The following is a 288,358-nucleotide window of genomic DNA, read 5'->3' as shown; positions in this document are numbered from 1 at the left end:
GGGATTTCCAGTTTTCTTCTGAAGGATCTTGCCCTTTGTTAACATGGAGTTTTCTGTTCTGTTTCCCTACTTCCTGTTCATCTGTTTAAAAGCCCGCCCCTAAGCTTTGTCTAGTTGCTTGAGTATACTGCTTCCTGTGTGCTCCTGCCCTGCTGCTCTTGGTTCCTGATTGCTATTTGGATCCTGTTGAAACACCCGACACCGGCTCTGGACTTCACCTGGTCTCATCAAGCTGTGCCCGGACTCCGTCTGCCGTCTCTGGTCGGCACTTCTGCCCGGTTCCTTCCGTTTCATATCCACCCTAGGACTCACATCACATACGGACATTTTTGGACTATACCTGTTGCCCTTTCGTGTCCCGGCTGCTGCGCATTTAGGCCTTCTGGGTGATCGCCAGACAGTCCCTGTATAGGGGTTCGCTCCTGGTGGTCTCCCTGGGGGAGTCCGGTGCGCGGCCCCGGGAATTCCCCTTCGCTCCGAACCTGGCAGGTATTTACTGTGTTTATGTTCTACTGTGTTTATGTTCTGTTCTGTGTACATATTGTTGGTTGCATATTATAAACGTCTTTGCACCAAGAACCTGTCTCTGGTTATCATTGCCCTAACGCAATTGAAATCCTCAGTTCATACAATAGTATTACACAACAGCTGGGATCTGATATTTTCAGGAAGCCCATGGTTATTGGGCGACCCAGCCTAACAATAGCAACCTGCAGCCACCCAGGATTATCGCATCTATCCCGGAACTTTACAAAGCTCATCCCTGTTGCCGTGGTGCAGGGGCAATCTGGGTAATAATGGATTAATGACAGCTCACAGCTGCCACTAAGCCCTAGATTAGTAATTGGAGGCATCTATGAGACCCCCCCATTACTAATCTGTAAATGAAAAGAAATATAAACACAAACACCAAAAAAATCCTTTATTTGAAATAAAATTCAGAAAAAAGCATCCTCTTTCACCCCTTTATTAACCCCCAAAACATCCAGGTCCCATATAATCCACATGAGTTGCCATGACAATTCCAGCAATGCTACATCTGAACTGACCGCCCACTGACGGTTTCAAGCAGAGAATGACTTAGCCGCAGCGATGAATGGTGACGTCACTCAAGTTATTTGCAATCACAGCTGGAGGTTCCGTGGGGGATTTTTTGCCAAGAGATGCAGATTTGGTGCTTTCATTTTTATATCATATTCCTGCACTCAATCTACACCCCCTGGCAAAAAAAACCGCATCAAAACAACATGCGGTTTTGATGCAAAAGTGATGCGATTTTTTTTTTTCCCCTGGGAGGTGTAGATTTTGGGCAGGAATATGGTGTTAAATTTCAACACCAAATCTGCATCTCTTGACCAAAAAAAATCCGAAAATCACAAAATCCAAAACGCAGCATTTTGAAACGGACATGTAGTGACAAAACGCTGCGTTTTCTTTGTCACGCCAGAACGCAACATGCGCACATACCATTACAAGTCTTGCAATCATGGTATTTAGGGATTAAACAGCCAAGGACAGTGAAGACTCAAGTTCTGGTTGTGAGAGCCAGGGCTCAGTTGTCATGTAAGCCGAACTCCAGGCGGTGATCGCATGGACACAGCTCCCCTTCACAAAACTCGTGAAGGGCTTAGTCTTTTTATGATTTTATCCCCACATATCTGGCTGATATTAATTCACGGCTGATCAACAGGCCACACTGCAATGCAAGAACATGCATTTAGTTTTGGGGTAACGATGCCGAAAATCTGTCTCCCATAGCTATTGAACCTATGCCTCTCACAAAAAGAAACAATATTCAGAGCTGGAATCTGGTGTCACACTGTCTGCTATAGTTTTTTTTTATAGAGGATGAGTTATCCATACAGGTAAAATTTGTCACCTAGTGGTCTCCTGTTCAGACTTTCCATCAGATAAGACTTCTTCAATTACCTGTTCACAGCAGGGGGTCGTAGCTGAACAGGGGTCAGATGTAGTTTATAGGCTTTATACCAGTAGATCAGTCCTATTTTACCATTACATTATAACTAGGGCTGATTGAATCCGACAAAATCCGGAACCGGCGGATCCCTGCCGGATTGAACAAAAAATCCGGATCCGTTCCGGCTTCCGGTGCTCATATAAGTGCTCATATAAGTCTATGGGGACCAGAATACAGAAATTAAAAATGTTTGTGGAAGGGATACGGGGGTAGGAGCGCGCGTGGTGTACTCACCCGAGGCTGTGTCATGGCAGCAAACTCCTTCCGGGTCACGTTTTTCTCTTCCGGAGTCTACAATTCAATATTCATTGTTTTGTGTAATTGGTTGCAGCTAGATGCGCTCCCACCCTGAGTGGCAGCTGACTGCAACCAATTACAGGCAGCAGGACGGCCGATGGGTTGGGAAAGCAGTGCAAGTGTCTGCGGGTCAGTATGGTGAACGTGCATATCTTTCATAAACACATGCACGTTCCTGTCAGAAGTGTGCGGCTGTGCCGGTGATGCGCTGTCAGACTCGTACAAGTGCCATGACATCAGCCTGCACAGCCTGCGCTCTCTGAACATGAGCGTGCATGTACACAGAAACACATGCACTCTCCTGTCAGAAGTGTGCACAGCTGTGTCAGTGATGCGGCTTTTTTTTTTTTTTTTTTTTATTTCTAAAAAAACGACGTGCAGTCCCCCCTAATTTTCATCCCCAGCCATGATAAAGCCGGCTGGGGGCTGCTATTCTCAGCCCTCAGCCGCCCAGTATTGCCGCATCTATTAGATGTGACAATCCCGGTGCAATACCAGCTCTTCTCAATTGCCCTGGAGCGGTGGCAATTGGGGTAATAAGGGGTTAATAGCAGCGCACAGCTGCTACTAAACCCTAGGTCAATGATAGCACAGGCGTCTATGAGATATCTGCATCACACTAACCTGTAAATGAATGTAAATAAACGCAGACACAGAGAAAAATCCTTTACTTGGAATAAAATACAAAACACACATCCTCCTTCACCTCTTTATTAACTCCCAACAGACGCTTCAGCGTAATCCACACGAGGTCCCACGTCGCTTCAGCTCTGATACATAGCCAGCGGCCATAGAGCACGACCGCTGGCTGTGCAGACAATGACTGAGCCGCGATGACTGCACAGCAGGCAGATACTGTCACAGGCTGGGGGCGCGTCTGCCTACATTCAGTCACAGACAAGAGGATGGCTGGTGGGCGGGGAAAACACGTAAAGCTGTGTGTATATGATGCACAGTACAGGAAGTGAATGCTTGACCCTGAAGCAGTGTGCTGCCATGACACCGAGTCTCGGTAAGTATGAAACGCTGTTTTATTTCTGTTTTTCTTTATTTTTCAATTATTTTCCCCATTGCCGGATCCGGATCTTGCACCCAGAATTCCGGATCTGGATCTTGCACACGGAATTCCAGATCCAGATCCGGCACCCGGAAATCTTTGAAACCGCGCGGAACTTTTACAGTTCGGATCCGCTCAGCTCTAATTATAACACTATCGATGTTAAATTTCTGTCTTGTCAGCAGCATTGGTAAAAAGGTTGTTTCAGGAAAACACATACAGAAATTTATAAAGGTGATCTAAAAAATTCAACCCTCTATCAAGGACCCAGTTTCCAGATGGAATCTAGGCCTTGTTTTGAAGGAACCTTGTTGGGATCCTCTGGAGTTTGCAGACATAAAATTTGTATTTTTTAAGACCTGTTTTCTGGTGGCTACTATATATGCCAGGAGAGTAAGCGAGACACACGCTCTAGCCTCCCAGGACCCTTACCTTATTTTTCCACAGGATGAAGTCTTTCTAATAATGCTACCTTCGTTTACCCTTAGGGTGCCTTCATTCTGCAATATAAATTAGCAAATAGAGCTGACAGTGTTGGGGTGAACACCACCTGTCCTAATTGATATGGATCAAGTGCATACGTGAAAGAATTGACACCAGACAAAGTCAGATGTGAATCTCTTCTTAATCAGAGAATGTCACAGCTCCAACTGCCTTTATTTCAACAGAGCGTCGACTTGTATAAACAAGGGTATGGGGTGTGGTCAGCTCAGTAGTGGGCATGCTCGGATATGCCCATTGGTCAGTAGGCTGGTCCGTTAGGTCATCGGTGAGTGGATCCGTGATGTCAGTGGTGGGCGGATCCGGGAAGTCATCGGTGTGTGAATTCATGATGTCATCGGTGGGTGGATCTGTGACGTCATTGGTGGGTGGATCGGTGATGTCATCAGTGGGCTTAAAGGACAGGAAGCAGAAACCATCTTGGATGTGTGTCACACACGATGACAGAGTCGGACTGGCCTGCCGGGGTACCGGAGAGTCCCCCGGTAGGCCCCGGGCCCTCAGTAGGCCCCTGTGCCTTATATAGTGCGGGCCTGTGTATAGCGCTGTGGGGCTGTGTACAACTCTGTGGGGCCGCCTGTTTCTCAGGACCGGTGTTATGTGCGGGCAGACTGGGCAGGGTCCCCACACTCTGAGGGCCCCCCAGCCTTTCAATCACAAACTGCAGTGATAGCACAAGTTCTTTACTATCGCTGCAGTTTGCGCGGTTGCAGAAGGACCTGTGGTGACATCATAGTCATGTGATTCACCTAAGGTCCTGCACTATGGAAGTCCCAGGCCTATACATATCCAGCGTACAGGTCCTGGACACTGGGTTGCTATTCAAATGTATGTGTATCTTTCAGACACGCGTACATTTGAACAGTGCGGCCGGTGACAGGACAGAGGCAAAGAGCTCCTCTGCCTCTGCACCGACACAGCGGCCGGCATCACACTACCGCCAGGGCCGCAGGGAAGAGGACATACAGGCTGCAGAGTAAAGGTAAGTGCTCAGAAGGAGCCGAAGGAAAAAAAAAACCATTCTCACCTCTCCTCCTCCGTTCCCGCTGTTCCTCCAGCTTCTTCTTGCAGACCGCAAGACACATAGACCCCTCGATGATCCCGTCCGCTGCACGGAGCCACTGCTGCAGGCTGCCTTCATGGCTTTACTGTAGTTAAATGCTTGGCAGCGCCACAAAGCATTTAACTGCAGTTAAGCCCTCATGGCATCCTACAGCGGTGGTTCTATGCACCGGACGAGATCATGGAAGGGTCTATGAGCCTGCGGACTGGTAAGGTAAGGACACCGCAGGAATGGAGGACAGGTGAGAAGAACTTGTGTGCATGTGTAAACAACGGCATAATAGGGGACAAGAAGGGGACTGGAATAAGGATATTGCTAAAGGATGGGGGGCCCATTGCTACACTGCACAAGGATGAGGGGCCCATTGCTACATAGCACAAGTATGGGGGGAGGGCATTGCTACACTGCACAAAGATGGGGGGCCCATTGCTACACTGCACAAGGATGGGGGGCCCGTTGCTACACTGCACAGGGATGGGGGGCCCATTGCTATACTGCACAGGGATGGGGGGCCCATTGCTTCACTGCACAAGGAAGGGGGGGCCCATTGCAACACTGCAAAAGGATGGGGGGTCCGTTGCTACACTGCACAAGGATGGGGGGGCCCGTTGCTACACTGCACAAGGATGGGGGGACCCGTTGCTACACTCACAAGGATGGGGGGGCCCGTTGCTACACGGTACAAGGATTGGGGGCCCGTTACTACACTGCACAAGGATGGGAGGCCCGTTGCTACACTGCACAAGGATGGGGGACCCGTTGCTACACTGCACAAGCATGGGGGACACGTTGCTACACGGCACAAGGATGGGGGCCCGTAGCTAAACTGCACAAGGATGGTGGGGTCCGTTGCTACATTGCACAAGGATGGGGGGGTTGCTACACGGCACAAGAATGGGGGGGCACTTTGCTACACTGCACAAGGATGGGGGGGCATTGCTATACTGCACAAGCATGGGGGGGCCCATTGCTATACTGCACAAGGATGGGGGGCCCATTGCAATACTGCACAAGGATGGGGGCGCCCGTTGCTACACTGCACAAGGATGGGGGGCCCGTTGCTACATGGTACAAGGATGGGGGGCCCGTTGCTACACTGCACAAGGATGGGGGCCCATTGCTACACTGCACAAGGATGGGGGGGCATTGCTATATTGCACAAAGATGGGGGGCCCATTGCTATACTGCACAAGGATGGGGGGCCCATTGCAACACTGCACAAGGATGGGGGCGCCCGTTGCTACACTGCACAAGAATGGGGGGCCCGTTGCTACATGGTACAAGGATGGGGGGACCGTTGCTACACTGCACAAGGATGGGGGGCCCGTTGCTACACTGCACAAGGATGAGGGACCCGTTGCTACACTGCACAAGGATGGGAGGGCCCGTTGCTACACAGTACAAGGATGAGGGGCCCGTTTCTACACTGTACAAGGATGGGGGGCCCGTTGTTACACTGCACAAGGATGGGGGACCCGTTGCTACACTGCACAAGGATGGGGGGGTCCGTTGCTACATGGCACAAGAATGGGGGGGGGCGTTGCTACACGGCACAAGGATGGGGGGCCCATTGCTACACTGCACAAGGATGGGGGGGCATTGCTATATTGCACAAAAATGGGGGGGGGGGCCATTGCAACACTGCACAAGGATGGGGGTGCCCGTTGCTACACTGCACAAGGATGGGGGGCCCGTTGCTACACGGTACAAGGATGAGGGGCCCGTTGCTACACTGCACAAGGATGGGGGGGCCCGTTGCTACACTGAACAAAGATGAGGGACCCGTTGCTACACTGCACAATGATTGGGGGGCCCGTTGCTACACTACACAAGGATGGGGGGGCCTGTTGCTACACGGTACAAGGATGGGGGGGCCCGTTGCTACACAGTACAAGGATGGGGGGCCTGTTGCTACACAGCACAAGGATGGGGAGCTATACTGCACAAGGATGGGGGACCCGTTTCTACACTGCACAAAAATAGGGGGGGCCCGTTGCTACACTGCACAAGGATGGGGGGGGCGTTGCTACACGGCACAAGGATGGGGGGCGCCCGTTTGCTACACTGCACAAGGATGGGGGGTCCGTTGCTACATGGCACAAAAATGGGTGGGGGCGTTGCTACACGGCACAAGGATGGGGGGCCCATTGCTACACTGCACAAGGATGGGGGGGCATTGCTATATTGCACAAAGATGGGGGGCCCATTGCTATACTGCACAAGGATGGGGGGCCCATTGCAACACTGTACAAGGATGGGGGCGCCCGTTGCTACACTGCACAAGAATGGGGGGCCCGTTGCTACAGGGTACAAGGATGGGGGGCCCGTTGCTACACTGCACAAGGATGGGGGGCCCATTGCTACACTGCACAAGGATGAGGGACCCGTTGCTACACTGCACAAGGATGGCAGGGCCCGTTGCTACACAGTACAAGGATGAGGGGCCCGTTTCTACACTGTACAAGGATGGGGGGCCCGTTGCTACACTGCACAAGGATGGGGGACCCGTTGCTACACTGCACAAGGATGGGGGGGTCCGTTGCTACATGGCACAAGAATGGGGGCGTTGCTACACGGCACAAGGATGGGGGGCCCATTGCTACACTGCACAAGGATGGGGGGGCATTGCTATATTGCACAAAGATGGGGGGCCCATTGCTATACTGCACAAGGATGGGGGGCCCATTGCAACACTGTACAAGGATGGGGGCGCCCGTTGCTACACTGCACAAGAATGGGGGGCCCGTTGCTACATGGTACAAGGATGGGGGGCCCGTTGCTACACTGCACAAGGATGGGGGGCCCGTTGCTACACTGCACAAGGATGAGGGACCCGTTGCTACACTGCACAAGGATGGGAGGGCCCGTTGCTACACAGTACAAGGATGAGGGGCCCGTTTCTACACTGTACAAGGATGGGGGACCCGTTGCTACACTGCACAAGGATGGGGGACCCGTTGCTACACTGCACAAGGATGGGGGGGTCCGTTGCTACATGGCACAAGAATGGGGGGGCGTTGCTACACGGCACAAGGATGGGGGGCCCATTGCTACACTGCACAAGGATGGGGGGGCATTGCTATATTGCACAAAGATGGGGGGCCCATTGCTATACTGCACAAGGATGGGTGGCCCATTGCAACACTGCACAAGGATGGGGGTGCCCGTTGCTACACTGCACAAGGATGGGGGGCCCGTTGCTACACCGTACAAGGATGAGGGGCCCGTTGCTACACTGCACAAAGATGGGGGACCCGTTGCTACACTGCACAATGATGGGGGGGCCCGTTGCTACACTACACAAGGATGGGGGGGCCCGTTGCTACACGGTACAAGGATGGGGGGGCCCGTTGCTACACTCCACAAGGATGGGGGGCCTGTTGCAACACTGCACAAGGATGGGAGACCCGTTGCTACACTGCACAAGCATGGGGGACACGTTGCTACACGGCACAAGGATGGGGGGCCCGTAGCTACACTGCACAAGGATGGGGGGTCCGTTGCTACATGGTACAAGGATGGGGGGCCCATTGCCTCACTGCACAATGATGGGGGGGCATTGCTATACTGCACAAGGATGGGGGGCCCATTGCTATACTGCACAAGGATGGGGGGCCCATTGCAACACTACACAAGGATGGGGGCGCCCGTTGCTACACTGAACAAGGATGGGGGCCCTTTGCTACACTGCACAAGGATGGGGGGCCCGTTGCTACACAGTACAAGGATGGGGGGCCTGTTGCTACACAGCACAAGGATGGGGAGCTACACTGCACAAGGATGGGGGACCCGTTGCTACACTGCACAAAAATGGGGGGCCCATTGCTACACTGCACAAGGAAGGGGGGGCGTTGCTACACGGCACAAGGATGGGGGGGCCCGTTGCTACACTGCACAAAGATGGGGGACCCGTTGCTACACTGCACAAGGATGGGGGGGCCCGTTGCTACACTACACAAGGATGGGGGGGCCCGTTGCTACACGGTACAAGGATGGGGGGGCCCGTTGCTACACTGCACAAGGATGGGGGGCCTGTTGCAACACTGCACAAGGATGGGAGACCCGTTGCTACACTGCACAAGCATGGGGGACACGTTGCTACACGGCACAAGGATGGGGGGCCCGTAGCTACACTGCACAAGGATGGAGGGTCCGTTGTTACATGGTACAAGGATGGGGGGCCCATTGCCTCACTGCACAATGATGGGGGGGCATTGCTATACTGCACAAGGATGGGGGGCCCATTGCTATACTGCACAAGGATGGGGGGCCCATTGCAACACTACACAAGGATGGGGACGCCCGTTGCTACACTGAACAAGGATGGGGGGCCCTTTGCTACACTGCACAAGGATGGGGGGCCCGTTGCTACACAGTACAAGGATGGGGGGCCTGTTGCTACACAGCACAAGGATGGGGAGCTACACTGCACAAGGATGGGGGACCCGTTGCTACACTGCACAAAAATGGGGGGGCCCATTGCTACACTGCACAAGGATGGGGGGGCGTTGCTACACGGCACAAGGATGGGGGGGTCCGTTGCTACACTGCACAAGGATGGGGGGGTCCGTTGCTACATGGCACAAGAATGGGGGGGGCGTTGCTACACGGTACAAGGATGGGGGGCCCATTGCTACACTGCACAAGGATGGGGGGGCATTGCTATATTGCACAAAGATGGGGGGCCCATTGCTATACTGCACAAGGATGGGTGGCCCATTGCAACACTGCACAAGGATGGGGGTGCCCGTTGCTACACTGCACAAGGATGGGGGGCCCGTTGCTACACGGTACAAGGATGAGGGGCCCGTTGCTACACTGCACAAGGATGGGGGGGCCCGTTGCTACACTGCACAAGGATTGGGGACCCGTTGCTACACTGCACAAGTATGGGGGGGCCCGTTGGTACACTGCACAAGGATGGGGGACCCGTTGCTACACTGCACAAGGATGGGGGGGCCCGTTGCTACACTACACAAGGATGGGGGGGCCCGTTGCTACACGGTACAAGGATGGGGGGGCCCGTTGCTACACTGCACAAGGATGGGGGGCCTGTTGCTACACTGCACAAGGATGGGATACCCGTTGCTACACTGCACAAGCATGGGGGACACGTTGCTACACGGCACAAGGATGGGGGGCCCGTAGCTACACTGCACAAGCATGGGGGGTCCGTTGCTACATGGCACATGGATGGGGGGCCCATTGCCTCACTGCACAATGATGGGGGGGCATTGCTATACTGCACAAGGATGGGGGGCCCATTGCAACACTACACAAGGATGGAGGCGCCCGTTGCTACACTGAACAAGGATGGGGGGCCCTTTGCTACACTGCACAAGGATGGGGGGCCCGTTGCTACACAGTACAAGGATGGGGGGCCTGTTGCTACACAGCACAAGGATAGGGAGCTACACTGCACAAGGATGGGGGACCCGTTGCTACACTGCACAAAAATGGGGGGGGCCCGTTGCTACACTGCACAAGGATGGGGTGGGCGTTGCTACACGGCACAAGGATGGGGGGTCCCGTTGCTACACTGCACAAGGATGGGGGGGTCCGTTGCTACATGGCACAAGAATGGGGGGGCGTTGCTACACGGTACAAGGATGGGGGGCCCATTGCTACACTGCACAAGGATGGGGGGGCATTGCTATATTGCACAAAGATGGGGGGCCCATTGCTATACTGCACAAGGATGGGTGGCCCATTGTAACACTGCACAAGGATGGGGGTGACCGTTGCTACACTGCACAAGGATGGGGGGCCCGTTGCTACACGGTACAAGGATGAGGGGCCCGTTGCTACACTGCACAAGGATGGGGGGGGCCCGTTGCTACACTGCACAAGGATTGGGGACGCGTTGCTACACTGCACAAGTATGGGGGGCCCGTTGCTACACTGCACAAGGATGGGGGACCCGTTGCTACACTGCACAAGGATGGGGGGGGCCCGTTGCTACACTACACAAGGATGGGGGGCCCGTTGCTACACGGTACAAGGATGGGGGGGCCCGTTGCTACACTGCACAAGGATGGGGGGCCTGTTGCTACACTGCACAAGGATGGGAGACCCGTTACTACACTGCACAAGCATGGGGGACACGTTGCTACACGGCACAAGGATAGGGGGCCCGTAGCTACACTGCACAAGGATGGGGGGTCCGTTGCTACATGGCACAAGGATGGGGGGCCCATTGCCTCATTGCACAATGATGGGGGGGCATTGCTATACTGCACAAGGATGGGGGGCCCATTGCTATACTGCACAAGGATGGGGGGCCCATTGCAACACTACACAAGGATGGGGGCGCCCGTTGCTACACTGCACAAGGATGGGGGGCCCTTTGCTACACTGCACAAGGATGGGGGGGCTCGTTGCTACACAGTACAAGGATGGGGGGCCTGTTGCTACACTGCACAAGGATGGGGAGCTACACTGCACAAGGATGGGGGACCCGTTGCTACACTGCACAAAAATGGGGGGGCCTGTTGCTACACTGCACAAGGATGGGGGGGGGCCCGTTGCTACACTGCACAAGGATGGGGGGGGCGTTGCTACATGGGCCAAGGATGGGGGGGCCCGTTGCTACATAGCACAAGGATGGAGGCGTTACATTTTATTGGGGTCTATTTTTATTTTTTAAATTTACCAGTAGCTGCTGCATTTCCCACTTTAGGCTTATACTCGAGCCAATAAGTTTTCAGTTTTTTTGTGGTTAAATTAGGGCCCTTGACTTATACTCAGGTTGGCTTATACTCGAGTATATACAGTAACTTGAGATGAGAGGGCATTGATGGAGGAGGAGCGGTATTACATTACAGGTGACATTATGGGGTAATGGGGGACTTTAAGCATAGTATAATGCATACATAGTTTTATATATATATATATATATAAAATTATATATATATATATATATATATATATATACAGTGCTGGCCAAAAGTATTGGCACCCCTGCAATTCTGTCAGATAATACTCAGTTTCTTCTTGAAAATGATTGCAATCACAAATTCTTTGGTATTATTAACTTCATTTATTTTGCTTGCAATGAAAAAACACGAAAGAGAATGAAACAAAAATCAAATCATTGATCATTTCACACAAAACTCCAAAACTGGGCCAGACAAAAGTATTGACACCCTTAGGCGGGCTTTGCACGCTGCGACATCGGTAACAATGTGTTACCGATGCTGCAGCAATAGTCCCGCCCCCGTCGCACGTGCAATAACTAGTGAAAGCTGCCGTAGCGATTATTATCGCTACGGCAGTTTCACACGCACATACCTGCCGTGCGACGTCCCTCTGGCCGGCGACCCGCCTCCTTCCTAAGGGGGCGGGTCGTGCGGCGTCACAGCGACGTCACACGGCAGGCGGCCAATTGAAGTGGAGGGGCGGAGATGAGCAGGATGTAAACATCCCGCCCACCTCCGTTCTTCTCATTGCAGCCGGCGGCAGGTAAGGAGATATTCCTCGCTCCTGCGGCTTCACACACAGCGATGTGTGCTGCCACAGGAGCGAGGAACAACATCGCACCTGTCGCTGCATTATGGAAATGTCGGAGGCTGCAGCGATGATACGATAACGACGCTTTTGCGCTCGTTCATCGTATCAAAAAGGATTTGCACATTGCGATATCGACTGCGACGCCGGATGTGCGTCACTTTCGATTTGACCCCATCGACATCGCACGTGCAATGTCGCAACGTGCAAAGCCGCCCTTAGCCTAATATTTGGTTGCACAACCTTTAGCCAAAATAACTGCGAACAACCGCTTCCGGTAACCATCAATGAGTTTCTTAGGCTGGGTTCACACTTCCGTTAAATTGTATCAGTCACAATCCGCTGCTCTGGTAAACAACGGAATCCGTTTGGCGGATTCCGTTGTTCCTATAGACTTGTATGAGTGGCGGATTGTGACTGATGATGCTGCGTTGCACCCTGCGCCCGACTGATCAGTCGTGGAACGACTGACCGCCGGGCGGGAGGAACGCAGCATGTAAGTTTTTTGAGCAGCGCGATCCGTAGGATTTCGCTGCGCATGCGCTCTCTGGCTCCCTGCACCCATAACCAGGATACACATCGGGTAACCAAGCAATGCACTTTGGTTAGCTACCTGATATTTACACTGGTTACGTGTGCAGGGAGCCAGCGCTAAGCGGTGTATGCTGTTAACCAAGATAAATATCGGGTAACCAAGCAAAAAGTGCTTTGCTTATACCCGATATTTACCCTGGCTGTGCAGGGAGCCTGACACTTCCCCGCTCGGCTCCGCCCCCTCTCGCACTCAGCATGTACTCACACACTCATACACTCACACACACACACTCACACACTCACCTGTCCCCAGCCCTGCAGTCCCCGCGGCACTGACGTCCTCAGTGCCACGGCCCCGCTCGGCTCCACCCACCCCGAACTCCGCCCCCTCGCGCTCTGCCCCCCGCACACAACGGAGTCCAACAAAGAATTCTGTTCTTTGTCATCCGTTGTACAACGCATCTGTCACATGCGTCAAGCGACGCGTGTGACTGATGCAAAACAACGGAAATGTGAACTTAGGCTACATGCGCACGCTGCTTCTTTTTCGTGCTCACAAAATGCAGCCAAAACTGCAGCCAAAACTGCAGCCAAAACTGCACCGTGTCAGAGAGAGCCTGGAAATGTCACAAAAAATGTAGGTGCTTTTTTGGTGCATTTTTGCTGCTTTTTTGGTGCGTTTTTGGCTGCAGTTTTGTCAACAATTGTTTCATGTATTTTTCAGTTCAAACAAGCCCATAAAGCTTGTTGAATTGGAAAAAAAAAAAATTAGAAATAAATAAATAATTAAAAAAAACGGCGTGCGGTCCCCCCCAATTTTAATGCCAGCCAGATAAAGCCATACGGCTGAAGGCTGGTATTCTCAGGATGGGGAGCTCCACGTTATGGGGGGCCCCCCACCCTAACAATATCAGTCAGCAGCCGCCCAGAATTGCCGCATACATTATATGCGACAGTTCTGGGACTGTACCCGGCTCTTCCCGATTTACCCTGGTGCGTTGGCAAATCGGGGTAACAAGGAGTTATTGGCAGCCCATAGCTGCCAATAAGTCCTAGATTAATCATGTCAGGCGTCTATGAGACACCCTCCATGATTAATCTGTAAGTTACAGTAAATAAACACACACGCCCGAAAAAATCCTTTATTAGAAATAAAAAACACAAACACATTCCCTCATTACCAATTTATTAACCCCGACAAAGCCCTCCATGTCCGGCGTAATCCAGCATGCTCCAGCGTCGCTTCCAGCAGTGCTGCATGGAGGTGACCGGAGCAGCAGCAGACACCGCCGCTCCGGTCACCTCCATGCAGCTAATGAAGACAGCCGCGCGATCAGCTGAGCTGTCACCGAGGTTACCCGCGGCCACCGCCGAATCCAGCGGTGGCCGCGAGTAACCTCTGACAGCTCAGCTGATCGCGCTACAGCGTGGAGCCGGCGGCAGGAGCCTGGAGCCGGCCGGCGGCAGGAGCGTGGAGCCGGCCGGCGGCAGGAGCGTGGAGCCGGCCGGCGGCAGGAGCGTGGAGCCGGCGGCAGGAGCGTGGAGCCGGCCGGCGGCAGGAGCGTGGAGCCCGGGACTTTCAGCGGCGGCGGCGGTGGCGGTGAGAGGGGTCCATCATCTCCCCTGTGCGGGACCGCGGTACTTCGGGGAACACGTGGAGGACGGGACTATCAGCGGCGGCGGCAGCGAGAGGGGGATGGACATTGGCAGCTGAAAACATTGATTTTTCCCTCTCGCTGCCGCCGCTGCTGATAGTCCCGTCCTCCACATCATCTCCCCTGTGCGTGCACGCTGGGGACAGTGGTACTTCGGGGAACACGTGGAGGACGGGACTATCAGCGGCGGCAGCAGCGAGAGGGAAAAATCAATGTTTTCAGCTGCCAATGTCCATCCCCCTCTCGCTGCCGCTGCTGATAGTCCCGTCCTGCACATCTTCTCCCCTGGGGACAGCGGTACTTCGGGGAACACATGGAGGACGGGACGGGACCACTTGCCTGACCTCACTTCCTGACAAATCACCTGCGTTTTTGCTAGCAAAAACGCAGGTAAAAGGCAGGTAAAATGCACCACTTTTGATTAGCATGCATTTTTCCTGCGTTTTTGATGCCCTCATTGATTTCAATGGGTGACAAATGTTGACAAAAACGCAGGAAGAATGAACATGGTGCATTTTTTTTGTCACAAACTTTTGACAAAAAAAACGCTGACAAATAAACTGCAGTGTGCGCATGACAAATCTGACTTCTCATAGACTTTGCTGGGAAGTCAGATGTCAGAAAGTTCTGCTGACAAAACTGCAGCCAAAAAAGCAGCAAAAAAGCAGGAAAAAAAGCAGCGTGCGCATGTAGCCTTAGCCTTACAATGCTCTGCTGGAATTGTAGACCATTCTTTTTTGGCAAACTGCTCCAAATCCCTGAGATTTGAAGGGTGCCTTCTCCAAACTGCCATTTTGAGATCTCTCCACAGGTGTTCTATGGGATTCAGGTCTGGACTTATTGCTGGCCACTTTAGTAGTCTCCAGTGCTTTCTCTCAAACCATTTTCTAGTGCTTTTTGAAGAGTCTTTTGGGTCATTGTCCTGCTGGAAAACCACTGAGGAAGACCTAGCTTTCTCACACTGGGCCCTACATTATGCTGCAAAATTTGTTGGTAGTCTTCAGACTTCATAATGCCATGCACACGGTCAAGCAGTCCAGTTCCAGAGGCAGCAAAGCAATCCCAAAACATCAGGGAACGTCCACCATGTTTGACTGTAGGGACCGTGTTCTTTTCTTTGAATGCCTCTTTTTTTTCCTGTAAACTCTATGCTAATGGCTTTTCCCAAAAAGCTCTACTTTTTTCTCATCTGACCAGAGAACATTCTTCCAAAACGTTTTAGGCTTTCTCAGGTAAGTTTTGGCAAACTCCAGCCTGGCTTTTTTTATGTCTCGGGGTAAGAAGTGGTGTCTTCCTGGGTATCCTACCATACAGTCCCTTTTCATTCAGACGCCGACGGATAGTACGGGTTGACACTGTTGTACCCTCGGACTGCAGGGCAGCTTGAACTTCTTTGGATGTTAGTCGAGGTTCTTTATCCACCATCAATCTTGCGTTGAAATCTCTCGTCAATTTTTCTTTTCCTTCCACATCTAGGGAGGTTAGCCACAGTGCCATGGGCTTTAAACTTCTTGATGACACTGCGCACTGTAGAAACAGGAACTTTCAGGTCTTTGGAGATGGACTTGTAGCCTTGAGATTGCTCATGCTTCCTCACAATTTGGATTCTCAAGTCCTCAGACAGTTCTTTGGTCTTCTTTTCTCCATGCTTAAGGCTTCTGCCACACTCACGTGAAATTCACGCACGTGCCGAGAGACACGTATTTTCCCTGCGTGTTGCGTGCAGGTAAGTACGTGTCTCTGGTACGTGCGTGACACGTGTGTTCTACGTGTGCTATCCGCAATAGCACACGTAGAACCGGTAATTATTATACTCACCTGGTCCTTCCTGCTGTCCGCGCTGCTGTCCGTGGTGCTGATCCTCGGTCTCCAGCCCTCCCGTCTCCCCGCTGCTGCTGCTGCCAGCCAGTGAAGTGAATATTCAATGAGAATAATGAGCGGCGGTCGGCAGCAAGAGGCAGCAGCGGCAGAGACAGGAGGGCTGGAGAAGGTGAGTTAATGTTTGTTTTTTTTTCACTGACATGTGTGTTTTCTCCGGCGCGTGTCACACGGGACCGCATCCACACTACACCCGTGTGGTACGGGTGCGGGCCGTGTGACACCCGTGCTGCCGGAGAAAACACTGACATGTCAGCGCTTTGAAAATCGCACACACGTACAAACGCACACGGACACACGTTCCGTGTGGTTTTACGTGTGTGTGCCTGCTACCATAGGGTAGCATTGCTGTACATGTCTCCGTGCCGCCGGTACGTGTAAAAAATGCCAAACACGTACCGGAGGCACGGATGTGTGGCGCTAGCCTAATGTGGTACACACAAGGACACAGGACAGAGGTTGAGTCAACTTTAATCCATGTCAACTGGCTGCAAGTGTGATTTAGTTATTGCCAACACCTGTTAGGTGCCACAGGTAAGTTACAGGTGCTGTTAATACACAAATTAGAGAAGCATCACATGTTTTCTCAAGCAGTGCCAATACTTTTGTCCACCCATATCCAATTTGGCTTTATGACAATTTTTTTTTATTTTTTTCATTGAAGACAAATTAAATGAAGATAATAATACCATAATACCAAAGAATTTGTGATTGCAATCATTTTCAAGAAGAAACTGAGTATTATCTGAATTTCAGGGGTGCCAATACTTTTGGCCAGCACTGTATATACAGTATATATAATGCATATATAAGCAGGGCGGAATTTATGCAAAAAGATATTATAGAAAGGGTGAGTTTTGGTGGTACATCATGGAAAGGGGCACTTTGTGCCCTATTTTGGAGAGGAGCAGTGTGTGGGGGCATATTTTGTGCAGAAAGCAATTAACAACCCCTTCTGATTCCACTTGTTCCCCCAGATATTATTAAATAAAAGGGGCCTGGATGAGGGACATACATTATTGGTTTATGGTAGCAAGTGGAGATAATTACTGTAGGGGCAAATTAGGGGACTGTGAGGTAGCGACCACCAATGTGGTAAATGGTCGCTATATGTCACAGTGGAGAAGGTACCTGCGATATCTAAACGGAAGAGGTTGTTATGGGACTTGTAGTCCACAAAGGCTTCTTGCTACATATAAGGGTCAGGTTCCCTTTAATAATCACAGGGTGCTGTGCAGGGCTGAGAATCACAGACTTCCACCTGTGGGTGTGGCCAGCTTGATTTAGGAGACTGGCAGTGTGTGTTCTAGAGAGTGAGAGCAGAGCCGAGAGCTCTGGATGGAGCAACCTGTGTGGAGGCTGAGCACAGGGCTCCGATATTAAGTCTGAGTCGAGACTGAGGTGAGTGCAGCCAGACCAGGGCTGTAGGGCCGAACCTCTCCTGGAGGAGACCCAGACCCAGTGGTCTGCCGAGGGCCCTGGGGCCGAGAAGGAACCTCAGCTAGAGGTGTCGGCTACCAGGTGCCAGAGAGTGGGGAAAGTGGTTAAACTTCCACTATGAACTTGTAATAGAGTCTGCTCTGTAAGCTGCAGAACAGGAAGCCTGGAAAAGCTCCAGGCCTGCGTGGAGCGATTATAAGTCTGTGGACCCTCCTGGAACAGCCGAACGGGGCATCGTAAGACCGTCTCCTACGGCAAGGGGTGCCTGTGTGACGGGGACCCGTATGGACGGTGCATAACCCGGCTGTGTTCCGGGTGACTTTACCTGTACAGCGAGGACAATAAAGCTGTTTGGATCGGACTATTTGGGTCACTGTGTCTTTGTAGTCCTGGGGGACCCCCACCCCGCTACAGGACATTATTACTGCTGTAATATGTTAATTTTGAGGATACTGTCTCCAGTGGGGGAACAAGAGTCTGCTGTAGTGTTGAAATTGGGGGAAAAATTGTGGAATATGCTCTGGGAGTGATCAGCTACAGATGACTGTTTGCTATTTTCTGTAGAGTCGCGTCATGGCAGGAAGAAGTGATGACGGTTAGCACCGGATGAAGAGACAAACGAAGATGAATAACCTCAGCTACAGATGTCACAAGTCAGTGTTATATATGTGTACACACTCTACACTGTACACAGAGCTCCTGTGTATAATGTCACTGGTGATCACTGTATTACCTATATACAGATCTCCTGTTTATAAAGTCATCGGTGATCACTGTATAACCTGTACACTGACAATATATACATTGCTCTTGTGTATAATGCCACTGATGATAATATTAGTGTTATTAGTATTGTGGTTTTTATTCATGATCATTTTTTGTAGTATTCGTCACTGTGTAGTAGTAATATGTGGTCTTGTCATGGTTTGGTGGTATTTGTCTCTTGTATGTAGTATTATTTTGTCTTTATGTAGTCTGGTCATAGTGTCGAGGTATTTCTCCCTTGTATGGGGTAATATTTGGTTACTATGTGGTCTAATTATGGTGTGGCGGTATTACTCTCTTGTATATGTGTTACTGTTAGGGCCAGATGAACGGGCAGACCCGGGAGGTGGATCCACTGGGCCGAACTCCCCGATGAGGAAAAGGAGTCCGGTAGCCGGAGCACTTTAGGTAGCAGGACAGTCCGTGCACTGGAACACAATGGAGAAGTCCCTGGGACCACGAGGTCACTGATGGTGGTCCGGGTGACGGAGCTCAGGTTCGGAAGCCGTGATGATGTCAGGCGGGGTCCGGAACCGTTGGAGCGAGATGACGGGTCACCGCAGGGAACCGAGATGGTACGGACTGTCAGGATGGCAGATGGGCAGCGTTCGGGGTTCGAGATACAGCAGGACCGGATGGCGATGCAGGATCGGCTCTAGAAGACAGAGAGGTAAGTATCTCATAGAACACAAGGAGACCTGGCTCCTAGCTTGGGAAAACACGAAGAACAGGCCCCCCTCCCTTGGACATTAACCCCCTTTATACCCTGTACCTGTGTGCATCATTTCCTGTCAGTGGACACTGGCCCTTTAAGAAAGGGTCAGTGACCGCGCGCGCGCCCTAATGCGCATGCGCGCGGCCCGGGTGCCAGAAGCCAGGGCAAGAAGCTGAGAGGAGGACGCAGCAGAGCCAGCCAGGGACTGGGAAGCCGACGGGCGCCGGGAGCGGGGACCAGGAGGCCTGGGAATCGCGGGCACTGGAGGCTGAAGAGCGGGGAGCGTGGCAGGTGAGCCGGGGAGCGGAGCCGAGGACCCGGGGAGCGGAGCAGAGGACCCGGGGAGCGGAGCAGAGGACCCGGGGAGCGTGACAGTACCCCCCCCCACGCCCCCCTCCCCGCAACCGGGACAGGAAGGCATGGATCAGAGGAGTGCCCACGTTCTCCCTGGGCTCCCAGGACCTATCCTCAGGACCATACCCCTCCCAGTCCACCAGGAAGAACTGTCGACCTCGTATGGTCTTCATGGCCACGATATCCCTTACCGCATAGATGTCGTCTTCAGCAATAGGAGGAGGAGCCGGACTGGCGGCAGCGGAGAAGGGACCAAGGACAACCGGCTTGAGCAGAGAGACGTGGAAGGAGTTGGGTATCCTCATCGTGGCCGGGAGCTGTAGTTTGTAGGAGACCTCATTGATCTTGCCGAGGACTTTAAACGGTCCGATGTAGCGAGGTCCCAGCTTGTAGGATGGTATCTTCAGTCGGATGTATTTGGAAGCAAGCCAGACCAGATCTCCTGGAGAGAAACACGGAGGATCCAGACGTCTCTTGTCCGCGTGTCTCTTCATCCGCAGGGATGCACGTGCAAGGGAGGCCTTAACTGAGTCCAAATGGTTGTAAAGTCACGGAGTACTGCATCAGCAGCAGGGATGTCCGAGGAAGAGGATACAGGCAATGGGACAGACGGCTGAAGTCCGTAGACGACATGGAAGGGAGAACTGGAGGAGGACTCACTGACGTGGTGATTATGGGAGAATTCAGCCCAAGGAAGAAGCGTGGACCAATCGTCATGATGGGCGTTGACGTAGTGACGTAAGAAAGAGGTCAATATCTGATTCACCCGTTCCACTTGGCCGTTCGACTGAGGGTGGTAGGCCGAAGAAAAGTCCAGAGTCACTCCCAGATGTTTACAGAGAGCCCTCCAGAAGCGGGAGGTGAACTGAGTTCCTCTGTCGGACACTATATGTGATGGAAAGCCATGCAAGCGGAAGATGTGATGTATATAGGCGTCCGCGAGTTCCTGGGCAGAGGGTAGTCCAGCCATAGGAACGAAATGGGCCATTTTAGAGAACCGATCCACTACGACCCATATGACTGTGTGTCCGGAGGACAATGGCAAGTCCGTAATAAAGTCCATCGCTATGTGTTGCCAGGGAACTGAGGGTATGGGCAGAGGCAGAAGACGGCCATATGGCAGGTGTTTGGGAGTCTTGTTCCTGGCACAGGAGGAGCAGGCAGAGACAAAAGAGGCGACGTCCGTGCGAAGAGATGGCCACCAGTAATGACGTGCAATCGCACTCCATGTTCTCTTCTGACCTGCATGACCGGCTGTTTTCGAGGCATGGCCCCAGTGTAACACTTTTTTCCTGTCAGTCTCAGAGACATAAGTCTTCCCAGGCGGTATCTGGGCTAGGGTGACAGGAGCCACCGGAATGATCTTGCTAGGGCAGATGATGGGTTGGGATGTCTCCTCCTCCTGCTCCATGGGCATGAAAGACCTAGACAAGGCATCAGCGCGTACATTCTTGTTCGCGGGTCGGAAATGGAGCTGGAAGTCGAACCGGGCAAAGAACAAGGACCACCTGGCTTGCCGTGGGTTCAGTCGCTGAGCAGTCCGCAGGTATTCCAGGTTTTTGTGGTCCGTGTAAATAACGACTGGGTACACTGCTCCTTCCAGAAGGTAGCGCCATTCCTCCAGAGCCAGTTTGACTGCCAATAGCTCTCGGTCACCGATGGTGTAGTTGCGTTCAGGCGCTGAGAAGCTCTTGGAGAAGAAACCGCATGTCACCATCTTCCCGGAGGAGGACTTCTGCATGAGCACTGCTCCGGCTCCCGAGGAGGAGGCATCCACCTCCAAGGTGAACTGGCGGTTTAACTCTGGACGGTGGAGTACTGGAGAGGAGGCAAAGGCTCGCTTTAGAGAGCCAAACGCGGCGTCGGCCGCAGGTGACCAGTCCTTTGGATTAGCCCCCTTCTTGGTCAAGGCGGAAAGAGGAGCAGTCAGGGCCGAGAAGTGAGGAATAAACTGGCGGTAATAGTTGGCGAATCCCAGAAAGCGTTGGATTGCCTTCAGTCCAGAAGGAGGAGGCCAGTTGAGAACGGAAGAGACCTTCTTTGGATCCATCTGCAGTCCGGTATCGGTGATGAGGTAACCCAGGAAGGGGAGAGAAGACTGTTCGAAGACGCACTTCTCGTACTTGGCGTACAGACGATTCTCTCTCAGTCTTTGTAGAACCAGTTGCACGTTCTCTCGGTGGGTCTGGAGGTCCGGAGAGAAGACAAGGATGTCATCCAGATATACCACCACACAGACGTAGAGAAGGTCCCGGAACACATCGTTCACTAATTCTTGGAAGACTGCTGGTGCGTTACACAGGCCGAAGGGCATCACGCAGTATTCATAGTGCCCATCGCGAGTGTTGAACGCTGTCTTCCATTCATCCCCTGAGCGGATATGGACCAGGTTGTAGGCACCCCGAAGATCCAATTTGGTGAACACACGAGCTCCTCTGAGCCGATCAAACAATTCGGGGATGAGCGGCAGGGGGTACTTGTTTTTTACGGTGATTAGGTTCAATCCCCGGTAGTCTATACATGGGCGTAGGTCGCCCTCTTTCTTCTTTACGAAGAAGAAGCCTGCTCCAGCAGGAGAGGAGGATCTCCGAATGAATCCCTTAGCCAAGCTCTCTGTGATGTACGTAGACATGGCCCTTGTTTCGGCTGGAGACAGTGGATATATCCTTCCTCGAGGTGGTGTAGTTCCCGGGAGCAGGTCAATGGCACAATCGTAAGGACGATGTGGCGGAAGTACTTCGGACTCCTTCTTATCAAAGACGTCCACGAAGGACCAATAGGCTGAGGGCAGTCCCGGTAGGGACTTGGGAACCGGAGGTCGCCGGATAGGTTGTATGGTCTTCAGACAGTTCTCATGGAAAGAAGACCCCCATAGAGTGATATCACCAGTGCCCCAGCTGACTGAAGGCTCGTGTGTCCGCAACCAAGGAAGGCCCAGCAGGATTTGATGTGACATATGTGGGAGGACGTAGAGAGCGATGTTCTCGGTGTGCAGAGCACCGATACGCAGTTCAAGCGGCTTGGTGATCCAGGAGATGGTGACAGAGAGGGGTCTCCCATCCACGGAGGCAATCACAAGAGGTTTGGCGAGTGGAGTAACAGGCACCTGGTACTTGTCCACCGTGGCCTGCTGGATGAAATTGCCTGCTGCCCCAGAATCGAGGTATGCCTCAGCCGTAAACCGCGTCTCTCCCGTTGTCACTTGCACAGTCCATGTAACTGGGTCTGAGAGAGTCCCAGCACCTAGGGTGGCCTCTCCTACCAACCCTAGGCTTTGGAGTTTCCCGGCCTCTCTGGACAGGCGCGTAGCAGGTGTGTGCCCTCTCCGCAGTAGAAGCAGAGACCCTTGGCGAGCCGCTCTGCTCGACGTTGTTCAGACTGTCGCACACGGTCGATCTGCATGGGCTCATGGACAGAGACACCAGAGGCCGTTGACTGGAGTACGGCGGGCTTCTGTGGAGGAGAGGAATGCCTTACCGGACGTCTCTCACGGGACACCTCTTTGGACCGCTCCTGAAAGCGTATGTCCACTCGAGTCGCTAGGGTAATCAGGGCGTCCAGGGTGGACGGTACGTCACGTCCAGCCAGCTCATCTTTGATTCGACCCAAGAGTCCTTCCCAGAAGGTGGCGGTTAGGGCCTCGTTATTCCACCCGAGTTCTGAAGCCAAGGTGCGGAAACGGATGGCGTATTGACCCACCGTCAGGGTTCCCTGACGTAACCGGAGAAGAGATGAAGCAGACGCGGAGGCGCGTCCGGGTTCGTCAAAGGTGCTGCGAAAGGCCTGCAGGAACTCCTGGAGGTTCTTGGTCATAGGGTCCTCCTTCTCCCACAAGGGGTTCATCCACGCCAGTGCCTCGCCCTCTAGGTGAGACATGATGAAGGCGACCTTGGCTTGGTCGGAGGCAAACAAATGTGGCAGCTGCGTGAAATGGAGGGAGCATTGGTTTATAAACCCCCTGCAGGTCTTGGGATCTCCGGCGTACCGGGGTGGTGAGGCCAAACGTAGTCTGGAAGCATCCGAGGAGGCTGCCACGGGAGCGGGAGCCGTGGATTGACTAGTGGAGGCCCGGGGCGTTGAAGATGTGACTGAGGCTTGTAGCGTGTTCAAGCGGGCGTCCACGGAAGTCATAAAGTTCAGCATGCGGGTCTGGACTTCACGCTGGCGTTGGAGTTCCTCATGCAAGGCCGCTAGTGCTTCGGCGGGATCCATGGCCTGTTCTTTCTGTTACTGTTAGGGCCAGATGGACGGGCAGACCCGGGAGGTGGATCCACTGGGCCGAACTCCCCGATGAGGGAAAGGAGTCCGGTAGCCGGAGCACTTTAGGTAGCAGGACAGTCCGTGCACTGGAACACAATGGAGAAGTCCCTGGGACCACGAGGTCACTGATGGTGGTCCGGGTGACGGAGCTCAGGTTCGGAAGCCGTGATGATGTCAGGCGGGGTCCGGAACCGTTGGAGCGAGATGACGGGTCACCGCAGGGAACCGAGATGGTACGGACTGTCAGGATGGCAGATGGGCATAGCGTTCGGGGTTCGAGATACAGCAGGACCGGATGGCGATGCAGGATCGGCTCTAGAAGACAGAGAGGTAAGTATCTCATAGAACACAAGGAGACCTTACTCCTAGCTTGGGAAAACACGAAGAACAGGCCCCGCTCCCTTGGACATTAACCCCCTTTATACCCTGTACCTGTGTGCATCATTTCCTGTCAGTGGACACTGGCCCTTTAAGAAAGGGTCAGTGACCGCGCGCGCGCCCTAATGCGCATGCGCGCGGCCCGGGTGCCAGAAGCCAGGGCAGGAAGCTGAGAGGAGGACGCAGCAGAGCCAGCCAGGGACTGGGAAGCCGACGGGCGCCGGGAGCGGGGACCAGGAGGCCTGGGAATCGCGGGCACTGGAGGCTGAAGAGCGGGGAGCGTGGCAGGTGAGCCGGGGAGCGGAGCCGAGGACCCGGGGAGCGGAGCAGAGGACCCGGGGAGCGGAGCAGAGGACCCGGGGAGCGTGACAATATGGTTGTGTTTGATCACTATGTATTGGTAATATGTTATCTGGTCACGGTGTGGCGGTATTTCTCTCTTGTGGTTGTATTCTGTTACTATGTGGTGGTAATATGTTTGGTCACAGTGTGGCGGTAATTCTCTCTTGTATGTGGCTGTATTCAATCACTATGTGGTGGTAATATGTTGTCTGGTCACGGTGTGGCGGTATTTCACTCTTGTATGTGGTTGTATTCGGTCACTATGTGGTGGTAATATGTTGTCTGGTCACTATGTGGCGGTATTTCTCCCTTGTATGTGGTATTATTGGTCGTGGTATAGTGGATTGTGTTGTGTATGGAGGTCACTTTTTCTCTCTGATATCAATGAGGGGAACATTTTTTATTTCCAATAGTTTAAATATTTGAACGTTTACCTCCTCGCTGTCCTGCGACTATTGCACTGCAGCAAATATGCACTTACAGAGGTTCTCCAGTGAAAACAAGTAATCATCTTTTCTAATGCCACGTGCACACAGTATTTGGTGAGTTTTTTACCTCAGTATTTGAAGCCAAAACCAGGAGTTGTAAAATCAGAGGAAAAATATAATAATAGAAACATGGGCACCACTGCTGCATTTTTATGTTTAATCTCTTTTTTATTGAAAAATTAAGGTTGGTTACTGTTACGACCGGGTGGTGGAAGCAATGGACCGTACACCGATTTCCCCTGAGGAGGCAGCCAGGCCGGTCACCCCGCCAGAGGGTCCTGATGCACGGCAGCCGAAGCACTATAGGTAGCTGGACAGTCCGTAGAGGAGCAGGAAAGGTGGATGGCGCTGAGCACACGAAGTTCAGGACGGTAGCCCGGGTGACGAAGCTCAGGGTCCGAGGCCGGGTTGTAGGGTCAGGCGGGATCCGGAACCTGCTGAGCGATGGAACGGGTCACCGAACGGAGCCAGGGACTGGAGACTGGCGGAGCTGCAGAGGTGGTGGGACATCCGCCGAAGTCACCGTCAGGGTCCAGGGATGGACTTGGTTCGGAGCGGCTGGCGTGGCAGGACAGGCTCTACGAGACAGGGCAGGGTTAATACAAGGCAAAGCACAGGGTAAAGCAATACGGGGACCTGAACACTAGCTTGCTAAACATGTAGAACAGGCCCCGCCCACCAGGAAAGTGAATCTTAATATACCCTGTACCTGTCTATGCAATTTCCTGTTTCTAGGTGCTGGCCCTTTAAGAAAGGGTCAATGACCGCGCGCGCGCCCTAATGCGCATGCGCGAGGCCCGAGTACCAGAAGCCAGTCCAGGGAGCGGTGCAGAGGAAGCAGGGGTGCCCGGCTGGGAGTCCCACATCGCAGAGGAGCGCCGGGAGCGAGGAGCTGGACGCATGGAGGCCGCAGGCGGGGAAGAGGAGGCCGGGACCGGAGTGGTGAGCGGGGGACGCCGCCGGGGAGCGGGGAGCGGGCCACGGGGACCGGAAAGCGGGACCAGGGGACCGGGAAGCGTGACAGTACCCCCTCCCCCACGCCCCCCTCCCCGCAAGCGGGACAGGAAGGCACGAATCAGAGGAGTGCCAACATTCTCCCGGGGCTCCCAGGACCGATCCTCGGGACCATAACCCGCCCAGTCTACCAGGAAGTATTGCCGACCTCGCATGGTCTTCATGGCCACGATATCCCTTACCGCATAGATGTCATCGTCAGCAATAGGAAGGGGAGCAGTACCGACCTCAGCGGAGAAGGGACCAAGGACAACAGGCTTGAGTAAGGAGACATGGAAGGAGTTGGGTATCCGCATCGTGGCCGGGAGCTGCAGCTTGTAGGAGACTGCATTGATCTTGCTGATGATCTTAAACGACCCGATGTAGCGAGGACCCAACTTGTAAGAGGGTAACTTCAATCGGACATATCTGGATGCAAGCCAGACCAGATCACCTGGGGAGAAACACGGTGGGATCCAGGCGCATCTTGTCCGCATGTCTCTTCATCCGCAATGAAGCACGTTCTAGGGACGACTTGACAGAGTTCCATATAGCTGAAAAGTCCCGAACCAGAGCATCTGCTGCGGGGACGTCGCCGAGGATACTGGCAACGGGACAGAAGGCTGCAGACCGTAAACGATCTGAAAGGGAGAGCTGGAGGTGGACTCACTGATGTGCTGGTTATGGGAGAATTCAGCCCAAGGTAGGAGCGTGGACCAATCGTCATGATGGATGTTGACGTAGTGGCGCAGGAAGGAGGTCAGGATCTGATTGACCCGTTCCACTTGGCCATTCGACTGAGGATAATAGGCCGAAGAAAAGTCCAAGGACACTCCCAGATGTTTGCAGAGAGCCCTCCAGAAGCGCGAGGTAAACTGAGTTCCTTTGTCAGACACAATGTGTGCGGGGAAGCCATGCAATCGGAATATGTGCTGTATGAAGGAGTCAGCTAGCTCCTGGGCAGAGGGCAGCCCTGCCATGGGAACGAAGTGGGCCATCTTTGAGAAGCGATCCACCACAATCCATATGACCGTATGTCCGGAGGATAAGGGTAAGTCCGTAATGAAGTCCATTGCGATATGTTGCCACGGAACGGAAGGAATGGGCAAAGGCAGAAGACGTCCATAGGGTAGGTGCTTGGGTGTCTTGTTCCGGGCACAGGATGGACAGGCTGAGACGAAGGTTGCGACGTCTTTACGGAGGGACGGCCACCAGTAGTGACGGACAATCGTACTCCAAGTCTTCTTCTGACCAGCATGGCCGGCGATCTTAGAAGCATGGCCCCAGTGCAGGACTTTCTGTCTGTCAGTATCTGATACATAGGTTTTCCCAGGGGGTATCTGAGTTAGAGCGACAGGAGTCACCGGAATGACTTTACTGGGGTTGATGATGGGCTGGTATGTCTCCTCCTCCAACTCCACGGGCACGAAGGATCTGGACAGAGCGTCTGCCCGCACGTTCTTATCCGCAGGCCGAAAATGGAGTTGGAAATCAAATCGAGCAAAAAACAAGAACCAGCGGGCTTGTCGTGGGTTCAGTCTTTGGGTAGACCGCAGGTACTCCAGATTCTTGTGGTCCGTGTATATGATTACAGGGTATACAGCTCCCTCCAAGAGGTAGCGCCATTCCTCCAAGGCCAGCTTCACGGCCAGTAGCTCCCGATCTCCAATGGTGTAGTTGCGTTCGGGTGCCGAGAAGCTCTTGGAGAAGAATCCACAAGTGACCATCTTTCCGGAGGGGGAGTTCTGCATCAACACTGCCCAGGCTCCTGAGGAGGAGGCATCCACCTCTAAGGTGAACTGTCGGTTCAATTCAGGGCGATGGAGAACCGGGGAAGAAGCAAACGCCTGTTTCAAGGAGCAGAACGCGGCATCGGCCGCCGGGGGCCAGTCCTTAGGATTAGCTCCTTTCTTAGTCAAGGCAGAGAGAGGTGCAGTCAAGGCAGAGAAATGCGGGATGAATTGACGGTAGTAGTTCGCAAAGCCGAGAAAGCGTTGGATAGCCTTCAGTCCGGAAGGAGGAGGCCAGTTGATGATGGCAGACACTTTCTCTGGGTCCATCTGCAGGCCAGTGTCCGAGATTACATAACCCAGGAAGGGAAGAGACGACTTTTCAAAGATGCATTTCTCGTACTTGGCGTACAGACGATTCTCTCTAAGCCTCTGGAGAACTAGCTGCACGTTCTCTCGGTGGGTTTGTAGATCCGGAGAGAAGACCAGGATGTCGTCCAGATACACCACGACACAGACATAGAGGAGATCTCTGAACACGTCGTTCACAAGTTCTTGGAAGACTGCCGGAGCATTACACAGACCAAAGGGCATGACACAATACTCGTAGTGCCCATCCCGAGTGTTGAATGCAGTTTTCCATTCGTCTCCAGAGCGAATGCGAACCAGGTTATAGGCCCCACGGAGGTCCAACTTGGTGAATACACGGGCTCCTCGGAGCCGATCGAATAGTTCGGGGATAAGCGGCAGAGGGTATTTGTTTTTTACGGTGATCTGGTTTAATCCCCGGTAGTCAATGCAAGGGCGCAGATCACCTTCCTTCTTCTTGACGAAGAAAAACCCTGCTCCGGCAGGGGACGAGGACCTCCGAATGAACCCCTTAGCCAGGCTCTTGGTGATATAGGCAGACATAGCTCGTGTTTCAGCAGGGGACAAGGGGTATATCCGTCCTCGAGGAGGCGTAATTCCTGGCAGTAACTCGATGGCACAGTCGTAGGGACGATGAGGCGGTAGTACCTCTGACTCCTTTTTATCAAACACGTCCGTGAAGGACCAGTAGGCAGAAGGCAGTCCTGGTAGAGACTCTGGAACCGGAGGGCGTCGGACGGGCTGGATGGATTTCAGACATCTCTCGTGACACGAGGAGCCCCATCGGGTGATTTCACCTGTACTCCAGCTAACCGATGGTTCGTGTGTCCGTAACCATGGGAGTCCCAGCAGGATCTGATGAGACATGCGCTGGAGGACGTAGAAGGTGATCTTCTCGGTGTGCAGAGCACCGATCCGTACTTCCACAGGCTTGGTGATCAGTGAGACGGTGTCAGAGAGGGGTTTCCCATCAACAGAGGCGATCACCAACGGTTTCTCTAGTGGGAGGACAGGCACTTGGTACTTATCCACCGTGGCCTGCTGGATGAAGTTGCCTGCTGCTCCGGAATCGAGATACGCCTCTGCCGTGAACCGGGTCTCTTCTGTAGTGATTTGAATAGTCCAGGTAACGGAGTCTGAGAGAGTCCCAGCACCTAGGGTGGCCTCTCCTACCAAGCCTAGGCTTTGGAGTTTCCCGGCTTCTCGGGACAAGAGCGTAGCAGGTGTGTGCCATCACCGCAGTAGAAGCAGAGACCCTTTGCTAGTCGTTCTGCTCGGCGTTGCTCCGACTGCCTCAGGCGGTCAATCTGCATGGGCTCGGAGGTAGACGCACCAGGTGACGCCAACTGGGGAGCGATGGACCTCTGTGGTGGGGAGGAGTGCCGTGTCGGACGCCTCTCGCGGGACACTTCTTTGGATCATTCCTGAAAGCGAAGATCCACTCGAGTTGCTAGGGCAATCAGGGCATCCAGGGTGGACGGCACGTCACGACCAGCCAGCTCATCTTTAATACGACCCGAGAGTCCCTCCCAGAAGGCGGAGGTTAGGGCCTCATTGTTCCACCCGAGTTCCGAAGCCAAGGTGCGAAAACGAATGGCATATTGGCCCACCGTCAGAGTCCCCTGACGTAGCCGGAGGAGGGCCAATATGCCAAGGGATGAGGCAGACGCGGAGGCGCGTCCGGGCTCGTCAAAGGTGCCACGAAATGCCTGCAGGAATTCCTGGATGTTGGTGGTTACCGGATCCTCCTTCTCCCACAAGGGGTTCATCCAGGCCAGTGCCTCTCCCTCTAGATGGGACATCATGAACGCGACCTTGGCTTGGTCAGAGGCAAAAAGGTGCGGCAGCAGCTTGAAATGGAGAGAGCATTGATTGATGAATCCCCTGCAGGTCTTGGGATCTCCGGCGTACCGGGGTGGTGAGGCCAAACGAAGTTTGGAAGCATCCGAGGAGGCTGCCATGGGAGCTGTGGCCGTGGATTGTACAGTGGAAACCTGAGATGCCAAGGATGTGGCCGTCGCTTGTAGCGTGTTCAGGCGGGTATCCACAGAAGACATGAAGGTCAGCATGCGGGTCTGGGTCTCGCGCTGGCGTACGAGTTCCTGCTGCAAGGCCGCTAGTGCTTCGGCTGGATCCATGGCCTGTTCTAGCTGTTACGACCGGGTGGTGGAAGCACTGGACCGTACACCGATTTCCCCTGAGGAGGCAGCCAGGCCGGTCACCCCGCCAGAGGGTCCTGATGCACGGCAGCCGAAGCACTATAGGTAGCTGGACAGTCCGTAGAGGAGCAGGAAAGGTGGATGGCGCTGAGCACACGAAGTTCAGGACGGTAGCCCGGGTGACGAAGCTCAGGGTCCGAGGCCGGGTTGTAGGGTCAGGCGGGATCCGGAACCTGCTGAGCGATGGAACGGGTCACCGAACGGAGCCAGGGACTGGAGACTGGCGGAGCTGCAGAGGTGGTGGGACATCCGCCGAAGTCACCGTCAGGGTCCAGGGATGGACTTGGTTCGGAGCGGCTGGCGTGGCAGGACAGGCTCTACGAGACAGGACAGGGTTAATACAAGGCAAAGCACAGGGCAAAGCAATACGGGGACCTGAACACTAGCTTGCTAAACACGTAGAACAGGCCCCGCCCACCAGGAAAGTGAATCTTAATATACCCTGTACCTGTCTATGCAATTTCCTGTTTCTAGGTGCTGGCCCTTTAAGAAAGGGTCAATGACCGCGCGCACGCCCTAATGCGCATGCGCGAGGCCCGAGTACCAGAAGCCAGTCCAGGGAGCGGTGCAGAGGAAGCAGGGGTGCCCGGCTGGGAGTCCCACGTCGCAGAGGAGCGCCAGGAGCGGGGAGCTGGACGCATGGAGGCCGCAGGCGGGGAAGAGGAGGCCGGGACCGGAGTGGTGAGCGGGGGACGCCGCCGGGGAGCGGGCCACGGGGACCGGAGAGCGGGACCAGGGGACTGGGAAGCGTGACAGTTACAATAAGCAGGGCTGCAGACCAAGGCAAACCCCCAAATAGAGACAAAACTAAAAAAAAAAAACCAAGAATGCAATGAAACATGAAAGGCTTTGCATGGTTGCAGCCATATACAGTTTGTTACAATAAAGAACATTTAAGAACATTTATATCATTCTGTCTTGAACCATTATAAAAGTATAAAATCCATAAACTATACCATAAACAGCAAAGATTTACCATTCATACCATAGAGGCACATAATGGTCAGTCGAAGGAAAAGAAATAAAGAGAGAAAGAAAGAGGGAAGTAGACAAAGTGAATGATGACGGGGAAAAGGATCATGGGGAAGGGCAAGAAAGGGCCGGGAATAACTAGCAGGAAAAATCTAGGTAGAGTCTCAACTCGCCCCAAAGAGGGACCTGAAGTCAGGAGAATCCAAAAAAATGACCCAGGGACTCCAGATCTTAATAAATTTTTCAGTAGCGTCCTGAATTTCAGCAGTGAGACTCTCCATTCTGTAAAGGGAGGCCATCTCCTCAAGCCACTCATCCAAGGCGGGGGCACGGGTGGACCTCCAGTGTCTGGGGATCACGGCTCGGGCAGCTGCTAGGCAAAACCGCAATAGTCCCATTTTCTGAGATTTAACAGACCCCGGTAGTATAGATAAGAGAGCGATTTGTGGAGAAGCAGAGAGGGCCTCCCCACTAATGCTATTGTATGCCGAGAAGACCCCACTCCAAAAAGGCTTAATGAGGCTACAGCTCCACCATATATGCAACATATCCCCCCTCTCGTGATTACACCGCCAACATCTGTCTGACACTGAAGGGAAGATTGCGTGTAGGGCATGAGGGCAGCGGTACCAGCGGGTGAGAATTTTATAACCCTTTTCCTGGACCGAACAAGCCCTAGAGAATTTGTGAGTGAAAAGAAAAGCAGTCCTCCATTCCTCAACCCGGATAGTCACGCCCAAGTCTCTACTCCATCCCCCCACAAATTTGAGCTCGTCCACATCCCCCTTCTGGATCAAAAGGTTATAGATAAGGGACAGGGTATGTCCCGGAGCCTCTTCCAAAAGAAAGAGCTTTTCAAACGAGGAGGGGGGGGGCAGCATAAAGTGCCTCCCGGCCTGATCCGGTCAAGAAAGACCTGATCTGGAAGTATTCAAACCAGGGTATGGCCCCTCCCAAGGCAGAGGCAGAGAGCAAGTCGTATGTGGGCAATGGGGATCCCTGAAGTCTGTGAAAGAAGCGCACGTCCCAACTCCTCCTCCGGCACAGGAAAACATCGGCCCCAACTGCCGGGGCAAAATCTGGGTTTGAAAAGATAGGGGAGAGGGGACCGCACCCCCTGGACAGACGACCCCTTTTGGTTTCTAAATCCCACGTCCTCAATGTCGCCCTCAAGAGATCAGCCTCAGAGAGAGGCTGGCCCCTGGAGCCCGAGCTAATCCAAGGGAGGTAACGCAAGGGGATCTCGTGGTCCATTTCTTCTAGGCTTACCCACTGCTTTGTGGCCCCATGATATTGCCAATCTAGTAATCGCATCAGTACAGCCGCTTTATGATAGAGTTTAAGGTTGGGCAATCCAGCCCCCCCCTGGCTTTTAAGTCTGCAAAGGGTAGTGAAGCCTATCCTCGGGCGCTTACCTCCCCACACGAAGCGCGTGATAACTGACTGCAGGCTGGAGAAAAAGGCCGCAGGAGGAACCAAGGGGACCGTCTGGAACAAGTACAAAAAGCGAGGCAAAACGTCCATTTTGATAACATTTATTCGTCCAAACCAGGATAGTCTTTTACTATTGTATGAGGTAAGATCCTTTCTTGTCCTGTTCAGAAGGGGAAGGTAGTTAAGCTGATATAGTTTTGAGAGATCCATGGGGACTGTTATCCCTAAGTAAGTAATGGCGGAGTCCTGCCACTTGAAGGGGAAATTTTTCTTGATATGATCCACCTCAGCATCAGAGAGAGATATGTTTAATGCCTCGGATTTGGAGTAATTGACCTTAAAGTTGCTGAGGTGACTGAATTTTTCAAACTCTTGAATAAGCGAGGGGAAGGAAAGGCGAGGCTGTGAAATGAACAGAAGTAGATCATCTGCGTAAAGAGCTGCCTTGCATTCTCCACCCCCCACCCCTATCCCGTGGATACTGGAATTGTTTCTGATGGCCACGGCAAGGTGTTCCATAACCAGGACATAAAGTAGGGGGGAAAGGGGGCACCCCTGACGTGTACCATTATGTATTGCAATTGGTGATGAGAGAAACCCATTGACTTTGACCCTGGCAGAGGGATTCCTATAAAGGGAAGATACCCTTTCAATGAATTTGTCTCCCAGTCCCACCTGCCGCAGAGAGGCCATCACAAACTCCCAGCTGACTCTATCAAAGGCCTTCTCTGCATCAACGGAGAGAAGGCACGTAGGGAGACCTCTGGCCTTAGCCCGCGCCATAAGAATAAGGGTTTTGTTGGTATTATCCCTGGCCTCACGACCCAATACAAAGCCAACCTGATCAGTGTGAATAATACCGGGAAGAAGTGGAGCCAGTCTATTGGCGAGAGCCTTGGCAAAAATTTTGATGTCAGCATTCATGAGGGAGATGGGTCTGTAGTTAGAGACAGATGAATGATCCTTCCCCGGTTTGGGTAGAACACTAATATGTGCTTCTAGGGACTGGGCGACAAAGGGGGAGTCTCCAGATACAGAGCCAAAAACCCTCGTGAGGAAAGGGACAATTTGGTCACCAAATATCTTATAAAATTTGGAGGTAAATCCGTCCGGACCTGGACTCTTACCATTCGGGGAGGCTTTAATTATGGCGAGGATCTCTTCTGTGGAAAAGTCCTCTTCCAAGGCTACCGCATCCCTTTCAGAGATCTGAGGGAGTGCAGTTTGCTGCACATATTCGTTAACTTTACGCTGGAAAGATTGTGGCGGCATATCTCTAAACTGCCCCTTCAAATTATAGAGGTCATCATAGAACGAACGGAACAGGTTTGCAATTTGGATGGGATCTTGGGTCGGGGCCCCCCCCTGGTCTGGATTTTTGGAACATGGCCAATAGCATTTCTGGGGTGCAGATAACGAGCCAAGGCTCTCCCACACTTGTCTGAATGCTCATATAAATATCGACTTAACTTGGCCCTTTGTCTCCTGTACCTTTGATCAAGAAGGTCCCTCAGCCCCTCCCTAGCCTTTGTGAGGTCCGCATAAACCATGGCGGAAAGGGATTGCTTGTGTGCGGCTTCCAAAGAGGCAATCTGCTGTAGGAGCTCTGTGATAAGGGAAGACCTCTCCTTCTTCAATCTAGAGCCATGTTTAATTAATAAACCTCGAACTACACACTTTAGCGCCTCCCACTGTGTCGGAAGAGGAGTCGGGTCACTGGCATGATTTTCCAAGAATTCAGATATGTGGCTCCGTATTTCACTACAGCACAATTGATCATTAAGCAAATTTTCATTGAGGCGCCAAGTCCATGGGCGCTGTGAGCTATTTGGAGGAGTGAAGTGAGCAAAGACCGGGGCGTGATCGGAGAGAGAAAGGTTCCCAATAGACGCTCCAACCTGCCACGTCAGGACATGTTGACTCAGGAGGATCATGTTGAGGCGGATATATGATGAATGGGCTGGGGAGTAGTAGGAGTAATCTTTTGTGGTGGGGTATAGGGCACGCCATACATCCACCAACTGCATATTTTGAATGTCACGTTTAAGGGCCTTAAGTTTTCTGCGTGGTATAAAATGACGCCCGGACGAGGTGGCTATGTCTGGGTCCAGTGTGAGGTTAAAGTCTCCACCAGCTACTAACACGCCCTCAGAAAATTCAGCCAGATGGGACAGAATAGAGGCGCAGGCCCGAGAGGGATCCCTGTTGGGGAGATACCAGTTGGCAATTGTATATACGGTGGAGCCAATGCATAATTTCAGAAAAAGAAACCTACCTCCGGGGTCGGCCAAGGATTCCACAATCGTGTGGGTCAAAGACCTGTGAAGGGTAATAGAGACCCCCCCCAGACCTGGAAGCCGGGTTGGGGCTGTGGAACTAGGAGGTGTAGTTCCTGTCCTTCAGTGCAGGGAGATGGCCTTCCTTGAAGTGAGTCTCCTGCAACATAAGTATGTGGATCCGTTTTTTGTGCATTTCAAATAAAATTTGCGATCTCTTCCGAGGCGAGTTGAGACCCCTGGTGTTGTAAGAGGCAACATTAATCTGCGCCATTGCTCCACGATATGAGGTATTTAGTCTAGGGATGGGGGAGGCAAGATGGGTGGGAGAGAGAAAAGAGGGATGAGAGAGGAAAGGGAGGGAGCTAGGATTGAAAGGAGGAAGAGAGAGCAGGAAACAAACAAAGGGAAAGAAGGAAGGATTAGAGGTTAAATGAGAGGAGGATCGAGGAAGTAGAGATAGAGTAGAACCCTAAAAAGATGTGGACTAATGGGCTCAGTCCACTAGCTGGGATAAAGAAGTTAAACGTCCTAAAGACGTTGGACCCCTGTGGGGGGCTAGGCTTCCTACCAAGGGGAGAGGGGCCCCCCTTGCTGCCCCGGATTAAGGTGATCAATACAGAAGTGAAAGCCCACTAGCCATGGCCCAGAAGCAGAATTGAGAGAGAAAGCATAGAGAAAGGGAGAATCAGGAGAAAGACATCTTGTCAAGCTTCGAATCTGGGTCCCCAAGGTTATGGGCCAGGGGGACCTCAAGGTGGACTCCCCGGGCTCATACTGCATAAGAGTCTCCACACACCAGCAGAGCATACAGCCTAAAAGAAAAAGTTAAATCGACATCAGTGAAAATCAGGCAAATGTAGAACGCCACAACCTCAATTGGCAAAACTGTAAAATGAAAAGTCCCTGAGATAGAACACCCCCCCCCCCCATAACTCAGGAAAACAACCAGATTTATACGGAACCGAGAAGCAGGGATTCTTTTGACGAAAGTTCATCTATCTCATTGACGGCGGTCTCTGGAACGATGTCGCCGCGGGCCTCCCTCGGGCTCCAGAGGGATGCCCGGCCAGTCCATGATCTCAATCCGCGGGATGCGGAGGGCCGCTGTGAAGGAATCAATGTCCCAAGGGGAACGAAGAATATGCATTTGGCCGTCATGTCGTACTTGCAGGCGGAACGGGAATCCCCAGCTGTAAGTGAGGTTGTGTGCCCTAAGCAGATCCAGAAGTGGTCTTAGGGCTCGTCTCCTCTGAAGGGTGAGGCAGGATAGGTCCGGCAGGATCTGGAGCTTGACCTTTTGGAAGAGAGCTGAGGCGCCGTCTCTGAGCTTTTGCCGGATGGCCTCTTTTTGCACGTAGTGATGGATCCTGCAAATGACGTCCCGGGGACGGTTAGGGTCAGACGATCTGGGCCCCAAAGCTCTGTGAGCCCTATCCAGCTCTATCTCATTAGCAGGGGGAGCATCCAGAATTTTGTTAAACACCCGTTGTAGAACCCGTGGGAGATCTCTGGAGTCTACCTCCTCAGGAAGGCCTCGGATTCTGAGGTTATTGCGGCGGCCCCGATTCTCGGCATCATCTAATGCTTCTGTGAGATAATGTATTTGCTGAGCGTGCGCATCTAGACTTTGCTGGTGAGAGAAAACGTCGCTCTGGATGGATTGTATTTTATTGGCTTGAGACTGGACCTGGCTATTAATTTTCTGCACATTAGCGCGTAAAGTAGAGAGTTCTGCACAGTACGCTTTTTCAAGCCTTGCTACAATCATGTCCATGTCTTCCCTTGAGGGGATGGTATTGATGCGGGCTCGGAGGTCTTTTAATTCGGACAGGACTTCCATCCCCTGCGAAGTCAAGACGGGTGAGGCACATGAATTATCAGCATCAGTACAGCTTGCTGTGGTTGCTAGGGCTGCAGGCCTGGTGTAAGTGGTTGCCCCCTGCTGCTGATTCCTGAGACTCTGCACTGGAGGGGGAGGGGGCACAGCAGGGCTATTTATCAGGATCATTTCCCCAAGACTCTCACCCTCCCATCCCCCACTGGTACCTTGTGCTTCTGAGTCCAGGATAAGTGGGGTAGACGCTGCTAAACTGCTTTGAGCCTGGATAGCAGTACACAGTAAAGGGCCAGGAGAGAGGTGGAGGAGGGGAACAGTAGCAGGAGCTGGTGTTTGCTGTTTGTCCCGAGGCTGTGCAGTGTCCTGTCCATTATCAAAACTCCCCAGGGGGCTGTTACATGTCTGCTGGGGCTGTGGATCTCTGAGGCCCCCTCCTGGAGTACTGATCTCATCCTCGGCTCGCTGCAAGGGAGAGGAGGGGGAAGGAGGATCTCTGGAGCTGACAGGTTTATACCTTCTCCAAGGGCTGCATTCCCGTGCTGGGTGTCCAAGGAGGGCAGAGACTGGGGTATACCTGAACCTCCTACTGTGTCTCCCAACCGAGCGGATCCCCCGGTGGAAATTCCCTCGCTGCGGGACCGCAGGTGGGAATCAGTGGACCTGCTGCGGGTCTGTGGAGCCTCACCCAGGCTGTATGCTGCCTTGTGGCTGTGAAGGCTGGCAGCCATATTTGGTGGAGCTTGTCTGGAGGAAGCTTCTGAGGCCCTGGGGAAAAAACGTTGTATGCCACTGCTAGCTGTCTGAGCTTCAGAGGACCGATGCCTGACCGATCTCCCTCTCTTTCTGTGGCTCATATTCCAGGGCAAGGGACCTGGGGTGCTGTATAGTCGGCTGTTATCCAGGGCAGGTTAGGGAGCCGAGATGAAGTGTGTCCTCACTCCTCCATAGCCAGGCCACGCCCCCCACTGCTGCATTTTTCACCCACTCCTGATTTTGGCTATAAATACTGAGGTAATATATTAACCAAATACTGAAAGTGTGAACTTATTCATCAGTGGGGGTCTGATTACTGGGACCTGCACTGATCTGGAAATTGTGCAACTTTTATCCCCATTACACTGGAGCTCATGTCCGACTTGACCACTGACCCATTCATTCCCTCAGTGGCTGCGAGCGCTGCACTTGTTTTTATCTGACCACCCCAAAGAGGATGAATGGAGCTGTGGTTACACATCCCCCTGGTGCTGCATTATATAATGGGGATAAAAGTGCCCTGTCAGGGATAAAAGTTCCTCATTCTTCCGATCGGAGCAGATTCCACTGGTCTGTTTCCACCGATCAATAAATTATCACCAACCTAACCTGTGGCTCGGTGACAACTTGTCACCAAAGACCCTCTACTTCAAACGACTGTAATTGTACATCAGTTATGGTGCACAGGAGATGTGCAGGAGCCGCCTGTGCTTTACAGTCAGTGCTCCACTATAACAGGGATAGCGGCTAATAGGTATTTGCATGTAGCTGTAGGGTGGGCCCCTAGTGTCAATTCCCCTGGTGGGCCCCAAACACCCCAGTCCGACCCTGCACGATGATATATCTAAAACTAACTTATATAAGGAGAATCGATTTCATTGGACATTTTTCCTACAATACCCTATGTCTCGAGGTTAATTAAGTATTTGATTGAATGGCCCTCCTGAACAACAGTCTTTTATCCGGATCTCTCTTCTGAAGAAAAAAAGAGTATCCTACATTCCCTTGATGTATGCAGGGCTAGACATGCTTACATGGATCACACCAAACAGTATCAAAATGTAATGCTCTTATCGGTGTTCTTGCACTGTGCTGCTCTCCTCCCCCAACAGGGACTCCAACATTCTCACCTTTCCATCCACTCAGCAGTGGCTGATCCGTCCCCTGTACCTTCCTCCCGGGGCCTACATACGCCTCCTGAGAGATCTCTTATGGCGCGCACACCTTGTCTTAAAGGGCCAGTACGCCCTAATCCGGACGTGTCTCTCAGTCTATGGCTGAAAGGCATCAGGTACTTAAGGCACCTTCTCTTTAAGGAAGGTGCCTGGGCAACGTAGTCTATACGTTGCTAGTTCTCAGGTCCCTAGTGCTTCTGCTGTTTAGTGCCATGTTCTACATTGCTTTTTCCGTTTTGAGTTCCAGTACCGAACGTATTTGTTGCTGATGCATTGTGTCACGCTCCCCGGGTCCTCTGCTCCGCTCCCCGGGTCCCCTGCTCCGCTCCCCGGCTCACCTGCCACGCTCTCCGCTCTCCAGCCTCCGGTGCCCGTACTTCCCAGGCCCCCTGGTCTCCGCTCCCGGCGCCCGACGGCTTCCCAGTCCCTGGCCGGCTCCCCTGCATCCTCCTCTCAGCTTCCTGCCCTGGCTTCTGGCACCCGGGCCGCGCGCATGCGCATTAGGGCGCGCGCGCGGTCACTGACCCTTTCTTAAAGGGCCAGTGTCAACTAACAGGAAATGATGCACACAGGTACAGGGTATATAGGGGGTTAATGTCCAAGGGAGCGGGGCCTGTTCTTCGTGTTTTCCCAAGCTAGGAGTCAGGTCTCCTTGTGTTCTGTGAGATACTTACCTCTCTGTCTTCTAGAGCCGATCCTGCATCGCCATCCGGTCCTGCGATACCTCGAACCCCGAACGCTGCCCATCTGCCATCCTGACAGTCCGTACCATCTCGGATCCCTGCGATGACCCGTCATCTCGCTCCAACGGTTCCGGACCCCGCCTGACACCATCACGGCTTCCGAACCTGAGCTCCGTCACCCGGACCACCATCAGTGACCTCGTGGTCCCAGGGACTTCTCCATTTTCTCCCAGTGCACGGACTGTCCTGCTACCTACAGTGCTCCGGCTACCGGACTCCTTTCCCTCATCCGGGAGTTCGGCCCAGTGGATCCACCTCCAGGGTCTACCCGTCCATCTGGCCCTAACAGTAAGAACAGGCCATGGATCCCGCCGAAGCACTAGCGGCCTTGCATGAGGAACTCCAACGCCAGCGTGAAGTCCAGACCCGCATGCTGAACTTTATGACTTCCGTGGACACCCGCCTGACCACGCTACAAGCGGCAGTCACGTCTTCAACATCCCGAGCCTCCACTAGTCAAGCCACGACCCCCGCTCCCGTGGCTGCCTCTTCGGATGCTTCCAGACTGCGTTTGGCCTCACCACCCCGGTACGCCGGAGATCCCAAGACCTGCAGGGGGTTTATAAACCAATGCTCCCTCCATTTCACGCAGCTGCCACATCTGTTTGCCTCCGACCAAGCCAAGGTCGCCTTCATCATGTCTCACCTAGAGGGCGAGGCACTGGCGTGGATGAACCCCTTGTGGGAGAAGGAGGAACCTATGACCAAGAACCTCCAGGAGTTCCTGCAGGCCTTTCGCAGCACCTTTGACGAACCCGGACGCGCCTCCGCGTCTGCGTCATCACTTCTCCGGTTACGTCAGGGAACACTGACGGTGGGTCAATACGCCATCCGTTTCCGCACCTTGGCTTCAGAACTCGGGTGGAATAACGAGGCCCTAACCGCCGCCTTCTGGGAAGGACTATCGGGTCGAATCAAAGATGAGCTGGCTGGACGTGATGTACCGTCCACCCTGGACGCCCTGATTACCCTAGCGACTCGAGTGGACATACGCTTTCAGGAGCGGTCCAAAGAGGTATCCCGTGAGAGACGTCCGGTACGGCATTCCTCTCCTCCACAGAAGCCCGCCGTACTACAGTCAACGGCCTCTGGTGTCTCCGTCCATGAGCCCATGCAGATCGACCGTGTGCGACAGTCTGAACAACGTCGAGCAGAGCGGCTCACCAAGGGTCTCTGCTTTTACTGCGGAGAGGGCACACACCTGCTACGCGCCTGTCCAGAGAGGCCGGGAAACTCCAAAGCCTAGGGTTGGTAGGAGAGGCCACCCTAGGTGCTGGGACTCTCTCAGACCCAGTTACATGGACTGTGCAAGTGACAACGGGAGAGACGCGGTTTACGGCTGAGGCGTACCTCGATTCTGGGGCAGCAGGCAATTTCATCCAGCAGGCCACGGTGGACAAGTACCAGGTGCCTGTTACTCCACTCGCCAAACCTCTTGTGATTGCCTCTGTGGATGGGAGACCCCTCTCTGTCACCATCTCCTGGATCACCAAGCCGCTTGAACTGCGTATCGGTGCTCTGCACACCGAGAACATCGCTCTCTACGTCCTCCCACATATGTCACATCAAATCCTGCTTGGCCTTCCCTGGTTGCGGACACACGAGCCTTCAGTCAGCTGGGGCACTGGCGATATCACTCGATGGGGGTCTTCTTGCCATGAGAGGTGTCTGAAGACCATACAACCCATCCGGCGACCTCCGGTTCCCGAGTCCCTACCGGGACTGCCCTCAGCCTATTGGTCCTTCGTGGACGTCTTTGATAAGAAGGAGTCCGAAGTACTTCCGCCACATCGTCCTTACGATTGTGCCATTGACCTGCTCCCGGGAACTACACCACCTCGAGGACGGATATATCCACTGTCTCCAGCCGAAACAAGGGCCATGTCTACGTACATCACAGAGAGCCTGGCTAAGGGATTCATCCGGAGATCCTCCTCTCCTGCTGGAGCAGGCTTCTTCTTCGTAAAGAAGAAAGAGGGTGACCTACGCCCATGTATAGACTACCGGGGATTGAACCTAATCACCGTGAAAAACAAGTACCCCCTGCCGCTCATCCCCGAATTGTTTGATCGGCTCAGAGGAGCTCGTGTGTTCACCAAGTTGGATCTTCGGGGTGCCTACAACCTGGTCCGTATCCGCTCAGGGGATGAATGGAAGACCGCGTTCAACACTCGCGATGGGCACTATGAATACTGCGTGATGCCCTTTGGCCTGTGTAACGCACCAGCAGTCTTCCAAGAATTAGTGAACGATGTGTTTCGGGACCTTCTCTACGTCTGTGTGGTGGTATATCTGGATGACATCCTTGTCTTCTCTCCGGACCTCCAGACCCACCGAGAGAACGTGCAACTGGTTCTACAAAGACTGAGAGAGAATCGTCTGTACGCCAAGTACGAGAAGTGCGTCTTTGAACAGTCTTCTCTCCCCTTCCTGGGGTACCTCATCACCGATACCGGACTGCAGATGGATCCAAAGAAGGTCTCCTCCATTCTCAACTGGCCTCCTCCTTCTGGACTGAAGGCAATCCAACGCTTTCTGGGATTCGCTAACTATTACCGCCAGTTCATTCCTCACTTCTCGGCTCTGACTGCTCCTCTCTCCGCCTTGACCAAGAAGGGGGCTAATCCAAAGGACTGGTCACCTGCGGCCGACGCTGCGTTTGGCGCTCTAAAGCGAGCCTTTGCCTCCTCTCCTGTACTCCACCGTCCAGAGTTAAACCGCCAGTTCACCTTGGAGGTGGATGCCTCCTCCTCGGGAGCCGGAGCAGTGCTCATGCAGAAGTCCTCCTCCGGGAAGATGGTGACGTGCGGTTTCTTCTCCAAGAGCTTCTCCGCGCCTGAACGCAATTACACCATCGGTGACCGAGAGCTATTGGCGGTCAAACTGGCTCTGGAGGAATGGCGCTATCTTCTGGAAGGAGCAGTGTACCCTGTCATTGTTTACACGGACCACAAAAACCTGGAATACATGCGGACTGCTCAGCGACTGAACCCACGGCAAGCCAGGTGGTCCTTGTTCTTTGCCCGGTTCGACTTCCAGCTTCATTTCCGACCCGCGAACAAGAATGTACGCGCTGATGCCTTGTCTAGGTCTTTCGTGTCCGTGGAACAGGAGGAAGAGACATCTCAACCCATCATCTGTCATAGTAAGATTATTCCGGTGGCTCCTGTCACCCTGGCCCAGATACCGCCCGGGAAGACCTATGTCTCTGAGACTGACAGGCAAAAAGTGTTACACTGGGGCCATGCCTCGAAAACAGCCGGTCATGCAGGTCAGAAGAAAACATGGAGCGCTATTGTACGTCATTACTGGTGGCCATCCCTTCGCACGGACGTCGCCTCTTTTGTCTCTGCCTGCTCCTCCTGTGCCAGGAACAAGACACCCAAACACCTGCCATACGGCCGTCTTCTGCCTCTGCCCATACCCTCAGTTCCCTGGCAACACATAGCGATGGACTTTATTACGGACTTGCCATTGTCCTCCGGACACACAGTCATATGGGTCGTGGTGGATTGGTTCTCTAAAATGGCCCATTTCGTTCCTATGGCTGGACTGCCCTCTGCTCAGGAACTCGCGGACGCCTATATACATCACATCTTCCGCTTGCATGGCTTTCCATCACACATAGTGTCCGACAGAGGAACTCAGTTCACCTCCCGCTTCTGGAGGGCTCTCTGCAAACATCTGGGAGTGACTCTGGACTTTTCTTCGGCCTACCACCCTCAGTCGAACGGCCAAGTGGAACGGGTCAATCAGATATTGACCTCTTTCTTACGTCACTACGTGAACGCCCATCATGACGATTGGTCCACGCTTCTTCCTTGGGCTGAATTCTCCCATAATCACCACGTCAGTGAGTCCTCCTCCAGTTCTCCCTTCCATGTCGTCTACGGACTTCAGCCGTCTGTCCCATTGCCTGTATCCTCGTCCTCGGACATCCCTGCTGCTGATGCAGTACTCCGTGACTTTACAACCATTTGGGACTCAGTTAAGGCGTCCCTTGCATGGGCAACCCTGCGGATGAAGAGACACGCGGACAAGAGACGCCTGGATCCTCCGTGTTTCTCTCCGGGAGATCTCGTCTGGCTTGCTTCCAAGTACATCCGACTGAAGATACCATCCTACAAGCTGGGACCTCGCTACATCGGACCGTTTAAAGTCCTCGGCAAGATCAATGAGGTCTCCTACAAACTGCAGCTCCCGGCCACGATGAGAATACCCAACTCCTTCCACGTCTCTCTGCTCAAGCCGGTTGTCCTTGGTCCCTTCTCCGCTGCCGCCAGTCCGGCTCCTCCTCCTATTGCTGAGGACGACATCTATGCGGTAAGAGATATCGTGGCCATGAAGACCGTACGTGGTCGGCAGTTCTTCCTGGTGGACTGGGAAGGGTATGGTCCTGAGGATAGGTCCTGGGAGCCCAGGGAGAACGTGGGCACTCCTCTGATCCGTGCCTTCCTGTCCCGGTTGCGGGGAGGGGGGCGTGGGGGGGGGGGTACTGTCACGCTCCCCGGGTCCTCTGCTCCGCTCCCCGGGTCCCCTGCTCCGCTCCCCGGCTCACCTGCCACGCTCTCCGCTCTCCAGCCTCCGGTGCCCGTACTTCCCAGGCCCCCTGGTCTCCGCTCCCGGCGCCCGACGGCTTCCCAGTCCCTGGCCGGCTCCCCTGCGTCCTCCTCTCAGCTTCCTGCCCTGGCTTCTGGCACCCGGGCCGCGCGCATGCGCATTAGGGCGCGCGGTCACTGACCCTTTCTTAAAGGGCCAGTGTCAACTAACAGGAAATGATGCACACAGGTACAGGGTATATAGGGGGTTAATGTCCAAGGGAGCGGGGCCTGTTCTTCGTGTTTTCCCAAGCTAGGAGTCAGGTCTCCTTGTGTTCTGTGAGATACTTACCTCTCTGTCTTCTAGAGCCGATCCTGCATCGCCATCCGGTCCTGCGATACCTCGAACGCTGCCCATCTGCCATCCTGACAGTCCGTACCATCTCGGATCCCTGCGGTGACCCGTCATCTCGCTCCAACGGTTCCGGACCCCGCCTGACACCATCACGGCTTCCGAACCTGAGCTCCGTCACCCGGACCATCATCAGTGACCTCGTGGTCCCAGGGACTTCTCCATTTTCTCCCAGTGCACGGACTGTCCTGCTACCTACAGTGCTCCGGCTACCGGACTCCTTTCCCTCATCCGGGAGTTCGGCTCAGTGGATCCAACTCCAGGGTCTACCCGTCCATCTTGCCCTAACACATTGTACCCTATCGGTCATACCAGCCACTGCTGCATCGTACCCTATCAGTCAATTCTGCTACAATAGCTGCATTGTACCCAATCGGTCAATACTGCTGTACCGGCTGCTGCTGCATCGTACCTTATCAGTGATGCCTGTGATACCAGGCATTTGTTAGGGCCAGATGGACGGGTAGACCCTGGAGGTGGATCCACTGGGCCGAACTCCCGGATGAGGGAAAGGAGTCCGGTAGCCGGAGCACTGTAGGTAGCAGGACAGTCCGTGCACTGGGAGAAAATGGAGAAGTCCCTGGGACCACGAGGTCACTGATGGTGGTCCGGGTGACGGAGCTCAGGTTCGGAAGCCGTGATGGTGTCAGGCGGGGTCCGGAACCGTTGGAGCGAGATGACGGGTCACCGCAGGGATCCGAGATGGTACGGACTGTCAGGATGGCAGATGGGCAGCGTTCGGGGTTCGAGGTACCGCAGGACCGGATGGCGATGCAGGATCGGCTCTAGAAGATAGAGAGGTAAGTGTTACATCTCGTGGCTCTCTTGAGGCAAGGACTGAGGCAGTCTCCCATTCCTTGCCTGCCACGAGCACTCCTGCCCAGCAGCGCCGAAGGTCTGCCAGACTGCGCAGTGTGCAGGAGATACCTTCTCAGAGAGGCAGCAGAAGGGTGACACCTAGTGGTTCTCCTGTTACAAGGAGTGAAGCGGTCTCCCATTCCTGGCCTGCCGCAGACTCTCCTGCTCAGCGGCCCCGAAGGTCTGCGAGGCTGCGCAAGGTGCAGAGGCTTACTGCTCAGGGAAGCAGTGAGATTTCCGTTATCTCTGCAGATTGTGAAACTGAGGATCCCGCCTCTATTTCCCAGAGGCAGGAGGGTGAGCATGTGCAATGCGTGGTGGGTCCTGATTCGCTCACTGACGTCACACGGCTTGATGACAAGGCTGGTGACGTGGTGAATCCTGACTGGCCAGGCTGGGACGTCGTGGACCCTGATTGGGTCAAGTCCGTCATCTCCGCCTCGCGCCCGCCCTCGGGTGGAGCTGCACCTCCTTAAAAGCTCCCTCTGCCATCATGGCGGCGCGCGACCGTCCTTCTATGTTTGGATGTCTGGCAGCGTGCTGCCACGCCACTGCTCAGGCATTACTGTCTCTTGTGGGCTTGGCCCTTGCTGCTCCGGCAGTACCTCGTTTGCAGGCCGTGTTCCTGCCTTGCTGCTCCGGCAGTACCCCCGTCAACAGGCCGTGTTCCTGTCCCAGGTGAGCTCCTCAAGTCTCCATAGGACTCACCTGGTTATTGAAAGCACACGTGCGTGGGCACCGCTGTGCTACCCTCGTGCCATATTCTCGTGACTTCCACTGGCACACGTGCGTGGGCACCTCTGTGCTTCCCTGTGCAACAGGTACACCGAGCCGTGAGATCTGTGCCATACAACCCTCACGGGTTAGGGCAGATCGGTGTACATAGATCGTCTGTGACATTCCAGACGATCGCTAGCAGCAACCCGCTCACTCTTCACCCACCATAGCGGCGGTCCCTTACACCGCACAGTGGACCTTGACCGGCGGAAGCAGTCCATTTCCCATCTTGGCACGCTTCCCCGGGTCCCCCTCGTAACATTACGGTCGCGCCAAAGGTCTGGCTATGGCTGAAGAGCAGCAGCAGTGTCTGCGTTATGTGCAGCAGTTGGAGTCACGATTGGCAGCAGTGGAGCAGTCTTCCTCCGATAAGACTACTCTGACGACAGTCGCCACCCAGGCAGCTACCCAGGCTGTGCTATTGGGCGGAAGGTCTCCTCGCCTTGCGCTTCCAGAGCGCTTTCGCGGCAACAGCTCTGAGTGCCGTGGGTTTATAAACCAGGTTAGCACCTACTTAGAGCTGTCCGCGACTCTTTACGCTACCGAGAAGGCGAAGGTAGCCTTCGTCCAGTCCCTGCTCACAGGGAGAGCGCTGAAGTGGTCCACGCCGTTGTGGGAGCGCGGAGATCGTGTGGTGAATAACTTAGCAGCTTATCTTGGGGCCATGAGAATGGTGTTCCTCGGGCCTCAAGTCACCCACGATTCCGCGCTGCGCCTCCTACGACTTCGGCAAGGGACTGCTTCAGTCGGGGACTTTGCTGTACACTTTAGGACACTGGCCGCAGAGCTGGACTGGCCGGATAAGGTCCTTGTCCCTGTGTTTTGGGAGGGCCTGGCAGGGTTTGTCAAAGACGCACTGGCCACACGTGAGGTGCCTGCCACTTTAGAGTCCTTGATTCAGGTTGCCTCTCGCATAGACATCCGCCAGGCGGAGCGAAGGCTCGAGGTCTCTTCAGCACCCACGTCTTCTCGGCCTAAAAAGCGTCTGACTCCCGTCTTCCATCAGACAGGTTCCCCAGCCAGTCCTGTAGGCGACTCCGTGGAGTCAATGGAGGTGTCCAAGGTGGTCTCCTCTGCCCCAGGTTCTCGGTCTTGTGTCATCTGCTTTTCCTGTGGGCAGAGGGGACACATAGCTACCCTATGTCCCAAACCGTCGGGAAAAGACAGCGTCGAGTTTCTATCAGAGGGGGGACTCTAGACGCTACTTCTCCCTCTAGGTTGACTATCAGCGCCCAGTTGCAGTTCGGCACTACTCTCTTCTCTGCCCTGGCTTGCTTGGACTCAGGCGCTGAAGACAATTTCATCTCGACCTCCCTGGCAACCCGATACTCAGTTCCCCTGGTTCTGTTGCCCAAGCCACTCAGGGTCCGGGTAGTTGACGGGTCCATACTACTCGATCCTATCACCCAGATCACCATCCCTCTCAGGATGGATGTACCACCGGGACACCATGAGCAGGTGTCCTTCCTGGTGCTTCCAGGGGGGACGGATGAGATACTACTGGGCCTTCCCTGGTTGAGACAGCATGCTCCTATACTCAACTGGGCAACAGGGGAGATCTCATCCTGGGCAGGATCCTGTAGAGAGCACCTCGTGACTACCGATCCACCCGCTACCATTAGGTCGGTTGGGTCCTCAGGGAATACTGAGGGGCCGGGTTTACCGACACCTTATGAGGCCTACAGGGATGTCTTTTCCAAAAGGGCCGCAGATACTCTTCCTCCCCACCGGCCATATGATTGCCGAATAGACCTGAAGCCAGGCTCCGAGCCCCCTAGGGGCAGAGTGTATCCACTCTCTGCTCCAGAGACGGAGGCTATGTCCAAATATATTCAGGACAGCCTGGCGAAGGGGTTCATTCGCAAGTCTATTTCACCGGCTGGTGCAGGGTTCTTTTTTGTGCAGAAGAAGGAAGGGGATCTGCGCCCCTGTATCGATTACAGGGGATTAAATGCAATCACAATCAAGAACAAATACCCTTTGCCCCTCATTACTGAGCTATTTGATCGATTCCGCGGGGCAAAGGTCTTCACAAAGCTGGATCTACGCGGGGCGTATAATCTAGTGCGAGTCCGAGAGGGCGATGAGTGGAAGACCGCCTTTAACACCAGGGACGGTCACTACGAGTATCTAGTAATGCCCTTCGGACTCTGCAATGCCCCCGCCGTATTTCAAGACTTTGTGAATGACATTTTCCGGGATTTGTATCTTTCCGTGGTTGCATACCTGGATGACATTCTTATCTTCTCCCCCGATCTTACCACCCATCGGAGGGATGTCATCCGAGTACTTAAGAGGCTCCGCACCCATTCGTTATATGCTAAGCTGGAAAAGTGCGTTTTTGAACAGGAATCCTTGCCGTTCCTGGGGTACATAGTGTCCAGTCAGGGGTTAGCAATGGATCCAGGGAAGTTGGAGACAGTGATGAACTGGCCTGAGCCCCGCTCGCTGAAGGTGATCCAGCGATTCTTGGGGTTTATCAATTATTATCGCCAGTTCATTCCCAACTTCTCGACGGTGGCAGCACCCATCATTGCCCTTACCCGCAAGGGCGCTAATCCCAAAGCATGGACACGGGAAACGGTAGAGGCATTTCACACTCTCAAAACTCACTTCTCCAGAGCTCCCATCCTTCATCGTCCAGACATCTCCAAACCCTTCCTACTGGAGGTAGACGCCTCTTCGGTCGGTGCAGGTGCAGTCCTGTACCAGAAAAACGAACGAGGAAGGAAACATCCGTGTTTCTTTTTCTCCAAGACCTTTTCTCCGGCCGAGAGGAACTACTCCATAGGGGATAGGGAGTTACTGGCGATGAAACTAGCATTCCAGGAATGGCGGCATCTCCTGGAGGGTGCGAAGCATCCATTTGAGGTTTTTTCTGACCACAAAAACCTCACATACCTCCAGACAGCACAACGCCTGAACCCAAGGCAGGCCCGTTGGTCTTTATTCTTCTCCCGGTTCCGCTTTATTATCCGCCACCTGGCCAGTGAGAAGAACGTACGGGCCGATGCCTTGTCACGTTGTATGGTTGTGTTGGAGGAGGACGAGGAGGAGCCTCGTCTTATACTACCCCCGGACAGCTTGAGGATGGTCACTCCCACTTCTTTGGACCAGGTGCCACCTGGCAAAACCCTCGTTCCCCCTGAACTACGGAACGAGGTGCTATCGTGGGCCCATGCCTCCAAGGTCGGGGGTCACTTCGGGGTCAAAAGGACCAGAGACCTGGTGACCAGGCATTATTGGTGGCCGAGACTACCCCAGGACATACAGGAATATGTGGGAGCCTGTATGTCGTGTGCTCGGAATAAGCCGTCCCGGCAGAGACCGGCAGGTCTTCTTCACCCACTGCCAGTGCCGGATCGTCCCTGGGAAGTGGTAGGGATGGACTTCCTGGGAGATCTGCCCAAGTCAGCAGGGCACAAGGTCGTATGGGTCATCACGGACCACTTCTCTAAAATGGTCCACTTGGTGCCTCTCCCACGACTCCCGACGTCATGTGCTCTCGCCACCTTGTTCATTCGGCATGTATTTAGGTTGCATGGCATGCCTGACAAGGTGGTGAGCGACCGGGGTCCCCAGTTCGCGTCTCGCTTCTGGAGAGAGCTCTGTAAGCTCCTGCAGATAGAGCTGAACATCTCCTCCGCATACCATCCCGAGACCAATGGACTAGTGGAGAGGACTAATCAGACCTTGGTAACTTACCTCCGCCATTTTATATCCGCGCACCACGACAACTGGGCTAACCTCCTTCCTTGGGCCGAATTTGCCATTAACAATTCGGTCCATGAATCCTCTGGCCAGACTCCGTTCCTACTCAATAACGGACAACATCCCAGAATCCCGGTTCCGATGCCCATTACGTCACCCGATACTAGAGTGGAGGACTGGGCGACCAAGGCCCGGGAGATCTGGGATGACACCCAAGAGGCTCTTAAAAGGGCTAAAGACCGGATGGTGACAACGGCTGATGTTCGCCGCCGCCCTGCACCATCCTTCGCCCCTGGTGACCTAGTATGGCTGTCCTCTAAGAATATTAACCTACGGGTACAGGCAGCCAAATTCGCCCCTAGGTATCTGGGTCCATTTAAAGTACTACAGCAGGTAAACCCAGTGGCATATCGACTCCAGCTCCCTCCACGCTGGGCTATAGCCAACACCTTTCACGTGTCCCTCCTGAAACCCGTACGACTTAATAAATTCTCGGGGTCCCTGCTGGCTCAAACCGACTCCCCGTCCGACGACCCTGAGGTGGCAAAACTTGTGGAGACAAAAGTCATACAGGGCAAGAGGTACTACCTCGTGGAGTGGGCCGGCCGTGGTCCGGAGCATAGATCCTGGGAGTTGGAGGATCATATCCGCGCCCCGGGTTTGATAGCGGCCTTCGAGCACGGACAGGGGGGGGGCCTAGACGGGGGGGTAATGTTACATCTCGTGGCTCTCTTGAGGCAAGGACTGAGGCAGTCTCCCATTCCTTGCCTGCCACGAGCACTCCTGCTCAGCAGCGCCAAAGGTCTGCCAGACTGCGCAGGAGATACCTTCTCAGAGAGGCAGCAGAAGGGTGACACCTAGTGGTTCTCCTGTTACAAGGAGTGAAGCGGTCTCCCATTCCTGGCCTGCCACAGACTCTCCTGCTCAGCGGCCCCGAAGGTCTGCGAGGCTGCGCAAGGTGCAGAGGCTTACTGCTCAGGGAAGCAGTGAGATTCCCGTTATCTCTGCACATTGTGAAACCGAGGATCCCGCCTCTATTTCCCAGAGGCAGGAGGGTGAGCATGTGCAATGCGTGGTGGGTCCTGATTCGCTCACTGACGTCACACGGCTTGATGACAAGGCTGGTGACGTGGTGAATCCTGACTGGCCAGGCTGGGACGTCGTGGACCCTGATTGGGTCAAGTCCGTCATCTCCGCCTCGCGCCCGCCCTCGGGTGGAGCTGCACCTCCTTAAAAGCTCCCTCTGCCATCATGGCGGCGCGCGACCGTCCTTCTATGTTTGGATGTCTGGCAGCGTGCTGCCACGCCACTGCTCAGGCATTACTGTCTCTTGTGGGCTTGGCCCTTGCTGCTCCGGCAGTACCTCGTTTGCAGGCCGTGTTCCTGCCTTGCTGCTCCGGCAGTACCCCCGTCAACAGGCCGTGTTCCTGTCCCAGGTGAGCTCCTCAAGTCTCCATAGGACTCACCTGGTTATTGAAAGCACACGTGCGTGGGTACCGCTGTGCTACCCTCGTGCCATATTCTCGTGACTTCCACTGGCACACGTGCGTGGGCACCTCTGTGCTTCCCCGTGCAACAGGTACACCGAGCCGTGAGATCTGTGCCATACAACCCTCACGGGTTAGGGCAGATCGGTGTACATAGATCGTCTGTGACATTCCAGACGATCGCTAGCAGCAACCCGCTCACTCTTCACCCACCATAGCGGCAGTCCCTTACACCGCACAGTGGACCTTGACCGGCGGAAGCAGTCCATTTCCCATCTTGGCACGCTTCCCCGGGTCCCCCTCGTAACAGGTAAGTATCTCACAAAACACAAGGAGACCTGACTCCTAGCTTGGGAAAACACGAAGAACAGGCCCCGCTCCCTTGGACATTAACCCCCTATATACCCTGTACCTATGTGCATCATTTCCTGTAATTTGACACTGGCCCTTTAAGAAAGGGTCAGTGACCGCGCGCGCGCCCTAATGCGCATGCGCGCGGCCCGGGTGCCAGAAGCCAGGGAAGGAAGCTGAGAGGAGGACGCAGGGGAGCCGGCCAGGACCTGGGAAGCCGTCGGGCGCCGGGAGCGGAGACCAGGGGGCCTGGGAAGGACGGGCACCGGAGGTTGGAGAGCGGGGAGCATGGCAGGTGAGCCGGGGAGCGGAGCTGAGGACCCGGGGAGCGGAGCAGAGGACCCGGGGAGGGGAGCCGAGGACCCGGGGAGCGTGACAGCATTGCTGTATCATACCCTATTGGTCAAGTCTGCTGCCTCGTACCATTTCTGCCGAACCTGCAGCATCAGCCGTTGCAGCTGCATCTACCATATCAGTGACTGTCCATGCCCATAGCTCGGGCGCCATTTGTTGAGGTATCAACATCCTCCTGGCAGCTACCTACCAGCGCAAGCCTATCCCCACCACCTGTGGCTTAGTGAAGTCTTGGTAGCATTTCAGGTAGGCTCCTCCAGGCCAGAGACTGGTGCCTTGGTCTGCTCCCATGAAAATTACACAAAAGCTTCCTTAAGGTGGTGTCACACACAGCGACGACGACAACGACATCACTGCTAAGTCGCCATTTTCTGTGACGTAGCAACGACCTCAACAGCGACGTCGCTGTGTGTGACACATAACAACGATCAGACCCCTGCTGCGAAATCGCTGCTCGCTCCTGAATATTCCAGTTCATTTTTTGATCACTGCTATCCCGTTGCGCCATGATGATAAGCTCAGCATCCTTGTGTTTGACACCGCAGCAGCGATGGTCGCGATGACGCTGAAGGTAGTGACGTAGGACTGAAGGCAGGACAAGGGCGTGTTTTTGCGGTGTATTTTGCAACGCCCCTACGACTCCGATTGGTGGTTACAACAGCGTTCCAATTGGGTACCTTGCCGAAGGCGTTACAGTGATTTCATTCTTTAAGTTCCATTCTTTGTTCCACGTAGTAGATTCTCTGTCTGGTGTCGCTAGTGTGTCGTTCTTTGTGGATCTGAATGAAATCAAATAGAATGAATGAAAGCACTACTGCATCTTCCTTTGTTTGGCACGGTCACCCAATCAGGCGCCGCAGTGGTGATCACCAATCGGAATAGAGGGGCGTGAAAAAAGGCAACACAAAGGCGCTGTAGCGATCACCAATCGGAACAGAGGGGCGTGAAAAGAGGCAACGCAAAACATGTCTAGGGGTAAACACCACGCCTCTATCAAGGTCTGAGTCGTCGCATAGCGACGCATGTGACACCGCACAACGACCATCGAGGTCGCTATGTTTGCTGCTCCGTCGCTGCTTAACCCCTTTTCCCCCCGCCACTAAAACACCCTAATGACCGGGCCATTTTTTGCAATTCTGACCAGTGTCACTTTGACAGGTTATAACTCTGGAACGCTTCAACAGATCCTGGTGATTCTGACATCGTTTTTTCGTAACATATTGTACTTCACGTCAGTGGTAAATTTAGGCCGATAATTTTTGCGTTTATTTGTGAAAATTTTGGAAATTTTGCGAAAATTTTGAAAATGTTGCAATTTTCAAACTTTGAAAATTTATGCTTATAAATCTGAGAGATATGTCACACAAAATAGTTACTAAATAACATTTCCCACTTGTCTACTTTACATCAGCGCAATTTTCGAAACAAAATTTTTTTCGTTAGGAAGTTAGAAGGGGTCAAAGTTCATCAGCAATTTCTCATTTTTCCAACAAAATTTAGAAAATAATTTTATTAGGGACCACATCACATTTGAAGTGACTTTGAGAGACTTTGGAGGCCTAGGTGACAGAAAATACCCAAAAGTGACCCCATTCTAAAAACTGCACCCCTCACTCTACTCAAAACCACATCCAAGAAGTTTATTAACCCTTTAGGTGCTTCACAGGAACCAAAGCCATGTGGACGTAAAAAATGAAAATTTTACTTTTTAAACACAAAAATGTCAAGTTTAGCCATAAAATTTTCATTTCCACAAGGGAGAAAAGAGAAAATGCACCATAAAATTTATTGTGCAATTTCTCCTGAGTACGCTGATACCTCATATGTGGTAAAAATCAATTGTTTGGGCGCACGGCAGAGGTCGGAAGGGAAGGGGCGCCATTTGAATTTTTGAGTACAAAATTAGCTGCACTCATTAGCGGACGCCATGTCGGGTTTGAAGACCCCCTGGAGGTGCCTAAACAATGGAGCTCCCCCACAAGTGACCCCATTTTGGAAACTAGAGCCCTCAAATATTTTTTTCTAGATGTTTGGTGAGCACTTTGAACCCCTGGGGCCTTCACAGAAGTTTATAACGTTGAGCCATGAAAAGAAAAAAATTTTTTTTTACCACAAAACTGTTGCTTCAACTAGGTAGTTTTTTTTCAAAAGGGTATAAAAAGAAAATGCACCATAAAACGTATTGTGCATTTTCTCCTGAGTACGCATATACCGCATATGTGGTGGAAATCAAATGTTTGGGCACATGGCAGGGCTCAGAAGGCAAGGAGCGCCATTTGATTTTTTGAGTGCAAAATTAGCTGCACTCTTTAGCGAACGCCATGTCGGGTTTGAAGACCCCCTGAGGTGCCTAAACAATGGAGCTTCCCCACAAGTGACCCCATTTTGGAAACTAGAGCCCTCAAATATTTTTTCTAGATGTTTGGTGAGCACTTTGAACTCATGGGGGCTTCACAGAAGTTTATAACGTTGAGCCGTGAAAAGGAAAAAAAAAAATTTACCACAAAACTGTTGCTTCAACTAGGTAGCTTTTTTTTCACAAGGGTATCAGGAAAAAATGCACCATATAATTTATAGTGCATTTTTTCCTGAGTACGACGATACCTCATATGTGGTGGAAAGTAATTGTTTGGGCGCATGGCGGGGCTCAGAAGACAAGGAGCGCCATTTGACAGCAAAATTGGTTGAAATCATTAGCTGACGTAATGTTGCATTTGGAGACCCCCCTGAGGTGCCTAAACAATGGAGCTCCCCCACAAGTAACCCCATTTTGGAAACTAGACCCCTCAAGGAATTTATCTAGATGTTTAGCGAGCCCCAAGGGGCTCCACAGCAGTTGATAATGTTGAGCCATGAATACAATTTTTTTTCCTTTACCACAAAACTGTTACTTGAACCAGGTAGCTTTTTTTCACAAGGGTATCAGGAAAAAATGCACCATAAAACGTATTGTGCAATTTCTCCTGAGTACGCAGATACCTCATATGTGGTGGAAAGTAATTGTTTGGGCGCATGGCGGGGCTCAAAAGAGAAGGAGCACCATTTGACAGCAAAATTGGTTGGAATCATTAGCGGACGCCATGGCACGTTGGGAGACACCAAATGACACCATTTTGGAACTAGACCCCTGAAGGAAGTTATCTAGATGTTTGGTGAGCCCCTTGTACCCCCAGTGGCTCCACAGAAGTTGATAACGTTGAACCGTGAAAATTATTTTTTTTTACCACAAAATTTTTGCATCAACCAGGTAGCTTTTTTTTTTTTTTTTACAACAGTATCAGGAAAAACTGCACCATAAAACGTATTGTGCAATTTTTCCTGAGTACGCAGATATCTCATATGTGGTGGAAAGTAATTGTTTGGGTGCACAGCAGGGCTTGGAAGACAAGGAGCGCCATTTGACTTTTCAAATGCACAGACGCGGTGCACTGATCGGCCGCTGCAGGACGCACGGTCAGATGAGATACAAAAAGGGTCGGGGATACGTAAAAAAAAAGAAAAAAGTCACGCCAAAAATTGAGCAAGGATGCCAATCCGTTATCTGCATCCCTGATCAGCGCTCGGCGGGACGCACGGACAGATGCGATACAAAGAGCGTCGGGGATACGGGAAAAAAAGTCCCACCAAAAATTGAGCAGGGATGCCAATCTGTTATCTGCATCCCTAATCAGCGCTCGGCGGGATGCACGGACGGACGAGGTGTAAAAATGGACAAGGGATACAGAAAAAAAAAAAAGTTATACTCACAGTACCCAGGGGATTAGCAGGAGGATCACTGACCAGAAGAACTGCAGGAGGAACAGAAGGCAAGATGGACAGCTTTACAGGAGCAGCAGGCAGGAAGTTGGACAGCTCAGCAGAATACCCAGGAAGGACCCAGCGATGGAGGCAGATGTGATCGGGCCAGTGAAGACCTCGGACGACCCGGTGAAGACAGGTAAGAGGACGTTGGGGGGAGAGCAGATGGGGAGGGGCTCCCAGACCAGCACAGGCCAGGGGAGGGTGGCCACCTGCAGATCAGACTGCCCCACTGCACACTGATTGGAGCGATTGCGCGTCATAGCATGATCGCTCCAATCAGTGCTGCAGGGGCTGGGGGCGACATGTTAGAGCTCCAGCTAGGATGTGCTTCAGCTGCTGCGGCACCTCATAGCCGGATCTCACAGTATCGCATTGATTTAGGCATTGTTTTAGCCGAAATCAATGCGAACGATGTGGTTGGCGGTTCAGATTTGAACAGTCAAATCACATCGATCGTCGATGGGGGGTTGCGATGCCACCCCCCCTGGGGTCAAGCAAAGGTCCCCTGCTGTAAGAAACAGCAGGGGACATCATTTGAAAGCCGTTGCTATGGCCACTGCAATCAAATTAATTTTAGGCAGTAAAGTTATGTCCCTGGTCGTTAAGTCACGTTAAAATAGGATGTAACTTTACTGCCCGCGGTCGTGAAGGTGTTAAAATTACATGTTTGACAGCTTACTAGCGATCGTCTAAGGTCGCTGTTACGTCACAGCTTTAGGCCTCCTTCACACCTCCTTGTCTCTGTGCTGTGTGGTGTCCACTTTCACATGCATAGTCAATAATGATCTTCACACCTCCATGTTTTTACCTGGACCCTGTGTCCTTGTGAAACACTTGCATGTCCAGGTGATTCACATGGAGACCAGTAATTTGTTTTTTTTTTTACTGGGCGCACGAATCATATACAGACATCACAGGGATGCTTATGTGTAAAAGATGTGCAAAGCTTGCAAGATGATAGATGAATGCTAGATAGATGAATAGATATAGCTAGTTATAGAGAGATACAGACAGCTTGTACAGGTGCAATCCTTCACTGGTTTTGAAAAATAGAGGGGATCCCATGCTATTTATTTTCTTTTAATTATTTGAAAAAATAATTTATTAAAACAAAAAACAAAACAGTGTGGGGGGTCTCCCTCCCATTTTTTTTTTTTTAAAAAGCAGCCAAGGGACAGCAGACAACTAGTCGTTGATATTTTTATAGTAGGAAGGGCCATGATTATTTGGCCCTTTCCGGCCTAAAAATAGCAGCCCACAGCTGCCTCAGAAGTGGCACATCCATTAGATGCGCCAATTCTGGCACTGTAATCATCTCTTCCTGTTGCCCTGGTGCGGCCACAAATGGGGTAATATATGGGGTTGAGGCTAGCTGTAAATTGCAGGCTAGCATCAAGCCCTGGTATTATTAATGCGTGGGCATCTATCAGAAATCCCCATTAATAGTAATATAATATATATCCAGTAGTTGAAAGTATCAAATTAAATTTTCTTTGAACAAACATCCCCCCACAACAGACCACGTTCACCAATTTATTTAAAAAAAAAAGTCTGCATTCATCCATAGTGATGTCCCATGATATTCCCCAAAAGCAAACCTGAAAGACACAAAAGAGAAAACAAGAGACACCCTCATCCACCAATTTATTTCCCTGAAAAACCCTATCCAGGTCCAAGAGGGGTCCCACGACGTTCCAATACTCACTGTCCCAGCCTATGAGAACAGATCATTCCTCATTGGCTGGGAGAGCAGCCACTGCAGCCTCACACACTGTTCTGTTTGAGAACCACTGCAGTGAACTGAGATGACCTCATGAGGTCACCGCAAGTCACAGCAGTGGGTCATTCAGTAGTGTGTGAGCCGCAGCGAGCAGTGACATCATGAGTTCACCTCAGTTCAATGCCCACGGCGGGTCCACGGCAATGAACTGTGGTGAACTCATGAGTTCAACTTAGTTCACTGCTCACGGTTCTTGCACAAAGTATTGCGAGAACCCTCTCAACAATGTACACGTCCCACAGCAGGTGTAGCTAGGGGTTCAGCTGATGGGGGAGGGACATTTGAGTGGAACTAAAACCAAGGAACCATGATAACTATGGTGGCGCAACCTAATAGTGGGTATAAGGGAACCTCCACAGATGACACTGATATTACCGCTATATGGTAACTATATAATGGTAGATATCAGTCCTACAGCACATAGAAGAGGTTACAGTAGAGTTACAGATAGTGACTTACAGCTCACTTTGTTACTCATGGAATTGTTCACTTTTCCCATCTTTTCCATCTGGCCCTGGAAAACATGACCACTTCTTCTAGCCTTGACTTGTCTGTAGAAATTACAATTAAAGACACATTTGCTTATTCACATTTCCGGCACCTTCCCCATCTAATCCCAGCCTGTAAAAGCTCTGCATCCTTCTGACACCCCAAAACTGAGCTGCTGCTGACATATGTGTCCCTACTACTGCACCTGCTGTGTGGCACAAAAACCGTGTTCCTCTTACTGTCCCACATAGTATTGCCATCATGCCGCTTACATGGTAAAATGCCTCCTTTGTGCCCTCTACATGGTAAAAAAAAAAAATATTAATGGTAGAAAATATGAAATGCCCTGTGCAAGTAAATAAAAAAGTAATAATGCCCCATGTGTGCTCCTTTGACAGTAACAATACCCTGAATGCCCCTATAACAATGATGGTTCTTAAGTGCCTTCTTAACATATAATAATATCTCATAAGTTCTCCTAAGTCCTCCCATGTACACCTCCCCTATACACAGTATGATGGTCCACACACTGCATAATGACCACCGCAGTAGCCAGCACAGATTGTTTGTCCCCCACATTGTATAATGGATTGAATTGTAGCTCCCCCTTCCCTCACACACACACTGTACAAGAGCCCCCGAAGTAGTCACAACAGTATAACATAGCCCCCCCCCATTAGATCCCACAGTAAAAAGTCCACTCTCCCATTAGTTCTCACCCTGTATAATAACCATAGCAATACAGTGAGAGAGCTAATGTAGAAGTGTCCCACACACCCACACACATACGGCATAACTATAGTCCCATTCCCACCCCCCTGCATGTTGATGTCAGATATACGGGGCCTTGTAGCTTTCTAAATCTTATAAAGGTAGGTGTTGCTCCCCCTTTCTTATGTAGTATCTCCCTTTCATATGTAGTAATGTCCCCAGAATGGTATATATCTCTATCTTAGGCCCAATCCTGGTACATATGTCCTCATACTAGGTCGATCCAGGTATATATGTTCACCAGCGTTGTATCCTTGTATACACTGTGTTCCAAATTATTATGCAAAAAGAGTTTAGGAGTGATAAGGTTAGAAATTTTTTGTTTGTCATTTAAACTCATTGATGGTGGTGTGTATCAGGGCTCTTTATATCACTGATAGCAATCGCAGATACCTGTGCAAATTAGTTTGGAAGGTGTGTCCAAATAAAGGCAAGACTACTTAAGAAGGATGTTCCACATTATTAAGCAGCCTACATTTTTTGCCAAAATGGGAAAGAAAAAGGATGTGTCGGCTGCTGAGAAGCAACAAATTGTGGAGTATTTAGGTCAAGGCATGACTACAATCAACATTGCCAAGACACTTCATCGTGATCATCGCACAATCAAGAAGGATGTAGCTGATTCACAGCACACACGTGTGCGTGCTAATAAGGAGAAATTGAGGACTCTTTCCAACAGGCAATTGCGTCAGGTTACAAGAACAGCTGCTAAAATGCCTTGTCATAGCAGCAGACAAGTTTTTGAAGCTGCTGGTGCCTTCAACATCCCCCGAACAACAAGATGCAGGGTCCTTCAGAGGTATGCAGCTGTGCGTAAGCCATCCTGTCGACCACCTCTATCCACTGCACACAAGCAGAAACGGCTCCAGTGGGCCAAACGATACATGAAGACTGACTTCCAAACTGTTTTGTTCACCGATGAGTGCCGTGCAACGCTCGATGGTCCAGATGGATGAAGTGGAGGATGGCTGGTTGATGGACACCCCATGAAAACACGGCTAAGGCGCCAACAAGGAGGAGATGGAGTAATGTTTTGGGCTGGAATCATGGGGACAGAGATTGTCAGCCCCTTTAAGATCCCAGAAGGGGTAAACATGAACTCCATAATCTATGTGGAGTTTCTAAAACAACACTTCCTGCCATGGTTCAGGAGGAAGAATCATTTTCATGCATGATAATGCACCGTCTCATGCTACAAATAACACATCTGCATCTCTGGCTGCTATGGGCATAAAAGAGGACAAACTTATGGTGTGGCCACCATGTTCCCCTGACCTCAACCCCATTGAGAACCTCTGGAGCATCATCAAAAGGAGTGTCTATGATGGCGGGAGGCAGTTCACATCTAAGCAACAGCTCTGGGAGGGTATTCTGTCCACATGCAAAACAACTGAAGCACAAACCATCCAAAAACTGACAAATTCAATGGACGAGAGAGTTCAGAAGCTTCTTTCAACCAAGGGGTCCTATGTGCAAATGTAACATCACCTAGAATTAAGTATTGACTTGAAAACTGTTTGATGTCATTTTGTAATAAGCTGATAATGCTTATAATTTCACAATTGACCATTTTGTTTTTCAAAATAAAAAGGTTGAAAACTCTGCTGTGCATAAAGATTTTGAACATGCATTTTAAGTGCATTTTGAGTGTTTATTATTTTTAAAAATATACTGTTTTCATAGGCAGTTTGATCAAAACCATTTCAATTATACTCGAATAGTAGATGACTGGAAAATAACAATGACTGCAATTCATAGTTAATTTAGGAAAATATGAAAAAATATTTTTTGCATAATAATTTGGAACACAGTGTATACAGTGAAGGAAATAATTATTTGATCCCTTGCTGATTTTGTAAGTTTGCCCACTGCCAAACACATGAACAGTCTATAACTTTAAGAGTAAGTTAATTTTAACAGTGAGAGATAGAATATCCAAAATAAAATCCAGAAAATCACATTGTATAAATTATATACATTCACTTGCATTTTGCAGAGTGATATAAGTATTTTATTCCTCTGGAAAACAAGACTTAATACTTGGCAAAACCCTTGTTGGCAAACACAGCAGTCAGATGTTTTTTGTAGTTGATGAGGTTTGCACACATGTCAGCAGGAATTCTGGTTCACTCCTCTTTGCAGATTATCTCTAAATCATTAAGATTTTGAGGCTGTCGCTTGGCAGCTCAGAGTTTCAGCTCCCTCCATAGGTTTTCTATGAGATTATGGTCTGGAGACTGGCTAGGCCACTCCATGACCATAATGTGCTTCTTTCTGAGTCAAACCTTTATTGCTTTGGCAGTATGTTTTGGGTCATTTTTGTACTGGAAGACCCAACCACGACCCATTCTTAAGTCCTGGTGGAGGGAAGGAGGTTGTCACTCAGGATTTTACTGTACATGCCTCCATCCATTGTCCCATTGATGTGGGGAAATAGTCCTGTGCCCTTGACAGAGAAACACCCCCAAAACTCAATGTTTCCCCCTCCATGCTTAACAATGAGGAGTGTTCTTTGGGTCATACGCAGCATTTCTCTTCCTCCAAAGACGGCGAGTTAAGGCCAAAGAGCTCAATTTTGTCTCATCTGACTACAGCACCCAATCACCCAATCACTCTCAGAATTATCCAGGTGTTCATTGGCAAACTTCAGATAGACCTGCACACGTGCCTTCTTGAGCACTGGGACTTTGCGGGCACTGCAGGATTTTAAGCCATTACAGCATAATGTGTTACCAATGGCTTTCTTGGTGACAGTGGTCCCAGCTGCCTTGAGATCATTAACAAGTTCCTCCAGTGTAGTTTTTGGCTGATCTCTCACCTTCCTCATGATCCTGGCTATCCCACGAGGTGAAATTTTGCATGGTGCCAGAGCTCGATGTCGATTGACACTCATTTATTTCTTCCATTTTTTTACTATTGCACCAACAGTTGTCTCCTTCTCACCCAGTGTCTTACTTATGCTTTTGAAGCCCATTCCAGCCTTGTGCAGGTCTATGTTCTTGTCCATGACATCCTTAGAAAGCTCTTTGGTCTTGCCCAAGTTGTAGAAGTTAGGTTATGTGCGAAAGTAGCGTTCTGTCCCTGCAGAAATTTCTGCAGCGATTTGAACAGCACAAGTGCGCTTCAAATCGCTGCAGAAAGAGTCCGTAATGAGAAGGGAAAAAAAAGCCGATTCCATGCGCTCTGAGTGCAGCCCCTCCCATAGACAGAGCGGGGACAGCATGCAGAGCGCACGGAATAAGTGACATGTCACTTCTTAGAACGCGCGCTTCGGGCAGCAGCCGAAGCGCTGCGCTCTAATACGCCACATGCGCACGTCTCCTGCATAATCTTCATAGATTATGCTGGGGATGCAGGACGCATGCAGTTACACTGCGGTGTAGATCGCAGCGTAACTGCATGCAAATACGCAACGTGCGCACATAGCTTTTAGAGTCTGACTGATTAATTGAGTCTGTGGACCGGAGTCTTATACAGGTGACAATAATGACAGTTGTCTATAATGCAAGTAACAAATTGACTAGGAGCGTCCTAGTCTGTATTAGCCAGAACTCTTAATGGTTGGTAGGGGATCAAATACTTTTTTTTCACTGTATGGCTCCCAGCATGGGCCCCATTTTGGTATTTATGTTCCAGCACTACTGCAAATCTGCGCACATCGATATAGTTAACAGTAGTGTAGCTCCGGGTGGGCTGCTGCTGAGCCTGTGGCAATCACAACCTCTGCCTCCCCTTGTCTGTACGTTATTAGCATCCCAGGTTCAGAGAGGCGCACTGTGCAGGAGCTGAAGTGCAGAAGCTGTTTTTCCAGTTCCCTTTAAAGAATAATGCAAATTATGACATGAGTGTAGTAATTTGCTCTATACCACCATCAATAACATGCACTGTTCAGATCATCAGATTCCAGTCACCAGATTGGAAGTAGCAGTGGCTGCATCACAACAGAGGAATATATGACCCACACAGACACAGGCTTACAGGAGCAGGGCAAGTAATAGAAGTAGATTAGAAAAAAATGATTAAGAGTTAGGTCATATGAGAAGGGGTTAAATTAGCAGAGGAAAATCTCTAAGTTTATTATTACTGCAGCCACTTGCTCAGTCATTGCAGGGAGTTATAACCAGTTATATTATAAGGGTCACTAATCACACAAGTCTTTTGATTAAGGGTCCGCACTGCACACATGCTACAAAAGGAGGCTGTCAATCAAGTGCAGGGAGTGTTGACAGCGATATGTCCCCTGAGCCGCTGCAATGACTGGAATGTAGAGGCTGCAGGGAGAAATCCTTTTTTTTTTTTTCTTGCAGCCACTGCTCCAGTAAGTTGACTAAGCAAAATATATATCTACAGGTAAATAGTATTTCCAAATTACAAAGGTTTTTCATACAATCAGCGGGGCTCAGTGTGACAGCTATTCAGAAAGCTAAAAAAACAATCTGCAACTTAACCCCATATCTGCAGGATAAGAGTTTCTTTACATGACAGGTTCTCTAATATGTACATCACTGCAGGAATATCTTAACACAATTTTGAGTAAATGAGCACCTGAGAAGGTATGGAGTCAGCCTTGAACATTTCTATCAGTAAATTGTGCAGCTATGGTGGAAAGAAAAAAAAAGTTGCCAATTGCAAGTTAGCAGAATTATTAAACAGGTAAAAATTAGAAAAAAAAATTCCAAAGTTGTTTTTTTTTTTTTAAAGGATAATTTACCCACCTAAAAGTTACATATTACACTGCAAAAACCTCAGCAAAGTTGAATTTAGCTCTGCAATTCTCCCTAGAGTTGAGAGTAGCTAACTATTTGTACTCATAACGAGCATTGTTTAATACTTGTGTATTCATTCCGAATAGTGTGTGCAATGCAAGTCATGGGGCGAGGGTGGGTTGGGGGGGGCTGGAAGAAACACAATGTAATGAGTAACCCGAATGCTGTACTATTTGTGCGGAATTCTGGTTACTTGTTGCATTGCACACATATTTGGAATATTAGACAGTTCTCGTTATGAGTATAGTAATTACAAATAGTTAGGTACTCGCTCAACTCTAGTTCTCCCTATTTGAGTTCTCTCAAAAAACAAAATTGAAAGAAAGACAATAGAGATGGTACTTTATGCTGGGAACTCATTACATTCATAGCTTTTCCCCTAAAAAAGGTTTACAATTACTGTTTTTGATCCATGCATTAATATATAGAATTAAATGTCTCAGCAAAGTTTATACCCAGCAGATTGCTGCATTATTCAGTCATCATCTACCTCTAACAGTTGTGAATGGAGTTCAGCGCTATTGTTGTGAACTTGTTAAATGCTGTCACTCAGAAAGCAGCATTTAGGCTATGTGCACACGCTGCGTTTTTTTGACGCTGCGTTTTTGTGCGTTTTTGGCCGCGAAAAACGCACAAAAACGCACCTGCGTCGAAAAAACGCGGCAAAAAACGCACGCGTTTTGCTGCGATTTGGTGCGTTTTTTTGCTGCGTTTTGCTGTGTTTTTGGTCACTGCGTCTTTATGCGTTTTTTATCAGTGAACAAAAAAAAAAAAGGTCTGATGTCATTTCCTTCTTCAATGTGTTCTTCATTCTCCACTAGTGTATGCAGAAGAGCAGACAGCTGCAGAACTACAAGTCTCAGCATCCTCGATCCAATAGTGTATGCAGGAGAGCAGACAGCAGCTGTCGAACTACAAGGCTCAGCATATGCAGAAGAGCAGACAGCTGCAGAACTACAAGTCTCAGCATCCTCGATCCAATAGTGTATGCAGGAGAGCAGACAGCAGCTGTCGAACTACAAGGCTCAGCATCCTCCATCCAATAGTGTATGCAGGAGAGCAGACAGCAGCTGTCGAACTACAAGGCTCAGCATCCTCCTTCCAGGACTGTATGCAGGATTTCTTTGCCCCCCCCCCAAAAAAAATGACATGGGCTTCGCCATATTTTTGTATGCTAGCCGGGTACAGCAGGCAGGTACGGGCTGCCCCCAACCCCCAGCTGCCTATTTGTACCCAGCTGGGAACCAAAAATATAGGGAAGCCCTTTTTTTTTAAATTATTTCATGAATTTCATGAAATAATTTTAAAAAAAAATGACGTGGGCTTCGCCCAATTTTTGAGTCCAGCCGGGTACAACTAGGCAGCTGGGGATTGGAATCCACAGTGCAGGGTGCCCATGCTTTCTGGGCACCCCCGCTGTGAATTGCAGTCCCACAGCCACCCCAGAAAATGGCGCTTTCATAGAAGCGCCATCTTCTGGTGCTGTATCCAACTCTTCCGGCTGCCCTGGTGACGGGTGGCTAGCCGGGTAATAATGGAGTTAGGGTTAGCTGTATATTATCAGCTAGCCCTAAGCCCGAAATTCATGGTGTCACGCCAATATTAGACATGGCCACCATGAATTTCTAGTAAAGATAAAAAAAAAACACAACACACAGAAAAATATTTTTATTAGAAATAAAACACAACACAATTAGTGACTCCATCTTTATTGAAATAAAGAACCCCCCTCCGCAGTAATCCTGGGTCAGGGTCCCGCGCCGTCCAATCCGGATCCAATATCATCTGATCGGTTTGCTGGAAGGCAAAGCGATCAGATGATGTGTCAGGATCAAGTGCCTGAATCACATGACACAGCAGCTGATTGTATAAACGACTTTTATACAATCAGCTGATGCATCAGCGCAAAAAAAAAAAAAAAAAAATAATAATACTCACTTATGTGCTGAATACCGGCAGCTCCTGCAGCGATGGGGCGGAGTCTGATCCTGTCCGATCGCTGCAGCAGCTGCCGGTTATCAGGGATGAAGTCTCCTGACGCATCCGCTGATACCAGCCGGGCGCCCGCGTCATCGCGATACTTACGATCACCTGATGCGTCAGGTGACTGCATCAGGTGATCCATCGCCAGGTCCTGCATCCATCGGAGGTTTCCCGGCCGTCTGCACACAGCCGGAGCGGGGGTGGCGATACCGTGAGAGGAGCTGGGAGCGGGCATGGCACCGGGAGTCTGCAGACAGGTGAGTATAACTTTTTTTTTTTTTTCTACTGTTAACTTTTGTTTTCGCAGCCGCTTCCATCTCCTGCCTGTACATGGCGCCGCACGGCAGCATACATGCACAGGACGGGAGATGGAAGCGGCGGTGACGGTACCGGGAGGATTCACGCTTCTGTATATACTGACAGAAGGAATCCTCTTCCTGTACACGTCACTTTACTACCCACCTCCTGCGTTTATAGCTGCGTTTTTGGTCTCAGAAACGCACCAAAACGCAGCTATTTGCGTTTCTCATTGCGTCTTTCAACATCCCATTGAACTCAATGGATGAAAAGCGCAGTGAAAAACGCGGGAATAATTGACATGCTGCGTTTTGTGGTCACCACAAAAACGCAGCTGAAAAAAAACGCTGTGTGGGGACAGCAAAAATGAAAACTCATAGACTTTGCTGGGGAAGCAAAGTCATGCAGTTTTGAGGCCAAAAACGCACCCGAAAAACGCGCAAAAACGCCGCGAAAAACGCACCGTGTGCACATAGCCTTAGTGTGTGGCCCTAGAATTGCCGTTTTACCTGCCCATTGGCCACAGCAACATGATTGAGGGTCATCGATAGGTTGCTTTCACAGCCCAGGGTCTGCTGAATATATGTGTGCCTGTCATGATAGTGCTACTGTGAACATTAGGCTGGAAACACACTTATGCGAGTAAAATCGGTCCGACTGGGCTGAAAAAAAACTCGGCTGATTTTAGTTCACGTTCGGTCTGAGTGCAACGCAAGTGCTATGTTTTTTCTGAATAAATTAATGATTTTACTAGCGTTTGTAATGTGTATTTTTTTACTATGTCATCTGCCATTCAGCTCTGCTACATGGCCGCTGACAGCAGACACAGACAGCCATGTAGCAGAGCTGAATGGCAGATGACAGCAGACACAGACACAGCCGCACTGTCAGAATGAACTCGGGTGAACTTCACCCGACTTCATTGTCATGCTGCGGCTCTGTCTGTGCCGCGTCCTGATTAGCGGTCACCCGTGAAGGACTCACCGGTGACCGCTAATCCTCTGAGTGACTGAAGTTAGCAGCCCTCTCTCATACTCACCGATCCCCGGCGCGGCGTTCACACTGCTCCGGCGGCTTTTACTATTTTGAAAAAGCCGGCCGCTCATTAAACAATCTCATATTCCCTGCTTTACCTGCCCACAGGCGCCTATGATTGGTTGCAGTGAGACACGCCCACACGCTGGGCTGAGCTGTCACTGAGGTTACCCGCTGTCACTGGATCCAGCGGTGGCCGCGGGTAACCTCAGTGACAGCTCAGCTGATCGAGCTACTCACCTCAGTTGCTGCGTGGAGGTGACAGGAGCGGCGGTGTCTTCCGCAGCTCCTGTCACCTGCATGCAGCAGAGCTGGAAGCGACGCTGGAGGTCCGTGGATTACGCCAGACATGGAGGGCTTTTTGGGGCTTATTAAATTGCAAGAACCAGGGAATTTGTTAGTGTATTTAATTTCTAATAAAGGATTTTTTCAGAGGTGTGTGTGTGTTTATTTACTGTAATTTACAGATTAATCATGGAAGGTATCTCGGGGAGACGCCTGACATGATTAATCTAGGATTTAGTGGCAGCTATGGGCTGCCATTAACTCCTTATTACCCCGATTTGCCAACGCACCAGGGCAAATCGGGAAGAGCCGGGAACAGTCCCAGAACGGTCGCATCTAATGTATGCGGCAATTCTGGGCGGCTGCTGACTGATATTGTTAGGCTGGGGGGCTCCCCATCCTGAGAATACCAGCCTTCAGCCGTATGGCTGTATCTGGCTGGTATTAAAATTGGGGGGGGACCGCACGCCATTTTTTTAAATTATTTATTTATTTCACTGCACAGTATAGACCCGCCCACCAGCTGCTGTGATTGGTTGCAGTGAGACACCTGTCACTCACCCTGGAGGCGTGTCTCACTGCAACCAATCATAGGCGCTGGTGGGCCGGTAAAGCAGGGAACACGAGATTGTTTAATGAGCAGCCGGCTTTTTCAAAAGAGGAGAAGCCGCCGGAGCAGTGTGAACGCCGTGCAGCGCCGCGCTGGTGATCGGGGATCGGTGAGTATGAGAGGTTGGGGGGGGAGGGATAGACCGACATGGACAGAGAGTGAGGGACGGAGATAGTGACCGACGCAGAGAGAATAGAGTCCGAGAGGGAGACACCGACTGACAGAGAATAGTGATTGACAGACATTGTGACACATCACTCGTTTCCAGTGTTTTAGGAAACATGCGAGAAATGTATTTAGAAAATCGCATGTCACTAGGATGGTGTGAGTGCCGTCCCGTGACATCCGATTTACACGCTTTGAGGAGGAGGCGGAGGAAAAAAAATTCGCAGATGAGAGCTGAATCATTCACTAACATGTGTCCGATTCCAATGCGAGATGTTCTCGCATTGCTCTACTGCGAGAAACTCGCAAGTGAGAAGCAGCCCTTAGCCTGTGGCTGGTATTTAGGGAACCATGATGTGCTGCAGTTTTGAGCTACCAAACTAACAGGGGGGAAAAAAAAAAAAAAAAAAAGTTTGTTACTACACCTTTGGCTTAGAAAGAACAAATTTTTCAAAAACAAAAATATATAATTTGTTTTCATACTCACTGACAAACAAATGCATACAGCTGCATGTAATGCTATAAGGAAACTGCAGGTACAAAAAGGGTGGGGTGATTGGATGTCCATCTCTCCAGTAGTAAATAATGTATATAGCTGTCAAACTTTGTCAAAGTGCAAGACCACCCCTCCCCCCCCCATGTATTTAAAAGGGAAGATATGGGAGTAGTTCTATGGCTGGAAACACTTATGGGTATAAAAATCGGTCCGAGTAGCAGGAAAAACGTCGGCCGATTTTAGTTCACTAGTCAGTGTGAAATAGATTTTCTTTGTCGCTCCATTGGGAGACCCAGACAATTAGTTTTTAATTGGGGTGTATAGCTTCTGCCTCCGGAGGCCACACAAAGTATTACACTTAAAAGTGTAAACCCCTCCCCTTCTGCCTATACACCCCCCCGTGCATCACGGGCTCCTCAGTTTTTATGCTTTGTGCGAAGGAGGCACACATGCACGCAAGCTCCACATGTTAGTCAGCAGCAGCTGCTGACTATATCGGATGGAAGAAAAGAGGGCCCATAACAGGGCCCCCGGCATGCTCCCTTCTCACCCCACTCTGGTCGGCGGTGCTGTTAAGGTTGAGGTACCCATTGCGGGTACATAGGCAGGAGCCACATGCTGTTTTCCTTCCCCATCCCTTAGGGGCTCTGGGTGAAGTGGGATCCTAATCGGTCTCCAGGCACTGGGACCGTGCTCCCTCCGCAGCCCCTGGGGGAATCTGCTTGGACAGGAGCCGGGTATCGTCAGGGACAGGCAGCGACTCTGAGGTACTCTGTGTCCCCTTGGGGACGGCGCATATAGCGCCTGTGTTATACACGCTGCAGCAGCTGCTGGGTGTGTTAGTGCGCCGGGACTACCGCGCTGGCCGCGCTTGTTTGCCGGCCGCACTTGTAACTTTACTCCCCGGCTTTTGTGGCCTAGTACCGCATATTCCCGCCCCCGGCCCTGCCAGTCAGGGGAAGGGCGGGACGCTGCACTGGACGTCAGCGCTGAGGGCTGGAGCATACTTAGTATCCTCCTCCCCCCTCACTGAGCACCGTGGGGCACCAGATTCCCGCACTTTCTAAAAGCACGCCCACGGCCCCCTCCTCCCCACAGAACGCCGGCAGCCATTCCTGTCAGCACTTCTGACGCTGGAGAGGAGAGACACAGCTTTGGGAGGCCCAGGCAGGGAATCTGGTGGTCACACAACCGCTGCGGGCGGTCGGTAAGCCGCACCTGTTACTAGGTGCTGGCCCCCCTGGGTGCCGAAGTGTATATTTATATGCTTATAATCTATACATTTACTTTGTACGGCTGCACTGCTTGTTTTTGGCTATATACCCTCCCTGATTGTACTCAGAGGAGACAGCAGCATGTCGTCCGCAAAAAGCAAGGGTGCCAAAGCACAGGCTTACTTTGAAACCTGTACCTCATGTGCGGCTATGCTACCTGCAGGTTCCACCTACCCTCATTGTGTGCAATGCTCGGCCCCTGTGACACTCACTCAGCCGGAGCCTCTGCTACTCGTGGCCCAGGTGGAACCACCTGCTGCCACTGTCCAGGTGACAGGGACGGAGTTTGCAGTATTCGCTGACAAACTTTCTGAGTCTATGGATAAATGGTCTGCTAAGATACTAGAAGCCTTACAGTCCAGATCGGTAACACAGGTCCCGGGCACTGTTGAATCATTGACCCCAGGCCCCCCTCGGTTGGAGCAGCAAAGTGCTCTTGGGGCGGCTCATAGGTCCCACGGTGAGGTCTCCGACACGGACCGCAGTCCCAGACCGCCTAAGCGGGCTCGCTGGGAGCTTCCCTCGACTTCATCACACTGCTCAGGGTCTCAGCAGGAGGACTCTCTAGAGGATGAAGCGGAGGTGGCAGATCAGGACTCTGATCCTGACGCCGCTCTCAACCTGGATACACCTGAAGGGGACGCCATAGTAAATGACCTTATAGCGTCCATCAATCAGGTGTTGGATCTTTCTCCCCCAGCTCCTCCGATTGAGGAGTCAGCTTCTCAGAAGGAGAAATTCCATTTTAGGTTTCCCAAACGTACAATGAGTGCGTTTCTGGATCACTCCGACTTCAGAGATACAGTCCAGAAACACCGAGCGTTTCCAGATAAGCGCTTTACTAAGCGCCTTAAGGACACACGTTATCCCTTCCCCCCTGACGTAGTCAAGGGTTGGGGTCAGTGTCCCAAGGTGGATCCTCCAGTCTCTAGACTGGCGGCTAGATCCATAGTTGCAGTGGCAGATGGTGCATCACTCAAGGATGCCACTGACAGGCAGATAGAGCTCCTGATGAAATCCATCTATGAAGCTATAGGCGCGTCCTTTGCTCCGGCATTCGCAGCCGTATGGGCACTCCAAGCTATCTCAGCTTGTCAGTCTGAGATTAATGCAGTCACACGTGCCTCTACTCCGCAGGTTGTGTCCTTAACATCTCAGGCGTCGGCGTTTGCGTCCTACGCCATGAATGCGGTCCTGGACTCTGCGAGCCGTACGTCGGTAGCATCCACCAATTCGGTGGCAGTCCGCAGGGCCATGTGGCTACGAGAATGGAAGGCAGACTCTGCTTCTAAAAAGTTCTTAACCGGTTTGCCATTTTCTGGCGACCGCCTGTTTGGCGAGCGATTGGATGAAATCATTAAACAATCCAAGGGAAAGGACTCATACTTACCCCAGTCCAAACCAAACAGACCTCAACAACGGAAGGTACAATCGAGATTTCGGTCCTTTCGGCCTGCGGGCAGGTCTCAATTCTCCTCGTCCAACAGGCCACAGAAGGGTCAGAGGAACTCCGATTCATGGCGGTCTAAGTCACGTCTTAAGAAGAACGCCGGAGGGACCGCTCCCAAAGCGGCCTCCTCATGACTTTCGGCCTCCTCAAACCGCATCCTCGGTCGGTGGCAGGCTCTCCCGCTTTTGCGACGCCTGGTTGCCACATGTCCAAGACCGATGGGTGCGAGACATTTTGTCTCACGGTTACAGGATAGAGTTCAGCTCTCGTCCTCTGACTCGTTTCTTCAGAACATCTCCTCCCCCCGAGCGAGCCGATGCTCTCCTTCAGGCGGTGAGCACTCTGAAGGCAGAAGGAGTGGTGGTCCCTGTTCCCCTTCAGCAACAGGGCCACGGCTTTTACTCCAACTTGTTTGTGGTACCAAAAAAGGACGGATCTTTCCGTCCCGTTCTGGACCTAAAACTGCTCAACAGACACGTGAAAACCAGGCGGTTCCGGATGGAATCTCTCCGCTCCGTCATCGCCTCAATGTCCCAAGGAGACTTCCTAGCATCAATCGACATCAGGGATGCTTATCTCCACGTGCCGATTGCATCAGAGCATCAGCGCTTCCTGCGTTTCGCCATCGGGGACGAACACCTTCAGTTCGTGGCACTGCCTTTCGGCCTGGCGACAGCCCCACGGGTCTTCACCAAGGTCATGGCAACAGTGGTAGCAGTCCTACACTCTCAGGGACACTCGGTGATCCCTTACTTAGACGATCTGCTTGTCAAGGCCCCTTCTCAGGTGGCATGCCAACACAGCCTGAATATTGCTCTGGAGACTCTCCAGAGATTCGGGTGGATCATCAATTTCCCAAAGTCAAAACTGACACCGGCCCAATCACTGACATATCTCGGCATGGAGTTTCATACTCTCTCAGCGATAGTGAAGCTTCCGCTGGACAAACAGCGTTCACTACAGACAGGGGTGCAATCTCTCCTTCGAGTCCAGTCGCACCCCTTGAGGCGCCTCATGCACTTCCTAGGGAAGATGGTGGCAGCAATGGAGGCAGTTCTTTTTGCGCAGTTTTATCTGCGTCCACTTCAATGGGACATTCTCCGCAAATGGGACAGGAAATCGACGTCCCTAGACAGGAACGTCTCCCTTTCTCGGGCAGCCAAGGCCTCCCTTCAGTGGTGGCTTCTTCCCACTTCGTTGTCGAAGGGGAAATCCTTCCTGCCCCCATCCTGGGCGGTGGTCACGACGGACGCGAGTCTGTCAGGGTGGGGAGCGGTCTTTCTCCACCACAGGGCTCAGGGTACCTGGACTCAGCCAGAGTCCTCCCTTCAGATCAATGTTCTGGAGAGAAGGGCAGTGTATCTAGCCCTAAAGGCGTTCCAGCCGTGGCTGGAAGGCAGGCAGATCCGAATTCAGTCGGACAACGCCACGGCGGTGGCATACATCAACCACCAAGGCGGCACACTCAGTCGGCAAGCCTTCCAGGAAGTCCGGCGGATTCTGCTGTGGGTGGAAGCCACAGCCTCCACCATCTCCGCAGTTCACATCCCGGGCGTAGAAAACTGGGAAGCAGACTTTCTCAGTCGCCAGGGCATGGACGCAGGGGAATGGTCTCTTCACCCGGACGTGTTTCAAGAGATCTGTTGCCGCTGGGGGAAGCCGGACGTCGACCTAATGGCGTCCCGGCACAACAACAAGGTCCCGGCATTCATGGCACGTTCTCAAGATCACAGAGCTCTGGCGGCAGACGCATTAGTTCAGGATTGGTCGCAGTTTCAACTGCCTTATGTATTTCCTCCTCTGGCACTGCTGCCCAGAGTGTTACGCAAGATCAGGTCCGACTGCCGCTGCGCCATCCTCGTCGCTCCAGACTGGCCGAGGAGGTCGTGGTACCCGGATCTGTGGCATCTCACGGTGGGTCAACCGTGGGCACTGCCAGACCGACCAGACTTGCTGTCTCAAGGGCCATTTTTCCATCTGAATTCTGCGGCCCTCAACCTGACTGTGTGGCCATTGAGTCCTGGATCCTAGCGTCTTCAGGGTTATCTCAAGAGGTCATTGCCACTATGAGACAGGCCAGGAAACCAACGTCCGCCAAGATCTACCACAGGACGTGGAGGATCTTCTTATCCTGGTGCTCTGATCAGGGTTTTACTCCCTGGCCATTTGCCTTGCCCACTTTTCTGTCCTTCCTTCAATCCGGAATGGAAAAAGGTTTGTCTCTCGGCTCCCTTAAGGGACAAGTCTCGGCGCTCTCTGTATGTTTTCAAAAGCGCCTAGCCAGGCTTCCACAGGTACGCACGTTCCTGCAGGGGGTTTGCCACATAGTCCCTCCTTACAAGCGTCCGCTAGAACCCTGGGATCTGAACAGGGTGCTAACGGCTCTTCAGAAACCACCTTTCGAGCCAATGAGGGATATTTCTCTTTCACGCCTTTCTCAGAAAGTGGTCTTCCTAGTGGCAGTCACATCGCTTCGGAGAGTGTCTGAGCTAGCCGCGCTGTCATGCAAAGCCCCCTTCCTGGTGTTTCACCAGGACAAGGTGGTTCTGCGTCCGGTTCCGGAATTTCTCCCTAAGGTGGTATCCCCCTTTCATCTCAATCAGGATATCTCCTTACCTTCTTTTTGTTCTCATCCTGTTCACCAATGTGAAAAGGATTTGCACTTGTTAGATCTGGTGAGAGCACTCAGACTCTACATTTCTCGTACGGCGCCTCTGCGCCGCTCGGATGCGCTCTTTGTCCTTGTCGCTGGCCAGCGTAAAGGGTCGCAGGCTTCCAAGTCAACCTTGGCTCGGTGGATCAAGGAACCAATTCTTGAAGCCTACCGATCTTCTGGGCTTCCGGTTCCTTCAGGGCTGAAGGCCCATTCTACCAGAGCCGTGGGTGCGTCCTGGGCTTTGCGACACCAGGCTACGGCTCAGCAGGTGTGTCAGGCGGCTACCTGGTCGAGTCTGCACACTTTCACGAAACACTATCAGGTGCATACCTATGCTTCGGCAGATGCCAGCCTAGGTAGGCGAGTCCTTCAGGCGGAAGTTGCCCACCTGTAGGAAGGGGCCGTTTTACGGCTCTATTACCGAGGTATTATTTTACCCACCCAGGGACTGCTTTTGGACGTCCCAATTGTCTGGGTCTCCCAATGGAGCGACAAAGAAGGGAATTTTGTTTACTTACCGTAAATTCCTTTTCTTCTAGCTCCAATTGGGAGACCCAGCACCCGCAACTGTTCCCTTCGGGCTGTTGTTCTTTTGTGTACACATGTTGTTCATGTTCAATTGTTTTCAGTTCTCCGAACATCCTTCGGATTGAATTTACCAATTTATAAGTTTCCTCCTTCCTGCTTTTGCACCAAAACTGAGGAGCCCGTGATGCACGGGGGGGGGGTGTATCGGCAGAAGGGGAGGGGTTTACACTTTTAAGTGTAATACTTTGTGTGGCCTCCGGAGGCAGAAGCTATACACCCCAATTAAAAACTAATTGTCTGGGTCTCACAATTGGAGCTAGAAGAAAAGGAATTTACGGTAAGTAAACAAAATTCCCTTCTTTACCCTCAACAGCTGCTACTCATGTAATGTTATGTACAGAAACATTTACATTGTTCTCTGCTACATGCGTGAAATCTATTGTGAAAAACGCATGTCACTAGGATGGTCCGTATGCACCCATGACTTGCATTGGATAGACTCGTGCGTTAAACTCTACAAAAAGCAGCCTGCTGCGTTTCTCAGCCCGATTTGGACAAAAAAAAAAACAAAAAAAAAACCCAGATGAGCGCTGATTCATTGAATAACATGTGTCTGAGTGCAATGCAAGATTTTCTCGCATTGCACTACTGCGACAAAATCGCAAGTGAGAAGCTGGCCTAAAAAAGGTGTGTATATCCTCTAAAATAAGCAAGAGGACTTGAGGAATGTGAGATTTTAGTCATCTAGAAAGCATGTTTTATTGTTAAATATTTTGATATTTAGGAACAGTTACACAACTTTAAACATGAGCACTTCCAGTGTTAGAAGGCCAATGAAATTTCAAAGCAAAGTGCTTAAGTTATTCTCGGTTTATTGCTCTGCTATTCACTTGGGAGAAATCTTGCATTTCCTCTTCAATCATGTCAGGGTTGTCATCGGTTTCTGCACCAAGGTCATTGATGCTGAAGTCAGGTACCTAGGAAAAAAGAAAAGGGTTTTTTTTTTAACTTACATTTGTCACAAGCAGACAACGTCAACCCTACACAACTGAAGGATTTGGGGTTTGTTTTTTTAAAGTCAGAACTGCAGGGTATATAAATATTGTCATTCTGAAATTTCTGCAGCTTTTAATGGATTTCACAGCAATGTATACAGTGATTACACTGTCTTTACCCCTTTTGCATACAAAGAGGGATGGGGCAGACTACATGATCCTCCTATATATCCTTTTAAACATTATAAATCTAGATCTGCTGTTGAAATTCTTTACTTGAGCCCTTTGACCGGATTCAAACATCCATTCTACACTAACTTAGTTTCAGTTGACTAGAGTATGACACTCTAAAATCCAGATATTGTATGGTAATGGTTTATGTAACTAGATTTGATACAAGTCAATAAAGCATTTTATTAATAAAAAAAAAAAAGTGCACAGAACATTTAACAGTTTACATGGTGGGGTTTACAAGTTAGTGATACCAGATTTGTGAAAAGAAAAAAAAAAAAAAAAAAAATTCCAAGAATAAGAAAAAAAGTCCAATGTTAATGATAACTGCTTTAACATCTGACAAGGTCTATTAGTTACTGGCCCTCATTAAGGAGGAAGATGAGTTGTAATCTACAATGCAAGTCATGTAGTAGCATTTGACCATTTAGGTCAGTGTCCCCCCCCCTTCCCAACTCCAGTTATAAAGGCCCACCAACAGTGCATGTTTTCAGGATTTCCTTATGTTAATCACTACCAGTGCAGTTAATCACCTGTGCAATACTAAAGAAAATCCTGAAACGTGCACTGTAAGTGGCTCTTTAGGACTGAAGTTGGGAAGGAATACCGATTTATGAGGAGGGCTCAATGGACTTTTTTAATCTTTGACTGGATCTCCCCCATCAACTTGTTGCTCCCAGTGTTGCCTTGTGGCCAGTTCTGGAGTAAAGCGACCTACCAGCCAATTTAGCGGAGTGTTATTTATGAAGTAGTCCATAACATCATCCATATTATCCTTTATTTTTGTGATCTTGTCCTTAGTGGCGGTTAAGAGGCTGTCAGACATGTCTCTGAAGGAAGAAGCAGAGCAGAAGTTTTGATAGATATCTGCAGCCATGCCACTAATACTCTGAGCCTTGTTCTGAAGGGTTTGTGGAAGTCCTTGGACACTGGAGACCAGAGACAGACATGTCCTTTGCAGGTGATTAGTGAGACTACGGGCAATAGTCAGCGTGCGGGATTCAATTTGCTGTAATGAGAAGACGACATGTTACATTTCCAGTATACAGATGATGCCTAGCATAAGACTCAAGGGAGTGTCATTACCTCTGCACCCTCAGTTGCCCCACCAGCATCTTCTCCTTTTGTCCACTCCACCCACTTGGTGTAGATGTTCTCCTGAGCATCATGGATCTTCTGATTTGCATTATTCATGTTCTTTCTTGCATATTCAATCTTCAAGAGTTAGATAGGTTCATTAAAAAGACAGGTGTGTTATACAATATGTTTGACATAATCAAATTAAACCAAATCATACCTCACATTTTGTAATTCTATCACATCTTCATGTTCACTAACAAAGTGTCATTGTCAATGTAAATTAGTTAGTGCGCAGCTTGTATAGCAGTGTACATCTGTTGTGCCCTCTAATAGAGCCAATATTTAAACCGCTGGCAAAAGTGAATACACTTTAAAGTGAAAGTGGCCATATTGTACCCAATTAGTCATATGACACCATGGAGGGGGGGAATTGCTAAGTTACAAGGTTTCAGGTGTGACTAAGGAGCTGGTGTGCTAAATTTGGTGCCACTCACTGAACGAAGCTTAGCATGGAAAAGAATTCTGAGAATCTGAAAGAACTGTTGCTTAACAAATAGCCTAGGATATAAGACTGCCAATCTGAAACTGATTTGTAGCATGTTGGCCAAGACCATACATCAGTTTAACAGGAATGCTTCCACTCAGAAAAGGCCTTGCCATGGGTTGACCAAAGTCAACAGCACATGCTCCTAAAGAGGTTCTTTCAAACCAGCTAGACCCAGAAGTTGCACTTCTACAAGCTGTACACTGTATGATTTTTTTTATTCTTGGTTTCTGTGTCATCTGAAGAAATACAAGTTTGACAAAAATGTTAGGGAGTGTACTCACTTTATATTGTATATGCATTTTTCTTATGATGCTACTGCCAAAGCAGCCACATCACATTTAAAAGGGAATCTGCTTACATGGCAGACTTTAAAATTGGCCTGTATTAGAAAAATATTGGTACTTTACTTACAAAACAGTAAAGGGGCTGATCTGCAGTACTTTACAACCTGTAGGAAGTTTAGTGGCAGATTTAGCTACCTGAGATCTACGTGTAAAGTGATTATAGACTACAAATTTGGACAATAGAATTGGTTTTATTTTGAACTAGTCATTAACTGCAAATTAGATATCATTAAGGGTAAGTTCACACAGTGCGTTTTTCCCGTGCATTTTTGCCCAGAAAACTGCATGACTTTGCTTCCCCCAGCAAAGTCTGAGTTTTCATTTTTGCTGTCTGCACACAGCATTTTTTTTTCAGCTGCGTTTTTGTGGTGACCACAAAAACGCAGCATGTCAATTATTCCCGTGTTTTTCATCCATTGAGTGCAATGGGATGTTGAAAGACGCAATGAGAAACGCAAATTGTTATTATAGCTGCGTCTTGTTGCGTTTCTAAGACCAAAAATGCAGCTATAAACGCAGGTGGGCAGTAAAGTGACATGTACAGGAAGAGGATTCCTTCTGTCAGTAAATACAGAAGTGTGAATCCTCCCGGTACAGTCACCGCCGCTTCCACCTCCAGTCCTGTGCATGTCTGCTGCCGTGCGGCGCCATGTCTGGGTGGGAGGTGGAGGCAGCTGCGAAATCAAAAGTGAACAGTAGGAAAAAAAAAAAAAAAAAAAAAAAAAAAAAAAAAAAGTGTCATACTCACGTGTCTGCAGACTCCCGGTGCCATGTCCGCTCCCAGCTCCTCTTCCTGCCCGGTACCGCCGCTCCGGCTGTGTGCAGTCTCCCCGGGTATGTATGCCTGCAGGACCTAGCGATAGGCGACTGCATCAGGTGATCCGACGCGTCAGCTGATCGTAAGTCTCGGGGTGACGCCGGCGCCCGGCCGGTTTAACCTATCAGCGGATGCCGTCAGGAGACTTAATCCCTGATTACCGGCAGCGATCGGACGAGATCAGACTCCGCTCCAGGAGCTGCCGGTAACCAGCACATAAGTGGAGTATTTTTTTTTTTTTGCACTGATGCATCATCTGATTGTATAAAAGCCGTTTATACAATCAGCTGCTGTGTGATGTGATTCACATCCTGGATCCTGACACAACATCTGATCTCTTTGCCTTCCAGCAAACCGATCAGATGATCTTTGATCCGGATTGGACGGCGCGGGACCTTGACCCAGGATTACTGCGGAGGGGGAGGGGGTTAGGTCTTTATTTCAATAAAGATGGAGTCACTAATTGTGATGTGTTTTATTTCTAATAAGAATATTTTGTGGTTTTTTTTTTTTATCTTTACTAGAAATTCATGGTGGCCATGTCTAATATTGGCGTGACACCATGAATTTCGGGCTTAGGGCCAGCTGACAATATAAAGCTAGCCCTAACCCCATTATTACCCAGCGAGCCACCGTCACCAGGGCTGCTGGAAGAGTTGGTGACAGCGCCAGAGGATGGCGCTTCTATGAAAGCGCCATTTTCTGGGGTGGCTGCGGACTACAATTTGCAGCGGGGGTGCCCGTACCTGCCTGCTGTACCCGGCTATCATACAAAAATAAGACGAAGCCCACGTCATTTTTTTGTCGGGGGGGGGGGGGGGGTGGGGCGGGGGGGAGAGGCAAAGAAATCCTGCATACAGTCCTGGAAGGAGGATGCTGAGCCTTGTAGTTCTGCAGCTGTCTGCTCTCCTGCATACACTAGTGGAGAATGAAGAACAGATGGAAGAAGGAAATTACATCAGACTTTTTTTTTTTTTTCTTCAATCTTTAATGGCAATGTTCACTGATAAAAAAAAAAAAAAAAAACGTAGTGAGAAAAAACACAGCAAAACGCAGCCAAAAACGCACCAAAACGTGGTAAAACCGAATGAGTTTAAGACGCTGCGTTTGTGTGTTTTTAGCGCTAAAAACGCAGCGTCAAAAAACCGCAGTGTGTGCACTTAGCCCAAGTCTATAGTAATGGATATTTAACAGATGTTAAAATGGGAGAAAAAAAAAAAAAAAAAAAAAAAAAAAAAAAAAAAAAAAAAACACACACACCACACACAACACAGACTCCATGATATTAGGTTTACCATACAAGTAAAGATTTCTCAAGTACATGTACTAACCAGGTCAACAGTGTTGTGGAGCTGAGCAATGGCTTCCTGACTCCTGCATTTGGCATCCTTCATCCTAGTCAGGGCCTGTTGATAAGCACGCCTGCGGGCCTTAGTAGAGAGGGATCCCAAGCGCACATAGTAGCCAGGCTTATTTTGGGAAATCTCAAAGCCTTCCATTTTAGTGGCTTCCTTAGCTGTAAGAAATTAGTTATGCCTATACACTATTGAACAGAGTTGATGGCTACACATGAATTGTATCACTGGGCATTCAATAAATAAAGTAAAATTACTACAGTGCAATTGCATAAAGTAAACTAGTCAGGCAAGTTTGAGCTGCACCAACAAATCTTAACTAACCTGTATGGACAAGGTAAGAAAGTTTACCCAAGCTGGGTCACCATTGGTTTGCTAGGTTTCGCTTACCTAGCTCTTCATCTGTTGGTGGCAGGAATTGTTCCAGAAGACATTCAGACCTAGTTAGTGCAGAGTCCACACGGTCGCTCATGATCTTCACTACATTGCTTCCAAGAACAGTATTAATGCCGCCATTTACAACAGCCTTAGTCATCTCCACACTGTCCTGCACAGCTCCCTTGGTTTTATCCACTACTCCTGTGATACTATGGATAACAGCATCTCTGGCACCAACAACTGCTTCTGAGGCATTAGCCACAACCTAAAATGTACAAGATGGGACCTCTAATCTGACAGTAGGTGAAGGGAAATTTAAGGCTCTGCATGATTTTATCTGCTTACCTTTTCAGGAGGCTGATACAGAATAGGCAACCTTTCCTCAATCTTGTCCAGTCCAACACAGGCAATGTTGTTGGCCAGAGCAACTGAAAAGGGAATAAATAAATAGTTACAGCTCATGCAGCTGTCATCTGTATATAGAAGCCAATAGTTCTTGTGAGTAAGGGTATGTGCGCACGTTGCGCAAATACATGCAGTTACGCTGCGCTTTGTAGCGCAGCGTAACTGCATGCGTCCTGCGTCCCCTGCACAGTCTATGGAGATTGTGCAGGGGCCGTGCGCACGTGGCGTTTAAGAGCGCAGCGCTTCGGCTACTGCCGAAGCGCTGCACAAAAAGAAGTGACATGTCACTTCTTTCCTGCGCTTTGCTGGCAGCTCCTGCTCTGTCTATGGCAGGAGCTGCAGGCAGAGCGCATGGAATCGGCGCTCACTACGGACATTTCTGCAGCGATCTAAAGCGCACATGTGCTCTTCAGATCGCTGCAGAAATTTCTGCAGGGCTAGTACGCAACGTGCGCACATAGCCTAAGGCTATTTTCACACTTCAGACTTTCCATCAGTCACAATCAGTTGCCTTGAGAAAATATGGTATCCTGCAACATTTTGCAGGACTCAGGTTTTTTCCCCATATGATGGCCTTGTGTTGCATCCACTGCACGATGGATCAGTTGTGGAATGACAGTAATGTTTTTTTGGTGTCCCCAAAAAACACAAACAAAAACAAAACCAATGCGTAGGACTCCGTCACAATCCATCAAGAGGTATAACGGTTGTCTATGGTGCAGAATTCCTCCATAATCCATCACATGACAGAATCCAGTGCTGGATTCTGTCATGTTCTACTGAGCATGCCCAGTAAGTACACAATCATATTGCAGGGCTCCAGAGTGGCTTGATAGGAATATCCTACACAATTTTAGCTATAACATTTATTCTGCTGCTTTCTCTACAAACTGTCACAGATGGCTTATGAAAACACAGTAATAGGTCACCAAAATGTCTGGCACTTCCATTGGGCTGTTCCAAAAACAAACGGCTCGTGACGGATCCGTTGTTAAAACGGACGCACAAAAGATGTAACATCAGTTATTTACAGGATTCCAGCAAAATACATCTGTTGCGTCTGTTGACAGCTGAAAAATGACAGATCCATTGTTCTGTCGCAACGACTGACCTGTCGGATTTGAAACGACTGAAGTGTGAAAGTAGCCTAAGACTAGTACTATTCTGACATTTGGCCTACTACCTATGCAAGGAGGGAATAACTACACATCTAAAACAAAGCCTGAGTATGGCAAAAGTTTGTTTCCAGTTTTAAGACACATTGCCTTGAAACAACCTGTTCTCTCCAGGGCTGTGGAGTCTGAGTCAGAGTTAATTTTGGTGAAGTCTCAGTCGGTATAAGATGGACCGACTCAGACTCCTAAAATATATAATAAATTGGGTACACTAGTTCAATGCAGAATGTTCTGAATATTTTTTCATAGGAATTTGGGAACAATATGAAATGTCCTATAAATAGCTGTTCTATTCCTGATCTAATGAGACAGACTTTATGACCAAAAGTGAATTAACACAATGTCTGGGCATGCCCAGGAACCAAAACCAGATCCATGGTTTGTGGTCTGGTTTTTTTGCAGTTGTCAAAAACGTTCCATGCTACGTCCTTTCCGGCAGCCAGGAAAAAATTTCACCGGATCCGGCGGACGCCGCATGCAACGCAAGGCAATCCGGCGCCAATACAAGTCAATGGGGAATAAAACTGATCCAGCATAAAATCTGTTTTATCCACATTTTGCCAGATTGTGCCTGACGGCAAAAACCGGATGTGTGAAAGCAGTCTTAATCACCCATTTACTGGTGACCAAAAAGATAAGCTGAGGATTTAACTCCTAGCATTTTCATAAGGGAGTGGAAGCACTTGCCATTTTCCCTGTCCCAAAAAGGATGTTTAATCACAGATGGCATTTCTACTTTAATGAAACAGACAGCTATTGGAAAATAAAATTCTTCTAGCAGCTGTTTATGTGGACCCAAGTCATCATATAATGCTTGATGATCAACAGCTTACTAAAGGAAAAGCTGACAGAGGTAGCAGTTAGGATGAGTGGCCTACAGGACTGCCAGGCGCAAGAGGACTTGGGTCCTGACAGTGCTACTGCTGCCATATCTTCATCCTCAGATGAGGAGTTTAACTTAGATAAGTATTTGGATGACATGCATAAGGGAAAGCATTGCCGCAAGGAAGAAGATTTCACTACGTCTCCTACAGCAAGCAGATTGAGAGAAAGTGAAAAGTGTTGCTGAAATATGATAAAAGAAATAGAAAAATTCAACTGTATATGAAAACTGACTGCATGCGGCAATTTCTTTATACCCACAGATTGTTAGAGATGTTGCCCATGTGGCTACGGCTTTGACACACACACCTTAACTGGTAAGCATCCTCTTCATTCATACACATCTAATGACAGTAGGCAAGCAAAACCATCTCACAGTGAAAATACTCAAAGCTAAACCTACTTTGACGCTCGAGTTTCTGCAGGATTGGCATGGCGCTGGTGATGGCCACAGAAGTGATGCTCTTCACACTTTTCTCTGCAATGTCACATACAGACTTCAGGTAGGGATGGTTGTCTTTAGTGGTCACGTAGGTGGAGGACACCATGTCATATGTAGAGCTCACAAATGGGAGGTTTATCAACCTTACCACCACATTCTAAGGGAAGAGAAAATAAACTTATCCACATGCTTTTTGTAAAGCCATTCAAATCAAAGGGGTTTTCAGTTATTCTGTGCATCATGGTCTGGTCAAATATTTAATGTGCATCCTCCCACTACTTATCCATCTCTGAACTTACAGCTCTGGCTTCATTGAGTCAAAGAAGGTGAAGAGGAAAATAGAAACAAGCAGGAGAGAAAGTGCATTCAGAGGTTTGTCCACACTGATGCAACAAGCGCCTATACTAAAATTGAATACTCATTCGGTGGCAACAGTCCAAATAAAATTGGGACCCTGCGAGTTACAGTATGCAAAGTGGCAGCATTGAAATATCAAGTGGTTTCTACATTAATGTGTGGTAAAGTTCACCCACTACATCATCACCAAGTAAGCAAAATAAAGTGGCATGTTTTAGTGCTCAAAAAGGAGCAACCAGGCCACCTCATTCTGAACAACTAGATATTAAGGGGGTGGTTCGCCACATCTCTATAAAACTGATAGGGGAGGCTTTTGCTAGATATCTTGTGCTGCCAATTCAGCCTCTGAGCGGTGCTATCTGGGTCTGTTCATCCATGGGGGGGGGGGGGTGAGTGGACCGTGATAGCACCACTCAGGCAGAATTGGCAACACAATGTAAGTGGCAAGCATTACTGATATGGTTTAACGGGAACCTGTCAGCAGAAATTTCGCCCAAAACCTAAAAGATTCCCTCTCTGCAGCTCCAGGGCTACATTCTAGAAAGGTCCCTGTTATTATTGTGCCCCATGTGAGACCAGAATAAAGACTTTATAAAGTGGTACCTTTTTGTATTCAGATACTGTAAGTGTGACACGGGGGCGGGCTTTCTGGCGTCCGTTATTCTGCCGCGCATGCCCAGTGCCAGTCTCACGGGACTGAGCAGTGTGCAGGCAAGTGATTATGGGCGGGGCTGTGATTGTTATCAGCAAGTACCCGCCCATAATCTCGTGAGCGCGCAAACCTCACCAGCGGTCACACTGTGCTCAGGGTAGTGCTAGACTGATGCACAGCCCCACCCATAATCACTTGCCTGCGCACACGTCACCAGCGGTCACACTGCTCAGTCCCGTGAGACTGGCACTGGGCATGCGCGGGGATAGCTGGAGCAGTGGGCGGTGCATCAGCTATGGAAAGGAGCGATGGGGGGGCGGCATACAGGACCAGGAGGCATAATAACGGACGCCAGAGAGCCCGCCCCCGTGTCACATTTACAGTATCTGAATACAAAAAAAGGTAGCACTTTATAAAGTCTTTATTTTGGTCTCACATGGGGCACAATAATAACAGGGACCTTTCTAGAAAGCAGCACAGGAGCTGCAGAGGGGGAATCTGTTAGGTTTTGGGCGAAATTTCTGCTGACAGGTTCCCTTTAAGTCTTACGGGAAATGTGTCAATTCTAGGTCATGCTGCCTGTGGTTTAAGATTCCAGCAAGCACATGACTCAGAAACACACCAGTTCAGAAGAAACATGTGGAAGAGGCAGCCAGGAACTATACCATAAGAGACTTGAAAGTGTAGTGCTTTGTCAGCTACTCTACACTCTAGTTTGTGTGCCTCTTCCAGAAAGACTAGTCACATCTTTACATAGTCTGAAGAGCTGGCAAGGTGACAAGGGACTGTTTTCAGAGAGACGGTGGAGTTTGAGTAAGACATTTCTGGTGCAATGAAGTAGCAAGTTCAAGACATGATAACCTTTGTTTGGGCAGCATGAAGCCAAGTCACAGGCCCTAAAAAAAAAAAAAAAAAGCCATTTATATGGATCAAAAAAAAAAAAGTTATCGGAACAGGTGTTCCAGGCAATCACCCAGTGAACAAGGAGAATTTTTAGGTGCAGTAAGAAGGGCTAAAAATAAAGTGTTCTCGGAGGCACTTCTATATCAATAGGACATGTGCTGTCAATAACATTCTATGAGCACAGAACAGAATGTTTCATGGACACAGGAAAACCTGTCCAGAGTAACATGGACCTCATTTAAGTTGAGCAACGTATGAGAGTCTTAACTAACATTTTAACCCCTTTACCACCCAGCGATTTTTCATTTTATTAGTCTCCTTCCGAGAGCAATAACATTTTTCCATCAATATAGCTGTATGAGGGCTTGTTTTTTTGAGGGACGAGATGTACTTTTAGGCTGCGTGCCCGGGATCAATGTTTTGAACGCAGCGCGTTTCAGCTGCGTCCAAAACGCTGCAGTGTACAGTACAAGCACAGCTGATGGGATTTCTAGAAATCCCATGCCCACTGTGCCTGCACTGCCCACAGCATTAACTGACATGCGGTGTGGCTCTGACCCACAAGCATGTCAATTCTTTGGCGATGAGACTGCAACAAAGCAGCTTGTTATTCTTTTCCAAGACCCATAAGCATTTATTTTTTGAGAATCTGAGGCTGTGTGAGGGCTTCTCTTATATCTTAAGCTGGCATTTTTTAATTAAACAATTTTTGGGTACATGTTTTGAATACCTGTAACTGAATTTTAATGTAATGTTGCAGCAAACAAAAATAAAAAAAAAATTTGGATTTTAAATTTTTTGCTCTCAGTATGCACTTTGGCCAAATACATTTTCTATTTTTTAGGCATTTCTGAACACAATCGATACCAAATATGTATTTTATTTAGTGAGGCAAAAGGGCAGAGCGATTTGAATTTAATTTCATATGTTTAAACACATTTTTATTGATTCTACTCGTCCCTGTAGGGGACTTAAAGGAACCTGTCTGGTCCAATATGCACCCAAAATCATAAGCAGTTTTAGGCGTATTGCTATTCCCTGACCAAAAGTTTCTGTATACACTGGCATAAACAAACAGGTCTTAAGAAGAAGTATTTCTAAAGATCATTTATATGCTAACTAGAAGGTGGCCCGATTCTACGCATCGGGTATTCTAGAATTTACGTATTGTGTAGTTCATGTATGATTTTTGTTATATATATATATATATATATATATATATATATATATATATATATATATATATATATATATATATATATATATATATATATATATATATATATATATATATATATATATATATATATATATATATGAGATGTTGTTGTGTGTAGTTACCAAGTGTTTGTGTAGGCGCTGTACATGTTCTGGGTGTTGTCTGGGTGTGACGGGGGGTGAGAGCGGTGTTGTATGTGTGTTGCGTGTGTTGCGTTGTTAGTGGAGCGCTGTGTGTCTGTAGCGTTGTGTGTGTGTTGCGCGGTTTGTGTGTGTGTGGTGGTTTTGGGGGGGAGGTATGTTTTGTGCAATGTGTGTGTTGTGCGGTATGTGCGTATATTTGTGTGTGCCGCGGTGTTTGTGTGTTGGGTGTTGTGTGTGTGCAGCGTTGTCTGTGTGTGTGGGTGTCTGTGTAGGGCAGTTGTTTGTGGTTCCGTGTGTGTGTGTGTGTGTGTGTGCGCCTCTCTTCTCTCAGCCTACCTCTCCCAGCCTCTCTCCTTCTAGCCTCCTCCAGCATCAGCCTCCCTCTCCCAGCCTTCCCCAGGATCAGCGTCTCTCCTCCCAGCCTCCGTCCTCCCAGCCTTCCCCAGCATCAGCTTTCCCCTCCCAGCCTCCCTCAGCATCAGCCTCCCCCAGCATCAGCCTCTCTCCTTCCAGCCTCCCTCAGCATCAGCCTCCTCTTCCCAGCCTTCCCCAGGATTAGCCTCTCTCCTCCCAGCCTCCTTCTTCCCAGCCTCATCCTCCCAGCCTCCCTCAGCATCAGCCTTCCGCTCCCAGTCTCCCCCAGCATCAGCCTCCCCAAGCATCAGCCTCCACCAGCCTTTCTCCTTCCAGCCTCCCCCAGCATCAGCCTCTCTCCTTCCAGCCTCCCTCAGCATCAGCCTCCCGTTCCCAGCCTTCCCCAGGATCAGCCTCTCTCCTCCCAGCCTCCTTCCTCCCAGCCTCCCTCAGCATCAGCCTTCCCCTCCCAGTCTCCCCCAGCATCAGCCTCCCCAAGCATCAGCCTCCACCAGCATTAGCCTCTCTCCTTCCAGCCTCCCCCAGCATCAGCCTCCCCAAGCATCAGCCTCCCCAAGCATCAGCCTCCCCAAGCATCAGCCTCCCTCGTGACAGCCGTGTCAGTTCGGGGAATGCGCGGGGGGGGGGGGGGAGGGAGTACAGTACTCACCTCCGTGACAGCCGTGTCAGTTCGGGGAATGCGCGGGGGGAGGGAGGGGGCAGGGCCAGAGCTAGCGTGCATTGCGTGAGGGGGGCGGGGCGTGGCGTGGCCGAATTGCCAATGCCTGCAGGGTGCCGGGGCGAGAGGCCAATCTGTGGGGGGGGGGGCGGAGCCTGGGCGAGCGGCTGGCCAATCCGTGTGGGGGCGCAGCCTGGGCGAGCGGCCAATCGGTGTGGGGGGGGCGGGGCCATGGCGAGCCCAGCAGCCAATCAGCTTTGTGTCACCGTAAGGACACAATTTTGGAGCATGACAGACAGAGACAGACAGACAGAATAAGGCAATTATATATATAGATGAGCGAGGGGACTAGCCATCAAGGAGTTACTTCCCTTGGTAATTGGCTCACATAGCATGTTAGCACACCCCTATGGTCATACTAACATGCTAATGAATGCACAGCGACACTGCACATACTTCAATATGGCAGCCAGCAGAGGATGGAGGTGCAATCAGGAGTACCAGCACTTCTAGTCATGCGCACTGTACCTCACTGAAACCGGGAAGCTTCCACCCGGCATCAGTTTAGTGCACAAGATGGAAGTGCCAGGACTCCCAATCATGGGCAGTGCGCTTCCATCCTCTGCCAGCCACCATGAAGAGTGAGGTATGTGTGTCATCGTTGGGCATTCATTAGTACACCCTGGGCATGCTATTTGGGCCAACTAGCCAAGGGAAGTTACACCCTTACGATTAGTCCCTGGACTAATTAGCATTTCATAAATGATCTTCAGAAGTGCATCTTCTAGATTAGTGGTGTTCATCTATGCTCGTATATAAAGGGACAGTTAGGCAGAGATTTCTAATATGCACCCAGAACTGCTGTGGTTTTGGGTGCATATTAGTCCCTAAAGGGACGAGAAAAAGCAAACGTTTAAACTACAGGAAAAACATACATACCCAACCAAGGCAAGCAGACAACTGGGGGCTGCAGGCATAAGCTTTCTGTGCTGCGTATCATAATATTGAGAAGGAGGGGACCCTACCCCAATTTTTTTCCATACCACGATATAAGCACATTGCTTCCAGTCACAGACACTATCAGACACACTCTCACATCCAACAGCAACCAGATGCAGGTGGGTAGGGGAAGCAGCGCATATTCAATGAAGCCAATCAGCAGCCGCAAGTGAGCGGCCACAGGAGCTATTACAGCCCGTGCCGGTGACCAAGTACAACCCACTGGCTGCTATCCCTTTAACCACCATGTTTTAGTCACCGGATTCTGGTACTAGCAGGGACCAAATAGGGTCCAATACCAGGGGTTTTTTATAATCCAAGTTAGACCCAACCGTGCCAGTTATCTGCAAGTTCATCCCTCACAACTCAGGACCTAGCTACCTGCTGCACTAATAGTGAGGGGCTCAGACCCCACAGTAAGGGGCAGACTATAAGCTCCACTACATCTGCCCCCTCCATGCCCAATATATACCAGGGTGGAAACTGCAGCTCCTGACAGCACTATCACCCATTACACAGGACGGCATAGAGGGAATTACCTGCTGCTCCATTGTCTCAGCCATGACACTAGGGAAATACCTACAACAACAAAAATTAAAAGTACAAGGTCAGCAACGACAAAAGCGCAAACGCCACCATCTCCCCAAACCACTACAGGATGGACACGGCACCCACCTGCTACAAACCGAAGCCACCACAACCTGCCAGGGAGGAATGAGCGATCCTTAGGAGTCTGCGCACTTACAGCCAGATAACCACGCCCACACGAGCAGACGCTGTCTCCGGAGGCTCCCTGCAATCAGCTGACTGGTGACGTCACAGTCTGCTCTCCTGACTGAGGGCGGCTGTGCGCGGCGTGCAGGGGTCACGGTGTGACTGACAGTTGTGTGGTGAGGCCGGTAACGGGGGCGTGTTATGTGCTGGAGGAGCCTGTACACACGGCAGTTATTGTGGGGATAGTGGGAGTGGGCTCTGGTGTAATGTATGTATCACTTCTCCCTGCACACAGGGCATTAGAGCCCCATACACAGGGCAGTTATTGTGGGGATAATGGGAGTGGGGTCTGGTGTAATGTATGTATCACTTCTCCCTGCACACAGGGCATTAGAGCCCCATACACAGGGCAGTTATTGTGGGGATAGTGGGAGTGGGGTCTGGTGTAATGTATGTATCACTTCTCCCTGCACACAGGGCATTAGAGCTCCATACACAGGGCAGTTATTGTGGGGATAGTGGGAGTGGGGTCTGGTGTAATGTATGTATCACTTCTCCCTGCACACAGGGCATTAGAGCCCCATACACAGGGCAGTTATTGTGGGGATAGTGGGAGTGGGGTCTGGTGTAATGTATGTATCACTTCTCCCTGCACACAGGGCATTAGAGCCCCATACACAGGGCAGTTATTGTGGGGATAATGGGAGTGGGGTCTGGTGTAATGTATGTATCACTTCTCCCTGCACACAGGGCATTAGAGCCCCATACACAGGGCAGTTATTGTGGGGATAGTGGGAGTGGGGTCTGGTGTAATGTATGTATCACTTCTCCTGCACACAGAGCATTAGAGCCCATACACAGGGCAGTTATTGTGGGGAGAATGGGAGTGGGGTCTGGTGTAATGTATGTATCACTTCTCCTGCACACAGAGCATTAGAGCCCCATACACAGGGCAGTTATTGTTCCCACAGTGGGGAGAATGGGAGTGGGGTCTGGCATACCTCCCAACTTTTAAAGAAGGAAAAGAGGGACAAAGTTTGTGGCGCGCGTAGCGGCAAATTTTTAGGCCACGCCCCTAACCACACCCATTTCACAGTCACGCCCATATCCACTCCCCATCCACACCCATTCAGCACAAACACGCAGGCAGCCGGCGGGCCTCCAGCACGGACACGCAGGCAGCCGGCGGGCCTCCAGCACGGACACGCAGGCAGCCGGCGGGCCTCCAGCACGGACACGCAGGCAGCCGGCGGGCCTCCAGCACGGACACGCAGGCAGCCGGCGGGCCTCCAGCACGGACACGCAGGCAGCCGGCGGGCCTCCAGCACGGACACGCAGGCAGCCGGCGGGCCTCCAGCACGGACACGCAGGCAGCCGGCGGGCCTCCAGCACGGACACGCAGGCAGCCACAGTGAGGCGGCCGGTCGCCCGCACAGTGAGGCGGCCGGTCGCCTTCACAGACAGGCGGCCGGCCGCCTTCACAGACAGGCGGCGGGCCGCCCGCACAGAGAGGCGGCCGGCCGCCCGCACAATGAGGCGGCGGGCCGCCCGCACAGACAGGCGGCGGGGGGCGCCCGCACAGACCGGCGGCAGGGGGGCGCCCGCACAGACAGGCGGCAGGGGGCGCCCGCACAGACAGGCGGCGGGGGGGGCGCCCGCACAGACAGGCGGGGGGGCGCCCGCACAGACAGGCGGCGGGGGGGCGCCCGCACAGACAGGCGGCGGGGGGGCGCCCGCACAGACAGGCGGCGGGGGGGCGCCCGCACAGACAGGCGGCGGGGGGGGCGCCCGCACAGACAGGCGGCGGGCCGACCGCACAGACAGGCTCCGGCCGGGGGTGAGGGGGGAGGGAGGGAAATCAGCGCTGGGGAGATTAGTTTACTGTACCAGCAGCAGCACAGGCAGCGCTCCTCTCTATGCCACGTCTACTAGGATGGTAGGAGGGAAAAGCAGGGAGGCGGAGAGAGAGTGGGTGGGCGGAGCCCGGGAGCCGGCCGTCCCGCCCGTGGCAACGGGACAAACAACGTAAAGCGTGAAAGTCCCGCTGTATCCGGGACGGTTGGGAGGTATGCAGCATGTTAGAATGTGTACATAAGATCCCGCTGGTGGTGGCCGCAGCTTATAGGCCCCAAATCTGGTGACAGGTTCCCTTTAAAGTGAACCTGTCAGGTGCAATATGCACTCAGAGCCAGGAGCAGTTCTGGGTACATATTGCTAATCCCTGCCTAACCGTCCCTGTATACACTAGCATAGATAAAGAGATCAAGAACAAATATTTTTAAAGATCTTATATCTTATGCTAATGAGCGCGGGGACTAGTCCGAAGGGCGTTACTTCACTTGGCTAGTCGGCTCGCATAGCATGTTAGCATGTTATTACTCCCCTGTGTGAGTACTAACACGCTATGTGAGCCGACCTGCCAAGTGAAGTAACGCCCTTGGGACTAGTCCCCGCGCTAATTAGCATAAGATATAAGCTCTTTAAAAATACTTTTTCTATAGATGCCTTTATCTATGCTAGTGTATACAGGGACAGTTAGGGAGGGATTAGCAATATACACCCAGAACTGCTCCTGGCTCTGAGTGCAGATTGCACCTGATAGGTTCCCTTTAAAGGGAAACTGTCACCAGAAATTTAGAAAAAAAAATAAAAGATTCCCCTCTGCAGCTCCTGGGCTGCATTCTGGAAAGGTTCCTGTTGTTATTGTGCCCCCTTTGAGACCTAAAAAAATACTTTATGAAGTCTTACCTTTTTGTATGCAAATCTGTTTTTATGGTCACGGGGGCGGGCTGCCTGGCGTCCGTTATTCCCCCTCCTGCTGCTGTACGCCGTCCCCCATTGCTCATTTCCATACATGAGGACGCCTTCCTCATGTAACTGTCCTCCTGAGTTTTTGTGCATGCCCAGTGCCACTCTCGCGGGAGTGAGCACTGTGCAAAGTGTGAACGCTTTTGAGGTGATTGCGCAGGCGCGAGATTATGGGCGGCGCTGTGATTGTCATCAGCAGCGTCATCCAAGTACCCACCCATAATCTCGTGCCCGCGCTTCTCACTCTGCCTCCACCGTTATGCGCAAGCACTGTCCATATGAACCATGTTACCTATTACCGTGGGCGCGAGATTATGGGCGGCGCTGTGATTGTCATCAGCAAAGTCATCCAAGTACCCGCCCATAATCTCGTGCAAGCAGTAATAGGTAACATGGTTCATATGGCCAGCACTTGCGCATAACGGTGGAGTCAGAGGGAAAAGTGTGGGCACGAGATTATGGGCGGGTACTTGGTTAACGCTGCTGATGACAATCACAGCGCCGCCCATAATCTTGTGCCTGCGCAATCACCTGAAAAACCGTTCACATGCGCAAAACTTCGGGAGGACAGTTACATGGGGAAGGCGTCCTTGTGTATGTAAATGAGCAATGGGGGACTGCATAAAGCGGCAGGAGGGGGAATAACGGACGCCAGACAGCCCGCCCCCGTGACCATAAAAAACATTTGCATACAAAAAGTTAAGACTTCATAAAGTATTTTTGTAGGTCTCAAAGGGGGCACAATAACAACAGGAACCTTTCTAGAAGCAGCCCAGGAGCTGCAGAGGGGAATCTTTTATTTTTATTGTGAAATTTCTGCTGACATGTTCCCTTTAACTGGTAGGGGAGCCAGGATAAAGCAGAGCTGAAGCTGTTGGGAAGCTAGGACCCAGCAGCTCCACAGGCAGGAGACCACTGATCGGTAAGCTAATAGAAGTTTGCAGATGTCACTCTGCATAGGTTATTGTCAGTGCTATCTGCAGGAGAGAGAAGTGCTGATTGCACGGTCTCCTCAGCTTCCTGACTCCCCGTGTGTCTGCAGCAGTGAGAAGCCGCACACAGGGAGTCAGAGAACAGCTGCAGAGAAACGCAGGCTTCGGGACTGGGGATGTCCGCTCTGGGGGAGGGGGGGTCGGCTCTGGTGCAGGGGGGGGCGGCTCTGCTGCAGGGGGGTCGCTCTGCTGCAGGGGGTGATTCATACCTCAGCAGCAGTCACAGGTGTAGGTGCGCGCTCGGCTCTGTAATGAATAGAAGGGAGAAACAGCGAGGCGGGGCTACAGTGGGTGGGTGGAGCCCGGGACAAACAGCCTCACGGGCGGGACCCGGGATCAAAGGCTCAGAAGAGGGACTGTCCCGCTGTATCCGGGACGGTTGGGAGGTATGGGGTCTGGTGTAATGTATGTATCACTTCTTCCTGCACACAGGGCATTAGAGCCCTATACACAGGGCAGTTATTGTGGGGATAATGGGAGTGGGGTCTGGTGTAATGTATGTATCACTTCTTCCTGCACACAGGGCATTAGAGCCCTATACACAGGGCAGTTATTGTGGGGATAATGGGAGTGGGCTCTGGTGTAATGTATGTATCACTTCTTCCTGCACACAGGGCATTAGAGCCCATACACATGGCAGTTATTGTGGGGATAATGGGAGTGGGCTCTGGTGTAATGTATGTATCACTTCTTCCTGCACACAGGGCATTAGAGCCCATACACAGGGCAGTTATTGTGGGGATAATGGGAGTGGGCTCTGGTGTAATGTATGTATCACTTCTTCCTGCACACAGGGCATTAGAGCCCATACACATGGCAGTTATTGTGGGGATAATGGGAGTGGGCTCTGGTGTAATGTATGTATCACTTCTTCCTGCACACAGGGCATTAGACCCCATACACAGGGCAGTTATTGTTCCCACAGTGGGGATAATGGGAGTGGGGTCTGGTGTAATGTATGTATCACTTCTCCCTGCACACAGGGCATTAGCACCCCATACACATGGCAGTTATTGTTCCCACAGTGGGGATAATGGTGGGCTCTGGTGTAATGTATGTATCACTTCTCCCTGCACACAGGGCATTAGAGCCCCATACACATGGCAGTTATTGTGGGGATAGTGGGAGTGGGGTCTGGTGTAATGTATGTATCACTTCTCCCTGCACACAGGGCATTAGAGCCCCATACACATGGCAGTTATTGTGGGGATAGTGGGAGTGGGGTCTGGTGTAATGTATGTATCACTTCTCCCTGCACACAGGGCATTAGAGCCCCATACACATGGCAGTTATTGTGGGGAAAATGGGAGTGGGGTCTGGTGTAATGTATGTATCACTTCTCCCTGCACACAGAGCATTAGAGCCCATACACAGGGCAGTTATTGTGGGGAAAATGGGAGTGGGGTCTGGTGTAATGTATGTATCACTTCTTCCTGCACACAGGGCATTAGAGCCCCATACACAGGGCAGTTATTGTGGGGATAATGGGAGTGGGCTCTGGTGTAATGTATGTATCACTTCTTCCTGCACACAGGGCATTAGAGCCCCATACACAGGGCAGTTATTGTTCCCACAGTGGGGAGAATGGGAGTGGGGTCTGGTGTAATGTATGTATCACTTCTTCCTGCACACAGGGCATTAGAGCCCTATACACAGGGCAGTTATTGTGGGGATAATGGGAGTGGGGTCTGGTGTAATGTATGTATCACTTCTTCCTGCACACAGGGCATTAGAGCCCTATACACAGGGCAGTTATTGTGGGGATAATGGGAGTGGGGTCTGGTGTAATGTATGTATCACTTCTTCCTGCACACAGGGCATTAGAGCCCATACACATGGCAGTTATTGTGGGGATAATGGGAGTGGGCTCTGGTGTAATGTATGTATCACTTCTTCCTGCACACAGGGCATTAGACCCCATACACAGGGCAGTTATTGTTCCCACAGTGGGGATAATGGGAGTGGGGTCTGGTGTAATGTATGTATCACTTCTCCCTGCACACAGGGCATTAGCACCCCATACACATGGCAGTTATTGTTCCCACAGTGGGGATAATGGTGGGCTCTGGTGTAATGTATGTATCACTTCTCCCTGCACACAGGGCATTAGAGCCCCATACACATGGCAGTTATTGTGGGGATAGTGGGAGTGGGGTCTGGTGTAATGTATGTATCACTTCTCCCTGCACACAGGGCATTAGAGCCCCATACACATGGCAGTTATTGTGGGGATAGTGGGAGTGGGGTCTGGTGTAATGTATGTATCACTTCTCCCTGCACACAGGGCATTAGAGCCCCATACACATGGCAGTTATTGTGGGGAAAATGGGAGTGGGGTCTGGTGTAATGTATGTATCACTTCTCCCTGCACACAGAGCATTAGAGCCCATACACAGGGCAGTTATTGTGGGGAAAATGGGAGTGGGGTCTGGTGTAATGTATGTATCACTTCTTCCTGCACACAGGGCATTAGAGCCCCATACACAGGGCAGTTATTGTGGGGATAATGGGAGTGGGCTCTGGTGTAATGTATGTATCACTTCTTCCTGCACACAGGGCATTAGAGCCCCATACACAGGGCAGTTATTGTTCCCACAGTGGGGAGAATGGGAGTGGGGTCTGGTGTAATGTATGTATCACTTCTTCCTGCACACAGGGCATTAGAGCCCTATACACAGGGCAGTTATTGTGGGGATAATGGGAGTGGGGTCTGGTGTAATGTATGTATCACTTCTTCCTGCACACAGGGCATTAGAGCCCTATACACAGGGCAGTTATTGTGGGGATAATGGGAGTGGGCTCTGGTGTAATGTATGTATCACTTCTTCCTGCACACAGGGCATTAGAGCCCCATACACATGGCAGTTATTGTGGGGATAATGGGAGTGGGCTCTGGTGTAATGTATGTATCACTTCTTCCTGCACACAGGGCATTAGACCCCATACACAGGGCAGTTATTGTTCCCACAGTGGGGATAATGGGAGTGGGGTCTGGTGTAATGTATGTATCACTTCTCCCTGCACACAGGGCATTAGCACCCCATACACATGGCAGTTATTGTTCCCACAGTGGGGATAATGGTGGGCTCTGGTGTAATGTATGTATCACTTCTCCCTGCACACAGGGCATTAGAGCCCCATACACATGGCAGTTATTGTTCCCACAGTGGGGATAATGGGAGTGGGGTCTGGTGTAATGTATGTATCACTTCTCCCTGCACACAGGGCATTAGAGCCCCATACACATGGCAGTTATTGTGGGGATAATGGGAGTGGGCTCTGGTGTAATGTATGTATCACTTCTTCCTGCACACAGGGCATTAGAGCCCCATACACATGGCAGTTATTGTTCCCACAGTGGGGATAATGGGAGTGGGGTCTGGTGTAATGTATGTATCACTTCTCCCTGCACACAGGGCATTAGAGCCCCATACACATGGCAGTTATTGTTCCCACAGTGGAGATAATGGGAGTGGGGTCTGGTGTAATGTATATATCATTTCTCCCTGCACACAGGGCATTAGAGCCCCATACACAGTGACGTAACTAGAGATTGATGGGCCCCAGTGCAAAGTTTGGACCTGGCCCCCCACCTCCACATTCACCGACACCCGGGTTACTGGATAATGACGTCGATACTCGTGGTACAAGATAATAACGCTAACAATTGGCTCTTGTTCTGATATCCATCTTGTCCTCAGCACCCAGCTTCCCCATGCTCTGCTATACATCTTTCCCTCAGCACTGTATAGCAGAGCTTGGGAAAGCTGGGTGCTGAGGGAAAGAGCCTTTTTCCCTCAACACAAAACTTTCCTATCCCATACTTGTATCTTTGTCCCACCCCGTATATACAGTAGTTCTCCAAATACAATAATGGCCTACCCACATAGCCTTCTATATAGTATAAAGGGTCCCACATAACTCTTCATATATTAGAATGCACCCCCGTAGTCCTCCATGTATCAATGCATTTCCCATAGTCCTCCATGTACAGTATAAAGTAGCTTTCATATCTCTCCAATTATTATAATGCAACTCCCATAGTCCTCCATGTATTATAATTCACTTCATAGTTATCCATATATTATACTGCACCATATAGTCCTCCATGTTTTATAATGCACCCCCGTAGTCCATGTATAAGATATCTGTGCCGCACCCGCGACAGCCAACGGGCTGCTCGGACCTGGATCCGCAGTGGCTCGAGGGGTCTCCAGGTCCGAGGCGGCGGCGCGCGGCACCCTTGGAAATAAAAGGGGGGAAATTGTTTGTGGTTTTGGGATAATGTTCGTGACGTCACCCACAGTGTGTAGTAACGTGACGACCACCGCTGCCGGTTTGGGGAGCCCGGGGACGCTGGTGTGTGACAGCTTAAGTTGTTAACCCCTCCATGGGCAGGGGAGTGGTGTCCCGGGGTCCGGTGATGGATGGCGTGGGAAACCCGTCGGGTGCAAGGGGGTAACGTGTACTCACACAGTCCAAAGTCACCGACGCTGACACCAGGTAACCCAAGCTTTTGAGCACTCTGTGGTCCTTGGGCGGGCACGCTGGGTCTGTGTCCTCTTGGTGTTGCCTGTTGACTTGAAGTTTTGTCCCTTGGCACTGTGTGTCCTATGTGTGGATCCCTTACACTTGAAGCATTTCGGGTCCCGCTCACCTGCGTGGCTAGCAGGGTGAGCTTGCTCTCAGGGTTCACGCTTGGGATTTTCTGGACGGTTGTGGGAAGTCCTATCCCCCTCGTTGCGCTAGTACCCCGATTCTGGAGCGGGTGGGGAACGGTTCCTGAAGATTCCGTTCCCGTCGGGTGAATTACTGGGCTGCGTGAAGCTACTTCCTAGCCTTGGGTCCACATACCCCGTCATGCCTTGGTCCCTGTCCGGTTGTAGCACAAGGCAGCCGGCCTGCTCTCTGTAGTAGCACCGTGCTCCCTGCCTCTACCCCTTGTGATCGGGGTTCCAGCTCCTTCTAGCCAGGCCAATGTCTGGCACCTAGGACGGGTACAGGAGCCCAGCTCCACAGCGTGACCTGGACTGTCACCGCTGTCTCTCCTTCAACCTCTACTCTCCAACTGCACTGACACTTCTGCCCTCCTTCTACCAGCTCTCAATCTGGGTGGCCCTATTCCCCTCATGCTGCCCAATGGGTGTTTGGTGGGTGTGGTGCAGAGTGTTCCTCAGGATTTGTGTACACCTGTTGGTAGCAACACCAAAGTGACAGGACCCGTAACCAAGGTGGAGCGGATACCATGCAGAAGGGCAGATTGCACGGCACCCTTGTGATGACTTGATAGGCCAGGGCATCACATTCCCCCTTGGTAAAACGTGGCCCGTCCGCGAGCCACAGAACACCAAGCATTTATTTATTTATTTATTTATTTATTTTTTTAAGGAAGGAAAAAGGGTTAACAACATTTTTATTTTTTTAACTGGTTCATCCCACACAGGAGAGGTGCATTCTTAAACCGTTTCAAACATTTTTTTTAACTAGAGTTCATCTGCCACAGGGGACGCCACTGGTTTTGATGGCAGCGGGGACCCAACCTTCCACGTTTCAGGTCCTCCCTGCGACAGTCCAGTCCCAACGTCCTGGATCCCAATATCCCCCACCCAAACAACTTGGTTCCCCTGGAAACCTAGAGGGGTCCTTGGGCCGGGTTAAGGTCCCGGTGTATGCCAGACGACTCAGGTGGCACAATGGTGCAGTCTTTTTACAAGACACAAGTTTGTGTTGGTCACGCCAGTCCTGTGACCGTGGTCCATTTTTAATCAACTGTAAAATGTAGAAGTCTCTATAAAAACCATACCTAAAAGTCCTGTACCGTAGTACAACTGTTGCAAATTTAGAGAAAATAAGGTTACTTTCCCATGTGTTGCATTGGTTCTCTCATTTTCCAACATTTTCTTTATGAAAAATAACAAACTGTGGAAAATAACAAATGGAAAACACAGATACCTAACATTTTTATGGTACCATTTTTTTCTTACCCTGAGCAACCTGGCAGCTGTTGCCCCCTGCGCCGTGCCCACCGGGACCTCTTGGTGCCGACTGCCAGCATGCATCTCTCAAGGACCTGATGGCTTCCTCCCTGGAACAAAGGGAGGAAGAAGTTCAACAAGGATGGCGCAATCTAATCTGGTAACTTTAGACATACAGGCTCCCTTAGCGCCGTACGCCTCAGGGGCACATCCTTGCATAATGCCCCGGCAGGCCACAGTGACGGCAGATGGGTATTACTTCAACTTCCATGTCGCCAACAGATATCTCATCAGAAGTGGACTCCATTTCCATCTCCATGATTTCCAGCTCCATTTGAGCTCGAGACGACAACCTCATCTTGTAACCATTACCTCCATACCATGGCACATACTGTGGCACCCACACGGCTTCTGGGGTTCTTTAACCGGAGTCTCCTTCCATCACCCCCTCCGGCTCCGATTCCATGGCAACTGGGTCAAGCTGGTCGGACATCTCTGAGTGGTCATCCTGTTCGGGGGTCGCAGGATCCGTGGCCGCGGGAGAGGGCGGCATCCCAGGTTCCACCGGGGCTGACGGCGGAGGCAGCGGCGTGCAGGTCCTGGTCAGGAGTGGGGGCGGTCCGGATCCCTCAGCCATGTCAGCCGGATCAGCGAAATCATCAGGGACGGGGTCACCGCTTACCCGCTCCGCATGCGGGTCTTCACTCTCGCGTGCTTGCACTGACGTGATTCTTTGCTGCTCTCCCCTCCGCCGGGTCACTATGAGCGCCGGACCCTTGATGGTCACGTTTCTCCGCCATCTTGACTCTGCGTTGTCCATGAACAGTATGGCAGAGTCCTGGCATCCCTGCTTCTCTTCCGCTTTTTCTACATTCGGGCACGCCCCCTCGGTTTTCTCCCAGCACACTTTTGCACGCTGTGGCCCTCTGGGAACTTCCGGTTCCTGTTTCAGACTGAAGACGAAGGGCGGGGCTTCGACTTGGTGCTTTTTTCCAAGAAGATGGCATTTTTGGCGCGGAAAAATGGCGGGCGTTGTGAAAAAAGGGATTTTGGATCGCGACTTTCACTTTTCAAGGCGCACGTCACCCAGGTTAGTGGGTCCTGCTCGCATCCTGTTCGTGACAGCAAGTTTTGCTATAAGGTGTGCTGCCCCCGCGACAGCAGACAGGCTGCTCGGACCCGGATCCGCAGTGGCTCGAGGGGTCTCCGGATCCAAGGCGGCGTCGCGCAGCACCCTCGGAAATAAAAGGGGGGGATTGTTTGTGGTTTTGGGATAATGTTCGTGATGCCACCCACTGTGTGTGGTAACGTGAGGGACCACCGCTGCCGGTTTGGGGAGCCCGGGGACGCTGGTGTGTGGCAGCATAAGTTGTTAACCCCTCCGTGGGCAGGGGAGTGGTGTCCCAGGGTCCGGTGATGGATGGCGTGGGGAAGCCGTCGGGTGCAAAGGGGTAACATGTACTCACACAGTCCAAAGTCACTGATGCTGACACCAGGTAAACCAAACTCTTGAGCACTTTGTGGTCCTTGGACGGGCACGCTGGGCCCGTGTCCTCTTGGTGTTGCCTGTTGACCTGAAGCCTTGTCCCTTGGCACTGTGTGTCCTACGTGTGGATCCCTTACACTTGAAGCGTTTCTGGTTCCGCTCACCTACGTGGCTAGCAGGGTGAGCTTGCTCTCAGGGTTATGCTTGGGATTTTCTGGACGGTTGTGGGAAGTCCTATCCCCCTCGTTGCGCTAGTACCCCGATTCTGGAGCGGATGGGGAACGGTTCCAGAAGATTCCGTTTCCGTCAGGTGAATTACTGGGCTGCGTGAAGCTACTTCCCAGCCTAGGGTCCGCATACCCCGTCGTGCCCTAATCCCTGCCCGGTTGTAGCACAAGGCAGCCAGCCTGCTCTCTGTAGTAGCACCGTGCTCCCTGCCACTACCCCCTGCGACCGGGTTTCCAGCTCCTTCTAGCCAGGCCAATGTCTGGCACCTGGGACGGGTACAGGAGCCCAGCTCCACAGCATGACCTGGACTGACACCGCTGTCTTTCCTTCAACCTCCACTCTCCAACTCTCCAACTGCCCTGACACTTCTGCCCTCCTTCTACCAGCCCTCCATCTGGGTGGCCCTATTCCCCTCATGCTGCCCAATGGGTGTTTGGTGGGTGTGGTGCAGAGTGTTCCTCAGGATTTGTGTACACCTGTTGGTAGCAATAGCAAAGTGACAGGACCCATAACCAAGGAGGAGCGGGTACCATACAGAAGGGCAGATTGTGCGGCACCCTTGTGACGACCTGATAGGCCAGGGCATCACATATCCCCCATAGTCCTGGATATATTATAATGCAGCCCCCATAGTCCTATATGTATTATAATGCAGCCCCATAGACCTTGATATTGTATTATGCAGCCCCATAGTCCTCATTGTATAATGCATCCCTATAGTCCATGTATAAGGTGTTCTTCATATTGTATTATGCAGCCCCATACACCTCCGTGTATAATGCAGCCCCATACACAGTGACGAAAAGAGTATTTAGTCAGCAACCAATTGTGCAAGTTCTCCCACTTAAAAAAATGAGATTAGCCTGTAATTGACATTATAAGTAGAACACAACTATGAGAGACAAAATGAGAAAACAAATCCAGAAAATCTCCTTGTCTGATTTGGCAAGACTTTATTTGCAAATTATGGTGGAAAATAAGTATTTAGTCATCTAAAAACATGCAAGAGTTCTGTCTCTAACAGACCTATAACTTCTTCTTTAAGAGGCTCCTCTGTCCTCCACTCATTACCTGTAGTAATGGGACCTGTTTGAACTTATAATCAGTATAAAAGACACCTGTCCACAACCTCAAACAGTCGCACTCCAAATTCCACTATGGTGAAGACCAAAAAGCTGTCAAAGGACTCTAGAAACAAAACTGTAGTCCAGCACCAGTCTGAGAAGACTGAATCTGCAATAAGCAAGCAGCTTGGTGTGATGAAATCAACTGTGGGAGCAATAATAAGAAAATGGAAGACATACAAGACCAGTGATAATCTCCCTCGATCTGAAGCTCCACGCAAGGTCTCACCCCATCGGGTCAAAATAATCACAAGACCGGTGAGAAAATATCCAGAACCACACAGGGGGAACTAGAGAATGACCTGCATAGAAATGGGACCACCATAACAAAGGCTACCATCAGTAACACACTACGCTACCAGGGACTCAGATCCTACAGTGCCATACGTGTTCCCCTGTTTAACCTCTTAAGAATCGCAGGCAGCAATATTACATCCCTGTGATCATAGTGTTAATCCCCACCTGCTGCTGTGGGCTGCAGGTGGCAATGCGCACACGTCAGCTGAATTGTACAGCCGACATGTACTTAGCAGGTGCGAGTGGAATTGCTATCCTCCCGTACCTGTTAAGCCCTTAAATGGCGCTGTCAAGATGTGACAGCGCCATATTAACAGCGATCACGGTAGATCTGTACTCACAGGCCACCACCGGACGTGATGTGACGATGGCTCCTGTAGCTCACATGACTAAAATCCTGTAAGAAGCAGCCGAGTACTGCAGCTTACAAGAGATGATCATTTCTCCCGGTCTGAGTGGTGCTGCTCTGATCGGGAGAAATGAATGAGCTATTAAACTGCTGATCCTTATAGCCCCCTATAGGTACTACTAAAATAGAAAAAAAAAAACAGTTTTAAAAAATTAAAAAAAAATAAAAAACCTAAGAGTTCAAATCACCCCCATTCGCCCCATTAAAAATGAAAGGGTTAAAAAAATAAATATACACACATTTGTTATCGCCACGTTCAGAAACGCCCGACATATCAAAATATAAAATGAATTAATCTCATCGGTAAACGACGTAGCGGCAAAAAAATTCTAAAACGCCAAAATTACGTTTCATGGTCGCTGCAGGTTTTGCGCAAAATGCAATAACCGGTACAAAAAATAAACAGTCATTGAGCCATAGATCTCGAAAAATGAAAATGCTACGCGTCATGGAAAATGGCGCAAAACGTACGCCACATTTTTTTTTTTACAAACTTCTGATTTTTTTTTTAACCCCTTACATAAAAGTAAACGTATTCATGTTTGGTGGCTACGAACTTGCACCGACCTCAGGCATCACACCCATACATCAGTTTTACCATATAGGGAATATCTATAAAACAATAGTGCAATCGCACTTTCCAGGACGTCCCTCATGACAGCACCACGGGAGGTTGCTCCCTATCCTCTGTAGGGACAGGAACACATGCAAAAGGTCAAAAGCCACACCAGTGTTATTCCTGTCCCTACACAGGATAGCCTGTAAGAGCAGAAGATCTTACCTCCAGGCCCAGGGGAGCGGTGGTGGTTTTGTGCTGCCTCCTCCCTGGGGAAGCGAGTCCATGGATGATACCAGAGGACCGGTCCCTCAGCCAGGCTGGTCAGAGTGGGAGCTCCCAGCATGTGCTGCTTCCCCCAACACGGGGGGTCTCTCGGCGCCTCGCTCCAGCATGCCTGCCGGAGTGCTTCGGGGAGAACCTCTGGGGTCACGAGAGGACACTTCCGGTTCAGCCGCTGAGGTCGGCGGTGGCGCCGCGTCAGAACCGCATGGAGAGAGTAGACCGAGGCGACGTGGAACGGTATAGTATAAAAAAGGGGGGGGTGCAGTGTACCTATTGATCCTTGCTTCTGTGAACATGAAGTGTTCACAGAAATCTAAAGCCCCACCAGAGTCACCTGCGGCCTCTGTAATTAGACTTCTTTTGCTTCCCAGCGGGGTCTGTTTAGTATGTTTTTAACAGGTGCCTATATATGTTTCCCTCAGGACAGTGACTCCCCTCCGGCCCCTGCTGCAGAAAAGAAAAAGGATACGGCTAAAAAATCTGTTGCCAAATCTAAAAAGTGTTCCAATTGCAATTGCAAGTTGGCAGACTCTTACGTAAAGCGTCTGTGTGCCACATGCATCACAGCCCTGCTTAATGAAGAACAGGAGTCCCTACTGTCTAACATGCGTAATATCATTAGAGAAGAAGTCCAGGCATCCGTGGCATCCCTGTCTACTACATTTCAGGCCCTCGGGGAGCGGAAAAGACCCAGGAGAGAGAGAGAGAGAGAACCATCTTCGGATGAGGAGACTTCTACCTCTCGGTCGTCCTCTGCCTCAGAGTTGTCACCTACCCGGCATGGGAAGAAATCCTACCAATTTGACTCCAGGGATACTGATGCTCTCCTGTGTTTAGTCCGTCGTACCATGCAGATTGACAAGGAGGAGGGCCCAGCTTCTGTCCAGGATCAGATGTTTGCAGGTCTACGGTCCAAGCGTTCTCAGGTGTTTCTCATGAATGATCATTTGAAGGACATGATCATGGAGGAGTGGGAGAAGGTGGAAAAAGGAGCCTTTATCCCTCTTGAATTTAAGAACCGTCTGCCCTTCAATGCAGAAGATGTGAAATTTTGGGACACTGTTCTAGTGATTGATGTTCCAATAGTGAAGGTTCTTAAGAAGACGTCTACTCCGGGAGGATCTACTCTCTCAGGGTCCTCTTCGACATCACAACCTACAACAACTACAGCTCGTTCAGAATATCTCGGATCAGGTGATTACCACTATGCTGGCAAGCAGAAAACCAGTCACTAAAGCTATCCACCATAAAATCTGGAAAGTTTTTTTGTACTTTCATGGGTTCCTCGACACTCAGTTGGCCGCCCATCCTTGGATACTGAGGTTCATGAAAGCAGTTCAGCGACTACGACCCACTTTGAGAAGTACGTCTCCGCCTTGGGACCAGAATCTAATCCTGAATTTTCTATGTGGCCATCCTTATTCCGTGAATTTGGCTCTGGATATTAAACATCTTTCCCTAAAAACAATCTTATTGGTGGCCATTACTTCCGCTAAACGAATAGGGGAACTTCAGGCTCTCTCCATCGAAGACCCATACCTTAAAGTGAGAGACGAATGCGTGGTCTTAAAGCTGGATCCTTCCTTTTCTCCTAAAGTCGTGTCTACTTCTACGTCCAATCAGGAGATTGTGCAACCATCCTTCTGTTGATCTTCCAGAAATGCAAAAGAGCAGGAGCTACATTCCTTGGATGTTCGTGTGGTGCTATTGGCCTCTTAGCAGGCAACCTGGAGCTGGAGAGTGGACTCTAATTTGTTCATTAATTTTGCGGGGAAAAACAAAGGCAGGAAGGCATCTAAATCCTCCTTGGCTAGATGGGTTAGATCCGTAATTCAGTTGGCCTATTCTTCAGCGAAGGTTCCTCTCCCGGGGGTTGTCAGGGCCCATTCCACTAGGGCGCTTTCCACTTACTGGGCATCTAGAGCAGGGGCTTCCCTTGGTCAGATTTATGCTGCAGCTACTTAGTCAGGTCCTTCTACTTTTTGTAAACATTACAAATTAGATGTTCTCTCTAATCAAAAGATGGCTTTCGGTAGGAAAGTTGTTCAGGCAGTTGTCCCTGTCATGCCTCCATAGAAATGCATATGTGATAAAGTTACCTTGTGATAAAGTTAAGTTTTAGTAATTGACATTAATACTGTCCAGTGAACTTATCCAACAGCGCCATCTTTTCTAAATGATTAGATTTGGGATTTATATGATTTCCATTATATATAGAACTAATTCTAGATGTAGGCACTGTTTCTCTAATAATAATTCATTAATTGATTTAGTCTATATATGTTTCGATGAGTCTTTTCAGGATGAGGGTTTTTTTAGTGGTGGATAATGTTTTTAGCTGTTGTTTTTAAGTTGCTAATGTATACAATTTTAATTTCATATTTTTCTATATGCTCTTTGTGCCGAAGCCCAGACCATTGAAAATGGGCACTATAGTTCAAAAATCCGTGATGCTCTGATGGACGTTGTTATCTTTAAGAGGCTCCCCCCCTATTTGTATAGCTATGATCTTGAAGAATATATGAAGAACAAGCACTATTAACATATACCTTAATTATGAAAGCGCCAGACTAAATGTTTTTCACTGCTATTAATTCATTTAATTTATTTTGTTTATTTAATAATAGCATATACTTATATTGTGAGGCAGTGACAGGGGTAATATTTGAAGACCGCTATGTGTCCCCCAGAATGTGTCTGGAAACCCTCTGAGTTTGCTATAGCTATTACTGGGAGTATAGCACAAAGGGTAACAGGGAGACAGATCCCTCCTCCCAGTCCAGGTTTTGTAGCAATCCTCATGTCCGGCATTTTCATTTAAAATCATGCAGAGCACAGCAGGGTGTGTCTCAGTTGAGAGCCAGGCTTGGTGAAGCTAACACATGCCATGTGAGCTGGGCTGGCTCTGTGTGGAGTGAACACAGGCCAAGAGTGTGAGCCTAGGAGAACCTTACACAGATCCCTGCGGTTAACAGGGTCCTAAGGTAACAAGACTTTTTGATGCAAAGAATTTGTCTATATGCACCGGCTGTGATCCGGAAGAGACTTTGACAGTGGGAAATTGGATCTATTTATGCTGCAACAATAAATAGACTGTTGGTGTGAACACGCTGCTGCCTCACTGCCTCACGTTTTTGCCCAAGCAACGCTGCTACCTCACATTATGGTGGAGAATGCGGGCATTGCAGCCTGGTTGCTAAGGGCAATGGCCTAAGAGGTACTTACCCGGGAGAAGAAGAAGAAAAAAAAAAAAAAAAAAGGAATTGTTTTTTTTTTTTACTGACTGTTTGCGGTGGATCGGCGGGTCCACGAAGCTTACAGGCGTTGCAGCCTGGTTGCTAGGGGCAACAACCCAGTTTTCACATGTTTATGATCAAGCCTGCAAAGTTACAGTTTAACTCAGCAGCCACTATGGAGGATCTTGTAAAGCAGCTGGCCCAGGCTAATGCTCGGGAGCAACAAACCAATGTCCAGCTCCAGCGGGCGTTCATTCAGCAACAGGAGACAAACAGCTTGTTGGCTAAGCAGCTTTCTGCTCTGCGAGAAGCGCTCCCAGCGGTAACTCCAGGTCATCCAGTCCTTCCTGCGGCCCAGGACAGAGTAAGGGCAGCACTTACGAGGATGAGTGCAGAGGATGACCCAGAAGCCTTTCTCTCCGTGTTTGAGAGGACCGCTGAGTGAGAGAAATTGTCTATCGACCGTTGGACTGATGTCGTGGCCCCGTTCTTGGTAGGTGAACCCCCAAAAAGCCTACCTGGATCTCAGCACGGAGGATGCCAAGGACTATGGCACACTGAAAGGTGAGATCCTTGCACGAATGGGGGTTAACACTTATCTCCGGGCCCAACGAGTGAATCAGTGGTCCTTTGAGGAGGGAAAACCTGCACGCTCACAGGCCCATGTCTTACTGGACCTTGTAAAAAAATGGCTGCAGCCGGAGACCTTGAACCCCGGACAGATGATTGAGCGGGTGGTGATTGAACGGTTTGTGCGGACTTTGCCAGCCCCCATTCAACGGTGGGTGGGACAGGGGGACCCCGGTACCCTAGACCAGCTAGTGAATTTGGTGGAACGCTACACAGCTACCCAGGAGTTGGTCCAGGACTCTGCTTCACGGCGGGCACTCCATAGGGATACGCCCCCTTCACAGTTGGTAAAAGACTCCCGTCCCCCCTCGGGTGCTGCCCCGTCTTCAGCCCTGGCAGAGAGTAAACCCCAGACTAAGGTCAGCAGGAGTCCCGGTTCCCCAAAGTCAGACACCCGAAACAGGGACACCTCTGCTGTTATGTGCTGGCGGTGCCATCAGTTCGGGCATGTGATGGCACAGTGCCCACTCACATCAGAACCCATGGACTGCCGGTACGCTCGCCGGGTATCAATGTATGCCCATACTATTTGTACCGCAAGCACTGTTACTATAGGGGAGGAGCCCCATCTCTGCACAGTACGTGTTAATGGCTATACAGTAGAGGCTTTGTTGGACTCAGGAAGTGTAGTGACTCTTGTACATGCCTCCTTGGTCTCTGGGGAAAACCCTACGAGACATAAAGTAGGGGTACTTTGTATTCATGGAGACCTACGTGAATACCCTATGGAAAGGGTCACCATTGCTACCTCGTGTGGAGAGGTTCAACATGAAGTGGGGGTGATGAAAAGACTTACATATGCTGTTATTTTGGGAAGAGACTCGCCCCTGTTCTGGACATTATGTGGGAGGCGACCTAGACCTCCGAGGTGTATGATTGAACCAGGCCCTGAGCCGGACGATCCCGACTCAGGGATACCTGCCGTAGGGGTCACCAGTATAGGGACAGAGTGTAACCCTGCCAGGTTCCCCCTAGAGGTAATGGCAGGAGAGGTTGAGCCACCCGAGGCAATCCCGGAGTTGAACGTGTCTCCAGATAATTTCGGAACAGCACAGCTCCGGGACCCCACATTGGCTCCTGGACGTGGAAATGTACAGGTAATTGATGGGGTACCCCAGCGGCCTGGTGCCAGGCTGGAAACTCCCTACATGGCTCTAAAGCGAGAGTTGCTCTATCGGGTTGATACAATCCGGGGGGAAATAGTGGAACAGTTGGTGGTCCCTCAGCCGTACCGCCGTCAGACCTTGGAATTGGCTCATAACCACCTAATGAGTGGGCACCTAGGTGAAGAGAAAACGCGGGAACGCATGTTTCAGCGGTTTTACTGGCCAGGGGTCGGCGCAGAAATTAAGAGGTTCTGTGAGTCCTGCCCAGTTTGTCAGTTGACCGCACCAACGCACCGTTTCCGTAGTCCTCTGATACCTTTACCCATTATAGAGGTGCCTTTTGAGCGGATTGCTATGGATCTGATTGGACCCATTGTAAAATCAGCCCGTGGTCACCAGCACATCCTGGTAGTGATGGATTACGCGACACGTTATCCGGAGGCCATTCCACTACGTCACACCTCGGCGAGGCTTATTGCTCGGGAGTTGTTTGCTATGTTCTGTCGCGTGGGGTTACCCAAAGAAATCCTGACCGATCAGGGCACTCCCTTTATGTCTAAAATTACAAAGGAACTGTGCAAACTCCTCCAGATCAAGCAGCTACGCACGTCAGTGTACCATCCCCAGACTGATGGTCTAGTGGAACGTTTTAATAAAACTCTGAAGGCTATGTTGAAAAAGGTGGTCTCCAAAGAGGGGAAAGATTGGGACATGTTATTGCCCTATTTAATGTTCGCTATCCGCGAGGTCCCACAATCTTCCACCGGGTTCTCGCCATTTGAGTTACTGTATGGCAGACATCCGCGGGGACTGCTGGATATAGTTAAGGAAACTTGGGAACAGGAGCCCACCCCTCACAAAAGCACAGTGGAATACGTTATGGGTATGCAGGATCGTATCACGGCAATAATGCCCATTGTTAAAGAGCATTTGCTGGATGCTCAGGCAGCCCAAAGTACTCAGTATAATAGAAATGCCTCCATCAGGTCTTTTAAACCGGGAGATCGTGTCTTAGTCCTAATACCTACTGCAGAAAGTAAGTTCTTAGCCAAATGGCAAGGTCCCTATGAGATCCGGGAGAAAGTGGGGGAAGTAAACTATAAGGTGTATCAGCCAGGTAGAAGAAAACCAGAGCAAATCTACCATGTAAACCTGCTGAAGGCATGGAAAGACAGGGAATGTATGGTGGCTGACGTAGCATTGGACCTAACCTTTTCAGGTGCCTTGACAACAACCAAGGAGGAGTCCCCTGATGATGAATTGGGAGTGAGGATAGGTGATTCTCTCTCAAAACAGAGACGGGAGTCTCGGAGGTTAGTGCAGCGGAATACGGATGTGTTCTCAAGCCTACCCGGCCGAACAACCGTAATCCACCATGATATTGTCACCGAGCTTCAAATAAGGGTACGCCTGAGGCCATACCGAGTACCAGAGGCTCGTAGGCAAGCCATTGCGGAGGAGGTAAAAAAGATGCTCCAACTAGGGGTTATTGAAAAATCCACGAGCGAATGGGCCAGTCCCATTGTGCTGATTCCGAAACCAGACGGTTCTTTAAGATTCTGTAATGACTTCCGAAAGTTAAATGAGGTTTCGAAATTTGATATGTATCCCATGCCCAGGGTCGATGAGCTGATAGAGAGACTGGGACGGGCCCAGTACTTCACGACTCTCGATCTCACTAAAGGTTACTGGCAGGTGCCGCTGACAGAGGCGGCAAAAGAAAAGACCGCTTTTGTCATGCCAGGGGGGCTCTATCACTATGTCGTCTTGCCATTTGGTTTACATGGGGCTCCAGCCACGTTTCAGAGATTAATGGACATAGTGTTAGAACCCCATCAACCATTTGCCTCCGCATATTTGGATGACATCATCATCTATAGCAATGACTGGAGCACCCACTTATCTCAGGTACAAGCGGTGGTGGATTCGCTCAGAGCGGCTGGTCTGACGGCGAATCCAAGCAAATGTGCTATGGGTCTCAAAGAAGCCCGTTACTTGGGGTATGTGATAGGCCAAGGGGTTATCAAGCCACAAGTAAACAAAATCGAAGCCATTCAAAACTGGCCTCGTCCCCTTACCACAAAACAGGTAAGAGCCTTTCTGGGTATAATGGGGTATTACCGACGATTCATACCCAATTTTGCTGGAAGGTCGGCGCCTTTGACCGATCTCTTAAAGGGGAAGAAGTCGGTTATGGTCCACTGGAATACACAAGCAGAGGAAGCCTTTCAGGCGCTAAAGGTTGTCCTATGTGGTCAGCCTGTCCTTGTCAACCCTGACTTTTAAAAGGAGTTTATAGTACAGGCAGATGCCTCTGAGGTGGGTCTGGGTGCAGTTCTGTCCCAGGAGGTAGATGGGGAAGAGCACCCGGTCACCTATTTGAGTAGAAAACTCACCCCGGCAGAGAAGAACTATAGCATAGTGGAGAAGGAGTGCCTGGCCATAAAATGGGCTCTGGAATCCCTACGCTACTACCTGCTGGGGCGACACTTTCGCCTGGTGACAGACCACTCCCCTTTGGTCTGGATGAGGAATGCTAAGGAGAGAAATGCTAGAGTCACCAGGTGGTTTCTCTCCTTGCAGAACTTTCACTTTTCTGTGGAACACCGGGCTGGTAGGTTGCAGGGCAATGCGGATGCCCTGTCCAGAGGTCCCTGTATGTTGGCAAAAGTTCAACCCCGCCCGTTTGAACTGAGGGGGGGGATATGTGAGGCAGTGACAGGGGTAATATTTGAAGACCGCTATGTGTCCCCTAGAATGTGTCTGGAAACCCTCTGAGTTTGCTATAGCTATTACTGGGAGTATAGCACAAAGGGTAACAGGGAGACAGATCCCTCCTCCCAGTCCAGGTTTTGTAGTAATCCTCATGTCCGGCATTTTCATTTAAAATCATGCAGAGCACAGCAGGGTGTGTCTCAGTTGAGAGCCAGGCTTGGTGAAGCTAACACATGCCATGTGAGCTGGGCTGGCTCTGTGTGGAGTGAACACAGGCCAAGAGTGTGAGCCTAGGAGAACCTTACACAGATCCCTGCGGTTAACGGGGTCCTAAGGTAACAAGACTTTTTGATGCAAAGAATTTGTCTATATGCACCGGCTGTGATCCGGAAGAGACTTTGACAGTGGGAAATTGGATCTATTTATGCTGCAACAATAAATAGACTGTTGGTGTGAACACGCTGCTGCCTCACTGCCTCACGTTTTTGCCCAAGCAACACTGCTACCTCACAATATTTGTATGATGAACTCTTTACACCTGGGTTATAATATGTAATAGGACTGACTATCTCTCGTATTTCTTGACTAAAATCTTCCATTTTTCTATATAACAATCTGCTTGTCACATCCAGCATATTGAGATGGCCGATTTCAGACATTGAAGGCTTTAATTATTCTAGTTCGTATATTCAGTACTTAGTTTGGATTGTCTATACATACCCATACAGGCGATGCGCTTGTGCCGATTCACACTCCTTGATTTTCTGGCCACGTGCATTATGGATCTGCATGCGTTTCATGCCTGCATTTCATGCCTGCGGTCCAGCACGTGCAGCCAGGAAGTCTATTGAAAGGGCCAGGCAGTTACGACGTCATGCGCTACAGAGAAGCCTGACACATTCATGATATACATCTATTGGTCTATTTTAAGAATGGGCTTAATTGATTGGTAGCAGGATGGTATATTACTGACAGCGTCCTCCCACCCCAACACACGCCTCCTTTTGAAGGAGCGTTTGCGAAACGTACGTCGAGGTGGAGAGACGGTCTGCCCCACACCAAGGTATAGTAATTGATCAGATTTAGTTGTCCATTTAAATTTTTATAAATTACTCTTTACATGCATTTGTTTTGTGCCAGAGCAGTATAGCGGCAGCTCAGACCACACGTGTGCAAATAGCAGGGTTTGTTTTCGGCATAGCACATTACCAACTGATTTAATTGACCCATGTGTGCTGCTAGATGAATGACAATGTAAATTGGATACTGTAACGTCCTGGAGGTGGATTCATGGGACCGTGCACCGGACTCCCCCAGAGAGGCAACCCGGAGCTAACCCCTGTACAGGGACATTGAAATAAAATTATTTTTAAGTTCACCTGTCTCCAGCAATGCTGTCACGGTCATTGCTGTCTCCTGCTTCCAGGCCGACTAATTATGCTCATGAATATTCACTGCACTGCCGACCCGGAAGTAACAGCAGCGGCTGAAGACATCAGCACCATGGACAGCAGCGGCGTGGACAGGTGAATATAGAAATCCCTGATCTCCGTGTGCGATCACGGATAGCACACGAAGAACACACACATGCCAAAATCGTGGCACACGGAGGGCCAATTGCATCTTTAACACCTCAGTGAAAAACGTGTGTTTTTCTCTGACATGTAAAGGGGGCCTTAGTATGTTGTCCATATCTTCTGGAACCAGGAGGAAGTACGAGAATTCACCGCTGCTGGGCATTGAGTTGTACATATAGAGGAAGAAAAACGATGCAGCTTCCAAACAAGTAAATTAGTAAATTCCTTAAAACTTCTTTTATTGAAAAAATATAAAAAATATAATAAACATGATGTCACACAAAAATCGGACAAAGCAGGTAGAACGTTATTCATTATGCTTTACCTCCCTTGTATGATTTTTGTCTACACAAACTAACTCATGACAGTGGTCATCAGATGACCCCCGGCTGTCATTATAACTTATCGACAGCCTGTGTTTGCGTCAAGGGATCGCCGATGGCGGTGTTGTTAAAAAAAGAAATGCTGAAGCTGTGTAAATGCTACATTTTTTATGAGCTGCTTTTTATCTGTACATTTTGAGGAAGCTGTCACGCTCGGGTCGGCAGACCCATGGCCAATTCCGTGCATTTGCAGTCCGTGCTCGGACCGGTTGGCGTGGATCTGTGAGTCACATAGCATAAATACTGTGTTCACAAAATCTATTGCATTTAGCTTTCCATGCAAAGTGAATGACATGGAAACTCCGCTCACTGTGCATCTAAAGACGCTTTGTCTTTCTTGGCTTCTATGGGGTGCCTGAAAAAAGATTCATGTAAAAATCACATGTTAAAAACACAGTTGCTCTTTTAAGTCCAGAATTAATACTTTTCTATAACTGAAAAAACATTAATAATACTGCTTCAAATCCACATAAAAAGTGGGAAAAATAATTAAAAAAAATGCATCAAAAATGTAATATTTTTTTCTTGTGCTCATGTACAGAAAACATGTGAGCAAAAATAAACAACTGATGAAAAAAAATACAGCATTTATTCTATGTGAGAACACAGCCTTGTTTAAAAAAGAGCACTTAAAAAAAACTACAGCTTATCCCACAAAATAGCAAGAACTTATATAGTGAAAAAAGTCTGACTGCTACAAGAAATAGTTACTTAGGTAGAAAAAAAGACCTAGGTCCATCTAGTTCAACCTTCCTCCACTAATTCTACATTTTGGCCCTAAGTCACTTATAACAAACAATGTTGTGTGTACTGAGGAAATCATCCAGCCCTTTAAAAGCTGTTATAGTGTCTGCCATTACTACCTCTTGTGGTAGGGCATTCCACAGTCTGACTGCTCTACCTTAAAGAACCCTTTCCTATTTAGCTGCCGGAATCGCTTTTCTTCCACTCGCAGTGAATGCCCCCTGGTCCTTAGTATTGTCTTTCGAAGGAATAAGTCATGTGCCAGTCCTTTATATTGACCACACATGTATTTATACATATAAATGAGATCTCCTCTGAGACGTCTTTTTTCTAAGCTAAACATATCTAGCTTTTTCAACCTGTCATCATATGGGAGGCCTTCCATTCCTTGTAGTAGTCTAGTTATCCGCCTTTGAACTGACTAACTTCTGAATGTACTTTTTAAAATGTGGAGCCCAAAACTGGATCCCATATTCCAGATGTGGCCTTACAAGTGATTTATAGAGGGGTAACAATACGTTGGGATCTCGGGATCTAATCTCTCTTTTTATACACACTAAAATCTTGTTTGCTTTAGCAGCTGCTGCTTCACATTGAGTGCTGCTGCTCAGCTTATTTGTAAGGCTACTTTCACATTTGCATTCAGTGGAGTCCGTCACTATGGAGAATAGCGCAGTCCATTAACGCACTGCGCTATTCTTCTTAGACTTATATGGACGACGCACTGTAAGGCTAGTTTCACACTTGCGTTGGACGGGATCCGTAGCCTGGCGTTGTGTGACGCATGCAACGGATGCGTTGCATACAGTGGCACAACGGATGCTACGGATCGTACAAAATAACGCAATCCGTTATAGGTTTTTTTTTCCTTGACTTTACACATCTGGGCATGCGCAGTTGTGTAAAGACGGATGCGTTAATGGAATCCGTCAAATGACGCATTCTAACGGAATCCGACACCATAGGCGTCAATTATAAAAACAACGGACGCCAAACGGATTCCTGCAGGTTGCGTTTTTTTGACACTCCGCCAAGCGCAGAAAAACGCTACATGCAGCGTTCCATCCGCCCGACGCAGCGTCAAAATAACGACGCTGCATCGTCCAGTGGATGCAACGCAGACACTTGCGTTACAGTGCGTCGCCCATATAAGTCTATGGAGAATAGCGCAGTGCGTTAACGGACTGCGCTATTCTCCATAGTGACGGACTCCGCTGAACGCAAGTGTGAAAGTAGCCTAATCAGAATCCCTAAGTCCTTCTCCTGTTCTGTAGTCCCGAGTTTACTTCCATTTAATCTATATGCAGCTATAGGATTACTCCGTCCTAGGTGCATTACTTCCCATTCTGACATCTAATCCAGATCATTTTGTAATATTGTACTATCAAGGTCAGTTTTTAATATCATACATAGTTTAGTGTCATCGGCAAAGACTGACACTTTACTATCAATCCCATCCACAAGATCATTAATAAAGAGATTAAAAAGAATTGGTCCTAGCACAGAACCCTGCGGCACCCCACTGCTTCCTATAGCCCATTTAGAGAATGTACCATTTATGACTACTCTTTGTTTCCTATCTTTCAGCCAATTCCTTACCCAGTTGCATATAGTTTCCCCTAGTCCTTGCTTCTGGAGCTTTAGTATAAAGCCAGCTTTACACCTTACAATTAGGTATGCGATCTCGTATGCGATGTGACACGCCCAGGTCGCATATGCGATTGAATGAGATTGCATGTAGGTCGTTCATTTGCTGTCACACGTGCGTTAGTAGCCTATGTTAAATTGATCAATTTTGTGTGCGATCCTTTAGATCATGTGTTCTGTGACGTATGCATTGGGCACCCTTTTTTTTTTTTATTTATTGACTTGACAAGCGTGTGTAATGTGTATGGATGCGTTTTTACTATGTCATCTGCCATTCAGCTCTGCTACATGGCCGCTGACAGCAGACACAGACAGCCATGTAGCAGCGGTGAATGGCAGATGACAGCAGCCACAGACAGAGCCGCACTGTCAGAATGAACTCGGGTGAACTTCACCCGACTTCATTGTCATGCTGCGGCTCTGTCTGTGTCACGTCCTGATTAGCGGTCACCAGTGAAGACTCACCGGTGACCGCTAATCCCCTGAGTGACTGAATTGAGCAGCCCTCTCTCATATACTCACCGATCCCCGATCCCCGGCGCTGCACGGCATTCACACTGTTCCGGCGGCTTTTACTGTTTTGAAAAACCCGGCCGCCCATTGAACAATCTCGTATTCCCTGCTTTCCCCACCCACCGGCGCCTATGATTGGTTACAGTGAGACACGCCCCCCACGCTGAGTGACAGGTGTCACACTGCACCCAATCACAGCAGCCGGTGGGCGTGTCTATACTGTGCAGTGAAATAAATAATTAAATAATTAAAAAAAACGGCATGCGGTCCCCCCCAATTTTAAAACCAGCCAGATAAAGCCATACGGCTGAAGGCTGGTATTCTCTGGATGGGGAGCTCCACGTTATGGGGAGCCCCCCAGCCTAACAATATCAGCCAACAGCCGCCCAGAATTGCCGCATACATTAGATGCGACAGTTCTGGGACAGTACCCGGCTCTTCCCGATTTACCCTGGTGCGTTGGCAAATCGGGGTAATAAGGAGTTATTGGCAGCCCATAGCTGCCAATAAGTCCTAGATTAATCATGTCAGGCGTCTATGAGACACCTTCCATGATTAATCTGTAAATTACAGTAAATAAACACACACGCCCGAAAAAATCCTTTATTGGAAATAAAAAACACGCACACATTCCCTGGTTCACCACTTTAATCAGCCCCAAAAAGCCCTCCATGTCCGGCGTCATCCAGGATGCTCCAGCGTCGCTTCCAGCGCTGCTGCATGGAGGTGACAGGAGCTGCAGAAGACACAGCCGCTCCGGTCACCTCCACACAGCTAATGAAGACAGCCGTGCGATCAGCTGATCTGTCACTGAGGTTACCCGCTGTCACTGGATCCAGCGGTGGCCGCGGGTAACCTCAGTGACAGATCAGCTGATCGCGCTACTCACCTCAGTTGCTGACTGGAGCTGACCGGAGCGGCGGTGAGTAGCGCGATCAGCTGATCTGTCAGTGAGGTTACCCGCGGCCACCGCTGCATCCACCGCTGGATCCAGTGACGGCGGGTAACCTCAGTGACAGCTCAGCTGATCGCACGTCTGTCTTCATTAGCTGCGTGGAGGTGACCGGAGCGGCTGTGTCTGCTGCAGCTCCGGTCACCTCCATGCAGCAGCGCTGGATGCGACGCTGGACCATCCTGGATTACGCCGGACATGGAGGGCTTTTTGGGGCTGATTAAAGTGGTGAACCAGGGAATGTGTGTGTGTTTTTTATTTCCAATAAAGGATTTTTTCGGGCGTGTGTGTTTATTTACTGTAATTTACAGATTAATCATGGAGGGTGTCTCATAGACGCCTGACATGATTAATCTAGGACTTATTGGCAGCTATGGGCTGCCAATAACTCCTTATTACCCCGATTTGCCAACGCACCAGGGTAAATCGGGAAGAGCAGGGTACTGTCCCAGAACTGTCGCATCTAATGTATGCGGCAATTCTGGGCGGCTGTTGGCTGATATTGTTAGGCTGGGGGGCTCCCCATAACGTGGAGCTCCCCATCCTGAGAATACCAGCCTTCAGCCGTATGGCTTTATCTGGCTGGTTTTAAAATTGGGGGGAACCGCACGCCGTTTTTTTTAATTATTTAATTATTTATTTCACTACACCGTATAGACACGCCCACCGGCTGCTGTGATTGGGTGCAGTGTGACACCTGTCACTAAGCGTGGGGGGGGTGTCTCACTGTAACCAATCATAGGCGCCGGTGGGCGGGGTAAGCAGGGAATACGAGATTGTTTAATGGGCGGCCGACTTTTTCAAAACAGTAAAAGCCGCCGGATCAGTGTGAATGCCGTGCAGCGCCGGGGATCGGGGATCGGTGAGTATATGAGAGAGGGGGATAGACTGACATGGACAGAGAGTGAGGGACAGAGATAGTGACGGACTGACAGAGATTAGTGCATGACAGACATTGTGAGGCGCTTCAGAACGCAGCTTTTCAGCTGCGCTCTGAAGCAGACCTTTTTTAAGCTGCGGTGCAGAGCGCACACCTGCGCACATAGCCTCAGACACCAAAATCGTATGAGGGTTGTCACACGTTACAATTCACTAGGTTCGTGCAACAAAACGTCCAATGTATGAGGAATAAACGACGTGTATGCGATCACCGTATTTTCGTTCAATATCGATCGCATGTAGGTTTCACACGCAAATACATCACGAACGATGCAGGATGTGCGTCACTTACAACTTGACCCCGACGACGGATTGAAAGATCTATTGAAGTGTGTAAAGCAGGCTTAAGGCTATTATGTGGTACAATATCAAATGCCTTTGCAAAGTCCAAATAAATAACATCAGCTGCATTACCAATGTCCGGGTTTGCACTTACCCCCTCATAGAACCCCAACAAGTTGGTTATACAGGACTTATCTTTCATGAGTCCATGCTGTCAGTTATTATATTATTTTCTGCAATATATTTTTGCATGTCATCCCTTAAAATGCCCTCAAAAACTTTGAATACTTCTGATGTCAGGCTTACTGGATGGTAGTTGCCTGGATCTACCCTCTTGCCTTTCTTAAAGGGAACCTGTCATCAGAAATTTGGCTTTCAACTTAAATATTTCCCCCTCTGCAGCTCCTGGGCTGCGTTCTAGTAAGGTTCCTATACTTTTTGTGCCCCCTTTTAAACCAAAATAAATACTTTATAAAGTTATACCTTTTAGTATGAAAATCTTGTAAATTCTCCATGGGGGCGGGCCGTCTAGTGTCCGTTGCTGTCCCTCCTGCAGATTGACGCCGTCCCCCATTGCTCCATTTCATATCCCATTTCATATCCCAGGACGCCGACCACTGCGCCCGAGGTATTTATTTTGGTTTAAAAGGGGGCACAAAAAGTACAGAAACCTTACTAGAATGCAGCCCAGGAGCTGCAGAGGGGGAAACATTTAGGTTGAAAGCCAAATTTCTGATGACAGGTTCCTTTTAAATATCGGTACCACATAAGTATTTATCCAACCGCCCCGATAGAGCAGGACATTACCGGATTTCAGTCTACGCTCTGCTGATGCAGTCTGCTTAATGTCCCTCACTGTTACCTCTTCCTCTCAGGTAGAAAGCAATAATATATTGGCGGACTAGTGGCCCAACATTTTCCAGAATACATTATGTGAGCCACATAATTCTCCCTCATTCTTTGCTGTAAAGGTTGGGAGGGTTGTGGTACATGAGGCCCAGAATACAATCCCATTATCCCCACTGTGGGAACAATAACTGCCATGTGTATGGGGCTCTAATGCCCTGTGTGCAGGAAGAAGTGATACATACATTACACCAGACCCCACTCCCATTATCCCCACTGTGGGAACAATAACTGCCATGTGTATGGGGCTCTAATGCCCTGTGTGCAAGAAGAAGAGATACATACATTACACCAGACCCCACTCCCATTATCCACACTGTGGGAACAATAACTGCCATGTGTATGGGGCTCTAATGCCCTGTGTGCAGGGAGAAGTGACACATACATTACACCAGACCACACTCCCATTATCCCCCCAATAACTGCCCTGTGTATGGGGCTCTAATGCCCTGTGTGCAGGGAGAAGTGATACATACATTACACCTATTCTGTCTCTTCCTGGTAGCAATGAATCCAACCGCTCTAATTATCAGTCCCTTAGATAACTGTATGATTTTACTCACTCTACCGGCTTCCACAGATAGTGTTAACTCAGCCCAAACGATGACTTGTAGGAAGACAAGGAGAAACGCTGTAGTTTTCTTCTAGAATCTTGTATTAAGTACAAAGTAAAGGCAGGTGAAAAGGAATAATCTGTACAGGGTTGCAGACATGTCTCTTCAGTAATGATTCCTCTAGACTAAACTGAAGGAGAAGGGAGGAGCTTTCTATACAGAAGCCAACTAAGGGAGGAACATAGGGGCAAACTTCATACAGTCTAATCTACCTAGTAACAGTAAGGAATTTCCTGATAGGAGGAAAAAATATGCAATGCAAGAATTATATACAACAGGTTGTTCCCATTCATGGGACACAACACTCCCCGTCTGAAATCATATGATTTCATAAGTCCTTCTACGACGTAAGGAGTCGATCCTGTCCCTCAATGTCAAGAAACCTGTAACGAGAAAAGAGACAAACACAAAAAATGCAACCGTAATGCACTGAATTCAAGTCCATGCTTGGTTGATGACGCATTGTCCTTGCGTAAAAATGTAAAAGTAGAAAAATGTAAAAAATGAATCCAAGTTCAACAAACCCATCTTCAGATTGGGGAAGCCGCAAACATGCCAACTCTTCCTCCAACCCAATAATCCAACGGTAAAGTTTTGATCCAAAGGAAAAGCTCAAGGCTCATTAGACATGGACAGTTGTGTCTCCGTACAGCAGGGGTAAGGAAAGGTATGCTCCCCGCCGTGGCAGTGTCCAACGACAAAGTTAGTTCACGTAACGTCCTCCTTTGGTAAAGGTAGCACGAGTTCGGTGACTGGACGAATCACACACATGTGCCAGCCGTGGCACGTTGAAGACTTGTAGTCGGTGAAACAGTGAGCAATGTGAATAAGACAAGCTATGGCTCGTACCTCAGATGACCAACTTGAGAAGCGCTCGAAGTGATGAGGTCTCAACTTCTGTTTTGATGTCACTGAAATGTAGTGAGCGGAGTCGACCGGTCTAATTTCCTTGTCGGATTCTGGTTCCACCAGCTCGTACACAGGTCTCCTCGTATAAGATACTTGGAGGTGTCAGCCACATGTTGTCGCCGAATTTGGATGCAGCAGTGAGTCTCGTTCCTCGGTCGGCTGGGTTTTGTTCGGTGGGAATGTGGTGCCGCTGTTCAGCATGATCTCTGTTGAGGATATTTTGCGTAATCTCGACAAAGCATTTCTCCATCTCTGGTTGTCTTTCCAAAGTGCGTTTTAGAGAGGAGGACCTTGCGGTTGCTTGCTGGGAGTTGTTTGGCAACCTTGGCCTTGGAGACCGAAAGGGTAATGGGGCTACCCAACTGTTAGAGTCATTTTGAGAGAACTCTTTATCCATAATCTTTACGAATTCTTTGTCTTCTCTCATCGGAGTCAATTTGTTGTCTTCGTTTGTAGACTCGAACGCTGTTGACCCGAAGTCGTCATCCCAGATATGATATGCGTCCGCGCAGTCGGGAGGCTGCTGTCGCCACCTGGTGTTACTCAGCCTCTCTTTTACCCCGTAGTGATGCGGACATGGTTGAAAGTGAGTGCCGCGACCGTTTGGGAGGATGTGCGTCTTGTAGGAGGAGATCGCGTCGCGACTCTTCCTTTTGCTTACGCAGACGTTTCCTATGATCACCGAGCCTAAGTCGTAGCGTTGAGCGAATGGCGCATCGTGTGGCCCGTTGATGTGTTGGCGTACTTTGTGTAGCCGGAGGATGTCCCTTCCAATCAGAATCAGGATTTTTGCACTATGATCAAGTGGTGGGATCTTGCTGGTGATAGTTCTCAGGTGAGGGTGGTGAACAGCTGCCTCTGGTGTTGGAATCTCTTCCCGGTTAGCCGGTATCTGGTTGCACTCGACGAGTGTCGGTAGAGGTATCTCTACGGTATTTTCAAGAGATGTTACCACGAGACCACTGGCTCTTCTTCCGCAAGCTTCTGAGATGCCGCTGCAAGTACCTAGTGTATAAGGCTAGGCATTTCCTTTTAAGCCGAACAAGTCGAAGAGTTCAGACCTGGCAAGTGACCTGTTACTCTGGTCGTCCAGGATGCTGTACACCTTCACGGCCCTTTCTGGGTGACCTTTGGGATATACCCTTACTAGGCATATTTTTGCACAAGACTTGTCCCAGAGATCTTCTCCGCAGACTGCGGTGCACGAGGAGGATACTGTGAGGTGGTTTGCAGCTTGGCCTGTACTCTTCCCGCGATGACTTGTGGTAGGAGAAGGTGTAGGTGCAGGATCAGGCTGAGATGGGTGCAGCGCTTGTACGTGATCTGTGCTGTCACACTCCATGCACTTAATTGTAACCTTACAGTCCTTGGCAAGGTGTTCTGTAGAGGCACAACACCTGAAACATACCCCAAACCTTTTCAAGAGTTCCTTTCGTTCTTGAAGGGGTTTCTTCCTGAAGCCAATGCACTTCTTCAAGGGGTGTGGCAGCTTGTGAATTGGACACTGGCGGTTTCGATTTTCCGTCTTCCCGCCTTCATTGCCCTTGTCTGGTTCTGACGTTGGTGTAGGTGGTAGAACATCGGTCTTTTTGACTGATACTGGGCCCCTACATTTTCTGTCATTTTGATGAGTGCTCTCATACCTGGGAGCTGGTGAAGTGGAGTCGGTGGGTTCTCCACAGGTGAAGCTGGGGTCTGCCTTACGTTCCGCGATGCCATTGATGAACTCCCAGAAGTAGGAGAATGGAGGGAAGGAGACTTGGTGCTCTTTTTTATAGTTTGTTCCTACCGTAGTCCACCTTTCCTGCACGTTGTAAGGTAACTTGGCGACTATGGGTTTCACCCCACGAGCGGTGTCCAGGTAGCTGAGGCCAGGTAGGTGTGTGTCTGTTTTGGCCAGCTGGAGCTCAGACAGCAGGTCGCTGAGTTCCTGGTACTTTGAAGCATCCTTGCCAGATATTTTGGGAAGGTCGTATAGTTGTTTCAGCAATGCATCTTCAATTGCTTCAGGACTGCCGAAGCCTTTCTCTAGTCTGTCCCATGCGGTTGCGAGACCAGTTGTTGGGTCGCTGATGTAGACAGATCTGAGTCTCTTGATTCTTTCAGTAGACCGTGGCCCTAGCCACCTGATTAGCAAGTCCAGCTCTTCAGAAGCCGTAATGCCGAGGTCACGCGTTGCGGTTTTAAAGGCACACTTCCACCCTCTGTAGTTTTCTGGCTGGTCGTCAAACTTTGTGAGACCGGTGTTGGTGAGTTCTCGGCGGATCATGTACCTCGCAAAGTCGGACATGTCTGATCTTTCCGCCGTTGGGGGCACATTTGTTGACTGCGTGGTGCTGATTGCGTGATTCGTAGCTTCTTGGTTCGGGAACATGGGAAAGTATGGAGTGGTGTAGGCGTTTAGACCAGTGATCGGTTTGGTATGTACAATCTCTTGTATACGGGGCTGGAACTACATAGTTGTTGGGAGTGTAGCGCCTTGCCGGCATGTTAGGTTGCATGTAGGTTGCATACGGAGGTTGCTGATGCGCAGGGTGTGGCTGTGCATTGGATGATGAAGCAGGTTCAGGCTTGAAAGTCTGAGGTGCATTGGACTGACCTGGAAGGCTGGAAGCTGTAGGTGGATCAGTGTCTTGAGGCTCTGGAGAAGTGTTAGCACTGACGGGAATGTTGATGGTAGTTGGCAGTTCGTCGGCTTGGCTCAGCACGTAATCTCTTGTACGCTTAAGTGAGTCTTCTGTGTCGAGATCACACAAAGTGGCGCTGCCTTCTTGGCTCCCACCCAGAGCTTGCTCAAAGACTTTTAGCCTTGCCATGGCCGCCACATGTTCACATTCCTTCTGAAGGGCTTCAATTTCTGCTTCCTTGCGTGCAGATTCTGCTTTCATCTCTGCTTCCTTGCGTGCAGATTCTGCTTTCATCTCTGCTTCCTTGCGTGCAGATTCTGCTTTCATCTCTGCTTCTCTCTGGGCGAAGATGGCTTGTACTTTTGTTGTTTCTGCTTCAGCGCGCGCCTTTATGAGCTGCTCGCTGAGGGTTGAGTACCTTGATGAGCCTGATTTGAGTGAGTGCCTTGAGCTCTTAACGGACCTGAATTTGTAAGATGCCGCTCCTGACATTTGCGCAATTTTTGCTTCAGTCTCGCTCACAATGTCGCGCACGGTGCGGTCTCGTTCAGCATTAAGCTGTTGAAAGTCCTGTAGTTCTTTGTGAGACTGAGACGTATTTGATCTCAGCAGGGTAGAGGAATATTTTTTACAAATCTCTTTGTAAGACCGGTATGCTGAGTACAGTTGTTCAAGGGCTCCCTCTGGTGGTAGCTCATGAGCACCAGGCGCAGATAAAACAGTCACTTGTTTTTGCACTCTTTGCCACAATAATGCTGTATGGGTAAACAGTTCACTTCTGGCTGTTTCTAGGTTCTCTATAACCTTCCATGTTGGTCTGATAAACCGCTTAGATCTTTCACTGTAATTTGAGTGTGAGTCCCTGTCTTCCTCTTGTTGCTTTAAAGCAGGTAGTGAGAGAGCTCTCTTTGACTCCATCAGGAAGGGTGAATGCTGCTCTGCACTGGTTGTCAGGGAAACAATACAATGTTGCAATCTCTGCAGCCAGCAGTCTGTTTTGCAGAATGTATTTGCAGAGTCTCTGGCTTTAATTTACAATTAGCTTATGGGTGATTCTAAGTTTATAGCTGCACACAGTTCTGATAACAGGTTTATACTTTACAGGGCACTTTGTCTGAAGCTGCTATAAAGTTTTATGCTGTGGCTTGTTATCAGCCCCTTGGGGTAATCCTTTCTCTAGATTGTATGCAGTATAGCACTCCTGGTAACAGGTTCTTTACTGATATATGTATACTAATCCCGGTCACAGCTAGTCCTTTTCACTGTTCTGTCTCTTCCTGGTAGCAATGAATCCAACTGCTCTAATTATCAGACCCTTAAGCTGGGTTTACACACTGCAAAATCTCAAACGACATCGCTGTAACGTCACCGGTTTTGTGACGCAATAGCGATGTTGTTTGCGATGTTGCAGTGTGTGAAACCTATCAGCGACCCGGCCCCTGCTGTGAAGTTGTAATCGTTACAAATCGTTCAGGACCATTCCTAGGTCCTTTGTTTCCCGCTGTGCAGCAAGCATCGCTGGAAAGTTTCAGTGTGTGAAAGACTTTGCAGCGACTTTGTTAGCAACTTCCCTTTCAAAAGGCTGCTTATCAACGTCCCCAACAACCAGCTAGGTCGCTCTGCAGGTCCGGATCGCTGTTGCGTTGTTGGCCAGGTTTGCCTGTTTGACTGCTCACCAGCGACTTAGCAGAGACTTAGGGAGGTCGCTGTTACGTCACAAAACCGGTGACGTTACAGCAATGTCCTTTGCGATGTTGTAGTGTGTAAACCCAGCTTTAGATAACTGTATGATTTTACTCACTCTACCGGCTACCACAGATAGTGTTAACTCAGCCCAAACGATGACTTGTAGGAAGACAAGGAGAAACGCTGTAGTTTTCTTCTAGAATCTTGTATTAAGTACAAAGTAAAGGCAGGTGAAAAGGAATAATCTGTACAGGGTTGCAGACATGTCTCTTCAGTAATGATTCCTCTAGACTAAACTGAAGGAGAAGGGAGGAGCTTTCTATACAGAAGCCAACTAAGGGAGCAACATAGGGACAAACTTCATACAGTCTAATCTACCTAGTAACAGTAAGGAATTTCCTGATAGGAGGAAAAAATATGCAATCCAAGAATTATATACAACAGGTTGTTCCCATTCATGGGACACAACAACACCAGACCCCACTCCCATTATCCCCACAATAACTGCCCTGTGTATGGGGCTCTAATGCCCTGTGTGCAGGGAGAAGTGATACATACATTACACCAGACCCCACTCCCATTATCCCCACAATAACTGCCATGTGTATGAGGCTCTAATGCCCTGTGTGCAGGGAGAAGTGATACATATATTACACCAGACCCCACTCCCATTATCCCAACTGTGGGGAACAATTACTGCCATGTGTATGGGGCTCTAATGCCCTGTGTGCAGGGAGAAGTGATACATATATTACACCAGACCCCACTCCCATTATCCCAACTGTGGGGAACAATTACTGCCATGTGTATGGGGCTCTAATGTCCTGTGTGCAGGGAGAAGTGATATATATTAAACCAGACCCCACTCCCATTATCCCCACTGTGGGAACAATAACAGCCATGTGTATGGGGCTCTAATGCCCTGTGTGCAGGGAGAAGTGACACATACATTACACCAGACCCCACTCCCATTATCCCCACTGTGGGGAACAATAACTGCCATGTGTATGGGGCTCTAATGCCCTGTGTGCAGGGAGAACAATGATACATACATTACACCAGACCCCAGGGCAGGCGCCAGCACCCGGAAAATCCGGTCAAATGCCGGGGCCCTGAGCTGCCGGGGGGCCCACTCGCGGTGGCAGGAGTAGCGCACCTCTACTCAGGGGGGCCCGGTGGCCGCGCTGTCACCCCCCCTCCCGAGGATCGCGCTTTCAATTGTATCGGCATCGCAGGTGCCGATACTATTGAGAGCAATGATGAGAGAGTGAGCGGCGCGCTCCCTCTCTCATCATTCTCCCCACTGTAACTGTCGGCGTTCTGAAAGCTCTGCAGCAGAGCGCGGTGACGTCATCACTGCGCGCCTGCTCTAGAGGTCAGAGCAAGCAACAGCAATGCGCGCCGAGGAGACCGGATCAGCGGGGGAACGAGGAGAAGTGAGTATTAATCACTGTATGCTACATGAGGGTGCCTACTGCTATCTGGCTCTGCACTGTGCTATATTCAGGCTGTGCTATATACAAGCTGTATGCTACATGAGGGTGCCTATTGCTATCTGGCTCTTCACTGTGCTATATACAGGCTGTGATATATACAAGCTGTATACTACATGAGGGTGCCTACAGCTATCTGGCTCTGCACTGTGCTATATACAGGCTGTGCTATATACAAGCTGTATGCTACATGAGGGTGCCTATTGCTGTCTGGCTCTGCACTGTGCTATATACAGGCTGTGCTATATACAAGATGTATACTACATGAGGGTGCCTAATGCTATCTGGCTTTGCACTGTGCTGTCTGGGTCTGCAATGTACTATATAGGGCTGTGTACTACATGAGGATACCTAATGCTATCTGGCTCTGCACTGTGCTATATAGGTGCTGTGTACTACATGAGGGTGCCTAATGCTATCTGACTCTGCAGTGTACTATATAGGGGCTCTGCACTACATAAGGGTGCCTAATGCTATCTGGCTCTTGACTGTGGTATATAGGGGCTGTATACTACATGAGGGTGCCTAATGCTATCTGGGTCTGTATTGTGCTATATGTGGGCTGTATACTACATAAGGGTGCCTATTGCTATCTGGGTCTGCATTGTGCTATATGTGGGCTATATACTACATGAAGGTGCCTAATGCTATATGTGTCTGCCTTGTGCTATATGAGGGGTGTATACTACATGAGGATGCCTAATGCTATCTGGGTCTGCATTGTGTTATATGGGGGCTACATAATATTATATGGAGGACAATGGGGGCTGCATAGTACTATACCCCCAGAGTTGTATGTCCCCTCCACCCAGGTGCTGTATACCCCCCCAGATCTGTATGTCCCCCCACCCCAGTGCTGTATACCCCCCAGAGCTGTATGTCCCCCACCACCCCAGAGCTGTATACCCCCAGAGCTGCATGTCACCCCCCACTTCACAGCTGTTTGTCCCCCCACCTCAGAGTCACCGCCCTCCTCTAGAGCTGTATGCCCCCCATTGCTGTATACCCCTTTCCTCAGTAATATGTATTTCCCCCAGTAATGTGTATGTCCCCAGCCTCTCTTGTGATGTATATACAGCAGTGTTAGTGTGCTCTATGTGCGGCTATGTCTGTTATACAAGCCGGGAGGTGAATGAGGCTGTTGCCGGCTTCCCAATATTAGAAATATATATACTGGATAAATATATAAAAATAGTGTGTGTGTGTGTGTGTGTGTGTGTGTGTGTGTGTGTGTGTGTGATGTGTATCTATGTATGTCAGTGTATATGACTGTGTGTATAGATTTGTCTGTTTATATGTGTTTTTGTGAATTTCTCTTTAAATAAATATGTGTACGTATGCCTGTATGTGTATGTATCTGTGCAGGGCCGTATTTGGGGGTTTTGCTGCCCTAGGCACTGTCAGTGGTGGCGCCCCCTTCTGATCAGTCAGATTAAGGGTATGTGCACACAGCATTTTGTTTTCAGACAGATCCGCGCTGTAACCCGCCCAAAAACCCTAAACTCTAAATATTAAAGAAATGAACTCATACACTGCAATATAAACGACTTGCTGTCCATATGTTCAGTCTTTGGAGTTTTTTAAGCGCGTCAGGTTTCCTCAGACATGAAGCGACTGACAGTGACCATTATATGGCGGCTGCTGCTTGGATGCCGCTTACTACTTCATTTAAAAAATAAGTAAAATCCAGTAGCTAAAAGATGTTGAAAAAAACAACCAAGAAGCAACAGCAAAAAAAAAAAATATATATTTGCTTCAGGATAAAATGATGACTGTCCTGAAGCGTATTCTGTCTGAATAATTCCGGGGGTTCACAGACAACTACAAGACGTGTGCACATTCCCTGATAGAGCCCAGAGCCTTCAGATAGTAGTTAAGACCTGCATACACATTAACCTAAGTGGTCTAAACCCGCCAATATCGACGAAAAAAAAGCTTCTAGCTGGACTTTACAAGTTGCTCATATGACCTTTAAGTTTTAGTAAAACAAAAATGTAGAGTCATGCATATGAGATAAGAAGAAGATAAGAAGAACATTTAGAGACAATAATAATCCTTGATCTTGTCTCTTATTCCGAAGGCTCTATGACTATGAACTACTTACTAATGAAATAAAATATCTTTAATAAAGAAATATAGAAACTATTAACCCTTCTATATCAATTTCCCCCTTTTGTAAATGGTATAACCTTCACTACAGGGTCAGTAGGCGTCCAAACAGGAGCTGCTGGCTCATGGGCCTAGTACCCATGAGGGGTCTTCCTACCACTTCACCCATCCACCCTCAGTGTGGACACCTACTCCCGGTCAGCAGAGGCCATTTGGGGTCCGTAGTAAACTACAGAGGGTTCAATGCTGGGACTCTTAGAACATACATTATTCAATAGTTTAGGTAATGCATATATCAATGTTTTTACAGCTATAGAAAGCAGTAGACAGAATAACAATATTTGCATACAGGTTTGTATAATGCCAGAAACCCAACCTGCTATGCCCTTAAACCAATTGGCTGGATTCATAAAAGAAAATGTATTTCCCCACCAGGAGTCTTTGTTGGCATCGTGCTCTTTTAACCATTTATCCCTAAGTTCACTTGTTTTCTGTATATCTGCTCTAACCTGGAGGTTGCCTGCAGGGTCAATGTAATGGCAACAGGCAGGACCAATTATTTGACACATTCCACCGTCTTTTGCTGTCACAAAGTCTAGCACTATAGTATGCTGGTTAGTGACTACAATTAATTGTTTTTGTATAGCATTGGTAGCATTTAGAATCTCAAGAACCCGAAAAATTTGATCATCCAGGTAGTCAGTGGACTCTACTAGCTTGTCCCACATTTGCATTAAGAAAGGGTGTATGAAAATAGCACTAAATACCTTATTTGCTTTTCCCATTTCTACTACATGAGGCCTACCATTTGGCCGGGGCTTATTATCTGCTGCTCGTTTATACAAGGTATGAATTGGGACAGCTGCTACATCTACTTCACTATGAGGAACTATGAAAGTGGCTGGTGTAAGTCTGGCAAGTGTGCAAACCCCTCTCATGTCAGGGCTCACCCACTTGTGAGCACGATTCCCACAAACCAAAAACACTCCCTCTGGGAAAATACAAAAGTGAGTTTGACTTTGTACACAATAAAGCAGATTCAGAAGCCCCTTCATGACTTTATGAGCACACCACGTATTGTTCATTTGTTTTCCGGTCATACCCGAGATACAGCTACCCCGCTCCCTCCTAAAAGTCCGTCTAATAAATGATGATGTACAGCCCTCAATACCCTTCTGATATACTGTCTCATTGTCCTTGGTTGAGTCATGTGTATGTATATAGAAACAGTTATTGTCTTTTCCACAATTTCCAACACCATTGTATTGAAGACTGAACCATAATCCACCATGGGGAATGGGGCCCGAATGAGGAATCTTAGTCTTTATTTTGGCAATTATGCCCATGTCTGAATCGTATTCCATCCACCACGAGTATCCATCGGGTCATGTGATATTTAGCTGGAACCAGGGTTTAGTGACCCATCCAACTATAGTCAATGTAGCAGATACATCACGAGGTACATCTTCTCCCAAAAATCTAGATTGAGTCCAGGTTTCATTGTGTATACAGTCTGGTACCAATACCTCCTGTGGTTCCAGAGGTAAGGCTAAATAAGGCATAGTCTTTGAAGAAATAGGACTGTGTGTGCAGATCCAACAGTCTTTTGGCTTTTCTCCTTCCATGTCCTCAGTAAGAGAAATATGGTGGCGAATGAGTTTATTATCCCAGTCCGTATTAAAAAGTTCGCTCAGTGTCTTTGTTTGGTGCAGCAACCCTGCTACACCTAGCAGGATAATCAGCAAAACCGTCATTCTGCCGGTGGAGTGACTTTTTTACAGTGACTGGCGTGGATCCAGGTGGGTTTTCCCTCAAGTTTCACTGAGGTGGATGTTGTCAGCTGGACTTGGAATGGGCCATCAAAGCGTGGATCTAGGCTCCTTCTCACGTGTCTGCGCACGACCACCCAATCACCTGGATTCAGTTGATGAACATCTGCACTTGCATTGGGATCTGGAATGGATGAAAAGACATGTTTATGCACCACATTAAGTCTTTCCTGTAAGGCCTGGACGTAGGCTGTCATAGTGCCGTGTTGCATCTGTAACACTTGTGGAAAGCAGAGACCTGTTTTTGGGGCACTACCAAAAAGGACTTCAAAAGGAGACAAGCCTGTCTTCCTATTTGGAGTGTGTCTGACTGAAAAGAGTGCCAGGGATAAGCACTCTACCCAATTCTTTCCTGTCTCTGCCATGGCCTTTTGAATTTTTAGATTAAGTGTCCCGTTTAATCTCTCTACTTTTCCACTGCTCTGTGGATGATAAGGGGTATGGAATGCCTGCTCTATTCCCAGGGCCTGCATAATGTCCCTCATTATTTCTCCAGTGAAGTGTGTACCCCTGTCACTTTCTATGGCTTCTGGGATGCCATACCGACAGACTAGTTCCTTCATCAGTTTTTCTGCAGTTGTTTTAGCATTTGCACATTTTACTGGATAGGCCTCAACCCATCCTGAGAAGAGATCTACACATACCAGGACGTATTCATACACTCCTACCTTGGGTAGTTGTATGTAGTCTATTTGCAGTCGTTGAAACGGGTAGAGCGGTCTGGGTGTTGCTTTCTTAGGGACTTTTACTGTTTTACCTGGGTTGTGTTGTGCGCAGATAATGCAGGATTGTACGTGTTTGGAGGCTACGTAACTGAAGCCAGGAGCGATCCAGAAGGCATTCACCTGGTTACACATGTGACTTTTTGAGGCGTGAGTGGGGCCATGTGTTGCTTGTGCCATCATAGGGAACAGGGACCTTGGTAAACACAACCTATCCTTACTTTCCCATACTCCATTTGAGTTCAGCCCAGCTCCCATTTTCTCCCAGTGTTCCTTCTCTGTTTGGGCAGCCTGATGCTGGAGGGATTTCAGGACATCCAGACTTACTGTGGCTGGGACTTGCTGGCTCCCTGCCACTATACTCTGATCCCTAGGCTTCTTTGCCACTGCTTTCGCAGCTGCATCCGCCCTTCTATTGCCCGCTACCTCCAGTGAGTCACCTTTTGTGTGTGCTTTCACCTTAATGATGCCAACCTGGACTGGTAACATTAGTGCCTCCATTAACCGTTTTACCAATTCTGCATTTTTAATAGGCTTACCAGCTGACGTAAGAAAAGCTCTACTTCTCCAGATAGGGCCAAAATCATGACAGATCCCAAATCCATACTTTGAGTCTGAATAAACATTAATTTTCCTACCTGATCCCGCTCTACACGCCTCAATGAGCGCTGTTAGCTCCTCCTCCTGCGCGGACATGTGCGGCGGGAGTGGTTCAGCTCGGATTACCTCATGTGAGGATACTACTGCATATCCAGTGTAGAATCTCCCATCCAGGTGGTATCTGGAGCCATCTACAAAAAACTCAAAATCTGCATTAGGAATAGGTGTATCATAGACATGTGGAAAACCTGCTGTCTCCTGACTCATCAGCTCTATGCAGTCATGCTCGTGCGTCATGTCAAAGTATTCATCCTCACTTGCTACCATTGTCACCAATTCCCCCTTTTCTGAATCTACTGGCAAAAGGGTGGCTGGATTCAGAACATTACACCTCTTGAGGGTGACATACTCAGGAATAAGAAGGGCACATTCAAGTCTGTCTGAGCTGTCTGGCCATAGACAGGTGTTTTGGTTGGACTTGCACAAGTATAGCATGAATGTCATGCGGGGAGTAAATTGTTAAGGGAAATGTCAATGTGATCTCGCAAGCTTTCCCTAGCAGTACTGCAGCAGCCGCTACAGCACGGACACACGTGGGTGACCCTCTGACAACTGGGTCCAATCGCGCTGAGTAGTAAGCTATTGGTCTTTGTTTGTCACCATGTTGCTGTGTGAGGACGGCTGTCGCATGCCCTCCCTGTTCTGTGCAAAACAAGAAAAATGGTTGATTGTAATTTGGAATACCCAGGGCCGGGGTAGATGCAATGAGTAGTTTAAGGGAATGGAAGGAATCAATAGCTTCCTGAGTGCGGTCAAAGGGGTCAGATGACAGACAATCAGAGGGGTTGCATCATTTGCGAGGCAGACCTTATCCAAGGCCTGCAGTATGACACTAAGCCCAAAAAGGTGCGCAGTTGCCGGTGGGACCTGGGTAGGGAGAGATTTTGGACTGCTTGTTTTCTCTCCTCAGTCAGGTGTCTTGTACCTTCAGAGATACAGTGACCCAAAAATGTTACCTTTTGCTTACAGTATTGTAATTTTTCACGTGAAACTTTGCAACCATTCTCTGCCAGGAAACAGCAAAGAAATTGTGGCTTCCTTGCAGGACGTCTGGTCTGGACAGCAGAGCAAAAGGTCATCCACATACTGCAATAGCGTAACCTGTGGATGAGGCGGTTGCCACTGCTCCAGAACTCCTGCCATAGCTGTAGAATAAATGGTAGGTGAATTCATTCCTCCTTGCGGGAGGACTGTCCACATGTACTGTTTCCCCTCATGTGTGAAGGCAAAAAGATAATAACAGTCAGGGTGTAGAGGCACAGAGAAAAAGGCATTTGCCAAATCAATTACTGTAAAACATTTGGAGGTCCCTGGGATTTGTGACAGTAAGGTATGTGGGTTTGGAACAATTGGTGTTACACTCTGTGACAGCATTGACAGCTCTCAAATCATGCACCATTCTGTACGTGTCAGGGGAACCTTTGGGCCCTTTTTTCTTGATTGGATACAAGGGAGTGTTACAGGGGGAGGACCTTTGTACTAGAGCCCCTGATTCCACGTATTCTCTTATATCTCTGGTCAGGGCCATTGATTTGGCTGGGCTTAAGGGATACTGTTTAAAACAAGGAGGAGTGGAGCCTTCTTTTAATTTTATCATGACTGGGGAAATAGGAAGCCGACCAACATCAGTTTTTCCCTTTGCCCATACAATGTCTGGAACTTGTTGCATTGCTATGTCTTCACTAGTTCTGGTATCGGACACTCTCGCAGATTTGGACATGTACACCATTGCTGCAATCTTGCACAAGTGTTTGTCAGAGAGGGGACTTGTGACTGTAATACCTTCTGGGGTGTATTGTATGGTAGCCTGGATAGCACTTAACACATCAGCCCCCAGCAAATTCATAGGAGTGTTTTCACTAACAATAAGCTTTGTGAGAATTTCCTGGCTATCTTGTAATCTCAGCTTCATCTGTTTTGTCAAGGGAGTTTCAGACACCAATCCCTCCACCCCGACACACTCCACAGTCTCGTCAGTGATCATATCTGGCTTTATCAGGTCTTTATGTACCACAGTGCCGGCTGCCCCAGTGTCAATTAAAAATTCTGCCTCCTTCCCCCCTGGCATGGTTATGGTCGTAAGTAAGGTGGGACCAGGTCCTGAGGGAACGAAAACAGGGTACACATTTGTCACTGGGTTGCCAGTTTCCTAGGTCAGAGGCAAGGGAAGAGGGAAATCAGTCTGCTCACTCTCCTTTTTGGAGTTTTTGTACTGCCTGGCATAATGTCCATTATGTCCACAATTCCAGCACTGTACGGTCGCTAGGTCACCTGGTGCCCCCCCTCTCTGCTTCCACTGTCTTCTTTGTGCTCTAGCATACATAACTGGTCGCTTGCATTTTGTCAGTTCAACCCCCTTAGCTACTTGCAGAAGGTCTGTTGGGTCCATGTTTCTCCACTCAGGTCTGGCCGTCTGTACTGCTTCTCGTAAAAACTTATTCATACCGTCAATGAATGCATTCACCAATATTTTGATATCAAGGTCGTTTCTTGCACTGTACCCCATGTCTGTCCACTTCAGCTGTAACCTCCCAAAGTACGTCTCTATACTCTCCCCTTTTTGCTGTGTCACGCCAGTCATCAGTACAGACTGCTCTGTTTGTTTCTTTGTAGCCCATCCTTTCAATGCCTCACAGTACGTCATTCCAGACCTCTCAGACTGAATATCCATGATCCATGATTGCTCCTTTATCATATCAGTATGCGTCTTAATTATGTGTCCCAGCACGTCACCTGCCTTTGCAGTCACCAAACTCTCGAGGTCTGACCAAGTGCATTTATAAGTTACCTGTATTGTCTGTATTTGCCTGTAAAATGGGAAAGGTTGGTTTTCAGGGTCAGGTAACTGTTTCAACATAGCTAGCTGGTCAGAGGGGCTCCAGGGATGATATTCCTGTGTCTGTCTGATTCTTGTGACCTTCCTCGGTCGGGATGTATCTGATTTTTTTGTACTGGTCCCAAGGCGTTCTTTACTTTCCTCACCGTCAGCTTCCTCCCCAAAACTCAATTCCTTCACTACCTCTGTCTCAGAGTCAGCGTCCTCTGTCATCACATATGATCTGGTTCGAACAGGATTTAGTGCAATCTGCTTAGGGCGAGTAACATTACACGTAGCACAAGTACCTCTCCAGTCTGGGTTTTTCTGACTACAATGTTTACAAGTCCATTAATCTGGTCTGGGTTTCTGCTTATGTGAAGGGGGGGCGGTAGCAGTCACAATTCCTGCTTTTGGTGCATTAAAACATTCATAATACACCTTATCTCCCGCTGTGGTCTCTTTATATCCCCAATGCTGCACCTCTTCAGCCACACGACACCATTTATTTACTTGTTGCTCTACCCTCTTATCTTTTATCCAACCTCTCTTTTCTTCCCTGAATCTGTGCCATTTCTCAACATCCAAACATCCGTACTCTGGCATGTCTGCCTTTTTGAGTATCGGTCTGACATTTTTCACTGCTTCTTTGCCTTCTCTTTCTTGCACTATCTGTTTGGCTGTTTTGGATCCTGCTGGAGCCCCACGCTGCACACTGAACAAGTTGCCCATGGCTTCAACTTATTCCCACACAGCCCACCTTTCTGCAAATGCCCTCTCAGTGTCCCTGAACCTTGTTAACAGGCCACACTTCTCCTGGCAAGTCAGAATGGGCTCTCAAGTGGTAGCAGGAAGGCTCAATCAGCATTCACTCTCACCTGCTACACTTGTAGGGCATATTGGGAAGGGTTAAAAAACACCTCTCACCCAATAGACCAGATGACTAAAGCAGGAAGGACCAGGTGTGATAGTCCTCTCACCTGCTAGACCACCTCCATGTAAGTGGGAAGGCCACAATGCTCTCTAACCCACTTAGACCTGATGTGCAGTTGGCTACTAAACTAGAGTTAAACCAATAAACCAAAACAATCCTCAGAGCTGACTTCTCACAGAGGGCAGAAAATCGTGCAGCTGTTCACTTGACCCCTCCCAACAGAATGTCAGCAGCGCACAGTTTGTTTAGCAAGAGTGTTATCTCAAAAAGAATTCTTCGTCCAGATTCAGTTTTTCCAAAACATCCCTAATACCCACTGGTATAATACACAATCCCAGCAGAAAATTGAGACTACTTATATACCTTCACAGTACTAATATTCTACTTTGCTATAAAACCTTCATCTCCATTTTGAGGGGAAGAAACACACAATATCTCACTATAAGGACAGATCCCAGGACCACTTGTCTTACTCATTCATTGATTCCAGAAACATATGTAACAATACACCTTCCAAGGGTTAACCTTACATGCAAATAAAATTATCTAAACCGCTCTTGACACTGATGGGAAAAAATACATATGTCAGGTATCCACTCAAATACTCTATATGGCTATGCCCTGTGACATTTCACAACCGGAACATCTTTTCACAGTCCACAGTATGACCTATAACCATTAGACTTATACATACATATTATTTCACCAAGTCTCTTATCTCAATTTCTCATCACTTTGTTATTCAGAGGCTTCTCATCAATATACAACAACCTATTGCCTGCCTACTTTATCTAGGCATTAATATGAAACCGCTTATGAACACAAATCCCTAGATCAGTGTATTGCCCATCAAAGATGCAAAGATGGCCAAAGCAAAACACAGCAACACAGCAAATACAGAGACTGTCTCAAATTCCGTGCTATGCAATCTATGCAATCAGTTAATGGACGGACAACAGATTATCTTATTACTCTATATTTCAACTCTCATTCAGACATGCATGAAAAAAAAACAATACTCACTGGTGATGCCAGAGTTCTTGAACCGTGTGTACAGCCTTACCCAGAATATTCGGGAAATCAGAGAGAGTGAAATAAAGTGTAAGAATAACGCTTCTCACCTTGCTGCAGCTGAAATTTCACTGTCTCCAGAGTCCCCAAAACTTCTTCCGAATAGGCTGGTTGGCCACGGCTCCACGTTGGGCACCAAAAACTGTTGTAGCTGTTCTGTTTTGTCACAAGTCAGCTTATGGGATCACCAGTGAGGTCCTCTGAATTAGGCCTCTTCAGACCTAATCAAGATCGAGCGCTCGGAGAAAATTGATCATGCCCACATGGATGCAGGTCTTTTTCTCCGAGCGCTCGATCTTGATTACCGTATTTTTCGGACTATAAGACGCACCGGACTATAAGACGCACCCTGGTTTTAGAGGAGGAAAATGGGAAAATAAAACTTTAAGCAAAAAATGTGGTCATGACACACTGTTATGGGGCGAGGATCTGCTGCTGACACTGTTATGGGGGTAATGTCCCCAAATTCTCTACTAAGGTACCCCATCCTGGTAATGATCCTCCTGCCTTGTATATGATCCTGCTATAAACCCCATCCAGCCTGTTCACATACCCCCCCCATCCAGCCTGTTCACATACCCCCCCATCCAGCCTGTTCACATACCCCCCCATCCAGCCTGTTCACATACCCCCCCATCCAGCCTGTTCACATACCCCCCCATCCAGCCTGTTCACATACCCCCCCCATCCAGCCTGTTCACATACCCCCCCCATCCAGCCTGTTCACATACCCCCCCATCCAGCCTGTTCACATACCCCCCCATCCAGCCTGTTCACATACCCCCCCCCATCCAGCCTGTTCACATACCCCCCCATCCAGCCTGTTCACATACCCCCCCCATCCAGCCTGTTCACATACCCCCCCATCCAGCCTGTTCACATACCCCCCCATCCAGCCTGTTCACATACCCCCCCCATCCAGCCTGTTCACATACCCCCCCCATCCAGCCTGTTCACATACCCCCCCCATCCAGCCTGTTCACATACCCCCCCATCCAGCCTGTTCACATACCCCCCCCATCCAGCCTGTTCACATACCCCCCCATCCAGCCTGTTCACATACCCCCCCATCCAGCCTGTTCACATACCCCCCCATCCAGCCTGTTCACATACCCCCCCATCCAGCCTGTTCACATACCCCCCCATCCAGCCTGTTCACATACCCCCCCATCCAGCCTGTTCACATACCCCCCCATCCAGCCTGTTCACATACCCCCCCCATCCAGCCTGTTCACATACCCCCCCCATCCAGCCTGTTCACATACCCCCCCCATCCAGCCTGTTCACATACCCCCCCCATCCAGGCCTGTTCACATACCCCCCCCATCCAGCCTGTTCACATACCCCCCCCATCCAGCCTGTTCACATACCCCCCCCATCCAGCCTGTTCACATACCCCCCCATCCAGCCTGTTCACATACCCCCCCCATCCAGCCTGTTCACATACCCCCCCATCCAGCCTGTTCACATACCCCCCCATCCAGCCTGTTCACATACCCCCCCCCATCCAGCCTGTTCACATACCCCCCCCATCCAGCCTGTTCACATACCCCCCCATCCAGCCTGTTCACATACCCCCCCCATCCAGCCTGTTCACATACCCCCCCCCATCCAGCCTGTTCACATACCACCCCCCCCCATCCCTCCTGCTCATATACGGTACTCCCATCCTGCTATATGCCCCCATCGTGCTCATATACCATCCTGGTATATGGCCTGTATCCTATAGCACAGAGAAAAAAAATAAACGTTTATACTCACCTTTTCCTCACTCCCTGCAGCACCGATCACATCTTCCTCTCTGGCACGCTGATCTGTGTGTGTGGAGCCGTTCCCCTGCTGCATCGCGATATCTTCCTGTCTGTGCCGATCAGCTGACCGGCTCAGCACAGATCACCTGACCGGCACAGACAGGAAGACGCGATGCTGCAGGGGGCCGGCTCCACACACGGGGACGGGTGAGTGCACTGATTCACTGCACCCCGCGCTGGTAATGACGCGCGGGGGGCAGTGAATACAGCCGCACATGATCACTCCAGGCTGTAATTGCCAGGGGTGATCATGCGGCCGGCTCTTTACTATCCGCTCGTCCTCCCGCCCACCTGTCAGTGCCGGCTTCAGCGCTGAGAGATGGGCGGGAGGATGGGCGTGCATATGTAATGAGCGGGCACACGTGGTCACGAGCAGGCGCATAAGACGCACCCCCAACTTTCCCCCAACATTTGGGGGAAAAAAAGTGCGTCTTATGGTCCGAAAAATACGGTAGGTCTGAAGAGGCTTAATTCAGAGGACCTCACTGGTGATCCCATAAGCTGACTTGTGACAAAACAGAACAGCTACAACATGTGCACATTCCCTGATAGAGCCCAGAGCCTTCAGATAGTAGTTAAGACCTGCATACACATTAACCTAAGTGGTCTAAACCCGGCAATATCGACGGGTTCTGCTGACAGCCCAATGTGTATGGGGGCTCTAACTTTTGATTGTCGGGGGGAATAAGGATCCAGCATGTCCGATTACGGAGTGTAGATCCTATTATCCTCTAAATGATAAGCTGCTGCCTGAGATGTCCAGCAGCGGCTCTAATAAAGAACACAGAAACACTTTGCAGAATGAGTGCTCCTGTATATGGGAGAGCTGAGCAAGGTAGCTGCCGGCCTAAAAATCAGACTATAGTGTATGGGGGCTTTAGTGTCTTATTTATTAGACTGACAGACATGCAGATAGCTGTATTTTTAGTCCAGTACGCTGACCTTATGTTTTAGGATCAAGACTGATAAAGGTAAAGATTACAACAGCTACATGACTATCACCAGAACCATCATCAGTACAGTAATACATAACTAAAACCACCCTAAATACAAGAATACGTAACCAAAACCACAGTTAGTACAGTAATACATCAATAGAACTACTGTCAATACAGTATTATCATCAAAACCACCCTAAATACAATAATACATCACCAAACCCACCCTAAAGACAATAATACATTGCCAAACCCACCCTAAAGACAATAAGGCATCACCAAAACCACCATCAGTACATGAATACATTGCCAACTTCGTATAGCAATCAAGTGCAGTGTCAGGTTAGACCCATAAACATATATGTATTCCATTAACGTAGAACTCTCAGTATGTCCTTAACAATGGTCATCATTAAACTGTAGACCATATAAGAACCTCAATACTGATTAGTCCCAGGCAGTAGACTTAACTTTTGGAGGAGATCTTATATGTTTAGGTCCATTAATTCTGAGATTAGTAGGGCAGAGGTGGGCTCAGTAGGGAGAAGGGGCATCATGGGGTGGGACTTGAGACCCCCACCAATTGCTCAAAAGACCTCTGAGGCTATGTTCGCACGTTGCGTTTTTTACCGCGTTTCTGCAGCGTTTTTGGCAGCAGCGTTTTTGGGCAAAAATGCATGCGTTTTTGATTTCCAGCAAAGTCTATGGGAAAAGCAGAAATCCTGTCTGCACTTTGCTTTTTTTTCTGCAGCGTTTAATTTGCATATTTGTGGTCAAAAACCATGCTGAAAAAGAAGCAGCATGTCAGCTGTTTTTGCCATTTCTGCAGCGTTTCCTTAACATTGGAGTCAATGAGAAATGGCAAACAGCAACCAAAATCACAATTCCTGCGTTTTTCATGCTTTTTAACTGCGTTTTTGGCTCCAAAAACGCATGCTTTTCTGGCCAAAAATTAATGGGTTCTAATGTTCCTTTACACACACACAATAACCGAAAATTTAAATGTAAAAAAATAATAAACTTTAGCTATTTTTCTGTTAAAATGTGCATAACCACTATTATTACATTAAAATTAAAAATTTCCCATATAATTTTATTAAAAGTTAATTTTATACTTTTTTTCTCTTTTTTCATTCTTTTTTGACTAATTCAACTTTATTTCTCAGTGTCTTGATCTCAAAAACGCATCTGCAGAAACGCAGGTGAAAACGCAGGTAAAAAGCGCTAAAAACGCAGTAAAAACGCATGCGTTTTTAGCGCTAAAAAATGGTCAAAAGCCATTTGGTCAAAAACCAAGGGAAGGAAAACGTGCAGAATAAACTGCAGGTACTCCGACGCAACGTGCGGACATAGCCTTAAGTGCACAGCTCAGGAGACCGGACTATGAAATTTTACTCCCGGAATCCATTCTGTCTGCATGTTCTGGTTCTCGGAAAAACTCGGGGCCACGGTAGTCGGACCCCCAGCGATTGGAAAGTTATTCCCCATCCCAAGGATAGGGGGTAAGTTTCCAATGTGAGAAAACCCCTTTAAAGCATTGACTGATTCCAGCAATGTGTCACTTACTGAGCTGTTTGCTGTCATTTTCTCTGCTGCAGATCTTGCAGTTATACAGAGCTCATGAATATGCTGGACTACCTGCAGCACACCAAGATTAAGGAAAACAGAGCAGTGTATATGGGCTTCATTAGGAGTGAAAGGCAACAACTTCAATAGGTATGCACAAATAAGAAGAAACAGAAGTCTTTAAATTTGCCTAAGTATCTGTATATCCCATGGTCAATAATTAGCGATAATAAAGCTTTGTGCACTATAGCGTTTATTAGACACAAGGTCCATGGGATATAGAATATAATAAAACACAGGACAGGATTTGACAGTGACAGGCGAATAATCCCCATGTGGGGCCACATGCGATCTCCCCCTGTTGGTAAGCTCCCTGCGCTGCGATCTCCCCCTGTTGGTAAGCTCCCTGCGCTGCGATCTCCCCCTGTTGGTAAGCTCCCTGCGCTGCGATCTCCCCCTGTTGGTAAGCTCCCTGCGCTGCGATCTCCCCCTGTTGGTAAGCTCCCTGCGCTGCGATCTCCCCCTGTTGGTAAGCTCCCTGCGCTGCGATCTCCCCCTGTTGGTAAGCTCCCTGCGCTGCGATCTCCCCCTGTTGGTAAGCTCCCTGCGCTGCGATCTCCCCCTGTTGGTAAGCTCCCTGCGCTGCGATCTCCCCCTGTTGGTAAGCTCCCTGCGCTGCGATCTCCCCCTGTTGGTAAGCTCCCTGCGCTGCGATCTCCCCCTGTTGGTAAGCTCCCTGCGCTGCGATCTCCCCCTGTTGGTAAGCTCCCTGCGCTGCGATCTCCCCCTGTTGGTAAGCTCCCTGCGCTGCGATCTCCCCCTGTTGGTAAGCTCCCTGCGCTGCGATCTCCCCCTGTTGGTAAGCTCCCTGCGCTGCGATCTCCCCCTGTTGGTAAGCTCCCTGCGCTGCGATCTCCCCCTGTTGGTAAGCTCCCTGCGCTGCGATCTCCCCCTGTTGGTAAGCTCCCTGCGCTGCGATCTCCCCCTGTTGGTAAGCTCCCTGCGCTGCGATCTCCCCCTGTTGGTAAGCTCCCTGCGCTGCGATCTCCCCCTGTTGGTAAGCTCCCTGCGCTGCGATCTCCCCCTGTTGGTAAGCTCCCTGCGCTGCGATCTCCCCCTGTTGGTAAGCTCCCTGCGCTGCGATCTCCCCCTGTTGGTAAGCTCCCTGCGCTGCGATCTCCCCCTGTTGGTAAGCTCCCTGCGCTGCGATCTCCCCCTGTTGGTAAGCTCCCTGCGCTGCGATCTCCCCCTGTTGGTAAGCTCCCTGCGCTGCGATCTCCCCCTGTTGGTAAGCTCCCTGCGCTGCGATCTCCCCCTGTTGGTAAGCTCCCTGCGCTGCGATCTCCCCCTGTTGGTAAGCTCCCTGCGCTGCGATCTCCCCCTGTTGGTAAGCTCCCTGCGCTGCGATCTCCCCCTGTTGGTAAGCTCCCTGCGCTGCGATCTCCCCCTGTTGGTAAGCTCCCTGCGCTGCGATCTCCCCCTGTTGGTAAGCTCCCTGCGCTGCGATCTCCCCCTGTTGGTAAGCTCCCTGCGCTGCGATCTCCCCCTGTTGGTAAGCTCCCTGCGCTGCGATCTCCCCCTGTTGGTAAGCTCCCTGCGCTGCGATCTCCCCCTGTTGGTAAGCTCCCTGCGCTGCGATCTCCCCCTGTTGGTAAGCTCCCTGCGCTGCGATCTCCCCCTGTTGGTAAGCTCCCTGCGCTGCGATCTCCCCCTGTTGGTAAGCTCCCTGCGCTGCGATCTCCCCCTGTTGGTAAGCTCCCTGCGCTGCGATCTCCCCCTGTTGGTAAGCTCCCTGCGCTGCGATCTCCCCCTGTTGGTAAGCTCCCTGCGCTGCGATCTCCCCCTGTTGGTAAGCTCCCTGCGCTGCGATCTCCCCCTGTTGGTAAGCTCCCTGCGCTGCGATCTCCCCCTGTTGGTAAGCTCCCTGCGCTGCGATCTCCCCCTGTTGGTAAGCTCCCTGCGCTGCGATCTCCCCCTGTTGGTAAGCTCCCTGCGCTGCGATCTCCCCCTGTTGGTAAGCTCCCTGCGCTGCGATCTCCCCCTGTTGGTAAGGTCCCTGCGCTGCGATCTCCCCCTGTTGGTAAGCTCCCTGCGCTGCGATCTCCCCCTGTTGGTAAGCTCCCTGCGCTGCGATCTCCCCCTGTTGGTAAGCTCCCTGCGCTGCGATCTCCCCCTGTTGGTAAGCTCCCTGCGCTGCGATCTCCCCCTGTTGGTAAGCTCCCTGCGCTGCGATCTCCCCCTGTTGGTAAGCTCCCTGCGCTGCGATCTCCCCCTGTTGGTAAGCTCCCTGCGCTGCGATCTCCCCCTGTTGGTAAGCTCCCTGCGCTGCGATCTCCCCCTGTTGGTAAGCTCCCTGCGCTGCGATCTCCCCCTGTTGGTAAGCTCCCTGCGCTGCGATCTCCCCCTGTTGGTAAGCTCCCTGCGCTGCGATCTCCCCCTGTTGGTAAGCTCCCTGCGCTGCGATCTCCCCCTGTTGGTAAGCTCCCTGCGCTGCGATCTCCCCCTGTTGGTAAGCTCCCTGCGCTGCGATCTCCCCCTGTTGGTAAGCTCCCTGCGCTGCGATCTCCCCCTGTTGGTAAGCTCCCTGCGCTGCGATCTCCCCCTGTTGGTAAGCTCCCTGCGCTGCGATCTCCCCCTGTTGGTAAGCTCCCTGCGCTGCGATCTCCCCCTGTTGGTAAGCTCCCTGCGCTGCGATCTCCCCCTGTTGGTAAGCTCCCTGCGCTGCGATCTCCCCCTGTTGGTAAGCTCCCTGCGCTGCGATCTCCCCCTGTTGGTAAGCTCCCTGCGCTGCGATCTCCCCCTGTTGGTAAGCTCCCTGCGCTGCGATCTCCCCCTGTTGGTAAGCTCCCTGCGCTGCGATCTCCCCCTGTTGGTAAGCTCCCTGCGCTGCGATCTCCCCCTGTTGGTAAGCTCCCTGCGCTGCGATCTCCCCCTGTTGGTAAGCTCCCTGCGCTGCGATCTCCCCCTGTTGGTAAGCTCCCTGCGCTGCGATCTCCCCCTGTTGGTAAGCTCCCTGCGCTGCGATCTCCCCCTGTTGGTAAGCTCCCTGCGCTGCGATCTCCCCCTGTTGGTAAGCTCCCTGCGCTGCGATCTCCCCCTGTTGGTAAGCTCCCTGCGCTGCGATCTCCCCCTGTTGGTAAGCTCCCTGCGCTGCGATCTCCCCCTGTTGGTAAGCTCCCTGCGCTGCGATCTCCCCCTGTTGGTAAGCTCCCTGCGCTGCGATCTCCCCCTGTTGGTAAGCTCGCTGCGATCTCCCCCTGTTGGTAAGCTCCCTGCGATCTCCCCCTGTTGGTAAGCTCCCTGCGCTGCGATCTCCCCCTGTTGGTAAGCTCCCTGCGCTGCGATCTCCCCCTGTTGGTAAGCTCCCTGCGATCTCCCCCTGTTGGTAAGCTCCCTGCGCTGCGATCTCCCCCTGTTGGTAAGCTCCCTGCGCTGCGATCTCCCCCTGTTGGTAAGCTCCCTGCGCTGCGATCTCCCCCTGTTGGTAAGCTCCCTGCGCTGCGATCTCCCCCTGTTGGTAAGCTCCCTGCGCTGCGATCTCCCCCTGTTGGTAAGCTCCCTGCGCTGCGATCTCCCCCTGTTGGTAAGCTCCCTGCGCTGCGATCTCCCCCTGTTGGTAAGCTCCCTGCGCTGCGATCTCCCCCTGTTGGTAAGCTCCCTGCGCTGCGATCTCCCCCTGTTGGTAAGCTCCCTGCGCTGCGATCTCCCCCTGTTGGTAAGCTCCCTGCGCTGCGATCTCCCCCTGTTGGTAAGCTCCCTGCGCTGCGATCTCCCCCTGTTGGTAAGCTCCCTGCGCTGCGATCTCCCCCTGTTGGTAAGCTCCCTGCGCTGCGATCTCCCCCTGTTGGTAAGCTCCCTGCGCTGCGATCTCCCCCTGTTGGTAAGCTCCCTGCGCTGCGATCTCCCCCTGTTGGTAAGCTCCCTGCGCTGCGATCTCCCCCTGTTGGTAAGCTCCCTGCGCTGCGATCTCCCCCTGTTGGTAAGCTCCCTGCGCTGCGATCTCCCCCTGTTGGTAAGCTCCCTGCGCTGCGATCTCCCCCTGTTGGTAAGCTCCCTGCGCTGCGATCTCCCCCTGTTGGTAAGCTCCCTGCGCTGCGATCTCCCCCTGTTGGTAAGCTCCCTGCGCTGCGATCTCCCCCTGTTGGTAAGCTCCCTGCGCTGCGATCTCCCCCTGTTGGTACGCTCCCTGCGCTGCGATCTCCCCCTGTTGGTACGCTCCCTGCGCTGCGATCTCCCCCTGTTGGTACGCTCCCTGCGCTGCGATCTCCCCCTGTTGGTACGCTCCCTGCGCTGCGATCTCCCCCTGTTGGTACGCTCCCTGCGCTGAGATCTCCCCCTGTTGGTACGCTCCCTGCGCTGAGATCTCCCCCTGTTGGTACGCTCCCTGCGCTGCGATCTCCCCCTGTTGGTACGCTCCCTGCGCTGCGATCTCCCCCTGTTGGTACGCTCCCTGCGCTGCGATCTCCCCCTGTTGGTAAGCTCCCTGCGCTGCGATCTCCCCCTGTTGGTAAGCTCCCTGCGCTGCGATCTCCCCCTGTTGGTAAGCTCCCTGCGCTGCGATCTCCCCCTGTTGGTACGCTCCCTGCGCTGCGATCTCCCCCTGTTGGTAAGCTCCCTGCGCTGCGATCTCCCCCTGTTGGTAAGCTCCCTGCGCTGCGATCTCCCCCTGTTGGTAAGCTCCCTGCGCTGCGATCTCCCCCTGTTGGTACGCTCCCTGCGCTGCGATCTCCCCCTGTTGGTACGCTCCCTGCGCTGCGATCTCCCCCTGTTGGTACGCTCCCTGCGCTGCGATCTCCCCCTGTTGGTACGCTCCCTGCGCTGCGATCTCCCCCTGTTGGTACGCTCCCTGCGCTGCGATCTCCCCCTGTTGGTACGCTCCCTGCGCTGCGATCTCCCCCTGTTGGTACGCTCCCTGCGCTGCGATCTCCCCCTGTTGGTACGCTCCCTGCGCTGCGATCTCCCCCTGTTGGTACGCTCCCTGCGCTGCGATCTCCCCCTGTTGGTAAGCTCCCTGCGCTGCGATCTCCCCCTGTTGGTAAGCTCCCTGCGCTGCGATCTCCCCCTGTTGGTAAGCTCCCTGCGCTGCGATCTCCCCCTGTTGGTAAGCTCCCTGCGCTGCGATCTCCCCCTGTTGGTACGCTCCCTGCGCTGCGATCTCCCCCTGTTGGTACGCTCCCTGCGCTGCGATCTCCCCCTGTTGGTACGCTCCCTGCGCTGCGATCTCCCCCTGTTGGTACGCTCCCTGCGCTGCGATCTCCCCCTGTTGGTACGCTCCCTGCGCTGCGATCTCCCCCTGTTGGTACGCTCCCTGCGCTGCGATCTCCCCCTGTTGGTACGCTCCCTGCGCTGCGATCTCCCCCTGTTGGTACGCTCCCTGCGCTGCGATCTCCCCCTGTTGGTACGCTCCCTGTGCTGCGATCTTCCCCTGTTGGTAAGCTCCCTATACTGCGATCTCCCCCTGTTGGTAAGCCCCCTGTACTGCTAGCCAGTGCTGTTGTGGGTCTCTATGGCTCACTGATTTTCTAGCCTGTGATTATCTGACTCTGGTCAGTACACTGCTGTAAGTAAAGGCTGGTAGGTGTTTCATGTATAAGCTTGGTTCTAGCACTCAGCACTTTGTATATCAGGGAGACAGTATATGAATTACCCTACATGTGGCCCCACATGGGGATTATTCGCCCGTCATTGTCACATCCTGTCCTGTGTTTTATTATATTCTATACTCCATGGACCTTGTGTCTAATAAAACTTTTTATGTGCACTATAGCGTTTATTATCGCTAATTATTGACCATGGGATATACAGATACTTAGGCAAATGTAAAGACTTCTGTTTCTTCTTATTTGTGCATACCTATTGAAGTTGCTGCCTTTCACTCCTAATGAAGCCCATATACACTGCTCTGTTTTCCTTAACCCCTTCAGCCCCCAGCCTGTTTTCACCTTAAAGACCCGGCCATTTTTTGCAATTCTGACCAGTGTCACTTTGACAGGTTATAACTCTGGAACACTTCAACGGATCCTGGCGATTCTGAGATTGTTTTTTCGTGACATATTGTACTTCATGTCAGTGGTAAATTTAGGCCGATATGTTTTGCGTTTATTTGTGAAAATTTCGGAAATTTAGCGAAAATTTTGCAATTTTCAAAATTTGAAATTTTATGCCCATAAATCTGAGAGATATGTCACACAAAAAAGTTACTAAATAACATTTCCCACTTGTCTACTTTACACCAGCGCAATTTTTGAAAAAAAAAATTCAGTTAGGAAGTTAGAAGGGTTCAAAGTTCATCACCAATTTCTCATTTTTCCAACAAAATTTACAAAAAAAATTGTTTAGGTACCACATCACATTTGGAGTGATTTGAGAAACCTAGGCGACAGAAAATACCCAAAAGTGACCCAATTCTAAAATCTGCACCCCTCACTCTGCTCAAAACCACATCCAAGAAGTTTATTAACCCTTTAGGAGCTTCACAGCAACCAAAGCAATGTAGACGAAAAAATAAATTTTACTTTTTTAACACAAAAATGTTACTTTAGCCATAAAAATTAGTATTTTCACAAGGGTATCAGGAAAAATGCATCATTAAATGTATCGTGCATTTTCTCCTGAGTACGCAGATACCTCATATGTGGTGGTAATCAAATGTTTGGGCACACAGCAGGACTCGGAAGGCAAGGAGCGCCATTTGAATTTTTGAGTGCAAAATTAGCTGCACTCATTAGCGGACGCCATGTCGGGTTTGAAGACTCCCCGAGGTGCCTAAACAATGGAGCTCCCCCACAAATGACCCCATTTTGGAAACTAGAGCCCTCAAATATTTTTTCTAGATGTTTGATGTGCACTTTGAACCCCTGGGGGCTTCACAGAAGTTTATAACGTTGAGCCGTGAAAAGAAAAAAAATTTTTTTTACCACAAAACTGTTGCTTCAACCAGGTAGCTTTTTTTATCACAAGGGTATCAGGAAAAAATGCACCATAAAATTTATGGTGCATTTTCTCCTGAGTACGCAGATACCCCATATGTGGTGGAAATCAAATGTTTGGGCGCACGGCAGGACTCGGAAGGCAAGGAGCGCCATTTCACAGCAAAATTGGTTGGAATTATTAGCGGACGCCATGTTTCATTTGGAGACCCCCCTGAAGTGCCTAAACAATGGAGCTCCCCCACAATTGACCCCATTTTGGAAACTAGACCCCTCATGGAATTTATCTAGCTGTTTAGTGAGCACTTTGAACCCCTGGAGGCTTCACAAACGTTTGTAATGTTCAGCCGTGAAAATATTTTATTCTTTTTTTTACCACAAAATTGTTTTTTCAAACAGGTAGCTTTTTTTTCCACAAGGGTATCAGAAAAAAATGCACCATAAAATGTATTGTGCAATTTCTCCTGAGTACGACGATACCTCATATGTGATGGAAATCAATTGTTTGGGCGTACGGCGGGGCTCAGAAGAGACGGAGCGCCATTTCACAGTAAAATTGATTGGAATTATTAGCAGACGCCATGTTTCATTTGGAGACCCCCTGAGGTGCCTAAACAATGGAGCTCCCCCACATGTGATCCCATTTTGGAAACTAGACCCCCCCCCATACAAAAAAAATTAGTTTGGCAAAATAAAAAATACAGACATCAGTAAAAAAAAACAAAAAAAAAAAGAGCACCTGCCACTAAGACCAGTGCCAAACGTGAGAGCAATGCACGAGTCTCGCATCGCATCATCCACTGCAGTCTGGAAGCGAGCAACTGCGCTGGATAATGCGATGCGAGAGGGCGGGGCGGCAGATGAGAAAGGGCGCAGCGGATGATGGAAGATGGGAAAGGGCGCAGCGGATGGAGGAGCGGCAGAGGATGGGAAAGGGCGCAGCGGATGGATGATGGGAAATGGCGCAGCGGATGGATAGGAAATGGCGCAGCAGATGGAGGAGCGGCAGAGGATGGGAAAGGGCGCAGCGGATGGATGATGGGAAATGGCGCAGCGGATGGATGGGAAATGGCGCAGCGGATGGAGGAGCGGCAGAGGATGGGGGGGGGGTGAGATGGGGATACCTACCTTACAGGATGGATCTAGGCAGCAGGATCACAGCAGACAGAAGAGGCAGCAGATGAAGGAGGCAACAGATCGAGGAGGGTGAGAGGGGGCAGTAGATGGAAAATGGGAGAGAGCAGGCAGCAGATCGGGGAGGGGGGCAGAGTCTGATGCGAGAGAGAGATGGCACATGTAGGGGAAGGGAGGGGGGCTTGCAGCACATGTAGGGGGAGGGAGGGGGGCTTGCAGCACATGTAGGGGGAGGGAGGGGGGCTTGCAGCACATGTAGGGGGAGGGTGGCTGGCTTGCAGCACATGTAGGGGGAGGGTGGCTTGCAGCACATGTGCTGCAAGCCAGCCACCCTCCCCCCACATGTGCTGCAAGCCAGCCACCCTCCCCCCACATGTGCTGCAAGCCAGCCACCCTCCCCCCACATGTGCTGCAAGCCAGCCACCCTCCCCCCACATGTGCTGCAAGCCAGCCACCCTCCCCCCCACGTGGGGGGAGGGTGGCTTGCAGCACATGGAGGGATAGGTGGTGTGGCGATGGAGAAGGGGCAGCCGATGAAGGAGGCGGCGGCGGCCGCCGCCGCCGATCGGGGGCAGCAGCGGCTGAAAAAGGTGGGTGCGACGGCGGCGGGGACAGTGGCGAGCATGGCGGCGGGGACGGCGGTGGATAGGGAGCGGCGGCGGGGACAGCGGTGGAGCGGGAGCATGGCGGCGGGGATGGCGGTGGATCGGGAGCGGCGGTGGGGACGGCGGTGGATCGGGGAGCGGCGGCGGGGACAGCGGTGGAGCGGGAGCATGGCGGCGGAGACAGCGGTGCAGCGGGAGCATGGCGGCGGGGATGGCGGTGGATCGGGAGCGGCGGTGGGGACGGCGGTGGATCGGGAGCGGCGGCGGGGACAGCGGTGGAGCGGGAGCATGGCGGCGGAGACAGCGGTGCAGCGGGAGCATGGCGGCGGGGATGGCGGTGGATCGGGAGCGGCGGTGGGGACGGCGGTGGATCGGGAGCGGCGGCGGGGACAGCGGTGGAGCGGGAGCATGGCGGCGGAGACAGCGGTGCAGCGGGAGCATGGCGGCGGGGACGGCGGTGGATCGGGAGCGGCGGCGGGGACAGCGGTGCAGCGGGAGCATGGCGGCGGAGACAGCGGTGCAGCGGGAGCATGGCGGCGGGGACGGCGGTGGATCGGGAGCGGCGGCGGGGACAGCGGTGCAGCGGGAGCATGGCGGCGGAGACAGCGGTGCAGCGGGAGCATGGCGGCGGAGACAGCGGTGCAGCGGGAGCATGGCGGCGGAGACAGCGGTGCAGCGGGAGCATGGCGGCGGAGACAGCGGTGCAGCGGGAGCATGGCGGCGGAGACAGCGGTGCAGCGGGAGCATGGCGGCGGAGACAGCGGTGCAGCGGGAGCATGGCGGCGGGGACAGCGGTGCAGCGGGAGCATGGCGGCGGGGACAGCGGTGAAACGGCAGCAGCAGCGGGGCGATCGGGGACAGGGGCGGGCGGCGGGGACAACAACTTACCGCTCTCGGCTTCTAGGGACGATCACAGGCCGCAAATCCACATTGATTGGAGAGAGCGGTCACAAGACCGGTCTCTCCAATCAGAGCTGGGGGCGGGTGAAGCATCGATCACCCAGCTCCAGCCAATGGCCAGTGCTACAGCAGCACTGATCAGGGCTGGATTTCAATGTTCCAGCCATTTTCAATGGCTGGAACATTACAGTGGCTGTAATTGGCTGAGCGGCGTTCGTCAGCCAATCACAGCCTCTGTAGGTTCGGGGGAGGAGGCACCACCCCTCCTGAGGTCAGGCAGAGGTCCCCTCCTTCCCGAATCTACCGTTTAAGTAAATAAATTTCACTCCCCGGGGCTCCGGGACCGCGATTTCGCCATGACGTACTGAGTACGTCATGGGTCGTTTAGCACCATGTCACCATGACGTACTCAGTACGTCCAAGGTCGTTAAGGGGTTAATCTTGGTGTGCTGCAGGTAGTCCAGCATATTCATGAGCTCTTGCTGCAGGTAGTCCAGCATATTCATGAGCTCTGTATAACTGCGAGATCTGCAGCAGAGAAAATGACAGCACACAGCTCAGTAAGTGACACATTGCTGGAATCAGTCAATGCTTTAAAGGGGTTTTCTCACATTGGAAGCTTACCCCCTATCCTTGGGATGGGAAATAACTTTCCAAGCGCTGGGGGTCCGACTACCGTGGCCCCGAATTTTTCCGAGAACCAGAACATGCAGACAGAATGGATTCCGGGAGTAAAATATTTCTGCAGCACACCAAGTAGTCCTGAAATGATAACTACTGCTGATTAAACAGTGATTTTATCAAAACTACACTAAGCAGCCCAGTAAGTGACAACACTGGAATCAGGATCTCTGCCCCTACATTATGCTGCTCTCAAATTAGGTGGCAAAAACCTGGTGACAGACTCATAATTCTCCTCACTAAAGAGTAACCACCCTAAGTAAGCCCAAGGCTGTGCCCAAGAATAAATAACTGCCCATCACTGAGCTCACAGCACAAAGAATGACCTCACACCGTGTCACTTATAGTATACAGCCTCCACATTCTCACCTATAACATTTCCACTACACTGCCCCCTCAAATGAAAACCCCCACTGTCCTCACCACTGAATTATACCCTCCAGACCTTCCTCACTTATGAACTATGACCCCCACTGTCCCCACCTCTCCATGCAGCCCCCACTTCACTGCCCCCCTCATGCTGTCCACACTCTATAATAAACCTTAAGCTTCGCATTCTGTATACCGAGCCCTCCCAGGGTCCTAACTGAGCGCTCCCCGTGCTGCTCCTTCTCCATATCAAGCCCCCTCCATACCAAGCCCACCATGGTTCCCCTTCCATACCGAGCACCCCCCATGCTTCCCCATTCTCCATACCATGCCTCTCATTCTCAATACTGCAACTCCCATTTGCTATACTGTCCACCACCCTCATTTTCCCTCCCCCACCCCCCCATTTTCCCATTCTGCTCCATCCCCCATGCTGCGCCCCCACATCATGCTCCATCCTCCATGCTGCACCCCCACATGGTGCTTCATCCCCCCATCCTCCATGTTGCACCCCCACATCATGCTTCATCCCAGCCCATCCTCCATGTTGCACTCCCACATCATGCTCCATCCTCCATGTTGCACCCCCACATCATGCTTCATCCCCCCATCCTCCATGTTGCACCCCCACATCATGCTTCATCCACCCATCCTCCATGTTGCACACCCACATCATGCTCCATCCTCCATGTTGTGCCCCCACATCATGCTTCGTGCCCCCCCATCCTCCATGTTGTGTCCCCACATCATGCTTTGTGCCCCCCCATCCTCCATGTTGTGCCGCCACATCATGCTTCATCCCCCCATGTTGTGCCCCCACATCATGCTTTATCCCCCCATCCTCCATGTTGTGCCGCCACATCATGCTTCATCCCCCCATCCTCCATGTTGTGCCCCCACATCATGCTTCATCCCCCCCCATCCTCCATGTTGTGCCCCCACATCATGCTTCACCCCCCAATCCTCCATGTTGTGCCCCCACATCATGCTTCATCCCCCCCACCATCCATGTTGTGCCCCCACATCATGTTCCATCCCCCCATCCTCCATGTTGCGCCCCCACATCATGTTCCATCCCCCCCATCCTCCATGTTGCGCCCCCACATCATGTTCCATCCCCCCATCCTCCATGTTGCGCCCCCACATCATGTTCCATCCCCTCATCCTTTATGTTGCGCGCCCCCCCGGGTTGCTTGTTCGGCACGGTCTTCAGCTGTACAGCGCTTACCTGCTCCAGGCTGCATCTCCCGTTCTCCACGGTGGCGGTGGCAGGATCTGACATCTTGCTCGGCGGCGGTTCCATCTCCCGTCCTCCTCTGCGCGGCGCTGCCTCACGCTGCTGTGACCTCTGCACAGTGAGCGCACGGCAGCACGTCGGGGCGGGGAGCTGATTCCAGCTCCTCTGACCCCGGAAGTGCCGGCACGCTCACAGTTTCATTTATAGTCGCGTGTTATAGACGCGACTATAAATGACTGCGGCGCCCCCTCCCTCCTCCAAAAAGGCGCCGGATTTAATAAAGAGTTTGGAGGAGGGAGGAAGATTTATTTAAAAAAAAATAAATAAATAAATAAATAAATAAAAAAAAAAATAAATTAAAGTTTTGGTCTGGGCGCCGCCCCCCTGGAAGACGCCGCCCCCCTGGAAGACGCCGCCCCCCTGGAAGACGCCGCCCCCCTGGAAGACGCCGCCCCCCTGGAAGACGCCGCCCCCCTGGAAGACGCCGCCCCCCTGGAAGACGCCGCCCCCCTGGAAGACGCCGCCCCCCTGTGCCTAATGGCAAATACGGCCCTGTGTGTATGTATCTGTGCATGTGTATGTGTGGATGGGGCCCACTGAGATTCCTTCGCCCAGGGCCCAGAAACACCTGGAGCCGGCTCTGCTAGACCCCACTCCCACTATCCCCACAATAACTGCCGTGTGTATGGGGCTCTAATGCCCTGTGTGCAGGGAGAAGCGATACATACATTACACCAGACCCCACTCCCACTATCCCCACAATAACTGCCCTGTGTATGGGCTCTAATGCCCTGTGTGCAGTGAGAAGTGATACATACATTACACCAGACCCCACTCCCATTATCCCCACAATAACTGCCCTGTGTATGGGGCTCTAATGCCCTGTGTGCAGGGAGAAGCGATACATACATTACACCAGACCCCACTCCCACTATCCCCACAATAACTGCCGTGTGTATGGGGCTCTAATGCCCTGTGTGCAGGGAGAAGCGATACATACATTACACCAGACCCCACTCCCACTATCCCCACAATAACTGCCCTGTGTATGGGCTCTAATGCCCTGTGTGCAGGGAGAAGTGATACATACATTACACCAGACCCCACTCCCATTATCCCCACAATAACTGCCCTGTGTATGGGGCTCTAATGCCCTGTGTGCAGGGAGAAGCGATACATACATTACACCAGACCCCACTCCCACTATCCCCACAATAACTGCCCTGTGTATGGGGCTCTAATGCCCTGTGTGCAGGGAGAAGCGATACATACATTACACCAGACCCCACTCCCACTATCCCCACAATAACTGCCCTGTGTATGGGGCTCTAATGCCCTGTGTGCAGTGAGAAGTGATACATACATTACACCAGACCCCACTCCCATTATCCCCACAATAACTGCCCTGTGTATGGGGCTCTAATGCCCTGTGTGCAGGGAGAAGTGATACATACATTACACCAGACCCCACTCCCACTATCCCCACAATAACTGCCCTGTGTATGGGGCTCTAATGCCCTGTGTGCAGGGAGAAGTGATACATACATTACACCAGACCCCACTCCCACTATCCCCACAATAACTGCCCTGTGTATGGGCTCTAATGCCCTGTGTGCAGGGAGAAGTGATACATACATTACACCAGAGCCCACTCCCACTATCCCCACAATAACTGCCGTGTGTACAGGCTCCTTCAGCACATAACACGCCCCCGTTACCGGCCTCACCACACAACTGTCAGTCACACCGTGACCCCTGCACGCCGCGCACAGCCGCCCTCAGTCAGGAGAGCAGACTGTGACGTCACCAGTCAGCTGACTGCAGGAAGCCTCCGGAGACCGCGCATAGTCAGGTGGGCGTGGTTATCCGCCTATAAGAGCGCAGACGGCCGAGGAGTGCTCATTCCTCTCTGGCAGTTTGTGTGAGTTGTTGGTGGCAGTGCGCGCCTGTGGTGGTTTTGGTGCTGATGTAGTGAGGTTTTTACTTGTTTTCTTGAATTTATTTTTTTTGTAGGTATTTCCCTAGTGACATGGCTGAGACAATGGAGCAGCAGGTAATTCCCTCTATGCTGTCCTGTGTAATGGGTGATAGTGCTGTCAGGAGCAGCTGTTTCCACGCTGGTATATATTGGGCATGGAGGGAGCAGATGTATTGGCGCTTATAGTCTGCCCCTTACTGTGGGGTCTGAGCCCCTCACTATTAGTGCAGCAGTAGGTGGCTCCTCAGTGCCCCTGGTATATGCCCTGTGGGAGGCTCTCTGGTATCTGCCATCTGCTGGTGCCAGGCTGTGTAGTGCCCCAGGTGCACAGGATCTGCTGGCAGTGCCCACCTCAGGTCGGGTTTGGTGCAGGTCTCCAGGTGTTGGTGCTTCCATGTGAGGATTATGGCCAGGACTGTTCTGTAGCGCTGTGTGGAGCTGTAGAGCAGTACATGATCTGATCACTGATGGAAATGGCTGTGCTCCTATGGGTGTCTTCCTATACCTGCAGTCTGTGCTGTGGTCAGTGCTGGCATTGAGCAGGTGCTGCAGTGAGTGCGGCTCATCAGCTTTAACCCCTTAGTGAGGGTCCTGAATTCTTTATTTTCAGAGATGATCTAATGCATATGTGATGCATGTAAAGGGATCTGTCAGCAGGCTCTCACCCCCGTAATGTGCATGTAGATTCCAGAAATCAAGCTCAGCACAACCTTTACATGGCCAGTCTTTGAGAAATCAGTGTTTTTAATTCATGTGCAAATGAGGTTGTGGATCTGACACCTGTCACTCCAGCTCTGTGCCACCGCTTACTACTTCATTGAGAGCTCCATTGCCTGAGGTTACCCAGCATAGAGGCTCATTCTAGCAAGAGGTGGTGCTGGGTGAGGAATAGAGCTGGAATGGTAAAGGCATGAAGGCTACCATAACCCTTCAGCCTTATTTGCATATGAAAGTGAGGCTTATTTAGAAATGAACAGACTCCTAATGTGAGGGGTCTTCTGGATTTGTCTCTGAAAGCTGCATGGGCATGTAAACAGATTAGTTGGTTTTGAAGTCTGGATTTCTCCACTTTTCTCTAATGGCCCATTTAGACAAGGTGGTCTTCATGACATATTTAGAAGTGTCTGATAAACCATTATCTGCGTATTATGATTGACAGCACATCTCTAGTTGCCTACATGCTGATTAATTGTTTAATAGAGATGAGCAGACCCATGCACATTTGGGTTTGTCTAATATGGAATGAGAAGTTATATCTGGAAACGAAACCTGACCCAAGACAACAAACCCCATAGAAGTAAATGGGGACAAGACTTTCTGTGCTGTAAAATGGTTGGAGTAAGGGCTAGGTGGCTGCTAAGGGGTTAAGAGCAGTGTGCGTATTGCATGCAGTTACGCTGCGTTCTGCACTGCAGTGTAACTGTGCAGGGGATGCAGGACACATGCAATCTTTGTGCATAATCCATGCCCACGTTGCGTTTTAGAACGCAGCGATTTGCATGCTGCCAAATCACTGCGTTCTAAAAAGCAACATGTCACTACTTTTGTGCGCTTTGCATGCTGTCTCCATTCTGTCTATAGGGAGAGGCAGCATCCAGAGCGCACGAATTCTGCAGTCGGCAAAGTTTCAGAACGGAGCTTTTCAGCTGCGCTCTGAAGCGGACGTTGCAGTGCAGAGCGCACAAACGTGGGCACAGCCTTATACATATTTCCTGGAAGATTACACTGCAGTCACACTTCTCCTGGCCTGCTCATTAAGCTTCATGAATATTCACTTTTCCCCTGCCCACTGTGTGCCAGTGTCTGCAGACTGCTAGATATGCCCCCCTTCTTTTAGTATCTGATTTATTGTATGGTAGTGTAAAATAACGTAATGAATGGCATGTGGTTTTGCCATATTTTTGATTACCAGCAGGGGTAAAACTAGCTGCAGCCTCCAGGGGACTGCTTTCACACTGTTTTTCTAACATGCCTCAATGCCTCATAAATGTTTTTTTGCTGCGAAAGCAGATCCTGTTTTGCAAAGAAACGCATGTTATTTTCCAGGATCCTGTCACTTGAAGTTTATGGGCGGGCATTGAAGTCATGTCATCGGGAGTGAGGGGAACTGAATGTGATGGACTGGGAGCCGGCATCTGACAACTGCAGTAAGCTGTAACCAAGGTTAACATCGGGTAACTAAGCGCTTTGCTTGGTTACCTGATATTTATCTTGGTTACGAGCGTCCACTGCTCTAAGGAGGGGGAGAGAGGGACTGATCACGCCAGGCTGGTTTCTGGGCATGCTCAAGCAGGATCCTGTATCAGCATGCCAGCGTTCACATGCGTTTGCGTGCTGTTTAGTCAGGATCCAGCGATTTGCAGTATTTGGACGCAGCTCAAAAATGCTACAAGTAGCGTTTTTGGAAAGTTAAACTGGAAGTTGCTGGATCCTCACTATAACGCACGCAAATGCATGTGGACGCGAGTCCATTGCAAATGCACTGAAGTGAAAACATATTTGCACTGGATCTGTTTTTGCGGGGGGGGGGGGGGGAATAATTTCAGGACGCATGTTAAAAAGACGTAGTGTGAAAGCAGCCTTACTGTGGCTGTTTATGAAAAATAAAGATCCACCCAATTTATTTAAATTAAAAAAGTGCTGTATTTCTTTTTATATTCTTTTTTTCTAACCAATCCATGGTAAAGCTGACTGCTGGTTATTCAGTTTCAGAAGGTCTGTGGATATTGCCCCATAACAGCCTAAAAATACTAACCTGCAGCCAACCCAGACATGGCACATTCATTAGATGTAACACAACTCATCCTGATGTAGTCCCATGACCGGACTGCTCTGGTGCTTTGTCCTGCAATCCAGCAATGGTTCAACTCAGTTAATTGAGCAGCAGGCAGCCCTCAGTTGAACCCTGTCTGATTGCAGGACACGGCTGCACAGCAATCCCCAGTGTGAACTCCAATGATCAGACTGCTGTCCACAGTTCAGTAATCTGGCAGTGGATTCATCAGTGGTCACTTGGTATCATGGGAACCTGGCTGTGACATCCAGTGCACAATCCCAAGAGATGGTTCCCCCTCTCCCCAAACCTGTCTGATCTGTTGCCTTCAGTCCATATGCTTTACCCTGTTAGTGGCCTCCAGGTCCCGCACTCCTGTGATCCAGCATAATTAGAGGTTTTATTCTTGAGGAGGGGATGGATGCGGCAATGGAAATTGGGTAAGATTGTTATTGGTAAGCATTTATTGCTATAGAAGTAATGCCTTTTCCTAGGTGCATCTTTAGGATCCAGTGATCATTGCAGCATGCCATGTTGTTGTAAAATGGAGACTAAACTGATTAGTCTGACCCTGGGGATTTAATCTAGTTCATGGAAGAATTAATTTTAATGAAATTTATTTTGAATGGAATAACCAGACTGTACAAGTGATTTGTTGTTCTTTTTTTCTTGTGTAGAATGTGGTGGTAAGGTTGATAAACCTCCCATTTGTGAGCTCTACATATGACATGGTGTCCTCCACCTACGTGACCACTAAAGACAACCATCCCTACCTGAAGTCTGTATGTGACGTCGCAGAGAAAAGTGTGAAGAGCATCACTTCTGTGGCCATCACCAGCGCCATGCCAATCCTGCAGAAACTCGAGCCTCAAAGTAGGTTTAGCGTCTTGATGGTGGTCACTGTCAAACATGTAATTCTGTGGTAATCTGCACACCGAATGCTTGGTGGGTTGCTGCAAGGCAACTTGTCCTGAAGATCAGCAAATTCATCTGCAAGTGGAGTACTGAAACGTACAAATCTGTATTTTCCAGAATGCAGACTTGTGGGTTGTTTGGTGTTTTTGGTTTTTTTTCAGCCTTTATGATGCAGAGCCATAGTCTACTTTCCAATCCTCACTGCTTCTAGTAACCCTGAGCCTTTCACAGAAATGGGATTTCCTGCTGATGTCCAGGATGGTTCAGTGCAGCCAAGGTTATGGTGCATTTTCTTGGACTTTTGAGCGCTTGCACAGAACCCTTTTGGCCCTCATCAGAGCTGTCAGGCGGATAGTGGTTCATTGAGCATTGTGGGTGCAAGACATTAAGGCTACATGCTCACACTGCATTATTTTACCACAGTTTTGATACCAAAATTGCATGCATTTCCTTCCCCAGTATGGTCTGAGACTTCATTTTTACTGTGGCTATATTTGCAGTTTTTTCTATTACATTATTGTGATGACCTCAGAAGCTGCATGTTTCTTTACATTTTGTAGCAGAGTTTCTAATTAGTGATGGGAGGACTTGCAGATCAATCCCCTGCTGACTCGGTGGGCAGTGATTGATCCCTGCATCTGGCTAGTTGCCTTTTCCTAGTCTATTGGGACCAGAATCTGGCACAAAGGGGTAGGAGCAAATCTTTATACTTGCCTTGTCACCGGTGCAGCTGTAAGCTCCCACAGTCACTCATTCACTTCCAAGCCACTCATTACCTATTTTGAATATGCCTTCTTTCCCCACCCACCAGCATCTGATTGGTTGCAGGCAGACATGTGCACGCGCACACAGTGATAGCATGTCTGATGCTTCCAATCAGATGCTGGTGAGCAGGTATATATTGTACCGTAAAATTTCACATAGGGGCCTCACCATATTATGATACTAAGCACAGCCTACAGCGGCTGTCAGCCCCAGCCATGAGCTTGTCTTGGCTGTGTAGCAAAAGAGGAGGAAACACATGCTGCTTTTATGTACAAAAGTAGGTAGAAAAGTGTACAGTTCCCTGATAAAGCCAGACAGCTGGGTTTCTCAGGCTGAGAAGACTCATGCTTGTGGTGCCCCATTCCTCAGCCAAAAAGAAGAAAAGGCAGCTGGCAGCTGCCCAGGACTGCTGCATTCATTAGATGTTACAATCCTGCCACTTTACCTGGCTCTTCCTAATTGGTGTGGTGGCAATTGGGCTAACAGGGGCTTAATTACAGCCCACAGCTGCCACGAAGCCCTAGATCAGTAATGTGAGGCATCTCAGACCCCCTCCATCAGTAATCTGTTATCAAAAGAAGCCCCCCAAAATCCTTATTTTGAAATGAAATACAAAAAATGGGAAATGCACCTACTGGTAACTCAGTTTCCAGTATTCTCTCATGACAGCACTACAGGGGGTAATCCCCTTGACCTATACAGGGACAGGATCAGAGGTTAAAAGACCCCCTCCACCCTCCAGTGTCTTTTTCTAGTACTTGCAGAGGGGGGGATACACTATTTATACCAACAAATACAGTTTATTTTGCCAAGGAGTTACTAAGAGGATGGAAGTAAGGGTGTTATCCTGAGGGACTAATGGAAACTGAATTACCAGTAGGTGTAATTCCCATTTTCCAGATCGTTCCACAGGAGCAATACCAAATGGCTCAGGGGGGTACAGAAGCCTTAAAGTGGTGGTTCACCCTTATCTTTAACTTTTCACTATCAATGTAAATTCTTATTGTAGGTCTATTTTCACTTCCTGCAGAGTAGGGCTATACTGCATGCTCAGTGCTGATCACATGACCCCGGGTGCTGTGGCCTCTGGCATCCACTGATGTCACGTCAACGTCTAAGCTCTGAAAGTTTACGTAATATCAGAAGCTCGTGCTGCCTCTGATCGTGAGGGACTGGGCTGTAGGCGACAATCACCATGTCACAGCCCAGCATGAGAAGGGGGGGGGGGGGGGGGGGGGGGAGGTTTACTTACCATCCTGCAGCTGTGTGCAAGGTCAGCACCAGGAGAGGGAGAGGCATCATCATGTCAGGTGAGTATATTTTATCGCAGAGCACAGTGTGCATCTGCAGAGCAGTGTTTTCCCTGGCTGTGCAGAGATGGAGCTGCTGCTGTCATTGATGTGAGTTCTCTGTGCTTCGATAACATGCAGAGACAGGGAAGATGGCAGGGAGGCGTTTGGGTGGAGTGCTGAGTGGGTGTGATAGATGCAGTCCTACAGGCCACTGCAAAGGATCATGGAAGTTGTGGGAACTGAACCCAGGAAGTCAGGAGAGATATTAACCCCATCAGCTGGAGCCAACAATGAGGATGTGCTGCTAGAGAACAATAAAAGGTAATAGTGTTAAAATAACGTGTGGAAAGGAACATAAGATTTCTGAGAAAAAAAGTGTTTACTGGACAACTCCTTTTAGGACCCAAGTCCCAGGCAAGAACTTGGTTAGATATAGTAACCAATTTGTAAACTCCAGAAATCTGGATAGTATGATCAATCTGAAACAATATGCACTGCATACAAAGGTTTCTCATTGAGAAGTAACATGCCTGTTTTAGGATCCAGAACACCCAGAAATTGCCAAGCCTGTTCCACCAGAGGTCACATTCTGGCCCCCAGAAGTCCAAAGACTGTGCCTTGGGTAATGATGGACCCGCCATACAGTAACCTAGTCTTATCCTGAGCTGGTATAAAAAAACAAACCCTCTACCACCTGGGGCAGACTGCCTAACTAGGAATGGACTATACTCCATTAGTGTATAATTGTCACTAGTGTAGACATATACACAGCCTTCAATGGTGACCAGGGAACATCTAGAGGAACGAGGGTCTCTTTAAATCCCAGAGTGATTCTTCATTTGAGAGCAGGGAGACCCTAGATTTTCTTGTGAGACCAGTGAGCCTGAGGTAGACTATGGAGCTCTCTGCCACCAGATGAGGTGTCCTCTTGGTTATCACAATTTGATTAATAAATACCAAATGCAGCCTTTCTTTATCTTGCTTGATCAATATGCATCCACCCAACGCATTTCATTAGTTACTCATCAGGGGAGTCTTAAAGGGAACCTGTCATCAGGAATTTGGCTTTCAACCTAAACGTTTCCCCCTCTGCAGCTCCTGGGCTGCATTCTAGGAAGGTTTTTGTACTTTTTGTGCCCCTTTTTAAACCAAAATAAACACTTTATAAACTTTTACCTTTCTGTTTGAAAATCTTGTTAATTTTCCATGGGGGCGGGCCGTGTGGCGTCCGTTGCTGTATCTTACGCCGTCCCCCATGCTCCAAATCATGCCTCATAACGCCGCCCACTGCGCCGAGGTCCCGTGCACGCCGGGACACCTAGTGACGTGGTCGCATGCACGAGAGTATGGGCGGCGCTGTGATTGGATCGCAAGTGCGCGCCCATACTCTCGTGTGCGCGCTCTCCCCTCTGTACGTCGCTCAGATCCTCTGCTTCTCCTGTGCTCCGCTCCTCCCATCTATTTCCTGCTGCAGGGTACGATGGGAAGGAGGTGACGTCGGGCCGGCGCAGAACGCTGGAGGCAGTGGGGGAGAGCGCGGGCACGAGAGTATGGGCGGGCACTTGCGATGCAATCACAGCGCCGCCCATACTCTCGTGCATGCGACCACGTCACTAGGTGTCCCGGCGTGCACGGGACCTCGGCGCAGTGGGCGGCGTTATGAGGCATGATTTGGAGCATGGGGGACGGCGTAAGCTACAGCAACGGACGCCACACGGCCCGCCCCCATGGAAAATTAACAAGATTTTCAAACAGAAAGGTAAAAGTTTATAAAGTGTTTATTTTGGTTTAAAAAGGGGCACAAAAAGTACAAAAACCTTCCTAGAATGCAGCCCACGAGCTGCAGAGGGGGAAACGTTTAGGTTGAAAGCCAAATTCCTGATGACAGGTTCCCTTTAAAGAGATGCTCTGCATTCTGTCAGTATCTTTGCTCCTGACAGGGCATAGATTAGGATATTAAAATGCATATTAATCAAGCAATATAAAAGGCTGCATTTGGTATTAATCAAATTGTGATAACAAAGCGGAAGCCTCAGCTTATATTTTTTTTTTTTTTTTTTTTGTACCCAGTTTATCATGGTAAGACCTTTACTTTTTCTTTGCCGGGACCCATTTAATGTGAAGGGTGGGATCCTGGGCTACTATAAAAAGGTCTGTGGTTCTACAATGGTCCTATTGCGCTAAATCCAATTTTCTCTAGAAGGCGATTCCTTTGTGAAAAATGTGACTTGTTAGCACTGGACTGCTTGGCAGGGAGGGTGGGCTCGGGGGAATCTCCATTCTTATAGCAAGTGATGGCTGAGGGACCTTTCTTAAAGGTGTTGGCCCTTGCAGGGCTGCAATCAGGGCATTACTACTGTGCCTGGTGTAGGGGGCCCGGACAGGCCCAGGGTAAATACTTATTTTTATTAAGCCCCCGGCAGGATGGGCCCCTCCTTCACCAGGCCCCAGTCACAGTTGCCCGGTGGTGTCACTTCACCTTCTTATGACTATAATCACTATTTGCATGTGACAGGGCGGAGAATGCAAATTGGCCATCTGGTGGAGTGGAGGCAGTCATTGGAGCAGGGCGCCGGCACATCATTGCTGGACCTTGCAGCAGTGTGGTGAGGTCATCACTCTGCGACCTCATTACCCTCCTGCATGTAACGGCGGCAGAGGTGGCTAGGATGCGGCAGCCAGCGGGACAGGTAAGCGCTGTGAGCTGAAGACATTCGCCAGGGTGTGTGAGGTGGCCCGCCCGCTCATCTCAGACCGGGGGGGGGCCCACTGCTCTCAGCCTGGGGTAGGGGCGCTGATCCCAGACAGGTTCAGGTGATCTCAGACTGGGGGGGCCTCCCAACCCCTGCCTTACCTCAGCTAGATGCATGGGAGGGCGCTGAATTGCATCAAGGGCAGGTGAGTATAATGTGACTCATTTATGTGCTGTCTGTATGTGTTGTGTAAGATGTGTCCTGCATAGTGTGCAATATGTAGCTGTGGGTGGACGTATATAGCTTAATCTATGGCTGAGGCTATGGCTGAGTGTTATTGCAAAAGTAGCAGTGAGGCTAGGAAGTTTGAGTGGTGGAGGCGGAGCTGGGGGTTGAGCCTGGGCAGAGTCCCAAGGGGGCCCGAAAACTTTGCCAGTATGGGACTCCTAGTGGCGGCCCTGGTCCCTTGGTAGCTTGACAAGGCTGAGACCCCTGAGCCTGTAATCCTTTAATCTGGTTAAATTTGCACCATGCTAGGAGCACCTGTCATGCAACTCTCCTGAAGGGACAGGATAAACACTGGAGGTAGGGAGGGGCATTTTAATCTCAAGTTGGTGTGCAGTCATGGAATATGACTGCCTACTGAGTTTTAGGCAGACTGAGCCTTGCGATCAGCTGTGACATCACTCTGGTTAGCTACAGCTGGAGGTTCTCACTGCCTTCCACCTGTGACCACAGGTAACCTGACCTCTGGGGACCTCAATTAACTCAAGTGAGATCACTGAAGTCACCTGAGGTAAAGTTAACCAACCAAAGTCTTTTTAGTTTTTATTTCTTCTCACTTACAGATTAGTAATGTGGGAGTGAGGTCTCAGCTGCCTCCTATTACTAATTTGAGTCTTGGTGGCAGCTGTGAGCTGACATCACCCCTGAAACCCCCCCCCTTAAACTGCAATCTCAGGGCAATCAGCAAGAGCCAGGTAAAGTACCAGCAATCCTGGGCAGCTGTAGGATTTGTAGCCTCGGCGGAGCCCAAAAAGCATGACTCTCCCTAGCCTGAGCATACCAGCCCCTAGATGCTGGGCTCTTGGGTATCAATATTGGAGGGACTGCACATGTGTTTGGATTTTTTTGTCTTTTAAATGCAGTTTTCTGTTTTGAAACACAGGAAAGATAAGCACATGGCTAGGAGTTGTAGCCATAAGCTTTCTGTGCTAGGGGGACCCTATGTTTTTACTGTGCAATAGACCTGGTCAGTAACTGCAAGTGTCAGTCACTAAGTGTGTGTGTGGGTTTCTGACTGCAACCACAGCAGTGGGCAGGGGAAGCGGTGCATATGTAAATGAAGGTAATGTAGCCCCAGAAGTGAATGAGGCCACGGGAGCAGTTACAGCCACACCAGTGACTTGGTTAGTATTGCATACTCATAATTTTTATTTCTATTTTTGAGCCCCAGTCTGCATTTTGTAATCACAGGCTTCATTTTTTTTTCTTGGTCACCACACAGATTCAGCATGTGCACATCGCCTAAATTCAAATAGAATATCTTCTCGGCATATTTCCCAGGAGATGCCACACAAATTCCAAATTTGCCTGATTCACTCACCTTTATTCTTCACACTAGAAACATAAACAAGGCCTGTATCATGGAAGGGCTGTATCTTGTAACCTACAGTCCATTCTCTCCTAGCATCAGAAGTATGCATAGCACCTTGCCAGTATTTGCCAGAACTCTGCTGGCATCAATATGTAGATGTAACTTTTTTCTTTTCCCCTCTCCCTTCCCAGTTGCTCTGGCAAACAATATTGCCTGCGTTGGACTTGATAAAATTGCAGAAAGGTTGCCTATTCTGTATCAGTCTTCTGAAAAGGTAAGCTACTGAAGTCATGTAGAGCCTTAAAGAAGGTGTCCACTACTTAAACAACCCCCATCTCAGTCCCCTTGTTTGCTCACATAAATAAATGTGCCTATACTCTTCTCCAGGCTCCACATGATGACCCACTTGCCCCATTACCAATCTCCACTGGCGTCCTTCTCCCCACCTTTGGACATTTTTGAGCAGGAAGTCAGCACAGCGCTCACATCCTGCTGAAATGTCCAGTTAGGGAGATACTGGGTGCTTATTGGTCGCGGGTCCCGCATGTCATGTGGGCCCTGGGAATGTGGCTTGACATCTCTGCAACTTCACCAATGGGGTATAGGCTTATTTTTACAGGGGCAGTCTTAGTGGACAACACCCCCCCCCCCCTTAAACTTTACCTACTGTCATATTAGAGGTGTCATCTTGTACATTTTAGGTTGTGGCTAATGCCTCAGAAGCAGTTGTTGGTGCCAGAGATGCTGTTATCCATAGTATCACAGGAGTAGTGGATAAAACCAAGGGAGCTGTTCAGGAGAGTGTGGAGATGACTAAGGCTGTTGTAAATGGCAGCATTAATACTGTTCTGGGAAGCCGTGTAGTGCAGATCATAAGCGACCGTGTGGACTCTGCACTAACTAGGTCTGAATATCTTCTGGAACACTACCTGCCACAAACAGATGAAGAGCTAGGTAAGCGAAACCTAGCAAGCCAATGGTGACCCAGCCTGGGAAACTTGCCTACCTTTGTGGACAGGGTACGTGAGATTTGTTGGTTTCAGTCCAAAAAAACTAGCCTGACTAAAGGGTAATTTCCATTTTTATAAATGGGCACAGCCTTTCTTGTGACCTTTTGAAAGGCTGGTCTGTCACTGCCAATTTAACCAACTTCCCAACTAAAATGCCCTAGATTTGGCTAATATCACATTTTAGACATCACCAGAAATGCAGTGAGATCACAGGAGGCTGCCTCAGCTTCATGCAGCTTCTCTCACCACAATCTTAATGTTAATATCTGGGCATTACAAATTTCTTTATAGCGAAGGACACAGCTGAAACACAAGGCATTGAGCTGTCCCAAGATAAGCCTGGCTACTACGTGCGCCTGGGATCCCTCTCTACTAAGGCCCGCAGGCGTGCTTATCAACAGGCCCTGACCAGGGTGAAGGATGCCAAATGCAGGAGTCAGGAAGCCATTGCTCAGCTCCAGAACACCATTGACCTGGTTAGTACATGTAATTCAAATGTACTGAAATCATCTACATTAAGGTTAGGCTCCATTGCTGCTACATGGAATAGAATCATAAAATGTGTGTACTTGGTACACTAACATATTCATGGTAGCCCATCAGCCACAAGGTGACCTTTTCTGGTACAACCTAGAGCCAATCAAATGCCTCAGATTAAATGTCTACAAATGGTTTAATGTACTTGTCCTACAAAAGTACACTTGAATCAACAGATCTTGGCATAAGGGCCAATTGAATGTTTTAAAATGATCCTGTGGTATCTCAATTGTGGTGTATCATCCAATCATGGCTATGTCTAACCATTGCAGAGTGTTCCAGTTCATAGTCTGCACAGACCACAGCTCTCAGCCCTGGGGCAGTGGGAGAGGTGCAAGGTGCCCATAACTGACAACAGCTGGGTCTTGTAGATGCTGCTTTCTGAACATCTAATAACTTCTTACCAGTCTGAGGATCTCAGAACTGGAGAGGTGACAATGTCCATGATGGCCAAGCTCAGGACTGAGGTAGAAACTCTCCTCTGGTCTGTTTAGTCTGTGCACTCAGTGACTTGTGCTTCTCCCACCCAGTAAAGCAGCTCTACATTAGAAGACCGCCACTACAGAATATTGCAACAGCGCACCTATAAGGTTTCAGTGCAGGTTTATTATCCAATTGCAGAATTTAACGTTCCAAGATTTAATGTTTACTGTGGGCATCCCTCCCCTTTTAAATGGGATTCAGCATTTATTGAAACCTTTGACTAAGCATTGCTATCAGCCTAATGTAGGGAAGTCTCAATTAAAACCCTCTCCACCAGTGCTTCTGTATTCTGTACAAGGGGTGATTCATAAAAGGATGGTGCAAATATTAAAGGCCTCTACTCTTGCATCTTTTGAATTGCCCCACTTATACACACAGCAGCTTGTATCTATTCACACTTGCCTTTCTCTGCTAAAAGGTGCCGTGTGGTTTGTTTTTACTTGTAATTTGACACTTCTTGAGTTTAACAAATTGATTCTTATCTGGAAAACTTTGCAGATTAGAGATCTTGCACTATAATGTAACCAAAAACCAGTCCTAAATTTTCAATGTATAGGTTAGCTTTCATATGAAGAATGCTGTCTGGCTGAATCTTGCAGATCAGCTTAAGAGATTGCAGTTGTTCCTAAGGAGATCCCCTCTGTAATGGGAAATTCCTCACTGAATATGGTTTTTGTTTTTAACACTATGAATTTTGATAATGGTTCAGGGCGTCCTTGCTTGCCGGTCAGTGATGAGGGCAATCTGACCTGTTGTCCAGAGCTCCAGGCTCCGGGAGGCCTGTGGTCAGATTGCCCTCATCACACGCTGCATGCTGGGCAGGGAACAGGACAGATCCTGTAGCGCCACACAGTGTAAGAGCGGAACGCAGGAATCTCTCCTCTGTACCCTGCCCGACACTTTTCTATGACACGCACGCGCCCTGATATCATCAGTACGGCGTGCGGGTGTCAGTTGAAAAGTTCCCGCCCGGCATGAGAAGAAGCTGAAGCGGCGGGGCCTGTACGGAGAGAAGCAGCGGCTCCTAGGAGTACAGCATCGGCGCAGCCTGGGCATGTGAAAGAGAAGCTGCTCAGCGGGGGACTTGTACAGAGGTGCCTGAGGAGGGGACAAAAAGAGGTGAGTGGTTATTAGTAACCTGTGAAGACAATGGGGGGAAGGGGGGTAACTGACAAATATTTGGGGTGTAGGATATGAGAATGTAGTTTTACAGGTGTGGTATATGGGGGGGGCAGGTGTAGTGTAGTTTTATAGGGGTGTAGTATAATACAGGTGAGTGCTATTGATTTCTGAAATTTGACAAACACTTGCCTGACAAGCATAATAATCTTGGTTCTGGCTCTGATATTGAGGATATTTCAGGGTACCTGAATAAGCCAAATGTAGTGCATATAATCTCACCTGCTTATATACAACTTTTCAGATTGAATATGCAAGAAAGAACATAAATAATGCAAATCAGAAGATCCATGATGCTCAGGAGAACATATACAACAAGTGGGTGGAGTGGACAAAAGGCTCCAGAGAAGATGCTGGTGGAGAAACTGAGGGTGCAGAGGTAATGACATTCCCTTGAGTCTTATGCTAGGCATCATCTGTGTACTGGAAACATAACATTTCTTCTCCTTTCAGCAGATTGAATCTCGCACACTGGCTATTGCCCGGCATCTTGCTAATCACCTGCAAAGCACATGTCTGTCTCTGGTCTCCAGTGTCCAAGGTCTTCAGCAAAACCTTCAGAACAAGGCTCAAAGTATTCGTGCCATGGCTGCAGATATCTATCAAAACTTCCACTCTGCCGCTTCCTTCAGAGACATGTCTGACAGCCTCTTAACCGCCACTAAGGACAAGATTACACAAATAAAGGATGGTATGGATGAGATGATAACCTACTTTATAAATAACACTCCACTAAATTGGCTGGTAGGTCACTTCACTCCAGAACTGGCTGGTAGCCAAGATAAGGAGGAAGAAATTGATGATGGAGGCTCAGACAAAAAGTAAAACCCACCTGAACTGTCAAACATCACTGACTTGTCATTTGTTTTCCATCTCCTTGCTTTCCCCTTAATCAGAGGGCCAGTATCTGGCAACAGACCATGGAAGATGTGAAGGGGGTTGGCGGTCATTGACCCTTGTCTTGGTCTTTATTTTTGTCTTCACAAATCCAGCTTAACTGTAACCAGCATCACTAATGTATAACCCCCAGTATGTAACTGTTTTAATGCACTTTTGTATGTTAATAAAATACTGCATTGACTTGTCTGTCAGATGTGTATAAACTTCACAACCATAGTTGATGGGTAAAATCTGTGGTCTGAAGGCAAGCTTTAAACTTCCAGATTACTCCATGGAATCTTTAGAATTCACCTCTTTTGAAGGGAGGAGCTAGAGGCACACTGACAATGCAAGTTCTTCTAAGACCCCACTGGCAGTGCTTCATAGAACTTCACAATCACCAGCTACAATTTCTGTAATGGGAGAATCTGAAAGCTGGCTCTAATGCAGGGACCATTTGTTGCAGTTACAGCCATCACTTACTATAGATGGAGCGGTGACTGAAGCAGTGCTGTTTCCACCCCTATGCCTGACATTATTCCCCCTCAGGAGTGGTTTTTTTTTAGTTTGTTTTGTTTTCTCGCAGCAGCACTGCTCTCAATATGGGGGCAGATCCAGAACCATAATAAAGGGAATCTGTCTGCATACATGTTAATCTCAGATGTAGCAAAAAACAGCTGAGGACCTGAATCCAACAATATAGCACTTTAATTACTGGTTGCAATCATATACTAGGATGGGGCTACATTACTCCATAACAGTGCATCATGACCCCTCCCTACTATCCACCTCTAAAACCTAGGTTTGCCTTACAGTCCAGTATTGCCTTTCCAGTCCAGTATTGCCTTTCCAGTCCAGTATTGCCTTTCCAGTCCAGTATTGCCTTTCCAGTCCAGTATTGCCTTTCCCGTCCAGTATTGCCTTTCCCGTCCAGTATTGCCTTTCCCGTCCAGTATTGCCTTTCCCGTCCAGTATTGCCTTTCCCGTCCAGTATTGCCTTTCCCGTCCAGTATTGCCTTTCCCGTCCAGTATTGCCTTTCCCGTCCAGTATTGCCTTTCCCGTCCAGTATTGCCTTTCCCGTCCAGTATTGCCTTTCCCGTCCAGTATTGCCTTTCCCGTCCAGTATTGCCTTTCCCGTCCAGTATTGCCTTTCCCGTCCAGTATTGCCTTTCCCGTCCAGTATTGCCTTTCCCGTCCAGTATTGCCTTTCCCGTCCAGTATTGCCTTTCCCGTCCAGTATTGCCTTTCCCGTCCAGTATTGCCTTTCCCGTCCAGTATTGCCTTTCCCGTCCAGTATTGCCTTTCCCGTCCAGTATTGCCTTTCCCGTCCAGTATTGCCTTTCCCGTCCAGTATTGCCTTTCCCGTCCAGTATTGCCTTTCCCGTCCAGTATTGCCTTTCCCGTCCAGTATTGCCTTTCCCGTCCAGTATTGCCTTTCCCGGTGTTCTCTTCATTATGCCAAAGGTTTAGAAAGACATGGACCAGACATCCAGTCATATTTAGTCTATTGCTGCTAGGCCAAAATCTCTGCACATGAACATGAGGTTCTTATCAGACTGTATGAAACCCAGTGCTACATCAGTGAACCCCCTGGGTGGGTCCCTAAACTGGAGCTTCTGGAAAGAGTAGTCCAGCTACTTTCATGGGTTTTGGGTCTGTATGGTGGCCCTCATTGCATTGATTGTCTGTACGGTGGTGTGGCCTGGAACCTTTAGGACCTCGCCTTGCAGCATAGGTGTTGAGGTGCATTATTGCTGCAGTGATTGGTGCAGTGAGAAATCCTTTACTTCTATGCCATTGGAACTCCAAATTAATAACATTTGTTTTACAAGTGCTTGGAGAGCAACGCAGCACAGCCAAATGAGGTGTACTGAAGGTATGGTTTTATTACATCATGTGACCAGCTTATATAGAACATCACACAAAAATTACCATGCACCAATTAGAGCTGCAGGGGTGTGTAGAAATGTGCAACTTCACAGCCCATCAGTGTAAACTGAATCCTATGACCTTATTTAGTTATACTACAAGATGTAGTCTATAGAATACAAATTAAGTTGTATTCTCTTACAATCCTTTTGTGACTAATTATGGCCATATCGGGAGGTATATAGAAGTACGCTACCCACATCCTCAGGACTCTCCTACCTGCCACAGGTATCTACCTAGATACCTTTAATTACTGTATTTTTCGCTTTATAAGACACACTATTGTTCCCCCAAATTAAAAACCGAATATACAGGGCGTGTACATATATAAATTATACACTGCAGGGTCTGCTCTTGAGCAGTGCTGGGGGCAGGTGATAGCTGTGGGCGGCAGCGTTTGATCTCCTGCTCCCGCACATATAATATGCACAACTGCTGTCCATCAGCAGTGTGGTGCTGAAACTGCATCACACTGAGGGGCTGGGGCATATTAGATCTGCCTGCGCCCTCCTTTGATCGCACATTATCCCCCCCCCCCCTGTTAGAGATGGGCCCCCATGCTGCTGCCCATAGTAAAATAAAAGCTTTATTTACCTCCAGGGCTGATCTCCAGTCTCCTGCTGCTGCGGTCTGTGATAAGACATGTAGAGATGAAATCACTCTGCTGTGCCGATCACATGACCGGCAGCAAGAACCATGAAGTAGAGGAAGCCGAAGCTCAACTGCGAGGTGGGATACACGAGGAGGGACAGCGCTGAGAAGGTAAGGAAAGTGTTTTGTTTTATGGGCAGCAGCATGGGGGGGGGGGGGGGGCGTATCTAACAAAGGGGAGATGTGCCATCTATAGGGGCCATGGGCAGCACAGGGGGATATGTCCCAGCACAAGGAGGCTATATTCAATATAAGGGGGCCATAGCCAGATTAAGGGGGGCTAATTTTAGGATGAGGGACATATACCCTATATGATGTTAGACGGACACTGGCATAAGATGGATCCCATTTAACATTAAAAATTCTCTTTTCCTTCACCAAATTTGGGGTTGCGTCTTATAATCAGGTGCGTCTTATAAAGCGAAAAATATGGTATATCACAGCACTAAAGGATCTCTTGTCTTGTTTCCGTATCCTAGTCAAAGAACTTCTAGTCAGATTTTCCTTACATGTGGACCTGATCATCTTTATGTAGTACAGAGTTGCACTTTTACGGCTACAAATACCAATATGCAAGACAATACCAGTTATACAGCTCTGTGTGTTACCCATGAAAATTGCCCACTTAAACTAATTTAGTTCAGGGCGGAGAATGTTTCTCCCACCATGAGCCCTTGTTTGCATAGGGTTTCTGTAAGCATGTTTTCCCTTCTATTGGTTATTTCCCATAAATCAGCCCCAATCTGAAGAGATTGTAATGTTGCTGTGGTTAGATGCTGGATCAGCCCACCTAGTCTTGACTCGTGGCTCTTTCTTGCATGTCTTTTTAGGATTAATCAGTCTCCTGGCTTGAGACCTTGTGCTACTGACTCTGGTTTAGGATCTGGAATTGGAGAATACACCTGTTTATCACACTATTTAGTCAATTATATAAAAATTGTACATCCCTGGTCACTATCCTGCTGATGTAGCTAGGGGAAATAATGTTCTAGGAGCTAAACCCAAAAATCTTATATAGACCTGTTTTAGAAAAGAAAATATACATTTGGTCCATGCCTTACCAGTGTCTACCTTTTTACCTTCTATATTTTTACCGTGACTCATTCAGTCTTTCCATGACACTGGGTGGTGAGAAATGTGGAAACCTGTTACTTCCCAGTTACTGTAAAATCTCTCTAATCTTCCTATAAAATATGCACTTTTTTTTTTTCACCTTCACGACAGCACCACCAGAGAGAGGTACATCCATCTTAGGACAGGAACCCCACTGAAATAAAAGGGCGGCATCTCTCTACCACATCAGTTTCGGTTTCCTGTCCCAGAATAGGAGAACCAGAAGTGCTGTGGTGCTGCCATAGTGCAGCAGGTGGTACGTGTGGCAGTGATTAAGGTAAGCGTACCTGTGCATAGCCAAGTGGTCCTGGTTCGGTGCCAGGTGGCTGTTCCTGCCAGACCCACCGCTTCCTTCCCGGCGGCTGTCCCAGCAGGTGGTACGCGCGGCAGCAGCTTCCTCCCACTTCAGGAAATTAGCTGGAGGTGACGTCACAACTAAGCGTCGCCTCTGTGCATGTTCGGTGGGCAGTAAGAGGACACTGCCCACCGCTAACTTCCGCAGAGGGATAAATCGCTGGCTCAGCTGGTCCCAGGTTGCTCTAGCCTGCTGATCCTCTAGCTTTGATGGAGGAATCACAGGACGCATCCTGCGAGCATGAAGAGAGCGATCAGCATGGGGAGCACAAAAAGCAGTCACTGAAGCGGTTGCTGCGTCAAGGAGTGGTGGAAGTGATTCTAGTGGGGGTCGTCCTACACAAAAGTTTGCGGCCCGCAGGAGTCCCCAGGGGACCCTTCGTTCACCTGAACCAGATAAGCCTAGGAAGAAGTCAGCCAAGACCAAGCATAAGGAATGTCCCTTGTGCAGAGCCTCATTGCCTTCTGACTACCAGAAGAGGTTATGTGGAACTTGCATTCAGAAGACTGTTGCGGAGGAGGCACCAGATCTCGCTAGCAGCCTAAAGGATGTCATCCCAGCGGAACTTCGAGAATCTCGCTCCGGCTTCTCCTTCGGCCCTTCTACCGAGGGTAAGAAGCCGGCTCGGTGATGTCTCCATCCAGGTAGGAGGTCGTCTCTCCTCCTTTTTCCCCGCCGGGTGTCAGATCTCATCCAGTGATTGGATCCGTGGAGTTGTTAGAGATGGGTTCAAGCTGCAATTTCATTTGACCTTTATGGGGTCATTAATCATTACATCACTCGGCAGGTCGGTAGAGAAGCAACTCGTCTTACAACAAGAGGTTGAAGGCCTTCTCCGAAAATCCGTCCTCGTGGAAATCCTCAAAGGAGAAGAAGCTTACGGATTCTACTCCCCGCTGTTTCTGGTCCGAAAACCGGACGGTTCTTTCAGGATGATTATCAATTTAAAACGCCTCAACTGTCATCTGGTGTATCAGCATTTCAAGATAGAATCAGTTTAGTCGGCCATCAAGAGGCTGTTTCCTGGGTGTTTCATGGCAGTGTTAGATCTGAATGACGCGTATTATCATATTCCTATCCATGCTGCCCATCAGAAGTTCTTCTGAGTAGCCCTTCCTATGGGTGGGGTAGTCAGACACTTTCAATTCAGGGCCCTTCCCTTCAGCCTAGCAATGGCTCCAAGGATATTCACAAAGGTGGTGGCAGAGGTGACGGCTCACACCCACGAGAGGGGGATCCTCATTGTGCCATATTTAGACGACTTCCTAGTCTTGGGGGCATCAAAGGAGCATTGCAGGTCCCATGTTGGGTCAGTGATAGCTGTCCTACTGACTCTTGGTTGGCTTATAAACTTTGAGAAGTCAAGACTACAACCCGCCACCTGCCAGTTATTCTTGGGCCTCATTCTGGACTCTTCTTCCCAACTCTGCCTCCTACCTCCGGAGAAAGTGTCCAGTCTCAGGACTCGGGTCTCTATGGTCATCTCACACCCAGTCCTCACACTCAGGGAGGCTATGTCTCTACTAGGATCCCTGGTGGCATGCATCCCGGCAGTTCCCTGGGCTCAGTTACATATACGCGTACTCCAGGGGGAGGTATTGCGGGCACAGAGGCTATTGCATGAGCATTTAGACAAGAGCATTACTCTTTCTTCTTGGGTTCCCCTATCCCTCCGTTGGTGGCTGCAGATTCAGAATCTTTCGACTGGGGTCCCTTGGTCACTGTGGTTTTCCGACGTCATCACTACCGACGCCAGTGCATGGGGTGGGGGACTCATTTAAGAGATCATGTGAGGCAAGGCCCCTGGACTCCACAAGAAGGTCGTAACTTCTCAAATCTCAGGGAATTATGTGCGGTTGGGAAGGCTCTATACTCCCTCCTTCCACTCCCGGTGGGGAGCGACGTCAGGGTTCTCTCAGACAACAAGGTGGCAGTATCATACATCAACCACCAGGGGAGCCTGAGGTCTCCCTCCCTTATGAGGGTGACAGAGAAGATCTTTTCCCTGGCACAGGTACATCTGTCTTCCCTCACTTCATATTCGGGGGGTGGACAATGTAAGGGCCGACTTCCTGAGCAGGAATCCTGTGTGCCAGGGAAAATAGTGGCTGCACGAGGAGGTCTTCCGGCAGATAGTGCAGCTTTGGGGGTCTCCAACTATGGACCTTTTTGCCACCCGAGCCAACAAAAAGGTCAGTCGGTTCTGCTCCCTCAACCCACAGGACAGGCCCTGGGCAGTGGACGCATTCCACATATCTTGGCACTCCGGTCTCCTTTATCCCTTCCCACCCCTGATTTTGATTCTGGCAGTTCTGAGGAAGGCCCGGGAGGACAAGCACGGTTGCTGCTGATAGCCCCCTTTTGGCCCAGGAGGGCTTGGTTTTTCTGGCTACGAAAGATGTTAGTAGCAGATCCTTGGATCCTCCTGGAGAGACACGATCTCCTCTCCCAGGGCCCTCTACTTCAATCGAAACTTCCGGGCCTTCATTTGACGGCCTGAAATTGGAGAGGCAACTGTTAGAGGGTCAGGGGTTCTCCTCTGGTCTGGTTTCCACTCTCTTGTGGAGTAGCAAGCTAGCTACCACCAAGATATACGCCAGGGTATAGAGTCGGTTCTTGTCCTGTTCCGGGAGGAGTCCATTGGGCGAGCCTCTGGTGGGAGACATTCTGGAGTTCCTTCAGAAGGGGTAGGAGATAGGACTGTCTGTCAGTACTTTAAAGTCCAGGTATCAGCCCTAGGGGCGTTATATAACTCAGACTTAGCAGGTAATCGGTGGGTTAAGCGGTTCATGTCCTCCTGTCAGAGGCCTCTTCCCTGTTTACTGTTTCCTCCATGGGATCTCCATCTGGTTCTGGACCGACAGGGCCCCCGTTTGAGCCCCTGACTGGTGCTTCTATTAAATTCCTGACATTTAAAGTTGCTCTGTTAGTGGCCCTGACATCAGCTAGATGAGTCAGCGGCCTTCAGGCCATCTCGGTAAACCCCCCCATATGCAGTTTTTTGATGACCGAGTACTCCTGCGGACTGACCCTGCCTATTTACACAAGGTAGCTAGGTCTTTTCATAGATCTCAGGAAATTGTCCTTTTTTCTGTCCAGCCCCTATGAATCCTAAGGAGGAACGATTACATACCTTGGATGTGTCTAGGGCCTTAAGACAGTACATTGAGGTCACTAGGCCCTGGTGGAAAAGTCAGTCTCTATTCCTGTGTTTTCAGGGTTCTAGACGGGGGTGTTCCGCTTCCAAGGGTTCAATAGCTAGATTGGTCAGGGAGGCGATTAAGGCAGCTTATGTAGCCCAGAATAAACCCATCCCGCAAGGTATCACAGCTTATTCTACCAGAGCGGTGGGCCGAGAGAGCTGATGTCCCCTTGGATCTCATATGTAAGGCGGCTACCTGGTCTTCTCCTACGACCATTTTTCAGCACTACCGTTTAAACTTGTCGGCCACAGTGGATCTGACCTTTGGTAGAAGGGTTCTAGAGGCTATGGTCCCTCCCTAAGGTTGTTGTCTTCAGAATCTCTCGGGTGGCGCTGTCGTGGTGAAGGGAAAAATCTTAAATTACTCACTGGTAATGATTTTTTCCAGAAACCATGACAGTGATTTGATGTTTTCTTGCCATTTGGTCCTGAAGAAGGAAGGGGTGCCTTCCGAAACGCGTAGACCTGTATATTGGAATAAAAGCAACATTAATCTAACATCTTAATATCGGCTTGTCATTGGCGCGGCCTGGAAACCCTCATTCTACTATTCTCTGTTATCTGCCAACCGAGGGACCGCTGCCGTGGCTTTGGAATTATCTACATGCGTGCTGTTATAGGGGTTGTGACTGTCACAACCCCTATGGGTGAGTAGTACCTTATCTCTCTCTCTCCCATTGCTGCTTGGGTAGGACCCTATTGCGCTTCTTTTTTCCACAGTTTATTGTCTCAAACCAAACCTTGAAAGAAATTTACACAACACGCACAAACTTGCATGACAGCACAAGGCCTACTTATGAAATAAGACACCATACTTGAATAAAATAAATGACATTAAATGACATTTATTAAGGGTTACATAAATTAATTAATCAATAAATAAACCAATATATTCTCTAGTCCCTTTCACAACATCATAGGAGGTTGCCTTTCCACGCCCTAAGGCCCTGTGCGCACTAGAAAAAGGATTTTTCTCAAGAAATTTGTTGAGAGGCTGAAATATTAGCACACTTGCGTTAAAAAAATACGCACCAATAACGCATGCGTTTTTACCGCATATTTTACACGATTTTGTTGAGTTTTTTTTCCGCAGGTTGGTCCCTGTGGTTTTTTTCCGCAGGTTGGTACCTGTGTTTTTCTTACCATTATCTATTGAAAAAACACAGGTACCTCCAGAAAAAAAAGTAACATTTCATTTTCTCAAGAAATTCTGCAGAAAGAATGTTCTTGAGAAAAAAAAATGCAGTCCGTGCACAGCTATTTTTTTTTCCATAGGTTTTTTTGGGGAATGTCTGCAGAAAGGTTACAAACATTTTCTCAAGAAATTTCTGCGGCAAAAATGCAAAAAACCCACGGGTAAAAACGCAATGTGCGCACAGGGCCTAATAGGGACAGGAAGTACAAGAGAGGTTAAAAGAACCCTCCCACCTCCCATTATCCAGTGTCTTTCCTGTCCCCATGGGGCATGGAGAGGTTTTTTTCTTTTTCCTATGGTGTAGTGGCCGACGAACTGGAGCATATATTTTTTTTTTACCTTACAGCTGGGCATTGTTATCGGGCTCTCTACTCCTCCTCCTGCTGCTTCCCTCACCTTGGTGGGGGATCGCCGCTCCAGCCTTCCAGATCCCCTCTGTGGCGATGTGGGCTCACCGGCCGCCTCCTGTATGCGCACTATCCTGCATGGCCTGGAAGTGTTGCCGGGGAATGAGACTTCCTGGTCACACGCTTCCCCGGCTGGGGCACTTCCGGCTGACATGGATGGCGTATTGGACACACCAATGATAATGGCGGCCTGTCCGGGACTGTGGCAGGAGGCGGGGAATATGTGACGATCACTGGGGGGGCAGGTTTTTCTACATAAAAAGCTGCCCTGAAGGCATCTGAACTGCGGTTGGTCTGGCTGACATGCATTTCCCTGCATCTACAGAACCCAGTGCTCCCCCTGCCATAGTAAGTTTGAAGGGGAGGGGTCCCTCCTGCCTGGATGCAGGCTTTTACTGACTGCTTCCTTATCTGTTTTCCCTTAGAAAGACAAGCCTGCCCCTAGGAAGTCTGAGAAAATTAAAAAAATGCTCAGTCTGCGCAAAGAAACTCCCTTCAAATTGGGATAAGAAGCTCTGCCAGCAGTGGACGGACCAGATTATTAGAGCTGAACAGCCTTCTCTGGTAGATGAGTTACGGTCCATGATGAAGCAGGAAATAGAAGCCGCACTAGCCTCGATCCCTACTGCTGATCCAAACAGCCTTCTCTGATCAGGAGGAGGCCCTTGATTCAGTTTCTGATGGACCTGATAAGGCCTTGCCCTCTGGGAGATCTGAGCGATCTTTCCTATTCTCCTCTGATGATTTGGGAGATCTCATTGGGGCAGTTTGGAGCACTATGAGCTTGGAAGAGGAGCAGTCCCACTCCCTTCATTCGGTTCAGGATGAAATGTTCGCCAGCCTGAAAATGACAAAACAAGTTGGGTTTCCGGTCCACGCTAACATTTTGAGCCTAATTTCTCAGGAATAGGAATTTCCTGAGAAACGGTTCAGGAGCAACCTCAGCCACAGGTTTCCCCTAGAGAACAATAAGACTCACTGGAAAGTCCCAAGGGGGGATGTGCAGGTAGCACGTGTGGCTAAGAAGACGGCACTCCCCTTTGGGGATACTTTCCAGCTCAGGGACCAGATGGACCGCAAGATCGAGAGCCTTATAAAAAAATCTTGGGAGGCATCCTCTTCCACCATTCAGGCAAATATTGCCTCCACTTGTGTCTCTAGGTCCCTTCTCAAGTGGCTTGACCAGTTAGAAGCACATATTTCCAAGGTGACCACTAGGGATGATCTGCTGGATTCACTTTCCTTTCTCAGGAAGGCTACCAGTTTCCTGGCAGACACGTCTGTGGAGTCAGTGCGCCTGGCGGCCAGGACCTCGGTGTTGTCCAGCTCTGCCAGACGTGCCTTGTGGCTGAAGGCGTGTATAGGAGACTCCACTTGCAAAATGAGACTCTGCTCTCTTCCCTTTAAAGTGAACTTGGTGTTTGGGCCAGCGCTAGATGACAGTTTGGATAATTCGACTGATCGGAAGGCCCCTCTGGAGCAGAAACCCCCCAGCAAATGGCCCTTTCGTCCCTCGGTGCCTCAGACCTTCCAGCTCAAGGGGAATGGGAAGTCTAGTCGGTGCAGCTACCCCAAGCGTAGAGGAAAGAATATCCTCATCCCTTCCCAGCAGCAGCATGACAAACCGTGACTCGGTTCTGGTGGGGGGGGCATCTATCGGATTTTCTTCCCCAATAGCGGACCATCACCAACTGCCAGTGGGTACTGAAAATCATTTCAGAAGGTCTTCTGGTAGAATTCCTCTCTCCCCCTCCACCAGGTCTCCGAGTCACTGCCCTGTCATCACAGGGTTCCCAGGATCTCCTGTATTCAAAATTACAGGAGTTAATTAATTCCAAAGTCATCTCCCCGGTTCCAAGTCAGGAGGTAGGTGTGGGCCACTACTCGCACCTCTTCCTCGTCAGGAAGCCGTCTGGAGACTTCCGTATTATCATCAACCTGAAATGTCTCAACCAACGGGTTTGATACTGTCGTTTCAAGATGGAGTCTGTAAAATCGGCAATTCCACTGATAGCGCGACATCACCAGATGACTACAATCGGCTTGAAGGACGCCTACTTACATGTGCCCATTCATCCTCAGCACAGGAAGTACCTCAAATTTGCAATTTTGCAGAAGGGGGAAGTCCTTCACTTCCAGTTCAATGTGCTCCCCTTCAGGATCTACTCAACCCCATGGGTGTTCTCAAAGATCATGGCCGAAATAGTTGCCTTCCTAAGGGTTCAGGGTATCTGTCTGGTGCCATATCTGGATGACCTCCTTCTCATTGCTCCCTCCACCCACACCCTCAGGAGCCATGTGGAAAAGTCTTTGGGCTGGATCCCCAATTTCAAGAAGTCTCAGCTACAGCCCTCCCCCACACAACGATTTCTCAGGGTGCTGTTAGACTCCGACAGGCGGGCATCCTTTTTCCCAGAGGACCACAGGTTGACCCTTCTATCCAAAATATCGGCTCTTCATCAGCAAGAATCTCCCACTGTTTGAGCACCTATGTCGGCTCTGAGATCAATGATATTCTGCATTCCATCTGTCATGTGGACCCAGGCCCACTCTCGTTGTCTTCAGGATCATATCCTGTCACATTGGGACAGACTCCCTTCCTCCCTGAACAAAAGATGTCGGCTGTCGGGGAGTGTCACCTCGTCTCTTCTCTGGTGGTAGAAGCCCAGCAACCTGCTAGTTGGGGTTGCATGGACACAGACGCCTCTCTTTACTCTGACAACAGATGCCAGCCAGCGGGGGTGAGGGGCTATGGTTGCCAACACCCCATTTCAAAGAGTCTGGAGTCATTACGTCAACTTCCAGTCCTCCAACTACCGGGAACTGAGGGCGGTCTGGGAAGCCCTCCTGTCAGCTCAAGATCTCAAGGTCTCTGACGTTTTGGTCTATTCGGACAATGTCACCACGGCGGCGCATCTCCACCATCAGGGCAGTACAAGATCCGGCGCCCTGAGGTTATTGTCCCGGATTTTCCTCTGGGCAGAGAAGTTCCTGCTGTCCCTCTCTGCGGTCCACCTAAAGGGGTCCTTGAACCTTCAGACAGACATTCTAAGTCGTCAGTATGTTCACACAAGGGAGTGGAGCCTGGATCAAGCAGAGTTCTGCTCTCTGGTGGCAAGGTTGGGTATTCCGGAGATCGACCTGTTTGCGTCAGAGGGAAATAGAAAGGTCGCAACATTTTTCTCCCTGAATCCATGGGACAACGTGGTGGAGGTGGACGCCTTCTGCCACATCTGGTCCTTTCGTCTCGCTTATGCCGTCCCACCTATCCCTCTTCTGTCAAGAGCCCTGCGAAAGATCAGGGAGGATGGAGTCCCAAGTATCCTAGTAGCTCCTCTCTGGCTGAAGAAGAGTTGGTACGGCTTGATCATGGCTCTCAAAGTTGATGGCCCGATCCTCCTGAGTCCAGACCCTAGCTTGCTATCCCAGGGTCCGCTATTCCACCCGGATCCTCACAAGCTCAAGTTGGCTGCTTGGCTTCTGAGGCCCAGGTGCTAAGGGCCCAGGGCCTTTCTGATAAGGTCGTGGCTACTCTGCAAGAAAACGTAAACCTGTTACTAACAGTATTTACAATAAATCTGGATAAGAGTCTCCTCCTGGTGTGGTGCTCATCCTTCTGACTTACTCCTTCCTAACATAGCGCAAATTCTAGACTTCCTCCAGAATGGATTGGACTTGGGCCTTAAACCCAGCACATTGAAGGTGCAAGTTTCAGCCCTCAGTTCTGTCCTCAATACGGATCTGGCAAGTCATCGCTGGATTCTCACTTTATGGTGTCTGCTAGCAGGATTTGTCCTCGACAGAGGGTTCTCGCACCTTCCTGGGACTTTAATGTGGTCCTTACTGGACTTTCTCGGGCTCCTTATGAACCTCTGTCATCCTGTAGTATACTCTCTCTTTCTCACAAGGCTGCATTTCATTTTGCAATTACTTCTGCTTGGAGAGTTGGGGAGCTTCCAGCATTATCCATCCGGGAACCATATTTGACCATCAGAGATGACAGCATTGTCTTTCGACTGGACCCTTTCTTCCTTCCCAAGGTAGTTTTGGATTTCCATCGCTCCCAATCCATCGTTCTTCCTTCCTTCCTTCCTCAAACTCCAGGGGAGGAAGTCTTCCATTCTCTGGATGTTCGCAGGATGGTGTTACACTATCTAAACTGATGGTGCCTTGGTGTATTGATCATAACCTCTTCATCCAACCCTTCGGTCGGAATAAGGGCAAAAAGGTGGCTAAAAGCACTATAGCTAACTGGATCATGTGAGCCATTAAAGAAGCCTACCTTAACCCTCAACCAGCATCTGTCACCACCAACTGGATTTACTGCGCATTCCACCAGATCTACCTCTGTCTCCTGGGCTCAATGGGCAAGGGCTTCTCCCGAGCAGATCTGCAAGACAGCTACATGGTCTTCGCTACATACTTTCACGAAGCATTATCGTCTGGACCTGAATTCCAACAGGGATTTGGCTTTTGGCAGGAAAGTTCTGCAGGCTGTGGTCCCCTCTAGGTATCAATTCGTTGGTATTTCTTCTATCCTGTTGTGAAAGGGACTAGAGAAATACAAATTATTTTTACCGTTAATTCGGTTTCTAGGAACCTTCCACAACAGCACTTCATTCCCTCCCTGTTCCTCAATATTCCTGGAATGTGTTTTAATACTTCTCATGTGCTCTGGATCTTTGTAAGACACTGGCTAATGAGAGGTGGGTGGGTCCTTTTAACCTATCTTGTACTTCCTGTCCCTTTTAGAGCATGGAGAGGCAACCTCCTATGCTGTCGTGGAAGGTTCCTAGAAACCGAATTAACGGTAAGAATAATTCCTCCATAACATTCCATAAAAAGCAGTCCGCCAGTAAAACTGGTAACTTTACCCAATATTTTAATAAGAGAAGTCCATAACAAACCAGTCCACCAGTAAAACTGGCGACTTTCCCTCTAACAAACCTCACGACGAAAGCAGTTCTTGAAGCAGTCTTTCTCCAGGGAGAGAGGGTAGGTGTTCTTCTTGCTCTTCAAATATTCTGACAGCCAGCTGATGGAAAGCCGCTACTTTTATACTTAAACTTCTCGCATTTTTTACCAGCTGATCCAATCAGCTGGCAGAAAAAATGGGAGTGCAAAAACCGGAATAAACCAGTCAGGACCAGAACACCACAGAGCTACTGACTAGAATTTTGTTAACCCTTTCCTCACACAGACAAAATGACCACCAAAAATACAACTGAATAGTGAAGCCTGTGTTATCATGCGGTCGCTACGGCATACAAGATACCGTGCTCTGTACATGCCAACACAAGGCCTACCTATGAAATAAAAGACACCACACTTGAATAAAATAAATGGCATTAAATAGCCATGACATTTATTAAGGGTTACATAAATTATTCAATATAATCAATATTTTTTTAATTTAAATTTCTCCATTACATTCCATAGATACCAGTCCGCCAGTAAAACTGGTGACTTTACCCACACGCCAAGGACCAACAGGCCTTGGCCCACCCCCACTAACAAATATCACAGCCATTTCTCAACACAATTTTGGAGCCCCAAATTGAAGATGTCCAATCCCACGTCTGACAGATTGACTAAATCGTCCCTATAAATGCCGCTCACAAATCCTTCCAGATCAAAATACTTGTAAGTTAACCCATTTATAATTGGGAAAAATCTTTCCATAGCGTCGTTTATCCTTTTTTAAATTCGCTCCTGGAACCTCAGCCTGTCACAATTCTACTGTAAAGAGTGAACGACTTCGGAAAAGATCAAACCCGCATCAGGAAACCAGGACCTAATGATTGAAAGATCTATTTGCATGGCAGCAATTAAATCAAGAGCTTTACTTTCCCAATATCAGTCCCACCCAAATGCAAAATGATCAAATTCGGAGAAGGCCACAATGTTTTTAAACAGCTTATCTCCTTCATCAGTCCGTCCCATCTCATATCCCTAACACTACCACAAAATGTTAAAATGATCCATATTAACAGCTAATTTCACACCTTCCTGACGCTCTTCACTTGGCCCAAAATATGTAAGAGTGTCCCACTACCCATATGACAATGGGACCTGAAACAAAAAGAAATAAAGGAAAATTTATACCAACAACCTTGGACGAACATAGATTTTATAATGCTCTGATTCCCATCTCCCAATCCCCATAATTTTACTAGCCGGTAAACCCCTTCTGGCTGCTTCTGTAGCTGCCCCAATATGAAAAAAATGGGAAGACAATCTAAGATGCTCTAAATTCAGTTTAACCAAGCATTTTTTAAAAACTGAATTAAACTGAAAAACTGTCACTGGACTCCCATCCATATGGATAAGAAACCCCCAATCAAATGGAGGTCTAATTTGAAGCCAATTGTTAACATTGGAGACAGGGCAAATAACTGAATTCCTTATCCGAAATAACCTAATGTTTGATCCTAGACCCTCCTGATCTGATTTTGACCTACTGATAAAAATCCTCAACAATTTATCAGTAACCAAAACATCTAAAAACATTAATCCTGACAACCTACTCCTACTAACGGAAACTAACTCACTAATACTAAAATCTCCAAAATATGCCAAAACAAAAGCCACCCTAAACACCATTGACTCAAAATCATTAAAGCAAATATATGGCAACACATTCCTAAATGAGACCAACAACTTAAGAGAAATAGGTCTACGATTATCTGGCTTCCACATCCTTTTCTTATGACCTTTCAATGCCTATTGAACTGGGAAAAAAAAAACATTTTGAATGACAACAGACCATGCAATCTCAAGAAAAAGGACAGACCTTAAAAAAATATTAGAAACTGACCATACAGCTAAATTTTTTCTCATCAAAAATTTCAAAACATCATGCGCTAAACCCACATAACTCTGAAAACAATCCACTTTTAGAAAAGCACAAAAAAATTGCCATTCTAACCATGCAGCCGAATACCTGGCCCATGTTGAATCAGCAATTTCATTTCAAAAAAGGTCTTCCCTATATTTTTGGTTCCCAGCCGGGTAAAATACAAATAGGCAGCTGGGGGTTGGGGGCGGTCAGTACCTGCTTGCTGTACCTGGCAAGCATATAAAAAATATGGCGAAGCCCACGTCATTTTTTTTTAGTTTTTAGGCAAAAAAACTTTAAAAAAAAAAAAAAAAGGTCTTCCCTGGATTTTCCATTGCCAGTGAAAGTAACACCAAGCAGAGGAGGTTAGCAGCCAGTAGCAGTTTTTTGCCATCAGGCACAATCCGGCGAAAAACGTATAAAGCCGGATCCGTTTTTTTTTCCTCATTGAATCGTATTAGCGCCGGATTGTGCCTGATGCCCTTGTGTTGCATTCGTCGTGCACAGATCCGGCGAAATTTATGTGTCCAGCTGCCGGAACGGGCGCAGCATGCAATGTTTTTTTGGCAGTAGCAACAAAACGGACCACGCCGGATCCGGCGTCATGTACAATGAAAGCCTATGGGCGCCGGATCCGTCGTAATGCACCATACAATGCATTACAGCGACTGATTCTGTTTTTTTCTACTGAGCATGCTCAGTAGCACAACGGATCCGTCCAAAAACTGAAGGAACTGATGGAAAAAACTGATGCAACTAATCCGTTTTTTCGCCTGATCCATTGCATCAGTTTTTACACCGGATTGTGCATGATGCCAAAAAAGTGATGTGTGAAAGCAGCTAATCATAATTTACGCACGCACGCACACACTATAAACTGTATGAGAACAAGCAGAAGATAGACGCTTTCTTCCCCTGGTTGTGCTGGGAGCTTCTGCTGTCTCTGTTGTGATTTCTCTCAGTGCTTCCACACAGGGAAGACGGCAGGGAGGAGTCTTTGGGTGGAGAGCTGAGTGGGTGTGTTAGATACAGTCCTAAGAATTATGGGAGTTGTAGGAACTGAACCCAGGAAGTCAGGAGAGAGATTAACCCCATCAGAGCTGGAGCCAGAAATGAGGATGTGCTGCTAGAGCACGATAAAAGGTAATATTGCTGAAATAACATAATAGATGTGTGGAGAGGCACATATTAGCAAGATTTATGAGAGAAAAAAAAAATCAGTTTTGGTAACTGGACAACTTCTTTAAGCTTTACCACATTGCATGCGACTTGTCATGGATTGTTGACTGCTGTAGAAACAAATGCAAAAAGACCTGGGTCCAGATAGAACACAGTTTTTCAAATTTGTGCACCCTCCCTTGGGCCGCTTCGGCCACCGCTAATACTCTGAAAACACATCCTATGATTGGGCACACACTAAAAATTTGTCTGGATCCTTTAGTGTGTGGGGTGGCGATTCCTCCGCTTTCTAACCTTACTCCATTTATTAGCCACCCGGGTTTTAGCCCGATCTCTACTGACCCCGTTTTTAGGGCATGGAGTAGGGCGGGTTTTGACAGAGTGACTGGCTGGGATGGAGACACGGACTGGCCTTAATTTGCCGATCTGAACACTGCTACAGATCCAATCCCACTAGGGAGTTGGAAGTACACCCAGCTGAAACATTTTCTAAACACTCTCCACCCTAGGACGCAGTTCTTGTCGAATAGGACCCTTTTTGAATCTACGTGTCTGGCATCGGGACCTAGGCGGCATACACTTTCTATGTCCTACGCTTTGTTAATCTCACCTCCAGACCAGCTACCCGCACCCTTCATCCTGCAATGGGAAAGTGACTTAGGTATAAGTTTCTCCTCAGAGCAATATACTAGTGTGCCGCCCCGGTGTTAATCGGGCTGCTCGGATCCGGGATCGTCATGGCTCGAGGGGTCCGGACCAGGCTTGGCGGACACTCTGATCCGTAAAATGGGTTATTTACAGGGGTAAAGTTTGCGACTCCACCTGCGGGTTGCGGTAATGGGAGTACCACCGCTACTGGAGGGAGGACCGGGGCAGATGGTGTGAAGCAGCAAGGTGTCAGTCACTCCACAGGTATGGAAGACCGCGGGCTCAGGGGGTTGGTACATTTGGGAGAACAGGGGGCAGGGATCAGAGTACTCACTGCAGGTAGTTGTGGTGTCGGATGAGGTGGAGAAAGGAGACACACACACTGTAGGTAAACCAAAGTCTCTGAGTACAGCTGCCGGGAGCCCGTCCAAGTACCCGGTCCCACCAGTGTCACTTAGTGATTCGGAGCCTGCCTCCGTGCACAATTTGTTATCTGTTGATGGTCCCCGTGGCTTAAAGCTGTTGGGGGCACTGCTCACTATGTGTAGTGTAGCCGTGCTCCTAAGGGCTGGCACTTGGGACCTCAGTGTGTTTCTGTGTTTGGAAAAACCCTGCTCCTTCGTTGTGTTGTTGCCCTCAGTCTCTGAGCGTTTAGGGAAGTCCTTGAAGATCCTCTCTCTCTCAGGTGAATTGTCAGGACGTTGAATCGGTACCGGTACCCCGTCGTGCTCGGTACCGTTCAGTTATGTTGGGCTCTTCTAGTGCCGACAGTCCCTCCAAGACTACGTCCGTCGCACCCCTGTCCAACGTCCCAGCAACTGGTCCCAACTCCTCTGGACCCGGATCACTGCTTGCGACTCAATCAGTTTTTCTTAGCTCCCCAGGAGCTAACTCTCCCAGCTCCTCACTCTCTGGAGCTCACTTCTCCCTCTCCCCTTTCAGTTTGCCCAGTTCCCAAGTGGCTGGCCCATTTTCCAGCTAGTCCAACCCCCCTGGTGTGTCTGGCAGTGACTGATGTGAGGTGATTGGGTTTTGTTGTGCAGATGGGAGTGACACTAGCTTCCTGGGTACCTGGAACCATGGGGGAGTAGGCCCTGCACCCTGGGTAAGGATGCAGTTCCCTGTAGCACCCTGATGTATTCAGGGGTGCTACACTAGGCTACAGTCATATGGAAAGGTTTGGGCACCCCTATTAATGTTAACCTTTTTTCTTTATAACAAATTGGGTTTTTGCAACAGCTATTTCAGTTTCATATATCTAATAACTGATGGACTCAGTAATATTTCTAGATTGAAACGAGGTTTATTGTACTAACAGAAAATGTGCAATCCACATTTAAACAAAATTTGACAGGTGCAAAAGTATGGGCACCTCAACATAAAAGTGACATTAATATTTTGTAGATCCTCCTTTTGCAAAAATAACAGCCTCTAGTCACTTCCTGTAGCTTTTAATGAGTTCCTGGATCCTGGAGGAAGGTATATTTGACCATGCCTGTTTACAAAACAATTCCAGTTCAGTTAAGTTTGATGGTCGCCGAGCATGGACAGCCCGCTTCAAATCATCCCACAGATGTTCAATAATATTCAGGTCTGGGGACTGGGATGGCCATTCCAGAACATTGTAATTGTTCCTCTGCATGAATGCCTGAGTAGATTTGGAGTGGTGTTTTGGATCATTGTCTTGCTGAAATATCCATCCCCTGCGTAACTTCAACTTCGTCACTGATTCTTGCACATTATTGTCAAGAATCTACTGATACTGAGTTGAATCCTTTGCCAGCATTGGCCATACAGCCCTAAAGCATGATGGAACCTCCACCAAATTTTACTGTGGGTAGCAAGTGCTTTTCTTGGAATGACGTGTTTTTTTGCCTCCAGGCATAACGCCTTTTTGTATGACCAAACAACTCAATCTTTGTTTCATCAGTCCACAGGACCTTCTTCCAAAATGTAACTGGCTTGTCCAAATGTGCTTTTGCATACCTCAGGAGACTCTGTTTGTGGCGTGCTTGCAGAAACGGCTTCTTTCGCATCACTCTACCATACAGCTTCTCCTTGTGCAAAGTGCGCTGTATTGTTGACCGATGCACATTGACACCATCTGCAGCAAGATGATGCTGCAGGTCTTTGGAGGTAGTCTAGTCTGTGGATTGTCCTTGACTGTTCTCACCATTCTTCTTCTCTGCATTTCTGATATTTTTCTTGGCCTGCCACTTCTGGGCTTAACAAGAACTGTACCTGTGTTATTCCATTTCCTTACTATGTTCCTCGCAGTGGAAACTGACAGTTTGAATCTCTGAGACAACTTTTTGTATCCTTCCCCTGAACAATTATGCTGAATAATCTTTGTTTTCAGATCATTTGAGAGTTGTTTTGAGGAGCCCATGATGCCACTCTTCATAGGAGATTCAAATAGGAGAACAAGTTGCAAGTGGCCACCTTTAATACCTTTTCTCATGATTGGATACACCTGCCTATGAAGTTCAAAGCTCAATGAGGTTACAAAACCAATTTAGTGCTTTAGTAAGTCAGTAAAAAGTAGTTAGGAGTGTTCAAATAAAAAAATTGATAAGGGTGCCCATACTTTTGCACAAGTCAAATTTTGTTTAAATGCAGATTGCACATTTTGTTTTAGTACAATAAACCTCATTTCAATCCAGAAATATTACTGAGTCCATCAAGTATTACATATATGAAACTGAAATAGCTGTTGCAAAAACCCAAATTGTTATAAAGAAAAAAAGGTTAACATCAATAGGGGTGCCAAAACTTTTTCATATGACTGTATGTAGTTTGGCTTATAAAACGTCTATTAGCTCGAGACTGCAAGAGGCCAATTACAAAATCCTCACATGCTGGTATAGAGTCCCCTTTTGTTTGCACACTATGTTTCCCTCAGTGGACCCAGTATGTTGGCGGTGCAGCAGGGCAGAAGGCACTTTCCTACATATTTTCTGGGACTGTAGCGTGTTACAACCCTTCTGCACCAGGGTATGTCAAATTCTCCGCACAGTGACAGGGTTTACAGGATGAATGGGTTCAAGTACAAATACTCTCTCTTGAGATTTTTGATTATGGCGGCTCGTTCATGTGTCCCCCTAAACTGGAGGAGTGTCACCTGTCCAACTGTAGCTCTATGGATCTCAAGTGTCAATGACCTTATGCACATGAAGGACTTGACTTCTTCGATCCATGACACCTATGAAAAGTTCTGGGCCACATAGTATTACTGGATGGACTTTGAGCAGACAGACGAGTATAAGGGGGCACGAAGATAATTCGGGGAAAGTGTCGCCCTGCTGACTTCTGGGTGAATCAACGCTTCTTCCACCCTCTTCTCATACACCCCCACTACTCCCCCTTTTAATTATGTGACTTTTTCTGTGATGATTTGCAATTTGTAAGTAATCTTTTCTTGAAATGTGATTTCCTGTTGTACAATCAATCGTTGTCAAGCTAAATAAATTATAAAAAACAAAAAACAATCATCACCCTCTCCAATATGGCATGGAGTTCTGAACAACCTGAGGGTTATGGGGGATTGATATTAACGCATGGCTGAGAAAAGAAATTTGTCAAGTCCGGACCTGTGTGGGAATGCTTACATATGGTTGGCCACTAAGAATATCAAGTTGAAGGTTTCATAGGTTATTTGTCCATAGAAAGTGATCACCATTATTAACACTGTGACCTTTCAGCGTGAGCTACACCCAGCACTTAACATACATAATGTTTTTCACAGAAATTTGATGCATCTCTGGAGCCGACACCATTACCACCGCCTCCTATTAACACCAATCTTGAGTTTCATGTGACAAGAGTCAATAAAGGAAGAGCTATGGAAAAACAAGCGCAATAGGGTCTTACCCCAATAATGTATGGGGAGGAGGACAGGGAGCAATAATACTCACCAGATGTAGTTGTGAAAGTCACAACTACTATAAATGCATGGATGAATTGGATCACGGCAGCAGCAACCCGAGTGGCAGATAACAGAAAACAGTGGTAGAAAAAGGGTTTTCATAAGCCGCGCCAAATGATCACTGGTTCAAGTAGTCCGATTAATCTTTATTTAGCACAGGTCTACGCGTTTCTGGAGGCTCAGCTCCCTTCCTCAGGACCGTCAGGCATAAGATAACATCAAATCTATTGCAACAGGAATGGACAACACATATATACATTTGCTGACGTCAAAGGACCGCCTCTGTTAGAAAAAAAACGGGCAGGAAAGGGATACGAAATCCCTGACATTATTTCATAAATGGTCATACGTTGAAATTCGTGAAGTAAGAAAAACATAAAACAAAAATACATAATGAGACTCTGAAAAAACAAAAAATATATATATATATATATCCACAGATAGTGTCAATCTACAACAGAACAACGTGAGATGAGCCTAGAACTCACCTAGAGGTGTCAGCGCTGGAGACGAAATAGGATCAGAAAACAGGGAAATAGGAGCATGAAACCACACCGCCAGCAGAGCGTGTAGTGCTTCAAAGAAAAAAGACACCATCATTTCCCCAGTATCGGTATGATAACAGAGAGAAAATATTCCAAAAAAACTCAAATGACATCCCATCGTGAAAGTAAGATAGAATCCACACATCCAGGAGTAGCTCATAACCTCAAACTTAGTGTAGGTGTTCATAGAAGTTCAGAAGCGTGGGAAAAAGACAGAACCCGCATGCGCGGGAAGCAAGTGCAGAAACCAGGGAGTAAACAAAGTTCAATACCGTGGGGAAAAAAAAACACACGGCGCCTGCGCTAACAGAAGGACACAGAGCAAGTGTAACATTGAAACTAAGTGAATAGAGAAAATGGAGGTGGCCCGAGAGCCGATCAGTGCAAACACTTATATCTGACACGGAGAAATAAAACATTACATGTGTCACCAACATCATGAAGTGATATATGAAAATATATAAAAAAAATGCATATATATATGCATAATGTGACGACCTGGGCCCTGAACGTCTTGGGGCACACGTCTGGCAGCGGGATCAAGACACACACAAGCACTTTGTCACTTAAAGAATCTCGGTGATTTATTCACATCCTCATAAACCACGCAGTGTAATGGGCCACAGCCACTTTCCCGCAGGACAATGTCTCACTGTCTGTTTAAACTGCTGATTGTTCATACAGTTCATTCTCTGGCATCAGCCAGTAAAGTCCACCTTTGTGGGGTGTTACCTGCCAGTAGGTTTGCAGTCTGTCAGTCTGCCTCCATCCAGTCCAGGGAGACTCTCACACTGGGCTCAACATCCTGGCCGTTGTACACGTTCCAATTCCTCACAGCCTCAGTGGATTCTGCAGCTCCCTGACATTTCAGAGCCCTCACTAGCTCTGTATGCATAGGATCTCCTGCACATGTGCTCCAACCAAGATGGCTCCCACCAGTACACAGAGAACATGTGACAAACGACAGCTCCATTAAATCCCATGAGACACACCTACGTATGGGAGGTATGTGGATGGTCAGTCCCGCCCATCACTTCTGACCATCCCATGAACCCAGCCCTGAATGTGTACAACAATCCTCATGGAACTACAAGTCCCAGAGAAACATTCCAGGTTCAGATCACAGAGGATTTCCCCCTCTGTGACACATACCGGCCATCTACCACATTGCATCCTTACATATCCCCCCCCTCTGTTCCAACTTGTAGGGTGGAACACTCGACAACCTACAGTGACCCTGAGACAGGGCATTAGGGAAACCATACCCTACCAGTCGAATGGGCCCTCTACGAAAACTTGGAGTTTCTGCTCCTGACCGACCATCCGCCACTGTCACCAAACCCTCCTCAGTGAACCCTCTTTTCAGACACGTCCGCCGGTCCGACATATCGTTCCATAACTGTCTCCAACGGTCAGTGTGGTAGTGAGACACCCCATCAGTCAAAACTACCGTGCGGCCTGACTCTGCGCTAACCAGTCCACTAGAGGGGCTCTTGTCCAGGTACCTCACAACCGAGCCGACAGGAGATCTCCCACAACTAGACCCTGCACACTCTCTGTTTCCCAATCTACTATGGCCTCTTCTCTCATTACGTCTTAGGTCACCTTTCCATCTCCGCCTTTTCCCACCACCACTTTTGGCTATGGAACAGTCACTCCTTCCATCTTTTCTTTTAGATTTTGTTTTAGAGGGCTTGGACCCTTCAGAGTCTGTGTCATAGCCTGATTTATACGTAGGTCTTCTATGACCTAGGCTCCTTTCCCTACAGGACCTACTTCCCTTGCCAGTGAAGGCAACACGTTCATCAGGTGGACCACACTTCTTCTCTGGGCCCTGGCCCGAAAGCGGTCGTGACCTCAAACTCACTTGACAAAGTGTCTCTGCAATCTTCTGTCTTTCAAGATCCATTTGCTTTAGTTCTTCCAGGTATCCCAGGCGGTATTCTAGGAGAACTCGTACGTTTTCAACACACTCCTTTGTTCCCGCCATGACACATGGAACCATACCAACTTCACAGGGTAACTTGGCCTTATGATAAACCTTAAGTCTTACTCTCGTCACACCGGATGTATCAACCATCTCCTGCATGACTCTTCCATTTCTGCCAATCAGTTTCTTGACAAGTTCTCTGGGCACTTGTGTGACCTCTTCCACAAAGTCCAACAGCCTTCGAGCTGTTTTCACTGCTTCTTCAGTTTTCCCATAGATTTGGAATGTTCCACTGTGCTCTTCTAATTCAATCGCTGTAACACCTGGAACCTTCCTGGCTTGCTGAATGTTACTTTTCAGCGCTCTTAATGCGAGCCCAATTAATGATTTCTTCACCACGACAACTTCCTGAAATTCTGCAGTGAGCTGCTTCATACACTCCAAGCGCCCGGTGTCTTCTTCCATCTGTGCCGAGATGAGCCATTTCGTGCGAAGACACTGCAGGTGCATGTCACTCAGGATAGCCACTCGCTTCTTTGTGACATTACTGGCAGAGCACACCACCAACTGACAAGTCTCTGGGGCAAAGTACACTTCACAGGCCCCTACAGCCTTCTTAAACGTCTCATGCATCGACTTATGGGCACAGGCTTTTCTTAGGTCTTCGGGCACATCTACCATGCACTTAAAGAATGGACAGGTTTCTTGACCTTCAAGGAAATTAGACCATTCCTTTGGTCTCTTGCATCTATCTTTTTCTCTCATGCACGGCTCCACTTCTTGAGTTACACACTCTTCCGGTTCAGCTCCAGCCTCAGAGCCTTTGGGTTTGCTATTGTTCTTAACCAAGACCATCTCTATGTCTTCCATCTTGGTCTTACCAGGCAGGTCACTCAGGCTATCAGTTCCTGATAAGACCTCTGGTCCAGACTTCACCTCATCAGAGACTCTTTTCACTTTTGCAGCACCAGCTGTCTCTTGGGTCTTCACTGCGTTACCTTCAACTTCCTTGCGGGTCTCTGCAGTGTCACCTTCAGTCCTCTTTTTTTCTGCAAGGGTGTCACACCCTTCAGCGTGGTACTCTGTTCCTCTTAGACCTTTGGCCCTGTTTTCACCCTTCATCACCCCAACACTGGGTAATTTACCGGTCTGCTCACCATGACCTCTATGGATTTGTACTTCACCAACTTTCTCCAGGATTCCTTGTCCTGTATTACCCTCTAGGATTTCACCTCCTACAGTGCTCTCGTCCGACAGACCTTCTGCTTCATGCTTGGAATCTATAGGAGACACCACCATTACTGCTTTGGTTGGCTCATTTTTTGACATTTCACCCTGCTGATGTCTGTCGTTACAATGTGTCAGTTCAGTTTCTGATACCTCTTTCTTGTGTAGGACATCGCTGTCTGACTCTACCTTAGCAGTTGCTACTGGCAACGTGTTTTCCTCGACCAGGTACTTTACTTTCTCTGCACCCTCAGACGGTATACCTTGCACGAGCTTTTGGCGCTTATTACGTCTCCGGCGTCTGGAGGAGGTTTTACCCTTCTCAATTGTCTGTACCTCACTGCACTCTCTTGTCCTTTTATAAGAGTCAGTGTCCATTCTGGAGTCATCGTCACTCCCCCTGGCGTCCTGGACTATCATGTCCCCATTTAACCAGATATCTGCCTCCCTTTCTGGAGCTACCCCGTTTTTAACGGTCACACTATTGGTTATTCCCTTAGTCCTTATGTCACAAAGTTGGGTCCGTCCATTTTCTTTGGTCACCCCTAACTTAGGACAGTCAATTTTAGAAGGTACTATCTCCTCCTTACCACACAACTCCACAACAAGGACCCCGTTTCACCTCCCAATGTGGTAGGGTTTCCTTTGGGCTGTTCTGGCTCTTACACAAGCAACCGGATACGTCCCCCTGCTTCCACAAGTGCACAAATAATTTAGAGTCCCAACCTATAATAATTGGCTGCAGTAAATCTGAGACTACACCAACATCATGAGAACCACTGTCCCTGGCTGTCTTAATGACCACGCTGGATACCAGGTATTCTGTCTCATTATTGTGGGTGCAGCCGACGTGGATCTTCCTTCCAGGAATCAAGTTGACATCAGAAGTGGCCCTCACCAGGGTCACCAAGCTCCTTGAGTCTACGACCCCTGTTACAGATTCCCCATCCACTTCCACGGAACACAGACGTGGCTTCTCGTCGGATGGGTGGTCTATACCGCAAACCGGACACTTGTGGCATGAACACTGTTGTCCCTGGCTACAGTCCATCTGCGCCACTTCACCCTTGGATTTGGGATGCTCTGCACCATTTTGGGGTACCACCACTTTCTGGGACTCCTCCCCCTTTTGGGCATCCACCCCTTTATGGGACTCCATCCCCTTATGGGCAACCACCCCTTTATGGGACTCCACCCCCTTATGGGCAACCACCCCTTTATGGGACTCCACCCCCTTATGGGCAACCACCCCCTTATGGGCAACCACCCCTTTATGGGCTTTCTGTGGCTTCCTTGCAGTGTCCTTAGATCCCAGTTCACACCGTTCCCCTTTATCTCCCTGGGTACCCTGTGCCCGTACTGGCCCCAGAAGGGAACTCACAAACTGGTCCACTGCTGCCACATCTCTGCGCACAGACAGCTCCTGCTGTCCATGCACAAGGAACTGGTACAGCTCCTCTATAACGTCCAGGCTTGCTGCTCCACTCATGGTCGCTCAGCTTTCCTGGAACTTCGTGGACCCGCCGATCCACCGCAAGCTGCTTGAGTGCGCCGTCAGTTTTCGTGGACCCGCCGATCCACCGCAAACCGCTTCAAAAATTATTTTTTTTTTCGTGGACCCGCCGATCCACAGCAAGCAGTCCGTATCCACAAGAATATGTCCTAGGCCGTTGCCCTTAGCAACCAGGCTGCGTTGCCCCTAGCAACCAGGCTGTGTTGCCCCTAGCAACCAGGCCATATGCCCGCGTTCTCCACCATAATGTGACGACCTGGGCCCTGAACGTCTTGGGGCACACGTCTGGCAGCGGGATCAAGACACACACAAGCACTTTGTCACTTAAAGAATCTCGGTGATTTATTCACATCCTCATAAACCACGCAGTGTAATGGGCCACAGCCACTTTCCCGCAGGACAATGTCTCACTGTCTGTTTAAACTGCTGATTGTTCATACAGTTCATTCTCTGGCATCAGCCAGTAAAGTCCACCTTTGTGGGGTGTTACCTGCCAGTAGGTTTGCAGTCTGTCAGTCTGCCTCCATCCAGTCCAGGGAGACTCTCACACTGGGCTCAACATCCTGGCCGTTGTACACGTTCCAATTCCTCACAGCCTCAGTGGATTCTGCAGCTCCCTGACATTTCAGAGCCCTCACTAGCTCTGTATGCATAGGATCTCCTGCACATGTGCTCCAACCAAGATGGCTCCCACCAGCACACAGAGAACATGTGACAAACGACAGCTCCATTAAATCCCATGAGACACACCTACGTATGGGAGGTATGTGGATGGTCAGTCCCGCCCATCACTTCTGACCATCCCATGAACCCAGCCTTGAATGTGTACAACAATCCTCATGGAACTACAAGTCCCAGAGAAACATTCCAGGTTCAGATCACAGAGGATTTCCCCCTCTGTGACACATACCGGCCATCTACCACATTGCATCCTTACAATATATATATATATATATTTTTAGCTATGCTTTTTATGACAGGTCTCTTATTTTATTATATTAATATTTTTTATATATTTTTTTTTATTTTTTATTTTTAATATATATTTTCTACATACCCCAGTGCATTTTTTATTGTATTATATTCTTGCGATAATATGTATATTTATTCTTGTATTTATATACATCTTGTTTGTCAGCAGGTTTACACCTTATCGATCCCCTGTGGCTTTTAAATATTAATTTTTGATATCTATTTTATATCGTGTCCGAACACGATTGACATTTGTGTCTTTGTTCTTCTAATTGCCAACCCTGCACATATTTATTCTTTACGTTTGTCTGCCCATTTTTTGCGGGAGCGGCATTAATATAAATTTATTGGTGTGATATTAATGGCTCAATATGTATCACTGCACCTTTGCACTCTACTTTCACGGATTCCTTCCGTTCTCGTCCCTTATTTTTCGGTAGTTTTATTCAATGTATACTATTGGAATTCATGTTCCTATTTCACTTCATGATGTTGGTGACACATCTAATGTTTTATGTCTCCGTGTGTCTGATATAAGTGTTTGCACTGATCGGCTCTCAGGCCACCTCCATTTTCTCTATTCACTTAGTTTCAATGTTACACTTGCTCTATGTCCTTCTGTTAGCGCAGGCGCCGTGTGTTTTTTTCCCACGGTATTGAACTTTGTTCACCCCCTGGTTTCTGCACTTGCTTCCTGCGCATGCGGGTTCTGTCTTTTTCCCACGCTTCTGAACTTCTATGAACTCCTACACTGTTTGAGGTTATGAGCTACTCCTGGATGTGTGGATTCTATCTTACTTTCATGATGGGATGTCATTTGAGTTTTTTTGGAATATTTTCTCTCTGTTATCATAACGATACTGGGGAAATGACGGTGACTTTTTTCTTTGAAGCACTACACGCTCTGCTGGCGGTGTGGTTTCATGCTCCTGTTTTCTGATCCTATTTCGTCTCCAGCGCTGACACCTCTAGGTGAGTTCTAGGCTCATCTCACATTGTTATGTTGTAGATTGACACTATCTGTGGATATAAATATATATATTGTGTTTTTTCAGAGTCTCATTACCACATGTATTTTTGTTTTATGTTTTTCTTACTTCACGAATTTCAACGTATGACCATTTATGATATAATTATGTCAGGGATTTCGTATTTGTTTTTTTATATTTATTATGAAGTTAAGAGTATTGCGTCACAGTATACTGCAATGCACCCTTTCCCGTCCGTTTTTTTCTAACAGAGGCGGTCCTTTGACGTCAGCAAATGTATATATGTGTTGTCCATTCCTGTTGCAATAGATTTGATGTTACAGTATCTTATGCCTGACGGTCCTGAGGAAGGGAGCTGAGCCTCCAGAAACGCGTAGACCTGTGCTAACTAAAGATTCATTAATCGGACTACTTGAACCAGTGATCATTTGGCGCTGCTTATGAAAACCCTTTTTCTACCACTGTTTTCTGTTACGTGACAAGAGTCGTCGATTCTCATTTGGTTTACAGTTTTTCTCCAATATTTGGTACTCTGGATGGGTCACGGCCCAGAGGAAAGGAAATACAGTGCCTTGCGAAAGTATTTGTCCCCCTTTCATTTTTCAACCTTTTCCCACATTTCAGGCTTCAAATATAAAGATAAAAAAAATTAAATTTTATGGTGAAGAATCAACAACAAATGGGACACAATTGTGAAGTTGAACGAAATTTATTGCTTATTTTAAACTTTTATAAAAAATAATAATAAACTGAAAATTTGGGTGTGCAATATTATTCGGCCCCTTTAAGTTAATACTTTGTAGCGCCACCTTTTGCTGCAATTACAGCTGCAAGTCACTTGGGGTATTATCTATCAGTGTTGCACATCGAGAGACTGAAATTCTTGCCAATTCTTCCTTTGCAAATATGTCGAGCTGAGTGAGGTTAGATGGACAGCGTTTGTGAACAGCAGTTTTCAGCTCTTTCCACAGATTCTCGACTGGATTCAAGTCTGGACTTTGACTTGGCTATTCTAACACCTGGATACGTTTATTTGTGAACCATTACATTGTAGATTTTGCTTTATATTTGGGATCCTTGTCTTGTTGGAAGACAAATCTCCGTCCCAGTCTCAGGTCTTTTGCAGACTCAAACAGGTTTTCTTCAAGAATGGTCCTGTATTTGGCTCCATCCATCTTCCCATCAATTTTAACCATATTGCCTATCCCTGCTGAAGAAAAGCAGGCCCACACCATGATGTTGCCACCCCCATGTTTGACAGTGGGGATGGTGTGTTCAGGGTGATGAGCTGGGTTGCTTTTACGCCAAACATATCGTCTGGCATTGTGCCCAAAAAGTTCGATTTTGGTTTCATCTGACCAGAGCACCTTCTTCCACAAGTTTAGTGTGTCTCCCAGGAGTCTTGTGGCAAACTTTAAATGCCACTTTTTATGGATATCTTTGAGAAATGGCTTTCTTCTTTCCATAAAGGCCAGATTAGTGCAGTGTACAACTGATTGTTGTCCTATGGACAGACTCTCCCACCTCAGCTGTAGATCTCTGCAGTTCATCCAGAGTGATCATGGGTCTCTTGGCTGCATCTCTGATCAGTCTTCTCCTTATTTGAGATGACATTTTTGAGGGCCGGCCGGGTCTTGGTAGATTTGCAGTGGTATGATATTCCTTCCATGTCAATATGATCGCTTGCACAGTGCTTCTTGGGATGTTTAAAGTTGTGGAGATCTTTTTGTAACCAAATCTGGCTTTAAACTTCTCCACAACAGTATCACGGACCTGCCTGTTGTGTTCCTTGGTTTTCATGATGCTTTCTGTGCTTTAAACAAAACACTGAGACTATCACAGAGCAGGTGCATTTATACGGAGACTAAATTACACACAGGTGGATTATATTTATCATCATCAGTCATTTAGGACAACATTGGATCATTCAGAGATCTTCAATGAACTTCTGGAGTGAGTTTGCTGCACTGAAAGTAAAGGGGCTGAATAATATTGCGTACCCCAATTTTCAGTTTATTATTTTTTACAAAAGTTTAAAATCAGCAATAAATTTCATTCAACTTCACAATTGTGTCCCACTTGTTTTTGATTCTTCACCATAAAATTATTTTTTTTTATCTTTATGTTTGAACCATGAAATGTGGGAAAAGGTTGAAAAATTCAAGGGGGCCTGTAAGTACCGGAATAAGAAGTGAACGCAAGTAGATTGGTGCAATCATACTATGCATCTGATCTGAACAAGACCAATCCTGAAAGTCCAGAGGCCCCTCGTAGAAGTGGGGGGCACTGTCATGGGTGTTTCTGGGGCTGGAAGGTCCCAACGCATTATTATCTGCAGGAATGCAGCTTGTGTTTGAGTGTATCTACTTTCTTATGGAGCTCACACCAAACCTCCTCTCCCGAGGAAGTCCACAAATAACGAAACACGTGTCGGGAATGGAGGAAAGGCACTGTAAGTACCGGAATAAGAAGTGAACGCAAGTAGATTGGTGCATTCATTCTATGCATCTGATCTGAACAAGATCAATCCTGAAAGTCCAGAGGCCCCTCGTAGAAGTGGGGGGCACTGTCATGGGTGTGTCCCATTATGTCGAGACCTCTGTTGAGTCTGGGACTAGAAGGTCCCAACGCACTATTATCCGCAGGACTGTAGCTTGTGTTTGAGTGAATCTACTTTCTTATGGTGCTCACACCAAACCCCCCCCCCGAAGAAGTCCACAAACGACGAAAACACGTGTCGGGAACGGAGGCCTACAAATTTAATAGCCTTCATAGTAGGTAATTGTGCAGCCATTTGAAATCTTACGTTTTATATTCAGTATCATAGTTATTCATATACAGGCAAACTATATTGTTTCTTACTATTTCTGAAAGATATGGCACTAGGTACTTTAAAGCAGTATTCACTAGTTCATTGTTTATATAATGTGTAAATCGTAAAACATCAGGCACATAGTACTGGGCACTTTAATTTCATACAGTATTGGATTTTTGCAAATTTAGTATATTTAATATCTGATATACTATTTATTACATTGCATTTTTCTGAATATTCAATATCCGGTGTATTATTTGTAATACTGTATTTTTGAATAACATTAATATATTATATATTTATAATGTCATAATTCAAAATCTGCACTTTAATTCATATTTTTCTAATTGTTTAATTATTTTTACTGAATATCCTGCTTGGCCCCATATTTTTGATCATTTTTTTGTATAGCCTCTGTGGGGATTAACTCTGTTTAAATATTTGCACATATACCCTGGTTATTTAAAATTGGTTTTAAATCTTTTTAAATGAAATACAGTGGAACCTTGGATTATGAGCATAATTGGTTCCGGGAGTGTGCTCTTAAACCAAGTTACTCTTATAGCAAAGCAAATTTTCCCATAGGAAATAATTGAAACGCAGACAATTCGTTCCACAACCCAAACATATTTAGTGTATTTATACAAACTTATTACAGGAATACAACATAATGTAATGTATTCATATAAAATTATTACAGTACATTAATACAAAATACTGTAAAATGCAGTAGAAAACATATAAAACTGCACATCAGCTTACAATAGAAGTGTTGGAGTGCAGGAGGTACAAAACAAGCAATGTGCTGTACTGGTTATCAGAAAGAAAGTACAATACTGTATCCACAAATGCAAATTGATAAGGCACACTATATAGTATATACTGTACTGTATACAGAATACAGTACAAAGGTCGGAACCGGAAGTGTGCATGGTGAGTATTTGCTCTTCTTGCAAAGCATTGCTCTTAAACCAAGTTACAAATTCTTAAAAAGCTTTGCTTGTCTTGCAAAACGCTCTCACCAAGTTACTCTTGATCCAAGGTTCCACTGTATATATATTTTTATACAGTATCATTGTTTTCTTCGAGCCACCATTGACCCTTTGGAATGGGGATTCGCCTTCCACCATTCCACAGGAGTATGTTTGATAATATTTTCTTATGGTGCTGTAGAGCTTAAGGACTATTTCCTTTCTAGCTATCTTTTGTATCCTTAATCTCAGGTGCAGCTTTGTGACCACTCCCTAAAAAGTCACGTGTCCTACCACCTGACACCACTTATAGAATAGCATTCTTATACAGTCCACTTTGGAAGAAGCGGAGGAGTCGTGACAATTACAGCTGTGGTGTTTAGCTGCATTGGAGGAGCTTGGAGTGTTTTCCTTTTTAAGGCTATGTGTTCACGTTTCGTTGTGTCCCTGCAGAAATGTCTGCAGCGATTGAAACAGCACATGTGCGCTTCAAATCGCGGCAGAAACACTGCGTAATGAATGCAGTGAAAAGCTGATTTCATGCGCTCTGGATGCAGCCCCCACCATAGACAGAGCGGGACCTGCATCCAAAGCGCATGGAATTAGTGACATGTTGCTTTTTAGAATGCAGCAATTTGGTAGCATGCAAATCGCTGTGTTCTAAAACGCAACGTGCGCATGGATTATGCACAATCTTCATAGATTGTGCTGGGGACGCATGCAGTTACGCTGCAGTGCAATACGCAGCGTAACTGCATGCAATACGCACACGTGGGCACAGAGCCTAAGTCTATTTTCCCTCTCTCGGTCTCCCTTTCCTTGTATTATTGCAGAGGTGAGACTAATGCTGTTGCCAGCCTTCTCACTAGCCAGGGTGAGTTTAGGGCAAGTGAGTGCTCAGGCACATGACAGCAACAGGGGGAGGAAGAAACCTGTATAGGGCATTAGAAAGTGTAGTGTATCGACATAGGTGAGTGGCAGGAGGTATCCCCAATCTCTTATCGCCAGGGCCTTCCTTCTATACCACACCCATTTTTACCGCTGTATTTTGCAGCACAATGAGCATCTATATCCTCTGGCATTACACAGCCCTTCAGAATTTTACGAGACCCCTAACTTTCAAAATATCTTTGCCCCTGGAGATCCCAGGCAGAATATATTGTGGTCATGTTTCCCACCACCATTTTACCATTCTATAGATAGTGTCACGTTGCACACAGTTCACACACGGCATCATCAAGGGGTTACTCACTCGCTTTGCTGGTCTCCAAAATAGCACACAGGAGCACAGTTGTATTTAAAAAAAAAACCAAAAACATCCAGGTTGCTTTATTCACACATCAAAAAGCATTCCACAGGTACAGGAAACAAAAAGCAGTTCAGTGCAGGAAAGCAACATTCATATTTCCCAATATGGCACTTCTGGGTCAGACCTGTAATGCTGCCACCAGGGGGAGCCAGAGCTCTGCAGCAGACGACACTACACAGAGCAATGAGAACCAGGAAGGAAATGCACAGCATTCTCATGCACTACCTAATCAGCACAGCTGAGAGGCAGAACTGCAGGGTTTGTGAGGAATAGTCAGACAGGCTGGGTCAAACACCGTACGGGCAGAAGCAGGACCAGAGGAGCAAGCAGAAGCGAAGTCAAAGTCAGGCTAAGGTCAGTACCGGAGGAAGCAACCGAGTGGGGAATAGGAGGGGGGACACAGGACAGGAGGGACGACCAGGGGACAGAACACAGACAAGGGCACGGGGGCACAGGAACAGACAGATCAGGATATCACTCACAGGACCAGCAATCACAGGCAAAGCAGAGCTAAGCTTATAGCCGGCGCTGGTTCACTGGAAGTGTCAGCTTTTAAGGCATCCAGGGGCCGGAAGGGAGGCCCGAGAGAAGGCTCTGCCCCCTAGCCATGTGGATAGGGAGGCGAATCATGACAAGACCAGTATCAAGGCTTCTCACAAGAGGTTCCCACTGACCCCCAGTCAGCTGTAGTGAACCCCCCCCCCCTCTCTCTCTCGGGGCGTTTCCTTCAGAGAGGCTTCAATACCTCTGTTGGCAGATGAGCAGCTTCTCCACACTGGCTGCTGCTCAGACACTCTCTCTGCCATGTGCCAAATATTAGGCTCCATTTTAGAAGTCAGAGTCAGCAGTGACACCTCCAACACACATATGGGCGGGGTATGTGGATGGCCAGACCCACCCATCTCTCCAGCCATCCATGATACTGGGCTGTATGAACATCATACTAAGAACCTGTGGCACTACAGGTACCAGCATGGAGTTCCAGAATAACACCACTTCCGTGGTACATACTGACCAATCATATTCAGGCCAGTCACCTTGTCACAATAGAAAAAATGATATATGTATTGTCACTTATGTGCCCAATATTCATTTGAAAGTCACAGGCAGGGCCTCACAAATATGAAAAAATATGCATGTTCTTCCTCTCGTGATAACAATTTTGAAAATGTACCTCCCATAATTTTTTTATACAAACCCCAATATTCATCACTGACTACCAATTCCCAAGTCTCTAGCAGGATCAGCGAAAGCATACGCCATTGGGAAGGCAGTTCTCCTCCTCTGTGTAAACTAATCTGAATAACATAGAAAAAAATGAACATTGGGCAAATGCACTTAGAAGATCCAATATTCTTTATTTAAGATTCATTAAAACATACTCTGTAAGTGTGAACACATCATCTCTGTATCTCAGACTAGTGGCCTCTTTCTTAGCACATTTCTATGCGATAATTACCTGTCCACACCAAGGGGCTCTAGCTGAACAGAGGCGGGATGTTAGATTGCAAGCTTGCTTTCTTCCTTTTAATTAGTTTCTTTCTTCCCAGCTATACTTATGTTCAGTGTTCGGATGGATATGTCCTCTCTAGAGATCAGAAAGATGTCATGAATTTTACAATTTCTCTGACAACTTGTATTCTAAGAGTACAATAAAAGTCAAATTTTGTTTTTCTTGACATAAAATTATTAAAAAAGATAATGAAAAACAATTACAATTATAGTATATCACAAAAGTGAGTACACACCTCACAATTTTGTAAATATTCTATTATATGTTTTCATATGACAACACTGAAGATATGACACTTTCATACAACGTAAAGTAGTCAGTGTCCAACTTATATAACCGTGTACATTTAGTGTGTTCTCTAAATAACTCAACACACAGTGAATAATGTCAAAACTACTGGCAACAAAAGTGAGTACAGTCCTAATTGAAAATCGACAACACAGAGCTGGTGGATATTAGAGACTATGGGCTCCTCCACCTTTCATTTGAGAATGCCCCACAGATACGTAATCCCTTTGCGACAGCCATACGGATTAAAACGGCGGTAGAAAAAGATACTTATTCTGATCTGCCGTTTTAAAACGGCGGTTAGAAAAAAGTAAATAGCGCCCCCAGTGTCAGAAAATCTCTGGGGTTTCAGCATAGCTGAGAGCCAGTAGCTCACGATTCTGGCCGTTTTTCCGTTCCCCGGTCACGTGATCATCGGTACACACCGTTTAACCATGATGACATGACAGTAAATGGTGGCGCTGGTGAAAAATGATGTCCCACCTGGCATGATAAAACATGTCAGATGGGAGCTAAATCTCCCCCGTTCCCTCGGTGTCGCCAAAGTACCCTCCTCACCCTCTCTCGATAATCAAAGATGGCGGCGTGCACAACCAGTGCGCCTGCCGCAGTCATCCTCCTCGTTTGATTTCTGTTGCATGTGCCATGACAGATGCAACAGAAAACTCCTCCCCATGTCCAGTTAGGTTACCCCTATAACTCCCCCCGGTGTCCCCGGTAACTTGTGCAACTGCAATCCACTGATATCCCTCCTTCTCAAAAGATGCTGGCCGCATGCGCAGAGCGGTTGTCACCCTTCTTCCTGCGTTCAATGATGAACAGTGGACCCGGGGAGAGTGGGTGCAGTACCCACACTCCTCACATGGAGGGTCTGCACCTCCAGAAAATGGGGGATACGTTCCCTGAGCGTGCCCTCCATATTTTGGAATGAGGTTACTGCAGGTCACTCTGCCCTTGGTTGGACTGGGGCAGTGTGAGTGAAGTATTCTCAGCTCACTGCAGCCACACTCCTCACATGGAGGGTCTGCACTTCTAGAATATGGGGGATACGTTCACTCAGCGTGCGCCCCATATTCCTGTAGGTCCAGAATCGTCGTGGGACCCCTAAAATGGATTACGGCGCACTGGATTTTTTTTTCTTTTCAATAAATTGGTGAAAGAGGGAATATGTTGGGGAGCGTTTGTCAATTTTTTTTGTCGTTTACTTTTTTTTATTTTATTACTGACAGTTATTGATGTCAGGTATTTGATAGATGCCGTGACATCACTAACCACTGGGCTTGATGCCAGGTGACATTACAGTTGGTATCAACCCCATTTATTACACCGTTTGCTATGCCACCAGAGCAACGGGATTAGCTGGAAGCACCAGGATTGGCGCATCTAACAGATGCGCCACTTTTGGGGCAGCTGTGGCTTGCTATTTTTAGGCTGGGAAGGGCCAAATAACCATGGCTCTTCCCACCCTGAGGATACCAGACCCCAGCTGTCTACCTCACCTTGGCTGGTGATCCAATTTGGGGGAAACCCCACATTTTTTTTAATTACTTATTTATAAATAATTAAAAAAAACAGCCTGGGGTGCCCTCTGTTTTATATCACCAGCCAAGGTGAAGCTACCAGCTGTGGCCTGCAGGCTGCAGCTGTCTGCTTTACCCTAGCAGCTACCAAAAAGGAGGGCCCCACGTCACTTTTTTATTTATTTTTTTGGCTAAATACAAGGCTAAGCACCCTTTAGTGCTACATGTAAGTCACTAAAGGGTGGCAGCTTAGAATATACAGGGGGTGGGACGTTATATAGGTGTTTGACATCCATCCATCCTAGCTTTTTAGGCTGTGTGCCCACGATTAGGGTTTGCAGCGTTTTGGAAGCAGAGTATTTTTGCTGCGTTGTGCAGTGTGTGAGAAATTTGGCTCTACAGCAACATTTTTGTGAAGTAGCTGTGGATTCAAAATGCTTACTATACCCATGAATAAAATCCTTCAGGGGCCTAGTTTCCAAAATGGGGTCACTTGTAGGGGTTTCTGCTGTATAGGTACACTAGGGGACCTGCAAATGTGACATGGTGCCCGCAATTTATTTCAACTTTTCCAAAACTCAAATGGTTGCCTTCCATTTCAAGCCCTACCGTTTGTCCAAAAAGAGGTTTTTGACCACATGTGGAGTAACCCTGCGCTCATAAGAAATTGGTTAACAAACCGTGAGGTCCATTTTTTGGTGCTGCCTCTTGAAAAAGTGAGAAATTTGGTGCTAAAGCAACATTTCTGTGAAAAAAAGAAATGAAAATTTTCAATATGGCGACCTAAGGTTATGAAATTCTGTGAAGTACCTGTAGATTCAAAATGCTCACTACATCCTGGATAAAATCCTTCAGGTGTCTAGTTTCCAGAATGGGGTCACTTGTGGGGGAGTGCCACTGTTTAGGTTCCTTAGGGGCTCTCCAAACGCGACATGGCTTCTGCTAATAATTCCAGCCAATTTTTGCAGTCAAATGGTGCTCCTTCCTTTCCGAGGCCTGCCGTGCGCCCAAACAGTTGATTTCCACCACATATGAGGTATCAGCATAATCAGAAGAAATTGCACAATGAATTTTTGGTGCATTTTTTCCTGTTACCCTTGTGAAAAAAAACTATTTAGTTGAAGTAACAATTTTGTGGTAAAACTTTATTTTTTTTATTTTCACAGCTCAACGCTACAAACTTCTGTGAAGCCCCCGGGGTTTCAAAGTTCTCACCAAACATCTAGAAAAATTCGTTGAAGTGTCTAGCTTCAAAAATGGTGTCAATTGTAGGGGGTTTCTGCTGTTTAGGTACCTTACGGGCCCTACAAATGCGACATAGTGCTCGTAATCATTTTCAGCCAAATTTGCTTTCCAAAATTCAAATATTGTTCCTTCTGTTACGGGCCCTCCCATTTGCCCAAACAGAGGTTTCTGACCACATGTGGGGTATCAGCTCAGAAGAAACTGGGTAACAAATTCAAATTTTGGGGTCCATTTTGTTGTGTTATTTCTTCTAAAAGTGAATAAATTTGGGCTAGAGCAACATTTTTAGGTAAAATGATCATTTTTATTTTTTTTTTCATTCCATATCACTTTAGTTCCTGTAAACTACCTGAAGGGTTAATAAACTTCTTGAATGCGATTTAAAGTACTTTGAAGGGTGCAGTTTTTAGAATGGTGTCACTTTTGGGTATTTTCTGTCACCTAGGCCCCTCAAGTCACTTCAAATGTGATGGAGTTCCTAAAGAAACGATTTTGTAAATTTTGTTGAAAAAATGCAAAATTGCTGATGAACTTTGAACCCTTCGAACTTCCAAAACCCAAAAAATTTAGTTTCAAAAATTGCGTTGATGTAAAGTAGACATGCAGGAAATGTAATTAAGTACTTTGTGTGACAAAACTCTCTGGTTTAAGGGCATAAAAATTAAAAGTTTGAAAAATGCGAAATTCCCATAATGTTCATCAAATTTACGATTTTTACACAAATTAAAGCAAAAAAAAATATCGTCCTAAATTTACCACTGTCATGAAGTACAATATATCACGAAAAAACAATGTCAGAATCAGCGGGATCCGCTGAAGCTTTGCAGAGTTATAACACGTGAAAGTGACACTGGTCAGAATTGCAAAAAATGGACTGGTCATTAAGTACAAAACTGGCTTCGTCCGTAAGGGGTTAGTAGGGTTTAGGTCTGGAGACATGCTTGGCCAGTCCAGCATCTTTATGCTCAGTTTCTTTAGCAAGACAGTGGTCATCTTGGATGTGTGTTTGGGGTCGTTATCATGTTGGAATACTGCCCTATGGCCCAATTTCTGAAAGGAAGGGATCTTGCTCTGATTCAGTATGTCACAGTACATGTTGGCATTCATGGTTCCCACAATGAACTGTAGCTCCCCACAGTCAACACTCATGCAGCCCCAAACCATGACACTCCCACCACCACCATGCTTGACTGTAGGCAAGAAACACTTTGTACTCCTCACCTGGTTGCCGCCACACATGCTTGAAACCATCTGAATCAAATAAGTTTATCTTGGTCTTATCAGAGCACATCACTGGGTTTCAGTAATCCATTTCCTTAGTCTGCTTGTCTTCAGCAAATTGTTTGTGGGCTTTCTTAAGTATCATGTTTAGAAGGGGCTTCTTTCTGGTACAACAGCCATACAGACCGATTTAATGACGTGTGCGGTGTACGGTTTGAGCATTAACAGAGATTCAACAATGCTGGTAGCTCTGCAGCAGTCAATTTTGAAAAGACAACCTCTGGATATAATACTGAGCACATATATTCAACTTCTTTGGTCTACCATGGCGAGGCCTGTTCTGAGTGAATCCTGTCTTGTTGAAAGGAATATTTCACTAGGTTTTTAACACCTACCGTAATCTGAAAGCAGTATAATGTAGTGGCAGAGATCCTGATTCCAGTGATGTTTCACTTACTGGGCTCCTTATTGTAGTTTTGATAAAATCACTGTTTAATCAGCAGTAGATTATCATTAAAGGACTACTTGGTGTGTTGCCAGGTTGTCCAGCATATTCATAATCACTCTATAACTGCTAGACTTGCAGCAGAGAAAACATTGATTTTAGCAAAATGACAGCAAACAGCTCAGTAAGTGACACATCATTGGAATCAGGGTCTCTATCTCTACATCATGCTGCACTCAGATGGGGGAGCAAAAATGTGGTGACAGATTCCCTTTAATCGCTGTATGGTCTTCTCAAACGTGCTGCAGCTCAGTGTCAGGGTATTGACAATCTTCTTATAGCCTAGGTCATCTTACTGTAGAGCGACAACTCTTTTCTAGATCCACAGAGAACTCTTTGCCATAAGGTGTCATGTTGAGGTTTCAGTGACTATTCACTGAAGTATTGAAAAAATCCCTGGATAATGTACACCTCATTGAAAAAGAGAATATTTTTAGTGCATACAGTTAGGTCCAGAAATATTTGGACAGTGACACAAGTTTTGTTATTTTAGCTGTTTACAAAAACATGTTCAGAAATACAATTATATATATAATATGGGCTGAAAGTGCACACTCCCAGCTGCAATATGAGAGTTTTCACATCCAAATCGGAGAAAGGGTTTAGGAATCATAGCTCTGTAATGCATAGCCTCCTCTTTTTCAAGGGACCAAAAGTAATTGGACAAGGGTCTCTAAGGGCGGCTTTGCACACTACGACATCGCAGGTGCGATGTCGGTGGGGTCAAATTGAAAGTGACGCACATCCGGCATCGCATGCGACATCGTAGTGTGTAAAGCCTCGATGATACGATTTACGAGCGCAAAATCGTCGTAATCGTATCATCGCTGCAGCCTCCGACATTTCCATAATGCCGGTGCAGCGACAGGTGCGATGTTGTTCCTCGCTCCTGCGGCAGCACACATCGCTGTGTGTGAAGTCGCAGGAGCGAGGAACATCTCCTACCGGCGTCACTGCGGCTTCCGTAGGATATGCGGAAGGAAGGAGCTGGGCAGGATGTTTACATCCTGCTCATCTCCGCCCCTCCGCCGCTATTGGCCGCCTGCCGTGTGACGTCGCTATGACGCCGCATGACCTGCCCCCTTAGGAAGGAGGCGGGTCGCCGGCCAGAGCGACGGTCGCAGGGCAGGTGAGTGCATGTGAAGCTGGCGTAGCGATCATGTTCGCTACGTCAGCTATCACACAATATCGTACCTGCGACGGGGGCGGGGACTTTCGCGTGCGACATCGCAGCATCGGCTTGCGATGTCGCAGCGTGCAAAGCCCGCCTAAGGGCTGCAATTAACTCTGAAGGCGTCTCCCTCGTTAACCTGTAATCAATGAAGTAGTTAAAAGGTCTGGGGTTGTTTACAGGTGTGTGGTTTTGCATTTGGAAGCTGTTGCTGTGACCAGACAACATGCGGTCTAAGGAACTCTCAATTGGGGTGAAGCAGAACATCCTGAGGCTGAAAAAAAAGAAAAAATCCATCAGAGAGATAGCAGACATGCTTGGAGCAGCAAAATCAACAGTCGGGTACATCCTGAGAAAAAAGGAATTGACTGGTGAGCTTGGGAACTCAAAAAGGCCTGGGCGTCCACGGAGGACAACAGTGGTGGATGATCGCCGCATACTTTCTTTGGTGAAGAAGAACCCGTTCACAACATCAACTGAAGTCCAGAACACTCTCAGTGAAGTAGGTGTATCTGTCTCTAAGTCAACAGTAAAGAGAAGACTCCATGAAAGTAAATACAAAGGGTTCACATCTAGATGCAAACCATTCATCAATTCCAAAAATAGACAGGCCAGAGTTAAATTTGCTGAAAACCACCTCACGAAGCCAGCTCAGTTCTGGAAAAGTATTCTATGGACAGATGAGACCAAGATCAACCTGTACCAGAATGATGGGAAGAAAAAAGTTTGGAGAAGAAAGGGAACGGCACATGATCCAAGGCACACCACATCCTCTGTAAAACATGGTGGAGGCAACGTGATGGCATGGGCATGCATGGCTTTCAATGGCACTGGGTCACTTGTGTTTATTGATGACATAACAGCAGACAAGAGTAGCCGGATGAATTCTGAAGTGTACCGGGATATACTTTCAGCCCAGATTCAGCCAAATGCCGCAAAGGTGATCGGACGGCGCTTCATAGTACAGATGGACAATGACCCCAAGCATACAGCCAAAGCTACCCAGGAGTTCATGAGTGCAAAAAAGTGGAACCTTCTGCAATGGCCAAGTCAATCACCAGATCTTAACCCAATTGAGCATGCATTTCACTTGCTCAAATCCACACTTAAGATGGAAAGACCCACAAACAAGCAAGACCTGAAGGCTGCGGCTGTAGAGGCCTGGAAAAGCATTAAGAAGAAGGAAAACCAGCGTTTGGTGATGTCCATGGGTTCCAGACTTAAGGCAGTGATTGCCTCCAAAGGATTCGCAAGAAAATATTGAAAATAAAAATATTTTGTTTGGGTTTGGTTTATTTGTCCAATTACTTTTGACCTCCTAAAATGTGGAGTGTTTGTAAAGAAATGTGTACAATTCCTACAATTTCTATCAGATATTTTTTGTTCAAACCTTCAAACTAAACGTTACAATCTGCACTTGAATTCTGTTGTAGAGATTTCATTTCAAATCCAATGTGGTGGCATGCAGAGCCCAACTCGCGAAAATTGTGTCACTGTCCAAATATTTCTGGACCCAACTGTGTATATATATATATATATATATATATATATATATATATATATATATACATACATACACACATACACAGTACAGACCAAAAGTTTGGACACACCTAATCTCTAGAACAACTGATAAGAGGAGACTTTGTACAGCAGGCCTTCATGGTAAAATAGCTGCTAGGAAACCACTGCTAAGGACAGGCAACAAGCAGAAGAGACTTGTTTGGGCTAAAGAACACAAGGAATGGACATTAGACCAGTGGAAATCTGTGCTTTGGTCTGATGGGTCAAAATTTGAGATCTTTGGATCCAACCACCGTGTCTTTGTAGAAAAGGTGAACGGATGGACTTTTTATGGCTCGTTCCCACCGTGAAGCATGGAGGAGGAGGTATGATGGTGTGGGTGTGCTTTGCTGGTGACACTGTTGATGATTTATCCAAAATTGAAGGCATACAGAACCAGCATGCCTACCACAGCATCTTGTAGCGGCGTGCTATTCCATCTGGTTTGCGTTTAGTTGGACCATCATTTATTTTTCAACAGGATAATGACCCCAAACACACCTCCAGGCTGTATAAGGGCTATATGACTAAGAAGAAAGTGATGGGGTGCTACGCCAGATAACCTGGTCTCCACAGTCACCAGACCTGAACCCAATTGAGATGGTTTGGGGTGAGCTGGACCGCAGAGTAAAGGCAAAAGGGCCAACAAGTGCTAAGCATCTCTGTTAACTCCATCAAGACTGTTGGAAAACCATTTCCGGTGACTACTTCTTGAAGCTCATCAAGCGAATGCCAAGAGTGTGCAAAGTAGTAATGAAAGCAAAAGGTGGCTACTTTGAAGATCCTAGAATATAAGACATATTTCCAGTTATTTTACACTTTTTTAAGTATTTCATTCCACATGTTTTAATTTATAGTCTTGATTCCTTGAATGTGAATCTACAATTTTCAGAGTCCTGAAAATAAAGAAAACTCTTTGAATGAGAAGGTGTGTCCAAACGTTTGGTCTGTACTGTGTGTGTGTATATTATATATATATATATATATATATATATATATATATATATATATATATATATATATATATATATATATACACACAGTGCCTACAAGTAGTATTCAACCCCCTGCAGATTTAGCAGGTTTGATAAGATGCAAATAAGTTAGAGCCTGCAAACTTCAAACAAGAGCAGGATTTATTAACAGAAGCATAAATCTTACAAACCAACAAGTTATGTTGCTCAGTTAAATTTTAATAAATTTTCAACATAAAAGTGTGGGTCAATTATTATTCAACCCCTAGGTTTAATATTTTGTGGAATAACCCTTGTTTGCAATTACAGCTAATAATCGTCTTTTATAAGACCTGATCAGGCCGGCACAGGTCTCTGGAGTTATCTTGGCCCACTCCTCCATGCAGATCTTCTCCAAGTTATCTAGGTTCTTTGGGTGTCTCATGTGGACTTTAATCTTGAGCTCCTTCCACAAGTTTTCAATTGGGTTAAGGTCAGGACACCGACTAGGCCACTGCAACACCTTGATTTTTTCCCTGTTGAACCAGGCCTTGGTTTTCTTGGCTGTGTGCTTTAGGTCGTTCTCTTGTTGGAAGATGAAATGACGACCTATCTTAAGATCCTTGATGGAGGAGCGGAGGTTCTTGGCCAAAATCTCCAGGTAGGCCGTGCTATCCATCTTCCCATGGATGCGGACCAGATGGCCAGGCCCCTTGGCTAAGAAACAGCCCCACAGCATGATGCTGCCACCACCATGCTTGACTGTAGGGATGGTATTCTTGGGGTCGTATGCAGTGCCATCCAGTCTCTAAACGTCACGTGTGTGGTTGGCACCAAAGATCTCGATCTTGGTCTCATCAGACCAGAGAACCTTGAACCAGTCTGTCTCAGAGTCCTCCAAGTGATCATGAGCAAACTGTAGACGAGCCTTGACATGACGCTTTGAAAGTAAAGGTACCTTACGGGCTCGTCTGGAACGGAGACCATTGCGGTGGAGTACGTTACTTATGGTATTGACTGAAACCAATGTCCCCACTGCCATGAGATCTTCCCGGAGCTCCTTCCTTGTTGTCCTTGGGTTAGCCTTGACTCTTCGGACAAGCCTGGCGTCGGCACGGGTGGAAACTTTCAAAGGCTGTCCAGGCCGTGGAAGGCTAACAGTAGTTCCATAAGCCTTCCACTTCCGGATGATACTCCCAACAGTGGAGACAGGTAGGCCCAACTCCTTGGAAAGGGTTTTGTACCCCTTGCCAGCCTTGTGACCCTCCACGATCTTGTCTCTGATGGCCTTGGAATGCTCCTTTGTCTTTCCCATGTTGACCAAGTATGAGTGCTGTTTACAAGTTTGGGGAGGGTCTTAATTAGTCAGAAAAGGCTGGAAAAAGAGATAATTAATCCAAACATGTGAAGCTCACTGTTCTTTGTGCCTGAAATACTTCTTAATACTTTAGGGGAACCAAACAGAATTCTTGTGGTTTGAGGGGTTGAATAATAAATGACCCTCTGAATAAACTTTTCACAATTTAAAAAAAAAAAAAATAAAAAAAGAAATAACATTCTTTTTTGCTGCAGTGCATTTCACACTTCCAGGCTGATCTACAGTCCAAATGTCACAATGCCAAGTTAATTCCGAATGTGTAAACCTGCTAAATCTGCAGGGGGTTGAATACTACTTATAGGCACTGATATATATATATATATATATATATATATATATATATATATACACACCAGCCCCGCCGCTGTCTCCGATCGCCCCGCCCGCCAGCCCCAGCCCCGCCGCTGTCTCCGATCGCCCCGCCCGCCACCGCCAGCCCCGCCGCTGTGTCTCCGATCGCCCCGCCCGCTAGCCCCGCCGCTGTCTCCGATCGTCCCGCCCCGCCAGCCTCAGCCCCGCCGCTGTCTTCGATCGCCCCGCCCGCCACCGCCAGCCCCGCCGCGGCTCCGATCGCCACCGCCAGCCCCACCGCTGTCTCAGATCGCCCCGCCCGCCACCGCCAGCCCCGCCGCGGCTCCGATCGTTACCGCCAGCCCCACCGCTGTCTCAGATCGCCCCGCCCACCACCGCCAGCCCCGCCTCCGATCGCCACCGCCAGCCTTGCCGCTGTGTCTCCGATCGCCCCGCCCGCCAGCCCCAGCCCCGCCGCTGTCTCTGATCGCCTCGCCCGCCACCACCAGCCCCGCCGCGGCTCTGATCGCCACCACCAGCCCCGCCGCTGTCTCCGATCGCACCGCCGCTGCTCCCGATCCACCGCTGTCCCCAATCGCCCCGCCCGCCACTGTCCCCGCCGCCACGTTCGCCACTGTCCCCGCCGCCACGCTCGCCACTGTCCCCGCCGCCGTCGCAGCCACCTTTTTCAGCCGCTGCGGCCCCCGAATTTGCCCCCACTGTTCCCAATCGGCCGCTGCCGCCTCCTTCATTGGCTGCCCCTTCTCCATCGCCATTACACCTCCTCCCCCTCCATGTGCTGCAAGCCACCCTCCCCCCACATGTGCTGCAAGCCACCCTCCCCCCTCCATGTTCTGGGGACCCCCTCCCCCGGGGCCCCCCCTCCTCCATGTGCCATCTCTCTCTCCCATCAGACTCTGCCCCCCTCCCTGATCTGCTGCCTGCTCTCTCCCATCCCCTTCATCTACTGCCCCCTCTCACACTCCTCAATCTGTTGCCTCCTTCATCTGCTGCCTCTTCTGTCTGCTGTGATCCTGCTGCCTAGATCCATCCTGTAAGGTAGGTATCCCCATCTCACCTCCCTCCCCCCCATCCTCCGCCGCTCCTCCATCCGCTGCGCCATTTCCCATTATCCATCCGCTGCGCCCTTTCCCATCCTCTGCCGTTCCTCCATCCGCTGCGCCCGTTCCCATCTTCCATCTGCTGCGCCCTTTCTCATCTGCCGCCCCGCCCTCTCGCATCGCATTATCCAGCGCAGTTGCTCGCTTCCAGACTGGAGTGGATGATGCGATGCGAGACTCGTGCATTGCTCTCACGTTTGGAACTGGTCTTAGTGGCAGGCGCTCATATTTTTTTTTTTTTACTGATGTCTGTATTTTTTATTTCGCCAAACTAATTTTTTTGTATGGGTGGGGTCTAGTTTCCAAAATGGGATCACAAGTGAGGGAGCTCCATTGTTTAGGCACCTCAGGGGGTCTTCAAATGCAACATGGCGTCTGCTAATAATTCCAATCAATTTTACTGTGAAATGGCGCTCCTTCTCTTCTGAGCCCCACAGCTGAGAGGCAGAACTGCAGGGTTTGTGAGGAATAGTCAGACAGGCTGGGTCAAACACCGTACGGGCAGAAGCAGGACCAGAGGAGCAAGCAGAAGCGAAGTCAAAGTCAGGCTAAGGTCAGTACCGGAGGAAGCAACCGAGTGGGGAATAGGAGGGGGGACACAGGACAGGAGGGACGACCAGGGGACAGAACACAGACAAGGGCACGGGGGCACAGGAACAGACAGATCAGGATATCACTCACAGGACCAGCAATCACAGGCAAAGCAGAGCTAAGCTTATAGCCGGCGCTGGTTCACTGGAAGTGTCAGCTTTTAAGGCATCCAGGGGCCGGAAGGGAGGCCCGAGAGAAGGCTCTGCCCCCTAGCCATGTGGATAGGGAGGCGAATCATGACAAGACCAGTATCAAGGCTTCTCACAAGAGGTTCCCACTGACCCCCAGTCAGCTGTAGTGAACCCCCCCCTCTCTCTCTCGGGGTGTTTCCTTCAGAGAGGCTTCAATACCTCTGTTGGCAGATGAGCAGCTTCTCCACACTGGCTGCTGCTCAGACACTCTCTCTGCCATGTGCCAAATATTAGGCTCCATTTTAGAAGTCAGCAGTGACACCTCCAACACACCCATGGGCGGGGTATGTGGATGGCCAGACCCACCCATCTCTCCAGCCATCCATGATACTGGGCTGTATGAACATCATACTAAGAACCTGTGGCACTACAGGTACCAGCATGGAGTTCCAGAATAACACCACTTCCGTGGTACATACTGACCAATCATATTCAGGCCAGTCACCTTGTCACAATAGAAAAAATGATATATGTATTGTCACTTATGTGCCCAATATTCATTTGAAAGTCACAGGCAGGGCCTCACAAATATGAAAAAATATGCATGTTCTTCCTCTCGTGATAACAATTTTGAAAATGTACCTCCCATAATTTTTTTATACAAACCCCAATATTCATCACTGACTACCAATTCCCAAGTCTCTAGCAGGATCAGCGAAAGCATACGCCATTGGGAAGGCAGTTCTCCTCTGTGTAAACTAATCTGAATAACATAGAAAAAAATGAACATTGGGCAAATGCACTTAGAAGATCCAATATTCTTTATTTAAGATTCATTAAAACATACTCTGTAAGTGTGAACACATCATCTCTGTATCTCAGACTAGTGGCCTCTTTCTTAGCACATTTCTATGCGATAATTACCTGTCCACACCAAGGGGCTCTAGCTGAACAGAGGCGGGATGTTAGATTGCAAGCTTGCTTTCTTCCTTTTAATTAGTTTCTTTCTTCCCAGCTATACTTATGTTCAGTGTTCGGATGGATATGTCCTCTCTAGAGATCAGAAAGATGTCATGAATTTTACAATTTCTTTGACAACTTGTATTCTAAGAGTACAATAAAAGTCAAATTTTGTTTTTCTTGACATAAAATTATTAAAAAAGATAATGAAAAACAATTACAATTATAGTATATCACAAAAGTGAGTACACACCTCACAATTTTGTAAATATTCTATTATATGTTTTCATATGACAACACTGAAGATATGACACTTTCATACAACGTAAAGTAGTCAGTGTCCAACTTATATAACCGTGTACATTTAGTGTGTTCTCTAAATAACTCAACACACAGTGAATAATGTCAAAACTACTGGCAACAAAAGTGAGTACAGTCCTAATTGAAAATCGACAACACAGAGCTGGTGGATATTAGAGACTATGGGCTCCTCCACCTTTCATTTGAGAATGCCCCACAGATACGTAACCCCTTTGCGACAGCCATACGGATTAAAACGGCGGTAGAAAAAAGATACTTATTCTGATCTGCCGTTTTAAAACGGCGGTTAGAAAAAAGTAAATAGCGCCCCCAGTGTCAGAAAATCTCTGGGGTTTCAGCATAGCTGAGAGCCAGTAGCTCACGATTCTGGCCGTTTTTCCGTTCCCCGGTCACGTGATCATCGGTACACACCGTTTAACCATGATGACATGACAGTAAATGGTGGCGCTGGTGAAAAATGATGTCCCACCTGGCATGATAAAACATGTCAGATGGGAGCTAAATCTCCCCCGTTCCCTCGGTGTCGCCAAAGTACCCTCCTCACCCTCTCTCGATAATAAAAGATGGCGGCGTGCACAACCAGTGCGCCTGCCGCAGTCATCCTCCTCGTTTGATTTCTGTTGCATGTGCCATGACAGATGCAACAGAAAACTCCTCCCCATGTCCAGTTAGGTTACCCCTATAACTCCCCCCGGTGTCCCCGGTAACTTGTGCAACTGCAATCCACTAATATCCCTCCTTCTCAAAAGATGCTGGCCGCATGCGCAGAGCGGTTGTCACCCTTCTTCCTGCGTTCAATGATGAACAGTGGACCCGGGGAGAGTGGGTGCAGTACCCACACTCCTCACATGGAGGGTCTGCACCTCCAGAAAATGGGGGATACGTTCCCTGAGCGTGCCCTCCATATTTTGGAATGAGGTTACTGCAGGTCACTCTGCCCTTGGTTGGACTGGGGCAGTGTGAGTGAAGTATTCTCAGCTCACTGCAGCCACACTCCTCACATGGAGGGTCTGCACTTCTAGAATATCGGGGATACGTTCACTCAGCGTGCGCCCCATATTCCTGTAGGTCCAGAATCGTCGTGGGACCCCTAAAATGGATTACGGCGCACTGGATTTTTTTTTCTTTTCAATAAATTGGTGAAAGAGGGAATATGTTGGGGAGCGTTTGTCAATTTTTTTTGTCGTTTACTTTTTTTTATTTTATTACTGACAGTTATTGATGTCAGGTATTTGATAGATGCCGTGACATCACTAACCACTGGGCTTGATGCCAGGTGACATTACAGTTGGTATCAACCCCATTTATTACACCGTTTGCTATGCCACCAGAGCAACGGGATTAGCTGGAAGCACCAGGATTGGCGCATCTAACAGATGCGCCACTTTTGGGGCAGCTGTGGCTTGCTATTTTTAGGCTGGGAAGGGCCAAATAACCATGGCTCTTCCCACCCTGAGGATACCAGACCCCAGCTGTCTACCTCACCTTGGCTGGTGATCCAATTTGGGGGAAACCCCACATTTTTTTTAATTACTTATTTATAAATAATTAAAAAAAACAGCCTGGGGTGCCCTCTGTTTTATATCACCAGCCAAGGTGAAGCTACCAGCTGTGGCCTGCAGGCTGCAGCTGTCTGCTTTACCCTAGCAGCTACCAAAAAGGAGGGCCCCACGTCACTTTTTTATTTATTTTTTTGGCTAAATACAAGGCTAAGCACCCTTTAGTGCTACATGTAAGTCACTAAAGGGTGGCAGCTTAGAATATACAGGGGGTGGGACGTTATATAGGTGTTTGACATCCATCCATCCTAGCTTTTTAGGCTGTGTGCCCACGATTAGGGTTTGCAGCGTTTTGGAAGCAGAGTATTTTTGCTGCGTTGTGCAGTGTGTGAGAAATTTGGCTCTACAGCAACATTTTTGTGAAGTAGCTGTGGATTCAAAATGCTTACTATACCCATGAATAAAATCCTTCAGGGGCCTAGTTTCCAAAATGGGGTCACTTGTAGGGGTTTCTGCTGTATAGGTACACTAGGGGACCTGCAAATGTGACATGGTGCCCGCAATTTATTTCAACTTTTCCAAAACTCAAATGGTTGCCTTCCATTTCAAGCCCTACCGTTTGTCCAAAAAGAGGTTTTTGACCACATGTGGAGTAACCCTGCGCTCATAAGAAATTGGTTAACAAACCGTGAGGTCCATTTTTTGGTGCTGCCTCTTGAAAAAGTGAGAAATTTGGTGCTAAAGCAACATTTCTGTGAAAAAAAGAAATGAAAATTTTCAATATGGCGACCTAAGGTTATGAAATTCTGTGAAGTACCTGTAGATTCAAAATGCTCACTACATCCTGGATAAAATCCTTCAGGTGTCTAGTTTCCAGAATGGGGTCACTTGTGGGGGAGTGCCACTGTTTAGGTTCCTTAGGGGCTCTCCAAACGCGACATGGCTTCTGCTAATAATTCCAGCCAATTTTTGCAGTCAAATGGTGCTCCTTCCTTTCCGAGGCCTGCCGTGCGCCCAAACAGTTGATTTCCACCACATATGAGGTATCAGCATAATCAGAAGAAATTGCACAATGAATTTTTGGTGCATTTTTTCCTGTTACCCTTGTGAAAAAAAACTATTTAGTTGAAGTAACAATTTTGTGGTAAAACTTTATTTTTTTTATTTTCACAGCTCAACGCTACAAACTTCTGTGAAGCCCCCGGGGTTTCAAAGTACTCACCAAACATCTAGAAAAATTCGTTGAAGTGTCTAGCTTCAAAAATGGTGTCAATTGTAGGGGGTTTCTGCTGTTTAGGTACCTTACGGGCCCTACAAATGCGACATAGTGCTCGTAATCATTTTCAGCCAAATTTGCTTTCCAAAATTCAAATATTGTTCCTTCTGTTACGGGCCCTCCCATTTGCCCAAACAGAGGTTTCTGACCACATGTGGGGTATCAGCTCAGAAGAAACTGGGTAACAAATTTTGGGGTCCATTTTGTTGTGTTATTTCTTCTAAAAGTGAATAAATTTGGGCTAGAGCAACATTTTTAGGTAAAATGATCATTTTTATTTTTTTTTTCATTCCATATCACTTTAGTTCCTGTAAACTACCTGAAGGGTTAATAAACTTCTTGAATGCGATTTAAAGTACTTTGAAGGGTGCAGTTTTTAGAATGGTGTCACTTTTGGGTATTTTCTGTCACCTAGGCCCCTCAAGTCACTTCAAATGTGATGGAGTCCCTAAAGAAACGATTTTGTAAATTTTGTTGAAAAAATGCAAAATTGCTGATGAACTTTGAACCCTTCGAACTTCCAAAACCCAAAAAATTTAGTTTCAAAAATTGCGTTGATGTAAAGTAGACATGCAGGAAATGTAATTAAGTACTTTGTGTGACAAAACTCTCTGGTTTAAGGGCATAAAAATTAAAAGTTTGAAAAATGCGAAATTCCCATAATGTTCATCAAATTTACGATTTTTACACAAATTAAAGCAAAAAAAAATATCGTCCTAAATTTACCACTGTCATGAAGTACAATATATCACGAAAAAACAATGTCAGAATCAGCGGGATCCGCTGAAGCTTTGCAGAGTTATAACACGTGAAAGTGACACTGGTCAGAATTGCAAAAAATGGACTGGTCATTAAGTACAAAACTGGCTTCGTCCGTAAGGGGTTAGTAGGGTTTAGGTCTGGAGACATGCTTGGCCAGTCCAGCATCTTTATGCTCAGTTTCTTTAGCAAGACAGTGGTCATCTTGGATGTGTGTTTGGGGTCGTTATCATGTTGGAATACTGCCCTATGGCCCAATTTCTGAAAGGAAGGGATCTTGCTCTGATTCAGTATGTCACAGTACATGTTGGCATTCATGGTTCCCACAATGAACTGTAGCTCCCCACAGTCAACACTCATGCAGCCCCAAACCATGACACTCCCACCACCACCATGCTTGACTGTAGGCAAGAAACACTTTGTACTCCTCACCTGGTTGCCGCCACACATGCTTGAAACCATCTGAATCAAATAAGTTTATCTTGGTCTTATCAGAGCACATCACTGGGTTTCAGTAATCCATTTCCTTAGTCTGCTTGTCTTCAGCAAATTGTTTGTGGGCTTTCTTAAGTATCATGTTTAGAAGGGGCTTCTTTCTGGTACAACAGCCATACAGACCGATTTAATGACGTGTGCGGTGTACGGTTTGAGCATTAACAGAGATTCAACAATGCTGGTAGCTCTGCAGCAGTCAATTTTGAAAAGACAACCTCTGGATATAATACTGAGCACATATATTCAACTTCTTTGGTCTACCATGGCGAGGCCTGTTCTGAGTGAATCCTGTCTTGTTGAAAGGAATATTTCACTAGGTTTTTAACACCTACCGTAATCTGAAAGCAGTATAATGTAGTGGCAGAGATCCTGATTCCAGTGATGTTTCACTTACTGGGCTCCTTATTGTAGTTTTGATAAAATCACTGTTTAATCAGCAGTAGATTATCATTAAAGGACTACTTGGTGTGTTGCCAGGTTGTCCAGCATATTCATAATCACTCAATAACTGCTAGACTTGCAGCAGAGAAAACATTGATTTTAGCAAAATGACAGCAAACAGCTCAGTAAGTGACACATCATTGGAATCAGGGTCTCTATCTCTACATCATGCTGCACTCAGATGGGGGAGCAAAAATGTGGTGACAGATTCCCTTTAATCGCTGTATGGTCTTCTCAAACGTGCTGCAGCTCAGTGTCAGGGTATTGACAATCTTCTTATAGCCTAGGTCATCTTACTGTAGAGCGACAACTCTTTTCTAGATCCACAGAGAACTCTTTGCCATAAGGTGTCATGTTGAGGTTTCAGTGACTATTCACTGAAGTATTGAAAAAATCCCTGGATAATGTACACCTCATTGAAAAAGAGAATATTTTTAGTGCATACAGTTAGGTCCAGAAATATTTGGACAGTGACACAAGTTTTGTTATTTTAGCTGTTTACAAAAACATGTTCAGAAATACAATTATATATATAATATGGGCTGAAAGTGCACACTCCCAGCTGCAATATGAGAGTTTTCACATCCAAATCGGAGAAAGGGTTTAGGAATCATAGCTCTGTAATGCATAGCCTCCTCTTTTTCAAGGGACCAAAAGTAATTGGACAAGGGTCTCTAAGGGCGGCTTTGCACACTACGTCATCGCAGGTGCGATGTCGGTGGGGTCAAATTGAAAGTGACGCACATCCGGCATCGCATGCGACATCGTAGTGTGTAAAGCCTCGATGATACGATTTACGAGCGCAAAATCGTCGTAATCGTATCATCGCTGCAGCCTCCGACATTTCCATAATGCCGGTGCAGCGACAGGTGCGATGTTGTTCCTCGCTCCTGCGGCAGCACACATCGCTGTGTGTGAAGTCGCAGGAGCGAGGAACATCTCCTACCGGCGTCACTGCGGCTTCCGTAGGATATGCGGAAGGAAGGAGCTGGGCAGGATGTTTACATCCTGCTCATCTCCGCCCCTCCGCCGCTATTGGCCGCCTGCCGTGTGACGTCGCTATGACGCCGCATGACCTGCCCCCTTAGGAAGGAGGCGGGTCGCCGGCCAGAGCGACGGTCGCAGGGCAGGTGAGTGCATGTGAAGCTGGCGTAGCGATCATGTTCGCTACGTCAGCTATCACACAATATCGTACCTGCGACGGGGGCGGGGACTTTCGCGTGCGACATCGCAGCATCGGCTTGCGATGTCGCAGCGTGCAAAGCCCGCCTAAGGGCTGCAATTAACTCTGAAGGCGTCTCCCTCGTTAACCTGTAATCAATGAAGTAGTTAAAAGGTCTGGGGTTGTTTACAGGTGTGTGGTTTTGCATTTGGAAGCTGTTGCTGTGACCAGACAACATGCGGTCTAAGGAACTCTCAATTGGGGTGAAGCAGAACATCCTGAGGCTGAAAAAAAAGAAAAAATCCATCAGAGAGATAGCAGACATGCTTGGAGCAGCAAAATCAACAGTCGGGTACATCCTGAGAAAAAAGGAATTGACTGGTGAGCTTGGGAACTCAAAAAGGCCTGGGCGTCCACGGAGGACAACAGTGGTGGATGATCGCCGCATACTTTCTTTGGTGAAGAAGAACCCGTTCACAACATCAACTGAAGTCCAGAACACTCTCAGTGAAGTAGGTGTATCTGTCTCTAAGTCAACAGTAAAGAGAAGACTCCATGAAAGTAAATACAAAGGGTTCACATCTAGATGCAAACCATTCATCAATTCCAAAAATAGACAGGCCAGAGTTAAATTTGCTGAAAACCACCTCACGAAGCCAGCTCAGTTCTGGAAAAGTATTCTATGGACAGATGAGACCAAGATCAACCTGTACCAGAATGATGGGAAGAAAAAAGTTTGGAGAAGAAAGGGAACGGCACATGATCCAAGGCACACCACATCCTCTGTAAAACATGGTGGAGGCAACGTGATGGCATGGGCATGCATGGCTTTCAATGGCACTGGGTCACTTGTGTTTATTGATGACATAACAGCAGACAAGAGTAGCCGGATGAATTCTGAAGTGTACCGGGATATACTTTCAGCCCAGATTCAGCCAAATGCCGCAAAGGTGATCGGACGGCGCTTCATAGTACAGATGGACAATGACCCCAAGCATACAGCCAAAGCTACCCAGGAGTTCATGAGTGCAAAAAAGTGGAACCTTCTGCAATGGCCAAGTCAATCACCAGATCTTAACCCAATTGAGCATGCATTTCACTTGCTCAAATCCACACTTAAGATGGAAAGACCCACAAACAAGCAAGACCTGAAGGCTGCGGCTGTAGAGGCCTGGAAAAGCATTAAGAAGAAGGAAAACCAGCGTTTGGTGATGTCCATGGGTTCCAGACTTAAGGCAGTGATTGCCTCCAAAGGATTCGCAAGAAAATATTGAAAATAAAAATATTTTGTTTGGGTTTGGTTTATTTGTCCAATTACTTTTGACCTCCTAAAATGTGGAGTGTTTGTAAAGAAATGTGTACAATTCCTACAATTTCTATCAGATATTTTTTGTTCAAACCTTCAAACTAAACGTTACAATCTGCACTTGAATTCTGTTGTAGAGATTTCATTTCAAATCCAATGTGGTGGCATGCAGAGCCCAACTCGCGAAAATTGTGTCACTGTCCAAATATTTCTGGACCCAACTGTGTATATATATATATATATATATATATATATATATATATATATATATATATATATATACATACATACACACATACACAGTACAGACCAAAAGTTTGGACACACCTAATCTCTAGAACAACTGATAAGAGGAGACTTTGTGCAGCAGGCCTTCATGGTAAAATAGCTGCTAGGAAACCACTGCTAAGGACAGGCAACAAGCAGAAGAGACTTGTTTGGGCTAAAGAACACAAGGAATGGACATTAGACCAGTGGAAATCTGTGCTTTGGTCTGATGGGTCAAAATTTGAGATCTTTGGATCCAACCACCGTGTCTTTGTAGAAAAGGTGAACGGATGGACTTTTTATGGCTCGTTCCCACCGTGAAGCATGGAGGAGGAGGTATGATGGTGTGGGTGTGCTTTGCTGGTGACACTGTTGATGATTTATCCAAAATTGAAGGCATACAGAACCAGCATGCCTACCACAGCATCTTGTAGCGGCGTGCTATTCCATCTGGTTTGCGTTTAGTTGGACCATCATTTATTTTTCAACAGGATAATGACCCCAAACACACCTCCAGGCTGTATAAGGGCTATATGACTAAGAAGAAAGTGATGGGGTGCTACGCCAGATAACCTGGTCTCCACAGTCACCAGACCTGAACCCAATTGAGATGGTTTGGGGTGAGCTGGACTGCAGAGTAAAGGCAAAAGGGCCAACAAGTGCTAAGCATCTCTGTTAACTCCATCAAGACTGTTGGAAAACCATTTCCGGTGACTACTTCTTGAAGCTCATCAAGCGAATGCCAAGAGTGTGCAAAGTAGTAATGAAAGCAAAAGGTGGCTACTTTGAAGATCCTAGAATATAAGACATATTTCCAGTTATTTTACACTTTTTTAAGTATTTCATTCCACATGTTTTAATTTATAGTCTTGATTCCTTGAATGTGAATCTACAATTTTCAGAGTCCTGAAAATAAAGAAAACTCTTTGAATGAGAAGGTGTGTCCAAACGTTTGGTCTGTACTGTGTGTGTGTATATTATATATATATATATATATATATATATATATATATATATATATATATATATATATATATACACACACAGTGCCTACAAGTAGTATTCAACCCCCTGCAGATTTAGCAGGTTTGATAAGATGCAAATAAGTTAGAGCCTGCAAACTTCAAACAAGAGCAGGATTTATTAACAGAAGCATAAATCTTACAAACCAACAAGTTATGTTGCTCAGTTAAATTTTAATAAATTTTCAACATAAAAGTGTGGGTCAATTATTATTCAACCCCTAGGTTTAATATTTTGTGGAATAACCCTTGTTTGCAATTACAGCTAATAATCGTCTTTTATAAGACCTGATCAGGCCGGCACAGGTCTCTGGAGTTATCTTGGCCCACTCCTCCATGCAGATCTTCTCCAAGTTATCTAGGTTCTTTGGGTGTCTCATGTGGACTTTAATCTTGAGCTCCTTCCACAAGTTTTCAATTGGGTTAAGGTCAGGACACCGACTAGGCCACTGCAACACCTTGATTTTTTCCCTGTTGAACCAGGCCTTGGTTTTCTTGGCTGTGTGCTTTAGGTCGTTCTCTTGTTGGAAGATGAAATGACGACCTATCTTAAGATCCTTGATGGAGGAGCGGAGGTTCTTGGCCAAAATCTCCAGGTAGGCCGTGCTATCCATCTTCCCATGGATGCGGACCAGATGGCCAGGCCCCTTGGCTAAGAAACAGCCCCACAGCATGATGCTGCCACCACCATGCTTGACTGTAGGGATGGTATTCTTGGGGTCGTATGCAGTGCCATCCAGTCTCTAAACGTCACGTGTGTGGTTGGCACCAAAGATCTCGATCTTGGTCTCATCAGACCAGAGAACCTTGAACCAGTCTGTCTCAGAGTCCTCCAAGTGATCATGAGCAAACTGTAGACGAGCCTTGACATGACGCTTTGAAAGTAAAGGTACCTTACGGGCTCGTCTGGAACGGAGACCATTGCGGTGGAGTACGTTACTTATGGTATTGACTGAAACCAATGTCCCCACTGCCATGAGATCTTCCCGGAGCTCCTTCCTTGTTGTCCTTGGGTTAGCCTTGACTCTTCGGACAAGCCTGGCGTCGGCACGGGTGGAAAGTTTCAAAGGCTGTCCAGGCCGTGGAAGGCTAACAGTAGTTCCATAAGCCTTCCACTTCCGGATGATACTCCCAACAGTGGAGACAGGTAGGCCCAACTCCTTGGAAAGGGTTTTGTACCCCTTGCCAGCCTTGTGACCCTCCACGATCTTGTCTCTGATGGCCTTGGAATGCTCCTTTGTCTTTCCCATGTTGACCAAGTATGAGTGCTGTTTACAAGTTTGGGGAGGGTCTTAATTAGTCAGAAAAGGCTGGAAAAAGAGATAATTAATCCAAACATGTGAAGCTCATTGTTCTTTGTGCCTGAAATACTTCTTAATACTTTAGGGGAACCAAACAGAATTCTTGTGGTTTGAGGGGTTGAATAATAAATGACCCTCTGAATAAACTTTTCACAATTTAAAAAAAAAAAAAATAAAAAAAGAAATAACATTCTTTTTTGCTGCAGTGCATTTCACACTTCCAGGCTGATCTACAGTCCAAATGTCACAATGCCAAGTTAATTCCGAATGTGTAAACCTGCTAAATCTGCAGGGGGTTGAATACTACTTGTAGGCACTGATATATATATATATATACACACCAGCCCCGCCGCTGTCTCCGATCGGCCCGCCCGCCAGCCCCAGCCCCGCCGCTGTCTCCGATCGCCCCGCCCGCCACCGCCAGCCCCGCCGCTGTGTCTCCGATCGCCCTGCCCGCTAGCCCCGCCGCTGTCTCCGATCGTCCCGCCCCGCCAGCCTCAGCCCCGCCGCTGTCTTCGATCGCCCCGCCCGCCACCGCCAGCCCCGCCGCGGCTCCGATCGCCACCGCCAGCCCCACCGCTGTCTCAGATCGCCCCGCCCGCCACCGCCAGCCCCGCCGCGGCTCCGATCGCCACCGCCAGCCCCACCGCTGTCTCAGATCGCCCCGCCCACCACCGCCAGCCCCGCCTCCGATCGCCACCGCCAGCCTTGCCGCTGTGTCTCCGATCGCCCCGCCCGCCAGCCCCAGCCCCGCCGCTGTCTCTGATCGCCTCGCCCGCCACCACCAGCCCCGCCGCGGCTCTGATCGCCACCACCAGCCCCGCCGCTGTCTCCGATCGCACCGCCGCTGCTCCCGATCCACCGCTGTCCCCAATCGCCCCGCCCGCCACTGTCCCCGCCACCACGTTCGCCACTGTCCCCGCCGCCACGCTCGCCACTGTCCCCGCCGCCGTCGCAGCCACCTTTTTCAGCCGCTGCGGCCCCCGAATTTGCCCCCACTGTTCCCAATCGGCCGCTGCCGCCTCCTTCATTGGCTGCCCCTTCTCCATCGCCATTACACCTCCTCCCCCTCCATGTGCTGCAAGCCACCCTCCCCCCACATGTGCTGCAAGCCACCCTCCCCCCTCCATGTTCTGGGGACCCCCTCCCCCGGGGCCCCCCCTCCTCCATGTGCCATCTCTCTCTCCCATCAGACTCTGCCCCCCTCCCTGATCTGCTGCCTGCTCTCTCCCATCCCCTTCATCTACTGCCCCCTCTCACACTCCTCAATCTGTTGCCTCCTTCATCTGCTGCCTCTTCTGTCTGCTGTGATCCTGCTGCCTAGATCCATCCTGTAAGGTAGGTATCCCCATCTCACCTCCCTCCCCCCCATCCTCCGCCGCTCCTCCATCCGCTGCGCCATTTCCCATTATCCATCCGCTGCGCCCTTTCCCATCCTCTGCCGTTCCTCCATCCGCTGCGCCCGTTCCCATCTTCCATCTGCTGCGCCCTTTCTCATCTGCCGCCCCGCCCTCTCGCATCGCATTATCCAGCGCAGTTGCTCGCTTCCAGACTGGAGTGGATGATGCGATGCGAGACTCGTGCATTGCTCTCACGTTTGGAACTGGTCTTAGTGGCAGGCGCTCATATTTTTTTTTTTTTACTGATGTCTGTATTTTTTATTTCGCCAAACTAATTTTTTTGTATGGGTGGGGTCTAGTTTCCAAAATGGGATCACAAGTGAGGGAGCTCCATTGTTTAGGCACCTCAGGGGGTCTTCAAATGCAACATGGCGTCTGCTAATAATTCCAATCAATTTTACTGTGAAATGGCGCTCCTTCTCTTCTGAGCCCCACAGCTGAGAGGCAGAACTGCAGGGTTTGTGAGGAATAGTCAGACAGGCTGGGTCAAACACCGTACGGGCAGAAGCAGGACCAGAGGAGCAAGCAGAAGCGAAGTCAAAGTCAGGCTAAGGTCAGTACCGGAGGAAGCAACCGAGTGGGGAATAGGAGGGGGGACACAGGACAGGAGGGACGACCAGGGGACAGAACACAGACAAGGGCACGGGGGCACAGGAACAGACAGATCAGGATATCACTCACAGGACCAGCAATCACAGGCAAAGCAGAGCTAAGCTTATAGCCGGCGCTGGTTCACTGGAAGTGTCAGCTTTTAAGGCATCCAGGGGCCGGAAGGGAGGCCCGAGAGAAGGCTCTGCCCCCTAGCCATGTGGATAGGGAGGCGAATCATGACAAGACCAGTATCAAGGCTTCTCACAAGAGGTTCCCACTGACCCCCAGTCAGCTGTAGTTAACCCCCCCCCCCTCTCTCTCTCGGGGCGTTTCCTTCAGAGAGGCTTCAATACCTCTGTTGGCAGATGAGCAGCTTCTCCACACTGGCTGCTGCTCAGACACTCTCTCTGCCATGTGCCAAATATTAGGCTCCATTTTAGAAGTCAGCAGTGACACCTCCAACACACCCATGGGCGGGGTATGTGGATGGCCAGACCCACCCATCTCTCCAGCCATCCATGATACTGGGCTGTATGAACATCATACTAAGAACCTGTGGCACTACAGGTACCAGCATGGAGTTCCAGAATAACACCACTTCCGTGGTACATACTGACCAATCATATTCAGGCCAGTCACCTTGTCACAATAGAAAAAATGATATATGTATTGTCACTTATGTGCCCAATATTCATTTGAAAGTCACAGGCAGGGCCTCACAAATATGAAAAAATATGCATGTTCTTCCTCTCGTGATAACAATTTTGAAAATGTACCTCCCATAATTTTTTTATACAAACCCCAATATTCATCACTGACTACCAATTCCCAAGTCTCTAGCAGGATCAGCGAAAGCATACGCCATTGGGAAGGCAGTTCTCCTCTGTGTAAACTAATCTGAATAACATAGAAAAAAATGAACATTGGGCAAATGCACTTAGAAGATCCAATATTCTTTATTTAAGATTCATTAAAACATACTCTGTAAGTGTGAACACATCATCTCTGTATCTCAGACTAGTGGCCTCTTTCTTAGCACATTTCTATGCGATAATTACCTGTCCACACCAAGGGGCTGTAGCTGAACAGAGGCGGGATGTTAGATTGCAAGCTTGCTTTCTTCCTTTTAATTAGTTTCTTTCTTCCCAGCTATACTTATGTTCAGTGTTCGGATGGATATGTCCTCTCTAGAGATCAGAAAGATGTCATGAATTTTACAATTTCTCTGACAACTTGTATTCTAAGAGTACAATAAAAGTCAAATTTTGTTTTTCTTGACATAAAATTATTAAAAAAGATAATGAAAAACAATTACAATTATAGTATATCACAAAAGTGAGTACACACCTCACAATTTTGTAAATATTCTATTATGTGTGGGTGCAGTACCCACACTCCTCACATGGAGGGTCTGCACCTCCAGAAAATGGGGGATACGTTCCCTGAGCGTGCCCTCCATATTTTGGAATGAGGTTACTGCAGGTCACTCTGCCCTTGGTTGGACTGGGGCAGTGTGAGTGAAGTATTCTCAGCTCACTGCAGCCACACTCCTCACATGGAGGGTCTGCACTTCTAGAATATGGGGGATACGTTCACTCAGCGTGCGCCCCATATTCCTGTAGGTCCAGAATCGTCGTGGGACCCCTAAAATGGATTACGGCGCACTGGATTTTTTTTTCTTTTCAATAAATTGGTGAAAGAGGGAATATGTTGGGGAGCGTTTGTCAATTTTTTTTGTCGTTTACTTTTTTTTATTTTATTACTGACAGTTATTGATGTCAGGTATTTGATAGATGCCGTGACATCACTAACCACTGGGCTTGATGCCAGGTGACATTACAGTTGGTATCAACCCCATTTATTACACCGTTTGCTATGCCACCAGAGCAACGGGATTAGCTGGAAGCACCAGGATTGGCGCATCTAACAGATGCGCCACTTTTGGGGCAGCTGTGGCTTGCTATTTTTAGGCTGGGAAGGGCCAAATAACCATGGCTCTTCCCACCCTGAGGATACCAGACCCCAGCTGTCTACCTCACCTTGGCTGGTGATCCAATTTGGGGGAAACCCCACATTTTTTTTAATTACTTATTTATAAATAATTAAAAAAAACAGCCTGGGGTGCCCTCAGTTTTATATCACCAGCCAAGGTGAAGCTACCAGCTGTGGCCTGCAGGCTGCAGCTGTCTGCTTTACCCTAGCAGCTACCAAAAAGGAGGGCCCCACGTCACTTTTTTATTTATTTTTTTGGCTAAATACAAGGCTAAGCACCCTTTAGTGCTACATGTAAGTCACTAAAGGGTGGCAGCTTAGAATATACAGGGGGTGGGACTTTATATAGGTGTTTGACATCCATCCATCCTAGCTTTTTAGGCTGTGTGCCCACGATTAGGGTTTGCAGCGTTTTGGAAGCAGAGTATTTTTGCTGCGTTGTGCAGTGTGTGAGAAATTTGGCTCTACAGCAACATTTTGTGTGAAGTAGCTGTGGATTCAAAATGCTTACTATACCCATGAATAAAATCCTTCAGGGGCCTAGTTTCCAAAATGGGGTCACTTGTAGGGGTTTCTGCTGTATAGGTACACTAGGGGACCTGCAAATGTGACATGGTGCCCGCAATTTATTTCAACTTTTCCAAAACTCAAATGGTTGCCTTCCATTTCAAGCCCTACCGTTTGTCCAAAAAGAGGTTTTTGACCACATGTGGAGTAACCCTGCGCTCATAAGAAATTGGTTAACAAACCGTGAGGTCCATTTTTTGGTGCTGCCTCTTGAAAAAGTGAGAAATTTGGTGCTAAAGCAACATTTCTGTGAAAAAAAGAAATGAAAATTTTCAATATGGCGACCTAAGGTTATGAAATTCTGTGAAGTACCTGTAGATTCAAAATGCTCACTACATCCTGGATAAAATCCTTCAGGTGTCTAGTTTCCAGAATGGGGTCACTTGTGGGGGAGTGCCACTGTTTAGGTTCCTTAGGGGCTCTCCAAACGCGACATGGCTTCTGCTAATAATTCCAGCCAATTTTTGCAGTCAAATGGTGCTCCTTCCTTTCCGAGGCCTGCCGTGCGCCCAAACAGTTGATTTCCACCACATATGAGGTATCAGCATAATCAGAAGAAATTGCACAATGAATTTTTGGTGCATTTTTTCCTGTTACCCTTGTGAAAAAAAACTATTTAGTTGAAGTAACAATTTTGTGGTAAAACTTTATTTTTTTTATTTTCACAGCTCAACGCTACAAACTTCTGTGAAGCCCCCGGGGTTTCAAAGTTCTCACCAAACATCTAGAAAAATTCGTTGAAGTGTCTAGCTTCAAAAATGGTGTCAATTGTAGGGGGTTTCTGCTGTTTAGGTACCTTACGGGCCCTACAAATGCGACATAGTGCTCGTAATCATTTTCAGCCAAATTTGCTTTCCAAAATTCAAATATTGTTCCTTCTGTTACGGGCCCTCCCATTTGCCCAAACAGAGGTTTCTGACCACATGTGGGGTATCAGCTCAGAAGAAACTGGGTAACAAATTTTGGGGTCCATTTTGTTGTGTTATTTCTTCTAAAAGTGAATAAATTTGGGCTAGAGCAACATTTTTAGGTAAAATGATCATTTTTATTTTTTTTTTCATTCCATATCACTTTAGTTCCTGTAAACTACCTGAAGGGTTAATAAACTTCTTGAATGCGATTTAAAGTACTTTGAAGGGTGCAGTTTTTAGAATGGTGTCACTTTTGGGTATTTTCTGTCACCTAGGCCCCTCAAGTCACTTCAAATGTGATGGAGTCCCTAAAAAAACGATTTTGTAAATTTTGTTGAAAAAATGCAAAATTGCTGATGAACTTTGAACCCTTCGAACTTCCAAAACCCAAAAAATTTAGTTTCAAAAATTGCGTTGATGTAAAGTAGACATGCAGGAAATGTAATTAAGTACTTTGTGTGACAAAACTCTCTGGTTTAAGGGCATAAAAATTAAAAGTTTGAAAAATGCGAAATTCCCATAATGTTCATCAAATTTACGATTTTTACACAAATTAAAGCAAAAAAAAATATCGTCCTAAATTTACCACTGTCATGAAGTACAATATATCACGAAAAAACAATGTCAGAATCAGCGGGATCCGCTGAAGCTTTGCAGAGTTATAACACGTGAAAGTGACACTGGTCAGAATTGCAAAAAATGGACTGGTCATTAAGTACAAAACTGGCTTCGTCCGTAAGGGGTTAGTAGGGTTTAGGTCTGGAGACATGCTTGGCCAGTCCAGCATCTTTATGCTCAGTTTCTTTAGCAAGACAGTGGTCATCTTGGATGTGTGTTTGGGGTCGTTATCATGTTGGAATACTGCCCTATGGCCCAATTTCTGAAAGGAAGGGATCTTGCTCTGATTCAGTATGTCACAGTACATGTTGGCATTCATGGTTCCCACAATGAACTGTAGCTCCCCACAGTCAACACTCATGCAGCCCAAAACCATGACACTCCCACCACCACCATGCTTGACTGTAGGCAAGAAACACTTTGTACTCCTCACCTGGTTGCCGCCACACATGCTTGAAACCATCTGAATCAAATAAGTTTATCTTGGTCTTATCAGAGCACATCACTGGGTTTCAGTAATCCATTTCCTTAGTCTGCTTGTCTTCAGCAAATTGTTTGTGGGCTTTCTTAAGTATCATGTTTAGAAGGGGCTTCTTTCTGGTACAACAGCCATACAGACCGATTTAATGACGTGTGCGGTGTACGGTTTGAGCATTAACAGAGATTCAACAATGCTGGTAGCTCTGCAGCAGTCAATTTTGAAAAGACAACCTCTGGATATAATACTGAGCACATATATTCAACTTCTTTGGTCTACCATGGCGAGGCCTGTTCTGAGTGAATCCTGTCTTGTTGAAAGGAATATTTCACTAGGTTTTTAACACCTACCGTAATCTGAAAGCAGTATAATGTAGTGGCAGAGATCCTGATTCCAGTGATGTTTCACTTACTGGGCTCCTTATTGTAGTTTTGATAAAATCACTGTTTAATCAGCAGTAGATTATCATTAAAGGACTACTTGGTGTGTTGCCAGGTTGTCCAGCATATTCATAATCACTCTATAACTGCTAGACTTGCAGCAGAGAAAACATTGATTTTAGCAAAATGACAGCAAACAGCTCAGTAAGTGACACATCATTGGAATCAGGGTCTCTATCTCTACATCATGCTGCACTCAGATGGGGGAGCAAAAATGTGGTGACAGATTCCCTTTAATCGCTGTATGGTCTTCTCAAACGTGCTGCAGCTCAGTGTCAGGGTATTGACAATCTTCTTATAGCCTAGGTCATCTTACTGTAGAGCGACAACTCTTTTCTAGATCCACAGAGAACTCTTTGCCATAAGGTGTCATGTTGAGGTTTCAGTGACTATTCACTGAAGTATTGAAAAAATCCCTGGATAATGTACACCTCATTGAAAAAGAGAATATTTTTAGTGCATACAGTTAGGTCCAGAAATATTTGGACAGTGACACAAGTTTTGTTATTTTAGCTGTTTACAAAAACATGTTCAGAAATACAATTATATATATAATATGGGCTGAAAGTGCACACTCCCAGCTGCAATATGAGAGTTTTCACATCCAAATCGGAGAAAGGGTTTAGGAATCATAGCTCTGTAATGCATAGCCTCCTCTTTTTCAAGGGACCAAAAGTAATTGGACAAGGGTCTCTAAGGGCGGCTTTGCACACTACGACATCGCAGGTGCGATGTCGGTGGGGTCAAATTGAAAGTGACGCACATCCGGCATCGCATGCGACATCGTAGTGTGTAAAGGCTCGATGATACGATTTACGAGCGCAAAATCGTCGTAATCGTATCATCGCTGCAGCCTCCGACATTTCCATAATGCCGGTGCAGCGACAGGTGCGATGTTGTTCCTCGCTCCTGCGGCAGCACACATCGCTGTGTGTGAAGTCGCAGGAGCGAGGAACATCTCCTACCGGCGTCACTGTGGCTTCCGTAGGATATGCGGAAGGAAGGAGCTGGGCAGGATGTTTACATCCTGCTCATCTCCGCCCCTCCGCCGCTATTGGCCGCCTGCCGTGTGACGTCGCTATGACGCCGCATGACCTGCCCCCTTAGGAAGGAGGCGGGTCGCCGGCCAGAGCGACGGTCGCAGGGCAGGTGAGTGCATGTGAAGCTGGCGTAGCGATCATGTTCGCTACGTCAGCTATCACACAATATCGTACCTGCGACGGGGGCGGGGACTTTCGCGTGCGACATCGCAGCATCGGCTTGCGATGTCGCAGCGTGCAAAGCCCGCCTAAGGGCTGCAATTAACTCTGAAGGCGTCTCCCTCGTTAACCTGTAATCAATGAAGTAGTTAAAAGGTCTGGGGTTGTTTACAGGTGTGTGGTTTTGCATTTGGAAGCTGTTGCTGTGACCAGACAACATGCGGTCTAAGGAACTCTCAATTGGGGTGAAGCAGAACATCCTGAGGCTGAAAAAAAAGAAAAAATCCATCAGAGAGATAGCAGACATGCTTGGAGCAGCAAAATCAACAGTCGGGTACATCCTGAGAAAAAAGGAATTGACTGGTGAGCTTGGGAACTCAAAAAGGCCTGGGCGTCCACGGAGGACAACAGTGGTGGATGATCGCCGCATACTTTCTTTGGTGAAGAAGAACCCGTTCACAACATCAACTGAAGTCCAGAACACTCTGAGTGAAGTAGGTGTATCTGTCTCTAAGTCAACAGTAAAGAGAAGACTCCATGAAAGTAAATACAAAGGGTTCACATCTAGATGCAAACCATTCATCAATTCCAAAAATAGACAGGCCAGAGTTAAATTTGCTGAAAACCACCTCACGAAGCCAGCTCAGTTCTGGAAAAGTATTCTATGGACAGATGAGACCAAGATCAACCTGTACCAGAATGATGGGAAGAAAAAAGTTTGGAGAAGAAAGGGAACGGCACATGATCCAAGGCACACCACATCCTCTGTAAAACATGGTGGAGGCAACGTGATGGCATGGGCATGCATGGCTTTCAATGGCACTGGGTCACTTGTGTTTATTGATGACATAACAGCAGACAAGAGTAGCCGGATGAATTCTGAAGTGTACCGGGATATACTTTCAGCCCAGATTCAGCCAAATGCCGCAAAGGTGATCGGACGGCGCTTCATAGTACAGATGGACAATGACCCCAAGCATACAGCCAAAGCTACCCAGGAGTTCATGAGTGCAAAAAAGTGGAACCTTCTGCAATGGCCAAGTCAATCACCAGATCTTAACCCAATTGAGCATGCATTTCACTTGCTCAAATCCACACTTAAGATGGAAAGACCCACAAACAAGCAAGACCTGAAGGCTGCGGCTGTAGAGGCCTGGAAAAGCATTAAGAAGAAGGAAAACCAGCGTTTGGTGATGTCCATGGGTTCCAGACTTAAGGCAGTGATTGCCTCCAAAGGATTCGCAAGAAAATATTGAAAATAAAAATATTTTGTTTGGGTTTGGTTTATTTGTCCAATTACTTTTGACCTCCTAAAATGTGGAGTGTTTGTAAAGAAATGTGTACAATTCCTACAATTTCTATCAGATATTTTTTGTTCAAACCTTCAAACTAAACGTTACAATCTGCACTTGAATTCTGTTGTAGAGATTTCATTTCAAATCCAATGTGGTGGCATGCAGAGCCCAACTCGCGAAAATTGTGTCACTGTCCAAATATTTCTGGACCCAACTGTGTATATATATATATATATATATATATATATATATATATACATACATACACACATACACAGTACAGACCAAAAGTTTGGACACACCTAATCTCTAGAACAACTGATAAGAGGAGACTTTGTGCAGCAGGCCTTCATGGTAGAATAGCTGCTAGGAAACCACTGCTAAGGACAGGCAACAAGCAGAAGAGACTTGTTTGGGCTAAAGAACACAAGGAATGGACATTAGACCAGTGGAAATCTGTGCTTTGGTCTGATGGGTCAAAATTTGAGATCTTTGGATCCAACCACCGTGTCTTTGTAGAAAAGGTGAACGGATGGACTTTTTATGGCTCGTTCCCACCGTGAAGCATGGAGGAGGAGGTATGATGGTGTGGGTGTGCTTTGCTGGTGACACTGTTGATGATTTATCCAAAATTGAAGGCATACAGAACCAGCATGCATACCACAGCATCTTGTAGCGGCGTGCTATTCCATCTGGTTTGCGTTTAGTTGGACCATCATTTATTTTTCAACAGGATAATGACCCCAAACACACCTCCAGGCTGTATAAGGGCTATATGACTAAGAAGGAAAGTGATGGGGTGCTACGCCAGATAACCTGGTCTCCACAGTCACCAGACCTGAACCCAATTGAGATGGTTTGGGGTGAGCTGGACCGCAGAGTAAAGGCAAAAGGGCCAACAAGTGCTAAGCATCTCTGTTAACTCCACCAAGACTGTTGGAAAACCATTTCCGGTGACTACTTCTTGAAGCTCATCAAGCGAATGCCAAGAGTGTGCAAAGTAGTAATGAAAGCAAAAGGTGGCTACTTTGAAGATCCTAGAATATAAGACATATTTCCAGTTATTTTACACTTTTTTAAGTATTTCATTCCACATGTTTTAATTTATAGTCTAGATTCCTTGAATGTGAATCTACAATTTTCAGAGTCCTGAAAATAAAGAAAACTCTTTGAATGAGAAGGTGTGTCCAAACGTTTGGTCTGTACTGTGTGTGTGTATATTATATATATATATATATATATATACACACACACAGTGCCTACAAGTAGTATTCAACCCCCTGCAGATTTAGCAGGTTTGATAAGATGCAAATAAGTTAGAGCCTGCAAACTTCAAACAAGAGCAGGATTTATTAACAGAAGCATAAATCTTACAAACCAACAAGTTATGTTGCTCAGTTAAATTTTAATACATTTTCAACATAAAAGTGTGGGTCAATTATTATTCAACCCCTAGGTTTAATATTTTTTGGAATAACCCTTGTTTGCAATTACAGCTAATAATCGTCTTTTATAAGACCTGATCAGGCCGGCACAGGTCTCTGGAGTTATCTTGGCCCACTCCTCCATGCATATCTTCTCCAAGTTATCTAGGTTCTTTGGGTGTCTCATGTGGACTTTAATCTTGAGCTCCTTCCACAAGTTTTCAATTGGGTTAAGGTCAGGACACTGACTAGGCCACTGCAACACCTTGATTTTTTCCCTGTTGAACCAGGCCTTGGTTTTCTTGGCTGTGTGCTTTAGGTCGTTCTCTTGTTGGAAGATGAAATGACGACCTATCTTAAGATCCTTGATGGAGGTTCTTGGCCAAAATCTCCAGGTAGGCCGTGCTATCCATCTTCCCATGGATGCGGACCAGATGGCCAGGCCCCTTGGCTAAGAAACAGCCCCACAGCATGATGCTGCCACCACCATGCTTGACTGTAGGGATGGTATTCTTGGGGTCGTATGCAGTGCCATCCAGTCTCTAAACGTCACGTGTGTGGTTGGCACCAAAGATCTCGATCTTGGTCTCATCAGACCAGAGAACCTTGAACCAGTCTGTCTCAGAGTCCTCCAAGTGATCATGAGCAAACTGTAGACGAGCCTTGACATGACGCTTTGAAAGTAAAGGTACCTTACGGGCTCGTCTGGAACGGAGACCATTGCGGTGGAGTACGTTACTTATGGTATTGACTGAAACCAATGTCCCCACTGCCATGAGATCTTCCCGGAGCTCCTTCCTTGTTGTCCTTGGGTTAGCCTTGACTCTTCGGACAAGCCTGGCGTCGGCACGGGTGGAAACTTTCAAAGGCTGTCCAGGCCGTGGAAGGCTAACAGTAGTTCCATAAGCCTTCCACTTCCGGATGATGCTCCCAACAGTGGAGACAGGTAGGCCCAACTCCTTGGAAAGGGTTTTGTACCCCTTGCCAGCCTTGTGACCCTCCACGATCTTGTCTCTGATGGCCTTGGAATGCTCCTTTGTCTTTCCCATGTTGACCAAGTATGAGTGCTGTTTACAAGTTTGGGGAGGGTCTTAATTAGTCAGAAAAGGCTGGAAAAAGAGATAATTAATCCAAACATGTGAAGCTCATTGTTCTTTGTGCCTGAAATACTTCTTAATACTTTAGGGGAACCAAACAGAATTCTTGTGGTTTGAGGGGTTGAATAATAAATGACCCTCTGAATAAACTTTTCACAATTTAAAAAAAAAATAAAAAAAGAAATAACATTCTTTTTTGCTGCAGTGCATTTCACACTTCCAGGCTGATCTACAGTCCAAATGTCACAATGCCAAGTTAATTCCGAATGTGTAAACCTGCTAAATCTGCAGGGGGTTGAATACTACTTGTAGGCACTGATATATATATATATATATATATACACACCAGCCCCGCTGTGTCTCCGATCGCCCCGCCCGCCAGCCCCAGCCCCGCCGCTGTCTCTGATCGCCTCGCCCGCCACCACCAGCCCCGCCGCGGCTCTGATCGCCACCACCAGCCCCGCCGCTGTCTCCGATCGCACCGCCGCTGCTCCCGATCCACCGCTGTCCCCAATCGCCCCGCCCGCCACTGTCCCCGCCACCACGTTCGCCACTGTCCCCGCCGCCGTCGCAGCCACCTTTTTCAGCCGCTGCGGCCCCCGAATTTGCCCCCACTGTTCCCAATCGGCCGCTGCCGCCTCCTTCATTGGCTGCCCCTTCTCCATCGCCATTACACCTCCTCCCCCTCCATGTGCTGCAAGCCACCCTCCCCCCACATGTGCTGCAAGCCACCCTCCCCCCTCCATGTTCTGGGGGCCCCCTCCCCCGGGGCCCCCCCTCCTCCATGTGCCATCTCTCTCTTCCATCAGACTCTGCCCCCCTCCCTGATCTGCTGCCTGCTCTCTCCCATCCCCTTCATCTACTGCCCCCTCTCACACTCCTCAATCTGTTGCCTCCTTCATCTGCTGCCTCTTCTGTCTGCTGTGATCCTGCTGCCTAGATCCATCCTGTAAGGTAGGTATCCCCATCTCACCTCCCTCCCCCCCATCCTCCGCCGCTCCTCCATCCGCTGCGCCATTTCCCATTATCCATCCGCTGCGCCCTTTCCCATCCTCTGCCGTTCCTCCATCCGCTGCGCCCGTTCCCATCTTCCATCTGCTGCGCCCTTTCTCATCTGCCGCCCCGCCCTCTCGCATCGCATTATCCAGCGCAGTTGCTCGCTTCCAGACTGGAGTGGATGATGCGATGCGAGACTCGTGCATTGCTCTCACGTTTGGAACTGGTCTTAGTGGCAGGCGCTCATATTTTTTTTTTTTTACTGATGTCTGTATTTTTTATTTCGCCAAACTAATTTTTTTGTATGGGTGGGGTCTAGTTTCCAAAATGGGATCACAAGTGAGGGAGCTCCATTGTTTAGGCACCTCAGGGGGTCTTCAAATGCAACATGGCGTCTGCTAATAATTCCAATCAATTTTACTGTGAAATGGCGCTCCTTCTCTTCTGAGCCCCGCCGTACGCCCAAACAATTGATTTCCACCACATATGAGGTACCTGTGTACTCAGGAGAAATTGCACAATACATTTTATGGTGCACTTTTTCCTGATACCCTTGTGAAAAAAAAGCTACCTGTTTGAAAAAACAATTTTGTGGTAAAAAAAAGAATAAAATATTTTCACGGCTGAACATTACAAACGTTTGTGAAGCCTCCAGGGGTTCAAAGTGCTCACTAAACAGCTAGATAAATTCCATGAGGGGTCTAGTTTCCAAAATGGGGTCAATTGTGGGGAAGCTCCATTGTTTAGGCACCTCAGGGGGGTCTCCAAACGCAACATGGCGTCCGCTAATAATTCCAACCAATTTTGCTGTGAAATGGCACTCCTTGCCTTCCGAGTCCTGCTGTGTGCCCAAACATTTGATTTCCACCACATATGAGGTATCTGCGTACTCAGGAGAAAATGCACTATACATTGTATGGTGCATTTTTTACTGATACCCTTGTGATAAAAAAAAGCTACCTGGTTGAAGCAACAGTTTTGTGGTAAAAAATGTTTTTTTTTTCTTTTCACGGCTCAACGTTATAAACTTCTGTGAAGCCCCCAGGGGTTCAAAGTGCACAGCAAACATCTAGAAAAAATATTTGAGGGCTCTAGTTTCCAAAATGGGGTCACTTATGGGGGAGCTTCATTGTTTAGGCACCTCAGGGAGTCTTCAAACCCGACATGGCATCCGCTAATGAGTGCAGCTAATTTTGCACTCAAAAATTCAAATGGCGCTCCTTGCCTTCCGAGTCCTGCCGTGTGCCCAAACATTTTATTTCCACCACATATGAGGTATCTGCGTACTCAGGAGAAAATGCACGATACATTTTATGATGCATTTTTCCTGATACCCTTGTGAAAATACTAATTTTTATGGCTAAAGTAACATTTTTGTGTTTAAAAAAGTAAAATTTTCATTTTTTCTTCTACATTGCTGAAGTTCCTAAAGGGTTAATAAAATTCTTGGATGTGGTTTTCAGCAGAGTGAGGGGTGCATATTTTAGAATGGGGTATTTTCTTTTGCCTAGGTTTCTCAAATCACTCCAAATGTGATGTGGTACCTAAAAAAAATGTTTTTGTAAATTTTGTTGGAAAAATGAGAAATTGCTGATGAACTTTGAACCCTTCTAACTTCCCAATGGAAATTTTTTTTTTAAAAAAATTGTGCTGGTGTAAAGCAGACAAGTGGGAAATGTTATTTAGTAACTATTTTGTGTGACATATCTCTCAGATTTATGGGCATAAAATTTCAAATTTTGAAAATTGCGAAATTTTCAAAATTTTCGCCAAATTTCCGAAATTTTCACAAGTAAACGCAAAACATATCGGCCTAAATTTACCACTGTCATGAATCATGAAGTACAATATGTCACGAAAAAACAATGTCAGAATCGCCAGGATCCGTTGAAGTGTTCCAGAGTTATAACCTGTCAAAGTGACACTGGTCAAAATTGCAAAAAATGGCCGGGTCTTTAAGGTGAAAACAGGCTGGGGGCTGAAGGGGTTAAAGTCCTTTCGTGGGATGATGGACAAGACTAACAAAAATGTGGGAGATATTTGAGACATTTTTGTCTCTGGTTATTTACTATTAATAAAATGACCTAAATAATAATTTTAACACGTATGGAATAAAAATTAAGTCTTATCCCTTTTGCTGAGGTGTATATTCCAGTGACCAGTATGAGAGAGTGTGTGAGCGATAACACCAAATTTATCACACTTGCTCCCCTTTCACACCTGAGACCTTGTAACACTAATGAGTCACATGAAACTGGGGTGGGAAGGTGGCTAATTGGGCCCAATTTGGCCATTTTCACTTAGGGATGTACTCACTTTTGTTGCCTGCGGTTTAGACATTAATGACTGTGTGTTGAGTTATTTGGAGGGCACACAAAATTTACACTGTTATACAAGCTGTACACTGACTACTTTAGTAGAGGAGAAAAACAAGAAAATCAGCTCACACTTGGGGCCCCTTCACATGTCACTAATTCTGGTACGTATGATGCTGTTTTTACACGTACCAGAATTACGGACATACGCAGACCCATTAAAATTAATGGGTCTGAGCACACATTAGTGATTTTTCACTGACCGTGTTCCGCACGGAGACAAGTCAGTTTTTCTCTGGCATCACTGATGTCACGAGGACCACGCAGTGGGGTGAGCCGTGTAACATGTACCAGAAAAAAACATATCATTGAAATAAAATTATTTTTAAGTTCACCTGTCTCCAGCGATGCTGTCACGGTCGTTGCTGTCTCCTGCTTCCAGGCCGACTAATTATGCTCATGAATATTCACTGCACCGCCGACCCGGAAGTAACAGCAGCGGCTGAAGACATCAGCACCATGGACAGCAGCGGCGTGGACAGGTGAATATAGAAGTCCCTGATCTCCGTGTGCGATCACGGATAGCACACGAAGAACACACACATGCCAAAATCGTGGCACACGGAGGGCCAATTGCATCTTTAACACGTCGGTGAAAAACGTGTGTTTTTCTCTGACATGTAAAGGGGGCCTTAGTATGTTGTCCATATCTTCTGGAACCAGGAGGAAGTACGAGAATTCACCACTGCTGGGCATTGAGTTGTACATATAGAGGAAGAAAAACGATGCAGCTTCAAAACCAGTAAATTCCTTAAAACTTCTTTTATTGAAAAAATATAAAAAATATAATAAACATGATGTCACACAAAAATCGGACAAGGCAGGTAGAACGTTATTCTTATGCTTTACCTCCCTTGTATGATTTTTGTCTACACAAACTAACTCATGACAGTGGTCATCAGATGACCCCCGGCTGTCATTATAACTTATCGACACCCTGTGTTTGCGTCAAGGGATCGCCGATGGCGGTGTTGTTAAAAAAAGAAATGCTGAAGCTGTGTAAATGCTACATTTTTTATGAGCTGCTTTTTATCTGTACATTTTGATGAAGCTATCACACTCGGGTCGGCAGACCCATGGCCATTCCGTGCATTTGCAGTCCGTGCTCGGACCGGTTGGCGTGGATCTGTGAGTCACATAGCATAAATACTGTGTTCACAAAATCTATTGCATTTAGCTGTCCATGCAAAGTGAATGACATGGAAACTCCGCTCACTGTGCATCTAAAGACGCTTTGTCTTTCTTGGCTTCTATGGGGTGCCTGAAAAAAGATTCATGTAAAAATCACATGTTAAAAACACAGTTGCTCTTTTAAGTCCAGAATTAATACTTTTCTGTAACTGAAAAAACATTAATAATACTGCTTCAAATCCACATAAAAAGTGGGAAAATTAATTAAAAAAAATGCATCAAAAATGTAATATTTTTTTCTTGTGCTCATGTACAGAAAACATGTGAGCAAAAATAAACAACTGATGAAAAAAATACAGCATTTATTCTATGTGAGAACACAGCCTTGTTTAAAAAAGAGCACTTAAAAAAAACTACAGCTTATCCCACAAAATAGCAAGAACTTATATAGTGAAAAAAGTCTGACTGCTACAAGAAATAGTTACATAGTTACTTAGGTAGAAAAAAATACCTAGGTCCATCTAGTTCAACCTTCCTCCACTAATTCTTCATTTTGTCCCTAAGTCACTTATAACAAACAATGTTGTGTGTAGTGAGGAAATCATCCAGCCCTTTTTTAAAAGCTGTTATAGTATCAGCCATTACTACCTCTTGTGGTCGGCATTCCACAGTCTGACTGCTCTACCTTAAAGAACCCTTTCCTATTTAGCTGCCGGAATCGCTTTTCTTCCACTCGCAGTGAATGCCCCCTGGTCCTTAGTATTGTCTTTGGAAGGAATAAGTCATGTGCCAGTCCTTTATATTGACTACACATGTATTTATACATATAAATGAGATCTCCTCTGAGACGTCTTTTTTCTAAGCTAAACATATCTAGCTTTTTCAACTTGTCATCATATGGGAGGCCTTCCATTCCTTGTAGTAGTCTAGTTAGCCGCCTTTGAACTGACTAACTTCTGAATGTACTTTTTAAAATGTGGAGCCCAAAACTGGATCCCATATTCCAGATGTGGCCTTACAAGTGATTTATAGAGGGGTAACAATACGTTGGGATCCTGGGATCTAATCTCTCTTTTTATACACACTAAAATCTTGTTTGCTTTAGCAGCTGCTGCTTCACATTGAGTGCTGCTGCTCAGCTTATTTGTAAGGCTACTTTCACATTTGCATTCAGTGGAGTCTGTCACTATGGAGAATAGCGCAGTCCATTAACGCACTGCGCTATTCTCCATAGACTTGTATGGACGACGCACTGTAACGCAAGTGTCAGCGTTCCATCCGCTGGACGACGCAGCGTCGTTATTTTGACGCTGCGTCGGGCGGAATGAACGCTGCATGTTAGGCTACTTTCACACTTGCGTTCAGCGCATTCCGTCACTATGGAGAATAGCGCAGTCCGTTAACGCACTGCGCTATTCTCCATAGACTTATATGGACGACGCACTGTAAGGCTAGTTTCACACTTGCGTTGGACGGGATCCGTAGCATTGCGTTGTGTGACGCATGCAACGGATGCGTTGCATACAGTGGCACAACGGATGCTACGGATCGTACAAAATAACGCAATCCGTTATAGGTTTTTTTTTCCTTGACTTTACACATCTGGGCATGCGCAGTTGTGTAAAGACGGATGCGTTAACGGAATCCGTTAAATGACGCATTCTAACGGAATCCGCCACTATAGGCGTCCATTATAAAAACAACGGACGCCAAACGGATTCCTGCAGGTTGCTTTTTTTGAAACTCCGCCAAGCGCAGAAAAACGCTACATGCACGTTCCATCCGCCCGACGCAGCGTCAAAATAACGACGCTGCATCGTCCAGCGGATGCAACGCAGACACTTGCATTACAGTGCGTCGCCATATAAGTCTATGGAGAATAGCGCAGTGCGTTAACGGACTGCGCTATTCTCCATAGTGACAGACTCCGCTGAACGCAAGTGTGAAAGTAGCCTAATCAGAATCCCTAAGTCCTTCTCCTGTTCTGTAGTCACGAGTTTACTTCCATTCAATGTATATGCAGCTATAGGATTACTCCGTCCTAGGTGCATTACTTTACATTTATCAACATTAAATCTCATTTGCCAAGTATCTTCCCATTCTGACATCTAATCCAGATCATTTTGTAATATTGTACTATCAAGGTCAGTTTTTAATATCCTACATAGTTTGGTGTCATCAGCAAAGACTGACACTTTACTATCAATCCCATCCACAAGATCATCAATAAAGAGATTAAAAAGAATTGGTCCTAGCACAGAACCCTGCGGCACCCCACTGCTTCCTATAGCCCATTTAGAGAATGTACCATTTATGACTACTCTTTGTTTCCTATCTTTTAGCCAATTCCTTACCCAGTTGCATATAGTTTCCCCTAGTCCTTGCTTCTGGAGCTTTAGTATAAGCCTATTATGTGGTACAATATCAAATGCCTTTGCAAAGTCCAAATAAAACTGAAATTACCAAAAGGAGACCATACAGAGAGCCATAAAATATAATTTTTATTAATTTAAGAATAAAAACAAGGTATAGACAAGAGTGATTGAAAGAAACACCAACATAAACAGCAGGGGAGAAATGAGTAAAATAATTGTGCCGGTACGAAGCTATGCATACACAGCACTGCTTATACTGTCAGAGAAGTTTTAGTAATAATGGAACAATTATATGCATAAGCAGGCAGGGTCATAGATAATAGAGGGTACAAGTGACAATCAGAAATATACCATCACATTAAATCCACAGCAATCAGAGTGATATCTTCAAAATGATCCATAGCAATTACCTAATGGCATCTCCTCCTGCTGGTGCTGGCGTCCGTCCCTACACGTGTTTCAGCATAAAGCCTTCATCATTTTATGGCTCTCTGTATGGTCTCCTTTTGGTAATTTCAGTTTTGTTTGTACATACAGCCTGGGCATCTATGCCCATAATATTACATGCATGGAACCTTTTGATATTTTGGTATTTACCTTTTATTATTTCCTATAACAATATTTGGGTTATTTTTCTTCCAGTGTATTTGGCACCCTTATTCATTTTTTTAAAGTCCAAATAAATAACATCAGCTGCATTACCAATATCCAGGTTTGCACTTACCCCCTCATAGAACCCCAACAAGTTGGTTACACAGGACTTATCTTTCATGAGTCCATGCTGTCAGTTATTATATTATTTTCTGCAATATATTTTTGCATGTCATCCCTTAAAATGCCCTCAAAAACTTTGAATACTACTGATGTCAGGCTTACTGGATGGTAGTTGCCTGGATCTACCCTCTTACCTTTCTTAAAGGGAACCTGTCATCAGAAATTTGGCTTTCAACTTAAATATTTCCCCCTCTGCAGCTCCTGGGCTGTGTTCTAGTTAGGTTCCTGTACTTTTTGCGCCCCCTTTTAAACCAAAATAAATACTTTATAAAGTTACACCTTTTAGTATGAAAATCTTGTAAATTCTCCATGGGGGCGGGCCGTCTGGTGTCCGTTGCTGTCCCTCCTGCAGATTGACGCCGTCCCCCATTGCTCCATTTCATATCCCATTTCATATCCCAGGACGCCGACCACTGCGCCCGAGGTATTTATTTTGGTTTAAAAGGGGGCACAAAAAGTACAGAAACCTTACTAGAATGCAGCCCAGGAGCTGCAGAGGGGGAAACATTTAGGTTGAAAGCCAAATTTCTGATGACAGGTTCCTTTTAAATATCGGTACCACATAAGTATTTATCCAACCGCCCCGATAGAGCAGGACATAACCGGATTTCAGTCTACGCTCTGCTGATGCAGTCTGCTTAATGTCCCTCACTGTTACCTCTTCCTCTCAGGTAGAAAGCAATAATATATTGGCGGACTAGTGGCCCAACATTTTCCAGAATACATTATGTGAGCCACATAATTCTCCCTCATTCTTTGCTGTAAAGGTTGGGAGTGTTGTGGTACATGAGGCCCAGAATCCAATCCCATTATCCCCACTGTGGGAACAATAACTGCCATGTGTATGGGGCTCTAATGCCCTGTGTGCAGGGAGAAGGGATACATACATTACACTAGACCCAACTCCCATTATCCACACTGTGGGAACAATAACTGCCATGTGTATGGGGCTCTAATGCCCTGTGTGCAGGGAGAAATGACACATACATTACACCAGACCCCACTCCCATTATCCCCACAATAACTGCCCTGTGTATGGGGCTCTAATGACCTGTGTGCATGGAGAAGTGATACATACATTACACCTATTCTGTCTCTTCCTGGTAGCAATGAATCCAACCGCTCTAATTATCAGTCCCTTAGATAACTGTATGATTTTACTCACTCTACCGGCTTCCACAGATAGTGTTAACTCAGCCCAAACGATGACTTGTAGGAAGACAAGGAGAAACGCTGTAGTTTTCTTCTAGAATCTTGTATTAAGTACAAAGTAAAGGCAGGTGAAAAGGAATAATCTGTACAGGGTTGCAGACATGTCTCTTCAGTAATGATTCCTCTAGACTAAACTGAAGGAGAAGGGAGGAGCTTTCTATACAGAAGCCAACTAAGGGAGGAACATAGGGACAAACTTCATACAGTCTAATCTACCTAGTAACAGTAAGGAATTTCCTGATAGGAGGAAAAAATATGCAATGCAAGAATTATATACAACAGGTTGTTCCCATTCATGGGACACAACACTCCCCGTCTGAAATCATATGATTTCATAAGTCCTTCTACGACGTAAGGAGTCGATCCTGTCCCTCAATGTCACGAAACCTGTAACGAGAAAAGAGACAAACACAAAAAATGCAACCGTAATGCACTGAATTCAAGTCCATGCTTGGTTGATGAAGCATTGTCCTTGCGTAAAAATGTAAAAGTAGAAAAATGTAAAAAATGAATCCAAGTTCAACAAACCCATCTTCAGATTGAGGAAGCCGCAAACATGCCAACTCTTCCTCCAACCCAATAATCCAACGGTAATGTTTTGATCCAAAGGAAAAGTTCAAGGTTCATTAGACACGGACAGTTGTGTCTCCGTACAGCAGGGGTAAGGAAAGGTACGCTCCCCGCCGTGGCAGTGTCCAACGACAAAGTTAGTTCATGTAACGTCCTCCTTTGGTAAAGGTAGCACGAGTTCGGTGACTGGACGAATCACACACATGTGCCAGCCGTGGCACGTTGAAGACTTGTAGTCGGTGAAACAGTGAGCAATGTGAATAAGACAAGCTACGGCTCGTACCTCAGATGACCAACTTGAGAAGCGCTCGAAGTGATGAAGTCTCAACTTCTGTTTTGATGTCACTGAAATGTAACGAGTGGAGTCGACCGGTCTAATTTCCTTGTCGGATTCTGGTTCCACCAGCTCGTACACAGGTCTCCTCGTATAAGATACTTGGAGGTGTCAGCCACATGTTGTCGCCGAATTTGGATGCAGCAGTGAGTCTCGTTCCTCGGTCGGCTGGGTTTTGTTCGGTGGGAATGTGCTGCGGCTGCTCAGCATGATCTCTGTTGAGGATATTTTGCGTAATCTCGACTAAGCATTTCTCCATCTCTGGTTGTCTTTCCAAAGTGCGTTTTAGAGAGGAGGACCTTGCGGTTGCTTGCTGGGAGTTGTTTGGCAACCTTGGCCTTGGAGACCGAAAGGGTAATGGGGCTACCCAACTGTTAGAGTCATTTTGAGAGAACTCTTTATCCATAATCTTTACGAATTCTTTGTCTTTTCTCATCGGAGCCAATTTGTTGTCTTCGTTTGTAGACTCGAACGCTGTTGACCCGAAGTCGTCATCCCAGATATGATATGCGTCCGCGCAGTCGGGAGGCTGCTGTCGCCACCTGGTGTCACTCAGCCTCTCTTTCACCCCGTAGTGATGCGGACATGGTTGAAAGTGAGTGCCGCGACCGTTTGGGAGGATGTGCGTCTTGTAGGAGGAGATCGCATCGGGACTCTTCCTTTTGCCTACGCAGACGTTTCCTATGATCACCGAGCCTAAGTCGTAGCGTTGAGCAAATGGCGCATCATGTGGCCCGTTGATGTGTTGGTGTACTTTGTGTAGCCGGAGGATGTCCCTTCCAATCAGAATCAGGATTTTTGCACTATGATCAAGAGGTGGGATCTTGCTGGCGATAGTTCTCAGGTGAGGGTGGTGAAGAGCTGCCTCAGGTGTCGGAATCTCTTCCCGGTTAGCCGGTATCTGGTTGCACTCGACGAGTGTCGGTAGAGGTATCTCTACGGTATTTTCAAGAGATGTTACCACGAGACCACTGGCTGTTCTTCCGCAAGCTTCTGAGATGCCGCTGCAAGTATCTAGTGTATAAGGGTAGGCATTTCCTTTTAAGCCGAACAAGTCGAAGAGTTCAGACCTGGCAAGTGACCTGTTACTCTGGTCGTCCAGGATGCTGTACACCTTCACGGCCCTTTCTGGGTGACCTTTGGGATATATCCTTACTAGGCATATTTTTGCACAAGACTTGTCCCAGAGATCTTCTCCGCAGACTGCGGTGCACGAGGAGGATACTGTGAGGTGGTTTGCAGCTTGGCCTGTACTCTCCCCGCAATGACTTGTGGTAGGAGAAGGTGTAGGTGCAGGATCAGGCTGAGATGGGTGCAGCGCTTGTACGTGATCTGTGCTGTCACACTCCATGCACTTAATTGTAACCTTACAGTCCTTGGCAAGGTGTTCTGTAGAGGCACAACACCTGAAACATACCCCAAACCTTTTCAAGAGTTCCTTTCGTTCTTGAAGGGGTTTCTTCCTGAAGCCAGTGCACTTCTTCAGGGGGTGTGGCAGCTTGTGAATTGGACACTGGCGGCTTGGATTTTCCGCCTTCCCGCCTTCATTGCCCTTGTCTGGTGCTGACGTTGGTGTAGGTGGTAGAACATCGGTCTTTTTGACTGATACTGGGCCCCTACATTTTCTGTCATTTTGATGAGTGCTCTCATACCTGGGAGCTGGTGAAGTGGAGTCGGTGGGTTCTCCACAGGTGAAGCTGGGGTCTGCCTTACGTTCCGCGATGCCGTTGATGAACTCGCAGAAGTAGGAGAATGGAGGGAAGGAGACTTGGTGCTCTTTTTTATAGTTTGTTCCTACCGTAGTCCACCTTTCCTGCACATTGTAAGGTAATTTGGCGACTATGGGTTTCACCCCACGAGCGGTGTCCAGGTAGCTGAGGCCAGGTAGGTGTGTGTCTGTTTTGGCCAGCTGGAGCTCAGACAGCAGGTCGCTGAGTTCCTGGTACTTTGAAGCATCCTTGCCAGATATTTTGGGAAGGTCGTATAGTTGTTTCAGCAATGCATCTTCAATTGCTTCAGGACTGCCGAAGCCTTTCTCTAGTCTGTCCCATGCGGTTGCGAGACCAGTTGTTGGGTCGCTGATGTAGACGGATCTGAGTCTCTTGATTCTTTCAGTAGACCGTGGCCCTAGCCACCTGATTAGCAAGTCCAGCTCTTCAGAAGCCGTAATGCCGAGGTCACGCGTTGCGGTTTTGAAGGCACACTTCCACCCTCTGTAGTTTTCAGGCTGGTCGTCAAACTTTGTGAGACCGGTGTTGGTGAGTTCTCGGCGGATCATGTACCTCGCAAAGTCGGACATGTCTGATCTTTCCGACGTTGGGGGCACATTTGTTGACTGCGTGGTGCTGGTTGCGTGATTCATAGCTTCTTGGTTCGGGAACATGGGAAAGTATGGAGTGGTGTAGGCATTTAGACCAGTGATCGGTTTGGTGTGTACAATCTCTGTTGTATACGGGGCTGGAACTACATAGTTGTTGGGAGTGTAGCGCCTTGCCGGCATGTTAGGTTGCATGTAGGTTGCATACAGAGGTTGCTGATGCGCAGGGTGTGGCTGTGCATTGGAATATGAAGCAGGTTCAGGCTTGAAAGTCTGAGGTGCATTGGACTGACCTGGAAGGCTGGAAGCTGTAGGTGGATCAGTGTCTTGAGGCTCTGGAGAAGTGTTAGCACTGATGGGAATGTTGATGGTAGTTGGCAGTTCGTCGGCTTGGCTCAGCACGTAATCTCTTGTACGCTTAAGTGAGTCTTCTGAGTCGAGATCACACAAAGTGGCGCTGCCTTCTTGGCTCCCACCCAGAGCTTGCTCAAAGACTTTTAGCCTTGCCATGGCCGCCACATGTTCACATTCCTTCTGAAGGGCTTCAATTTCTGCTTCCTTGCGTGCAGATTCTGCTTTCATCTCTGCTTCCTTGCGTGCAGATTCTGCTTTCATCTCTGCTTCTCTCTGGGCGAAGATGGCTTGTACTTTTGTTGTTTCTGCTTCAGCGCGCGCCTTTATGAGCTGCTCGCTGAGGGTTGAGTACCTTGATGAGCCTGATTTGAGTGAGTGCCTTGAGCTCTTAACGGACCTGGATTTGTAAGATGCCGCTCCTGACATTTGCACAATTTTTGCTTCAGTCTCGCTCACAATGTCGCGCACGGTGCGGTCTTGTTCAGCATTAAGCTGTTGAAAGTCCTGTAGTTCTTTTTGAAACTGAGACGTATTTGATCTCAGCAGGGTAGAGGAATATTTTTTACAAATCTCTTTGTAAGACCGGTATGCTGAGTACAGTTGTTCAAGGGCTCACTCTGGTGGTAGCTCATGAGCACCAGGCGCAGATAAAACAGTCACTTGTTTTTGCACTCTTTGCCACAATAATGCTGTATGGGTAAACAGTTCACTTCTGGCTGTTTCTAGGTTCTCTATAACCTTCCATGTTGGTCTGATAAACCGCTTAGATCTTTCACTGTAATTTGAGTGTGAGTCCCTGTCTTCCTCTTGTTGCTTTAAAGCAGGTATTGAGAGAGCTCTCTTTGACTCCATCAGGAAGGGTGAATGCTGCTCTGCACTGGTTGTCAGGGAAACAATACAATGTTGCAATCTCTGCAGCCAGCAGTCTGTGTTTTGCAGAATTTATTTGCAGAGTCTCTGGCTGCAATTTACAATTAGCTTATAGGTGATTCTAGGTTTAGGCTATGTGCGCACGTTGCGTAAATACATGCAGTTACGCTGCGCTTTGTAGCGCAGCGTAACTGCATGCGTCCTGCGTCCCCTGCATAATCTATGGAGATTGTGCAGGGGCCGTGCGCACGTTGCTTTTTTGAACGCAGCGATTTGCATGCAGAAATTTACATCCGAATCGCTGCGTAAAAAAAAGCAACATGTCACTTCTTTGGTGCGCTTTGGTCCCATTGAAATTAATGAAGGTTGTTCAAAGCGCAACGAAAATGCATCGCTGTGCGCTTGCACTGCATTTTTGTTGCGCTCTGAATGATACTGAACGCATGCAGTTTGCCCTGGAAGTGAGGTCAAGAGGTTGGTTTCCTGTTGACCTCACATCCTGGCAAAGTACAGTCATCTTTCCTGTATTTTGGAGAGAGGCGGGCGTGTTTTTTTTTTTCCCTACACAGGTTCGGATCAATTATTTGGAGCATATACCATGGCGTGGTATAATCGTTTAAAAATAGATGTTCCGAAGATGATCAGCCTGGTGAGTATAGTCAATGTTTTATTTTTTTGACCCATAGTTTAGCCCCCGTGACCTGGTCCTGGCCCGTCCCCTAGTTTAGCCCCTGTGATCTGGTCCTGGCCCGTCCCGTAGTTTAGCCCCTGTGATCTGGTCCTGGCCCGTCCCGTAGTTTAGCCCCTGTGATCTGGTCCTGGCCCGTCCCGTACTTTAGCCCCTGTGATCTGGTCCTGGCCCGTCCCGTAGTTTAGCCCCTGTGATCTGGTCCTGGCCCGTCCCGTAGTTTAGCCCCTGTGATCTGGTCCTGGCCCGTCCCGTACTTTAGCCCCTGTGATCTGGTCCTGGCCCGTCCCATACTTTAGCCCCTGTGATCTGGTCCTGGCCCGTCCCATACTTTAGCCCCTGTGATCTGGTCCTGGCCCGTCCCGTGATGCGGCCCCGTCCCGTAATGCGGCCCCGTCCCGTGGTGCGGCCCCAACCCGTGATGCGGCCCCGACCCAATGCGGCACCGTCCCGTGATGCGGCCCTGTCCCAATGCGGCCCCGTCCCGTAATGCGGCCTCGTCCCGTAATGCGGCCCGTCACCTGGTGCTGTCCGGTGCTGTGGTGCTGTCCGGCCCGTTGTGCTGACCCGTCCATTGTTGATGTCCCATCCGCTCCTGCTCCCCCGTCCACTCCTGCTTGAATGATATATTTCTTCATGAGCTGAGGTGACGTCACCCCAGCCGTGGGAAATGTCCTCAAGTTACCCTATTCTCCCCAGCTGAGGTGACGTCACCCCAGCCGTGGGAAATGTCCTCAAGTAATCCCATTCTCCCCAGCTGAGGTGTGATAAAATGTAAAAAATGAAAATAAAGTTTGTGATCTTATCTATCGATTCTTTCTTTTATTTTCTATATTTCCATGTATCCTTCTTTCTATGTGTTTGTTCTATATTTCCATGTATCCTTCTTTCTATGTGTTTGTTCTATATTTCCATGTATCCTTCTTTCTATGTGTTTGTTCTATATTTCCATGTATCCTTCTTTCTATGTGTTTGTTCTATATTTCCATGTATCCTTCTTTCTATGTGTTTGTTCTATATTTCCATGTATCCTTCTTTCTATGTGTTTGTTCTATATTTCCATGTATCCTTCTTTCTATGTGTTTGTTCTATATTTCCATGTATCCTTCTTTCTATGTGTTTGTTCTATATTTCCATGTATCCTTCTTTCTATGTGTTTGTTCTATATTTCCATGTATCCTTCTTTCTATGTGTTTGTTCTATATTTCCATGTATCCTTCTTTCTATGTGTTTGTTCTATATTTCCATGTATCCTTCTTTCTATGTGTTTGTTCTATATTTCCATGTATCCTTCTATGTTTGTTCTATATTTCCATGTATCCTTCTTTCTATGTGTTTGTTCTATCTTTCCATGTATCCATACATTTATCTGTACACATTTTTTATTTTTTTTTCCCGGAACATGGTTTTTACTGCTCTTTTGTGTTTCTAGGTGGAGTCGTTCCCCTGCTTATGGGACCCATCCAGTCGAGATTATAGCCATAAACAAAAGCGGGAAAACAGCTGGATAATTATCTGCCGTGAACTTTTCCCTCGGTGGCATGAGGCTGATGCTGCACTGCAGAATCAAATTGGTAATGTTAATTGATGCGTCGTACTGTCTACCAAAATATTTTATACTCTGTCTTCAAGATTTTTAATTTTTTATTTTTATTTGTGACAGAAAAAGATATACGGAAAAGATGGTGGTCAGTGAAGGACCGGTACAATCGGTTCCAAACGGAGGCCAACCGTAGAGGATCTTCGCCTTCAAAATTTAAATTTCCTTTCTATGATGAGCTGCAGTTTCTCCAGACAAGCCGAGTCTTACGTCCGTAAGTTTACAAAATTCTTGCTCAATAAACAACCAATGTTACCCATCTTATTTACCAATGTGTTAATATTATAAATTCTCTAAATGAACTATTTTATGTATTCACAGGACCGAAGGAAATATAGATCCTCCACAGGAGCCTACACAAGAAAGTACTCTGGAGAGTGAAGAGCTGGTGTTACAACAACCACCACAAGACATCTCCAGCCAGGCGTCTGAGGAATCAAACATGGCGGCAACAGAACAGCAACATCCCAGCACAGGCGGTTCGTCGGTGGCAGCGGCAACTTCAGTGTCTGGGATCCATCAACACACTCAAAGAGGGAAACCCCCCCCCCAAAAAAAAACAGAAAACAAGGAGAGCCAAGTACTGATCCACTAGAAAATGAAAAACTTTGGCTATGCTAAAAAGTACGGCACAGGAGGATCACTTAGATAATTTTGGGTCAAGCATTGCGAATCGATTGCATCTCCTAAACAATCGTTGTAAACAATCAACATGCATGACGGCCATTTGTTCAGTATTAGCTGGCTTTGAGGAAGATGTGCCCTTCCCAACAGGAGGTGAGCTTGCCTGTGGCATTGAAAAATTTTTTTCATGTAAACAGGCAAAAACACCAATTGTAGCATCAACTACAACAAGTGCCACCTTCACACCTTCTAGTGCCACCATTCCAACACCACCTGCCCCTTATTCCTTTGTTCGTCCCTCCCCTACCCAGACTTTCCTACGTCATTCGGGAGAAAAAGCTGTGGAAAAACAAGCGCAATAGGGTCTTACCCCAATATGTGAGGTGTAGGGAGGGGGGAGTCAAATTACTCACCAATTGCAGTTGTGAAAAGCCACAACTACTATAAACGCATGTATCGTCGATCCAAGGCTGCAGCCACCAAAACCGGTAGATAACAGAGAGCAAAGGAGAGAGGTGTTCAATTGTCGCGCCAATAGATCACTTCAGCAGATGTTCAGATCAATGTCACTTTATTGTCATTCAGGTCGACGCGTTTCTGGAGCAACTGCCCCCTTCATCAGGACCACCAGGAATAGAAATAACATCCAATAATTGGATGTTATTTCTATTCCTGGTGGTCCTGATGAAGGGGGCAGTTGCTCCAGAAACGCGTCGACCTGAATGACAATAAAGTGACATTGATCTGAACATCTGCTGAAGTGATCTATTGGCGCGGCAATTGAACACCTCTCTCCTTTGCTCTCTGTTATCTACCACATTTGGGGTGAGACCTGCCACCCCATATTATCAATCACAATTAAGGCGTGAGGTTCACCAAAAAAACATTGAACCAAATACCCCTCAAATTACTGGCCCATCACAAAGCTTGGAAGCCATATTCTGAAGACGTTTTTAATCTCTAAATTAAAATTCCCCCAAAAATTTGAGGCTTATTACACAGCTATGTTTAGACTGTAAAATAAAAAAAGGGTCCTATCCTAAAGAATTATTTAATGTTTCAAAAAAATTTTAAAACAATGTGTATGTTTATTTTTACACTGTCAAGTTTAGAACACTGTAAAATAAAAAAATACTAGTTTTCAATTGAATCTTTTTGGTTAAATAAATTGTGAAAAACAGTTTTGACTTTGTGTGTGTGTGTTAACTTCTTATTTTGTTTCATCCAAATTGTGACACAGTAAATACATCATTTTTCATTTAACACATATTTATTTCACATAACATAAACATAACAAACATGTTGCATTTGAGGTATTAATTAGGGGTGACAAGATGTGCGTTCCATTGAGCGTGAAAAAAAATCTTCAACATCTTTTCTTTCATTCGGGGTCCTGTCTTCTCTGCTGGTCTGGCTGCTCAACACCGACACTGGAGTATTGCCAGTGAACGGCACCTTCCGGACTCATAAAGTAGTCAGTGAAGGTCTCTCTCACAGAGACACCAGAATTACTAGGCCGACCAGAAACGGTCAATACTGGCATAAAGCTTCGTGCCTGTGCTTCTTCAACTACATCACTGGTGTACTGACGAGCAAAATTGTGGAGTGCACAGCACGCTTTTATGACAGCATCAACCGTGTTTGGTTTTAACTGGATGGCTGTGTGAAAGATCCTCCACTGACTACTCATGATTCCAAAGGTGCACTCCACATATCTACGTGCACGACTCAGCCGATAGTTAAAAATCCTACGCCGGTTATCCAGTCCCCTCCGTGGGCATGGGCGCAGCAGGTTTGTTCGTAAAGGGAAGGCCTCATCCGATACCATCACAAAGGGGACTGGATCTGTGGAGCCCGGCAAAGGTTGTGAGGCTGGGAGCGTTACGCAATCTTGAAGAATTTGCAGACCAATCTGTGATGTTCTCAACACCCGAGAATCCCCCGTACTGCCATAAGCACCAACATCGATGGCCACAAAGTTGTAATGGGCATCCGCCACTGCCATGAGGACCACAGAAAAATATTTTTTGTAATTAAAAAAATTGGATCCTGATCGCGGTGGCTTCTGCACTCTTACATGTTTGCCATCGACGGCACCTATGCAGTTGGGGAAGTTGGCCACAGTCTTAAAGCCTGCCGCAACCTGCAGCCAAGTCTGCTCGGTTGGGGAAGGCATCACTATGGGCTGCAACTTCTGCCAGATCACGTTGCATGTGCACCTCACAATTTCGGAAATGGTTGATTTACCAACCCGAAATTGAAGATGCAGGGATGCAAAACTCTCTCCAGTGGCCAGAAATATGGAAAAGAAAAGAAAATTAAATGAAAACCAGTTTGGGACTTTTTTCAAAATTTACATACATTGCAATTTAATTCAACCAATTCGCAGCAGTGACCTTATTAGCGATCTCGCTGTGTGTGACACTGGGCAGCGAGCTAGCCCCTGCTGTGAGAACGCTGCTCGTTACACACAGCTCGGCTTCATTTTTTAGTTGTTGCTCTCCCGATGTGAACCACACATCGCTGTGTGTGACAGCGAGATAGAAACAATCTGATTGCGCAGTGAGCCGGCCTCTGCGGACGCTGGTAACCAAGATAACTATCGGTGAACCAGCCAGGTTATCTGATATTTACATTAGTTAATAGCTTCCGCCGCTCTCACGTTGCCAGTGCCGGATCACTGCACGCATCGCCGGAGTACACATCGGGTAAATAAGCAAAGCGGTTTGCTTATTAACCTGATGTGTACTCTGGCTAGGTGTGCAGGGAGCCGTGCTAGGCGGTGTGCACTGGTAAGTAAGGTAAATATCGGTTAACCAAGCGCTTGGTGACCCAATATTTACCGTAGTTACCAAGCACAGCATAGCTGCCACGCGTCGCTGCTGGCTGGGTGCTGGTCAATGGTCGCTGGTGAGATCTGCCTGATTGACAGCTCACCAGCGACCATGTTGCGACGCACCAGCGATCCTGACAAGGTCAAATCGCTGGTGGGATCGCTAAAGCGTTACTGCCTGCGTTGTGACAAGAAGACATTACATATAAAGGTGTTGGCTGTGCATTGTCCTCAAGTTCTGGCTGCATTGTGTAACAGCTATATTGACTTTAATGTTGCCAGGTTTTTAGAGAAATTAAATTAAGTGCAACATGAACATTTTCCAGCAAAACAAAATCTACGTAATTCCCAGTGTCTGTCACATGAGGAGTGTGGCCAAAATGTCGAGATTCAACATGCAAGGGTGCAGATTCCTGTAGCAGACACAAAAAAAAACAAAAACATTGATTGGTATATATTACGTTACAACTTACCGCAAGGTGATGAGCAGCCTTTCCTCAGCTGAGATAGACCTTCGCATCACAGTGTCAATGTGTGTTAGGTCCGTTTTGACAATTGCTAGTAGATGATCAAAAGCGTGGATCGGGAGCCGACAAAAAGAAATAAATTTGTCTGGATACCTTTTTAAAAAAAAAAAAAAATTAAAAAAACAATAACAACCAGAAGCAGAGATTACAGAGATTACTGAATCCTCTCATGATTAGAAGCACGTATAATTCATAATACATATAGTTGGCAGAGAATGCAGAAACATGGCAGAGAATGCAGAAACATGGCAGAGCAGGCGGAAGCATGGCAGAGCAGGCGTTAACATGGCAGAAAAGGCAGAAACATGGCAGAAAAGGCGGAAAGATGGCGGAGAATGCGGAAAGATGGCATAGAAGGCAGAAAGATGGCATAGAAGGCGGAAAGATGGCATAGAAGGCGGAAAGATGGCATAGAAGGCGGAAAGATGGCATAGAAGGCGGAAAGATGCTGGAGAAGGCGGAAAGATGCCGGAGAAGGCGGAAAGATGTCGGAGAAGGCGGAAAGATGTCGGAGAAGGCGGAAAGATGCCGGAGAAGGCGGAAAGATGCCGAAGAAGGCGGAAAGATGCCGAAGAAGGCGGAAAGATGTCATAGAAGGCGGAAAGATGCCGGAGAAGGCGGAAAGATGGCAGAGAAGGCGGAAAGATGGCAGAGAAGGCGGAAACATGGCATTCATAATACATATAGTTCACAATGGTTAATTTAAAAAACATTAAGATACAGATTATATATGTCAACTGATACGTTATTAGCATAATTTATAAAAAAAAAAATGATGAAAATAGCCTATAGAGATGCATATAGAAATATGGTATAACATACACATATACATATGTAGCAACATAAAAAAAGTAGGTTTTGCTCACCGCCTTAAATCTCTGTACAGTGAGGCAAAATGGCCTTTCTCCTCACGTGCAATAACAAGAGGATGCACCCACATCTTTTTTGTCATTGCCTACAACATATTGTATTGGTACTGTAGACTGTGAGCCCCCCTGACTGTAGACTGTGAGCCCCCTGTAGACTGTGAGCCCTCGCGGGCAGGGTCCTCTCTCCTCCTATACCAGTCTGTCTTGTACTGTTAATGATTGTTGTACGTATACCCTCTTTCACTTGTAAAGCGCCATGGAATAAATGGCGCTATAATAATAAATAATAATAATAATAATAATAATAATTGGTTAATAGAGCACAACACACAAAACAGAAACATGATCAAATTTGGGGAAAAAATTACCTGGCGTCTACGACGGCGAAGTAATAACAGTAGAATAATGAGCAGCCGACTTCGTTGTGCCCTGCGTAGACGTATCTGTCCTGTGGGGTGCGGCATTTTTTCAGCCAATATCACTCTGTTTCCACAATGGAGAATGTAGAGAATGTGAAGAAGAAGGAAATGACATCACAGGTTTTCTTTTTCCCAAGGCCTGTTTTCAACAAACTTTATTGAACAGTGGGTTGGAAAACGTGCCTAAAAAAACGCATGGCAAACGCATGAAAAACGCATGAAAAACGCATGCGTTTTAGATGCGTTTTTTTTCCCAATACGCATTGTTTACAATTGCTCCCTCTGCCAGAGGGTGCGTTTTTTTCTGCACTGAAAAATACGCAACGTGCGCACATAGCCTTATAGCTGCACACAGTTCTGATAACAGGTTTAGGCTATGTGCGCACGTTGCGTAAATACATGCAGTTACGCTGCGCTTTGTAGCGCAGCGTAACTGCATGCGTCCTGCGTCCCCTGCACAGTCTATGGAGATTGTGCAGGGGCCGTGCGCACGTGGCGTTTTAGAGCGCAGCGCTTCGGCTACTGCCGAAGCGCTGCGTAAAAAGAAGTGACATGTCACTTCTTCCGTGCGCTTTGTCGACAGCTCCTGCTCTGTCTATGGGATGAGCTGCAGGGAGAGCGCATGGAATCAGCGCTCACTACGGACATTTCTGCAGCGATTTAAAGTGCACATGTGCTCTTCAGATCGCTGCAGAAATTTCTGCAGTGAACTGTACGCAACGTGCGCACATAACATGCTACTTTACAGGGCACTTTGTCAGAAGCTGCTATAGTTTTATGCTGTGGCTTGTTATCAGCCCCTTGGGGTAATCCTTTATCTGGATTGTATGCAGTATAGCACTCCTGGTAACAGGTTCTTTACTGATATATGTATACTAATCCCGGTCACAGCTAGTCCTTTTCACTGTTCTGTCTCTTCCTGGTAGCAATGAATCCAACCGCTCTAATTATCAGTCCCTTAGATAACTGTATGATTTTACTCACTCTACCGGCTTTCACAGATAGTGTTAACTCAGCCCAAACGATGACTTGTAGGAAGACAAGGAGAAACGCTGTAGTTTTCTTCTAGAATCTTGTATTAAGTACAAAGTAAAGGCAGGTGAAAAGGAATAATCTGTACAGGGTTGCAGACATGTCTCTTCAGTAATGATTCCTCTAGACTAAACTGAAGGAGAAGGGAGGAGCTTTCTATACAGAAGCCAACTAAGGGAGCAACATAGGGACAAACTTCATACAGTCTAATCTACCTAGTAACAGTAAGGAATTTCCTGATAGGAGGAAAAAATATGCAATCCAAGAATTATATACAACAGGTTGTTCCCATTCATGGGACACAACAACACCAGACCCCACTCCCATTATCCCCACAATAACTGCCCTGTGTATGGGGCTCTAATGCGCTGTGTGCAGGGAGAAGTGATACATACATTACACCAGACCCCACTCCCATTATCCCCACAATAACTGCCCTGAGTATGGGGCTCTAATGCCCTGTGTGCAGGGAGAAGTGATACATACATTACACCAGACCCCACTCCCATTATCCCCACTGTGGGAACAATAACTGCCATGTGTATGGGGCTCTAATGCCCTGTGTGCAGGAGAAGTGATACATACATTACACCAGACCCCACTCCCATTATGCCCACTGTGGGAACAATAACTGCCATGTGTATGAGGCTCTAATGCCCTGTGTGCAGGGAGAAGTGATAAATATATTACACCAGACCCCACTCCCATTATCCCCACTGTGGGAACAATAACTGCCATGTGTATGGGGCTCTAATGCCCTGTGTGCAGGGAGAAGTGATACATACATTACACCAGACCCCACTCCCATTATCCCCACTGTGGGAACAATAACTGCCATGTGTATGGGGCTCTAATGCCCTGTGTGCTGGGAGAAGTGATACATACATTACACCAGACCCCACTCCCATTATCCCCACAATAACTGCCATGTGTATGAGGCTCTAATGCCCTGTGTGCAGGGAGAAGTGATACATATATTACACCAGACCCCACTCCCATTATCCCCACTGTGGGAACCATAACTGCCCTGTGTATGGGGCTCTAATGCCCTGTGTGCAGGGAGAAGTGATACATATATTACACCAGACCCCACTCCCATTATCCCCACTGTGGGAACAATAACTGCCATGTGTATGGGGCTCTAATGCCCTGTGTGCAGGGAGAAGTGATACATACATTACACCAGAACCCACTCCCATTATCCCCACTGTGGGACCAATAACTGCCATGTGTATGGGGCTCTATTGCCCTGTGTGCAGGGAGAACAGTGATACATACATTACACCAGACCCCAGGGCCGGCGCCAGCACCCGGCAAATCCGGTCAAATGCCGGGGCCCTGAGCTGCCGGGGGGCCCACTCGTGGTGGCAGGAGTAGCGCACCTCTACTCAGGGGGGCCCGGTGGCCGCGCTGTCACCCCCCCCTCCCGAGGATCGCGCTTTCAATTGTATCGGCATCGCAGGTGCCGATACTATTGAGAGCAATGATGAGAGAGTGAGTGGCGCGCTCCCTCTCTCATCATTCTCCCCACTGTAACTGTCGGCGTTCTGAAAGCTCTGCAGCAGAGCGCGGTGACGTCATCACTGCGCGCCTGCTGAGAGGTCAGAGCGAGCAACAGCAATGCGCGCCGAGGAGACCGGATCAGCGGGGGAACGAGGAGAAGGGAGTATTAATCACTGTATACTACATGAGGGTGCCTACTGCTATCTGGCGCTGCACTGTGCTATATACAGGCTGTGATATTTACAAGTTGTATACTACATGAGGATGCCTACTGCTATCTGGCTCTGCACTGTGCTATATTCAGGCTGTGCTATATACAAGCTGTATGCTACATGAGGGTGCCTATTGCTATCTGGCTCTTCACTGTGCTATATACAGGCTGTGATATATACAAGCTGTATACTACATGAGGGTGCCTACTGCTATCTGGCTCTGCACTGTGCTATATACAGGCTGTGATATATACAAGCTGTATACTACATGAGGGTGCCTAATGCTATCTGGCTCTGCACTGTGCTGTCTGGGTCTGCAATGTACTATATAGGGCTGTGTACTACATGAGGATACCTAATGCTATATGGCTCTGCACTGTGCTATATAGGTGCTGTGTACTACATGAGGGTGCCTAATGCTATCTGACTCTGCAGTGTACTATATAGGGGCTCTGCACTACATAAGGGTGCCTAATGCTATCTGGCTCTTGACTGTGGTATATAGGGGCTGTATACTGCATGAGGGTGCCTAATGCTATCTGGGTCTGTATTGTGCTATATGTGGGCTGTATACTACACAAGGGTGCCTATTGCTTTCTGGGTCTGCATTGTGCTATATGTGGGCTATATACTACATGAAGGTGCCTAATGCCATATGTGTCTGCCTTGTGCTATATGTGGGCTGTATACTACATGAGGATGCCTAATGCTATCTGGGTCTGCATTGTGCTATATGGGGGCTGCTTAATGTTATATGGGGGCTAAATAGTGCATATGGGGGCTACATAATATTATATGGAGGACAATGGGGGCTGCATAGTACTATACCCCCAGAGTTGTATGTTCCCTCCACCCAGGTGCTGTATACCCCCTCAGATCTGTATGCTCTCTCCACCCAGGTGCTGTATACCCCTTCAGAGCTGTATGTCCCCCCACCCCAGTGCTGTATATCCCCCAGAGCTGTATGTCCCCCACCACCCCAGAGCTGTATACCCCCAGAGCTGCATGTCACCCCCCACCTCACAGCTGTTTGTCCCCCCACCTCAGAGTCACCGCCCTCCTCTAGAGCTGTATGCCCCCCATTGCTGTATACCCCTTTCCTCAGTAATATGTATTTCCCCCAGTAATGTGTATGTCCCCAGCCTCTCTTGTGATGTATATACAGCAGTGTTAGTGTGCTCTGTGTGCGGCTATGTCTGTTATACAAGCCGGGAGGTGAATGAGGCTGTTGCCGGCTTCCCAATATTAGAAATATATATACTGGATAAATATATAAAAATAGTGTGTGTGTGTGTGTGTGTATCTATGTATGTCAGTGTATATGACTGTGTATAGATTTGTCTGTTTATATGTGTTTTTGTGAATTTCTCTTTAAATAAATATGTGTACGTATGCCTGTATGTGTATGTATCTGTGCAGGGCCGTCTTTGGGGGTTTTGCTGCCCTAGGCACTGTGAGTGGTGGCGCCCCCTTCTGATCAGTCAGATTAAGGGTATGTGCACACAGCATTTTGTTTTCAGACAGATACGCGCTGTAACCCGCCCAAAAACCCCAAACTCTAAATATTAAAGAAATGAACTCATACACTGCAATGTAAACGACTTGCTGTCCATATGTTCAGTCTTTGGAGTTTTTTAAGCGCGTCAGGTTTCCTCAGACATGAAGCGACTGACAGTGACCATTATATGGCGGCTGCTGCTTGGATGCCGCTTACTACTTCATTTAAAAAATAAGTAAAATCCAGTAGCTAAAAGATGTTGAAAAAAACAACCAAGAAGCAACAGCAAAAAAAAATAAATATATATTTGCTTCAGGATAAAATGCTGACTGTCCTGAAGCGTATTCTGTCTGAATAATTCCGGGGGTTCACAGACAACTACAAGACGTGTGCACATTCCCTGATAGAGCCCAGAGCCTTCAGATAGTAGTTAAGACCTGCATACACATTAACCTAAAGTGGTCTAAACCCGCCAATATCGACGGGTTCTGCTGACAGCCCAATGTGTATGGGGGCTCTAACTTCTGATTGTCGGGGGGAATAAGGCTCCAGCATGTCCGATTACGGAGTGTAGATCCTATTATCCTCTAAATGATAAGCTGCTGCCTGAGATGTCCAGCAGCGGCTCTAATAAAGAACACAGAAATACTTGGCAGAATGAGTGCTCCTGTATATGGGAGAGCTGAGCAAGATAGCTGCCGGCCTAAAAATCAGACCATAGTGTATGGGGGCTTTAGTCTCTTATTTATTAGGCTGACAGACATGCAGATAGCTGTATTTTTAGTCCAGTACGCTGACCTTATGTTTTAGGATCAAGACTGATAAAGGTAAAGATTACAACAGCTACATGACTATCACCAGAACCATCATCAGTACAGTAATACATAACTAAAACCACCCTAAATACAAGAATACGTAACCAAAACCACAGTTAGTACAGTAATACATCAATAGAACTACTGTCAATACAGTAATATCACCAAAACCACCCTAAATACAATAATACATCACCAAACCCACCCTAAAGACAATAATACATTGCCAAACCCACCCTAAAGACAATAAGGCATCACCAAAACCACCATCAGTACATGAATACATTGCCAACTTCGTACAGCAATCATGTGCAGTGTCAGGTTAGACCCATAAACATATATGTATTCCATTAACGTAGAACTCTCAGTATGTCCTTAACAATGGTAAGGAGATGCTGGTAGTTGTTACCAGCCATCATTAAACTGTAGACCATATAAGAACCTCAATACTGATTAGTCCCAGGCAGTAGACTTAACTTTTGGAGGAGATCTTATATGTTTAGGTCCATTAATTCTGAGATTAGAAGGGCAGAGGTGGGCTTAGTAGGGAGAAGGGGCATCATGGGGTGGGACTTGAGACCCCCACCAATTGCTCAAAAGACCTCTTAAGTGCACAGCTCAGGAGACCGGACTATGAAATTTTACTCCCGGAATCCATTCTGTCTGCATGTTCTGGTTCTCGGAAAAACTCGGGGCCACTGTAGTCAGACCCCCAGCGATTGGAAAGTTATTCCCCATCCCAAGGATAGGGGGTAAGTTTCCAATGTGAGAAAACCCTTTTAAAGCATTGACTGATTCCAGCAATGTGTCACTTACTGAGCTGTTTGCTGTCATTTTCTCTGCTGCAGATCTTGCAGTTATACAGAGCTCAAGAATATGCTGGACTACCTGCAGCACACCAAGATTAAGGAAAACAGAGCAGTGTATATGGGCTTCATTAGGAGTGAAAGGCAACAACTTCAATAGGTATGCACAAATAAGAAGAAACAGAAGTCTTTACATTTGCCTAAGTATCTGTATATCCCATGGTCAATAATTAGCGATAATAAAGCTTTGTGCACTATAGCGTTTATTAGACACAAGGTCCATGGGATATAGAATATAATAAAACACAGGACAGGATTTGACAATGACAGGCGAATAATCCCCATGTGGGGCCACATGCGATCTCCCCCTGTTGGTAAGCTCCCTGTACTGCGATCTCCCCCTGTTGGTACGCTCCCTGTACTGCGATCTCCCCCTGTTGGTACGCTCCCTGTACTGCGATCTCCCCCTGTTGGTACGCTCCCTGTACTGCGATCTCCCCGTTGGTACGCTCCCTGTACTGCGATCTCCCCCTGTTGGTACGCTCCCTGTACTGCGATCTCCCCCTGTTGGTACGCTCCCTGTACTGCGATCTCCCCCTGTTGGTACGCTCCCTGTACTGCGATCTCCCCCTGTTGGTAAGCTCCCTGTACTGCGATCTCCCCCTGTTGGTACGCTCCCTGTACTGCGATCTCCCCCTGTTGGTAAGCTCCCTGTACTGCGATCTCCCCCTGTTGGTACGCTCCCTGTACTGCGATCTCCCCCTGTTGGTACGCTCCCTGTACTGCGATCTCCCCCTGTTGGTACGCTCCCTGTACTGCGATCTCCCCCTGTTGGTACGCTCCCTGTACTGCGATCTCCCCCTGTTGGTACGCTCCCTGTACTGCGATCTCCCCCTGTTGGTACGCTCCCTGTACTGCGATCTCCCCCTGTTGGTAAGCTCCCTGTACTGCGATCTCCCCCTGTTGGTACGCTCCCTGTACTGCGATCTCCCCCTGTTGGTAAGCTCCCTGTACTGCGATCTCCCCCTGTTGGTACGCTCCCTGTACTGCGATCTCCCCCTGTTGGTACGCTCCCTGTACTGCGATCTCCCCCTGTTGGTAAGCCCCCTGTACTGCGATCTCCCCCTGTTGGTACGCTCCCTGTACTGCGATCTCCCCCTGTTGGTAAGCCCCCTGTACTGCGATCTCCCCCTGTTGGTAAGCTCCCTGTATTGCGATCTCCCCCTGTTGGTAAGCTCCCTGTACTTCGCTCTCCCCCTGTTGGTAAGCCCCCTGTACTGCTAGCCAGTGCTGTTGTGGGTCTCTATGGCTCACTGATTTTCTAGCCTGTGATTATCTGACTCTGGTCAGTACACTGCTGTAAGTAAAGGCTGGTAGGTGTTTCATGTATAAGCTTGGTTCTAGCACTCAGCACTTTGTATATCAGGGAGACAGTATATGAATTACCCTACATGTGGCCCCACATGGGGATTATTCGCCCGTCATTGTCACATCCTGTCCTGTGTTTTATTATATTCTATACTCCATGGACCTTGTGTCTAATAAAACTTTTTATGTGCACTATAGCGTTTATTATCGCTAATTATTGACCATGGGATATACAGATACTTAGGCAAATGTAAAGACTTCTGTTTCTTCTTATTTGTGCATACCTATTGAAGTTGCTGCCTTTCACTCCTAATGAAGCCCATATACACTGCTCTGTTTTCCTTAATCTTGGTGTGCTGCAGGTAGTCCAGCATATTCATGAGCTCTGTATAACTGCAAGATCTACAGCAGAGAAAATGACAGCAAACAGCTCAGTAAGTGACACATTGCTGGAATCAGTCAATGCTTTAAAGGGGTTTTCTCACATTGGAAGCTTACCCCCTATCCTTGGGATGGGGAATAACTTTCCAATCGCTGGGGGTCCGACTACCGTGGCCCCGAGTTTTTCCGAGAACCAGAACATGCAGACAGAATGGATTCCGGGAGTAAAATATTTCTGCAGCACACCAAGTAGTCCTGAAATGATAACTACTGCTGATTAAACAGTGATTTTATCAAAACTACACTAAGCAGCCCAGTAAGTGACAACACTGGAATCAGGATCTCTGCCCCTACATTATGCTGCTCTCAAATTAGGTGGCAAAAACCTGGTGACAGACTCATAATTCTCCTCACTAAAGAGTAACCACCCTAAGTAAGCCCAAGGCTGTGCCCAAGAATAAATAACTGCCCATCACTGAGCTCACAGCACAAAGAATGACCTCACACCGTGTCACTTATAGTATACAGCCTCCACATTCTCACCTATAACATTTCCACTACACTGCCCCCTCAAATGAAAACCCCCACTGTCCTCACCACTGAATTATACCCTCCAGACCTTCCTCACTTATGAACTATGACCCCCACTGTCCCCACCTCTCCATGCAGCCCCCACTTCACTGCCCCCCTCATGCTGTCCACACTCTATAATAAACCTTAAGCTTCGCATTCTGTATACCGAGCCCTCCCAGGGTCCTAACTGAGCGCTCCCCGTGCTGCTCCTTCTCCATATCAAGCCCCCTCCATACCAAGCCCACCATGGTTCCCCTTCCATACCGAGCACCCCCCATGCTTCCCCATTCTCCATACCATGCCTCTCATTCTCAATACTGCAACTCCCATTTGCTATACTGTCCACCACCCTCATTTTCCCTCCCCCACCCCCCCATTTTCCCATTCTGCTCCATCCCCCATGCTGCGCCCCCACATCATGCTCCATCCTCCATGTTGCACCCCCACATGGTGCTTCATCCCCCCATCCTCCATGTTGCACCCCCACATCATGCTTCATCCCCCCATCCTCCATGTTGCACCCCCACATCATGCTTCATCCCCCCATCCTCCATCTTGCACCCCCACATCATGCTTCATCCCCCCATCCTCCATGTTGCACCCCCACATCATGCTTCATCCCCCCATCCTCCATGTTGCACCCCCACATCATGCTTCATCCCCCCATCCTCCATGTTGTGCCCCCACATCATGCTTCGTGCCCCCCCATCCTCCATGTTGTGCCCCCACATCATGCTTTGTGCCCCCCATCCTCCATGTTGTGCCGCCACATCATGCTTCATCCCCCCATCCTCCATGTTGCACCCCCACATCATGCTTCATCCCCCCATCCTCCATGTTGCACCCCCACATCATGCTTCATCCCCCCATCCTCCATGTTGTGCCCCCACATCATGCTTCGTGCCCCCCATCCTCCATGTTGTGCCCCCACATCATGCTTTGTGCCCCCCATCCTCCATGTTGTGCCGCCACATCATGCTTCATCCCCCCATCCTCCATGTTGTTCCGCCACATCATGCTTCATCCCCCCATCCTCCATGTTGTGCCCCCACATCATGCTTCATCCCCCCATCCTCCATGTTGTGCCCCCACATCATGCTTTATCCCCCCCATCCTCCATGTTGTGCCCCCACATCATGCTTCATCCCCCCCATCCTCCATGTTGTGCCCCCACATCATGCTTCATCCCCCCCATCCTCCATGTTGTGCCCCCACATCATGCTTCACCCCCCTATCCTCCATGTTGCGCCCCCACATCATGTTCCATCCCCTCATCCTCCATGTTGCGCCCCCACATCATGTTCCATCCCCCCATCCTCCATGTTGCGCCCCCACATCATGTTCCATCCCCCCATCCTCCATGTTGCGCCCCCACATCATGTTCCATCCCCTCATCCTCCATGTTGCGCCCCCACATCATGCTTCACCCCCCTATCCTCCATGTTGCGCCCCCACATCATGTTCCATCCCCTCATCCTCCATGTTGCGCCCCCACATCATGTTCCATCCCCCCATCCTCCATGTTGCGCCCCCACATCATGTTCCATCCCCTCATCCTCCATGTTGCGCCCCCACATCATGTTCCATCCCCTCATCCTTTATGTTGCGCGCCCCCCCGGGTTGCTTGTTCGGCACGGTCTTCAGCTGTACAGCGCTTACCTGCTCCAGGCTGCATCTCCCGTTCTCCACGGTGGCGGTGGCAGGATCTGACATCTTGCTCGGCGGCGGTTCCATCTCCCGTCCTCCTCTGCGCGGCGCTGCCTCACGCTGCTGTGACCTCTGCACAGTGAGCGCACGGCAGCACGTCGGGGCGGGGAGCTGATTCCAGCTCCTCTGACCCCGGAAGTGCCGGCACGCTCACAGTTTCATTTATAGTCGCGTGTTATAGACGCGACTATAAATGACTGCGGCGCCCCCTCCCTCCTCCAAAAAGGCGCCGGATTTAATAAAGAGTTTGGAGGAGGGAGGAAGATTTATTTTAAAAAAAAATAAAATTAAAGTTTTGGTCTGGGCGCTGCCCCTCTGGAAGGCGCCGCCCCAGGCACGTGCCCTCAAGTGCCTAATGGCAAATACGGCCCTGTGTGTATGTATCTGTGCATGTGTATGTGTGGATGGGGCCCACTGAGATTCTTTCGCCCAGGGCCCAGAAACACCTGGAGCCGGCTCTGCTAGACCCCACTCCCACTATCCCCACAATAACTGCCCTGTGTATGGGGCTCTAATGCCCTGTGTGCAGGGAGAAGTGATACATACATTACACCAGACCCCACTCCCATTCTCCCCACAATAACTGCCCTGTGTATGGGCTCTAATGCCCTGTGTGCAGGGAGAAGTGATACATACATTACACCAGACCCCACTCCCACTATCCCCACAATAACTGCCCTGTGTATGGGCTCTAATGCCCTGTGTGCAGGGAGAAGTGATACATACATTACACCAGACCCCACTCCCATTCTCCCCACAATAACTGCCCTGTGTATGGGGCTCTAATGCCCTGTGTGCAGGGAGAAGTGATACATACATTACACCAGACCCCACTCCCATTATCCCCACAATAACTGCCCTGTGTATGGGCTCTAATGCCCTGTGTGCAGGGAGAAGTGATACATACATTACACCAGACCCCACTCCCATTCTCCCCACAATAACTGCCCTGTGTATGGGGCTCTAATGCCCTGTGTGCAGGGAGAAGTGATACATACATTACACCAGACCCCACTCCCATTATCCCCACAATAACTGCCCTGTGTATGGGCTCTAATGCCCTGTGTGCAGGGAGAAGTGATACATACATTACACCAGACCCCACTCCCATTCTCCCCACAATAACTGCCCTGTGTATGGGGCTCTAATGCCCTGTGTGCAGGGAGAAGTGATACATACATTACACCAGAGCCCACTCCCACTATCCCCACAATAACTGCCGTGTGTACAGGCTCCTCCAGCACATAACACGCCCCCGTTACCGGCCTCACCACACAACTGTCAGTCACACCGTGACCCCTGCACGCCGCGCACAGCCGCCCTCAGTCAGGAGAGCAGACTGTGACGTCACCAGTCAGCTGACTGCAGGAAGCCTCCGGAGACCGCGCATAGTCAGGTGGGCGTGGTTATCCGTCTATAAGTGCGCAGACGCCCGAGGAGTGCTCATTCCTCTCTGGCAGTTTGTGTGAGTTGTTGGTGGCAGTGCGCGCCTGTGGTGGTTTTGGTGCTGATGTAGTGAGGTTTTTACTTGTTTTCTTGAATTTATTTTTTTGTAGGTATTTCCCTAGTGACATGGCTGAGACAATGGAGCAGCAGCAGCAGCAGGTAATGTTTCCACCCTGGTATATATTGGGCATGGAGGGAGCAGATGTAGTGGAGCTTATAGTCTGCCCCTTACTGTGGGGTCTGAGCCCCTCACTATTAGTGCAGCAGTAGGTGGCTCCTCAGTGCCCCTGGTATATGCCCTGTGGGAGGCTCTCTGGTATCTGCCATCTGCTGGTGCCAGGCTGTGTAGTGCCCCAGGTGCACAGGATCTGCTGGCAGTGCCCACCTCAGGTCGGGTTTGGTGCAGGTCTCCAGGTGTTGGTGCTTCCATGTGAGGATTATGGCCAGGACTGTTCTGTAGCGCTGTGTGGAGCTGTAGAGCAGTACATGATCTGATCACTGATGGAAATGGCTGTGCTCCTATGGGTGTCTTCCTATACCTGCAGTCTGTGCTGTGGTCAGTGCTGGCATTGAGCAGGTGCTGCAGTGAGTGCGGCTCATCAGCTTTAACCCCTTAGTGAGGGTCCTGAATTCTTTATTTTCAGAGATGATCTAATGCATATGTGATGCATGTAAAGGGATCTGTCAGCAGGCTCTCACCCCCGTAATGTGCATGTAGATTCCAGAAATCAAGCTCAGCACAACCTTTACATGGCCAGTCTTTGAGAAATCAGTGTTTTTAATTCATGTGAAAATGAGGTTGTGGATCTGACACCTGTCACTCCAGCTCTGCCACCGCTTACTACTTCATTGAGAGCTCCATTGCCTGAGGTTACCCAGCATAGAGGCTCATTCTAGCAAGAGGTGGTGCTGGGTGAGGAATAGAGCTGGAATGGTAAAGGCATGAAGGCTACCATAACCCTTCAGCCTTATTTGCATATGAAAGTGAGGCTTATTTAGAAATGAACAGACTCCTAATGTGAGGGGTCTTCTGGATTTGTCTCTGAAAGCTGCATGGGCATGTAAACAGATTAGTTGGTTTTGAAGTCTGGATTTCTCCACTTTTCTCTAATGGCTCATTTAGACAAGGTGGTCTTCATGACATATTTAGAAGTGTCTGATAAACCATTATCTGCGTATTATGATTGACAGCACATCTCTAGTTGCCTACATGCTGATTAATTGTTTAATAGAGATGAGCAGACCCATGCACATTTGGGTTTGTCTAATATGGAATGAGAAGTTATATCTGGAAACGAAACCTGACCCAAGACAACAAACCCCATAGAAGTAAATGGGGACAAGACTTTCTGTGCTGTAAAATGGTTGGAGTAAGGGCTAGGTGGCTGCTAAGGGGTTAAGAGCAGTGTGCCCACGTGTGCGTATTGCATGCAGTTACGCTGCGTTCTGCACTGCAGCGTAACTGTGCAGGGGATGCAGGACACATGCAATCTTTGTGCATAATCCATGCCCACGTTGCGTTTTAGAACGCAGCGATTTGCATGCTGCTAAATCACTGCGTTCTAAAAAGCAACATGTCACTATTGTGCGCTTTGCATGCTGTCTCCATTCTGTCTATAGGGAGAGGCAGCATCCAGAGCGCACGAATTCTGCAGTCGGCAAAGTTTCAGAACGGAGCTTTTCAGCTGCGCTCTGAAGCGGACGTTGCAGTGCAGAGCGCACAAACGTGGGCACAGCCTTATACATATTTCCTGGAAGATTACACTGCAGTCACACTTCTCCTGGCCTGCTCATTAAGCTTCATGAATATTCACTTTTCCCCTGCCCACTGTGTGCCAGTGTCTGCAGACTGCTAGATATGCCCCCCTTCTTTTAGTATCTGATTTATTGTATGGTAGTGTAAAATAACGTAATGAATGGCATGTGGTTTTGCCATATTTTTGATTACCAGCAGGGGTAAAACTAGCTGCAGCCTCCAGGGGACTGCTTTCACACTGTTTTTCTAACATGCCTCAATGCCTCATAAATGTTTTTTTGCTGCGAAAGCAGATCCTGTTTTGCAAAGAAACGCATGTTATTTTCCAGGATCCTGTCACTTGAAGTTTATGGGCGGGCATTGAAGTCATGTCATCGGGAGTGAGGGGAACTGAATGTGATGGACTGGGAGCCGGCATCTGACAACTGCAGTAAGCTGTAACCAAGGTTAACATCGGGTAACTAAGAAGCGCTTTGCTTGGTTACCTGATATTTATCTTGGTTACGAGCGTCCACTGCTCTAAGGAGGGGGGAGGGGGAGAGAGGGACTGATCACGCCAGGCTGGTTTCTGGGCATGCTCAAGCAGGATCCTGTATCAGCATGCCAGCGTTCACATGCGTTTGCGTGCTGTTTAGTCAGGATCCAGCGATTTGCAGTATTTGGACGCAGCTCAAAAATGCTACAAGTAGCGTTTTTGGAAAGTTAAACTGGAAGTTGCTGGATCCTCACTATAACGCACGCAAATGCATGTGGACGCGAGTCCATTGCAAATGCACTGAAGTGAAAACATATTTGCACTGGATCTGTTTTTGCGGGTGGGGGGGGATAATTTCAGGACGCATGTTAAAAAGACGTAGTGTGAAAGCAGCCTTACTGTGGCTGTTTATGAAAAATAAAGATCCACCCAATTTATTTAAATTAAAAAAGTGCTGTATTTCTTTTTATATTCTTTTTTTTTTCTAACCAATCCATGGTAAAGCTGACTGCTGGTTATTCAGTTTCAGAAGGTCTGTGGATATTGCCCCATAACAGCCTAAAAATACTAACCTGCAGCCAACCCAGACATGGCACATTCATTAGATGTAACACAACTCATCCTGATGTAGTCCCATGACCGGACTGCTCTGGTGCTTTGTCCTGCAATCCAGCAATGGTTCAGCTCAGTTAATTGAGCAGCAGGCAGCCCTCAGTTGAACCCTGTCTGATTGCAGGACACGGCTGCACAGCAATCCCCAGTGTGAACTCCAATGATCAGACTGCTGTCCACAGTTCAGTAATCTGGCAGTGGATTCATCAGTGGTCACTTGGTATCATGGGAACCTGGCTGTGACATCCAGTGCACAATCCCAAGAGATGGTTCCCACCTCTCCCCAAACCTGTCTGATCTGTTACCTTCAGTCCATATGCTTTACCCTGTTAGTGGCCTCCAGGTCCCGCACTCCTGTGATCCAGCATAATTAGAGGTTTTATTCTTGAGGAGGGGATGGATGCGGCAATGGAAATTGGGTAAGATTGTTATTGGTAAGCATTTATTGCTATAGAAGTAATGCCTTTTCCTAGGTGCATCTTTAGGATCCAGTGATCATTGCAGCATGCCATGTTGTTGTAAAATGGAGACTAAACTGATTAGTCTGACCCTGGGGATTTAATCTAGTTCATGGAAGAATTAATTTTAATGAAATTTATTTTGAATGGAATTACCAGACTGTACAAGTGATTTGTTGTTCTTTTTTTCTTGTGTAGAATGTGGTGGTAAGGTTGATAAACCTCCCATTTGTGAGCTCTACATATGACATGGTGTCCTCCACCTACGTGACCACTAAAGACAACCATCCCTACCTGAAGTCTGTATGTGACGTCGCAGAGAAAAGTGTGAAGAGCATCACTTCTGTGGCCATCACCAGCGCCATGCCAATCCTGCAGAAACTCGAGCCTCAAAGTAGGTTTAGCGTCTCGATGGTGGTCACTGTCAAACATGTCATTCTGTGGTAATCTGCGCACCGAATGCTTGGTGGGTTGCTGCAAGGCAACTTGTCCTGAAGATCAGCAAATTCATCTGCAAGTGGAGTACTGAAATGTACAAATCTGTATTTTCCAGAATGCAGACTTGTGGGTTGTTTGGTGTTTTTGTTTTTTTTCAGCCTTTATGATGCAGAGCCATAGTCTACTTTCCAATCCTCACTGCTTCTAGTAACCCTGAGCCTTTCACAGAAATGGGATTTCCTGCTGATGTCCAGGATGGTTCAGTGCAGCCAAGGTTATGGTGCATTTTCTTGGACTTTTGAGCGCTTGCAGATCAATCCCCTGCTGACTCGGTGGGCAGTGATTGATCCCTGCATCTGGCCAGTTGCCTTTTCCTAGTCTATTGGGACCAGAATCTGGCACAAAGGGGTAGGAGCAAATCTTTATACTTGCCTTGTCACCGGTGCAGCTGTAAGCTCCCACAGTCACTCATTCACTTCCAAGCCACTCATTACCTATTTTGAATATGCCTTCTTTCCCCACCCACCAGCATCTGATTGGTTGCAGGCAGACATGTGCACGCGCACACAGTGATAGCATGTCTGATGCTTCCAATCAGATGCTGGTGAGCAGGTATATATTGTACCGTAAAATTTCATAGGGGCCTCACCATATTATGATACTAAGCACAGCCTACAGCGGCTGTCAGCCCCAGCCATGAGCTTATCTTGGCTGTGTAGCAAAAGAGGAGGAAACACATGCTGCTTTTATGTACAAAAGTAGGTAGAAAAGTGTACAGTTCCCTGATAAAGCCAGACAGCTGGGTTTCTCAGGCTGAGAAGACTCATGCTTGTGGTGCCCCATTCCTCAGCCAAAAAGAAGAAAAGGCAGCTGGCAGCTGCCCAGGACTGCTGCATTCATTAGATGTTACAATCCTGCCACTTTACCTGGCTCTTCCTAATTGGTGTGGTGGCAATTGGGCTAACAGGGGCTTAATTACAGCCCACAGCTGCCACGAAGCCCTAGATCAGTAATGTGAGGCATCTCAGACCCCCTCCATCAGTAATCTGTTATCAAAAGAAGCCCCCCAAAATCCTTATTTTGAAATGAAATACAAAAAATGGGAAATGCACCTACTGGTAACTCAGTTTCCAGTATTCTCTCATGACAGCACTACAGGGGGTAATCCCCTTGACCTATACAGGGACAGGATCAGAGGTTAAAAGACCCCCTCCACCCTCCAGTGTCTTTTTCTAGTACTTGCAGAGGGGGGGATACACTATTTATACCAACAAATACAGTTTATTTTGCCAATGAGTTACTAAGAGGATGGAAGTAAGGGTGTTATCCTGAGGGACTAATGGAAACTGAATTACCAGTAGGTGTAATTCCCATTTTCCAGATCGTTCCACAGGAGCAATACCAAATGGCTCAGGGGGGTACAGAAGCCTTAAAGTGGTGGTTCACCCTTATCTTTTTTTAACTTTTCACTATCAATGTAAATTCTTATTGTAGGTCTATTTTCACTTCCTGCAGAGTAGTGCTACACAGGTGAGTATATTTTATCGCAGAGCACAGTGTGCATCTGCAGAGCAGTGTGTTTTCCCTGGCTGTGCAGAGATGGAGCTGCTGCTGTCATTGATGTGATTTCTCTGTGCTTCGATAACATGCAGAGACAGGGAAGATGGCAGGGAGGCGTTTGGGTGGAGTGCTGAGTGGGTGTGATAGATGCAGTCCTACAGGCCACTGCAAAGGATCATGGAAGTTGTGGGAACTGAACCCAGGAAGTCAGGAGAGATATTAACCCCATCAGCTGGAGCCAACAATGAGGATGTGCTGCTAGAGAACAATAAAAGGTAATAGTGTTAAAATAACGTGTGGAAAGGAACATAAGATTTCTGAGAAAAAAAGTGTTGTTTACTGGACAACTCCTTTTAGGACCCAAGTCCCAGGCAAGAACTTGGTTAGATATAGTAACCAATTTGTAAACTCCAGAAATCTGGATAGTATGATCAATCTGAAACAATATGCACTGCATACAAAGGTTTCTCATTGAGAAGTAACATGCCTGTTTTAGGATCCAGAACACCCAGAAATTGCCAAGCCTGTTCCACCAGAGGTCACATTCTGGCCCCAGAAGTCCAAGGACTGTGCCTTGGGTAATGATGGACCCGCCATACAGTAACCTAGTCCTATCCTGAGCTGGTATAAAAAAACAAACCCTCTACCACCTGGGGCAGACTGCCTAACTAGGAATGGACTATACTCCATTAGTGTATAATTGTCACTAGTGTAGACATATACACAGCCTTCAATGGTGACCAGGGAACATCTAGAGGAACGAGGGTCTCTTTAAATCCCAGAGTGATTCTTCATTTGAGAGCAGGGAGACCCTAGATTTTCTTGTGAGACCAGTGAGCCTGAGGTAGACTATGGAGCTCTCTGCCACCAGATGAGGTGTCCTCTTGGTTATCACAATTTGATTAATAAATACCAAATGCAGCCTTTCTTTATCTTGCTTGATCAATATGCATCCACCCAACGCATTTCATTAGTTACTCATCAGGGGAGTCTTAAAGAGATGCTCTGCATTCTGTCAGTATCTTTGTTCCTGACAGGGCATAGATTAGGATATTAAAATGCATATTAATCAAGCAATATAAAAGGCTGCATTTGGTATTAATCAAATTGTGATAACAAAGCGGAAGCCTCAGCTTATATTTTTTTTTTTTTTTTTTTTTTTTTGTACCCAGTTTATCATGGTAAGACCTTTACTTTTTCTTTGCCGGGACCCATTTAATGTGAAGGGTGGGATCCTGGGCTACTATAAAAAGGTCTGTGGTTCTACAATTGTCCTATTGCGCTATATCCAATTTTCTCTAGAAGGCGATTCCTTTGTGAAAAATGTGACTTGTTAGCACTGGACTGCTTGGCAGGGAGGGTGGGCTCGGGGGAATCTCCATTCTTATAGCAAGTGATGGCTGAGGGACCTTTCTTAAAGGTGTTGGCCCTTGCAGGGCTGCAATCAGGGCATTACTACTGTGCCTGGTGTAGGGGGCCCGGACAGGCCCAGGGTAAATACTTATTTTTATTAAGCCCCCGGCAGGATGGGCCCCTCCTTCACCAGGCCCCAGTCACAGTTGCCCGGTGGTGTCACTTCACCTTCTTATGACTATAATCACTATTTGCATGTGACAGGGCGGAGAATGCAAATTGGCCATCTGGTGGAGTGGAGGCAGTCATTGGAGCAGGGCGCCGGCACATCATTGCTGGACCTTGCAGCAGTGTGGTGAGGTCATCACTCTGCGACCTCATTACCCTCCTGCATGTAACGGCGGCAGAGGTGGCTAGGATGCGGCAGCCAGCGGGACAGGTAAGCGCTGTGAGCTGAAGACATTCGCCAGGGTGTGTGAGGTGGCCCGCCCGCTCATCTCAGACCGGGGGGGGGCCCACTGCTCTCAGCCTGGGGTAGGGGCGCTGATCCCAGACAGGTTCAGGTGATCTCAGACTGGGGGGGCCTCCCAACCCCTGCCTTACCTCAGCTAGATGCATGGGAGGGCGCTGAATTGCATCAAGGGCAGGTGAGTATAATGTGACTCATTTATGTGCTGTCTGTATGTGTTGTGTAAGATGTGTCCTGCATAGTGTGCAATATGTAGCTGTGGGTGGACGTATATAGCTTAATCTATGGCTGAGGCTATGGCTGAGTGTTATTGCAAAAGTAGCAGTGAGGCTAGGAAGTTTGAGTGGTGGAGGCGGAGCTGGGGGTTGAGCCTGGGCAGAGTCCCAAGGGGGCCCGAAAACTTTGCCAGTATGGGACTCCTAGTGGCGGCCCTGGTCCCTTGGTAGCTTGACAAGGCTGAGACCCCTGAGCCTGTAATCCTTTAATCTGGTTAAATTTGCACCATGCTAGGAGCACCTGTCATGCAACTCTCCTGAAGGGACAGGATAAACACTGGAGGTAGGGAGGGGCATTTTAATCTCAAGTTGGTGTGCAGTCATGGAATATGACTGCCTACTGAGTTTTAGGCAGACTGAGCCTTGCGATCAGCTGTGACATCACTCTGGTTAGCTACAGCTGGAGGTTCTCACTGCCTTCCACCTGTGACCACAGGTAACCTGACCTCTGGGGACCTCAATTAACTCAAGTGAGATCACTGAAGTCACCTGAGGTAAAGTTAACCAACCAAAGTCTTTTTAGTTTTTATTTCTTCTCACTTACAGATTAGTAATGTGGGAGTGAGGTCTCAGCTGCCTCCTATTACTAATTTGAGTCTTGGTGGCAGCTGTGAGCTGACATCACCCCTGAAACCCCCCCCCCCTTAAACTGCAATCTCAGGGCAATCAGCAAGAGCCAGGTAAAGTACCAGCAATCCTGGGCAGCTGTAGGATTTGTAGCCTCGGCGGAGCCCAAAAAGCATGACTCTCCCTAGCCTGAGCATACCAGCCCCTAGATGCTGGGCTCTTGGGTATCAATATTGGAGGGACTGCACATGTGTTTGGATTTTTTTGTTTTTTAAATGCAGTTTTCTGTTTTGAAACACAGGAAAGATAAGCACATGGCTAGGAGTTGTAGCCATAAGCTTTCTGTGCTAGGGGGACCCTATGTTTTTACTGTGCAATAGACCTGGTCAGTAACTGCAAGTGTCAGTCACTAAGTGTGTGTGTGGGTTTCTGACTGCAACCACAGCAGTGGGCAGGGGAAGCGGTGCATATGTAAATGAAGGTTATGAGTAGCCCCAGAAGTGAATGAGGCCACGGGAGCAGTTACAGCCACACCAGTGACTTGGTTAGTATTGCATACTCATAATTTTGATTTCTATTTTTGAGTCCCAGTCTGCATTTTGTAATCACAGGCTTCATTTTTTTTTTTTTTTGGTCACCACCCAGATTCAGCATGTGTACATCGCCTAAATTCAAATAGAATATCTTCTCGGCATATTTCCCAGGAGATGCCACACAAATTCCAAATTTGCCTGATTCACTCACCTTTATTCTTCACACTAGAAACATAAACAAGGCCTGTATCATGGAAGGGCTGTATCTTGTAACCTACAGTCCATTCTCTCCTAGCATCAGAAGTATGCATAGCACCTTGCCAGTATTTGCCAGAACTCTGCTGGCATCAATATGTAGATGTAACTTTGTTCTTTTCCCCTCTCCCTTCCCAGTTGCTCTGGCAAACAATATTGCCTGCGTTGGACTTGATAAAATTGAAGAAAGGTTGCCTATTCTGTATCAGTCTTCTGAAAAGGTAAGCTACTGAAGTCATGTAGAGCCTTAAAGAAGGTGTCCACTACTTAAACAACCCCCATCTCAGTCCCCTTGTTTGCTCACATAAATAAATGTGCCTATACTCTTCTCCAGGCTCCACATGATGACCCACTTGCCCCATTACCAATCTCCACTGGCGTCCTTCTCCCCACCTTTGGACATTTTTGAGCAGGAAGTCAGCACAGCGCTCACATCCTGCTGAAATGTCCAGTTGGGGAGATACTGGGTGCTTATTGGTCGCGGGTCCCGCATGTCATGTGGGCCCTGGGAATGTGGCTTGACATCTCTGCAACTTCACCAATGGGGTATAGGCTTATTTTTACAGGGGCAGTCTTAGTGGACACCCCCCCCCCCCCCCCCCCCCTTAAACTTTACCTACTGTCATATTAGAGGTGTCATCTTGTACATTTTAGGTTGTGGCTAATGCCTCAGAAGCAGTTGTTGGTGCCAGAGATGCTGTTATCCATAGTATCACAGGAGTAGTGGATAAAACCAAGGGAGCTGTTCAGGAGAGTGTGGAGATGTCTAAGGCTGTTGTAAATGGCAGCATTAATACTGTTCTGGGAAGCCGTGTAGTGCAGATCATAAGCGACCGTGTGGACTCTGCACTAACTAGGTCTGAATATCTTCTGGAACAATACCTGCCACAAACAGATGAAGAGCTAGGTAAGCGAAACCTAGCAAGCCAATGGTGACCCAGCCTGGGAAACTTGCCTACCTTTGTGGACAGGGTACGTGAGAGTTGTTGGTTTCAGGCCAAAAAAACTAGCCTGACTAAAGGGTAATTTCCATTTTTATAAATGGGCACAAAGTTTTATTTCTTGTGACCTTTGAAAGGCTGGTCTGTCACTGAATGCCAATTTAACCAACTTCCCAACTAAAATGCCCTAGATTTGGCTAATATCTTACTGCATTTCTGGTGATGTCTAAAATGTGATATCACAGGAGGCTGCCTCAGCTTCATGCAGCTTCTCTCACCATATTAATCTTTTAAAGGGGTGCTTTGGTTTGTCATCCCCCCCCCCCCCCCTCCATCTTTGTAATCACAATCTTAATGTTTCTGCATTTTGTTCATCCAGCTAATGTACCCAGCTAAGCTGTTAATATATGGGCATTACAAATTTCTTTATAGCGAAGGACACAGCTGAAACACAAGGCATTGAGATGTCCCAAGATAAGCCTGGCTACTACATGCGCCTGGGATCCCTCTCTACTAAGGCCCGCAAGCGTGCTTATCAACAGGCCCTGACCAGTGTGAAGGATGCCAAATGCAGGAGTCAGGAAGCCATTGCTCAGCTCCAGAACACCATTGACCTGGTTAGTACATGTAATTCAAATGTACTGAGAAATCATCTACATTAAGGCTACGCTCCATTGCTGCTACATGGAATAGAATCATAAAATTTGTGTACTTGGTACTCATATTCATGGTAGCCCATCAGCCACAAGGTGACCTTTTCTGGTACAACCTAGAGCCAATAATCAAATGACTCAGATTAAAGGTCTACAAATGGTTTAATGTACTTGTCCTACAAAAGTACACTTGAATCAACAGATCTTGGCATAAGGGCCAATTGAATGTTTTAACATGATCCTGTGGTATCTCAATTGTGGTGTAGCATCCAATCATGGCTATATCTGCCCATTGCAGAGTGTTCCAGTTCATGGTCTGCACAGCTCTCAGCCCTGGGGCAGTGGGAGAGGTGCAAGGTGCCCATAACTGACAACAGCTGGGTCTTGTAGATGCTGCTTTCTGAACATCTAATAACTTCTTACCAGTCTGTCACCTCTCCAGTTCTGAGCTCCTCAATGTCCGTGATAGCCAAGCTCAGGACTGAGGCAGAAACTCTCCTATGGTCTGTTTAGTCTGTGCACTCAGTGACTTGTGCTTCTCCCACCCAGTACTCTACATTAAAAGACCGCCACTACAGAATATTGCAACAGCGCACTTTAAAAGGTTTCAGTGCAGGTTTATTATCAAATTGCAGAATTTAACGTTCCAAGATGAAACAAGTTAAATGTTTACTGTGGGCATCCCTCCCCTTTTTTAAATGGGATTCAGCATTCATTGAAACCTTTGACTAAGCATTGCTATCAGCCCAATGTAGAGAAGTCTTAACAAAAACCCTCTCCACCAGTGCTTCTGTATTCTGTACAAGGGGTGATTCATAAAAGGATGGTGCAAATATTAAAGGCCTCTACTCTTACATCTTTTGAATTGCCCCACTTGTACACACAGCAGCTTGTATCTATTCACACTTGCCTTTTTCTGCTAAAAGGTGCCGTGTGGTTTGTTTTTACTTGTAATTTGACACTTCTTGAGTTTAACAAATTGATTCTTATCTGGAAAACTTTGCAGATTAGAGATCTTGCACTATAATGTAACCAAAAACCAGTCCTAAATTTTCAATGTATAGGTTAGCTTTCATATGAAGAATGCTGTCTGGCTGAATCTTGCAGATCAGCTTAAGAGATTGCAGTTGTTCCTAAGGAGATCCCCTCTGTAATGGGAAATTCCTCACTGAATATGGTTTTGTTTTTAACACTATGAATTTTGATAATGGTTCAGGGCGTCCTTGCTTGCCGGTCAGTGATGAGGGCAATCTGACCTGTTGTCCAGAGCTCCAGGCTCCGGGAGGCCTGTGGTCAGATTGCCCTCATCACACGCTGCATGCTGGGCAGGGAACAGGACAGATCCTGTAGCGCCACACAGTGTAAGAGCGGAACGCAGGAATCTCTCCTCTGTACCCTGCCCGACACTTTTCTATGACACGCACGCGCCCTGATATCATCAGTACGGCGTGCGGGTGTCAGTTGAAAAGTTCCCGCCCGGCATGAGAAGAAGCTGAAGCGGCGGGGCCTGTACGGAGAGAAGCAGCGGCTCCTAGGAGTACAGCATCGGCGCAGCCTGGGCATGTGAAAGAAGCTGCTCAGCGGGGGACTTGTACAGAGGTGCCTGAGGAGGGGACAAAAAGAGGTGAGTGGTTATTAGTAACCTGTGAAGACAATGGGGGGGGGAAGGGGGGTAACTGACAAATATTTGGGGTGTAGGATATGAGAATGTAGTTTTACAGGTGTGGTATATGGGGGGGGCAGGTGTAGTGTAGTTTTATAGGGGTGTAGTATAATACAGGTGAGTGCTATTGATTTCTGAAATTTGACAAACACTTGCCTGACAAGCATAATAATCTTGGTTCTGGCTCTGATATTGAGGATATTTCAGGGTACCTGAATAAGCCAAATGTAGTGCATATAATCTCACCTGCTTATATACAACTTTTCAGATTGAATATGCAAGAAAGAACATGAATAATGCAAATCAGAAGATCCATGATGCTCAAGAGAACATATACAACAAGTGGGTGGAGTGGACAAAAGGCTCCAGAGAAGATGCTGGTGGAGAAACTGAGGGTGCAGAGGTAATGACATTCCCTTGAGTCTTATGCTAGGCATCATCTGTGTACTGGAAACATAACATTTCTTCTCCTTTCAGCAGATTGAATCTCGCACACTGGCTATTGCCCGGCATCTTGCTAATCACCTGCAAAGCACATGTCTGTCTCTGGTCTCCAGTGTCCAAGGTCTTCAGCAAAACCTTCAGAACAAGGCTCAAAGTATTAGTGCCATGGCTGCAGATATCTATCAAAACTTCCACTCTGCCTCTTCCTTCAGAGACATGTCTGACAGCCTCTTAACCGCCACTAAGGACAAGATTACACAAATAAAGGATGGTATGGATGAGATGATAACCTACTTTATAAATAACACTCCACTAAATTGGCTGGTAGGTCACTTCACTCCAGAACTGGCTGGTAGCCAAGATAAGGAGGAAGAAATTGATGATGGAGGCTCAGACAAAAAGTAAAACCCACCTGAACTGTCAAACATCACTGACTTGTCATTTGTTTTCCATCTCCTTGCTTTCCCCTTAATCAGAGGGCCAGTATCTGGCAACAGACCATGGAAGATGTGAAGGGGGTTGGCGGTCATTGACCCTTGTCTTTATTTTTGTCTTCACAAATCCAGCTTAACTGTAACCAGCATCACTAATGTATAACCCCCAGTATGTAACTGTTTTAATGCACTTTTGTATGTTAATAAAATACTGCATTGACTTGTCTGTCAGATGTGTATAAACTTCACAACCATAGTTGATGGGTAAAATCTGTGGTCTGAAGGCAAGCTTTAAACTTCCAGATTACTCCATGGAATCTTTAGAATTCACCTCTTTTGAAGGGAGGAGCTAGAGTCACACTGACAATGCAAGTTCTTCTAAGACCCCACTGGCAGTGCTTCATAGAACTTCACAATCACCAGCTACAATTTCTGTAATGGGAGAATCTGAAAGCTGGCTCTAATGCAGGGACCATTTGTTGCAGTTACAGCCATCACTTACTATAGATGGAGCGGTGACTGAAGCAGTGCTGTTTCCACCCCTATGCCTGACATTATTCCCCCTCAGGAGTGGTTTTTTTAGTTTTTGTTTTCTCGCAGCAGCACTGCTCTCAATATGGGGGCAGGTCCAGAACCATAATAAAGGGAATCTGTCTGCATACATGTTAATCTCAGATGTAGCAAAAAACAGCTGAGGACCTGAATCCAACAATATAGCACTTTAATTACTGGTTGCAATCATATACTAGGATGGGGCTACATTACTCCATAACAGTGCATCATGACCCCTCCCTACTATCCACCTCTAAAACCTAGGTATGCCTTACAGTCCAGTATTGCCCTTACAGTCCAGTATTGCCCTTACAGTCCAGTATTGCCCTTACAGTCCAGTATTGCCCTTACAGTCCAGTATTGCCCTTACAGTCCAGTATTGCCCTTACAGTCCAGTATTGCCCTTACAGTCCAGTATTGCCCTTACAGTCCAGTATTGCCCTTACAGTCCAGTATTGCCCTTACAGTCCAGTATTGCCCTTACAGTCCAGTATTGCCCTTACAGTCCAGTATTGCCCTTACAGTCCAGTATTGCCCTTACAGTCCAGTATTGCCCTTACAGTCCAGTATTGCCCTTACAGTCCAGTATTGCCCTTACAGTCCAGTATTGCCCTTACAGTCCAGTATTGCCCTTACAGTCCAGTATTGCCCTTACAGTCCAGTATTGCCCTTACAGTCCAGTATTGCCCTTACAGTCCAGTATTGCCCTTACAGTCCAGTATTGCCCTTACAGTCCAGTATTGCCCTTACAGTCCAGTATTGCCCTTACAGTCCAGTATTGCCCTTACAGTCCAGTATTGCCCTTACAGTCCAGTATTGCCCTTACAGTCCAGTATTGCCCTTACAGTCCAGTATTGCCCTTACAGTCCAGTATTGCCCTTACAGTCCAGTATTGCCCTTACAGTCCAGTATTGCCCTTACAGTCCAGTATTGCCCTTACAGTCCAGTATTGCCCTTACAGTCCAGTATTGCCCTTACAGTCCAGTATTGCCCTTACAGTCCAGTATTGCCCTTACAGTCCAGTATTGCCCTTACAGTCCAGTATTGCCCTTACAGTCCAGTATTGCCCTTACAGTCCAGTATTGCCCTTACAGTCCAGTATTGCCCTTACAGTCCAGTATTGCCCTTACAGTCCAGTATTGCCCTTACAGTCCAGTATTGCCCTTACAGTCCAGTATTGCCCTTACAGTCCAGTATTGCCCTTACAGTCCAGTATTGCCCTTACAGTCCAGTATTGCCCTTACAGTCCAGTATTGCCCTTACAGTCCAGTATTGCCCTTACAGTCCAGTATTGCCCTTACAGTCCAGTATTGCCCTTACAGTCCAGTATTGCCCTTACAGTCCAGTATTGCCCTTACAGTCCAGTATTGCCCTTACAGTCCAGTATTGCCCTTACAGTCCAGTATTGCCCTTACAGTCCAGTATTGCCCTTACAGTCCAGTATTGCCCTTACAGTCCAGTATTGCCCTTACAGTCCAGTATTGCCCTTACAGTCCAGTATTGCCCTTACAGTCCAGTATTGCCCTTACAGTCCAGTATTGCCCTTACAGTCCAGTATTGCCCTTACAGTCCAGTATTGCCCTTACAGTCCAGTATTGCCCTTACAGTCCAGTATTGCCCTTACAGTCCAGTATTGCCCTTACAGTCCAGTATTGCCCTTACAGTCCAGTATTGCCCTTACAGGTGTTCTCTATTATGCCAAAGGTTTAGAAAGACATGGACCAGACATCCAGTCATATTTAGTCTATTGCTGCTAGGCCAAAATCTCTGCACATGAACATGAGTTTCTTATCAGACTGTATGAAACCCAGTGCTACATCAGTGAACCCCCTGGGTGGGTCCCTAAACTGGAGCTTGTGGAAAGAGTAGTCCAGCTACTTTCATGGGTTTTGGGTCTGTATGGTGGCCCTCATTGCATTGATGGTCTGTACGGTGGTGTGGCCTGGAACCTTGAGGACCTCGCCTTGCAGCATAGGTGTTGAGGTGCATTATTGCTGCAGTGATTGGTGCAGTGAGAAATCCTTTACTTCTATGCCATTGGAGCTCCAAATTAATAACATTTGTTTTACAAGTGCTTGGAGAGCAACACAGGACAGCCAAATGAGGTGTACTGAAGGTATGGTTTTATTACATCATGTGACCAGCTTATATAGAACATCACACAAAAATTACCATGCACCAATTAGAGCTGCAGGGGTGTGTAGAAATGTGCAACTTCACAGCCCATCAGTGTAAATTGAATCCTATGACCTTATTTAGTTATACTACAAGATGTAGTCTATAGAATACAAATTAAGTTGTATTCTCTTACAATCCTTTTGTGACTAATTATGGCCATATCGGGAGGTATATAGAAGTACGCTACCCACATCCTCAGGACTCTCCTACCTGCCACAGGTATCTACCTAGATACCCTTAATTACTGTATTTTTCGCTTTATAAGACACACTATTGTTCCCCCAAATTAAAAACCGAATATACGGGGCGTGTACATATATAAATTATACACTGCAGGGTCTGCTCTTGAGCGGTGCTGGGGGCAGGTGATAGCTGTGGGCGGCAGCGTTTGATCTCCTGCTCCCGCACATATAATATGCACAACTGCTGTCCATCAGCAGTGTGGTGCTGAAACTGCATCACACTGAGGGGCTGGGGAATATTAGATCTGCCTGCGCCCTCCTTTGATCGCACATTATCCCCCCCCCCCCCTGTTAGAGATGGGCCCCCATGCTGCTGCCCATAGTAAAATAAAAGCTTTATTTACCTCCAGGGCTGATCTCCAGTCTCCTGCTGCTGCGGTCTGTGATAAGACATGTAGAGATGAAATCACTCTGCTGTGCCGATCACATGACCGGCAGCAAGAACCAGGAAGTAGAGGAAGCCGAAGCTCAACTGCGAGGTGGGATGCACGAGGAGGGACAGCGCTGAGAAGGTAAGGAAAGTGTTTTGTTTTATGGGCAGCAGCATGGGGGGGGTGTATCTAACAAAGGGGAGATGTGCCATCTATAGGGGCCATGGGCAGCACAGGGGGATATGTCCCAGCACAAGGAGGCTATATTCAATATAAGGGGGCCATAGCCAGATTAAGGGGGGCTAATTTTAGGATGAGGGACATATACCCTATATGATGTTAGACGGACACTGGCATAAGATGGATCCCATTTAACATTAAAAAAAATTCTCTTCCTTCACCAAATTTGGGGTTGCGTCTTATAATCAGGTGCGTCTTATAAAGCGAAAAATATGGTATATCACAGCACTAAAGGATCTCTTGTCTTGTTTCCGTATCCTAGTCAAAGAACTTCTAGTCAGATTTTCCTTACATGTGGACCTGATCATCTTTATGTAGTACAGAGTTGCACTTTTACGGCTACAAATACGCAAGACAATACCAGTTATACAGGTCTGTGTGTTACCCATGAAAATTGCCCACTTAAACTAATTGTTTAGTTCAGGGCGGAGAATGTTTCTCCCACCATGAGCCCTTGTTTGCATAGGGTTTCTGTAAGCATGTTTTCCCTTCTATTGGTTATTTCCCATAAATCAGCCCCAATCTGAAGAGATTGTAATGTTGCTGTGGTTAGATGCTGGATCAGCCCACCTAGTCTTGACTCGTGGCTCTTTCTTGCATGTCTTTTTAGGATTAATCAGTCTCCTGGCTTGAGACCTTGTGCTACTGACTCTGGTTTAGGATCTGGAATTGGAGAATATACCTGTTTATCACACTATTTAGTCAATTATATAAAAATTGTACATCCCTGGTCACTATCCTGCTGATGTAGCTAGGGGAAATAATGTTCTAGGAGCTAAACCCAAAAATCTTATATAGACCTGTTTAGAAAAGAAAATATACATTTGGTCCATGCCTTACCAGTGTCTACCTTTTTACCTTCTA

General features: G+C 48.3%; 3 protein-coding genes and 1 pseudogene across 8 annotated transcripts; 2 read left to right on the top strand and 2 right to left on the bottom strand.

Moving 5' to 3' along the window:
- Positions 1-75,323: 75,323 nt before the first annotated feature.
- Positions 75,324-89,312, bottom strand: LOC142244216 (perilipin-2-like). 3 transcript variants are annotated; one of them, XM_075316434.1, is made up of 10 exons: positions 89,222-89,269; positions 89,086-89,125; positions 85,111-85,145; positions 83,202-83,397; positions 80,682-80,764; positions 80,349-80,601; positions 79,935-80,119; positions 76,902-77,030; positions 76,534-76,824; positions 75,324-75,566 (listed from the first exon to the last, which is right to left on the bottom strand). In XM_075316434.1, exons 4-10 carry the CDS (start codon positions 83,344-83,346, stop codon positions 75,450-75,452), a joined length of 1,203 nt encoding a protein of 400 aa, XP_075172549.1. In that variant the 5' UTR covers positions 83,347-83,397; positions 85,111-85,145; positions 89,086-89,125; positions 89,222-89,269; the 3' UTR covers positions 75,324-75,449. The 3 variants fall into 3 exon arrangements, with proteins under 3 accessions (XP_075172549.1, XP_075172538.1, XP_075172543.1); XM_075316423.1 differs by lacking the exon at positions 85,111-85,145 and having other exon boundaries at positions 89,222-89,312; XM_075316428.1 differs by lacking the exons at positions 85,111-85,145; positions 89,086-89,125; positions 89,222-89,269 and adding an exon at positions 84,915-85,082.
- Positions 89,313-89,389: 77 nt separating this feature from the next.
- On the top strand, positions 89,390-168,944 carry LOC142296108 (perilipin-2-like). Of its 3 annotated transcripts, none has more exons than XM_075339367.1 (8): positions 154,523-154,541; positions 154,703-154,742; positions 158,118-158,313; positions 164,894-164,976; positions 165,404-165,656; positions 166,004-166,188; positions 168,156-168,290; positions 168,368-168,944. In XM_075339367.1, exons 2-8 carry the CDS (start codon positions 154,719-154,721, stop codon positions 168,734-168,736), a joined length of 1,245 nt encoding a protein of 414 aa, XP_075195482.1. In that variant the 5' UTR covers positions 154,523-154,541; positions 154,703-154,718; the 3' UTR covers positions 168,737-168,944. The 3 variants fall into 3 exon arrangements, with proteins under 3 accessions (XP_075195488.1, XP_075195482.1, XP_075195472.1); XM_075339357.1 differs by having other exon boundaries at positions 168,365-168,944; XM_075339373.1 differs by lacking the exons at positions 154,523-154,541; positions 154,703-154,742 and adding an exon at positions 89,390-89,436 and having other exon boundaries at positions 168,365-168,944.
- Positions 168,945-183,662: 14,718 nt separating this feature from the next.
- Positions 183,663-193,473, bottom strand: LOC142311543 (RNA-binding protein FXR1 pseudogene; annotated as a pseudogene).
- Positions 193,474-271,141: 77,668 nt separating this feature from the next.
- Positions 271,142-284,096, top strand: LOC142296092 (perilipin-2-like). Of its 2 annotated transcripts, none has more exons than XM_075339332.1 (7): positions 271,142-271,184; positions 274,525-274,720; positions 279,915-279,997; positions 280,431-280,683; positions 281,150-281,334; positions 283,302-283,436; positions 283,514-284,096. In XM_075339332.1, the coding sequence occupies exons 1-7, from the start codon at positions 271,152-271,154 to the stop codon at positions 283,880-283,882; spliced, it is 1,254 nt and encodes a 417-aa protein (XP_075195447.1). In that variant the 5' UTR covers positions 271,142-271,151; the 3' UTR covers positions 283,883-284,096. The 2 variants fall into 2 exon arrangements, with proteins under 2 accessions (XP_075195447.1, XP_075195437.1); XM_075339322.1 differs by having other exon boundaries at positions 283,511-284,096.
- Positions 284,097-288,358: the final 4,262 nt, after the last annotated feature.

The sequence above is a fragment of the Anomaloglossus baeobatrachus genome, chromosome 1 (genome assembly GCF_048569485.1).
Source record: "Anomaloglossus baeobatrachus isolate aAnoBae1 chromosome 1, aAnoBae1.hap1, whole genome shotgun sequence".
Taxonomy (NCBI): Eukaryota; Metazoa; Chordata; class Amphibia; order Anura; family Aromobatidae; genus Anomaloglossus; species Anomaloglossus baeobatrachus.
The sequence above is the reverse complement of the archived record's forward strand: the minus strand, read 5'-3'. Positions and strand labels throughout refer to the sequence as shown.

What these genes read in the sequence shown, in the direction of transcription:
- LOC142244216 (XM_075316423.1), bottom strand. Translation starts at nt 89,109, where the DNA reads ATGGCTGAGACAATGGAGCAGCAG. An exon ending in GCAGAAACTCGAGCGTCAAA is followed by an intron (nt 80,765 to 83,201) that starts GTAGGTTTAGCT and finishes TTCCCTTTTCAG; the next exon opens with TTGCTCTGGCCAACAACATT. An exon ending in GGGCAACTGAGGGTGCAGAG is followed by an intron (nt 76,825 to 76,901) that starts GTAATGACACTC and finishes TTCTCATTACAG; the next exon opens with CAAATTGAATCCCGCACGCT.
- LOC142296108 (XM_075339357.1), top strand. Translation starts at nt 154,719, where the DNA reads ATGGCTGAGACAATGGAGCAGCAG. An exon ending in ACAAACAGATGAAGAGCTAG is followed by an intron (nt 165,657 to 166,003) that starts GTAAGCGAAACC and finishes ATTTCTTTATAG; the next exon opens with CGAAGGACACAGCTGAAACA. An exon ending in GAGAAACTGAGGGTGCAGAG is followed by an intron (nt 168,291 to 168,364) that starts GTAATGACATTC and finishes TTCTCCTTTCAG; the next exon opens with CAGATTGAATCTCGCACACT.
- LOC142296092 (XM_075339322.1), top strand. Translation starts at nt 271,152, where the DNA reads ATGGCTGAGACAATGGAGCAGCAGCAGCAGCAG. An exon ending in GCAGAAACTCGAGCCTCAAA is followed by an intron (nt 274,721 to 279,914) that starts GTAGGTTTAGCG and finishes CTCCCTTCCCAG; the next exon opens with TTGCTCTGGCAAACAATATT. An exon ending in TGTATCAGTCTTCTGAAAAG is followed by an intron (nt 279,998 to 280,430) that starts GTAAGCTACTGA and finishes TGTACATTTTAG; the next exon opens with GTTGTGGCTAATGCCTCAGA.